General features: G+C 42.2%; 1 protein-coding gene across 1 annotated transcript; it reads right to left on the reverse strand.

The window, feature by feature from the left end:
* Positions 1-43,720: 43,720 nt before the first annotated feature.
* Positions 43,721-242,039, reverse strand: rasa2 (RAS p21 protein activator 2). Its single transcript, XM_072571933.1, has 24 exons — positions 241,868-242,039; positions 198,034-198,151; positions 162,447-162,550; positions 154,253-154,347; positions 142,329-142,405; positions 114,901-114,984; positions 113,635-113,707; positions 113,418-113,494; positions 107,478-107,579; positions 100,048-100,204; positions 98,763-98,911; positions 97,394-97,508; positions 95,182-95,256; positions 93,822-93,945; positions 80,704-80,810; positions 79,429-79,515; positions 79,266-79,343; positions 76,010-76,083; positions 75,810-75,919; positions 63,047-63,129; positions 55,704-55,921; positions 54,020-54,123; positions 53,563-53,752; positions 43,721-46,599 (listed from the first exon to the last, which is right to left on the reverse strand). Exons 1-24 carry the CDS (start codon positions 241,920-241,922, stop codon positions 46,575-46,577), a joined length of 2,481 nt encoding a protein of 826 aa, XP_072428034.1. The 5' UTR covers positions 241,923-242,039; the 3' UTR covers positions 43,721-46,574.
* Positions 242,040-288,358: the final 46,319 nt, after the last annotated feature.

Consider the following 288,358-nt stretch of genomic DNA (forward strand, 5'->3'; position numbering starts at 1 on the left):
ATATAGAGAAGCTGCAGAGCTGGGCAGAAAGGTGGCAAATGGAGTTCAATGTAGCTAAGTGTGAAGTGATTCACTTTGGTAAGAGTAATAAAAAGATGGATTACTGGGCTAATGGTAGACTACTTGGTAGTGTGGAAGAGCAGAGGGATCTTGGTGTCCATGTACACAGATCTCTGAAAGTTGCCACCCAGGTAAATAGTGCAGTGAAGAAGGCATATGGCGTACTGGCTTTTATTGGTAGAGGAATTGAGTTCCGGAGTCCTGAGGTCATGCTGCAGTTGTATAAGACTCTGGTGCGGCCGCATCTGGAATATTGTGTGCAGTTTTGGTCGCCATACTATAGGAAGGATGTGGAGGCACTGGAATGGGTGCAGAGGAAGTTTACCAGGATGTTGCCTGGTATGGTAGGAAAATCCTATGAGGAAAGGCTGAGGCACTTGGGGATGTTTTCATTGGAGAAAAGAAGGTTTAGGGGTGATTTGATAGAGGTGTACAAGATGATTAGGGGGTTAGATAGGGTTGACAGTGAGAACCTTTTTCCACGTATGGAGTCAGCTATTACAAGGGGGCATAGCTTTAAATTAAGGGGGGGTAGATATAGGACTGATGTTAGGGGTAGGTTCTTCACTCAGCGAGTCGTAAGTTCATGGAATGCCCTGCCAGTAGCAGTAGTGGACTCTCCCTCTTTATGGGTATTTAAGCGGGCATTGGATAGGTATATGGAGGATAGTGGGTTAGTGTAGGTTAGGTGGGCTTTGATCGGCGCAACATCGAGGGCTGAAGGGCCTGTACTGCGCTGTATTCTTCTATGTTCTATGTTCTATATGACTCTATGACATAAAGGGAAGCTTTGCTTAATTTTAAAAACAGGCAGTGTTGACTCTGATTGGCTAAGAAATGAACTAGAGAATGGCTGTCACCTACCATGTTGAGTTGAAACATGTGCAGCGTGTTCTCTCTGTCACACTGAGTGGAAATGACAATCTTAAATTGGCTTTCAGCATAACCCTTCATGCACCTAAGATTATTGAGCAAATGCTGTAGCACCTCAAAATGTTGGACACTGCTTTAAGATTTCCAAGCTGTTTGGGTATGGTCAGCACCTTGATGCCTGAAGGAGGGTCACTGGGCTCAAAACATGAACCCTATTTCTGTCTCCACAGATGCTGTCAGACCTGCTCAGCTTCTCCAGCAATTTCTAATTTTGTTTGTTCAGATGCCCAGCATGTGCAGTTCTTTGTTTTATTATAATCTGCCAGTCCCTGGGATGTATGGCCTACATATTTGGAATTGTGAGCACTGAAACCCCCGAAAGATGACGTCAATATACACGTTAGGATTCACATTGGTTGGGAGAAAGTGAGGACTGCAGATACTGGAGATCAGAGCTTAAAAATGTGTTGCTGGAAAAGCGCAGCAGGTCAGGCAGTATCCAAGGAGCAGGAGGATCGATGTTTCCGGCATAACCCCTTCTTCAGGAAGGGCTTTAAGGGATTTTTATGTAAGCTGGGCCAGATCCATTGTGCAGGCTTCAGGCTGGAATATGGGGCATCAAAGTGGTCATGCAGGATAATGACTGTACTAATCGGATCATTTCTTGCTGTATACTGTGCAAACTCACAAACCAGCCCAAGACCATCAGGTTTGGATCTGGAAAGTGCCTCTTCTCTCTCACATTACCCTGGAAGGGGAAAATATCTTGAAGGTTTGAGTAAGAGTTGACACCGATTCTGTGCACTGGGAACAGGAGTGGTGTTTGCTACAAATGGGTCAGTACCATTAAAACAATATGGGAGTATGACAAGTCACATCAATAGGCCATTCGGCTTACTCAACCATTCAATAAGATCACACCTGATTCGACCTTAACCTCAAATATACATTCCTGCATATCCTGACAATCCATAACCATTGGTCATCAAGAACCTTATCAACCTCTGCCTTGGAAACACGTAAAGATTTTGTACTCATTGCGTTTTGAGGAAAGGTATTTCAAAGACTCCCAACCCTCAGAGAAAAAAAGCTTCCTCATCTCAGCTTTGAATGGACTCCCCTTATTTTTAAACCAAACCAACATGTGACCTATCACAAAAATGATTAATGTTGCACATGGATTTCATGGCTGCTGCAATACTAGGTGTAGGCTGTACATCCCGAAGACTGGTGGATTGTATCAAATGGCAGATATCTTCAGTTCTTCAAAGGCAAACTACTAATCTTACTTCAAAACACAGTGACCAAAAGTAGATGTGTGTCTGCAACCGGTCGTAATTTGTTTAACAATCCCAAAGTGTGCAACAAATGAGCAATTTAGGATTCTGTCTGGATCATAATGTGGCAAACTTAAGAGAACAAGAAGCAACGTAAGTTCAACGTAAGCTCTGCCCTTTCCAGATACACACAGTTTCTAATTGCAGTTCTTTTCTGATAAGATTGTTCACACACAGCACCTACTTCAACTCAACAAAATAGGTTACAGTTGATTCATTTCTCAGCTTGACCAGAGGCAACCCATCTGCACTAAAATTTAAACAAATCTTGGCGGTTAACTGTCAGCCATCATCTAATGGATGTATGGTCCATGAGAACACTCTACCAATTAGAATCCATTTGCAAACCAATCAGCACTCTCCCTCTCATACAGTGTAAATGTTATTGGTATTCTTGCAAATGGTCCTGATGAGTGCAAGATGAAAGATTTTGAAAAACAATGTTTTTTTCTCATGTTCTGCGTATTCAAACAATTATTGGTAATGAACTCAAGTCTTATGGAAACTGCAATGATTATCGCTGCATCATTGGCAGTCACACCTGCCCTAAGATCTGGAAGTTCTTCTGCAATAAAACAAAATAGGTTTCAAATAGAAGTGCTTCCAAAACCTTTAAACAGTGATTTGCAGTCTGTATGCAAAACTAACATTGCTGACTAATTAACTGTCAACTGGAAGACCAATTTTCATTTCTATTGACTTCCATGGAACACAGATGACAAGATTTGAGAGAGTGGTGCTGGACAAGCACAGCAGATCAGGCAGCATCTGAAGAGAAGGAGAATCGGCATTTCGAGCATAAGCCCTTCATCAGGAATGAGGTTTGTGGTATATGGGGGCTGAGAGATAAATGGGAGGGGGTTGGGGCTGAGGGGAAGGTAGCTGGGAATGTGATAAGTAGATGAAGGGGAGGGTGAAGATGATAGGTCAGAGAGGAGGGTGGAGCAGATAGGTGGGACAGGTAGGACAGTGCCGAGTTGGAAGGTTGGATCTGGGATAAGATTGAGGGGGGGAAACGGAGGGGAAATAAGAAAACTGGCGAAATCCACATTGATCCCGTGTGGTTGGAGGATCCCAAGGCAGAAGATGAGGCGCTCTTCCTCCAGGCGTTGGATGGTAAGGGTTTGGCAGTGGAGGTGGTCCAGGACCTGCATGTCCTTGGCGGAGTGGGATGGGTAGTTAAAGTGTTCCATGGGACGGTTGGATTGTTTCTTGCGTGTATCCCAGAGATGTTCTTTGAAGCATTCCGCAAGTAGGCGTTCAATCCCCCTCCCATTTATCTCTCAACCCTCTGGCCCACAAGCCTCATTCCTGATGAAGAGCTTATCCCACTTGATTATCCTACTCCTCTGATGCTGCCTGACCTGCTGGGCTTTTCCAGCACCACACTCTTTGATCTCCAGCATCTGCATTGCTCACTTTCTCACAGATTACATATTTCCAATTCACAAAACCAGTTTTATAATTGAGAGGCAAGCTAGTGAATTCAATTGTACTGTCCTGTTGCACAGAAGAGGCCTTCGGCTCATCGTATTACCTAGGATTAGATGGGAACACAGCAGTTTATAATTGAGAAAAATGTGGAAAATGCTGAAGAAACTCAGCAGGTCTGGTAAAATTTGTGGAGAGAGAATCAGAGTTTAATGTTTTCAATCAGGTCCGACTTTTCTGCTGAAATTGTGTTGCTGGAAAAGCGCAGCAGGTCAGGCCAGATTTCCAGCATCCACAGTATTTTGCCTTGATAACAGAGTTTGTAATTTATAATTTTTAATATAAATTAAACCTGGTTCATTGCAGCATTTTCTGCATTATTATTTTCTCTCAAAGTCTTAACCCTATGGACATCCTTACCTCCCTCAATCAATCTCCTGACTTCCCTCTTGTAGAATGGGTACACAGCCTTCACTTATTGGGCTTTTCGCCTGTGTGTGGGGAGAACTAAAACCCAATGCTGGAAAATAAGTGTTAGTACACTCACTGAAATAAAATACATATAATATCCAACAGATCTCAGTGCACACAATTTCCATGTATAAGCAAAGCCAGCTCCACATTGTAATTGTACTCAAAGAAGCCACAGAGGGAAGCCAAAATTTAATGCATAGTAAAACATTACAACATCGATTGGAAGATAATTTACTTGTTGATCACCAGTTTTTTTTTTACATAATTCCCCGTAGTACTTTATTCATGCCCAATGGAAATGCAACAGCGATTTGAGCATTTGTATCCACTTAGATTGTATCACCCTCTATGCCTGGATTAGTGGTACTGGAAGAGCACAGCAGTTTCGGCAGCATCCAAGTAGCTTCGAAATCGACGTTTTGGGCAAAAGCCCTTCATCAGGAATAAAGGCAGAGAGCCTGAAGCGTGAAGAGATAAGCTAGAGGAGGGTGGGGGTGGGGAGAAAGTAGCATAGAGTACAATGGGTGAGTGGGGGAGGGGATGAAGGTGATAGGTCAGGGAGGAGAGGGTGGAGTGGATAGGTGGAAAAGAAGATAGGCAGGTCGGACAAGTCCGGACAAGTCATGGGGACAGTTACTGAGCTGGAAGTTTAAAACTAGGGTGAGGTGGGGGAAGGGGAAATGATGAAACTGTTGAAGCCCACATTGCTGCCCTGGAGTTGACGTGTTCCGAGGCGGAAGATGAGGCGTTCTTCCTCCAGGCGTCTGGTGGTGAGGGAGCAGCGGTGAAGGAGGCCCAGGACCTCCATGTCCTCGGCAGAGTGGGAGGGGGAGTTGAAATGTTGGGCCACGGGGTGGTGTGGTTGATTGGTGCGGGTGTCGCAGAGATGTTCCCTAAAGCGCTCTGCTAGGAGGCGCCCAGTCTCCCCAATGTAGAGGAGACCACATCGGGAGCAACGGATACAATAAATGATATTAGTGGATACGCAAGTAAAATTTTGATGGATGTGGAAGGCTCCTTTAGGGCCTTGGATAGAGGTGAGGGAGGAGGTGTGGGCACAGGTTTTACAGTTCCTGCGGTGGCAGGGGAAAGTGCCAGGATTGGAGGGTGGGTTGTTTGGGGATGTGGACCTGACCAGGTAGTCGCGGAGGGAACGGTCTTTGCGGAAGGCGGAAAGGGGTGGGGAGGGAAATATATCCCTGGTAGTGGGGTCTGTTTGGAGGTGGCGGAAATGTCGGCGGATGATTTGGTTTATGCGAAGGTTGACAGGGTGGAAGGTGAGCACCAGGGGCACCTTCCACCCTACCAACCTTCGCATAAACCAAATCATCTGCCAACATTTCCACCACCTCCAAGCAGACCCCACCACCAGGGATATATTTCCCTCCCCACCCCTTTCTGCCTTCCGCAAAGACCGTTCCCTCCGTGACTACCTGGTCAGGTCCACACCCCCAAACAACCCACTCTCCAATCCTGGCACTTTCCCCTGCCACCGCAGGAACTGTAAAACCTGTGCCCACACCTCCTCCCTCAACTCTATCCAAGGCCCTAAAGGAGCCTTCCACATCCATCAAAGTTTTACTTGCACATCCACTAATATCATTTATTGTATCCGTTGCTCCCGATGCGATCTCCTCTACATTGGGGAGACTGGGTGCCTCCAATCAGAGTGCTTTAGGGAACATCTCCGGGACACCCGCACCAATCAACCACACCGCCCCGTGGCCCAACATTTCAACTCCCCCTCCCACTCTGCCAAGGACATGGAGGTCCTGGGCCTCCTTCACCGCCGCTCCCTCACCACCAGACGCCTGGAGGAAGAACGCCTCATCTTCCGCCTCGGAACACTTCAACTCCAGGGCATCAATGTGGACTTCAACAGTTTCCTCATTTCCCCTTCCCCCACCTCACCCTAGTTCCAAACTTCCAGCTCAGTAACTGTCCCCATGACTTGTCCGGACTTGTCCTACCTGCCTATCTTCTTTTCCACCTATCCACTCCACCCTCTCCTCCCTGACCTATCACCTTCATCCCCTCCCCCACTCACCCATTGTACTCTATGCTACTCTCTCCCCACCCCCACCCTCCTCTAGCTTATCTCTTCACGCTTCAGGCTCACTGCCTTTATTCCTGATGAAGGGCTTTTGTCCGAAACATCAATTTTACTGCTCCTTGGATGCTGCCTGAACTGCTGTGCTCTTCCAGCACCACTAATCCAGAATCTGGCTTCCAGCATCTGCAGTCATTGTTTTCACCCTCTATGCCGTTGCTATGCCAACTACATGGTTTACTGAATTAAATAAGGATGGAGGATCAGGTGATGTGTTGTTTCTGCATGATGTGTGAGCTGGTGAACCCCACTGTAGTTCCCAGTGACCACGTCTCAAGTTAACGTCGGTTGCTGAAACACGCTGGCTTAGAGTCGATGAGCTGGAGTCTGAGCTTCAAACAATGCACCACATCAGGGAGGGGAAGAGTTACCTGGACGCTGTGTTTCAGGAGACAGTCACACCCCTTAGACTGACTAACATGAATTCAGCCAGTGGTCAGGGACAGGAGGGTGTGGCTGTGACTGACGCAGGTAGAGGGATCCAGGAGGTAGAGATGCAGGATCCCCAGCCGCTGCCCTTGTCCAACAGGTTCAAGAGTTTTGCTGTGTGTGTGGACGGGAATGGGGACTGCAGGATGAGCTGACTGACCGCAGCACCATGGTGCAGGGAGCCATTCATGTGGTGGTGGTTGGGAGGGGGGAATGTTGTTGTAATTGGGGATAGTATTGTTAGAGGCATTGACACAGTTCTCTGTGATCAGGACAGAGAGTCCCAAAGGTAGTGTTGCCTGCCTGGTGCTCGGGTTCAGGATCTCTCATCTGGGCTGCAGATGAAGTTGGAGTGGGAGGGTCAAGATCCAGTGGTCGTGCACCACAGAGGTATCAACAACAATATATATAAAACCAGGGCAGAGGTTTGAAGGGAGTATGAACAGCTCGGAGCTAAATTAAAAAGTTGAAACAAAAAGGTAATAATTTCTGGATTACTCCCTGAGCCATGAGCTAATTGGCACAGGGTCAATAAGTTTAAGTAGTTAAATGCATGACTGAAAGATTGGTGTGGGAGAAATGGGTTTGTATTCAGGGGACATTAGCACACCAGTACTGGGGGAAAAAGGACCTGTTCCAATGGGACGGTCTTCATCTGAACTGTGCTGGGACCAAAGACCTAGCAAATCACATAACTAGGGCTGAAGACAGGGCTCGAAACTAAATGAGGGGGGAGGGTTCAGTTATGGAGAAATTAGAAAATCCGAGATGGGTTAGCAATCCAACTTCAAGCACACTGGACATATGAATAACAACGAGAAGGGGGACGGTTAATACAGGACTGATGATGTTATATCTGAATACACGCAGTATAAGGAATAAGGTAAATGAGCTTGTGGTACAGATCAAAATTGGCAGGTATGCCGTGGTGGGCATCATGAGATGTGGCTGTAAGGGGATCAGGATTGGGAGCTGAATATCCAAGGATATATATCCTATCAAAAAGACTGACAGGTGGGCAAAGGGGGTGGAGTTGCTTTATTAGTAAGAAATGAAATTAGATCTATAGTAAGAAACAAAATAGGGTCAGATGGTGTAGAAGCTGTGTGGGTAGAACTGAGGAACCACAAAAGATAAAAAAAAGTTGGAGTTATGTCCAGGCCTCCAAACTGTAGTCAGGAGCTGGGGCGGAAGATACACCAGGAGATAGAAAGGGTGTGTAAGAAAGGCAAAGGTAGTGATCATGGGGGATTTCAATATGCAGGTGGACTGGGAAAATCAGGTTGGTAGTGGATTGGAAGAAATGTGTGGAATGTCTATGAGATGGCCTTTTGGAGCACCTTGTGGTGGAGCCCATGAGGGAACAGGCATTTCTGGATTGAGTGTTGTGCAATAAGGCAGACTTGATAAGAGAGCTTAAGGTGAAGGAACCCTTAGGAGGCAGTGATCATAGTGTGATTGCATTTACTCTGCAATTTGGGAGGTAGAAGATAGAAACGGAGGTAACGGTATTACAGCTGAATAAAAGTAACTACAGAGGCATGAGGGAGGAGCTGGGCAGAGAGGAGCCTCACAGGAAAGACAGTAGAACAGCAATGGCAGGTGTTTCTGGGAGTAATTCAGGAGACACAGCAGAGACTCAACCCAAGGAGAAAGAAGGGATGAGGCAACCATGGCTGACTAGGGAAGCCAGGGATAACATAAAAGTAAAAGAGAAAGCATATAATGTGGTGAAGGGCAGTGGGAAACTAGAGGATTGGGAAGCTTACAAAGACCAACAGAGGACAACAAGAAAAGAAATAAGGAGGGAGTAGATTAAATATGAGGGTAAGTTAGCCAGTAATATAAAGGAAGACGTGAGAGTTTCTTTAGCTACATAAAGAGTGAAAGAGGACATTGGGCCACTGGAAAATGACGCTGGAGAGATCATATTGAGGAAGAAGGAAATGACTGAGGAACTGAATAATTACTTCATGTCTGTTTTCATGGTGGAAGATAGGAGTAATATCCCAAAAATTCAAGTGAGTGAGGGGCAGAGCTGAGTACGGTAGCCATCACCAAGGGGAAGGTGCTAGCAAAACCCAATGGCCTGAAGGTGGATAAGTCACCTGGACCAGATGGACTACACTCCAGAGTTCTAAGGGAGATAGCTGAAGAATGGAGGCACTAATGGTGATCTTTCAGGAATTGCTAGAATCAGGGAGGGTCAGAGAGGACTGGAAAATCGCTAACGTGACACCCCTGTTTAAAAAGGAAGGCAGGCAAAAGACGTAAAATTATGGACTTATTAGCCTAACCTCGGCTGTGGTAAGATCCTGGAATCCATTGTGAAGGATGAGATTCTGAAACTTGGAGGTGTATGGTAAAACAGGGCAAAGTCACCATGGTTTCATCCAGAGGAGGTCATGCCTGACAAATCCGCTAGAATTCTTTGAGGAAGAAACAAGCAGGTTAGACCAAGGAGAGCTAATGGATGTTATCTACCTGGACTTCAAAGAGGTCTTTGATAAGGTGCTGCACAGGAGGCTGCTGAGTATATTAAGGGCCCTTGCTGTCAGAGGCAAGGTGCTACCATGGATAGAAGCTTGGTTGTCTTGCGGAAAGTAGAGCGTGGAAATAAAAGGGTCCTTCTCAGGATGACAAGTGGAGTTCCTCAAGGCTCAGTGTTGGGATCACACTTTTCATTTTATACATTAACAATCTAGATAAAGGAACTGAGGGCATTCTGGCTGGGTTTGCTGATGATACAAAGATAGGTGGAAGGACAGGTAGCATTGAGGACGTAGGGATGCTGCAGAAGGATTTGAACAGGTTAGGAGAATGGGCAAAGAAGTGGCAGATGTAGTATAACATGGGAAAGTGTGAGGTCATGCACTTTGGTAGGAAGAATAGAGTCATGGACTGTTTCCTAAATGGGGAGAAAATTCAGAAATCTGGAGTGCAGAGACACTTGGGAATTCTAGCCCAGGTTTCTCTCAAGGTAACCTTGCAGGTTGAGCCAGACATTAGGAAGGCAAATGCAATAATGGCAGTTGCTTTAAGAGGGCTTGGATATAAAAGCAGGGATGTACTTCCGAACTGACAGCCAGACTACTGCGACCACTAGGACTCATAACAGCACACAAACCATCAAAACACTACATAGGACAAACAGGAAGACAGCTAACGATCCGTATCCATGAACACCAACTAGCCACAAAACGACAAGACCAACTATCCTTAGTAGCCACACACGCAAATAACAAGCAACATGAATTCGACTGGGACAACACTACCATTATAGGGCAAGCCAAACAGAGAACAGCCAGGGAATTCCCAGAGGCATGGCACTCATCCACAGACTCTATCAACAAACACATCGACCTGGACCCAATATACCGGCCACTACAGCGGACAGCTGGAACTGACAACCGGAAGCGGCAGAGACAGGCCACTATTAATGCCGGAGGAAACAGCACAGAAGCGCTTCACAGGAGGCTCCCAAGCACTGAGGATGTCACCTAGACAGGGGACGAAACGTTTGCAAGACAAATTCCCAGCTCGGCGAACAGAACCACAACAAGGAGTTTGAATTTATTGTTTTGCCAACATTGAACCAATGAGATGATCCGACGTTGGGGATATAAAAACGCAGGCATTTTGAAAACTGTTCAGCAACTATCAACGTAGATCCAAGAAATTAGAGAACACTCTATCAAACGTATCTTTTCATGTGAAATATACCCACAGTAAAAAGAAAGATGACAAACCAGGGAAATAAGCAGCGAGAAGAGTGAAGACACAGAAGGCGGCAGTGACTGTGTGGTTTTGAAATTAAGGAGATGAAATTTTAATAAGTGTCTTATTGAAACAGCATATTCACAGAGTCATAGAGATATACAGCACAGAACCAGACCCTTCGGTCCAACTCGTCCATGCTGACCAGATATCCCAACCCAATTTAGTCCCACCTGCCAGCACCCGGCCCATATCCCTCCAAACCCTTCCTATTCATATACCCATCCAGACGCCTTTTAAATGTTGCAATTGTACCAGCCTCCACCACATCCTCTGGCAGCTCATTCCATACACGTACCACCCTCTGTGTGAAAAAGTTGCCCTTAGGTTTCTTTTATATCTTTCCCCTCTCACCCTAAACCTATGCCTCTAGTTCTGGACTCCCCAACCCCAGGGAAAATACTTTGTCTATTTATCCTATCCATGCACCTCATGATTTTATAAACCTCTATAAGGTCACCCCTCAGCCTGCGACCCTCCAGGGAAAACAGCCCCAGCCTGTTCAGCTTTTCCCTGTCGCTCAAATCCTCCAACCCTGGCAACATCCTTGTAAATTTTTTCTGAATCCTTTCAAGTTTCACAACATCTTTCCGATAGGAAGGAGATCAGAATTACATGCAAAATTCCAACAGTGGCCTAACCAATGTCCTGTACAGCCGCAACATGACCTCCCAATTCCTGTACTCAATACTCTGACCAATAAAGTAAAGCATACCAAACGCCTTCTTCACTATCCTATCTACCTGCGACTCCACTTTCAAGGAGCTATGAACCTGCACTCCAAGGTCTCTTTGTTCAGCAACACTCCCTAGGACCTTACCATTAAGTGTATAAGTCCTGCTAAGATTTGCTTTCCCAAAATGCTGCACCTCGCATTTATCTGAATTAAACTCCATCTGCCACTTCTCAGCCCATTGGTCCATCTGATGAAGATCACGTTGAAATCTAAGGTAACCTTCTTTGCTGTCCACTGCACCTCAAATTTTGGTGTCATCTTACTAACTATACCTCTTATGCTCACGTCCAAATCATATATAGAAATGATGAAAAGTAGTAGACCCAGCACTGATCCTTGTGGCACTCCACTGGTCACAGGCCTCCAGTCTGAAAAACCCTCCACCACCACCCTCTGTCTTCTACCTTTGAGTCAGTTCTGTATACAAATGGCAAATTCTCCCTGTATTACATGAGATCTAACCTTGCTCACCAGTCTCCCATCAGGAACCTTGTCGAACGCCTTACTTAAGTTCATATAAATCATATCTACTGCTCTGCCCTCATCAATCTTCTTTGTCACTTCTTCAAAAAACTCAATCAAGTTTGTGAGACATGATTTCCCATGCACAAAGCCATGTTGATTATCCCTAATCAGTCCTTGTCTTTCCAAATACATGTACATCCTGTCCCTCAGGATTCCCTCCAACAACTTGCCCACCACTGATGTCAGGCTCACCGGTCTATAGTTCTCTGGCTTGTCCTTACCACCCTTCTTAAACAGTGGCACCATGTTAGCTAAGCTCCAGTCTTCCAGAACCTCATCTGTGACTATCGCTGATACAAATGTCTCAACAAGACGCCCACCAATCACTTCTCTAGCTTCCCACAGAGTTCTCGGGTACACCTGATCAGCTCCTGGGGATTTATCCACTTTTAACCGTTTCAAGACATGCAACACTTCCTCCTCTGTAATATGGACATTTTGCAAGATGTCACCATCTATTTTCCTATATTCTATATCTTCCATATCCTTTTTCACAGTAAATACTGATGCAAAATACTTGTTTATTATCTGCCCCAACTCCTGCAGCCTCACACAAAGACCACCTTGCTGATCTTTGAGGGGCCCTATTCTCTTCCTAGTTACCCTTTTGTCCTTAATGTATTTGTAAAAACCCTTTCGATTCTTGTTAACTCTATTTGCCAAAGCTATCTCATGTCCCCATTTTGCCTTCCTGATTTCGCTCTTAAGTATCTTCCTACTATCTTTATACTCTTCTAAGGATTCACTCGGGCTATCCTGACATATGCTTCCTTCTTTTTATGAACCTCAATTTCTTTAGTCATCCAGCATTCCCTCGACCTTTCAGCCTTTCCTTTCACCCTGACAGGAATATACTTTCCCTGGATTCTCGTTATCTCATTTCTGAAGGCTTCCCATTTTCCAGCTGTCCCTTTACCTGCAAACATCTGCCCCCAATCAGCTTTTGAAAGTTCTTGCTGAATACTGTCAAAATTTGCCTTCACGCAATTTAGAACTTCAACTTTTAGATCTGGTCTATCCTTTTCCATCACTATTTTAAAAATAATAGAATTACAGTCACTGGTCCCAAAGTGCTCCCCCACTGACACCTCAGTCACCTGCCCTGCCTTATTTCCCAAGAGTAGGTCACGTTTAGCATCTTCTCTAGTAGGTACATCCACATACTGAATCAGAACATTTTCTTGGACACACTTAACAAATTCCTCTCAATCTAAACCCTTAACACTATGGCAGTCCCAGTCTAGGTTTGGAAAGTTAAAATCCCTTACCATATCCACCCTATTATTCTTACAGATTGGAGATATATAACATATTAGAACATAGAACAGTACAGCACAGAACAGGCCCTTCAGCCCACGATGTTGTGCCAACCACTGATCCTCATGTATACACCCTCGAATTTCTGTGACCATATGCATGCCCAGCCGTCTCTTAAATGTCCCCAATGACCTTACTTCCACAACTGCTGCTGGCAACACATTCCATGCTCTCACAACTCTCTGTATAAAGAACCCGCCTCTGACATCCCTTCTATACTTTCCTCCAACCAGCTTAAAACTATGACTCCTCGTGTTAGCTATTTCTGCCCTGGGAAATAGTCTCTGGCTATCGACTCTATCTATGCCTCTCATTATCTTGTATACCTCAATTAGGTCCCCTCTCCTCCTCCTTTTCTCCAATGAAAAAAGTCCAAGCTCAGTCACCTCTCCTCATAAGATAAGCCCTCCAGTCCAGGCAGCATCCTGGTAAACCTCCTCTGAACCCTCTCCAAAGCATCCACATCTTTCCTATAATAGGGCGACCAGAACTGGACGCAGTATTCCAAGTGCGGTCTAACCAAAGTTTTATAGAGCTGCAACAAGATCTCACGACTCTTAAACTCAATACCCCTGTTAATGAAAGCCAAAACACCATATGCTTTCTTAACAACCCTGTCCACTTGGGTGGCCATTTTAAGGGATCTATGTACCTGCACACCAAGATCCCTCTGTTCCTCCACACTGCCAAGAATCCGATCCTTAATCCTGTACTCACCTTTCAAATTCGACCTTCCAAAATGTATCACCTCGCATTAATCCAGGTTGAACTCCATCTGCCACCTCTCAGCCCATCTCTGCATCCTGTCAATGTCCCACTGCAGCCTACAACAGCCCTCTATACTGTCAATGACACCTCCAACCTTTGTGTCGTCTGCAAACTTGCTGACCCATCCTTCAATCCCCTCATCCAAGTCATTAATAAAAATTACAAACAATAGAGGCCCAAGGACAGAGCCCTGTGGAACACCACTCACCACAGACTTCCAAGCAGAATATTTTCCTTCTACTACCACTTGCTGTCTTCTGTTGGCCAGCCAAATCTGTATCCACAGAGCTAAGTTCCCCTGTATCCCATTCCTCCTGACCTTCTGAATAAGCTGAAAAACGTGTTGCTGGAAAAGCGCAGGTCAGGCAGCATCCTTGTGATCTTCTGTTCAGACCTTCTGAATGAGCCCACCATGGGGAACCTTATCAAATGCCTTGCTGAAGTCCTTATACACCACATCCATAGCTCGACCCTCATCAACTTTTCTAGTCACATCCAAAGAACTTGATAAGGTTTGTGAGGCGTGACCTGCCCCTCACAGAGCCGTGTTGACTGCATTTAATCAAGCTATGCTCTTCTGGATGGTCATAAATCCTATCCCTCAGAATCCTTTCTAACACCTTGCAGACGACAGACGTGAGACTGACTGGTCTGTAATTGCCGGGGATTTCCCTATTTCCTTTCTTGAAGAGAGGAGTTACATTTGCCTCTCTCCAGTCCTCAGGTACGACTCCAGTGGAGAGCGAGGACGCAAAGATCTTCACAAGTGGTGAAGCAATTGCATTTCTCGTTTCCCAAAGCAGCCGAGGACAAATCTGGTCCGCGCCTGGCGACTTGCCAATCTTAATGTTTGACAAAATTTTCAGTACATCAGCTTCCTCTGTCTCTATCTTGTTCCAGACTCTGGTGCGGCCGCATCTGGAGTATTGTGTGCAGTTTTGGTCGCCATACTATAGGAAGGATGTGGAGGCACTGGAACGGGTGCAGAGGAGGTTTACCAGGATGTTGCCTGGTATGGTAGGAAGATCGTATGAGGAAAGGCTGAGGCATTTGGGGCTGCTTTCATTGGAGAAAATAAGATTTAGAGGTGACTTGATAGAGGTGTACAAGATGATTAGGGGTTTAGATAGGGTTGACCATGAGAACCTTTTTCCACGTATGGAGTCAGCCATTACGAGGGAGCATAGCTTTAAATTAAGGGGTGGTAGGTATAGGACAGATGTTAGGAGTAGATTCTTTACTCAGCGAGTAGTGAGTTCATGGAATGCCCTGCCAGTAGCAGTGGTGGACTCTCCCTCTTTATGGGCATTTAAATGGGCGTTGGATAGGCATATGGAGGATAGTGGGCTAGTGTAGGTTAGGGCTTGGATCGGCGCAACATCGAGGGCCAAAGGGCCTGTACTGCACTGTATTTTTCTATGTTCTATCCATTCTAGCATGTACACCTGCTCTTCAAAGGTTTCATTCACTACAAAGTTCATTTCTTTCATAAAGACAGAAGCAAAAAACTCATTTAGGGCTTCCCCTACCTCCTCAGATTCCACATACAAATTCCCTATGCTATCCCTGATCGGCCCTACTCTTTCTTTGACCATTCTCTTATTCCTCACAAATGCCTTTGTGTTCTCCCTAATCCGTTCTGCCAAGCCTTTCTCGTGCCCCCTCCTGGCTCTCCTCAGACCATTTTTGAGCTCCTTCCTCACCTGCCTGTAATCCTGTAGAGCTGAGCTTGACCCTAGCTTCCTCCACCTTATGTAAGCTACCTTTTTCCTTTTGACGAGAAGCTCCACCACTCTCGTCATCCAAGGTTCCTTTATCTTACCACTTCTTGCCTGTCTCAGAGGGACATATTTATTCATCACTTGCAACAACTCTTCCTTTAACAGTCTCCACATGTCTATAGTGCCTTTACCATGGAACAATTGCTCCCAGTCCATGCTTCCTAACTCTTGTCTAATTCCATCATATTGTTATAGAGTTGGAGGCAGATAATAAGTAGTTAAGAGAAAGGTGGGTTTAGAGTTGTGAATAATTGTTGTTTAATGACCACTTTTAAGAGTTGAAAAACAATTTGATGTTATTTTCTTTAAATAGTGGGATTTGGGAGTTCTCTGTCACTGATATCTTAACAGTGACAAAATAAGAGTGTCACTGTTAATGAGGTGAGCTTTTCTGGGTGTTTGGTTTAGTTAACAGAGGTGTTCTCTGCAGTGTGCTAACACTGCTCCTGTGTCTTACAGACTAAGCCTGTTGGTGAGCTCACAAACCTCTTTATGATGTCAATTTCTGTTCGTTAAAATCACCATTAAACTGTAACCAATGACAGGTTGATGCTTCCATCAAGATTGACTGGCATGAGGTCCCACGTTCTTTAAAAATTCTCTCATGGGACAGGAGTGTCACAAGCTACCCAGCATTTATTGCTCCATTCTTAGCTGCTCCCTTAAAAGGTGAGCTGCTTTTCTGAACCGCTGCAGTCCATGTGCTGTAGGTTGACCCACAATGCTCTCAGGGAGGGATCCCAGGATTTCGACCCAGCGACACTGAAGAAGTAGCGATGTGTTTCCATGTCAGGATGGTGAATGACTTGGAGGGGAACTTGCAGGGGATGGTGTTCCCATGTATCTACTGCCCTTGCCCTTCTTAACAGGACTGGTCATAGGTTTGGAAAGTGCTAAGGATCTTTGAATTTGTGGATTGCATCGAGTAGATGGTGCACACTGCTGGTACTGAGCGTCGGTGGTGGAGGGACTGGATGCATCTTGGTGTGGTACCAATCAAGTGGGCTGCTTTGTCCTGGAAGGTGGGAAGCTTCTTGAGCATTGTTGGAGCTGCACCCATCCAGGCAAGTGGGGTGAATACCATCACACTCCTGACTCAGCCTTGTAGATGGTGGACAGGCTTTGAGGAGTCAGGAGGTGAGTTACTTGTCATAGTATTCCTAGCCTCTGACCTTGCTCTTGCAGCCACTGCATTTATGGGAGAGTCCAGATGAGTTTCTGACCAATAGTATCCTCCAGGATGTTGATAGTAGGTGATTCAGCAATGATAACACCATTGAATCAAGGGGCAGTGGTGAAATTATCTGTTATTAGAGGTGGTTATAGCCTGGGATTTGTGTGGCACTAATTACATATGAAAGAACTGAAACTGACATGTTCATTCTAAAAGATGAGAGACTTAAACAATCCATGTCTTTTTCAATATATAATTTCATTACATCACACTGTAAATTTTTGCTATAAATTCTGTGTCTTACGATCCTATACTCTACAACCACCTGATGAAGGAGCAGTGCTCCAAAAGCTAGTGCTTCCAAATAAACCTGATGGACTATAACCTGGTGTTGTGTGACCTTTAACTTTGTACTCCCAGTCCAACACCGGCATCTCCAAATCATTATTGCAAGTGAACAGGAACTGCTGCAGTAATCTCAGGTGTCATGCAGGGTGCAGAACATTGCACAATCAGCAGCAAACAGCCCTATCTCTGATCTTATTACTGGCATCTCCCAGATTTAGTATCTAACCAGATGTTGTGGCTCCAAAAAATAATGAAACTGGCTGACTACAATTTAGAGAATTTCTCTTGTTCCCATGATCCTGGTGAACCTGCCTAAACTGAACACAAATCCCAGACATTCACAATCTCAACTGCAATCCTTTATTATCATTCTGTACTTTGATCACAGAATCAAACTGTCTTCAATTATGCCACTTCATCAGTTTCTTCCATATGATCTGAACCCAATTAACTTTAGAAGAATATTCTCCTCCAGGCTATCAGATTTTCAACAAGATGTGGGATTTTAAAATTTGAAATAATAAACTGAAGATGTTAAATCCAGTAAAATGTTGATCTAATTTAATACTACGGTACAAAATGTCCGTTACTTCACCTCAGCTATAAACCCATGACAAATAAGCTTTAGTGGAATCTCTTATTTCAATAAACGAAATAAATAAATAAGAAAATTCCAATAAAAAAGCTTGAAAAATGTCATGAGTCTTGTTTAAACTGGGCACAAAGTTTTTCAAAATTTAACTTGCATGTAAATAACTATTTAGTAATATAGAATGTGAAAAGAATGTAGATGTGGAAAGAAAGCACTTTTTGTCAAAGCTTCACCTCTGGCATTCATCTGGACATTTGGCAAGAATGCCCATTGAGGTGGTGGTGAGCTGCCATCTTAAACCGCTGCAGTCCATGTGCGGTAGGTTGATCCACAATGCCATTAGGGAGAGGATTCCAGAATATTGACCCAGTGACACAGAAGGAACGGTGATATATTTCCATGACAGGATGGCGAGTGGCTTGGAGGGGAAGTTGCAGCTGCTGGTGTTCTCCCATATCTATTGTCCTTGTCCTTCTACATGGAAGTGGTTGTAGGCTTCGAAGGTGCTGTCTGAGGATCTTTGGTAAATTCCTGCAGTGTATCTTGTAGATAGTACACACTGCTGCTACTGAATATTGGTGGTTGAGGGAGTGGATGTTTGCAGATGTACCAATCAAACGGGCTACTTTGTCCTGGATGATGTAAAGCTTCTTAGAATTAAAGCCATAGAATGTACAGCACAGAAACAGACCCTTTGGTCCAACTCGCCCATGCCAACCAGATATTCCAATCTAATCTAGTTTCATTTACAAAGAACAAAAATGTACAGCCCAGGAACAGGCCCTTTGGCCCTCCAAGCCTGTCTAAACCTATTGATCAATTCTTAAGGATCTGGATCCCTCTGCTCCCCACCTCCTCATGCATCTGTCCAGGCGCACCCTAAATGAATCTACCGTTCCTGCCTCTACCACCTCTGCTGGCAACGCGTTCCAAACACCCACCACCCTCCGTGTACTTTCCACGTGTATCCCCCTTAAACATTTCACCTCTCACCTTGTATGTGACCTCTTGTTACTGAAGCCCCCACCCTGGAAAAAGCTTAACTCTTTCCACCCTATCCATACCCCTCATGATTTTGTAGACCTCAGTCAGGTCACCCCTCAATCTAGTTTTTTCTAATGAAAACAATCCTAACCTACTCAACCTTTCATAGCTAGCACCTTCCATATCATGCAACATTCTCGTAAACCTTCTGTCACCCTCTCCAAAGCGTCATTTGCCAGCATTTGGCCCATATCCCTCCAAACCCTTCCTATTCATATACCCATCCAGATGCCTTTTAAATGTTGAAATTGTACCAGCCTCCACCACTTCCTCTGGCAACTCATTCCATACGCTTACCACCCTCTGCGTGAAAAAGTTGCCCCTTAGATCATTTTTATATCTTTCCCCTCTCACCCTAAACCTATGCCCTCTGGTTCTAGACTCCCTGACCCCAGGGAAAAGACTTTGTCTATTTATCCTATCCGTGCCCCTCATGATTTTATAAAGCTCTATAAAGGTCACCCCTCAGCATCTGAGGCTCCAGGGAAAACAGCCCCAGCCTGTTCAGCCTCTCCCTATAGCTCAAATCCTCCAACTCTGGCGACATCATTGTAAATCTTTTCTGAATCCTTTCAACTTTCACAATATCCTTCTGACAGGAAGGAGACCAGAATTGCACGCAATATTCCAAAAGAGGTCTAACCAACATCCTGTACAGCTGCAATAGGACCTCCCAACTTCTGTACTCAATGTTCTGACCAATAAAGGCAAGCAGACCAAACGCCTTCTTCAGTATCCTGTTTACGTTCAATTCCACTTTCAAGGAACTATGAACCTGCACTCCAAGGTCTCTTTGTTCAGCAACACTCCCTAGGACCTTACCATTAAGTATATAAGTCCTGCTAAGACTTGCTTTCCCAAAATGCAGCACCTCACATTTATCTGAATTAAACTCCATCTGCCACTTCTCAGCCCATTAGTCCATCTGATCAAGATCCTGTTGTAATCTGAGGTAACCCTCTTCGCTGTCCACTACCCCTTCAATTTTGGTATCATATGCAAACTTACTAACTGTACCAGTCATACAGCATGGAAGCCGATCACTTGATCCAACTGGACCATGCTGATTATAATCCCAAAGTAAACTAGTTCCACCTGCCTGTGCTTGGCCCATATCCCTCCAAACATTTCTTATTCAAGTGCAGAGTATTCCATCACACTCCTGACTTATGCCTTGGAGATAGTGGATAGGATTTGGAAGTCAGGAGGATTCCAAGTCTCTGAACTCGTCCCACATCAAGGTTATTTGAGGCAAACATTATTGTTTTCTCAAACTGGAGGGAAGAGTTCAATCAATCACCGACCACAGCCTATGCCTGCAGTTGCTCGGATAATTTTGTATCAATATTATCACAATCCCTTTAACTTTGCTAACGTCTGTATTTGGTACTTTGTGTAACACAAATAAGAACAACTGCACTTATATCAACCAACTCAATTACTTCATTAAAGAATTCAAAATAACTAATGGATGGTTTAGAGAGGGGACAGAAAAGGTTTACCAGGATGTTGCCTAGTATGGGGTATTTAAGTGAAGAAAGAAGGATGGGTAGATGGGGTTTGTTTTCACTGGGGGGGGGGGGGCGGGGGGGGGGGAAGGAGTGAGGACTGCAGATGCTGGAGATCAGAGCTGAAAATGTGTTGCTGGAAAAGCGCAGCAGGTCAGGCAGCATCCAAGGAGCAGGAGAATCGACGTTTCGGGCATGAGCCCTTCTTCAGGAATGAGGAAAGTGTGCCAAGCGGGCTAAGATAAAAGGTAAGGAGGAGGGACTTGGGGGGAGGGGCATTAGAAATGCGATAGGTGGAGGGAGGTCAAGGTGAGGGTGAGGAGTGGGGGTGGGGGCGGAGAGGTCAGGAAGAAGATTGCAGGTTAGGAAGGTGGTGCTGAGTTCGAGGGTTGGGACTGAAGACAAGGTGGGGGGGGGGGGAAGGGAAATGAGGAAGCTGGAAAAATCTGAGTTCATCCCTTGTGATTGGAGGATTCCTAGGCAGAAGGAGGCGCTTTTCCTCCAGGCGTCATGTTGCCATGATCTGGCGATGGAGGAGTCCAAGGACCTGCATGTCCTTGGTGGAGTGGGAGGGGGAGTTGAAGTGTTGAGCCATGGGATGGTTGGTCTGGGTGTCCCAGAGGTGTTCTCTGAAACGTTCCGCAAGTAGGCGGCCTGTCTCCCCAATATAGAGGAGGCCACATCGGGTGCAGCAAATGATGTGAGTGGAGGTGCAGGTGAATTTGTGGCGGATATGGAAGGATCCCTTGGGGCCTTGGAGGGAAGTAAGGGGGGAGGCGTGAGCGCAAGTTTTGCATTTCTTGCGGTTGCAGGGGAAGGTGCCAAGAGTGGAGGTTGGGTTGGTGGGGGGTGTGGACCTGACGAGGGAGTCAAGAATGGAGTGGTCTTTTCGGAACGCTGATAGGGGAGGGGAGGGAAATATATCCCTGGTGGTGGAGTCCGTTTGGAGGTGGTGGAAATGACGACGGATGATATGATGTATATGGAGGTTCGTGGGGTGGTAGGTGAGGACCAGTGGGGTTCTGTCCTGGTGGCGATTGGAGGGGCGGGGCTCAAGGACAGAGGAGCGGGAAGTGGAGGAGATGCGGTGGAGACCATCGTCGATCACGTCTGGAGGGAAATTGTGGTCTTTGAAGAAGGAGGCCATCTGGGTTGTTCGGTATTGGAACTGGTCCTCCTGGGAGCAGATGCGGCGGAGACGAAGGAATTGGGAATATGGGATGGCATTTTTACAGGGGGCAGGGTGGGAGGAGGTGTAGTCTAGGTAGCTGTGGGAGTCGGTCGGTTTATAGTAAATGTCTGTGTTGATTCGGTCTCCCGAGATGGAAATGGAGAGGTCTAGGAAGGGGAGGGAGGAGTCTGAGATGGTCCAGGTAAATTTGAGGTCGGGGTGGAAGGTGTTGGTAAAGTGGATGAACTGTTCAACCTCCTCGTGGGAGCACGAGGCAGCGCCGATACAGTCATCGATGTAGCGGAGGAAAAGGTGGGGGGTGGTGCCAGTGTAGCTGCGGAAGATGGACTGTTCCACATATCCTACGAAGAGGCAGGCATAGCTGGGGCCCATGCGGGTGCCCCTGGCTACTCCTTTGGTTTGGTGGAAGTGAGAGGATTGGAAAGAGAAGTTGTTCAGAGTGAGGACCAGTTCAGTCAGTCGAAGGAGGGTGTCAGTGGAAGGGTACTGGTTGGTACGGCGGGAAAGGAAGAAGCGGAGGGCTTTGAGTCCTTCGTGATGGGGGATGGAGGTGTACAGGGACTGGAAGTCCATGGTGAAGATAAGGCGTTGGGGACCGGGGAAGTGAAAATCATGGAGGAGGTGGAGGGCGTGGGTGGTGTCCCGAACGTGGGTGGAGAGTTCTTGGACTAAGGGGGAACAGGACCGTGTCGAGGTATGCAGAGATGAATTCGGTGGGGCAGGAGCAGGCTGAGACAATGGGTCGGCCGGGGCAGTCAGGTTTGTGGATTTTGGGCAGGAGGTAGAAACGGGCAGTGCGGGGTTGTGGGACTATGAGGTTGGAGGTGGTGGATGGGAGATCCCCTGAGGTGATGAGGTTATGGATGGTCTGGGAGATGATGGTTTGGTGGTGGGAGGTGGGGTCATGGTCAAGGGGGCAGTAGGAGGAGGTGTCCACGAGCTGGCGTTTAGCCTCAGCTGTGTAAAGGTCGGTGCGCTAAACTACTACCGCGCCTCCCTTGTCTGCTGGTTTGATAGTGAGGTTGGGGTTGGAACGGAGTGGAGGGCTGCACGTTCCGAGGGTGAGTGGTTGGAGTGGGTGAGAGGGGTGGAGAGATTAAGGTGGTTAATGTCGCAGCGGCAGTTGGCTATGAAGAGATCGAGGGCAGGTAAGAGGCCAGCAAGGGGTGTCCAGGTGGATGGGGTGTGTTGGAGGTGGGAGAAGGGGTCGTCAGAGGGTGGGCGAGAATCCTGGTTGAAGAAGTTTTCACTGGGAATGCACAAGGTTCAAGGGCGACCTGACAGAAATTTAAGACTGTGAATGGCATGGATAAAGTGGAAAATCTCTGCAGATGTTATTAGCTCACAGGTTTCAGAGATCCAATTAATTGGATTACCAACTCAAAATATTTCCAATCCAAGGGTGCCCTTAACAGGCCAACACACCTGTAACTTGCTGATTTCTCCTTTTTTTATATCTCCTTGAATATTCAAGGATGGCTCCAGTGAAAGCCTTTCCAATTTCCAGCATCTTGTTCTGCAGAAACAGAACAAAGAACACTATAGCACAGGAACAGGCCCTTCGGCCCTCCAAGCCTGCACCACGTTTTGCCCTTCCATACTAAAACTGTCTTCACTTACAGGATCCTAACCCTCCATTCCCTTCCTATTCACGTATTTGTCCAGGTGCTTCTTGAGTGCTGCTATTGTATCTGCTTCCACCACCTCCTCTTGCAGCACATTCCAGGCTCTCACCACCCTTTGGGTGAAAAACTTGCCTCGCACATCTCTTTTAAACTTCTCCCCTTGCACCTTGACCCTGTGTTCCCTAGTAACTAAACTCTCCAACCTGGGAAAAAGCTTCATGGTTTCCACTCTTTCCATGCCATTCACAATCTTATAAAGGTCTAACAGGTGGCCTTTGAACCTCTTGCATTCTCAGTGAAAACAAACCCAGTCTACCCATCCTTTTTTCATCACTAAAATCCCCCATCCAAGTCAATATCCTGGTAAACCTTTTCTGTACCATCTCTAAACCATCCATATCCTTCTGGTAGAATGGTGACCAAAACTGTACACAATATTCCAAGTGTGGCCTAACTAAAGTTCTATAAAGCTGCAGTATAACTTGTCACCAGATGCTTTTGTACTTTGTAGACATTTTAAACTAATGCTTCTTTGTCCAGTGATATCCTATTAGGAAGAAGTTTGTAATGTTTCATTATTATTTAAGAACTTGGATTCAAAAGTGGGTTTTAGATTCTAGGTCTGTGAAGGTGGCATGGTTTTGAAAGTCAGAATGTCATGAACAGGGAATTAAAAATTGAATCTCCAAGAAAGCTAATGACTCATTCTAACTAGCCTCACTAGTCTCCTGAATAGTTAATTATCAAATGTTTATAAGGTGGAGGGTTATGATGTACAGAAACAGCTAGTCAGGGACCACAAGCAGGCTGAGTGTATGGGTGACAGGAGTGGTCTTTAGTTTTACGGAAGTCTCCAGGCTGAGCGTGTTGGAAAGACGTTTCCTGGTTGTCAGAGCAGGAAAGAAGTCTCACATTCACAAATTAATGTCATACGCATTAACAATTCTCCAAATGCTTTCCCATTAAAGCTTGCTCCAGTCACCTCACTTCTTTCCCCAGAACTAAATCCAGCATCATTTCCCTTCCTCACTGGAATTAGCACTCAAGATAAGGTGAGATTTGGGGAGAATTTACGGTAATTGAATATCTTTTGAAATAAATAATTATTCACAAGAAAGTGTTATGTAATTCAGCCAATGGTTGTAGAAATTCTGAAATGTAAAACACTAATTAAGTAAATTTCAGTGCTTTACCAAATGTGTTTTAAAAGGCTTCAAGGCATTAAGGAGGCTTAACAGTCAGGATATCCAAAGGATAAGCAGGCAACATAAGAAGTTCATTACTAACATGGCTTATTTGCTTCCACATGCCAACAATAACATCAATAAAATTCATTGAACTGGAGACAAGCTGAAATTACACACGGTCTAACCGTTGGAAACTTCCATTTGTCTTTTCTAATAGTTCAGGCATTATTTTTACTACCATTAAAGTGACTAAAAGACTTCCTCATGATTTGTGCCAAAGGTCATTATCCACTTACATGTAGCTGAAAGGAGGTTTCAGCTTCAAAGCAGAAATTGGAGTGTGACTTATCCAACATTATCAATTATCACCGATGGCTGGTGAGGAATCAGGTGTTTAAAATGAATCTTCTGTTTGAGAGACAGCTTTGGAAGTTTATGAAGAGGGGTGTTCATATTTAGTCAATTGTAATTTGGATGTGAAGTAACCAAATGTTATGACTCCGTGTCAAGGAGAGTGCATTGTCAATTCTAGTCCCAGTACTCCAAGGGTCATAACCTTAAAAATATTTTCACCAGTCACCAAGAAAAACAGTTAAATACCTTGTCTACATTAGGTCTTTAACAACAAGAGATATCAACCAGATCTCAATGAGCAGACAGACAGACAGACACACACACACACAAAAATACCCATCCCTCTAAATGCTCCCAAAACGTGCATGTAAATACACCAACACACACAAATTCTCTTTGGGAAAACAGAAAAAAATAAAATTCTCCTCACAGATTTTTATATCAGAAAGCTAATTTGACCATTGGGTACTTCTTAAAGACAAAGGGAAAAAGCACCAGATGTTCCAAAATCTGTTGCTCTGATGTTTTGGCATGTGGGTTGAGTCACTAATTGCATATGGTTTTTAGTGAAGACTTGAAGATGCAGCTGACTCAGGAAAAACAGTCATGTATTGAAATGTTCTTTTAATCACTGTCTCGGAAGAACAAATAGGGGTTCACCCTGAATTGATGTAGAGAGGTTTTTTTTCAGAAATAGGAGAGATTAGATGGGCAACTTGTTCTGAGCAGGCTTTCTTCCAACTGAAGCAGATAAAACCAAAACCTCTCTGAACCCGTCACTATTCAAAATAGCCCCAGCAGGAGATAGCAGTTGTGAGATTTACAGGATGTCTTATTTTTTAAAAATCTCCAAAATCCACAGTGAACTTTCAATAATCTCTTTTAAAGAAGCGTTTCCAGCAATCTGCATTAAACTTGAAATAGATCCCTCAAAACTTAAGGACCCAAGCAATGTTAAATATGAAGTGCCTTTGTCACACAGGTCATAACACAAAATGTGCAAGTGCCCCAGTAGTAGATGTTACAACTCTGTATCCACCACAGCAAGCCCTGAAAGGATAGCAAACTAAGACCATTGCCAGGTAAATATCCTCAGGGCTGCAGAAATAATCAATGACCTATTGCCGGGAGCAGGCAGTTAAACTACATGGTGTTAATCACCACACTGGTAGTCTTCTTTCACACAGTGATACTGAAAGAATAACGCAACGTAACGTAATTGTCTTAGTGGCATCATTGTGTTTTTCGCCCAGCTTCCTTTCACACCTGCAGACAGTGAAAAGATAAGATCTTTCAAAAATTCAAGGCTCAACATTCACGCAAAAGGGAATGATATGCGCTTTTTGGGACAATAAAATCAGATGGGGCAATAATCATGAGATAGACTGGGAGGAATAGAAGAACAAGTTCTGAGAAAATAGACTATGCCTCTATTCGTCCTACCAAAGTGCATAACTGCACACTTTCCCACATCATATTCCATCTGCCACTTCTTTGCCCACTCTCCTAGCCTGTCCAGGTTTTTCTGCAGCTTCCCCATTTCCTCAACACCATCTGTCTCTTCACCTATCTTTGTGGCATCTACTAGCTTAGCAACAATGCCCTCAGTTCCATCATCTAGAGTCATCCCCATGTCACAGAGGAAGGGGATTTCTGATAGTTGAACTCAAACACATGGATGGTTGCAGGTAATATCCTTTCTCGAAAGAGACATTACAGTAAATATTGTGGGTATTTGGGAAATGCTCACATAATGCTTTAATTAGGAATATTTTGTTAAGAAACATCAATAACATCTCTGACAACCTCTTCCATCAGGCAGAAGATGGAGAAGTCTGAACGATCACCCGCAGGTACAGGAACAGCTTCTTCCTGGTCGTCATTCGACTGCTGAATGGACTCTCAAATCTTAAATAATGCTGATCTTGCTCGTGTTGATCTCTCTTGTATACCCTGTGCAATGCAACCTGTATGCCTCTAAGACTTTCTAAGAATTTGCACATCCTTACTTAGTATGATCTGTCTGACTGCTCGTAAACAAAGCTTTGCATTGATTTATTGTCAAGTGTACTGATGTACAATCAAAATTGAGTTGAAACCACAAACCAAATCTGTGTTCCGTAGAGCTCTTGGATAAAATGTTTTTAACACAAAATCTAGGGGAGGTGATGGCTTAGTGGTATTATCACTGGACTGGCAATCCACAAACCCAGATAATGTTCGAGGGACCCAGGTTCAAATCCCACCAGGACAGATGGTAGAAACTGAATGAGGAAAAAAAATCCAGAATTAAGAGTCTTAATGATGACCATGAATCCCTTGCTGATTGTCAGGAAAAACCTGTCTGGTTCACAATCCTTTAGGGAAGGAAACTGCCATTCTTACCCTACATATGAGTCCATACCCACAGCAATATGGTTGACTTCTAATTGGGCAAGATGGGCAGAATAAAAATACTGATCAATGTGTCCAAAGCACAGACAGCAGATTTGAAAAGAAATGCCTGAAGAATGGTTTTAATTTTAAATAGAGTTGGCTGAACTGAATACCAGGAAAGGAAGGAGTTCACACTAATTAAATAAGTTTTAAATACACAGAACAACTTTTACAGAGCTATAAAACATCAGCGGTTCAGCAATAAGCACTGTTTTGCCTGATCTGAACTTGCATTTGAATTCTCTCTCTGTCAAAACTATCAACGCACCCCTTTCTGCTTTGAATTTCAGTTCATCCATCAGTTTACCTGTCACCAAACTATCTACATCCATGCAAAATTCACTGGTTTACTTCCTTCTGAGTTTTCTGTTCATGTCATTAATGTATCAACGCACACACAAAACTGCTTGTTACTGTGCTCTGTAACTATCTGGGGAATTTTATTCCTGGATAGTTTAGCTCCACGATTATGAATACTCGAAATTTGCCAGCTATTTAAGAGGCCTTCACCTAAATTAATCTCCTACTGATATAATCGCAGACACTGATCTCAAGTGCACATTTTATTGACACCAAGTGTTTCCAACTGAACAAGCATGACACTTTATAACATTATGTATTTAGTCAATTAATCCTTGAGAACATTTAACAGCACTATAGTTCCAAGGTTAACGCCTAACATTCTTTTTCAGAGTAAGAGATATACAGCATGGAAACAGACCCTCTAGTCCAACTCAGCCATGCTGAAAAGCTATCCTAGCCTAATCTATTCACCAGCACCTGGCCCATATCCCTCTCAACCCTTCCTATTCGTATACCCATCCAGCTGCCTTTTAAATGTTGTAATTGTACCAGGTTCCTCCACTTCCTCTGACAGCTCATTCCATACATGCACCACCCTCTGTGTGAAAATGTTGCCCCTTAGGTCTCTTAAATCTTTCCCCTCTCAGCTTAATCCTATACCCTGTAATTTCCTACCCTGGGGAAAAGACCTTAGCTATTCACCTTATCCATGCCCTCCATGATTTTATAAACCTGTATAAAGGTCACCCCTTCAGCCTCTGACACTCCAGGGAAAATAACCCCAGCCTATTCAGCCTCTCCCTGTCGTTCAAACCCTCCAACCCTGGCAAAACCATTTTCTGAATCCTTCCAACTTTCACAACATGCTTTCTACTGCAGGGAGACTAAAATTGCACAAGGAAGTCCAAACGTGGCCTAACCAATATCCTGTACAGTTGCAATTTCTGTACTTAATGCACCGACTAATAGAGGAAAGCATACCAAATGCTTTCTTCACTATCCTGTCTACCTGTGATTCTACTTTCAAGGAACTATGAACCTGCACTCCAAGGTCTTTTTGTTCAGCACCATTCCCGAGGACCTTACCATTAAGTGTATAAGTCCTGCTCGGATTTGCTTTTCCAACTTGCAGCACCTCACATTTATCCAAATTAAATTCCATTTGCCACTCCTTGGCCCATCTGATCAGGATCCCTTTGTATTCTGAGGTAACCTTCTTTGCTGAAAATGTGTTGCTCGAAAAGCGCAGCAAGTCAGGCAGCATCCAAGGAGCAGGAGAATCAACGTTTCGGACATGAGCCCTTCTTCAGGAACCTTCTTTGCTGTCCACTACACCACTAATGTTGGTGTCATCGGCAAACTTACTAACTATACTTATGACATTCACATCCAAATCATTTTATTTAAATGACAAAAAGAAGTGGACCCAGCATTGATCCTTGTAGCACACTGCAAGTCACAGGCCTCCAGTCTGAAAAGCAACCCTCCACCAGGACCATCTGTCTCCAGACACTTCTGTATTGTTATGAAGTTGAAGGTGTGTACTGTATCTTTAAGATAGAGTTCAAGTTGAAATGCTGGCAAGCACCTGCATGTGACTGACTGCAGGCACAGAGTGTACTGGACAATTTGAAGATGTAACATTTGAGCTGTAACTCAGATACTCAGTTGTTTTCACAACAATTTGAATTTAGCCAGTTTAAATTATGTCCCAAGATACTAAAACCCAATCGAATTTGAATTTTACCATTTTGACAACATCAAACCAAGAACAAGAACAAGAAAATTTACAGCCCAGGAACAGGCCCTTCGGCCCTCCAAGTCTGAGCTGATCCAAATGTACTGTCTAAACCTGTCACTCAATTCCTAAGCATCTGTATGCCTCTGCTCCCCACCTACTCATGCATCTGTCCAGACGCACCTTAAATGAATCTACCGTGCCTGCCTCTACCACCTCTGCTGGCAACGCGTTCCAGGCACCTACCACCCTCTGTGTAAAGTACTTGTTGTGTATATCCTCCTTAAACCTTTCACACCTCACCTTGAAAGTGTGACCTCTTGTTATTGAATCCCTCACCCTGGGAAAAAAATCTTATCTCTGTATACCCTGTCTATACCCTTCATGATTTTGTAAACCTCAATCAGGTCCCCCCATAATCTCCTTTTTTCTAGTGAAAACAAACCTAACCTACTCACCCTCTCTTCATAGCTAGCACCTTCCATACCAGGCAACATCCTCATAAACCTTCTCTGCACCCTCTCCAAAGTGTCCACATCCTTTTGGTAATGTGGCAACCAGAACTGCACACAGTATTCTAAATGCGGCTGAACCAAAGTCTTGTACAATTTTAACATGACCTGCCAGCTCTTATACTCAATACCCCGTCCGATGAAGGCAAGCATACATTATGCCTTCTTGACCACTCTATCCAACTGTGCAGCCACCTTCAGGGTACAATGGACCTCAATTCCCAGATCTCTCTGCTCATCAACTTTTCCCAAAGTGCTTTCAATTACAGTATAGCTCGCTCTAGTATTAGACTTCCCAAAATGCATCACCTCACATTTGCCCAGATTGAACTCCATCTGCCACTTCTCTGCCCAACTCTCCAGTCTATCTATAGTCTCCTGTATTCTTTGACAGTCCCCTATGATTTCTGCTACTCCACCAATCTTAGTGTCATCTGCAAACTTACTGATCAGACCAACAATGCCCTCTTCCAGATCATTTATGCATATTACAAACAAACAGTGGCCCCAGCACTGATCCCTGTGGGACACCACTGGTCACCTTTCTCCATTTTGAGAAACTCCCATCAACTACTACTCTGTCTCCTGTTGCTCAACCAGTTCTTTATCCACCCTGCACACCATGTGACTTCACTTTCTCCATTAGTTTAGCATGGGGAACCTTATCGAATGCCTTATTAAAGTCTATGTATATGACAACTACAGCCCTTCCTTCATCTATCAACTTGGTCACTTCCTCAAAGAACTCTATTGAGTTGTTAAGGCATGATCTACCTCGCACAAACCCATGTTGCCTATCACTGATAAGCCCATTCTTTTCCAAATATAAATAGACTTTATTCTTTAGTACCTTCTTCAGCAACTTTCCCACCACTGACGTCAGGCTCATTGGTCTATAGTTACCTGGAATATCCTTCCTACCCTTCTTGTACAGGGGGACAACATGAGCAACCCTCCAGTCCTCTGGAATGTTACCTGTCTTTAAGGAATGAGATGCACCAACGTTTTGAGGTATAGAAGCAGGCGTTTTGGACAGTTAGCCAGAGAAAGAGCATCATCTGCCATTTGAATGACTGCCCACAGCCCTTTTCTCTGAAAAGTACTTTTTTCACATGAAATGTCTATTCTGCAGAAGGCCAAACATGACCAAGGGAGATCTACAGAGGAGGATTGACACTGCTGGCTGATTTTGAAAATTGATTTGTTGTAAATTTAATAGGGGTTTTATCGGATCAGTATATTGTTATAGAGTGGGAGATAGATAACAAATTTTTAATAGAATGGAGGTTTAGAGTTATAAATACTTGTTGTTTTGTGTTCTCTTTTGAAGTTAAAGAATAAATTTATTTTTCTTTAAATAGTGGAACTTGGGTAGTTCTCTGTTACTCCTACTTTAACAGATTACGAGGTGAGGTGAGCTTTTCTATGTGTTTGGTTTAATTAGCAGAAGGGTTTACCCCCCCTGAGGAGTTTGCACATTGTCCTCGCATCTGTGTGGGTTTGCTCAGGTTTCTAATAGATGTGCAGGTCAGGTGAATTGGCCAAGCTAAATTGCCAAGTCGGGGTAAATATAGGGTAGGGGTGGGTTATTCTTCGGAGGGTTGGTGTGGGCTTTTTTTTAGATTACTTAGTGTGGAAATAGGCCCTTCGGCGCAACAAGTCCACACCGACCTGCTGAAGTGCAACCCACCCGGATCCATTCCCCTACATTTACCCCTTCACCTAACATTATGGACAATTTAGCGTGGTCAATTCACCTGACCTGCACATTTTTTTTTGGACCTTGGGAGGAAACCGGAGCACCCGGAGGAAACCCACGCAGACACGGGGAGAATGTGCAAACTCCACACAATTAGTCGCCTGAGGCGGGAAGTGAACCCGGGTCTCTGGCGCTGTGAGGCAGCAGTGCTAACCACTGAGCCACCGTGCCGCCCCAAATCTGAAGGGCCTGTTTCCACACTGTAGGGAACCTAATCTTCATTGTAAAGAATATTCAAGAACATGTACACTTCAAGCACGTCATTCCACATTCTTCGAAATTGTGGTGAAAACAAACCCCATCTGCTCACCCTATCTCCACAAGACAATCCAGGCATCAATATAGTGAACCACCTCCAATGCACTTAAATTCCTCCTTAAATAAGGAGACCAAAGCTGTGTACAGTATTTGAATCTCACCAATATCCTGTATAACTTAGGTATAACATCTTGCCTTTTATCTCCAATTTCTCACATAGTAAAGAATAGCATCTATAGCCTTCTTGATTACATATTGTTCCTGCATACTAACTTTTTCTGACTCACGTAACAGAACATCTAAATCTCTTTGCTCTTTGAAATGTTGCAGTTATTGAAGCAACACGCTGCTCAATTGACAACAAACATTGCATTCATCGATTTAGGAGTTTGTATGGATTCTGACAAAAGATTGTTTTAAAAGCCACAGATACTCCAAATGAATTGAACCAAGTCAAACAAAGGAAAACAGATACAAGTCTTGACATCCCCCAGGATGTTGATTACTATCATGGACTATGAAAACTGAAGAATCATGATTGTTAATATTGTAAAACACAGCACCTGAAGACAACAGCAACAAAAATGGTGAACAAGAGATCCATGTTTTAGGCAATACTGATGCCCAAATATAAAATAAAGCATTGCTTGGCTTTGGAGCTTTCAGAAAGAATTTGAATATAATCTTTGTTTTTTTTTATCTTGACAAGTCACTTTGTTTTCTTTGCAACTGTTATGACAAGGCAGTGAACCCCTCTGTTCATTAAACCAAACACCCAGAAAAGCTTATAATCTGTTAAAATAGGAGCGACAGAGAACTCCCAAATTCCACTAAAGAAAATAATATCAATTTATTCTTTAACTCTAAACTTGAACATTAAACAACGATTATTCATAACTCTAAGCCTCCCTTTCTCTTAACTGCTTATTATCTGCCTCCAACTCTATAACAATATACTATTCCAATAAAACACTTATTTAAATTACATCAACTTAATTACAAAACCAAACAGCAGCTGTCATTGTTGCTGTCTTTCTTCTTCTGGCTGATCTCCTCCCTGGGTCGTCTTCTTTCTTTTACTGCAAACATGTTTCATATAAAAAGGTACCAGTGATAGAGAGGGTTTCAGTGGTAGTTACTCTCTCAATGGCAGTTACTCTGCCTGACTTTCAAACTGCCTGCTTTTTTATACTCCCAACGTCGGATTGTCTCATTGGTTCAATGTTGGCAAAACAATAAATTTAAACTCAATTGGGCTTTAGTATCCTGAGGCATAATTTAAACTGATCAGTTAAATTTGAATTGTTGTCAAAACAGCAACCAACTCAGGTATCCACTTCAAAGCCAAATGTTATGTATTTTCAATTTTCGAATACACTCAGACTGCTAGCTAGTCATATGGCAGGTGCTTGTAAGCTCTCAGTGCAAAACAACATTCTCTCTCTCTTAAAGGTACATTACACACCTTCATCTTCCATAACAGCAACAAATTATTTGTTGAATAGAGAACTACTCTCAGCCTTCAGTACTAGGTCATATGGATAAAATGCTAATTCATTTTCTCAGCTTTCAAGACAGATTGCTGGCAATGCAAGTGCTTCTCTTGCAAAATTCAGCAATATAAAAACATAATTTGGTTGTATTTTTAGTTTGTAGATGGCATGTGTCCCAGAGATTTCAAAAAACATAATGGATTATGAGCCTGTTCACCAAATACATCTTTATGTGATAATTAGTTTTTTCAGTTGCCAGCAGCCATATACCATTTCTTTGCTGAGCGATCAAATGATTAACCCATTGTTTTATCGTACCTGGATTCTCACACAAGGTGCATTTGAGAGTTCTGACAAAGCTACAGAAGGGGATATGGGAGTCCTTGTCCATGAATCACAAAAAGTTGGCATCCAAGGTCTGTGGGTAATAGGGAAGGCAAATGGAATTCACCAGGGCTTTATTTCAAAGGGACTAGAATATAAAACTAGGAAGGTTCTGCTAAAACTATACATGGCATCAGTCAGTCCACAGCTGGAACATTGTTAACAGTTCTGGGCTGCTTATCTAAAATATACTGGCACTGGAGCAGACTAGAGGTTTACATGACAGATACCGGGGAAGAACTGACTTCGACCATAAGAGACCACAAGTCTGCTCTGTCATTAATCACGGCTGATTGGGGTTGAGATACTTTTATCCAGCTTTCTCCCCGTAACCCTTGATAATCAAGAACCTATCTCTGTCTTTAATGACCTGGCCTTCACAACCTTCTGTGGCAATGAATTCCATAGATTCACTACACTTTCGCTGAAGAAGTTTCTCCTTATCTCAGTTCTAAAAGGTCTTCCCTTTACTCTAAGGCTGTGCCCTCAGGCCCTGGTCTCTTCTACCAATGGAAACATCTTCCCAACATCTATTCTGTCCAGCCCATTCAGCATTCTGTAAGTTTCAATTAGATACTCTCTCATCCTTTTCAACTCCAAGAATAGACCCAGAGTCCTCAAACATTCTTCATATGGTAAGCCTTTCATTACTGGGATCATTCTTGTGAACCTTCTCTGGACCTGCTCCAGGACTAGTACATCCTTCTCAAGGTACATCCTTCCTGGGACTCAAAAGTGCTCACAATACTTTAAATATGGTCTGACCAGAGCTTATTAAGTACATCCCTGCTTTTATATTCTAGTCCTCTTGAAATAAACGCCATAATTGTATTTGCCTTCTTAACTACTGACTCAACCTGCAAGTTTACCTTGAGAGAATCCTGGACTGGAACTCAAATCTCTTTGCACTTCACATTTCTGGATTTCCTCCCCATTTAGAAAATAGTCCACGCTTCTATTCTTCCTACCTCTCACTTTCCCATGTTATATTCCATTTGCCACTTTACCTACTCTTCCAATTTACCTAAATGCTTCTACGGCCTCCCTGCCTCCTCAATGCTACCTGCCCCTCTACTTAGCTTTGTATCATCTGGAGAGAGAGCGAGAGCGAAAGCGAAAGACAGCAGTAGAATTTCACCTCAGAGCTAAGTGAAGCTGTGGAATTCTTTACTGCAGAGGACTGTCAAGGCTGGGTCATTGTACTCAAGGCTGAAAAAGGCGGATTTCTAATCAGTAAGGGAATCAAAGGTTATCAGGAAAAGGTAGGAAAGTGGAGTTGAGGATTATTAGATTCTCTATGATGTCTTTGAACGACAGAGCTGACTTGATAGGAGTAGAAATAGGCCATTCAACCTATGTCTAATGGGAAATCTATACCACACCATTTCTTCCTGGAAAGAAATGTTCAAAGATATTTTCAATTTGTATCCATCCAGGTAAGGTTCTGTGCAAAATGAGTTGCCACTTACCCTGCGTGCGTGTAGGTAAACATTCTGACAGTTATTTCCACAACATTACTCCCAAACTTTAGGAAAAATTCCAAGATTTGGATCTATTGATGATGGATGCATTAGTAACTTATATGAAGGTCTACATTTGGAACAACATTTAATGCTTATGTTAACTTTATCCCAATTCGGAGGGAGCTAACATTATTAATCTAAACAGGCAGAAGCAATATTACTGTAAAGGAGCTAATGTACAAATTGAAATTTCATATTCATATGCACTTGTGAAAGAAACATGCAAATGTATCACTGATTGGGTTATGGTTTAAAACAATCAATCAATCAATCAATCTTGGTAGACAAGGCTGCTAATTTTATTTTGTATTTAAGGAGTTTGATCTAGTTACTATGCTACTGTTCATCAGTTTTCTTTTGTATTTAGTATCAGCTTATGATTCTTCTTTCAGTCATTGATATGAGTAACTAGGTAAACTAACCACAAAGAGGATGAACGTTTATTTTGTAAGAAATGTGCAAGACAGATCATTCATAGGATATGTGCAGCTCTGGTAGTGATTTGTTTGTTGCCAATCTCAGACTGTCTTTGACAAGATGATAGTTAGCCAGTTTCCTGAACCATTGCAGTCCATGATGGGCAAATACATCCCCCAGTGCTGTTAGTTAGACCTCCAGGATGGGACACTCCAGGTTAGAATGGTCTGACATGTGGAGGGGAACTTGCATGGGGTGGTATCCCATGTATCTGCTGCTCTCATCTTTCTAGATTGTAGAGGTCCCATACTTGGAAGGTGCTGTAAAGAGAGTGGCAAGTTATTGCAATGCACCTGTAGATGGTACACACCTTTGCCACCATGGAGACAGTGAACGTTTGAGGTGGTTGATGCATTGCCAAATTCTAGATGCTGTTGGAACCATACCGGTCAGGTATGGAGGGTACTCAATCACAGCCTTGATTTGTAGCTTGTAGATGGTGATTCACATGTAATAGAACTGAAGTTATGCTTTTATATCAACATTGCAGTAAAAATCAACTTATGCTGTTCTCATAATTCTTGTAAGGCTTTTCAGTGCCTTGTGCAACTGAAATGAAAAAGCTGGAAGCTATGGGATTTCATGAGAAATTATACACTCCAGTTGCAAAGACCACATAATAGAAGCAAAGAGAGTGAACAAAGATAGAATACTGAATGGACTCTCAAACTCTTAACATTCGCCTGTCCCTGTGTTTTTGTTTTTGCCGCTGTTTACTTTCATCAACATGAACATCAGTTTAAGGATTGCAATGTCTCTTTCACTGAGGTCGTGTTGTTTGTGAACTTTCCTTACTTAATTGTTATCTACAGAACAACCTCTATTATCTAAACGAGACTGATGGCGAGCATTTTGTTCGGATGATAACGTTTTTATGGGACCTTGAGATCTTGTTTGGATAATCCAAAATTTTGATAATTGATGTTCGAATAACCAAGATTCTGTATATGTTCAGTGGACACAATTCAAGGATTGGGTAAAGGACACTGTGGCTTTTAATGATAGCAGAGTCCAGTTACAGACAAGTTTATAACTCAAATAATTTAAATTTTCTGGAACCACTAGACAGGCAATGACCGATTCCTACAGACATCATGAGGTGACTTTCCAACTTTAAATTTAAAAAAACACTAATGCATACTGACCTGCTGCAGAGCATCTTGAGAATTGGTGGAAGACAAGGAAGGGGTCAGTTTGACAGTAGGCAATATTTATTGATAAAACATTGGACATGGACTAACACTAAGTTAAGCCTATATGCTGCAATGAATTGGTACATTTAGAACATCAAAAACAACTAACACAGATGTGGAGCTTGAGAAGCACAGCAGGTCAGACAGCATTCGAGGGGCAGGAAAGTCAACGTTTCGGGTCAGGACCCTTCATCAGGGCTGGGGAGGGGAAAGAGAGCTCAGAAATAAATCAAAGGAGAGGATTAGGGCTGCGGGAAGGGTAGGTGCCATGGTGATAGGTAGATGCAGGTAGGGGCTGATTTGTGATTGGTCAGTGGGAAGGGTGGAGCGGATAGGTCAGGTCAAAGAGGCAGGTGGTGAGGGATGGGGGCACAAGGGATGAGGCAAAAGGGTGGAGAGATTTTGAAGCTGGTGATGTTTGGGCTGTAAGCTCCTGAGGAGAAATACAAGATGTTGCTCCTCCAGTTTGTTTGGCATCACAGAGTGGAGGAGGCCCAGGATGGAAATGTCATAGTGTGAGTTGAAATGGATGGCAACCGGAAGGTGGTGTTGCTTGGTGCATCATTAAACCTGCTGACAGGGCAGTGGTCATATGGCAAACTGACTTTTACATCATTAAGGCCAGATGCTAACTGTCAGACACCACCTCCTACCGTCTCCTTGATCATGACCTCATCTTTGATCACCAAGCCATTACCTTCCCAGATCATCAACAAGTCATTTCAGGAGATAGCCCTTCCACAGCCTCCAACCTGATTACTCCCCAACCCCTCACTGCCCATTTCTATATCCTCCCCAAAATCCATAAACCTGACTGCCCCAGTCAATCCATTGCCTGTGTTTGCTCCTGCCTCCTGAGCTCTGCTCCTCCTACTTCGACTCCGTTCTTTCCCCTTCGGTCCAGTAACTCCCCACCTACATTTGGGACACAACCCACACCTTCCACCTTCTCAAAGACATTCAATTCCCCAGCTCCCAACACCTCATCTTCAACATGGACATTCAGCCCCTGTACACCTGTATCCCCCATGCCGGTAGCCTTGAACCCCTCCACTTCTTCCTCTCCCACAGTCCCCCTCCTCCAACACTCTCATCCACTTGGCAGAACTGGTCCTCACCCTCAATTTTTTTTAAATCTTCCCACTCCCAACAAACCAAAAGGATGGCTATGGGCATCCGCATGGGTGTGAGCTATGCCTGCCTCTTTGTATGATACATGGAGCAGTCCCTCTTCCGCAACTACACTGGCACCATCCCTCACCTCTTTCTCTGCTGCATTGATGACTGAATCGGTGCTGCCTTGTGCTATCACGAGGAGTTTGAACGTTTCTTCAACTTCACCCACACCTTCCACCACAACCTCAAATTCCCTGGACCATCTGAGACCCCCCTCTTCTTCCTGAGTTCTGGAAACCGACTCACTACCGACATCCACTCACTCCCACAGTTATCTCAACTAGACCTCACCACACCCCCCCTCGTAAAAATGCAATTCCATACACTCAATTCCTCTGCCTCATCTGCTCCCATGATAGGGTGTTCCACACTAGAATATCCCAGTTATCCTCCTACTTTAGTGACCATAATTTCTCTTCCTCAATCATCAAATTACCCTCATCCACATCTCCCCCCTTTTCTGCACTTCTGCCCTCAAATCCCCTCCCCCCAACAAGGATGGAGTCCCACTGATCCTCACAACACCCCACCAACTTCCAAATCCACCGCATTATCCTCTGCCACTTTTGCCACCTACAATCAGACTCCACTACCAAAGAGATATGTTATTCCCCACCCCATCTGCTTTCTGTAGGGACGGTCACTCCACGACTCCTTTGTTAGCTCCACACTCCCTACCAACTTCTCCCCCCACACCCAGCACCTTTTCCTGCAACCACAATCGGTGCAAAACCTGCCCCTGCACCTCCCCTCTCATCTCATCTCTCCGTCCAAGACCCCAAACAATCCTTTCAGGTCCAGCAGAGATTCACGTGCATATCTTCCAAACTGCACCTGTTGCACACATTGTGGTCTTCTCTATAATCGGGGAGACCAAACACAGACTCGGTGACCAACTCACAGAACATCTGTGCTCCACAAGCACCAATCAACTCGATCTGCTGGTTGTCATCCATTTCAACTCCCCATTCCACGGCAACAGGTCCATCCTGGGCCTCCTCCACTGTCAAAGTGAGGCCAAACAAAAACTGGAGGAACAAGATCTTCTATCCATCTCGGGTACTTATAGACCACTAGCCTCAACAAAGACTTCATCAATTTCAAAACCTCCCCACCCCAGTCTCATCCCACGTCCATCCTTCCCTCTCCGCCTGCCCCACCCAACTTGATCTACCTGCCCACCTTCCTATTCACCTATCTGCTCCACCTCTCTCCATGAGCAAATCACAATCACCCCCTACTTGCATCCACCTACCACCATGCCAAATACCCTTCCCAAGCCCAATCCCCGCTCTGTATTTAATTCTGTACTCCCTTCAACCTCCCCAGCCTTGATAAAGGGTCTTGACTCAAAACTTCAATTTTCCTGCCCCTTGGATGCTGTCTGACCTGCTGTGCTTCTCCAGATCCACATCTATTGACTCTGGCTTCCAGCATCTGCAGTCCTTACTGTCTCCTAACACATTCAAGGTTGTTCTGCATACATCTGTTCTAGCGTAATTGCAGCTTTGAAGCTTGGCATAACAGCAGCTGGCAGGCATTAGGTGAAGAATGGATTATAATCACTTGCTCTCGTATTCAGGATTCATTCTTTAGTAGAACTGAGTTGTAGAGGAATGAGTAGTCCATAATTCCTGTATCTCCAACTGATGGATCAGCATTCCGGGTATTCTAGATTCCAATCACAAAGCCTCAATTGTACAAGAAAAGTTACCAATTAATTTATACAGATGAGTTTAAATCTTTCACAGGATGTGGATGATGCTGGTAAGGTCCAGTTTATTGGCAATTGGTGATTGCCTTGAGGTAGTCATCTACCAGCCTTCTTGAATCATTGCAGTCCTACTTGACGATGTTGCAATCGTGAAGAGGAGAATCTCAGGATCCTGATCCAATGACAAGAAAATGCAACAAGGTCGAGGGGAGGTGAGAATTAGAGAACATGGAGTCAGTAACGATGTCCACTGTGTGTAGAGGTAGATGTGCTTGATATCATCAATGAACAGGGCCAGGTTGTTCACAGCAACGGCGATAGTTCAACTTATGCTACTAAAAATAACATTGCAAAACATAGAACAATACAGCGCAGAACAAGCCCTTCGGCCCTCGATGTTGCACCGACCTGTGAACTAATCTAAGCCCATCCCCTTACACTATCCCATCATCATCCAAGTGCTTATGCAAGGATTGTTTAAATTACCCTAATATGGCTGAGTTAACTACATTGGCAGGCAGGGCATTCCACATCCTTACCACTCCCTGAGTAAAGAATTTGCCTTTGACATCAGTCTTAAATCTATCAGCTCTCATTTTGTAGCTATGGTCCCTCGTACAAGCTGACGTCATTATCAGAGGAAAAAAAGACTCTCACTGTCTATTCTATCTAATCATCTTGTGTGTCTCTATCAAATTTAGTCATCTACCTCGCTGTAATTTGTGGGACCTGAGTGAGCACAAATTGGTTGCTGTATTTGTGTACATGATAATCACAGTACTGTAGTTTGATGATGCAAAGAAATGTTGCTGCACATTTGAGACTTTAAAAGGTGTTGGGTAAATGCAAATTCTTTTGGTGTGTTGCTGTACAGCAGTGTTCCCTAAACACTGTACATTCAGCTGGCTGTCAATAGCTTTTGGGCACAAGTACCTTATAATGTTGTCAAGAAAAAAATAACACAACTACAAAAAGGGATTTCAGGCCAGGGGACCAAAAGCTGGCTCAAACAAGCAGATTTAAGAACCATCTTAAAGGAGGAGAAAGATAGAGAACTACAAGTATTTAGAGAAATCCAGAGTTTTGGGCCAAGGCAGCTGAAAGAACAGCTGCTAATTGTGGAGCAATTAACATGGGAATGCTCAGGATGTCAAAATTGGAGGAGCACAGAAACCCCAGAGGCTTGTAGGTCCAGAGGATGGCTTTACAAGTGTCAGTTTAGTTAGAGACAGAATGTAACATGCAGATCTTTTGACGAAAAATGAGAAATTGTGTGAGTACAAAAGCTAGCTAGAAATACAAAAGTAGAGTTTCTCTAAATAGTTCACCAGGTAAGTGACACTCAGCAAACATTGGAGCTGCAGGCTGACAAGTATCCAGGTCCAAACAGACGTCTTCACAGGGGATGAAAAGATATGGTGTGCGAGATAATTAGTCAGCTGGTTTTAACTTTCCAACGTTCTCTGGGTTCAGGAATAGTTCCCTTCTTTATAAAATAATTAAATATTACTACTTCATTCTCAGAAAAGGGGTCAGATGTAAAGTTTACAAAATTGAAATGAGAGAAAACCCTTGAGGAATATAAAAGGAAGCAAGGAAAGAACTTAAACATGGAATTAGGAGGAGTAACAAAGGCCATGAAATACCTTTATCACATCAGATTGAGGAAAATCCCAAAGCGTTTTGTTTGTATATTAGGAGCAAGAGGATAGCTAGGGAAAGGATAGATCCATTCGAAGACAAAGGAGAGAATTTACGTATGGAGTGAGCGGAAACGGGTGACGACTTAATGCTTCTTTGCTTTAGAAGGGAAACAGAGATAACCCAGGATATTATAAGCCAGTGAGCCTTACTTCAGTGGGAGGGACACTATTAGAGACGATTCTTAGGGACAAGAGTTATTTGCATTTGGAAAATAATAAACTTATTAGGGAGAGTAGCATGACTTTATGCAGGGAAGGTCTTGGCTCAAACAGAAACTGCTGGAAAACCTCAAGTCTGGCAGCATTAGTTGAAAGAAAGCAGAGTCAATGTTTATAGTCCTGTGACCCTTCTTCAGAACTCCTGTTCCCACTTCCACTTCTTACGCTTTCATCCATTTAGCCCTAAGGACTATATCTGACTCCTCCTGGAAAACATTCAATAATTTGCCCTCAATTGCTTTCTGCTGCAAAGAATTCCACAGACTCCCCACTCTGGGTAAAGAAATTCCTCATCTCATCCTAAATTGCTGGCCCTTATCCTTAGGACTATGATCCCTGATTCTGGACTCCTTTGTCATTGGAAACATCCTTCCTGCACTTAACCTGTAAGCCCTATTAGAATTTTACACGTACCTATTGGATGCTTCCTCATTTCATCTAAACTCCAGTGAACACAGTCCAAACCGATCAGGTCTCTCTGCATATGTCAGTCCTGCCATCCCAAAATTCAATCTGGTAAACCTTCGCTGCACTCTCTCCATCTGTAGAACATCCTTCTACAAATAAGACGACCAAAACTGCACACAATATTTCAGGTGTGGTCTCTCTGAGGCCTTGTATAACTACAGTAAGCTATCCCTGCTCCTGTACTTGAATCCACTTGCTATGAGGGCGAACATACCATTTGCCTTCTTCACTGCCTGCTATACCTGCATGTTTACTTTCAGTGATTAGTGTACAAAGATATGCAAGTTTGATCACCATTCAGATAATAATATGCTTTCCTGTTTTTGCTCCCAAATTGGGAAATTTCACACTTAAGACCATAAGATACAGGAGCAGAATTAAGCAATTGATCTACATCATAAACATGCAACATATCTGCATCTTCCTCAGAACTTTGCATCCTCCCAATCAACTGTGTGTTGTCAGTGAACATTCAGTGCCCCATCTAAATCATTTATACTATAAATAGCTGAGGTCCAAGCATTGATCCCTATGACATGCTAGTTGACAAAAGACCTGTTTACTCCTATTCTTTGTTTCCTGTATGCTAACCAGTTATCCATCCATGTCACCATACTACCCCAACTCTCTGCTCTTTAACTGTACAGTAGCGCCTCGACATATGAACGACCCCGTTCACGAACAAATCGGTTTACGAACAGGATTGTACGTAAAATCTTTTGCTTCAACATACGTACGAAATTCAAGGTACGAACGAAGGTATGAACGCAAAAAGCCTGTGTGTGACCACGTGGTTTCATTGTTCTGCTTTGTTACGCGCGCTTTGAACGCAAAAGCACTCTGGCCCCGCATGATCTCATTCAGTTCATCTTTGGCACGCGCGCTGTGAACATCGTTCGTTGCTACGTCCAAGCATTCTTACGCTTTTTTTTTGTTTCTTTGCATTAAATTATCCCTCATTATGGCTCCCAAGAAAGTGAAAAGTGGTAGTGATAGTGGTGTTAAGAAGCCTAAACATATTACTGTGGAAACGAAGAAGGAAATAATAGCTAAAGTGCAGTACAATTATCAGTTTTATTTTAGTGATAGAGTATTTTTCTATAATTAAGGTTATTTTAAATTTCAGGGCCACAAATAAAAATAACGTAAAGAAAGTATGTTTTCGGGGCTGGGGAACAGATCAATTGGAATTACATTAATTCAAATGGGAAAAATTGATTCAGTTGGCGAACTTTTCGGTTTGCGAACCGGGTCCCAGAACGGATTAAGTTCGTAAGTCAAGATGCTACGGATGCGAAACCTTACTGAAAACTTTCTGAAAGTTAAAGCAAATCACATTCACTGGCTCCCCCTTAATGACTCTACTAATTATAGCCTCAACAAAAATTCCAGTATATTTGTCGAGCATCCTTTCAATATTGTAGAGGTTGCATATTTGGAAAGTGCTGTTGGAGGAGTCTTGCTGAGTTAACTCAAAACGTGGTAGAAACAGAGTCTGAATATTTGTGAACAGAAGTGGGTAAGCCAGAAGGGTGAAATGTTGAAGGTAGGCAGCAATGCATTATGGTTAAGATTAGATTAGCCATTATCTTATCAAATAGACAAAACACTCATGCTCCTAATGTGGATGTGCACAGATTTACTCAAAAATATTTGCAATTATTTCTCAATACAGATTAAATTTCAAAGTCATGTTTTAATATTTTGATAAGAAAATAAAATTTAAATAAAAATACATTTCTAAAACACTAACATGCAGATAAACAAGTGCTGAAGCTTTAAAAAAGTACAGCTCTTTGAGATAGTAAAGCTAATATACAAAATAATATAACAGTTTGGCTTTTCAACATATACACGTTAAAATATTCATTAAAACAGCATAAACTACAGACATCCAAATTCCAAGCAGACATTTTCAGAAAATGTCTCCTCTTGTACCAAAGTATTTTGCAGATATTCTTGAGCAATTATCTAATCATCTATTTTCATTCATTGAGATTCTAATTAGTGCCGACAATTAAGCATGTAAAATGACTTCTCTTTTACTGAATGTTGTGTTCATTGAGGAGTGTTGATTTTACATTATAAATAGTTTCAGAGAAATGACATTCTACAATTATCCAAGACAAATTATTCTACAGTGTCAGCAAAGGCCAAATGTTCAGTTCAGTCACTTCAAAAATTCATGCTTACCGAACTGTTCTGCTCACACAATAAAAACATCTTGACATATTGCCACCATCCCTGCCATTTGGCAAACAGTAATCATAATTTCTCCCAATATTTTACATACCTGACAGCCAGATTTAAAGTTAAATGCTGTGTGAATCACCCAAGTGAATAATAGGTGAAAATAACACATTTAAAAAACAAAATAATTTGTGGGCGTCGCTGGCTGGCCAGCATTTATTGTCCCCAGTTTCCCTTGAGAGTGGGGGAGAGCTGCCTTCTAAACTGCTGTAGTTCGCCTGCTGTGAGCTGACCGACAATGCTCTAAAGAGGAAATTCCAGGATTCTGACCCAGCAACACTGAAGAAACGGTAATATATTTCCAAGTCAGGAGGGTGAGTGGCTTGGAGTTCCTATGCACCTGCTGCCCATTTCCTTTTCAATGAAAGTGGCTATGGGATGGTGTATTATGCAGTTTGGGCAGGTGTGTACTTTAATGTTGTTGAGTTGACTGATATTAGCTGGTCAGAACACTACAACTAGTCTCTAGCGCAAGGAAGAAGCTGTAGGGTATAACTGGGAATTGAAAGAAATATGTGCCTTCCTTCTAAACAAATTCAATTATTCTAGTTGTACATTGGAGATGGTGATTAAATTAGATTAGATTAGAATACTTACAGTGTGGAAACAGGCCCTTCGGCCCAACAAGTCCACGCTGATCCGCCGAAGCGCAACCCACCCAAACCCATTCCCCTAATGCTACGGGCAATTTAGCATGGCCAATCCACCCAACCTGCACATTTTTAGACTGTGGGAGGAAACTAGAGCACCCGGAGGAAACCCAGACAGACACGGGAAGAATGTGCAAAATCCACACAGTCAGTCGCCTGAGGCGGGAGTTGAACCTGGGTCTCTGGCGCTGTGAGGCAGCAGTGCCACCATGATACTGGGCTTAGCTACTTGTCTACCTTGAAGATCTACTCTACCAACATACATTGTACAGGAATAATGCACAAGAAGAAATTTATGAATTTTGGATTTTACTGAGAGAACATCCCCAATCAAATTAAAACCAACAGCTGTCTTCTGAATGAATGAAAAAATAGAAATATGGATATTATTGGGAAACAGATACTGAACTGGATCAACGAGAGCTCTTAATCACAAAGGGGGACAGGGAGGCAGATAGTCAACATATCTGTGCATGACAAGGAAACAGTGACTTATTATTTAATTCTGTTGTAACGTAATGTAAATAACTGTGGGTCTTCATCGCATATAACCTAAATTTTGAAACTCATCTTTTTCGGGGAAGGAGGTAAGGTACATTGAAACTAAACATTTAAAATAATAAGGGTTGCAACAAAAGAATGTTCACTTGGATGAGCAGTAGTGCTGGTGGATTGCACACCTACACCCCAGCATTAGTCACGACCTTTGGGACAATGATATGAAAAGTGGATCTTGTGTGTGCTAACTTTATAATTTACCCATTATTATGATGACTGAATTAAAATATCTCACAATAAACCTGCATTGTCCTATTAGTACCTTTGTTTATTGATGCACCTGGAAATATGAAGAGTTATTTGTATAATTAACATCCAATGTGTCAGATGAAACATTACCAGCTTCCTTCCACGTATCATCCAGGCTATTAACATTTAGAAAATATTATGTTCTTGATACTACGGTCAAAAATATTCAAGTAATCATTAAAGCTACGATCTTCTGAGCTGATAGCAGTGATATGGCATGATATTCAACTCTGAATAGCAGCATATGCAGGAATTAACAAGGCTCAACCTACTCACAGCCTACACAAGGAGCCCTGAAAGAAGCTACGTAATGAAAACTTAAAACTTAGACAGGGCATTACAATTACCATGAAACATAATCTGGATAATTCTGGTGATCTGCAGAAAGTACAGATTCTTGGGGTATTAGAATATTTAACAGCTTCCACTTGGTTCATTTTTCACTAAAAGACAGAAAAATATTTAAACTATGCAAAAAAATCTAATGAGAATTAAGAACATTCTGGCAGATCTTCCAACATAATATACAGCAAAAATCAAATGAAACACACAGAACGGACACAATGAATAACCACGTTATGGCCAAACGGATCATTCAACTGACCTGAAAAAAATTGATACCAACATCAGTTTTTTAAAAAAATATATAAATTATGATCATCTGGGAAAGTTCAGATGATTAAAGTGCATTGAACTCTTGTGGACTTCACATAAATGTCATCAGTAAAACATTCTGTATGTCTCCCAAAGACCAGGTTCATCAGCCTCTCCAATACTTACACCAATATAGGAGTGATAAAAGAATAAGTAATTCCAGAGGCTTATCCTGTATAGCTTCAGCAGCTATAATACTCTCTCTTCAGCTGGGATTATTTTGCTCCAATAGGATTTTCTCTGTAACGAATAAAAAAAAGTCTTCGGATGACAACTTTCTGAAATGCCTTGTTACTTTACAGAGAAGAAAGCTGCACTCAGCATTTACAGCAACACTGATGATTTAAAGACACAAAATAAGGTAAATGGATAAGATTTGAGTTTAGAAGATTAAGGGGAGATCTAATAGAAACGTACAAAATAATACATGGCTTTGAAAAGGTGGATGCTAGAAAATTGTTTCTGTTAGGCGAGGAGACTAGGACCCGTGGACACAGCCTTAGAATTAGAGGGGGTCATTTCAGAACGGAAATGCGGAGACATTTCTTCAGCCAGAGAGTGGTGGGCCTGTGGAATTCATTGCCACGGAGTGCAGTGGAAGCCGGGACGCTAAATGTCTTCAAGGCCGAGATTGATAGGTTCTTGTTGTCTAGAGGAATTAAGGGCTACGGGGAGAACGCTGGCAAGTGGAGCTGAAATGCGCATCAGCCATGATTGAATGGCGGAGTGGACTCGATGGGCCGAATGGCCTTACTTCCACTCCTATGTCTTATGGTCTTATGGTCTTATTTAATTGCCTCTACAGAGACCAAGAACTGAATATTTAACCATGTTCAACAATCATTTAGGAAGGATGGGCAAAAAGAAAATGGAGATACAATAGCTCTCTTAAGAATGGACGATATCAGTACACGGGGGAGCAAGGCTCTCACATCAAACAATCGAGATATAGAATCAACTTGGGTCAGACAATATTGGGAGTTGTTCACAGGTTACGAAACACTATACGGAGCACAGAATAAATCAGGAAATTAGAGAGGCACGTAATATGGATAATTCAGTAATAACGGGCAACTTCGAGTGATAAGAGTCCTAGAGCACAAAGACCGGCAATTTTGCCCAAACTGGTCCATGGCGACCAAAATGCCCATCCAGTCTAACCCCATTTCCCTGCACTTCTAATCCTTTCCTATCCACGTATTTGCCCAAATGCTTTTTAAATGTTGTCAATGTACTTGTCTCAATCACTTCTGCGGGCAGCTCATTTCATATGCGTACCACCCTCTGTGTAAAAACATTGCCCCTCAGGTTCTCTTTTATTCTTTCCCCTCTAACCTTAAACTGATGCCCTTTAGTCCTTGATTCCCCAACCCTGGGAAAAAGACTGACTGCATGTACCCCATCCATGCCTCTCATGATCTGAAACACCTTTATAACGTTCCCCCTCAGCCTCCTACACTGTAAAGAAAAGGTCCTAGCTTGTCCAACTTCTCTCTATAATTCAGACCATTGAGTCCAGGCAACATCCTTGTAAATTTCTTCTGCACTCTTTCCAGTTTAAAACATCCTTCCCCTAGAAAGGTGGCCCAACTTTTATATTCAATGCTCTGACTGAAGGTCAGTGTGCCAAAAGCCTTTTTCACTGCCCTGTCTACCTGTGACTCCGCTTGTATGTGGACTGGGTAAAGCCAATCAGCATGGCTGCTGTGAAGGATGAGTTTTTTATATTCATTCACGGGATGAGGGCATTGCTGGCCAAGCCAGCATTTACCAATCCCTAATTGCCTAGAGGGCAGTTAACAGTCAACGACATTGCTGTGGGTCTGGACTCACATGTAGGCCAAACCGGGTAAAGATAGCAGTTTCCTTTCCTAAAGGACATTAGTGAAATCAGATGGGTTTTTCTGACGATCGATTCATGATCATTATTTGATTCTTAATTCCAGATTTTTATTGAATTCAAATTCAACCATCTGCCAGGGTGGGACTTGAACCTGGGTCCTCAGAATATTATCTGAGGTCTCTGGATTCATAGTTCTAGTGATAATACCTTTAGGCCATCACCTCCCCATTCCTGGAGTATGTACAAGATGGGTTTATGCAGGAGTACATGGATGAACTAACTAGGGTTTAGGTTACTGGTTAGCACTGCTGTCTCACAGCGCCAGGGATCCGGGTTCGATTCCTGGCTCGGGCAACTGTCTGTGTGGAGTTTGCACATTCTCCCTGTGTCTGCGTGGGTTTCCTCTGGGTGCTCCGGTTTCCTCTCTCAGTCCAAAGATGTGCAGGTCAGGTGAATTGGCCATTCTAAATTGTCCATAGTGTTAGGGGGATTAGTCATGGGTAAATCAGGGGGAATGGGTGGGTTGCTCTTCGGAGGGTTGGTGTGGATTTGTTGGGCCGAAGGGCCTGTTTTCACACTGTAGGGAATCTAATCTACTTGAGCTGTTATCAGGTAACAAGAAAAAGCTAGTTAATAATCTTGGTGTAAAGGGGCTTTTGATAAATAGTGACTATAATAAAATGGAAATTCACACTAAATTTGAATGTTAAACTAGGATCCAAAATCTGAATGAAGGAAACAATGAAGGCGTGAGGGCAAAGCTGGCGTAATAAACTGGGAAAAATACACAATGGGATGTAACAGTAGCCACACGATAGCCAGCATTTAGATTAGATTAGTTTAGATTCCCTACAGTGTGGAAACATGCCATTCAGCCCAACAAGTCCACATGGACTCTCCGAAGAGCAACCCACCAAGCCCCATCTCCCTCTGACTAATGCATCTAAAACTATGGCAAACTTAGCATGGCCAATCCACCTGACTTGCACATCTTTGGATTGCGGGAGGAAACCAGAGAAGATAGAACATAGAACAGTACAGCACAGAACAGGTCCTTCAGCCCACGATGTTGTGCCGACCACTGATCCTCATATATGCACCCTCAAATTTCTGTGACCATATGCATGTCCAGTAGACTCTTAAATGCCCCCAATGAACTTGCTTCCACAACTGCTGCTGGCAACACATTCCATGCTCTCACAACCCTCTGTGAAAGAATCCACCTCTGACATCCCCTGTATACTTTCCTCCAACCAGTTTAAAACTATGACCATTTCTGCCCTGGGAAATAGTCTCTGGCTATCGACTCTTATCTACGCCTCTCATTATCTTGTATACCTCAATTAGATCCCCTCTCCTCCTCCTTTTCTCCAATGAAAAACGTCCGAGCTCAGTCACCTCTCTTCATAAGATAAGCCCTCCAGTCCAGGCAGCATCCTAGTAAACCTCCTCTGAACCCTCTCCAAAGCATCCACATCTTTCCTATAATAGGGCGACCAGAACTGGACGCAGTATTCCAAGTGCGGTCTAACCAAAGTTTTATAGAGCTACAACAAGATCTCATGACTCTTAAACTCAATACCCCTGTTAATGAAAGCCAAAACACCATATGTTTTCTTAACAACCCTGTCCCCTTGGGTGGCCATTTTAAGGGATGTACCTGCACACCAAGATCCCTCTGTTCCTCCACACTGTCAAGAATCCTATCCTTAATCCTGTACTCAGCTTTCAAATTCAACCTTCCAAAATGCATCACCTCGCACTTATCCAGGTTGAACTCCATCTGCCACCTCTCAGCCCATCTCTGCATCCCGTCAATGTCCCACTGCAGCCTACAACAGCCCTCTATACTGTCAACGACACCTCCAACCTTTGTGTCGTCTGCAAACTTGCTGACCCATCCTTCAATCCCCTCATCCAAGCCATTAATAAAAATTACAACCAAAGAGGCCCAAGGACAGAACCCTGTGGAACACCACTCACCAGACTTCCAGGCAGAATATTTTCCTTCTACTACCACCCGCTGTCTTCTGTTGGCCAGCCAAATCTGTATCCAGAGAGCTAAGTTCCCCTGTATCCCATTCCTCCTGACCTTCTGAATGAGCCTACCATGGGGAACCTTGTCAAATGCCTTGCTGAAGTCCATATACACCACATCCACAGCTTGACCCTCATCAACTTTTCTAGTCACATCCAAAGAACTTGATAAGGTTTGAGAGGCATGATCTGCCCCTCACAAAGCCGTGTTGACTGCATTTAATCAAGCCATGCTCTTCCAGATGGTCATAAATCTTATCCCTCAATCCTTTCTAACACCTTGCAGACGACAGATGTGAGACTGACTGGTCTGTAATTGCCGGGGATTTCCCTATTTCCTTTCTTGAAGAGAGGAATTACATTTGCCTCTCTCCAGTCCTCAGGTACGACTCCAGTGGAGAGCAAGGATGAAAAGATCTTCGCAAGTGGCGAAGCAATTGCATTTCTCGTTTCCCAAAGCAGCCAAGGACAAATCTGGTCCAGGCCTGGCGACTTGTCAATCTTAATGTTTGAGAAAATTTTCAGCACATCAGCTTCCTCTATCTCTATCCATTCCAGCATGCACACCTGCTCTTCAAAGGTTTCATTCACTACAAAGTTTGTTTCTTTTGTAAAGACAGAAGCAAAAATCTCATTTAGGGCCTCCCCTACCTCCTCAGACTCCACACACAAAGTCCCTATGCTATCCCTGATCAGCCCTACTCTTTCTTTGACCATTCTCTTATTCCTCACATAAGTGTAAAATGCCTTTGTGTTCTCCCTAATCCATTCTGCCAAGCCTTTCTCGTGCCCCCTCCTGGCTCTCCTCAGACCATTTTTGAGCTCCTCCCTCGCCTGCCTGTAATCCTCTAGAGCTGAGCTTGACCCTAGTTTCCTCCACCTTATGTAAGCTACCCTTTTCCTTTTGACAAGAAGCTCCACCGCTCTCGTCATCCAAGGTTCCTTTATCTTACCACTTCTTGCCTGTCTCAGAGGGACATATTTATTCATCACTTGCAACAACTCTTCCTTAAACTGTCTCCACATGTCTATAGTGCCTTTACCATGGAACAATTGCTCCCAGTCCATGTTTCCTAACTCATGTCTAATTGCATCATAGTTTCCTCTTCCCCAGTTAAATATCCTCCCATTTTGCCTAATCTTCTCCTTCTCCATAGCTATGTAGAATGCGAGACAGTTGTGGTCACTACCACCAAAATGCTCTCCCGCCACAAGATCTGATACCTGCCCCGGCTCGTTTCCGAGCACCAAGTCTAGAACGGCCTCTCCCCTCGTCGGCCTGTCAACGTACTGAGTTAGGAAACCCTCCTCAACACACCTTACAAAAACAGCTCCATTCAAGTCTTCTGCTCGATGGAGGTTCCAATCAATATTGGGAAAGTTAAAGTCACCCATTACAACAACCCTACCACGTCCACACTTTTCCAAAATCTGCCCACCTATGCTTTCTACCTATCTCCCTGCTGCTATTGGGGGGCCTGTAGTAAACCCCTAACGAGGTAACTGCTCCCTTGTTGTTCCTAATTTCCACCCATACTGACTTGGTAGGCAGATCTTCCTCGACAATGGAAGCTTCTGTAACTGTGATACCCTCTCTGATTAGTAGTGCTTCACCCCCTCCCTATTCTTTTTAAATGCTCTAAACCCTGGAACATCCAGCAACCATTCCTGCCCCTGAGAAACCCATGTCTGTGTTATGGCCACAACATCATAGCACCAGGTACTGATCCATGCTCTAAGTTTATCACTTTTATTCCTGATACTCCTTGTGTTAAAGCAAACACACTTTAATTGATCCCTTGGTTCCTTCCCAGGAAAATCCTTCCCACTCGCTGGGAAAGATAAATCAACTATGGCTAACAGAACAAAATAAATAATGCTTTAAAATCAAAAGGAAGTTTATAAGGATGCCAAAATTGATAAAGATGAAAATTGGCAGCAGTTTAGAATCCAGCAAAGGATGACCAAGAACCAGTTAATAAAAAGGAAACAAGGTTATGAACACAAGCTAAAAACAAACAAATACAGTCTCCAAAAGCTTTTTTTGGGCATGCAAAAAGGAAAAGATTAGCTAGGACAAATGTTCGCCCATTATAGGATATTATTGTGGAGACAAGGGAAATAGCAGAGATACTAAATAATTATGTTATGCCATTGTTCATAGTGATACTGAAAATCTCCCAGAAATACAATACAACCAAGTGCAAAACTGAAGAACTGAAATAAATTAGTATTTTTGTAAGTAATACTTGAAAAGATAATTGGTTAAAGGTTGATAAATTCCTTGGACCAAATGAGCTACATTCCAGAATATGGAATGTTCCTACAGACTGCAAAGCAGCAAATGTAATGTGATTACTTAAGGAATGAAGAGAAAGAAGTGAGGTAAGTTGGAGAACAATAGGCCCCGTTAGATTGGAGATCAGTAGTGGGGCAAATGTTATAATCTAATACTAAGAATGTGACAGAGACACAAAATAATGAAGAAATTGGGTACAGTCAACATGGATTTATGAACTTACTAGAGATTTTTTAATGGATGTTACTAATAGCATGCATAAAAAAAAAAGCTGTTGGATGTGGGGTGTGGACTAGAGCTTGGATCTTCAGAGGGTTTTAACACAGAAGATTAATAAAACAAAAATACGGGATTGGGGCAAAATAATAGTTTGGATTGAGAATTGGGCAAAGCAATGTAGAAGTAAACAGACCATCCTCAGAATGGTAAGGAGTTACCAGTGGAGTGCTGCAAAGACCAATGCTAGGACCGTAGCAGTTCATCATCTGTATAAATGTGGATATGGTAATCAATTCTAATATTCTTGAATTTGTTGATGATACAAATTTAGGATGGGGATACAAGTTGTAAGGAAGGTGCAAGGAGGCTTTAAATGTGCTTGGACAGGCTAACTGAATGGTCAATGTCTTGGCAGATGCAATATGAAGTATGAAATTATACACTTTGGTAGAAAGATGGGAAAGACAAAATATTTATTAAATGGTGTGTGTTGGGAAACGTAGGTGTCCAAGTGGACTTTGGTATCCCTGTTAGCATTGAAAGGGGGAGTGCAGTATAGAATTTAAACAGTCTCGCTGCAACTGTATAGAGTCTTGGTGAGAGTACACCAGAAGTAGTGTGGATAATTTTGGTCTCCTTATTTAAGGAAGGACATACTTGCCATAAGGCAAATTCAACAGAAGTTAACAAGCTAATCCCTGGGATGATGATTGTTTTATGATGAGAAATGAGGTATAGAAATAAATGCTGACTTTTCCAATAATACTGATCAAAAAAAGTAACAATAAATTAAACTAATACTTACTCGCTGCCATATATCGCACTTGTTGACCTTTTAATTCGATACTGTTCGTGAAAAGTAGCCAAATTATTTACGACTGTGATTATTTGTTGAAGAGTTTTAAAGGTGACTCTTGAATCTTCAATAGTAAAGTGGGCATATTCATCCTGTTCCTGTTGAGGACCTTGATACACATCTATACTCCCACAGGCATCTGCGGAGAAATGTCAGCATAAGGACGAAAGCATAGTTGAAGTGTTGAAGACACAAACAACCTTCAGGTTCTCTCCATTATGAGAATTCACTAGTTTCCCTAAAAGACAGTGTCAACACAGTAACATATCTTTCCAAGTCACAGACCTTCATTTACAGAGTAAGGTCACATCTAGAATAACTTTTCCTGGTTGGATTTAAAATGTAAAATTGAACATGAAGACAAGAAGCAAGTTACATTATTCACTGGGAAGTCTTGGAAACTAACCTTCCATTTTTTGTAGCCTGGGCAGGTTGGCATGAAACAGTGAAAATATCCTTTCAGCTTCCCGGTCACAGTCAATAGCTAGCTGGATATTTGCTGGAGAACCCCTGGAGGCAAAAAAGGAAAACAGCAGTAGTACTAACACAGAAGCAGGCCGTGAAGTTTGTGAAATTGAAAATATTCCTTCAGATATTTTTGAGGAACTGATTTGGACGAATTATATTTGATCTTATCCCTATCTCAAACGAAAGGTCACTTGAGCTGAACCACGTGCACAAGTACATTGATTGTGTAATATCTGATTCCAACATCATCAAAAGGTCAGAGATGCACAATTTGTTCAAATCTGTTACAGTTTTCTTCACCTTGGCATCATGCCCACATTTTCACATTAATAGATTACATCACATTGATAGAGTACAGCAGAACTACTCAGAGCTTATTACAAGGACTGCTTACCTACTTGAGTAGATGGGGTCAAAACTACATATATGTAGAAGAACAATTGCCAAATGTAATTTGGGGTAGTATCCAGAATTGAGTTTCCTAACAATCGGGCATCATAGCTTACTGAAATCTTATTTTGTAGAAACACTTATCAGGCAACAAGTTATAAAAGATACACTTACAATCAACATTAAAACAGAGCAATTCTAGGCCAAGGGAGTTAGCTTACATTGAATACTGGGAAACTTAAAGCAAACTGGATACCAGATAAGTGGCAGACTCGTGAGTGTGGTGTTAGAAAAGCACAGCAAGTCAGGCAGCCTCCGAAGAACAGGACAATTGACATTTCATAGAACATAGGATAAAGAACAACACAGCGCAGAACAGGCCCTTCGGTCCTCGATGTTGCGCCGACCTGTGAACTATTCTCAGCTCGTCTCCCTACACTATCCCAAAATCATCCATGTGCTTATCCAAGGATTGTTTAAATCTTCCTAATATGGCTGAGTTGACTACATTAGCAGGTTGGGCATTCCATGCCCTTACCACACTCTGCATAAAGAACCTGCCTCTGACATCTGTCTTAAATCTATCACCCCTCAATTTGTAGTTATGCCCCTTGTACACACTGATGCCATCATCTTGGAAAACGACTTTCACTGTCTACCCTATCTAATCCTCTGATCATCTTGTATGTCTCTATCAAATCCCCTCTTAGCTGCCTTCGTTTCAATGAGAACAAGTTCAAGTCTCTCAGCTTTTCCACATAAGACCTTCCCTCCAGACCAGGCAACATCCTGGTAAATCTCCTCGGCATCTTTTCCAAAGCTTCCACATCCTTCCAGAAATATGGAGACCAGAACTGTACACAATATTTCAAGTGTGGCCGCACCAGCATTTTGTATAGTTGCAGCAAGAGCCCTCATTCCTGATGAAGGGCTTATGCCCAAAACGTTAATTCACTTGCTCCACAGATGCTGCCTGACCTGCTGTGCTTTTCCAGCACCACACTCTGGACTCTGATCCCCAGTATCTGCAGTCTCCACTTTCTCCTACCAGGTAAGTTGACAAAACTTGTTAAAACTTATTTTACTTAGCACTTTACTGCAAATTTCTAAGTGATTTTATAGATGCGTTGTGTTTAATCATTTGGTATTTATTTATTGCTTTTGCTTGGAATCAGTCGGCAGTCTTAAAAACATCATGGCAGAGGTGATATTTTTCACTGAGAATGACTCACCCAGTACAGCTTGTGCAACCAGCAGCTTTCTCATCTGTATTTTTGCAACAAATCCAGCTTCCAGATATAAAAGCACAAGGATGGTAAACACGCAGCCTCTCAGGATTGGAACGACTCACTCTGGTGATTATCTCAATCCATTCATTGGCCTCCACACAGTTACGGGCTTGAACGTAAAGTGGTCTTTCAGGTTTTTCAATACTGAGGACTTGAAACATCTGAAAACACAAACGTAATGATATTTAAATCTCATTCTGAGTCATTGAAGGCCTAGGATTAGAAGAGGTTGAAGCAGCATCTGATGAAGTAATACAACGTAGGAAGTAAATGTCCTGTGCACATTAACCAAGATTACAATATCTTTTTATTTAAAGCAAGAAATGGTCAGTGTAAACAAAGTCCATAAGTTAAACTAAATTCTGGTAATACTTGATTAACCACTTAAATGATACTATTCTTTTGTTCTGCCTTCCAAAATGGACAACTCCACATTTTTGCACTTTGTACTCCCTTTGCCAACTCTTTGCTCACTTACTTAATCGATCAATATCTCTCTGGACCCAGAAGGTTAACTCTGCTTCCTTTCCACAGATGCTGCCAGACGTGCTGAGTTTTTCTAGCAATTTCTGATTTTGTTTCTGATTTCCAGCATCTGCAGTTATTTGCTTTTTTCTAATTCTCTGCCAATTTTTTATATCCCTATCTCAATGTGGCTTTTTGCCTATTTTTGTGTCATCTACAAATCTGGTTAGAGTTCATTGATTTCCTTCTGCCAAGTCATTCGTATATATAGTTAACAGCTGCAGTGCCAGCAATGATCCCTGTGGAATCCCTCTGGGTACAGGTAGCCAATTTTAAGAAGAAATCCTCATCCCCACTTGCTGTTTCTGCCCATTCGTCAATTCTCTAGCCAAGCCACACCAACACCAACACCACAGTCTCTTATCTTATAGTGTGGGCAAGACACAAGTAAAATGTAAGCTATACAAGTGCCTGAAAATTACCACATCCAACAAAAAGAATCTAAACATCTCTCATTAGTATTCAAAAGCATTACAAGTCAGTCATTCTGCTATAACGTGCGTTGTCAGCGCAAATTGGCTATAACGCAACTGACGAATTGCAGACATTGGATAAAGCAAACTTTCTACTGAACAGGTATAGCAATTTTCTATTAGACATCTTCTACACTAGTTTTTGATAGAGTGATTTTCTATAGCACAAGGTTGCAGAGGAACACAACTGTCACATTATAGCAGAATGCCCTATACTATAGCTCATCAGCAGTTTCCTTGGGGTCATCATTAACCAGAAATGTAACTATATAAGGCACATAAATAATGTAGTTGCCAAGAACAGATCGGAGGTAGGATATTCAGTGGCAAACAACTCACCTCCTTACTTCAGAAAACCTTTTCAACATTTAAAAGACAGAATTGTATCACACTACTGACCACCATGCACTTATCTTGATTATTCCAGGAGTACTGGCAAATTAAGAAGTTCAACAGAATTGAGACATAGCAGCTTGCTTGATTGGCACCCAACCTACCACTTTAAATAATTAATACTCTCACCAGTGGAGTAATGTGGGTGCAATCTGTACCATCTCCTGGCCAGATGTACTGCAACGACTTGACAAAGTCACCATAGTTCTACACGACCACAGGACTGCTCTGTCATTAGAGAAAGACGACTGGTGGTGGTTTAACCTGTAGATCACAGGCAAGGGGAGAGTTTGAAAAGGAGACTCCTTCATGGTAACCCCAGCCAGTGCAGGAACTGAGCTCACGCTGTCTGCATTGCTAGATTGGTTAGTTCAATTGGCTGGATGGCTTTTCTGCAATGCAGAGTGATACAGGTTCAACTCACACAACGATTGAGGTCACCATGAAACTCATGTTCTCAAGCTCAGCCTTCTCCTGAGGGATAGTGACCCTCATGCCTCTAATCAGATAGCAGCCTGTGACTATGGTGAATTTTAATAATTTAAAGAGACAACATAACACAACTAATTGTAAACCTTTAAAACATTTTGATCAGCAGGGAGATCTAGGGTTGAAATATACATATCCAAAAAATAGGGAGGACAATTTGGGTAATCTAAAAATGGCCTTAAAACTAAATGGGGCATAGAATACAACACAAAAACAGTTGATGTAAACAAAAACAAATTGCCAGAAAATATCTGCAGGTATGGCAGCATCTGTGGAGAGAAATCAGAGGTAACATTTCAGGTCCAGTGACCCTTCTTTAGAACTGTTCAGACTTCTAGCATCTGCAGTTTTTCAGTATTTTTGTCAAACAGTTGATTAACAAATCCCATTCAAATTTTAAGCTGGGCCACATCTGAAACAGTGTACCAGATTGTTCTAGAATATTCAGGCGTAGCTATGATGAGGTGCCATTTCCTTCGGAGGAAGTTTCCTGCACTACAGTCAGTAAGATGCTAATGCAGATTTCCACCCTAAGATTTAAGCCCAGCATGCTCACAGTCACCTGCTAGTGGCGTCACAAGGGTTTTCTCAATCCTTCTTACTGAGGCATGTACAATACTTAACCAAAGTGCTCTCAGCCTCAAAACATTCAGTTCCCTTTCCCTCTCCTATGTTCAGAAGGATTAGGTGTATCCCTACATGCATTACAGTACAGGTATTCCTTGCTATCCAAAAGTAGAGCATTCCTTTGAAAACTTCCATAAGCCAAAATGGTGTAAAGCAAAGAAGCATTAATTTATATGGGAAAAATTTCACCTTTTCTCATTAAAGCGAAAAGCTTCTTTGGATTTCTTTGTTAGCGAAACAGGTACTAATGTAGGTCTTTCATAAAAGTGAAATGGCATAAAATGAACTTGTGAAAAGCTGGGGTTATCTATACTGTCAATAATAATGCAAGAAACTCAAAATCCCACTTGCTACGACCTCGAAGGTTGTGCTGTATTTTCACTTGTTTCATGTGGCCTCTGTTTATGGGAAATTTAAAGAAGTTTAAAAGAAAATATACATGCAAGTTGCCAACAGCAAAATGAGAATACAAATCAAAGTAAATTTCAACAATAATGTAATAGATAAAATTTTGGTGGTTCAGTTCACAAAGTACAATAAAGAAATAAAGATGATACTTAAAAGATAAATAAAGACAATGAAGATGGAAGGACAAAATAGCAATGATGGATGATGAAATTTGGTCATTTAAAACAAGGAGGAACTATTGTTTGGAAATTGATTATTTAGGTGAAAACTAAGTGTTAAACATACAAGGTTTGTTAAAGTTGCATTTTGTTCTCACTCACTGTTACTTTGCCCCCTCGCTGCAACAAACCCCCAACCTCCCCAGTTCTCAGGCTTGTGCACACATTGCTATGAGATGGAGCCCTGGGAGTGAAGAGACACTAGGATGAGGATTCGATGGTGCCAATGCAATGTAATGAACTCTATCCATTGGAAAAGAAGTACTTATTCCCTCCTGGGCTACTCTGTGAAGCAGCATGATCGAGATATTGATCTTACTGCAGTTACACTTGGAGTAGAGTTCTAGTTGCCTTGTAGGAGCACAGCAGAAGTTCACAGCTGTCACAAGGAATGGCTTACGAGTGGAAATTAGCTCAACTACATTTTGTGCGCCTTGTGAGCTGTGCATGCACAATCAACTCATAGGGATTGTAGTTCTACAACTGGCTAATCAAAATATCATTCACAGTTTTCAATCTCATAAAAATAGATCACTTACAAAGATAGCAGTAAAGCTAAATCCTGTACAGCTAACACTATGGAAGTTAGGTAGTCTTACAAAGTGTCTAAGTGATAATGAGACATCAACCCTTTGCAGCAAGACCTAAAGGATTCAAATGTTTAAGCAGACAGCCAATTTAATTTGTTTTGAAATTCAATATATAAACATTTGCCATTTAGAGCTCTTCTGGTGCAGTTAATATCCCTAGTTCTAAGCCAGAAGGTCTGCATTCAAGTCCCACTGTATCAGAGCCATGTAATAACATCCCTCAACAGGCTGCTTAACAATATCTACTATGAGCTAGTTATTGCCACATATATCGAGAACGATACAGTGAAAAGTGTTTAGTCAGCCCAGCGCCAGCGTTTGAGCTCCTGACCCCATCCACTCCAGGCCAGCCACATCCTTCTCTTTCTTTTCTTCACCTTCTGACATTGTGGGGAAGCTGAAGCAGTGTTCAGCAGGTTGTTTGCTGTGGTAGTGGCAATGCCCAGAGCAGGTACTCCTGGCTAGGACAGGCCCAGAGTGTAGACTCGGTGGGTTATCAGTTGCACAGCAGGGTGCCCACAGCAGGACTTCTGGCTACTGTAGGCCTGGAGTGTGGACTCGGTGGGTTATCAGTTGCACAGCAGGGTGCCCACAGCAGGACTTCTGGCTACTGTAGGCCTGGAGTGTGGACTCGGTGGGTCTTCAGGTGCGACAATGGCAGTGCCTGGTGCAAGGATTCCTGGCTACGGTTGACTTGAAGCACGGACTCATGGACAGCATGTCTATTTGAAAAGATGAGCAGGCAGGAAATCTTAAAAAAGGCGCTTGTGGTGTAGCGGCAGTGTTCCGACCCCTGAATCGGTAATGGCAGCGGCAGTGTTCCTATCCCTGAATCGGTAATGGCAGTGGCAGTGTTCCTATCCCTGAATCGGTAATGGTAGTGGTAGTGGCAGTGGCAGTTTTCCTATCCCTGAATCGGTAATGGTAGTGGTAGTGGCAGTGGCAGTTTTCCTATCCCTGAATCGGTAATGGTAGTGGCAGTGTCCCAATCTGAATTTAAGTCTCACTGCTCCAGAGATGTGTAATAACTTATCTGAAGAAGCTGATTAGAAAATGTTTTTAAAAAGCAGGCAGCATTTAATGTTAGTCCTTGCTTCCAAATGCTTCCATGACCACATCATTTCCTACTACTGGATTGTCCCCCAATCCAGTGTCCCTGCACTTGTCTAATTCTAGACATTTGAGCATTCTGACAGTGACCATGAGCTCTGGAATTCTCTGCCTCTCGCTTATTCTTTGTAAGATACTGTAAAGCCTTCTTTTGAGCTAATATCTCCTTAGGTGCCATAGTGTCAAGTTTTTTTTTAAAACCTAAAACACTTTTGAACATTTTATTACATTAAAGGTGCTATAGAGTCAGAGGTATACAGCACAGAATCAGACCCATTGACCCAACTCATCCATGCTTACCAGGTTTCCTAAACTGAACTAGTCTCATTTGCCTGCATTTGGCACATATCCCTCTAAACCTTTCTCTCAATGATGTGGAGATGCCAGTGTTGGACTGGGATGGACAAAGTCAGAAGTCCCACAGCACCAATTTATATTCCAACAAGTTAATTTAAAATCACAAGCTTTAAGACCACTGCGTCTTTGTCAGGTGTAGTCCTTTCAAGCTCCAAAAACTTGTAATTTTAAGCAGACCTGTTGGATTATAACCTGGGCTATGGGACTTCTGACTTTGCTCTTTCCTATCCATATATCTGTCCAAAATGTCTTTTAAATGTTGTAATAGTACCTGTCTCTATCATTTCCTCTGGCAGTCATTCCATATACACACTCTGTATGAAAACGTTGCCAGTCATGCACCTTTGCCCTCTAGTTTTGGACTCCCCTTCCCCAGAGAAAGATCTTTGCTATTTACCCTATCCATGTCCCTCATGATTTTATAAACCTCTAAAAGGTCACCCTCAGCTCCAAAATGCCCAGCCTATCTAGCTTCTCCTCATAATTCAAACCTTCCAGTTTCAGTAACATCCTTGTAAATCTTTTTTGCACACTTTCCAGTTTACTACCACCCTTCCCATAGCAGGATGACCAGATCTATGTGCAGTACTGTATTACTACAATAGTAACAACAAAGATTTATATTTATAGACATTTGGAAGACAGCTCAATAATTACAGCTTTAGTTTGAGGCATCAGCTCCATTTAATTAATTTAATTCCATTGAGGAAACAGCAGAAAGACTAGATATCTATTTTGCCAAATTTTAATACACTAAACCAGTTGCAATGACAAATCATTGATGGCCTAATTCCCAATCTCTCATTCATCATTCATCATGTACTGACTAGTGGGAGAGACAATCTAGTTCAAAGCTAAGGTGCAGAACAAATACAACATACATACGAAGCAAAAGTAAAAGGATTAGATGGTGAAAGAGGGAGGGAAAGTGAGGACTGCAAATGCTGGAGAGTCAGAGTTGAAAAGTGTGGTGCTGGAAAAACACAGGTCAGACAAGCATCCGAGGAGCAGGAGAGTCAACATTTCAGGCTTACGCTGCCTGACATATTGTACTTTTCCAGCACCACAGGTTCCAACTCTAGATGGTGAGACACACAAGCTGAGAGCCTAGGACATAAGGTCAGGTCAAATGACGATTAGGTTGGTGAAGAAGCACATTATTCGGACATAATCAATATTTTATTTGAACTGAAGAACATCAGCCGTGTTAAACATCTAGAAGCAAATGCTGTCTCCTTCATCCAGCTCAGAAGACCATTTGAAATTTAAACAAAAGATAAAAGAACTATGGATACTGTAAATCAGAAACAAAAACAAAAATTGCTAGAAAAACTCAGCAGGTCCGGCAGCATCTGTGGAGAGAAAGCACAGTTAACGTTTTGAGTTCAGTGACCCTTCTTCAGGGCAAAAACATTAACTGTGCTTTCTCTCCATAGGTGTTGCCCAACCTGCTGACCTGAAATTTTAAGCTCAATTATTACCAGTGTACTTGAAAAAGCAATGCCAGTTTAGAAGTTGAAATTAATGATTGCTTTAACGTCATTCAAAAATATAGTTTTCAAAGAACTCAAAAGTTTCTTTCTAGGCATCTTAAAATTCATCAAGGTTTTTCTCAAGTATTCCCACCCAAACAGGACTTGAATTCAGCAGTGATGGAAAAACCTGGTCAAATATGATCTGTAAGCTTGCATTTAAGCCACAGGCGTATTGAGAATTTTCGACTGTAAATAACTGACAGAGGGTCACAAATAAAATTCACAAATAAATAAAACGCAAAGAAATGCTCTCCTAACATGAACATTTACCTCAAATAAAACAAAAATTGACAGGTTTAATCTGCTTTGCAGAAGCAAAAAAACCATAAATAGTGGAAATTTGAAGTATAAATTGTTCAGCGCAGGTAGCAACTATGGAGAGGGAAACAATTTACATTTTAGCTTAATGGTACTTTGTCAGACCAGTTTTGACAAAAGGTCACAAAACTAGCATGTTGGCTCAGTTTTTCTGGTCTGCATTTCTGTTCACATTTAAGAAAAACAACATTTTTAACAGGTGTATATTTTCACCAGCCACTTCAGAATGGAGTTGCCACATACATTTTTTCTGTTGAAGCATCTTTCTTCAAGTTTCTCAACTGCAATAATGTTCTTTATCAGGATACTGTAGAGGGATTCTTTACCTATGCAAAAAGATTCAACACAAACAGTTAAGTTTCACTTGGAGAATTTTGGGCAGTAGTACAATTAGACTCAATAAAACAACACTGCAAGTTGGATACCCATTCTGTTTGCTATTTGTGAAACATGCATCATTAATGTTTTGCACAATACAGAAAGCTTTAATCAAGAAGCATTTACTATAAGTTAAAATCAAACAAAGTGTTCAGAGGTAGTACATTACCTACAGTCTCATTTTTCATGCTTTTGAAAATATAATGTATGTCAAAAGAAATCATGCTTTAACTGTCAAATTGCACATTAAAGTAAGCTGAATTGTACAACTCCAATAGGCAGTGAATGCAGAAAAGAGTGATTCACAGCTCATTCCTGACCAAAACTCCACTATATCAGTAGCCAAAACATTAGCTGGCAGATTCAGAAAAGATGTCAGCTTCAACATTTGATCACTTGCCGATTGAATGATTTGGAAGTGCCGGTGTTGGACTGGGGCATACAAATTTTAAAATCACACAACACCTGGTTATAGTCCAACAGGTTTATCTGAAAGCACTAGCTTTTGGAGCGCTGCTCCTTCATCAGGTGGTTGAATGAGGTTTTCCTTTTCCTTTGGTGATTAGCTACTGGTTTTTCAGAGTTAAAAGGATTCTGATTCAGTAATTCCTATATGCATTTCCAGTACTGGTCACCATGGAAGGATGTTAATGCAATGCAAGCAGTTCAGCAATGGTTTACTAGACTAATATCTGGAATGTCTTATGAGGAAAGCTCAATAAGCTAGGCCTACATTTCCTGACTATGTTTTGCCTATATCTCTGTTATGACCAAGTGCAGAAGGTCACATTGTCTCTCAAGCCCTACTAGCCCACTGATTGATAATTGGGAATGTTAAACATACTTAAGCAATGTGGCCAGTAGATATTAGGTCCAGAACAAAATATACCACCAACCAGGTTTCTGCAATAAACATTGTGTAGGAGCTAATTACTGCAGATGCTGGAATCAGTAATGAAAACAACAAACGCTGGAGATCACAGGAGGTCAGGCAGCATCCATGGAGGGAGAGCAAGCTGACATCTGGAGTCTAGATGATACTGGAGAGTCCAATCCTTTGGACATAGGCCCTAACCAAAAGCCGCAAAGGGAGGATAGGCCTAATGGTATTATCACTGGACTGTTAATCCAGTGCCCCAAATAATGTTCCGGGGACCTGGGTTTGAATCCTGCCATGGCAGATAGTGGAACCTGAATTCAAAATTGAAAGGAAAATATGGTCTAATAATGACCTTAAATTTATTGTTTATTTTTGGGAAAAACTCATCTTGTTCACTAATGTCCTTTAAGGAAGGAAACTGCCATCCTACATATGACTCCAGACCCATAGCAATGTGGTTGATTTTTAACTGCTCTCTGGGCAATTAGAGAGGGGCAATAAATGCTGCTAGCCAGGGCTGCATTCTCCCTATGAATGAACAGAGGAATAATTAAGGTGCTTCACTGTATCTCTTTGACTTACCAACTATTCATTCTCATTTATTACGGGCATACCTGTTATCACCTAATACCTTCCTTAAAACCTTTTACTCTCAACAGTCCTTCATTCTTTTCCAGAGCTAACCTTAAAGGCACTATACTCACTGTTCCCTAGATGTCCCTCCAGGACCAGATGCAGCAATGCTTCCCTCCTCATTGAGCTGTAAACACTACAAGCAGATATGCTTTCGTGAATGTATGTTTAAAAACTCTTTCCCCTCTCAGCACTTAATACTATTATCCAAGTCTGTATTAGAATCATTAAAGATCTCACTGCATCTATTCTCTATTTTTGTATTTCTACTATCTCCTTTAAGATTAGATTCCCTACAGTGAGGGAACAGGCCCTTCGGCCCAATAAGTCCACGCTGACCCTCCGAAGTGTAACCCATCCAGACCCATTTCCCCCTGACTAATGCACCTAACACCATGGGCAATTTAGCATGGCCAATTCACGTGCCCTGCACATCTTTGGACTGTGGGAGGAAACCGGAGCACTCTGAGGAAACCCACGCAGACACAGGGGACAATGTGCAAACTCCACACAGACAGTTGCCCGAGGTTGGAATTGAACCTGGGACCCTGGTGTTGTGAGGCAGCAGTGCTAACCAGTGAGCCACCGTGCTGCCACAAATTGCCTGTAAAATGCACATAAATAGGATATTCACACCCTGAATGTCTCTCAGTAATAGCTAAATATATTTTGTCCTTACTTCCTTCAGAGGACCCTCTCTCTGTGGTTATAACTGCAGTATTCTACTTCCTTAATACCTCCACCCAATCTCTTTTCATTCCTTACCAATTTTTCCCAAACATCTTGTATCCATGAATATTTAGTATCTTTTTCTGTTCTGTTCAGATCAGGCTGGCATCATATTAACAGGTGGCTATGAGCTCCTCCAGCTCACCACCTTGATTTACCACAGTCTGTGTCCTCTCATACATGCACAACATCCAATTTTGGCCATAATGCATTTCCTCTCACTGTAACTCCACCTAATGCCTTCTTATTTGTTTCATTTCTTTCAACAGTACTTTTCTCCTCTTTAGTGTTACTTCCAGTTTACCATTTCTCTGCAGATTAGTTTAATCCAAGTAGTATGCAGGTGAAGCCTCACCTGGAGTATTGCGTGCAGTTTTGGTCTAATTACTTGAGAAAAGGATTTACTGGCTCTGGAGGGGGTGCAGAGGTAGTTCACTAGGTTGATTCTGGAGTTGAGGGAGTTGGATTTTATGGATGGATGGGGTAGACTGGTCGCCAAATTACCAAAAGGACATGGACGCTTTGGAGAGTGTGCAGAGAAGGTTTATGAGGATGTTGCCTGGTATGGAAGGTGCTAGCTATGAAGAGAGATTGAGTAGGTTAAGTTTGTTTTCATTAGAAAAAAGGAGATTGAGGGGGGACCTGAAGGGTATAGACAGGGTGGATAGAGACAAGTTTTTTCCCCAGAGTGAAGGATTCAATAACGAGAGGTCACACGTTCAAGGTGAAGTGTGAAAAGTTTAAGGGGGATACACAAGGCAAGTATTTCACACAGAGGGTGGTGGGTGTCTGGAACGCGTTGCCAGCAGAGATGGTAGAGGCAGGCACGGTAGATTCATTTAAGGGGTGTCTGGGCAGATGCATGAGTAGGTGGGGAGCAGAGGGATACAGATGCTTAGGAATTGACCGAAAGGTTTAGACAACAGATTTGAATCGGCTCAGGCTTGGAGGGCCAAAGGGCCTGTTCCTGGGCTGTAAATTTTTTTTGTCCTTTGTATATTCATTGGAATTCATAGAATTTATAGGGTCTTGTAGAAACATAAAATTATGAAGGGAAAAGACAAGATAAAAGTAGACAGTATGTTTCTACTGGTGGGTGAAACTAGGACAAGAGTGCATAACCTCAAAATTAGGAGGCTGGAAGAACACAGCAAGCCCAGCAGCATCAGGAGATGCAGAACTCGACGTTTCAGGTATAACTCTTCTTTAGGGCTGGGGGTTGGTGTGGGGGGAGCTGCAGATAAAGGGGGTGGCAGGGGCAGGGTGGTGAAGTGAGGTTAGGTGAAGACAGGTAGAGGGTATGACCTGGTTGGTCAATAGGAGGAATGACCATTGAAGGGAGGGGGAGGGTCTGGGAAGGGAGTCAGGGATGGGGAGGGAGGTTATTTGAAATAGGAGAACTCATATTGAGTCCTCTGGGCTGTAGGCTGCCCAGACAGTAGATAAGGTGTTGTTCCTCCAATAGGAGCTCTGGCTTGTTCTGGCAATGGAAGAGGCGAAGGATGGTCATGTTGGAAAGGAGGTGGGAAGGGGAATTGAAATGGGTGATGTGTGGGAGGTCCAGTCGGCCCCTGTGGGCCTGGCTGTGATGCTTGGTGAACCATTCCCTAAGTCTATGTTCAGTCTCCCCGGTGTAGAGAAGATCAAGGAGGCAGAAAACTGGAAAAGGCATCATGCTGTAAAGTTGAGTGAAATAAGGGTTGAGGGGAAGGGTGAGAGCAGTAACAAATTAAAAATTCTATATATGAATGCACGAAGCATTAGACACAAGGTGGATGAGCTTGAGGCTCTTTTGGAAATTGGCAGATACGATATTGTGGGGATAACTGAGACGTGGCTTCATGGGGACAGGGCCTGGGAAATGAATATTCAAGGCTACATGTGTTATCGTAAGGATAGACTGACGGGCAGAGGGGGTGGGGTGGCCTTGTTGGTAAGGGAGGATATTCAGTCCCTTGCGCGGGCGGACCTAGAGTCAGGGGATGTAGAGTCAGTGTGGATAGAGCTTCGAAACACTAAGGGTAAAAAGACCCTCATGGGAGTCATCTACAGGCCCCCAAACAGTAGTCTGGATGTTGGAGGTAAGTTGAATCAGGAGCTGAAATTGGCTTGTCGCAAAGATGTTACTACAGTTGTTATGGGGGATTTTAACATGCAGGTAGACTGGGAGAATCAGGATGGTATCGGGCCTCAAGAAAGAGACTTTGTGGAGTGCCTCAGAGATGGATTTTTAGTGCAGCTGGTGCTGGAGCCGACCAGGGATAAGGCGATTCTGGATCTGGTATTGTGTAACGAACCAGAATTGGTCAGTGACCTCGAAGTGAAGGAGCCATTGGGAAGTAGTGACCATAATACAATAAGCTTCAATCTGCAATTTGAGAGGGAGTGGGTACAATCTGAAGTGACAATATTTCAGTTGAATAAAGGGAAATATGGAGCTATGAGGGAGCAACTGGCCAAAGTTCAATGGTTTAATACCTTAACAGGGAAGACCGTGGAGGAACAATGGCGGATATTTCTGTGTATAATGCAGAAGATGCAGGATCAGTTCATTCCTAAAAGGAAGAAAGATCCCAGGAGGAGACATGGGCGGCCGTGGCTGACAAGGGAAGTAAAGAAACATATAAGGTTAAAAGAGAAAAAGTATAACTTAGCGAAGATAAGCGGGAAAACGGAGGACTGGGAAGCTTTTAAAGAACAACAGAGGATTAGTAAGAAGGAAATACGCAGAGAAAAAATGAGGTACGAAGGTAAACTGGCCAAGAATATAAAGGAGGATAGTAAAAGCTTTTTTAGGTATGTCCAAGGCAAAAAAATGGTTAGGACAAAAATTGGGCCCTTGAAGACAGAAGCAGGGGAATATATTACTGGGAACGAAGAAATGGCAGAGGAATTAAATGGGTACTTCAGATCTGTGTTCACTGGGGAAGACACAAGCAATCTCCCTGAGGTAACAGTGGCTGAAGGACCTGAACTTAAGGGAATTTCTATTTGCCAGGATTTGGTGTTGGAGAGACTGTTAGGTCTGAAGGTTGATAAGTCTCCGGGACCTGATGGCCTGCATCCCAGGGTACTGAAGGAGGTGGCTCGGGAAATCGTGGATGCGTTGGTGATTATTTTCCAGAGTTCAATAGAATCGGGGTTGGTTCCTGAGGATTGGAGGGCGGCTAATGTTGTGCCACTTTTTAAGAAGGGTGGGCGGGAGAAAGCAGGAAATTATAGACCAGTTAGTCTGACCTCAGTGGTGGGAAAGATGCTGGAGTCTATTATAAAGGATGAAATTACGGCACATCTGGATAATAGTAACAGGATAGGACAGAGTCAGCATGGATTTATGAAGGGGAAATCATGCTTGACTAATCTTCTTGAATTTTTTGAGGATGTAACTCGGAAGATGGACGAGGGAGATCCAGTGGATGTAGTGTACCTGGACTTTCAGAAAGCTTTTGATAAAGTCCCACACAAGAGGTTAGTGAGTAAAATTAGGGCGCACGGGATTGGGGGCAAAGTACTAGATTGGATAGAGAATTGGTTGGCTAATAGGAAACAAAGGGTAGTGATTAACGGCTCCATTTCGAAATGGCAGGCAGTGACCAGTGGGGTACCGCAGGGATCCGTGCTGGGACCGCAGCTTTTTACAATATATGTAAATGATATAGAAGATGGTATCAGCAATAACATTAGCAAATTTGCTGATGACACAAAGCTAGGTGGTAGGGTGAAATGTGATGAGGATGTTAGGGGATTACAGGGTGACCTGGACAAGTTAGGTGAGTGGGCAGATGCATGGCAGATGCAGTTTAATGTGGATAAATGTCTGGTTATCCACTTTGGTGGCAAGAACAGGAAGGCAGATTACTACCTCAATGGTATCAAATTAGGTAAAGGGGCTGTTCAGAGAGATCTGGGTGTTCTTGTACACCAGTCAATGAAGGCAAGCATGCAGGTACAGCAGGTCGTGAAGAAGGCTAATAGCATGCTGGCCTTCATAACAAGAGGGATTGAGTATAGAAGCAAAGAGGTGCTTCTGCAGCTGTACAGGGCCCTGGTGAGACCACACCTGGAGTACTGTGTACAGTTCTGGTCTCCAAATTTGAGGAAAGACATTCTGGCTATTGAGGGAGTGCAGCGTAGGTTCACGAGGTCAATTCCTGGAATGGCAGGATTGCCTTACACGGAAAGACTGAAGCGACTGGGCTTGTATACCCTTGAGTTTAGAAGACTGAGAGGGGATCTGATTGAAACGTATAGGCTTATGAAAGGATTGGACACTCTGGCAGGAGGGAACATATTTCCGTTGATGGGGGAGTGCCGAACCAGAGGACACAACTTAAAAATACGGGGTAGACCATTTAGGACAGAGATGAGGAGAAACTACTTCACACAGAGAGTGGTGGCTGTGTGGAATGCTCTGCCCCAGAGGGCAGTGGAGGCCCAGTCTCTGGATTCTTTTAAGAAAGAATTGGATAGAGCTCTTAAAGATAGTGGAGTCAAGGGGTATGGAGATAAGGCTGGAACAGGATACTAATTAGGAATGATCAGCCATGATCATATTGAATGGCGGTGCAGGCTCGAAGGGCAGAATGGCCTACTCCTGCATCTATTGTCTATTGTCTATTGTCTATCACATCGGAAGCACATGATGCAGTAAATTAGATTGGAAGAGAGGCAGGTGAACCTCTGTCTCACCTGGATTCTCTACATCGGGGAGACCCTCACCCTCCTTTTCAGTCCTCCCTGCCACCAACCACAGTGATGCTAGGAAAGGAGCTCCAGGATTTTGACCCAATAACATTGAAGCCGGAGGGAGGCCTGAGGGACGGGACGACTTGCACTTCCCATGCATCCCATTGCCCTTTGTCCTTCTAGGAAGCAGATGTCACAGGCTTTGAAAGTCTTATGAAAGAAGCCTTAAAGATTTATCACATCACATTTTGTAGATACCATAAGGTACTGAGAGATGACAGTGAAGTTGATGGATGCTTAATCCTGGATGGCTTTAAATTTCTCTACTGTTGTTAGAGCTGAAATCACAGCAACTCAGAGCTACATTAAAAACCAGAATGATAAAAGGTAATAATCCCCCATTGCTACCCAAGCCACACACAAACTACACTAGGTAACCAATATTAGAGAGATAAATGCATGGCTCAAAAATTGGCCCGTGAGACATGGATTTCACTTCACAGAGCGCTGGAATCCGTCCTGCAGAAAGAGAGATGTTCCAATGGGTGAAGCTTCATTTGAATCATGCTGGTGAATCAGAAAACTGGAGTTGTAGATAGTGGGGTGAGGGCTTCAATAGAAGTGAAGCTTAAAGATCAAAAGGAAACAAGACAGCAGAGGTGCAGGCTAGTGAAGAGGTGAATGATAATCAAAATTTGACAGGAAATGGTAGAAAACATACACATAGTGCAGCAGAAATTAGAAACAAACAATGGGAGAAAGTCTAAGCTCAAGGCTACTTACCTGAATGCATGATACATTTGTAAAAGGATACCCAGCTGACAGCATAAAAATAAATAAGTATAACTGGATAGGTGTTATGAAGACATGGTTACATCATGAATAAGACTGGGAAGAATGCTCCTAATATTCATCATTCTGGAGCAATAGGCAAAATTAAAATGAGGTGGGGTAACCTTGTTATTGAAGAAGGACATCAATGCAATGGTGAGTAGTGACTTAGGTTCAATAGATTATGATATGGAATCAGTTTAGATGGAAATAAGAGGCAACATGGGAAAGAAGCTACAGGTGGGAGGCCTCCCCAAGAGGTTCCTCTCTATGGGACAAAAATATATAGTGTAAGTCAGGAAACAATGGAGGCGTGTAAGAAGGCATTATAATTGTCATGGATGATTCTAATCAGATCAATTAGACATATCAGATGGCCAAGACAAATTTGGGCTTGTTTCTTAGAGAATTACATCACATAACGCACCCAGAAATAGGTATTTAGATCTAGTAATGTGTAATGAGGCAGGATTAATAAGAGACCTTATAGTTAAAATTCCTCTAGACAGTAGTCATTTCAACACAGTAGAATTTCAAAATTCAGTTTGATAGTGCATATCTTGGGTTTCAAACCAATGCTCTCAACTTATAGCAATTACCAAACAGAAGTACCAAAAACATACAGATGTCTAAAGTGTACCTGACAGAATAGACTAAGGTCAAAGTCAGTAAAGGAGCAATGGCAGATGTTCAAGTAGCCATTTTAGAACACTTAGCAAAAATTTATTTTGGTCAAAAGGACTCAATGAGAGGATGATCTACCTTGGTTATAAAGGTGGTCAAGAAGAGTATCCAATCAAAAACTGAGACATTCAAAATGGCAAAAACAAGTGGCAGGCCAGAGGATTCTTTTTATATATAGGAACCAGCACAGGACCACATAAAGGGAGAAAATATATTATGTAAGTAAATTGGCAAGAAATATAAAACTAAACAACTTCTATGGGTATATTTTTTAAAAAGTTAAACTGAAAGCAGGGCCCTTAGGGGAATTGAGAATGGGGAACAAAGAAATGAGAGATAATTTAAACCAATCCTTTGGATTGATCTTTGTGGTGGAGGACACTATAAACATGCCAAAAGATGTCAGATACTCAAGGTGCTAACGGAAGGGAAAGTTTTATAATAGTCTCTATCACAACAGACCAAGTATTAGGCAAATTAATGGGACTGAAGACAGACAGGTTGCCAGTCTCATGAAAACAACTGCAGAGATAGTGGAGGCACTGGCTGAAATATTCCAGAACTCACTGGATTCCAGGAAGATTCTATTGGTTTGCAGAACTGCTTAGGTTAAGTCCCTGTTCAACAAGGGAAGAGAGACAGAAAGCTGGAAACCAGAAATCAGTGAGCATAACATCAGTCACTGAGAAAATGGCAGAAACTATTGTTAAGGAAGAAATAACAGAACATATAGAAAACTTAAAGCAGAGTCCATATGGATTTGTGAAAGGTAAATCACGTTTGACCAATTCGCTAGAGACTTTTTTTTAAGGATATAACAGAATTGATAAAGGGGAACAGGTAGATGGTTAGATTTCCAGAAGGCACCCGATAAGGTATTACATAAAAGGCTACTGCATAAGATAGGAGCTATTATATTAGGTAATATATTAGCATGGATTGAGGATTGGTTTACACACAGAAGACAGAGCCAGAATTAAAGAGTTTTTTTCAAGTTGAAAAGATGCAACTAATGGATTATTCATAGATTCATACAGCACGGAAACAGACCCTTTGATCCAATTTATCTGCATTGACCAGACATCCTAATCTTACCAAGTCCCATTTGCCAGCATTTGGCCCATATCTCTCTACACCTTTCTTCTTCATATACCTATTAGATGCCTTTTAAATGTTGTAATTGTACTAGCATTCACCACTTGCTCTGGCAGCTCATTCCACACATGCTCCACCCTCTGGGTGAAAATGTTTCCCCTCAGGTTCCTTATAATTGTTTCCCCTCTTACCTTAAACCTATGTCCTCTTGAGCTGGACTCCCCCACCCGGGGAAAAAGTCATCACGTTCAGTATCAGTCTCCTTATTTAAGGAAGGATGTAAACATGCTCAAAGCAGTTTGGTAAAAAGGTCAAATTTGTGAATGTGGAGTGCTGCTCCACATCAGCTGCTCTTTTATACCAGCACAGCACCCTCAAATGAGTGAGCTCTTCCTTCTAATTTCAACAGTGATGCAGTGATTTAAGGATGATGTTAATACTCCCTCTCTTCTGCACCAGTAACAAAAACAGAAATTGCTGGAAAAGCTCAGCAGGTGTGGCAGCATCTGTGGAGAGATATCAGAGTTAACATTTTAGGTTGAGTGAGTCTTCCTCAGAATGGTAGCTCACCATTGCTGGCTGCTAGAAGTGAACATTTGTTCAGCCCCTAGGGTGGGTGCGCTGCAGTCCCAGGGGAGTATGGCTGCTTCTCTGTCCCTATCTGTGTTGGCTTTCTCTATCTGTAAGCACAGTGGGGTTCCCCGTCCCTCACTGGCTCTTCTATAAACTGGTTCTTACTCTCTCACTATCCCAATTTCTCTCTTTGTCTCTTTTTTCCCATCTCTTACTCCTATCTCAGTTCTTGCCGGGTTTGTATTTTTCTATCACTTTCTATCCAGATTCACTTCTTTCCCTATAGATCAGATTCTCTGTTTTCCCTCTATACCCCAATCGCCTCTGTATCTCAATCTCTGATGCTCCCAAACCAGAAATGTTTCTCTCAACTTGTTCTCTATCCCAGGTTTCCTCAATCCCTACCTTGCTGTCCTGGGGTTTTCTCTATCCCTCCCTGCTGCTCTCTGACCCCAGATTTTCTTTATCCAGGGCTCGCTCACATTTTTTTATTTTTTTTTAATCTTTCTTCCACACTTTCTCTTTCAATTCAGGATAAATTCACTCTTTTAAGGTAAAAACTCTGACACACACACACCCTCTCATAGACTTATACCCATTTATACTCTCACAAATGCACCCAGTCTCTCTCAGATACTCAATGCCCCCCCACCCCACACACCCACCTATACACACCGCTCCCCCCACCACCACCACCCCCCTCCCCCCTCCCCATCCCACCACCACCACCCCCCTCCCCCCTCCCCACCCCACCACCACATGCACACACATACATACAAGTTTGTGGCATGAATCTGTACTAGCAGAGTTACATTTTACTTTGCCCAAAAACTGCATGAATCCATGTAAGATTCTGTAAATTTATTTTCTTAAGATTAGAATCAGTCTAAACATTATGGCACAGACAGTATCATACAGGGGAGCTCACACCTTCAGTACATTATCTGGGCTGACAGACACCAATTGTTAAAGTTCATTTGAGAACATAAGAAAAAGTTTTGCAATTTACATATGAAAGAACTGAAACCAACATGGTCATTCAACAGATGAGAGACTTAACAAACAATCCAGGTCTTTTTCAATATAATTTCAGTTACATCACATCGTAAACTTTTGTTTTAAATTCTGTTTCTTATGATCTTATACTCCACAACCACCTGATGAAGGAGCAGCACTCCGAAAGCTAGAGCTTCCAAATAAACCTGTTGGACTATAACCTGGTGTTGTGTGATTTTTAAAAATCTGCCAGATAGTGGATGAAATTCAGAACATAGAACATAGAACAATACAGCACAGAACAGGCCCTTCGGCCCACGATGTTGTGCCGAACTTCTATCCTAGATTAAGCACCCATCCATGTACCTATCCAAATGCCGCTTAAAGGTCGCCAATGAATCTGACTCTACCACTCCCTCGGGCAGCGCATTCCATGCCCCCACCACTCTCTGGGTAAAGAACCCACCCCTGACATCTCCCCTATACCTTCCACCCTTCACCTTAAATTTATGTCCCCTTGTAACACTCTGTTGTACCCGGGGAAAAAGTTTCTGACTGTCTACTCTATCTATTCCTCTGATCATCTTATAAACCTCTATCAAGTCACCCCTCATCCTTCGCCGTTCCAACGAGAAAAGGCCGAGAACTCTCAACCTATCCTCGTACGACCTACTCTCCATTCCAGGCAACATCCTGGTAAATCTTCTCTGCACCCTCTCCAAAGCTTCCACATCTTTCCTAAAGTGAGGCGACCAGAACTGCACACAGTACTCCAAATGTGGCCTAACCAAAGTCCTGTACAGCTGCAACATCACCTCACGACTCTTGAATTCAATCCCTCTGATAATGAACGATAATACTCCATAGGCCTTCTTACAAACTCTATCCACCTGAGTGGCAACCTTCAAAGATGTATGTACATAGACCCCAAGATCCCTCTGTTCCTCCACCTGACCAAGAACCCTACCATTAACCCTGTATTCCGCATTCTTATTTGTTCTTCCAAAATGGACAACCTCACACTTGGCAGGGTTGAACTCCATCTGCCACTCCTCAGCCCAGCTCTGCATCATATCCACCCATCCACCCATCCAATCTGTGATAGCCTCCTTCTTCTTTACTCCTGTGTGCTTTCTACATAAGATACCATACACAAATAGCATGGCTCCAAACCTCTGCCAATGGAGCTCCTTTGGATAATTGTCTGAGTACATTTCTCTTCACCTTTCCAAAGCATCTAACTCCTAATCACCAAATTCCATTTGGGGTGGTACAGACCAGATCAGGAAACCATCATTTTGAATGTACTGTAAAATTATTCTGCAAATATGCTTTAAACTTTATTCAAACCAGAGCATTAACAACTCACTTCCAGGATAATAATGGTTAACTATGAATTCAGTTTAAAATATAGAATTAAAATAAAAGCTTGCACTCTTTATTCATCAATTCAATTTCAGGCTAGCACTCCACATGAACAGTTGTGGTTACCAATATTGAAAACAGGTTGAACCAGTGTACCTGATTGTTTATGGTAAGAGATCTCTCTGTTGGTCAAACGGAGCCAGCGCTTCTTAAAATTATGCACTTTACGGATTCGATTTCTTCCCTGAGCTCTTTTAATAACTTCCCTGCAAAGGAGAAATAATATTTTTTGATTTTCTAGTTTCAAATAGCCATGACATCTAGCATTATAATTGCTTTCATGATTTTATTCTTACCCTTCTTTGAGGATTACTAGCTCATCTACACCAGTGGGTTCCTTACTTTCTGCAGATGATATTTCTTCTATAAACTAAAGCAAAAACGTACATTACAACTTTCACAAATATAAAATGTTACAAATAATGGACACATGAAATAGAAACAAAGTGTTGGATCAACGCAACAGGTCTGGCAACGCCTGTGAAGAGAGAAACAGAGTTAAAGTTACAGATCCAATATTATTTATTCAGAACTATTTTCAAACTATGCAGCTGGAAATTCATTGCACAGCTCAAGAACACATAGGAATAAGGGATATCCTATTTACATTACTGGATTAGCAATCCTGGTCTCCAGTAAACCTGGATTAACAAGTCAGAGGTGATGTACGAGTTCAAATTATACTCAGGCAGCTGGGAATTCAATTATTAAATTAAACAAAATATCAGAAATTACGAAAAATATTGGAAGTAGAGTTCTTGAATATTTACGTCAGAAATGCATAAACTCTTGTTAAAGAGGGTGAAAGGTTATCAAGAGTTGGTGGGAAAGTGGATTGGAGGTTGCAATTGTATCAGCTATGGGTAAGCAGCCACAAGAATTTACTCCTGCTGCTTGGTCATACGTACGCATGTCAAGTTTATGATATCAGATTGTCCTAAAATTTTGTTAGATTCACTATTATTATTTTAGGAAAGGAAATTTGTCACTCTTAATCAGTCTGGTTCACATGCTACTCCAAAGCAACATTCCAATTCTCAACTATGAAATAACTCAGCAAGCACTCAGTGATATTCAAGAAAGGCTCACCACCAATTTCTCAAAGGCCTTGCTAAAGCCAAAATGCTCCAAAATTCCCCAAACATTAAATCACATTGTGGGAGATGAGGAGGTGTTTACATTAATTTCTCTCCTGTAAGGTGTATTGGTCATTAATACTCAGCTCATTCACTATACCAAAGACTGCAATGCCTTATAAAGATACCTTACCATCACATTTACCAGAGCATTTAGGGATAGGCAATAAATGCCGACCAAGCCAGTGATGTCCACATCCCATTAATGAAACAAATAGCAAACAGAAAAAAAACCGCGACATAACTGCATCTAGCATACCTTTTGAATGCAGAGCCAGCAATTTTATTGGTTTTTACGTCTAAATACCCAGGAATACAAGATCAGAGTTGTGAAACATTTTCCATGTAGAGTACAATCTGATCTTTTATTAATCTCTCATACCAATATAATGGCCCAGAAATTCTAATTACTATTTGTATAGATTCATTTGACAACACTGTTCTTTAAGATTACCGTGAATGATTCTTTGAGTATCTAGCCTGTCTGATTGTGTCCGTCATAGGAAACTGGGGAGAAATCCACAAAGCACAGGAGCAGTCTTAGGCAAAAGTGAGGACCACAGGTGCTGGAAACCAGAGTTTAAATTAGAGTGGTGCTGGAAAAGCACAGCAGGTCAGGCAGCATCCGAGGAGCAGGAAAACCAATGTTTCAGAGGGCTTTTGCCCGAAACGTCGATGTTCCTGCTCCTCGGATGCTGCCTGACCTGCTGTGCTTTTCCAGCACCACTCTAATCTAAACAGGAGCAGTATTGCAGGCCAAGCCACAATTTTTTTTTAAAAGAAATCTGTTGCTTTACCTCAGGAGTTTAAAGTCCCAAAACTAGCTTGACGGCAACTGTCACAACCTCTGCATTATCTAACTTCAAGGGGCATTTCTTACAGATGCAGGTGAGTTGCCCATTGGAATTTTCAGCTTCCTGGGAAACTCCCTTAAGAGTTGGTTGTGTCGGAACTCTGCGCAGTCTTGATGTAGAACTCCAAGTTTTGCTGCAGAAATGACTATCTGGCATCAGAATATCTGGGCCATGGAAATAGAATGTTGACAATACTGGCAACACAATGCCACATCGAGCTAAAACAGGATAAATGTAGCTACTAAAATTCTCTAATTGAAGAGGCATCATTCAGTACTTTTGGAGTTGCCCATGACTGGGTATGACAAAATGGCAATTAGGGTTTTTCTTTTTAAGTGACACAGATAATTAAAGAACATTTTAGCTGATGTAGCATTTCATACTGCTCAAATTATGGCCCTCACAGCCAGGCAACAAAATACCTCGGAGTCTTAATAAGATGGGACTACAATGCAGACAGTAAGACTCTGATAAGGCAGTTCTGATGAAAACCATCTTATTTGAGATTTCCAATTTTTATACGAAATAGAAAGGGAAAGCTGGACGTACCTGAGATGAGGCTTTTAAAATAATTATAATTACATATTATAGGAGGCACATATTCATAAAAGAATAGGAATTTAAATTTATTAGATATTGGGAAATTAAATTTCTGAAGGCAGTTAACCGTGGACGCAGAGAATAGTTTTGATTAACACCTTCAGGAAACCTTTTTCTTCATCAATGAGATTATAACAAAAAGGTATAAACAAAATAACCTCGTAAGAGTACCAAGAAACTAAGAACGTAGCAAGGAGAGCAAAAACAATTTTGAAATAGGGTCACTATGACCTCAGGAGAATAAACAACTGCCCTTTCACAAGCTGGATAAGAGGGAAGCTGCTCCTGAAATTATTAGCTTTATTAGGTTTAACTATGTATAACTTACAAGTAACTTTATATTAGAGCTGATATTACATGTAACAACTAGTAGAATTTAACATCCTTTCTAATATCTGTATAAAGATTAGCAATGGACATGAATTGCATGGCTGAATTTAAAAAGTCATTCATAATATGCAAGTAAAGAACACGCTTGGTAAATGTCTAGGAAAGGACATAATGATCGGTGTTAGAATGTGATCAGTAAGCACAGGAGCCCAAGGATTGGTAATAGGGGTCTGGCAAACATCGCGAGATGATCAGAGGATCTAAGGTGGATCATGAAGTTGTCCATCATTGATATCTATTCACAGGATTGGAAATATAGGTCAGAAGGGATGTGGCAAGCACTGATATCAATGTTGCACGCAACCAATAAATAACCTGTACTTTATTGGGAAAGGTAGAGTGTCATTGATCTCTGATCTGAGCTGTAATTAAGAGGGCAACTGGGCCCCATGTAAAAACCAGATTTGGATCAGTCTCTGGCTCTCTCACACATGCAGTAAAGGAGCTCCGAATAAAGATCGATTTATGCTACTGAACACAGGACTCAGACTCCTCTTTAAAATCCCTCTCCAACATTAATATCTTTTGGAAATTTACTTGATAACAGAATAGCTGCATTAAATCAAGCTCACCTTTTTAACTGACTTGATGCATTTTTCTTCTGGAAATAGTTTAAAAAAATCACACATATAGGATTCCTTGAAACTTGACTGCAATTCAAAATAAAGTAAATTAATACACAAATATGAAACAATTAAAAGCTAATGCTTGAAAAATTGTCGAGATGGTTCTGACCAGTTTGTTTTTGGATAAACTGCCCCAGCTTCCCAAGGTTTGGATCGTTTTGGAAATCAGGGTCAAGACCCTAGATGTCTGGGCATCCTACAATGAAACAGGAGAAAGTGGAAGGGGAAAAAAAAAGAGACAAATGACTTCAACAGAGAACTTGACTTCACTGATCATTTTATCAAACTAAAACATAAATATTAGATAACTTCTTGCATCACCCCAACATTTTCACTTCAGGATTGAAGCCTGGTTTCTACTGACAAGGGTCTAAACAATTTCATCACCACAAATAGGTATTTTAAAGTAAATGTGAAATCCACATATAGAACAACCTAGGTTCTCCAAACGTCAATTATCCAAATTTTGGATTATCTGAACAAGATCTTAAGGTCCCATAAAAATATTGTGTGAACAATCAATCAGTTGACCGAACAAAATAGTTCCCACCCATCTCTTCTGTATATGGCATCATCAAAGTTGGGTCAACTAGCTTATTAACCTTCTACTGGGGATATTCCAGTGCAAGACACTATATTTACATCTACAGGTACACCAAATATATATTTCAACACACCATAGTTTCCAATCTATTCTGAACATTGCTGCAATTTCAATCTCTTGATATCTATTACTCTTCCTGGATGATTGCTCTGGATATATTGAGCATTTTTTCTGACATCTGATTTTTCAATACGCTCTATTTTTCTTTGTTGTTCTACCTCATTTCTACTTTCATTGTCCTATTTAACCATGTTAGTGAACATTTTACGCATAATTCAAGTTGCCTGGTTTGAAAACCCAATTCAATTTTCTTCAAATTAGAAATGTACATGGTCAAAGTCTAGAATAATAACAGAAAATAACGTAAGCATTCCAGTCAGGCTGCATTTGTCATGAGTCGAGTGTGGGGTGCTGGAAAAGCACAGCAGGTGAGGCAGCTTCTGAGGAGCAGGAAAATCGACGTTTCTGCAAAAGCTCTTCATCAGTACCACACTTTCGACTCTAATCTCCAGTCCTCAATTTCGCCTAGCATTTGTCATGTATGACTCCAAATTTAGTTTCTCAACTCTCATCTTCTGCTGGGCATTTCTTGTATATAAGATACTGACTGTACCACCATTGCTGATTGCGCCTACTCTTACCACATTACAAATCAGCTTCATTAATGCTTGCCTTATCAATTTAAATTCAAATCAAGTCAGCCTATTTCATATTATGCCAGGTTCTGGGTTTTCAATTCCTTTGTTCAAAATTATTCTCATCAAATATCACACCACTTACTGGATGATGGGGCCGGAGATGGAAACTATGAGGGGAGACCATTGCAACTGCAAAGAATCGAAGGAAAACAAAACTGCTTACAGCAGAGTACTTCACATGGGGATCATCTGGAAAGACAGATTAGTAAACAATTAGAATTACCAGCATCTTGAGTGCTTAGTTTATTTTTGGTTTCCAAACTACATCAATCTATTTAAACCGCTGTGGATCAGGCCACAAAGGAGTAATTTTCACCAGCTGGATTTGCTTTCCCAGTATGAACTCGAGTACATATCCTACTTACCCAAATCTTGAGAACTTAAAATAAACATATTGCTAGAAGAAAATATATACAAGGATGCCAAAGTTAAAATGTTAACCAGAGTTTTGTTTTAAAGATAGGACCATGCCCAAGTTTGGCAGTGTGTAAAAAGGGATTTAATGTGTGGTAGATACATTCGCAATTGGGATTGTTACAACGCAATTGGATAGTGCTAGAAATCAACCATAATAATCACAAAAGCTAAAGTCTGCATAAAATTATAGAAAATTCCCAAATTTACTGTATTTAGATCTAAGTTGAAAGTATAGACAAGGTTTCTGCATTGAATAAGAATTTTGACAAAATAAGATGATTCTGGCAAAGGTACACAATTATGAACCACCAACATTTAACTCTACTCGTTAACGTTCTAATCCCTTTATAAAGTCTCCCTCAAGACTTGAAGACAGACAGAAAGAAATTGGTGTCATGGTTAGTAGCAAAGGCTGGGAAGATTAGTTCAGCAGTCCTTGTCCACAGGGTTTATTGAGATGATCCTTTTGGTTTGCCAGGCCATGTTGCTCTCAGTCTTTCTCCAGATGCTTTCACTCGCTTACAGGATGCACAGTGTGACCGGCTCACAGCTTATAAAACCTCTGACTTTAGACAAAAAGCCACAGAGACCAACGAAGGGAAATAAACTGATTTTCCTTTAGGCTTCTAGAATCCTATTTTACTGCTGAATAAAGGACAGCGCCTTTCTTTCTTGAGATCCAATGGCTTCTGACCAAAGATTCACACCCACAAGTTGCCCAGTTACCTCCAAGTTCTGAAGGAGGATCACAGGACCTGAAACATGAACTCTGATTCCTCTCCACTGATTTGCTGAGCTTTTCCAGCAATTTCTGTATGTGCACCAGAGAAAATGGACTTCGGGCTTGCAAATCTTTTTCACTCACTCTCTAAAGCCTTACAATTCTTATGTATTATAAAGGGAGCTTCACTATTTTGATATGCATCTGTTAAGGATTTCATAAAGAAGCAATATTCCAAAGGATGTCCATTAATGTGCAAAACGTACAGGATGCCAAGAGGAAATAGGACGAAAATGCAGAACTAGCTGATCTGCTTTTTGAATGGACTCTTCTTACTTTGCAACTTACATAAGTTTAGCATTTTTACTAACTTAAAAAGTTATCATAAGACCGTAAGACATAGGAGAGGAAGGAAGGCCATTCGACCCATCGAGTCCACTCTGCCATTTAATCATGGTTGATGGGCGTTTCAACTCCACTTACCCGCACTCTCCCTGTAGCCCTTAATTCCTTGTGAGATCAAGAATTTATCAATCTCTGCCTTGAAGACACCCAACATCCCGGCCTCCACTGCGCTCCGTAGGAATGAATTCCACAGGCGCCCCACTCTCTGGTTGAAGAAATGTCTCCCCATTTCCTTTCTAAGTTGACCCCCTCTAATTCTAAGGCTGTGCCCACGGGTCCTAGTCTCCCTGCCTAATGGAAACAAATTCACAGCGTCCACCCTTTCTAAGCCAAGCATTATCTTGTAAGTTTCTATCAGATCTCCCCTCAACCTTCTAAACTCCACTGAATACAATCCCAGGATCCTCAGCCGTTCTTGTACATTAGGCCTACAATTCCAGGGATCATCTGTGTGAATCTCTGCTGGACACACTCCAGTGCCAGTATGTCCTTCCTAAGGTGTGGGGCCCAAAATTGGACACAGTATGCTAAATGGGTCCTAACTAGAGCTTTGTAAAGTCTCAGTAGCACATCGCTGCTTTTACACTCCAACTCTCTTGAGATAAATGACAACATTACATTTGCTTTCTTAATGACGGACTAAACCTGCAAATCAACCTCTAGAGAATCCTGTAATAGCACTCCAAGATCCCTTTGTACTTTGGCTTTATGAATTTTCTCACAGTTTAAAAAAATACTCCATGTCTGTATTGGTTTTTCCATAGTACAAGACCTCTCACTTACTCACGTTGAATTTCATCAGCCATTTCCTGGACCACCCTTCTAAACTGGGGCGGCTCGGTGGCTCAGTGGTTAGCACTGCTGCCTCACAGCGCCAGGGATCAGAGTTCAATTCCAGCCTCGGGCAACTATCTGTGTGGAGTTTGCACATTCTCCCAGTGTCTGCACGGGTTTCCTCCGGGTACTCTGGGTTCCTCCCACAATCCAAAGATGTGCAGGTCAGGCGAATTGGCCATGCTAAATTGCTTGTAGCGTTAGGTGCATTTGTAGAGGAATCAGTCTGGGTGGGTTGCTTTTTGGAGGGTCGGTGTGGACTTGTTGGGCTGAAGGGCCTGTTTCCGCACTGTAGGGAATCTAGTCTAGATCTTTCTGCAGACTCCTCATCTCCTCTGTTCTACTTGCCTGTCCGCCTAACTTCGTATCCATCGGCAAACTTCGCTAGAATGTCCCCAGTCCCTTCATCCAGATCATTTATATATAAAGTGAACAGCTGCCGCCCCAACACTGAACCCTGGTGGGACCCCACTTGTCACCGGCTGCCATTCCAAAAAAGAACCTTTTATCCCAATTCTCTGTCTTCTGTCAGACAGCCAATCCTCAATCCATGCCAGTATCTCACCTCCAACACCATGGGCCCTCACCTTACTCAGCAGCCGCCCGTGAGGCACCTTCTCAAAGGCCTTTTGGAAGTCTAGATAGTTAATATCCACTGGGTTTCCCTGGTCTCACTTACTTGCTACATCTTCAAAGAATTCTAACAGGTTTGTCAGGCTCAACCTCGCCTTACTAAATCCATGCTGACTTATTCTAATCCGACCAAGCACTTTTGAGAATTTAGAAATCTCATCCTTAAAGATGGATTCTAGAATTTTACCTACAACCGAGGTTAGGCTAATGGGCCTATAATTTTCCATCTTTTGTCTTGATCTTTTCTTGAACAAGGGGGTTAACAACAGTAATCCAATCATCTGGGACTTTCTCTGGTTCCAGTAACTTTTGAAAGATCACAGTCAGCGCCTCCGCTATTTCGTCAGCTACCTCTCTCCAAACTCTAGGATGTAGCCCATCCGGGCCAGCAGATTTATTGGTTTTTAGACCTTTTGGCTTTTCTCACACTGTCTCTTTTGTAATGGCTACCATACTCAGCTCTGCCCTCTGGCAGAATCAGACACACTTGTCCTTAATTAATCCATGCTTTACATCCTATAATTAAACCTGTATTGCAATATGCTTGCTAATTTCAATCAGATGCTACAAATTTGTAACTTTTTCACATCCTTTCCATGCTGACAACCATATACAGAATTTTACAAAATAGTTGGTAGCTTGACAGCCAATAATTAGCAGAAGGAGAATACAGGATCAATGAATTCAATATAATTAGGATTACTGGTGGGAAGTCAAGGAAAGTAAGTTAAAATGCACAGGAGGAACAAGGGCTCAGATTCTGTTATTCTATTCTATTTATAATAACAAACTTTGAAGCTTCTGGGACTAATTGGTTCAAATTTCTATACTCATCCAGTTTAAATGCTTTGTGTTGGTTTGAGATTATGCAAGGTGCTTTAACATAAGAACTAGGAGCAGGAGTAGGGCATCTGGCCCTGCTCCACCATTCAATAAGATCATGGCTGATCTTCTTGTGGACTCAAACTTTCAGAACAGGATTCTGAATGAAGGGACACTGGATTCGAAATGTTAACTTTTTCTTTCTCCACAGATGCTGCAGAACCAGAGTTTCTCTAACAAATTCTGTTTGTTTCAAAGTTAAAAATCACAACACCAGGTTATAATCCAACAGGTTTAACTGGAAGTACACTAGCTTTCGGAGCGTCGCTCCTTCATCAGGTGATAGTGGAGGGCTCAATCCTAACATACAGAATTTATAGTAAAAATTTACAGTGTGATGTAACTGAAATTATACATTGAAAAATTGATTGTCTGTTAAGTCTTTCCTCTGTTTGAATACCATGATAGTTTCACTTCTTTCATGTGTAAATCACAAAATGCTTTTTTCAACAAGTTGCATTCTCAGGTTAGCTGTTAACAATGGTGTTAGCTAGACAATATGTTGAAGGTGTTACCTCCCTGTTCTCTGTCTATGCCATGATGTTTAGATTGATTCTAATCTAAAAAGTGAGATAACGGAGTTTTACATGAATTCATGCAGTTTTTGAGCTCAGAGTTCTACATGAATGCACGAACCAGGAACAGTCCTCATCACAATGGACCTTTCTGCACTCTACACCAGCATCCCCCACAATGATGACATCACGGCAACAGCCTCAGTACTCAACACCAACAACTGCCAATCTCCAAACACCATCCTCCAACTCATCCACTTTATCCTTGATCACGTCTTCACCTTTGATAACCAGTTCTTCATCTAGACACATGGAACAGCCAGGAGTGTTCCTCCCAGTTGGGGAACACTTCAGTGGTCCAGGACATTCGACCTCGGACCTTCGGGTGATCATCCTCCAAGGCGGACTTCGGGACAGGCAGCAGCGAAAAGTGGCCGAGTAGAGGCTGATAGCTAAGTTCGGTACCCACAGGGAGGGCCTCAACCGGGACCTTGGGTTCATGTCACATTACAGGTGATCACCATTGCACTATACACACACACACACACACACACACTTCCACACTCTCACATGCACCCCCTCACAGACTTAAGACACTCTACACTCACTACACACACACTTTCTCACACTCAACCTCCAACCCAGACAGCCACAGACAGACAAAGACCCACATGCACACATATATTTTGTGGGGTGAATTTGTACTTGCAGGTTTACATTGTACTTCACTCAAAAACTGCATGAATTCATGTAAACTCCGTTATCTCACTTTTTAAGTTTAGAATCAATCTAAACATCATGGCATAGACAGAAAACACAGGGGGCTAACAACTTTGACATATTGTCTAGCTATCACCATTGTTAACAGCTAACCTAAGAATGCAACTTTTAAAAAAAGGTTTTGTGATTTACACATGAAAGAAGAGAAACTATCATCGTATTCAAACAGAGGAAAGACTTAACAGACAATCAATTTTTCAATGTATAATTTCAGTTACATCACACTGTAAATTTTTACTATAAATTCTGTGTGTTAGGATTGAGCCCTCCACTATCACCTGATGAAGGAGTGACACTCTGAAAGCTAGTGTACTTCCAGTTAAACCTGTTGGACTATAACCTGGTGTTGTGTGATTTTTAACTGCGTACACTGGCATCTCCAAATCATGACTGTTTGTTTCAGATCTTCAGCATCTGTAGCTCCTGGTTTTATTTAAGTCAGTTTAGACTGCGCTACAGATTTCCAATCTATTACACAGCAGTGTATATCAAGGGATTATAGCCCAACTAAACACAAAGGAGCCATTCTAGATTACAAATACCAGAAAACATGACTGATCACTTAGGAAGTTTTTCAAATGACTACACTGCCATCAAGTGGCTTAAAACATACATGAAGATTATGTACAAAACATGGACTCCAGCTGGATTCTTGACAAGTGCAGTGATGAAATATTGGTATTAAATGACATTTTATCCCAGTTTTTAATCATGCACTCAACAGAACAATTAGAAATAATATTAAGTGAAGAAGAAAAAACAACATTTATACTACATGCGAAGAGAGAGTGACGACTGATTTGTAGTGGATCCAGACTGACAGAAACAATGCCAATTTTAAAACCAGGCAGGTTGACTCTGATTAGTCTGGATTTTAAGCCAGTTTGTTGAATTGAAACAAAACCTGTTCTGTCTGTCTGCAAAATTGAGGTTCTGTACATTACTATATGTAGTTTCCACTCAAAACAGGTGGCATTCATTCATTGGTTCATTGATTGGTCAAGCCTTTTCCCTGATTAAAGTCAATGCGACCACTTTAAAATGTAAATAAAGTTTGGCAGTTAATTGTCAGCCATATTGAACCAAAGCAATATCCATGGCTACACTATCAGAGTCCACTTGTCAACCAATCAGTACTTTCATTTCATACAGTATAAATGCAATTTTCTTTTTACATTGATATTTCTTGCAAAATCATCCAAACCAGTTCACTGTGCTATTTTTCAACAATACTTAAATTATATAGAATTTCAACATTATTTCTGGCATATAATGGTTTGCATCAGGAAAACCATTGCAGAAGTTCCTCTGGGCAGCATCCTCAGCCAAACCATCTTCAATTGTTTCATCAATGACCTCCCTACCTGCAGAAGGTCAGAAGTGGGGATATTTGCTAATAACCACTCAATGTCTGGTACCACCTACAAGGCTGGAGCAGTCTGTGACCATGTGCAGCAAGACCTGAACAACATTGTGGCTTGGGCTGATAAGTATCATGTAATCTTTGCATCACATAAGTCCCAGGGAATGATCATCTCCAACAATCCAACCCATTGATTTTTAATGGCATCATCATTGATGAACCCCTGAACCAGCTATACAAGTGGCTATAAGAACGGTCTGAGACCAGAGTCCATACAAGACATGATTAGTCAGTTTGCTGATGACATAAAATAGGAAGTATCGTGGACAGTGAGAAAGGTGATCAGAAATTGCAGCAGGACCTTGATCAGCAGGGGAAGTGGGCCAAGAAATGGCAAATGAGTTTAATTTAGATAAGTGAGTAAAATAGCACCGTGAACTGGTTTGGACAATTTTGGAAAGTCGGATCAAGGTAGGAGTTTCATGGTGAATAGTAGGACCTTAAGGGCTGCAGTGGAACAGAGGGATCTTGGAGTTGAGGTGCACAGTTCTCTGAAAGTGGAGTCGCAGGTAGACAGGGCAGTGGGGAAGATATTTGGCACACAGGCCTTCACCGGTCAGGGCACTGAGTACAAAAGTTGGGAAGTTATGTTGAAGTTGTACAGGAAGTTAGTGTGGCTATTCTTGGAGTATTGTGCTCAGTTTTGGTCACCTTGCTATAAGCAGGTTATTAAACTGCAAAGAGTGCAAAGGAAATTTACAGAATGTTGCCAGAATTCAGCAGTCTGAGGTATAGGGAGAGGTAGGTCAAGCTAGGACTTCTATCTTTAGAGTGTAGGAGACCTTATGGAGGTGTATAAGATCATGAGTGGCATGAATAGGGTGAATGCACTCAGTGTTTTCCCCAGGGTTGGGGTATCAAGGACTAGCGGGTATCAGTTTAAGATTAGAGGAGAAAGAATAAAAAGGAACCTGAGGGGCAACCGTTTTTTGCACAGAGGGTAGTATGTATATGGAATGAGCTGCCAGCGGAAGTGTTTGAGGGGAGTACAATAACATTAATAACATAAAATACATTAACAATATTTAAAAAGCATTTGGACAAATAGGTCGATAGGAAAGGTATACAAGGATATGGACCAAGTGCAGGGAAATGGGGAGGCGTTAAAGGAAAGTTTGGTCAGCATGGGCCAATTTGGGTCAAAAGGCCTCTCTCCATGCTGCAGGACTCTATGACTCTCAGAATTCAAATGGTGACTAACTCATTCCCAATGCCTATCCACAATCTACAAGGCACAAGTGAGGAATGTGACAAAATAATTGCCAATTGCCTTAAAAAGTGTATCTCCAACAACACTAAAGAACTGCTGGACAAAGCCCACTTAATTGGCACTCATCCACCATCTTCAACAATCACTCCATTCATCACCAGTGCACAGTGGCAGCAGGAAATACCATTTTTAAGATGCACAGCAACAGGTCAAGAAGGTTTCTTAAGACAGTGCTTTCCAAACCAGTGACATGTACCATCTGAAATCAGGGATGAGCAATAAACATTAGCCCAGGAAGTGATGCCCAATCTCAAAGAATAAAACAACCCTTTTCTATGGTATTGCTTCATTCTCCTATCAGAGATCCCTTTCCACAGTAGTCATGCTGCCCGAGAGAATGCTGATATCAGTCATGTGCTTGGAAAAGAACCAACTGCAGATTGCCCTCTCTCTCACATGGTGCTGTCGTAGGCTTGGGAGGGTAATGCTGCATTCAAACCTCACAAAGTGGTAACTTTCAAAGATACAGGTCCTGAAGCTCTTTGTAAAGCAGTTCAGCAGCACATACCACAGTTTAGTTACTGCCTCTGTAGTGAGTAGAGAAACCAGGCAGGATGCCCTCCAAAATACATGTTTCAAAATGCAAAGACCTAGAGGTGGGATCTTTGGATACTTAAAGCAGTGGACGTACCTACTGGGGTCCAGCTCCAAAAGCCTGTGCCCTCATGAATTGTTTCAACTTGCTCAATTCATGTAATCTGACAGAAATACACAAAATGGTTCCCATCTTTATGACGGTAGTATTTACCATGACTGTTGAGAATGTAATTAGGAATTCAGCAAAAGGGGAGTGAAATTAAAGTAGACAAGATGCTGTTTGCACAAATAAATGCTCAGCACGACTACTACATTCAATATACAATGAATTTGCCTTAAAATACATTCCAACGACAGCAAGGATAACTTCCCTCTCGTATTGCCAGTATGGGACCTTGTGGGACTAGACATGCTGATTTCACAATTGTCTGCATCAACCAGCCATTAAAAATCACTCATTGAATAATAGAGTCTGCTGTAGTGCAAGCAATCAAGATCATGAGAGGAGGTAAAACAGATTTTCAGAGGACTAAAAGACTTCAGTATGCGCTTCCACAAAACATGGTGGAAGTAGAGCCTTTGAATATTTTTATGGTAAAGTTAGATATGATTCTTGATAAGCAAAGAGGGAAAGGTAACCAGGGGTTGGAGGCAGGGGGTGTGTGGAATAATCAGATCAACTACCATCTTAATGAGTGGTGGAACAGGACCGAATGTCCTACCTCTCCTCCTAATTCCTGGGCTGTATTGAGTGCTTGTGTGAGCTGGATTTTCAGCTGAAGTTAGGTTTCACTTTACAAGACTTAACAGCTCAAAAGAACAAAAAAACCTTAGATGTAGGAGGACATTGTGAGAATACTACTCTAATATGTCTACCATTATCTTGGGAATGAAGGTAGGGTAAGTGACTGAAGTGTTAGTAGGGGAACACTGGGATTAGTGATCATAATTCTATAGTCATGAAAAAGGATAGGCATTTCATTGAAGTTCTTAATTAAAGTAAGGCAAATTTTAATGGTATGAGACAGAAACTTTCAGTAGTTAACTGGAGTGCACTGCAGCTAAAAGGAATGACAGACAAGTGAGGAGGATTTCAAAAGTGTGATAATGAGAGATCAAAGGCATTATACTCCTGCTAGAGTGAAAAGGTAAGGTTGGTAAGATTGGAGAACATTGGATGAATTAAGATATTGCAGTTCTGGTCAAGAATAAGAAAGAAACATATATTAGATATGGACCACTGGGATCAAATGAATCTGTTGAAGAGTATAAAGTGTGTAAAGGTATTCTTAAGAGGGAACTCAGGAGGGCAAAAACAGGATATGAGATGTCCTTAGCAGATAAATTTAAGGATAATCCAAAGAGGTTCTACAAATACATTAAGAGAAAAGGGACAACTAGGGAGAGAATAGGGCCCCCTAAAGATCAATGAGGTCATGTATGTATTGAACCTCAGGAGATGGGAAAGATACTAAATGAACATTTTGCATCAGCTTTTGCTGTTGAGAAAGAAATGGAGACTACAGAACCTGGAGACATAAATATTGATATTTTGAAAACAGTTCACATTACATAAGTGCTGCAGTTCTTAGAAAACATGAAGGTGGATAAATCTTCAGATTCTGATCAAGTGCATCCCAGTAGATGTGGTGTACCTAGATTTCCAAAAGGTGTTCGACATGTGTCACACAAGAGGCTGCTGCATAAGATAAAGATGCATGGTGTTATGGGTAAAGTATTAGCATGGATTGGTTGACTAATGGGAAGCAAAGAGTGGGGATAAGTGAGTGCTATTCTGGGTGTTAATCACGAACCAGTGGTGTGCCTCAGGAATCAGTTATAGAACTGCAGTTAGTAGATGATTTGGAATTGGGGACCACGTGTACTGTGTCAAAGTTTACAGATGATACTAAGATGAGTGGCAGAGCAAAGTGTGCAGAGGACTGTGAAACTTTGTGGTGGAACATAGATACTTTAAGTGAATGGGCAAAGGACTGGCAGATGGAATACAACGTTAATAAATGTGAAGTAATCCATTTTTGTAGGAGTAATAGTAAAAAGTTGCAGCATGCTGCTGTACAGAGGGACCTGGTTGTCCTTGTCCATGAATCACAGACGGTTGATCTGCAGGTACAACAGGTAATTCGGAAGGCAAATGGAATTTTGTCCTTCATTGCTAAAGGGATTGAGTTTAAAAGCAGGGAGTATTGCAGCTGTATTGGGTGCTGGTGAGGCCACACCTGGAGTACTGTGTGCAGTTTTGGTCTCCTTACTTGAAAAAGGACGTATTGGCACTGGAAGAGGTGCAGAGGACTTTCACTAGGTTGGTTCCAGATTTGACAGTGTTGGTTTATGAGGAGAGATTGAGTAGACTGGGATTATATTCACCAGAATTTAGAAGAATGAGGGGTGGAATCCTAGAAAAACAAAAAATTATGAAGGGAATAGATAAGATAGATGTAGATAGGATGGTTCCACTGGCAGGTGAAGCTAGGACAAGAGGGTATAGCCTCAAGATTAGAGGGAGCAGATTTAGGACTGAATTGAGAAGGAACTTCTTCACCCAGAGGGTTGTGAATCTATTGAATTCCCTACCCAATGACTTATTTGACGCTACTTCCATAAATGTTTTTAAAGCTAAGGTAGTTTTGTTTTGAACAGTAAAAGAATTAAGGGTTGTGGTGAGAGGGTGGGTAAGTGGAGCTGAGGCCACAATAAGATCAGCCATGATCTTATTGAATGGCAGATCAGGCTCGATGGTCCAGATGGCCTATGCCTGCTCCTAGTTCTTATGTAGGACGTTGTGATGTTAGGGACAAAATTGTGGAGCCTTTAACAGAGATATTTGTATCATTTATAACCATGGCTGGAGGTGCCAAGGACTGGAGTGCACCTAATGTTGTGTTTTATTTAAGAAAGGCTGTCAGGATAAGCCTGGGTGCTTAAAAACCTGAGAATCTGACATCAGTGGGGGATACACTGTGGGAGGTGATTCTGAAACAGAGGATTTACATGTATTTGGAGAGGCAAAGACTGATTAACGGTAGTCATGGCATGGCTTTGTACGAGGGAAATCTCATCTCACAAACTTGACTGAGTTTTTTTAACTTACTAACCGTAAAGATTGATGCAGGCAGAGCAGTAGACATTGTTTACATAGACTTTATAAAATCCCTACAGTGTGGAAACAGGTCTTTCAGCCCATCAAGTCCACACCAACCTTCCGAAGAGTAACCTTCCCAGACCCATTCCCCTACCTTATATTTACCTCTGATTAATGCACCTAACCAGAAACTGGACCACCAGTGGAAACCCACGCAGACACAGGGAGAATGTGCAAATTCCACACAGACATTCACCAGAAGCTGGTGCTGTATGGCAGCAGTCCTAATCATTGAGCCACCTTTAGCAAAGCCCTTGACTAGGTACCAGAAGACTAATTAATAATGTTAGATCATATGAGATGCAAAATTGGCTTGACATGAGGAAACAAAGGATGGTCGTGGGAAGATTGTATTTTTGTACTGGAGGCCTGTGACGAGCGGTATTTCACAGGGATTGATACTGGGCCCACTTTTGTTTGCCACTTATATAAACAATTTGGATGAGAATTTAGGAGACATGGTTAGTAAGTTTGCAGATGGCATAGTGAACAGTGAAGAAGGCTAAGGTTATAAAGAGATCTTGATCAACAGGCTTCAGAGTCACAAATTTCCCAAGATAATGATAGACGTATTGCCACAATGTCCTCCTGCACCTAAAGTGTTTTGTTCTTTGAATAAATAGGAAGCATTGCATTTTGGCAAAACAAACAAGAGTAGGTCTTATACAGTGGTACCTTAGGTAATGTTATAGAACAGAGACCTAGGGGATCAGGTACATAATTCTACGAAATTTGAGTCACAAGTTGACAAGGTAGTTAAGAAGGTGTTTAGCATGCTTGCCTTCATTGCTCAAACTTTTAGAGTACAGGAGTTGGGATGTCATGTTGAGGTTGTACAGGACGTTGGTGAGGCATCTTTGGGAGTATTATGCATAGCTCTGTTCGCCCTACTAAAAGAAGGATATTACTAAATTGGCGAGGGTTCAGAAAAGATTTACCAGTATATTGCTAGGAATGAAAGGTTTGAGTTATAATGATAGGCTGGGACGGTTTTCATTGGAGTGTCGGAGGTTAATGGGTGACCTTGGAGAGGTTTACAAAAGCATAAGGGGTAATAGATAAGGTGAAAAGTCAAGGGTCTTCTCCCTTGGGTATCAGAGTTCAAACCTAGCCTAAAACTAAGCTTTAAGTTGAGTGGAGAAAGATTCAAAAAGGATAACCAACCACTTTTTTTTAACATGGAGTGGTTTCTATGCAGAATGAACTATCAGAGGAAGTGGTGGATATAGGAACAATTACAACATTTAAAAGACATTTGGATAAGTTCATGAATAGGAAAGGTTTGGGGGATAAGGGCCAAACAATAGCAAATGGGATGAGTTTGGTTTGGGCCTATGATCCGCATGGACCAGTGAATGTATGTTACCATGCTGTATGACTGACTCTGTTAACAAAACATTGATAAAACACAGCATAAGCTCAAATTTTAAGGACATGGATACAGGAGGTAAGGCCAATTAGCCCCTCAAACCTATTCAATTATTCACTAAATTTACGTCTGGTCTGTGACCAAACTCCAAAAACAGCTTGGAGTTTGATTTTAGTTTTCAACCATTATATTCACAAAGATGTTTTCGTGAGAAGAAATACTTGTTTGAAACATGATTTTTTATCTCTTACCTGGAAATTGCTTCCTTGCCAAGTTTTGTAGTGAATGAAACACCTCACACATTAATGTGGGACAACTCATACTGGACCTGACAATCACAGTGAATACTCTTTCAACATACTGGCGAAGGTTTTCCTGCAAGTTTGAAAATAAACTGAATTAAGCTATTATTTGCATTTGAATATGAGCTCAACTGATGGAAAGGATAAATGGAAAGGATATCAGAAAGATCTGTAGATTATCATCACTGATTACTGCTCTACCATTCTTGGACTATGTGTTCTCATCCTGTCCAGCTGCACGTATTCTGCAAGTCCTTACCATCAACATTACATGGCATTTAACTGGATGATTCGATAATAGAAATAAAAGCAAAGCACCATGGATACTAAAAAGTCTGAAATAAAAACAAAGTGTGGCAGAAACTCAGCAGGTCTGAGAGAAACAAAGGTAACATGGAGTCAAAATGTTAAGAATAGTCACAACAGACTCACAACTTTATCACTTTCTCTCTCCACAGATGCTGCCAGACCTGCTGAATTTCTGCAACACTTAGATTCAACAATGCTAGCTCACACTGAAATGTAATTGGGACTCATCACAATCAGTACTATCTACACACTTCTGCTGACACTAATCATGGACCCTGACAAGAGCTAAAAATGGTTCGTAAGCACCAACTATTTTGTCTTCAATGACGACAACGTTGCCAGTGAAGCTGTAGACTGATGATCACCAGAACCGAGCACATACCTGCCAGAGGAATATTTTAAAACTAGCACACTTGCACAGTGACAATATTTGCCAGTTTAAGTTGCAAGCAAGTTTGTAAGACAGTAGTTTGTTAGCATAATCATTGACAATAGTAGGAGCAAATTACTGCAGATGCTGGAATCTGTACTAAAAACAAAAAAAAACTAGACTTGAAATGTTAACTTGCTCTCTCTCCATAAACGCTGCCTGACTTGCTGTGATTTCCAGAATTTGTTGTTTTCAGCACTGACAATAGTACTTGCAGTCTGTCAGCAAAATTCAACAATTATAATTTTCTTGTTGCAAGTAACCAGAAAAGTGAATAATAGAGTCTGGTTAATCCGTGCCTTAACATTAAACATTAGTCCTGAAGAAAAGTCATAGCAGGCTTGGAACATTAACTCTGCTGCTGTCTGTTGAGTTTCTCCAGCATTCTGTGTTTCTTTCAGATTTCTAACATCCATAGTATTTTGCCTTTATGCCATAACATTATGTTTAAAAGAATCTGATAAAATCATTTATTTAAACTGTTCTATGGTACATTATAAAACCAATTTTTCCAACTATATGAATTATATAGTAAAACAAATTTGAGTAACCATTGGAAAATACACATACCTTATTCACCTCAACATTATCGCCTTCCTTTAACTTAAGAGGATCAATCTCACAGGTTTTGCAGGAGTCACAAATCTAAGAAAATTATGTCAAGTGAGGATAATGAACATTCTTAAACAGATATAGATTTTATTAGTCAATGAAGCATGTTTTTAAACTGTGTAATAAACAGCATCTGATTGTCGTTTATAAAATAAAATTTTTAAGTTTGTATTTTAAATCATGGCATTTGGAGTTAGTTATTTTTCTAAAGAGTTCAAACAAAAAACCACATAAGACTGCCCTTCCTGTAGAACTGTTCCAGTATGCATCAGAAAGCAGGGACCTGCTGAAGTTTTGAAGGAAACTATTTTCACTGTGATGGATTATAGCTTAAGCTTTTAAACAGTTTTGGAGGAGAATTGACTGGAGTCAGAGGCAAATCTAGATTTACTCTGAGAAAGGAATAATGGACAGTTTGGGAAAGCAGATATATCTCAGTATAAAAGTTTAATTTGTCTAACTTCCAAACTGAATGCTTGGATAGAAATCTGCATGTTAATAAAAGCCGAAAAAAGTCTGAGCTCTCAGTTTTGAGCATTCATGTTAAGAAAACGTCACAGTTCACAGCAAACAACTGGGGAGAATCAGTTAAGTTGACCTAAAGATCCAATTCAGAGGGGTGATTTATCTGGTTTTACATCTCCTTTCCTGTCAGCATACAATGAAACTTTGCTTTTCTGTGCTCTATACCTAGATAGCTAGGTTTGTTTGCTTTTTGTGCAAGAAACTTGCATTGTTAAAGAAATTGCAGTCTCGTGTGACTCTTTTGGTGAATGACCACCACATTAATTAAAATAGAAAAGCAGAACATATGATCAATTTGCTAGATTTCATTCTGGAATCTGACTTGTCTAGTGGTACCATAGCTGGGATCATGATTTGCAAACTCGAACTGGAAGATTTCTTTCACAAGGAATTGCTATAGAGGAAGCAATTACACTTGTCAGTCACTTGCCTTCTCCAGATATAGAGAAGATCTCTGGCTTCTCGGGAAGCATGGTCATGTTACTTCAATGAAACTTCGATGTGCGTGTCCAGCAGTTGCTAAAAGCTGTATTACTGGATAACTGCTTGCCATAATATCTTATGGATGGAGGGCAAAAATATATGAAAGTGGAAATCTTGGGAGGACAGTAGAGGTGGATGAAACCGCAAGGGTTAGGAGTGATTTAGCAATGGAACGAACTGAATATTTAAATGAGAATTTTAAATTTGAGGTATTCGTACAAGATAGATGATACTGACAATTGAAGATTAAGCTCAGGGCCAAACAAATTACAAACAGTTTGACTCAGCTTTAAAGGTGGCGAGGAAGCAAAGGTGCAGCCAGTGACTAGGGAAGGGAGATGGTAATATAGACTTAAAAGAATGGATTCGGTCTTACTAAGACTTCATTTAAGGAAATTTCTGCTCAGCCAATACTGGATATCAGACAAGCTGATTCCTGGGATGGCAGGATTGACATATAAGGAAAGACTGGATCATCTTGCTGGAGTTTAGAAGAACAAGGGGGAATCTCATAGAAACAGATACAATCCTGATGGGACTGGACAGGCTAGATTCTGGAAGAATACTCCCGATGTTAGGGAAGTCCAGAACTAGGGGTCACAATCTAGGAATAAGGGGTAAGCCATTCAGGACTAAGACGAGGAAGAATTTTTTCACTCAGTTGTGAACCTGTGGAATTCTCTCCCACAGGAAGCTGTTCGGGCCAGTTCACTGGATATATTCAAGAAGGTGCTGGTCGTGCCACTTGCAGAATCATGGGGTACGGAGAGTGGAAATGGGACACTGATCAGCCATGATCTTATTGAATGGTGGTGCAGACTTGAAGGCCTACCCCTGCAGCTATTTTCTATGTTGCTATGTTTTTAAGCAACATTCTAAATCAGAAATGGAAGACTCAAGAAGTGGTGGTGAAGTTGAAATAGTTATTGCTAGTGCACATATTGTTTAAAGATGATGTCACAGAGTGACAGCAGTCAGATGAAACAGTGATCAAGGTAGTAATATTTACATGAATGAAAGAGAAAAGATTATCTTTTAAAAACCTGATTCTAAAGAACTGCACACAAGGTCAACTAATGAGACATGTTCTCTTTCATTGGCTGATGGAGAAGTCAGCATGAGGATAAACTAAGCAGCAAATTCATATAAAGTATCATCTTACTTCATCTAAAGTGGACTTCAGAGTCACTTTCAGATAATGCTTTCCAACGAGTTTCATTGTTTCATCGATACAGCGTGTGGCCAGAGAATTTCCCCTGAAGATAGTGTTGGCTTCCCTACAAAACCAAAGTTGTAAAATTCAACAGGATCTCTCTCAAAATTTCTGAAAACTGCTTAAAACTTTGCATTCTGGCAAACAGTACACAACAAATCTAACAGTGATTCAAGTGCAAACACCTTTAAAATAGCATCTTCCTGGATTGTCTAAAAGCCCAGGTGCTAATGGTTGTGCCTACATGGCAGACATGCCCTGCTCAAAATCCAAACTTTGTTTATGGTAATGACCTAGCACTGTTGATCCAAGCATCAAAAGATCCTGAACTTGCAGAAAAATACCACCATGTAAATAGTACCAGGATGTACAAGTCTACTCCATCATTCTGGCAATGTGTGCTATCACACATTTCCCTGTCTGCCATTCCCCACAAAACGATCATGTAGCTTGTAAAGGAAAATGTTACAAGTACATCAACTATCCCATTCACAAAATGTGAAAAATCCACCAGGTGAGTGTCTATAATTGTGCTGGCCATTCTGAGAAACAACAGTTAATATTTATAAAGCAGGAACACATTACATTAACCTGCCTAAGAAAAGCTGTTGCAAAAGAAGCCTTGTTTTTACACTTGACTATTTAGGAAGTCATTGAACGGATAGGCATTTTGGACAATCAAAAGCTTTCCCTATCACAGAGAGTCATAACGCAATCACAGTCACAACATTAAAACAACTTAACTGATAAAGATTTACCAAAATATCACCAATGCTCAGAGTTGCACCAGTGCATCAGTTACTTTGCTTCTCTCCACAGATGCTGATGTATTGAGCACTTTCAGCACTTTTTGCTTTTATTCCAGATTTCCAGCATCCACTTAACTTTCCTTTGCATTGAAGGGATTACTTGATGCACTGGAAATGTGGACAACCTCAACCAAGATCTTGGTTGTTATAAATTCTAAGCATTATGCCAGCTGTGAAGCACAATCTTTGGAAAGGCTGAAAAGGATTTCTAAGGCAAACGGAAAAGCATTTTGGTGCAGTAGTGGCTGCTATGAAGGTATAATTGAAGTGCATTGTATGGACAGAGCAAAAACAACTGTACTCTGCATCATGCACTCCCAGGTCAGCAGTGACGATGTTCAGATCAAATGTTACAAGTGCATTTCATCACAGAGCTCCATCCAATCACAGATACTTTTCCTTTTAATATAAAAGTCCTATATCACAGCCAGTGCTAGAAAATGTCTGCTGCTTCTCCCAGGATGTGGCAATCAAGAAAGACTAACCATTACAGCAACTATCAGACTTACTGTGTCTGCTGAAGATCTAACTCCGCTATGGCACTAAGGAAAGGAACCAGCTTCTTGTGATGCAAAAGCAGGCGTACAAGTGGCAATACAGCTTCTTGCTTCTCACGGCACACCTCACCCAGGATATGAACTGCTGAGGCAGATATAGGCTTAAATGAAAGAGAAAGAGGGGTAGGATAAGCAACATTACAAAATAACTAGTGTGATTTGTTGCAAGTTATATTAATCCATTACAGTTGCCTTTCCTGTCTTTACACAAAAAATTCTCAATAATATGCTAGCAGCAGTTCGCAAATCTTAAATAGCAAAAGATATCAATCCTGGTAGATACCACTCCTTGCTGTCAGCTGGTTAATTAAAAAGTAGACATGACTTGTCCATTATAATCTACATTGCTATAACACAACTGCAGTTTACATATCAATAACCAAACCAGAATACTGAGAATACCTGTGCGAACCAAGTCAAATTTCAGCAAAACGTGAGCCTCAAAATTAATCTCAACAATCTGCAGACTGTGCCAGATCCGCAAGATTATAAAATTAGATCTCAAAATGCATATTTTGAAGAAATGATCCATTGGAGAGGGTTAGAAGAGATTTACCAGGATATTACCAGGACTAGAGGATATGAGTTATACTGGAGAGACTGGATTGGCTGGAACTTTCTTTCACTGGATCATAGGTGGTTATGGGGTGAGTGACCTTATAGGGATTTATAAAATTGTGAGGGGCATAGATAAAGTGAATAGCAAAGGTTTTTTTCCCTAGGTGGGGGAAGTTCAAAACTAGGGGATAGATTTATACAGTAAGAGGAGAAAGATTTTAAAAAGAGACCTAAGGGGCAATTGTTTCCATGCAGAGGGTGGTTTTAATGTGGAAGGAACTGCTCGAGGAAGTGGTGGATGTAGGTACATTTACACATTTAAAAACATGTTTGGATAAGTACTTGAATAGGAAAGGTTTAGAGTAATAAGGGCCAAATACAGGCAAGTGGGACTAGTTTACTTTGGGAACCTGGTTGGCATGGACAAGTTGGATTGAAGGATCTGATTCTGTGTTGTATGATGCTATGACTTAAGTAAAAGTAACAGTGATATTTGAAATGGGCACCAAGTCTCACCAACACACCAAGTTTCTATTGTGCAAAACTAACAGTTGATCACAAAAGACATCTCACCAGAATACGAAGTTAGAACTGCTTTAGTACATTGGAATACATACATTCTGTTACGTTGTCTTAGAAATGATAAAAAAAAAGATAGACCCTATCTGCAAATGCTTACCTTAACATCTGATGATATTAGCAGCAAGTCATTAAGAGAACTGTAGTAGTTAGAAGGGAGTACATAATCTTCATTGTAGGATATAGACAGTCGAAGTGAGCCCAAGTCTTCTGATTTTGCAGACTTATTTCCATTGTCCTTTGGTAGCAGTAAGTACCTATTTAATGATGGTGCATATGGTGACTTGAACTATACCACATAAAACACTAAATACTGCACAGACAACAATTGGCTAGGAGCAATAACTTTATCTTCTCAACCTTCGGTCACACTAGAATGATCTTGCAGCATAAGTGACATTAAGATCATGTGATGTTTTTGTATCAGGTGTTGTATATCATCAATCAATAAGAGCCCATGGTTTAAGGGTAATGCTGTGGATGGGAGGGCTATATTAATCCAGCCAAATGTGCATGAAGAATATTATGCAAAACCTATACCATGTTGACTTAACTTCACATTCATGCATTATTACTGACAACACCACTTGCAGAACTGTACTAACTGATATATACATAAAGGGAAATATAACAAAGAGTTGCAGATGCTTGAAATCCATCAGAAACTGGAGACACTTAGCAGGTTTGGAAACATCTGTGGAGAGAAAGCAGAGTTTATATTAATTCTGCTTCATGTTAACTCTCCACAGATGCTGTCAGACCCAGCAATTTCTGTCATTATACATAAGGGAATCGGATTCAGAGCAGCAGGTACGTGAGTATGGTTCTTTTCAGTTCTGGAAACTGTTAGAAGAGGTTGCTGTTGTTTCACATCAGACGTGCTTTCCATATTTTAAAATACTCACTACAAAACAACAATTGCTCAGACCATAAGCTTTGTCTTGCCAGGATCTGTTATAACACAAATCATTGTTTAAACTTAGGAAAACTGAATTTCTTTCCCACTGATCGGTTTGGAAGAGGAAGTGATCATCTTGTGCACAAGAGTTACAGTACTTGCATACTTTCACAACTTTGTCCCTCTTATCTGATAATAGCAATAACTTTTATCAAATTAATTCAAAACACATTACACCAAGTGTGTTGGTAGGTCCTTGATTTCCAACTGTCCAAAGACAGACAGGAAAAGAAAAACTAGTGGAAAGGTTTTTGAAACACAAAAGCTTGAAGGTTTCTATTGGGGAAAAACTAAATTCTTTCACCGGAGTGGTTAATTCATGCATGACAAGACAATGCTATGGGCAATTGTAATCTATTCTTTAGTTTCTACGAATATAAAGTGATAACACGCACTGAAGCATTCCTACTCTTTCTGTAAAACAAAGTAACCTCCCATTTCTTGCCATGCCTCATCTCAAAATAAATCCTCCTCCTCTAGCTTTGTACAAATTGAGCAGTACATGTTCACAGGACAGAAATATTTGGTTTGGGGTACAAGGGATGTCATATAGTACTGGACTACAAAATAATTTACTTGGATATAGAAGAGCACAAGTCACATGAAATGAGCATGTAAAAAATGCTAATGGACCTGGTGGACACCAACATTCCCAAATCTACACACCCAAACCAGCTTCAATATATGGCAATGAACTCCCTAATTTTGAAAAATGCTAAAAGATGCAGCTGCCTTGATAGTAGCACTAACTGCAATCTACCGTTGATGGTCTAGAATGCACTAATTCTCTCAACAAACCAGGATACAATGTAGCTAATTAGTTTAGCAGTAGGATGGTGTCAAAATACAAATGAAAGTCCCAATGATTTATTACTATTTTGTTTAATAGTCAGGCCAATGCATTTTTTTGTTTCATGCTTGTTGTTTATTTAGAACATAGAAAATACAGCGCAGTACAGGCCCTTCGGCCCTCGATGTTGTGCTGACCGAAGCCTACCTAACCTACACTAGCCCAATAACCTCTATATGCTTATCCAATGCCCGCTTGAATGACCATAAAGAGGGACAGTCCACCACTGATACTGGCAGGGCATTCCATGAACTCACAACCCGCTGAGTAAAAAATCTACTCCTAACATCTGTCCTATACCTACCACCCCTTAATTTAAAGCTGTGTCCCCTGGTAACAGCTGACTTCATTAGCGGAAAAAGGTTCTCACTGTCAACCCTATCTAAACCCCTAATCATCTTGTATACCTCTAACAAATCTCCCCTAAACCTTCTTTTCTCCAATGAGAACAGCCCCAAGTGCCTCAGCCTTTCCTCATACGATCTTCCTACCATGCCAGGCAACATCCTGGTAAACCTCCTCTGCACTCGTTCCAATGCCTCCACATCCTTCCTATAATATGGCGACCAAAACTGCACACAATACTCCAGATGAGGCCGCACCAGAGTCTTATACAACTGCAACATGACCTCAGGACACCGGAACTCAATTCCTCTACCAATAAAGCCCAGTAGACCATATGCCTTCTTCACAGCACTATTTACCTGGGTGGCAACTTTCAGAGAAATGTGTACATGGACACCAAGATCCCTCTGCTCATCCACACTACCAAGTAGTCTACCATTAGCCCAGTAATCCATCTTCTTGTTACTCCTACCAAAGTGAATGACTTCACACTTAGCTACATTGAATTCCATTTGCCACCTTACTGCCCAGTTCTGCAACTTATCTATATCGCGCTGTAACCTGCCACATCCTTCTTCGCTGTCCACAACTCCACCGACTTTCGTATCATCCGCAAACTTGCTCACCCAGCCTTCAAGCCCCTCCTCCAGGTCATTTATAAAAATGACAAACAGCAATGGTCCCAAAACAGATTCTTGTGGAACAACACTAGTAACTGCGCTCCAAGATAAACCTATACCATCAACTACGACCCTCTGTCTCCTTCCAGCCAGCCAATTCCTAATCCAAACCTCTAATGCACCCTCAATGCCATACCTCCGTAGTTTTTGCATTAGCCTGCCATGGGGTACCTTATCGAATGCCTTGCTAAAATCCATATACACCACATCTACTGCTTTACCCTCGTCCACTTCCTTGGTCACCTTCTCAAAGAATTCAATAAGGTTTGTGAGGCCGACCTGCCCTTCACAAAACCATGCTGACTATCCTTGATCACATTATTCCTATCCAGATGTTCATAAATCCTATCCCTTACAATTCTCTAAGACTTTGCCCACAACAGAAGTGAGGCTGACTGGCCTATAGTAACTCGGGCTATCCCTGCTCCCCTTCTTGAACAAGGGGACCACATTCGCTATCCTCCAGTCTTCTGGCACTATTCCCGTAGACAACGACGACATAAAAATCAAGGCCAATGGCTCTGCAATCTCCTCCCTAGCTTCCCAGAGGATCCTAGGATAAATGCCATCAGGCCCAGGGGACTTATCTATTTTCATCCTTTCCAGAATTTCCAACACCTCTTCCCTACATACCTCAAAGCCATCCATTCTAATTAATTGTGACTCAGTATTCACATCGGCAACAACGTCCTGTTCCTGAATGAATACTGATGAAAAGTATTGATTTAGTGTCTCACCGATCTCCTCCGCCTCCACACACAACTTCCCACTACTATCCTTGACTGGACCGATACCTACCCTAGTCATCCTTTTCTTCCTGACATACCTATAGAAAGCCTTTGGCTTTTCCCTAATCCTACCAACTAAGCACTTCTCATGTCCCCTTCTCGCTGCTCTTAGCTCTCTCTTTAGATCCTTCCTGGCTACCTTATAACTCTCAATCGCCCCAACTGAACCTTCACGCCTCATCTTTACATAGGCCACCCTCTTCCCTTTCACAAGGGATTCCAATTCCTTGATAAACCACGGCTCCCTCACAAGACCCTTTACTCCCTGCCTGACTGGTACATACTTATCAAGGACACCCATTAGCTGTTCCTTGAACAATCTCCACATATCATTTGTGTTCTTCCCTTGAAGCCTATTTTTCCAATCCATGCATCCTAAGTCATGCCTCACCACATCATAATTTCCCTGCCCCCAGCTATAACTGTTGCCCTGCAGTGCACAGTTATCCCTCTCCATCACTAGAGTAAAAGTCACAGAGTTGTGGTCACTGCCCCCGAAGTGCTCATCTACCTCCAAGTCTAACACCTGGCCTGGTTCATTACCTAGAACCAAATCCAGTATAGCCTCACCTCTTGTTGGCCTGTCTACATATTGTGTCAGGAAACCCTCCTGCACACATTGGACAAACACCGACCCATCTAATGAACTCGAGCTATAGCTTTCCCAGTCAATATCTGGGAAGTTAAAGTCCCCCATAACAACCACCCTGCTACTTTCACTCTTCTCCTGAATCATCCTCACAATACTTTCCTCTACTTCTCTCGGACTATTAGGAGGCCTGTAGAAAACTCCTAACAGGGTGACCTCACCTTCCCTATTTCTAACCTCTGCCCAAACTACCTCAGATTGCAAGTCTTCCTCCATCACCCTTTCTACTGCTGTAATACTATCCTTGACAAGCAATGCCACACCTCCTCCTCTTTTACCCCCATCTCTGACCCTACTAAAACATTTAAACCCTGGAACCTGCAACAGCCATTCCTGTCCCTGTTCTACCCACGTCTCTGTAATGGCCACAACATCGAAGTCCCAGGTACCAACCCATGCTGCAAGCTCACCTACCTTATTTCTTATACTTCTGGCATTAAAGTATACACACTTCAAGCCACCTTCCTGTTTACAGGCACCCTCCTTCGAGATTGATGCCATGTTCCTAACCTCCCTACACTCAAGGTCCTGTTCCCTAAAGCTACACTCCAGGTTCCCATGCCCCTGCAGAGTTAGTTTAAACCCTCCCAAAGAGCACTAGCAAACCTCCCCCCAAGGATACTGGTGCCCCTCAGGTCAGGTGCAGACCATCCTGTTTATAGAGGTCCCACCTTCCCCAGAAAGAACCCCAGTTATCCAAATACCGAAATCCCTCCCTCCTGCACCACCCCTGTAGCCACGCATTTAACTCCTCTCTATCCCTATTCCTTGACTCTCTATCACGTGGCACGGGTAACAAACCAGAGACAACAACTCTGTTCGTTCTAGCTCTGAGCTTCCAACCTAGCTCCCTGGAAGCCTGTCTAACATCCTCACCCCTCCTCCTACCTATGTCATTGGTGCCAACGTGGACCACGACCTGGGGCTACTCCCCCTCCCCCTTAAGGACCCGGAAAACACGATCAGAGACATCACGTACCCTTGCACCTGGGAGGCAACATACCAATCGTGAGTCTCTGTCGCCCCCACAAAACCTCCTATCTGTGCCCCTCACTATTGAGTCCCCAATAACTATCGCTCTACCTTTCTCCGCCCTTCCCTTCTGAGCAACGGGGACAGGCTCCGTGCCAGAGGCCTGAACCTCGTTGCTTACCCCTGGTAAGTCATCTCCCCCACAAGTATCCAAAACGGTATACTTGTTCTTGAGGGGAATGACCGCAGGGGGTCCCTGCACTGGCTGCTTCCTCCCACTCCCCCTCACTGTCACCCATCTCTCTATAACTTTCGGAGTAACTACTTCCCTAAAGCTCTGATCTATGACCACCTCTGCCTCCCGAATGATCCGCAGTTCATCCAACTCCAGCTCCAGTTCCCTAACATGGTCTTGGAGGAGCTGGAGATGGGTGCACTTCTTGCTAGTGTAATCAGGAGGGACGCTAATGGCTTCTCTCACCTCATACATGTTGCAAGAGGAACATTGCACTGCCTTCGCTGCCATCCCTCTAAAAGGTAAACTTTAAAAACTAGATCTAAAGAAACAAACAAGCAAAATGCAGCACTTACCTGCTTGTCACAACGGGTTGTATTATTAAGTTAGAGGAGGAGGGTGGGTGGGAGGCTCTACCCCTGTAGTGCCTCGGGTTCCTCGCCTGCGCGCTTTTATAAGAAAAAAAACCTTCCCAGGTAAGCTAGCGCGACACCAATTCCGGGTCTGCTAGGCGCTTAAAAACAACTTTAAATTTTAGCCGTTAAAAAAACAATAACTGGACTACACCGTGACTTAAAAAAAACACCTCCAGACAGCCGTTACCTGCTCCGCAGAGAGAGTGAGCCACTTCTCAGATTACAATCCAATCTGAGAAGTAGCAATCTTTTCTCAGAGTGAATTCATAAGATCATTCCAGTTTAATGTTTTGCTCTGACCTGGTTTCTCTTGTAATCTAATTGCTGTTGTAACTTTATATGTTGTATATGATGGGAAACAGTCATCCTGACCCAGTTTCTCATTTCAGTTCAGGATACAAGAGAGACAATACAGTTAGAACACGCAAATCATATATCAGATTAGTTTCTTTCTATTGGATTGTAATACACTGGATTATACTTTCCAAAAATAGCAACCAACATCCTGCAGTTCTCAATTTAAACAATTCCAATTATTTTTAGTTGATTCTCAATTTCAAGCAATGGGTCAAATATATTAAATGACTCCAACACCACACAAACCAGAGTCAGTGGATGCCAATGAGAGAAAAAAAATATGGTAAATGCAAATATGATTTAAAAGGTCAGATAAAACAAACAAAGCATTTCTTTGAATTTGTTTGGAATAAAAATATCATGTGTGAACAACTGTTTCAAATTTGCTCCATTACATCGACATAACATTAAGAAAGTACTATCAAATGCTCTATTTGCAATACTATAACTGAGAAGCATTACATAAAGGAATAAGTGGCATAGCCAAATGTGTAGGTACTTGCTTGAGAAGGTCAGCAAAGATCAAAGTTCAGATTTAAAACAATATCAGTTTTAATGTGATGGAGAGATAAAAATAAGAAATGTTAGTTTTGAAGAGCACTAATTAACTGTTTCTCTCTCCATAGATGCTGCGAGACCAGAGTTTCTCTAGCACTCTGCTGCATTTAAAAATGTTAGTGCTCTACATTTGCAGACTGAAGTTTATAAATATTAAGAGACATTGCTCATTGTTTTGAAGTGTGATCAGGGAGGAAGTGGAAAAGAAAAAAGGACAGCAATTTAAAAAGTTTTCTGCAAACTAACATTGAATTATTTGTAACAGGACTCATCTCATCAGTTCTCCCTCATTCTCTGATGAGTACATTTCTAGTATTTTCCATTTGTATCAAGAAATAAAGCATTGAATTTGGTTTACATAATCAAACCATATCTCAACCAACCAGCTTTTTAGTCCTTTGATCATAGCACTTACTCAGGCCACCACAGTTGCTGAGAATTGTGGAAAAATTTAAGGGTGGTCTGACCAGTGTTTGCCAAAATTCTTCTGATTCTAATGCTCTTACTCAAACCAGAGGGACACACGTTAGTGAAAATTTAAAGTCAAAAAACAAGTTATTGCAATGAAGGTCTTGTGTTTTGAAAACAAGACCTGTCAAAACAAGTTCATAAATGCATCATTACAAGAGTAATTTTTTTTCCGGAATAGGACATCCCTTTAACTGCAAGAATGAAATCTGATCTACCTTAAGGAAATTTAGAGTTGATATGAGAATTCTTACCATGCCCGGTGGCAGTTGTCATTCTTTAAAATTTTCACAGGAACCTTAATTTCACCAAGAAAAATATCTTGCACCAGGTTTTCATTGTTCCACAGATCAACTCTGAAGAGAAAATAAAAAAATCAGTCAATCTCACAATATTGAACAATTTTCAGTTTCTGGCTCACAGTTTTTAATCTATAAAGGGTGTCAAGATTACAGAAAGTTAATTGGATTAAAGGTATGTATTTACTAAAAATGAAAATAATGATGACATACTGCAATGGAAATGCAAACCTGATTTTTCAAAGATTTACCGAGAATTAAACGGTTGTGCAATTATAGGGAACTGGAAATTGCAACCAAAAAATTTAACTTAAATACCAACAAAACATTCTTTCAATTCTTTCTTTCAGTTAAAAGCATTTTTGGTACAATCTAGACTTCAGAGCCAATGAGGTAAGCTATATCTTGCCAAAGAATAATGCCAGTATAACAACATCTGGTGTGGAAAGAGCTACAAAAATAGAATTTGGAACTCAGGAACATTTAAACCCATGAGTAGTTATTTTAACAATTCAGCTTTATGCAGTTATACAAACATATTAATTTGAAGGTTAAGCACATTAAAATGAAAAAGTACAATAGAACAGAAGAGTGGGATTTATAATGTTAAGCGCACCAAAACTATGATGCTGTCCCCATCTTTCAGTTTTGCACCACTTTTGCTTTACGTATTGGAAGTACATGTTCCAATCTGCTTCATTCCCAGGTTTGGGTGGTTTTTGGTGAACCTGAGATTTTTCAGGGTTAAGAAAGAAAATCAGTGCTAGAAATCAATGAAAATCTCTATTGTCAGCACTTTGCCAAAAAAAAAGAGATCTCTAAGCTCTGGTAATACTTTGTCTTGTCACATAACCATCAGAATTGAACAAATTTATTAGATCTATTCATAAGGCAGATATTTTCATTCAGTCCAATAAACAAATCAAGTGCCATTGTGACTTACATTAAATCACAGGTGCCATTAAACCTTTGGAAAAGCTACAAAATATGCACTATATGTAAACAAGAAGTGTTAAGAGGAGAATACAGCATATTCCTTCAACAGAATGGATACAAAAAAGCCATGACTGTCTTGACAGTTCGTGTTTGCTCTATTGTATTAAATAAGTTTAACATTCTATTCAGTGCAACTTAGCAGTGTGAATCTTCATTCAAGTGAACAGCTGTCTACTTATTGAACATGAAAACCAAAATATCCACTCAAATCGATTTGTTATTGGATATATCAAAATAAAAGCAAAGTATTTAATTTCAGAAAGAAATGAAACTTAAAAATAAAATGGGTTTTGCAAAGTAATCAACTTTGGCGATGGCTGACATCAATGATCCTGTGTCCTGTCAATCATCTATCTTCAATCTGTTGATTGCCACACTATGAACAATCTTTCTCAATTGAGTCCATTTTCTACTGCCCTCATCTCCTCTTTTGCAAAGGGATGAGCCTAGATTTTGATATTGTTGATCCATGCCTTGGATCTCTTTGTGCATGCTTTTCAGGTATTGTGCTCAATTTTTCCCAAGCACCACCGCACCCCAACATTTCATGCCCAAAATGAGTGCAATTTCTTGATATAACTACTGCAAATAAGTTCCTCTTCACACAAGCTTCCCCAAGAACCCACTCATTTGTCCAGTTGGTTGCCATACTACATGGAAACAGACTCTTTGGTCTAACAAGTCCATGCCAAACATAATCCTAAACTAAACCAGTCCCATCTGCCTGCGCATTGTCTACATCTGTCCAAACCTTTCCTTTTCATGCACTTATCCAAAAGTCTTTGAGACATTGTAATTGCGCCCTCATCCACCACTTCCTCAAGCTTTGACAAATGTAAGAAGTGCCGAAGTCCCTTCACTTCAAATACTCATTTGAGATGCAGCAATCTTGTTAATGGCCCAATTTTCACAGTTATACTTTTCCAGCATGCAAATCTCCGTTGCAATCAAGATGGTGTGACTATTCTATACTCTTGTAAATGACTCCACAATGCTATGATCTTATTAAGTCGAAGCTATGAATCTAAGTAGACTCTGCACCTTGCCCGATGAATGGTCCAAGATCTACAGTGTTTGTAGGCACACATATTCCTTGGTATATCAATAAGCCATATTGAGGTTAAAAAAAAGACATTCTTCAGCTGTGCCAAGTTTCAGCCACAGATTCCTTCCTAGCAGTGAGGACTCAATGACTGATATAGATAAATCTGGATTTTCATTCAGCGAATACAAAACAGAATTCAAAAGAATAAATGGCAAACTGAGTATAATAAAAAGTAGTTTGGGTTGAGTTGCATCGTCATGCTTTAAAATACAGTGGAAGTCAATTATAATGAAATTCAATATGCCAGAAATTTTAATATAATGCTGGGCTCACACAGCTTTCAAAAGATGTCAATCTTTATCTAAATCTTCATTATACTGGAGAAATAGGAGAAAGTAAGGAGTTTAATATACAATGTCGAACAATATGTCATCTCACTTGGTTGGACACAAACATCCCTGTTATAACAGACTTTCCACTGAACCATATTAGATTACTGAATAATCTGAGACTTCATTATACATCTCCTACATTTACATTTTCATAATTTACATAAACATTCAAAAATGTTAGAGGGTATATCACAAAATTCTAACATGCTGAAAGGATGCAAAACATAAAATTCCCTCTAGTCCACTTATTACCAACTTCCAAACACCTCATGCAAACTAATCTTAAACATTACTTGCAGCATACAGAATAGAGCACACTAATGTAACAGTTATTAAACTGAATTAACCTAGGGGTTGAGAGTTCAAACTTTAACTAGGCAAAATTGCATTCAACAAATTATTGATTCCTGAAGAAGGGCTCATGCCCAAAACCTCGATTCTCCTGCTCTTTGGCTGCTGCCTGACCTGCTGCGCTTTTCCAGCAACACATTTTCAGCTCTGATCTCCAGCATCTACAGTCCTCACTTTCTCCCATTCAACAAATTATATAAATCTAGTACCAGAAAGTGAGGATAAGAGCTGCTGGATGATCATTAAATGTCCTTCAGGTAAAGGAATCCGCCACCCCCTATCCGTACTGGTATACACAAGACTCTGCACTTTAACAAAAAAGTACTTTTGTGCTTTATCAGAATATTTTCAAAGAAATAAATCTTCCATTGCCACTTAATTTTCTGTGGTTCTGCATGAAGGAAGGATAGACTAGAATAGTGGACGTCTAACAATATCCAAGACAGAAACTGTGAAATAATGCAGACTGTGGTTGTTATCAGGGAACAGGTTGGAGGAAGAATTGTGTCAAACTACTCAGGATTTGTCTGGACTAATTGCTGGAAAAGCGCAGCAGGTCAGCATCCAAGGAGCAGGAGAATCGACGTTTTGGGCATGAGCCCTTCTTCAGGAATCAATAATTTGTTGAATGCAATTTTGCCTAGTTAAAGTTTGAACTCTCAACCCCTAGGTAAATTCAGTTTAATAATTCCTGGTTAAATGTGATGTTTGGGCCTTACTTGTTTTACCTTGAACATGCTGTACCTAACTAACTACAGGCAGTCCCCATGTTATGAATGGGTTCTGTCCTGGAGCACATTCTAATCCAATTTGTGCACAGGTTGGAACATAATACAGTATATTACAAAACAGCTGTTCAGAAGTACAAGAAAACGTTCATGTCAGATCTTTAAAATCATTATGGGGTATTATTTGTAAGTACAAGCATTCATAAGTTGGACATTCATAAATCGGGGACCACCTGTATCCCAAAATTACACACTAACCAGGTATTCATCTTGCCACTGTTTTTCATATGTTGCTGACATAAAATATTTGCTACTTGATAGTAAACCCTGGAAATAATTTATCACAGGAAGCACTGTCATAAAATGATTTACGAATTCCAGTACAAAGAAGAACATCACACCAAACCATTCCTGAGTTAGGGAGACCCGGGACATAAAAAAGCTAACATTTATACAGTGTTGGCTAATCAGTGAGCTTTGTTTAAAAGTTAAACCAAAGCCAAATTACATAATGTGAATTCCAAGGATCACGGTGGGCGGCACGGTGGCACAGTGGTTAGCACTGCTGCCTCACAGCGCCTGAGACCCGGGTTCAATTCCCGCCTCAGGCGACTGACTGTGTGGAGTTTGCACGTTCTCCCCGTGTCTGCGTGGGTTTCCTCCGGGTGCTCCGGTTTCCTCCCACAGTCCAAAGATGTGCAGGCCAGGTGAATTGGCCATGCTAAATTGCCCATAGTGTTAGGTAAGGGGTAAATGTAGATGTAGGGGTATGGGTGGGTTACGCTTCGGCGGGGCGGTGTGGACTTGTTGGGCCGAAGGGCCTGTTTCCACACTGTAAAGTAATCTAATCTAATCTAAATACCACTCACCCAAAAAAAGGAACAAAAAAAATTAAAAGTCAAACTTCTTGCATGCAATTAAAAACACAGCACTCAAAATTAAAGAAAAATACACCACAGTAACATAACATGCAAGATATTTACCACTGAGTCATGAATCACCTTACCTTGCTAACAGTGGAACCCAATCGACAGCAGAAAACGGCAGTAGAAAGAAGAGGAATATTGATAACTTTCCCTAACAAACTAAATTCAAAATACATTTACCCAATTTAGTTTCCTGGATTTCCACCAAAGGTTAAACCACAACACAGTATTACTGAAATCCCCACCCAGCTCACTACCCTATCCCTGCAATTCTCATGGCCAATTCACCTAATCTACACCTCCTTGGACACAATGGGCAATTTAGCATGGCCAACCCACCAATTCACTGCAGGTGAGTGAAACCTTTTGTTGAAGAATTATTTTCAAGCATCTTAATTGCAGCAATAATTTTAAGTATAGTCAACTGATCATTAAGGTCCTTCTACAGTGTCAAAGGTCTTGGATCAATTGCAAGTAAACTGGTTTTCACCAATATACTATAGGAATTGTGGATGGTGCAGATCTGAAACAAAAACAGAATTTGCTGGCAAAACTGAACTGGTCTGACAGCATCTATGGGAAGAAAGCAGAGAAAACATCTCAATTCCAGTGACTGACCATCAGCAGAATCATGAGTTCTGACCACCTTGAGTTTCACTGCAATTTCTGTTTTTGTTTCAGGTTTTCACCACTTCCTGATTTAAAGGACTGTGTCAGATTTTGCTGCAATGAGGCAAGCAACATCTGTCACAAACAAACTCTACCCTCACCCCTTTTCAGTTCAAAAACTTTTTAACTGCTAATGCTGAAAGTAGGAATTGAAAATAGTGCAGTGACAAAAACAGGGTATTTGGTACCTAGTGATGAGAAAGTCAAAAATGATATGGCCTTAACCAATGAGACTTAAAAGGCTGGAAACTAAATAGTGTGAAGAGGATGAATTGAAGGAGGTGAATTCAATTTTAAATCAGGCACAGAAAGACAATCAGAAGATGGAAAGTAAGATAGGCTTGAGAGATAAAATAAGACAAAGGAACAAAATAACTTTTTTTGAAAGGGCTTGGCATATTTTTAAATCTCTTAAACCAATTCACAAACTGAAGAAATGAGATTCCACACATTCAAATTCCTTTCATTGTCAAAACGACTGATGGCTATTCATTTTTATCATATCCTTAACAGCAAAATGTGGTTTCGCAAAGTTACTGGTTTTCACAATGCAACTTGGGCTAGAACAAATATTTGTATTTAACAATGTACTGTAGTTGCTCCTTACTGAAGTTGTTGTATGCGATACACAGAAATAAGAGTGGCAGACACAGGCATCATTGTTATTTTAACAGCAAATTATCAGAAATGGACTGGATTATTCCAAATTCCAATTCAAATCATTTGGATTTCATTTTTCAGCATCTTTCTGTCAGCTTCCATTTCTACATATTTAGTTATTTATTTACCTGATTTCCAGTTTTTCAATATTTTCCTCCTCAACTTGAAAATGTGATTTTCTGGTGTAACTGCTATTTCTTGTTACCTGGAATGATTTAATAAACCACATTTGAGATTAATCTAAGTCGATTTTAGTGCTCTCAATCAAGATGTTAGGTACATTCATAGCTGTTAATTCCCTCAACAAAGGGAAAAAGAACGCAAGCTGCCTCCTCTTCCACTTACTTCGAAATAGAATGTTTCATCAAACTGTGGGTTGCTGGTTTTCTTCTTTACTTTGGTTCTTTTTTGATCCAACCTAACAAAACAAGTATCGTGACATTTTATACAAAACTCTTAATTATGAATCCTAAAATTAAACTCCCAGGCCGGTACATCTAGATTTAATGAAGTACCCTGATGAGACCTAACGTTGAAGCTCACAGACCTTGTGTTGGAAGGCACAGAAGCAAGGAACCAGGTTGCCAAGAAATAGCAGAGAGGTGCATTGATTGCTTCATAATCTGTTCCTATTTCCAAGGGCCAGATAGAATCAGATTGGTTGCCTCTCCAAAAGGCCCCTACATGCTTCCAGCCAATTATGCATTTAAGGGCTCATTTGCACCACACAAATGCCTGACAATGACCAGCACCAATAACAGGCACTCTAACCACCACCCCTTGACATTCAATGGTATTACCACCACTGAATCCCCCACTGTCAGCATCCTTGGGGTTACCATTGACCAGAAACTCAACTGGACTCACCACAAACACAGTGGCTACAACAGCAGGTCAGAGACTAGAGATACTGCAACGAGAAGCTCACCTCCTGACATCCCAAAGTCTATCCATCATCTACAAGGCACAAGTCAGAAGTGTGATGGAATACTTGCCACTTGCCTGGATGGGTGCAGGTCCAACAACACTCAAAAAGCTTGACACCATCCAGGACAAAGCAATCTGCTTGATTGGTACCACATCTACAAACATTCAATCTCTTCCCCACCGGTGCTCAGTAGCAGCAGTGTGTACTATCTACCAGATGCACTGTAGAAATTCACCAAAGAGCCTTTGACAGCACCTTCCAAATTCACGACCACTTTCATCTAGAAGGACAAGTGCAGCAGATACTTGAGAACACAACCATCTGCAAGTTTATCTCCAAGCCACTCACCACCCTGACTTCGAAATATACCACTGTTCCTTTACAGTCATTGGGCCAAAATCCTGGAATTCCCTCCCAAACAGCATTGTGGGTCAACCCACAGCAAGTGGACAACAGCGATTCAAGAAGGCAGCTCACTCCCACCTTCTCAAGGGCAAATACAGGTGGGTTATCAATGTTGGCCAGCCAGTGATACCCAAGTTCCATAAATGATTTTTAAAAAAAGCAACGTTTCCTTTAAAGCCCTTCTCCCAGTTCAGGTAAATGCAACTGCGCTGCTCTATGTGTAGACACAACATAATTTATTATTGCAACTTTAGAATATAATTTTAGAATCACTGTACCTAGAAGGGCCGACCAGAGAAACACAGGCATAGGGATCACCACTTTGTCCACTTACAAGAGGAAGTCCTCGGCATTCAATTACCCTGAGTAGGGGAAAAAAAATTATGACAACATTAACTTAGTCTAATTGTCAAATATTTTCAGAACTAAGTATTCTTCATTCAGGCACTTTTCCAGAAATAGAGGGCACTTAACAATTGACAGTATTACTGGAGCATGTCATCTGCACACTGCAAAAGAAACTGAAGAGGAGATGATTCTTTTGCTAACTGCCTAGCTACATTTTAAGGAATTTATTTTTTCTCATCTCTGTTGGTCCATGCTCAAAATACAAGTGCTGGTACATGCTTGATGTCACATAACCTAATTCCTACCGGCTTAGTGGGAAGAGCAGATTACATCCTTTCTCCACAAAACCCAAACTCTGCCAATTGTATTCCAACAGGCCCAGTATTTTCAGTGCAGCTAAAAATTAGACTGAAAATTTTTGTTTTTGTTTGATTACAAGTAGAGCAATACTACAGCAGAGATAAAAATCTGATCAGCAAGGTTGCAAGAAAAGCAGCCATAGAGTCATAGTCATAGAGATGTACAGCATGGAAACAGACCCTTCGGTCCAACCTGCCCATGCCGACCAGATATCCAAATCCAATCTAGTCCCACCTGCCAGCACCCGGCCCATATCCCTCCAAAACCTTCCTATTCATATACCAATTCAAATGTCTCTTATAGGTTGCAATTGTACCAGCCTCCACCACATCCTCTGGCAGCTCATTCCATACATGTACCACCCTCTGCGTGAAAAAGTTGCCCCTTAGATCTCTTTTATATCTTTTCCCTCTCACCCTAAACCTACGCCCTCTAGTTCTGGACTCCCCGACCCCAGGGAAAAGACTTTGTCTATTTATCCTATCCATGCCCCTCACAATTTTGTAAACCTCTATAAGTTCACCCCTCAGCCTCTGACGCTCCAGGGAAAACAGCCCCAGCCTGTTCAGCCTCTCCCTGTAGCTGAGATCCTCCAACCCTGGCAACATCCTTGTAAGTCTTTTATGAACCCTTTCAAGTTTCACAACATCTTTCCGATAGGAAGGAGAGCAGAATTGCACGCAATATTCCAACAGCCATGATCGTGATGTGCTCAAGGACTTGGACAGCAAAGGGCAAGACAGTTTGAAAAAGGGTAGCAATATGCAAGGATTCCAGGTGAGACTTTTGAGGTGGTGCATGATAATAGCTGCTTTCAAAATTACAACAACTTGCAATCAGAGCAGTACACAAAGAAAAGTGTTAGAATTGAATTGTATTTTTAGTGTGCATCCTCAACATTGTTTATCCATCTGTCTTAATTAAATCATCAAAAGCAGATCTGCAGGGTTTCTTTTCCTACTTGTTAGGGTAAAACCAGATATCGTTTCCGCTTGGAGACAAAAGGGACATAAATGTAAGATAGCGACTTATAAATTGCATAAAAGGCATCGAGATAAACCTCCTTACCCAGAGAAAGGCTTAGAACGTGGACTGCTGGAATACCTGAGATAAATAGCATAGACAGATTCAAGGAGAAGCTAGATAAACACAAGGAGAGAAAGGAATTGAAGGTGTCACTGATAGGATGAAAGGAAAAGGTTAGAAGGGGCTTCAAGGGAAGAACAAACACTGTCATGAACTTTTTGGGCAACTGGCTGTTACTGTGCTGGTGCACTTTTAGAACCAATAAGTTTTCAAGTTCTACTGATCAAAACTATCAAGAAATTCAGTCCAGTCTTTTATCGGGAATTCCATTTCTTTTTTCAAAACAATAGGCTTCATCTGATACTTAAAGGCCCACTTTATGCTTCCTCTGCCAACTGGCTCTGCCATGCTCATATCACATCCAGAAGTGTAATTTTTTTTTAAAATTGCACTCTGATGCAATCCCACAGTTGTTCAGTCTCTCAGCTCATGTTGAATCTTTTGTCACCTTGAATGGAACAATACTTTCAAAGTAGATCGGCAGGAGCTGGAAGAACACAGCAAGCCAGGGAGCATCACGTGGAGAAGTCAATGTTTCGGGTGTAACCCTTCTTCAGGACTTGGGGGGGGGGGGGGGGGGGGAGGGAGGTGCTGCAGATAAAGGGGGTGGCAGGGGCAGGGTGGTGAACTGGGGATAGATGGTGACAGGTAGAGGGTAAGGCCTGGTTGGTCAATGGGAGGAATGAATCTGGTTGGTGGGTGGGAGGAGTGGAAGGGAGGGGGACGGGCTGGGAAGGGAGTGAGGGGATGAGAAGGGAGATTATTTGAAATTGGAGAACTCATTTTTGAGTCCTCTGGGCTGAAGGCTGCCCAAGCAGAAGATGAGGTGCTGTTCCTCCAATTTACAGTTTGGTTCACTGTAGGTCCAGACCTCCCAGTCACCGCCCATTTTAAAACCCCTTTCCAACCTGACCATCCTTGGCTTCCTCCATTGCCACAATGAACCAAACCACAAACTGGAGGAACACAACCTCTTCTTCTGCCTGAGTAGCTCCAGCTGGAGGACTCAACACTGAATTCTCCAAATTCAAATAGCCTCCCTTCCCTCCCCCGACTCATAAGAGGTACAGTTAGTAAGTTTGCAGATGACACCAAAATTGGAGGTGTAGTTGACAACAAAGAGGGTTACCTCAGACTACAACAGGATGTGGACCAGATGGGCTGAGAAGTGGCAGATGGAGTTTAATTCAGATAAATGCGAGGTGCAGCATTTAGGGAAAGCAAATCTTAGCAGGACTTATACACTTAATGGTAAGGCCCTAGAGAGTGTTGCTGAACAAAGAGACCTTGGAGTACAGGTTCATAGCTCCTTGAAAGTGGAGTCGCAAGTAGATAGGGTAGTGAAGGCGGCGTTTGGTATGCTTTCCTTTATTGGTCAGAGTATTGAGTACAGGAGTTGGGAGGTCATGTTGCGGCTGTACAGGACATTGGTTAGGTCACTGTTGGAATATTGCGTGCATTTCTGGTCTCCTTCCTATCGGAAAGATGTTGTGAAACTTGAAAGGGTTCAGAAAAGATTTACAAGGATGCTGCCAGGATTGGAGGATTTGAGCTACAGGGAGGGGCTGAACAGGCTGGGGCTGTTTTCCCTGGAGCGTCGGAGGCTGAGGGGTGACCTTTTAGAGGTTTACAAAATTATGAGGGGCATGGATAGGATAAATAGACAAAGTCTTTTCCCTGGGGTTGGGGAGTCCACAACTAGAGGGCATAGGTTTAGGGTGAGAGGGGAAAGATATAAAAGAGACCTAAGGGGCAACTTTTCCACGTAGAGGATGGTACGTGTATGGAATGTGCTGCCAGAGGATGTGGTGGAGGCTAGTAGAATTGTAACATTTAAGAGGCATTTGGATGGGTATATGAATAGGAAGGGTTTGGAGGGATATGGGCCGGGTGCTGGCAGGTGGGACTAGATTGGGTTGGGATATCTGGTCGGCATGGACAGATTGGACCGAAGGGTCTGTTTCCATGTTGCACATCTCTATGACTCTATGCATGCTGAAACAATGGAGCTCGATGAATTTATACAGTGATCAAGTGAAAGTCAGTTTTAAACTTTCAAGTTTCTTATGTTTACAAGGAAACAAAGGCGAACAGAATAATAATGTTCATGTGTATTCTTTAGTAGGTAATTTCTTGTTAACTAAAAAGGAGTTGCTCAACAACACTGATTTCATGTTACCTTGCATTCTACACACAAAGTTTGGTGGATGTTTGGAACTTTCTTCCACAAATAGCAGTGGATGCTAGATGAGTTATTAATTTTAAACCTGGCAAAGAAACATTTTAGAGAGGATACTAAATGATATGGGCCAAAAGCTACAGTTAATTTTTAAAATGCAAATAGGGGTTAGGCCACAGATGAGACATGATCTCATTGAAAGATGGAACAGGCTTGAGAGGCTGAATGACCTTCCTGTTCCTATTATTTCATTGTTAGCTACAAACTCAGTCCCTCATTGGCAACAGCAATGCTGAAGTGAATTAACTGGATTGATTAGTGTTGACTGACAGCAAGGCAGTTCCCTTTTCTAAATTACTGTACAATGTTTGATAGTACACAGATTATGGTTTGTTTCATCATCATCTTACAATGCAAATAGGTGCTGGAACCACACTTAAAACCTTATTCAGCTCCACCCTGATCAAGATAAAACCCACTGTAACCAAAGTTATCTTTTTTATTTAAATGCAAAATAAGCCATGCCAGTCATAAAAAATACTGCAATACAATTTAGTTAGTTGAAGGTCAGCGTAGAGTACAAATGCTGAAGGCAGTAACAAAATGTTCAAATACACCAAGGTTCATCTCCAGTAAACCAATATATCTATTAATTTCTGATTTCACATGCTTATTTTTTTTCAATATTGATAGCCACCTTCTTTATACATAAATCTGGTTACCTGTGCTTTGCCAGTTCACCTAAACAGAACAGAACACAGCTATAATTTGAAAAATGCTACATAAATAAAAGTTTATTTTCCCTTCTTACCTGTATTTCATTCAATAGTTTCAAAACAGAACAAAAGGGAGTGCCATACACATCATATTTTTACAAAGTCAGATAAGGCTGTACTCTTTCTTCAACTCCATAGTCACAACATGTCTTTTTTAAAAGCTTTCTCCTCTCACCTTAAAAATATGCTCCCTAGTCTTGAAAGCCCCACCCAAGGGAAAATATACTTGGCATTCACCTTATCCTTCACCAAGTTGACACCTCAATTAGTGCCCTATTTTATTTCTAGTCATAAGATGAACACCAATTTCAGTATTTGGCATTAATTTATTCTGGCCCTCGATACATTTTCTTTCACAACTAAACTATTGCTATAAAATAAAAGGGATTTTTTTTTGTGATTTGTTGCTGCTCTCAACCACTTATTCAACATGAAAATAACTTGGTCATTTTAATTCTTTGAGATCAATTCATTGTTTAGGTTTAAGCCAATCCCACTCAGAACCATTTACTTACTATCTGCCTTTACATTAATCCCAAACTTTTCTACATTGTTCAATGTTTATTTCTCCTTCTGAGCATTTCAACATGCACTACACTAGGTGGCAGCATATTGCAACCATTTACTCTTAAAAAAAATCACACAACGTCAAGCTATAGTCCAACAGGTTTATTTGGAAGCACACTAGCTTTCGGAGAGCCGCTCCTTCATCAGGTGGTTGTCTGATGAAGGAGTGGTGCTCCGAAGGCTAGTGTGCTTCCAATTAAACTATAACCTGGTGTTGTGTGATTTTTAACTTTGTACACCCCAGTCCAACACCAGCATCTCCAAACCATTTTCTCTGGGTATGACAGTGTTACTACAGAACCTGGCAGGGCTTCCCAGCAAGTGGTTGCAACCCGAGTTTTTTTTTGTGTTGGGGGAAGGAGGGGTAATACTCTGCTGAAAGTTTGGATTAATGAATTCTGAGGCTACCATGGGGTCTTTCCGAGTACTACCTGCTGCAAGGCTCCTTTAAATTCTTGATTTGGTCTCTTATCAAGATTGTTCTGCAAGGTTATACTTACAGAATTACATTGTACTTGGCTCAAAAACTGCATGAATGCATGTAAGATTCTGTAAATCCAGTTTTTAGATGAGAATCAGTCTGACCATTGGGGCACAGACAGCCTCACACAGGGCAGCTCACACCTTCAATGCAGTAGCTGGGCCGACATGACACCAATTGTTAAAAATTCACTTGAGAATATATGTTCTGTGATTTACATAAGAATTGAAACCAACATGTTCATTCTCAAATATGAGAGACTTAACAAACAATCCAGGTCTTTGTCAATATATAATTTCAGTTACATCACACTGTAAACTTTTGCTATAAATTGTGTTCTGCAATCTTATATTCCACAACCACCTGATGAAGGAACAGCGCTCAGAAAGCTAGTGCTTCCAAATAAACCTGTTGGATTATAACCTGGTGTTGTGTGATTTGTAACTTAAGTTGTTGAATTTTAAAAAAAAATTGTGGCCACAGACTAAATGCTGATGGGTTTTGCAAAATCTCAGAAAAATACATGCTTTTCACTTAAAACTCCTATCGATTAAACAGCGCCCTGAACATGCTCAGTCTGTCGTCAAGTCTCTCAGCATTCTCCCTCTTCCCCATTCTTACTCATTCTGAAACATACAAGGAAATTGCTGGATAAATGCAGAAGGTCTGGTAGCATCTGTGGAGGGAAAGCAGAGTTAACATTTTGAGTCCAAATTCAAGTCTGCTTTCTCTGCACAGATGCTGCAGAGTTTCTCCAGCAATTTCTGTTTTTGTTTCAGATTTCCACCACCCGTAGTTCTTCCTTTAATTTCCCTCCAATTCTGTTTTCTTTTGCACGGACATCTGGTATCACTGTATAGCAACGGCTTCTAACACCAGAAGTCAATGTTGGGATAATTGGTGGGCATGTACTCTTGGAGAGGGTTGCGCTGCTAAGGAGGAACTTTGTTTGCTTTCCAACTAACAATCCCTCACTGCACCGCCCATTCCAGTGTCACAGGCTTCCTACCCAGTCACCATGACAATCCCCACTGCCAAAGGTCTCCTACCCCGTACCCAGAGGGGTGTGGGATAACGGAAATCGTCAACTGCAAAGTGGAGTCACAAATGACTTTGGAAAGAATTGACTGGCCTTTTACACCCACTTGACCGGATCACACTTTATATCTAGAATCCTTCAGTATTGACTGGAGACTATTCTTTTTCAATGTTGTCCAATTAGCATTAATGCCGAGTCACACGTGACTACAGGAACACTACTTTAGCCACATGCACTAATTTTAGGAAATAAATTGCCTTACACATTATAGGTAAATATATTCCACTTGGGTAGTTATTAAATATTAACCACTATGCAATTATGGAGTTGACGCATGTTCATCAAAAAAACATTCTCACACAATTCAATACAGTAAGGAAAGTATAAAAAAGTTGAATAAGACAAATGGGACATGCCATTTCACAATGAATTTGAATGCGCCCATTGGACATTTTTTAAATTAATTAATCAGAACTGCAATTCTGGATTCTCAATATGTGGCAAGTGGCCAAAAGTGAAACACGATAAATTGCAGGGGGCAGAGAGGAAAAACTGGCCAAAACAAAACAAATGAACCACAGATGCTGGAGATCTGAAACAAAAACAGAAAGTGCTGGAAAAGCTCAGTACCGTCTGGCAGCATCTGTGGTCAGGAGTCAGTTAACATTTTGGGCCCAGTGACCTTTCTCCAGTACAAAAGCTGGAAGTCAGCATGAAATTGCAGCTGACAACTGTCATGGGTAACTAAAGTTTTGGGAGGTAGGAGATAAAGAGTCAGGTTGAAAACAGAAAATACAGAGAGTACTCAGCAGATCAGGCATTTGTCGAGAGAGAACAGAGTTGATATTTCAGATCAATAAACGTTCATCAGAAAATGCTAGAGAAGTAATAGATTTTGTTTCCTTCACTTGCATGCCAATTTGTTTGCCGCTATTTTCAGACAGCAGTACACTTTCTCTTGGTATAAATACTTTGTTTCTTTCCTTATCTCACCATTGTTCTCTCTGGCCCTGAAAGATCAATTTATCAATGACTCAAATAAATGAACAGAGTTATATGTGAAAGACAACACTTAATTAGGTATAATAAGTTATTTAAGCTTCAGCAGTAAATTGGCAAGTGGTATTGATAAATCAATAAACTGTGACAGGTGTAGTTCAAAATGGGAATGTGTATGGTCAGGAAATGAGTAATATCAGAACGTTTTGTAAAGGACAAGCCAGGACCAGAGAAATTTAGGAGCCAGGTACAGAAATCACCATAGACTGTGAGGCAGATACAAAGTGCAACCAAACAAGCTAATGCAATATTGGCCTATATCTCAAGGGGACAAAAAGTTAAATGAGTCAGTTTCTGCTCATTGTACTGCTGAAAGGATATGTTGGACTTGGAGCAGGTGCAGCGTAAATACATAAAGATCATATTATAGCTAAACAGTTGACATTATTAGGACTACATTTACATATCTTACAACATAGGAAGGAGGTACTCCACCACTTCCTCTGGTAGCACATTCCATACATGTACCACCCCTGCGTGAAAAAGTTGCCCCCTTAGGTCCCTTTTGAATCTTTCACCTCTCACCCTAAACCTATGGCCTCTTGTGCTGGAGTCCCCAATCCCAGGGAAAAGACCTTGTCTATTTACTCTATCCATGCCCCTCATGATTTTATAAACCTCTAGAAAGTCACCCAACCTTTGACGTTCTGGAGAAAATAGCTCCAGCCTATTCAGCTCAAACGCTCCAGTCCCAGCAACATCCGTGTAAATCTTTATGGATAAAATAAGCAATGCCATGTTGTAGATGTATATTTAAGATGCAACTGAAAAAAATAAGTTTGCCTTCAGATTTACAAAGCTCACATGAGCTTGGCAGCAAAGGAGAGATGGCACCGATGGAAGTGTACTCAGACGGCCACAAAGGGAAGAGAATATAGTTGGTATATGGTAAAACATAATTGAGACAGGAATCATGTCTGCTCCTTTGTAAGTACAAAGGCCAACTAGCTACTGAAACCGTATTGAAAATGGCTCACACAGATATAGCTTTTTTTGGCTGTATCTCTATTCTTCTAGCAAGCTCTCTAAAGCAAGCAGAGTGGATTTTGCAGCTGCTCCTGGGATTGCAGGCTGAAAGATATATTATTGAAGTTATCACAGTTTATTAATGTCTTTATTCATTTTGTTCCATGAACAGTCAAAAGATCAAACAAAAAAAAATGATCTTTGGGGTGGCTGCCTCAGCACCAGGGACCCTGGTTCGATTCCAGCCTCAGGCGACTGTCCATGTGGAGTTTGCACATTCTCCCCGTGTCTGCGTGGGTTTCCTCCGGGTGCTCCAGTTTTCTCCCACAATCCAAAGATGTGCAGGTTAGGTGAATTGGCCATACTAAATTATTTCTAGTATTCAGGTATGTGTAGATTAGGTACATTAGTCAGGGGTAAAATATATAATATTAGGGTAGGAGAATGGGCCTGGGTGGGTTACTCTTCAGAAGGTTGGTGTGGACCTGTTGGGCTGAAGGGCCTGTTTTTAGACTGTATGGATTCTGTTCTATTCTATTCTATTCTATTCTATTCAAAACCAACTTTTGTTTTTAAAATCAGCTTTGCAGAGTCAATATAGTGAACAGCTAAGATGTTTTTTAACATTCTAAATTTAGAAGTTTAGAAGTCTGTGTTTTAGAAGTTCTGTTTTTCCATTGTAAAGAGTGTTATTTTTGAAAACCAGTTTTTTTTAAAATGAGTTGTGTTTGCGTTCCAGAGAGTCTACATATGGAAGAATTTTTTTTCAAGAAATTTACTGAAGAGCAGTCTTTTTTTTATTCAGCTAAGTGGTTGAATAGCTTTAAGTTTTATATGTTTGAGGTATAGATTTTTATTTTTTCTGTAGGTAATGAAGCTACAGCTTATTTTATATATTAGGTGTTATTGAAACTTTTTTTTAGCCTTATTATTAGCCTTAGTATTATTAAAGGCATATGAGAAGTACAGAGTGAGATGGCTAGCAGATTTAGAAAAGTTATTACCCTGCAGAATCAGTCAGATAGATGGGTGACTGTCAGGAAAGGTAAGAAAATAGTTCAAAAGTCTCTGGTGGCTATTCCTCCATCAAATAGATATTTAGTTTTGAAAGTGGAGGAAGAGATTGTCTCTCAGAGGAAAATGGAAGGGCCAATCTGTTATTGGACACTTGGAATGATTCTTATGTTAAGCAGTGTTTGACAAGGTTTAATAGAATTATTGTTGTCAGGGGCTCTTCTGTCAGGGGCACAAGACAGGAGATTCTGTAGCAATGAGCGTAAACTTCAGATATTGTTGCTTTTAAGGACATCTCTAAACGTTTTGAGAATATTGCTCAAGGTGGAATAGAGAAGCCAGTAATTACTGGACACATTCATGGGAATGACATATTTAGGGAAAAGATTAAAGCAGGACAGGGTGATTCTAAGAGGTTAGGTGGAAGATTAAAAAAAAAACAACTCTGAAGTAGTAATCTCCGGTTTACTCCCAATGTCAAACTCAGACACGGGAAGGACTAAAAGGTTAAAGGAGATAAATTAATGGCTGAAGAGCTGGTGTATTGTTCAGGGATTCAGGTTTTTGGAAAATTGGACTTATCTTTAGAGTTAGAAAAGAAGCGTTCAAAAAGAATGTGTCTAACCTAAACTGGCAAAGGACCAATATCCTGGCAGGGGGATTTGTTCGAAAAATATGGTGCTGGAAAATCACAGCCGGTCAGGCAGCATCCAAGGAGCAGGAGAGTCGATGTTAAGCATAAACTTTTCATCAGGAGTTTCTACTCGAAATGTTGACTCTCCTCCTCAGATGCCACCTGACCGGCTGTGCGTTTGGTCAGCGCAACATCGAGGGCTGAAGAGCCTGTATTGTGCTGTAAAGTTCTATGCTCTATGACTCTGACCTCTAGCATCTCACTTTCTCTTAGGGAGATTTACTCATTCCATTGAGGGAGATTTTATACTGATAGAGAGGAGGAGTGGAGGAATTCTAAGTAGCAGTGTAAACAGAAGGATTGATGGGGAAGTTTCTGAATGCGAGGAGAGCATTTCAATTCGAAAATAAAGAGAAGAGATATAGAGTTCAGAGTACTCTGAAGAACAAAATTGCAATGATTTGAACGTGAGGGGTCGTACAGGCAAGGTTGATGATCTCAGGGCATGTTTAACAACATGGGATTAGGATGTCATAGATAATACAAACTTGGCTGAGAGACGGACAAGACTGGCAGCTCAATGTTCTTGGTTTTAGATGGTATAGGAAGGATAGAAAAGAAAGCAAAGTGGGGGTGGGTCCTGGTGTTTTTGATTACAGAACACATTATGCCTGTAACTAGGGAAGATATTTCTGAAAAACCAGCCAGTGTAAATATATGCTTGGAAAGTACAAATAAGGAAAGAAAAGATCACTGATAGGATTGTATTATAGATGACTGAAGTAAAAGTAGGGGAACACTTTAGTTATAGCGATACTTCTGTTAGTTGCAAAATGATCACGGAAAAGGATAAACTTTCCATAAAAGTTAAAGATTTTAAATTGGAGTGAGGTAAATTTTAATGGCATGAGACAAGAACTTTCAAAAGTTGATTGGAGTGGACTCTTTGGAGGTAAAAGGACATCTGACAAGTGGGAGCTGTTCAAGAGTGTGATGACAAGAGTTCAGAGGCATTTTGTTCTTGTTAGAGTAAAGTGTAAAGCTGGAAAGATTAAGGAATAATGGATCAATAAAGATATAGAGGCTCTGGTCAAGAATAAAAGAGAATCTTATTTTAGATAAAGACAACTCCATTCAACTGAATCTCAATAAATATAAAGAATGCAGGGACATTCTTAAAGAGAAATCATGAAGACAAAGAGGGCATAAGAGATAGCATTGGCAGATAAGGTTAAGGATAATCTAAAGAGATTCTACAAATACATTAACAGCAAGAAGCTCACTAGAGGGCGTAGGGCCTCTTAAAGATCAAGGAGGCAATTTTTGTGTTGAACCCCAGGAGACAGGAGAGATATAAATGAAATTTGTGTGTTGGTTTTTCAGTGTGGAGAAAGAAATAGAGTTTGCTGTTTTAAGAACAGTTCACATTATACATTACTCTGAATCTCCTTATCTCCATTCTAAAGGATCTTCCTTCACTCTAAGGCTGTGCCCTTGGGTCCTCGTCTCTCCTGCCAATGGAAATATCTTTCCAACATCCACTTTGTCCAGTATTCTGTAAGTTTCAATCAGATTCCCCCTCATCTTTCTAAACTCCGAGTAAAGTCCCAGAGTCCTCAAACATTCCTGATATGTTAAGCCTTTTATTCCTGGGATTATTCTCGTGAATCTCCTCTGGACCCATTGCAGGATGGGAGTTATAGAAGTTTATAAAATAATGAGGTATAGATAGAGTTCATGGTAGTTGGCTTTTCCAGAGGATGGGGGATTTCCATACTTGGGAGCATATTTTTAAAGTGAGAGGAGAAAGCTTAAAAAGAAATATAAGAGACAATTTGCTTTTTTACACAGAGGGTGATTCACAGATGGAATGAACTTCCTGAGAAAGTGATTGATGTGGGTACAATTAAATGTTTCAAAGACATTTTAATAGATACAGGAGTAGGAAAGGTTTGGAGGGATATGGGCTAGGAGCAAGCAGGTAGAACTAGTTTAGTTTGGGGTATGTTTGGTATGGATTGATTGAACCAAAGGGTCTGTTTCTGTGCTGTATGACTAATGGTAAGGCCTAATAACCTTCATTGCTCAGACCTTTTGAGTATAGGAGTTGGGACACCATGGTGAGGTTGTACAGGATGTTAGTGAGGACTTTTGTGGGGTACTGTGTACAGTTCTGGTATTCCTGCTATAGGAAGTCTATTATTAAATTGGAGAGGGTTCAGAGAAGGTTCACCAGGCTGTTGCTGTGAATGGAGGGTTTAAGTTATAAAAAACAGGTTGGGACCTTTTTCACTGGAGCATAGGAAGTTGAGCAGTCACTTTATAGAGGTTTATAAAATCATGAAGGTCATTGATAATGTGAATTGCAAAGACCTGTTCCCTAGGGTGGGGGAGTTCAAAACGAGGGGGCATATTTTCAGGAGAGAGGAGAAAGATTGAAAATCAACATGAGGGGCTACTTACCTATTAAAAAAAGATCAGTTCTCGTGTAGAATGAACTGTCAGAGAAAATTGTGGATGCAGGTGCAGTTATAACATTTAAAAGACACTTGGATAAGTTCATGAATAGGAAAGGTTTGGAGGACTTATGGGCAAAACACAAGTGGGACCATTTTAGTTTGGGAAACTTGGTCAGTATGGACTAGTTGGACCGAATGGTCTGTTTCTGTGTTGTATGACTCACTTGGTCTTTTTAACTAACTAAAGAGAGGAGAGAGAAAAGCCCAGCATATTTTTTCCATTAATCATCCCTTCCTGTTTGTAGAAACTGTTTAGCCTTCACCCTACAGTTCAATGAAACAATTTTGAGCACCACAAAGGGTCTGATGCCATCTCATCAGCAGTTTAAATGTTGAATGTTAACACAATGCTGCACGCAAGTTTTAGGTGGTTAGATGAAAATAAGCAATGACAATTGGATTAAAGGATGCTGTGAGAGAGATAGATACAGGACTAGCTGAATGTATCTAATGTAAAAAAACAAATGTAGATAAATGTACTATTATCCGAACATAACTGATGCAACTTATTTCAGAAAGGAAATTGATCATAAGGTTAGATCGGAAGGATATTACAGTATTGCACATGTTATTGTGGTGACCAGCTCCTGCTGATTCTGTCAATGAAATTTGCAAACAACCCAATAGCTTCTGCTTCTCTCTCAAAAATTTTTTTTTTAAATGCACATGCAATATAATGAATAAATGAGTGAGAAAAACACTAATGAAGCCCATTTGTTGCTTCCAACGTTTGTTCAGACTGCACTGTGATGTGAAATGTAAATCACTGTGGTCAGAAATGGGGCACAATTTCCTGCTGTGCTGAAGCAACTCACTGCATCATATCCTCTACCAACCACAAACATTACTTGAATGAAAACAAAAATTATATCTTCAAATAACATTTTAATAATAATGGGATAGGTTATAAGATTGAGAAATCTACCCATGAATTGATTTGTCACAATCTTGACCAAATTTGTGAAGCAGCAATGGATTAGCTTTTAAAATAAAGCAGCTAGACATGACACCCCTGCAACGGACCAACGCCCTCACTAAACAAATTTGATAGCATCACAGCTTTTTGCTGCATTATACTGTCAATCACAGAATTTACTGTCAGTTCTGGTGAATAAGCAAATGCACATTGCACTCCTGAAATATCGTTGCACTTGTGTGCGTGACTCCATCATTTCAAGAGGCAACTGGAAGGACATGAAACACTCCATTTGTAGTTGTTCAAATGTCACAGGAATAGGATGAAGTATAGCACAAAACTGCAGAGGAAGTCCATATTCTCAATGAACAATAAAACCGCCTTACTTTGTGCACATTATGCATACTTGAGTTTAATGTGGAAGAATAAAATCAATGAGTAGGAGTATGCTTAAGAACTTTGTACACAGTGACAATCAAAGTAAATTATAGGCAATATTAGATTAGATGGTGAGGATCACACCTCAGGAAGGCAGTTAGGATCACAACAGCTACAAATTTAGATTAATACTTTGGAAGAAGAAACTAAAATCAAATAAAGAACAAACAAGGCAGACAATAAATGGCAGGAAGCTCAAATTACAAAATGAGAAGAGTGACAGTTTCAGACAGCACCTTTAAAATTTATTGTTAAGTGAAGCACTAAGGCACCTTCATAAATTACCCCTTCCCCATTTTCATTCTCCAGCTTAAGAAGGCATCAGTGCTTGTCGTGGCCATGATTCCATAGGTATCAACAGCCCTGCAGATACCCTTCTGAAGTAACCATTCTTTCACCATGCATTGAAGCACAACCACAACTGAAGAGTCACAAACATCCTAATCACCAGATAGTACATGAAAGGAGTAGAGGTACTCTGGGGTTTCATGCAGAATTATGCAAAGTTAGAGACATTAAAGCCAAAACAACAAAAATCATATCCTTTAACAACCACAAACAATACTTGAATGAAAACAAAATCTACATCTTTAGATTAACTACTGGAAAATCTGGAACGGAGTCAGAATTTAGAAGGCTGCAATGCAACTAAAGGTTAATGAACAATGTGCAACAGCCTACAGTTGAAAGGGCTGTATAAGTGGTGCCATCAGACTTAATTGATCTTGCTCTAAAGATGAGTGCAAATCCACCTTTTGAATCGCAAAAACATTTGCACTAAATGTGCTCACATTGATGTGAAATGAAATATTTGCTTTGAAGTATTTGCTTCACTGTCTACTTGAAGTGATCTGACAAATGGTCGCCATATTGCTGTCATCCTTGAGATTACAGACCCTCAGTTTTATTCTTTATGCTAAAACCAAGATAAGACTGCCAAGGTCAAATCACAAACAACTTCAATAACTTAAGACAATTTACCTGTGGACACATTCCAAATTTGATACTGTTAGACAGAAAGGCTGTTAATTTCTTTGAAACTTTACTGAAGCAAATTTAAGATCGACAAACCATTTCATTATCCTTATTGCATACTTCAGCCACAAAATAATAGCTATCACTCAGCAAAGATCGAGACACTTCCTGTAAGGAAATATCTATATAGCAAAGTTCTCACAAAATGCATCAGAACTTGATCAGGCAAATTTAGAAACACAAAGAAAACTGTCCATGAAAAGGCAAAGACCGATCAGGGATCATCAACATGGCTGTTTGTGTGGGAAATCATGTCTCAGTAACTCGACTGTTTTTTAAAAGAAGTGACAAAGATGATTGATAAAGGCAGAGTGGTAGACATTAGTCTATATGGAATTCAGCAAAACATGTGACAAGGTTCCGCATGATAGGTTGACTAGTAAGGTTAAATTACATGGGATCCGGGGGAGCTAGCCAGCCAACTGGCTTGAAGATAGGAGACACAGGGTAGGACTGAGGGCTGTTTACGGACTGCAGGCTGTGACCAGTGGTATGCCATGAGAATCGGAATTGGGTCCGCCATGAGAATCGGCATTGGGTCCGCTGTGTTTCATCATTTATAAAAATGATTTGGATCTGAATATAGGAGGTATGGTTATGAAGTTTACAGATGACACTAAAGTAGGATTATCTCAGAAAATAACAGGACCTTGATCAGGTGGGCCAATGGACCAAGGAGTGGTGTTTAGAGTATAATTTAGATAAATGTGAGGTGTTGCATTTTGGTAAGGCATACTAGGGCAGGACTTAAACGTTAATGGTAGGACCATGGGGAGTGTTGTCGAACAAAGAGACCTCAGGGCAGACGTGCATAGTTTTTTTGCAAGTGGAGTTGCAGGTAGACAGGGTAGTGAAGGCGGTATTAATCAGTGCATTGATTAAAGGAGTTGGGATGTCACGTTGTGGCAGTACAGGTCATTGGAAAGTCCACTTTTGGAATACTATTACAATTCTGGTCGCAATTCTATAGGAAGGATGTTGCCAGGCCTGGAGGTTTAATAAGCCAGAACTTTTTTCCTCGAGAATGTCAGAGGCTGAGGGATAACCTTAAAAATGTTTATAAAATCATGAGGGACGTGGATAAGGTGAAAAGCCCAGATCATTTTCCTAGGAGTGGGGGAGTCCAAAACTAGAGGACACAGGTTTAAAGTGAGGGGGGAAACTAGGTCAGATTGGAGCGGGTTAGACCGAAGGGTCTGTTTCCATGCTGTATGGCTCTACAACTCTACAAAATGGGAGAAACTGAGAACTGCAGATCAGAGTCAAAAAGTGTGGTGTTGGAAAAGCATAGCTGGTCAGGCAGCATCCGAGGAGCAGGAGAGTCGATGTTTTGAGTGTAAGCTCTTCAGCAGAAATGAGTTTGGTCTTGAAATGTCAACTCTACTGCTCCTCGGATGCTGCCTGACCAGCTATGCTTTTCCAGCATCATACTTTATGTATCGATAAAATGTACAATTTTCCACTATTCAAGAAAAAGAGGAGATTAAATGAAACTAGATTTGCAGCCAACATTGGAATGACAAGTTGAGGAGCAGAGTTTCCCCATCGTTTCCATCAACGTTTCCTGAAAATCTGGGACAAAAGAAGAAATCACTGCCCATCGCAGGGATGCTGCCATTGCTACTTGTCTTCAAGAAAAGATATAAAATGGACTGTGGGAACTACCAAGGAATCTTCCTACTCTCCAGCACCCAAATCTTCACGAGGTGCCTTCTCCCAGACTCAGAAGAAATCCTTCTTGAAAGCCATTTTAGCTTCCAACCAAAACATAAAACTATGGACATGATTTTCACTGCTTGGCAACTCCAAGAAAGATGCCAGGAATAACCCCAATCTGACCAAGACGTTTGACTCAGTGAGTTGGGGAGTGTGATGGAAGACTGTCAAAGGCTGGCTGTCCAGTGAAATTCTTTAACATCCTCTGTCTCCCCAGTGGTCCTCACTGATGATAATATGACAGAATTCTATGAGGTCAAGACAGGGTCAAGCAATGTCACCACCTTTTTCTTCATTTTTACCATCACCATTCTTCATCTTGTCAAGAACAAGCCTCCCAGTGGTGTGAACATTGTCTGCAAGATTGACAGAAATCTTTTCAACCTTAACAACTTGAAATCCAAGACGACAACAACGCTGACCTGCCTTGAGGAACCTCAGTATGTGGATGACAACAGATCTCCATTCTCTCAGAACAGAATTGTCAAGCCTCATCTAATGCCTTTGTGGAAGCATACTGAAGAATCAGTCTTCGCTCCAATCTCAAGATGACCCAGATCCTTTATTAACCCTTCTTTGGTTAAGTTCCAGTCCATCCCTCCATTAAGATCAATGGAAAATACTCCTGAATGTCTAACATTTCCCCTAATTGGGAAGCTAACTTTCATCTAAGGCTGACATTGATACAGAGATCCTTTCTGGGCATCTCAGGATAAGCATCTTTGACAACTACAATGTTCGTGCTGATACTAAAGATCCTGTGTGTAAGGCAGTCATCCTTCCAACTCTGTTACATGGTTCTGAAATTTGGACTATGTACAGATGCCACTTCAAAGACCTTTAAGTAGTACCATCAACATGGTTTAAGATGGATTCTCCGCATTAGCTGGGGGTGCCTACAGACTTACTAACATTAGCATCCTTGAGCCAGTAACACTAGCATCGAGGCAATGATTATCCAAAACTAACTCTGCTGGGCTGGCCACATGCTAAGCCCAAGTTCTAACTGCTAAAACAAATCATCTTCATCCAGCTCGAGGAAGGCAAACAAGAGGAGGACAAAGAAAGCATTTCAAAGGTCCCTGAAGATTTCCCTCAAGAAATGCAACATTAATATCAATGCGTATCCCCTACTCAACCATTGCCAGGGAACCAAACCTAGTTCAATGAACAGTGCAGGAGGGGCATGCCAGGAGCAGTATCAAGCATTCCTAAAAATGGGAGGTGTCAACCTGGTGAATCTACCAAAAGGACTACTTGCATGCCAAACAGCCGGAGCAGTAACCAACAGACAGATCTAAGCTTTGCAGTTGTGCTGCATCTAGTCATGAATGATGGCGGACAATTAAACAATTCACTGAGGGAGCAAACACCACAAATATCCCCATCCTTAATGGGGAAGATAAGCATATCAAATGCAAAAGATAAGGCTCAAGTATTTACAGTAATTTTCGGGCAGAGGTGTCAAATGGATGATCCATCTCGACCTCCTTCAAAAGATTGCCAGCATCACAACCAATCTTCAGCCAATTCGATTCATTTTATGTGGCAACAAGTGGTTGGAGGCACTGGATACTGCAACGGCTATGAAAATATTTTGGCAATAGATTGTAGTACTGAAGCCATGTGCCCCAGAACTTGTCGCTCCCCTAGCTAAGCTCTTCCAGTCCAGTTACAACATTGGGATCTAGCTGACAATGTGGCAAACTGTCCAGCTATGTCCTGTACACAAAAAGCTGATCAAATCCGACAGATCAGTAATTAACACAGAGAAACCTGAGATGATGCACTTTGATCAAAAGAACACTGGAAGACAATAAGATGCATAGGCTTGCAGACAAAGCAGGAGACTGGCAATAGGTCATGATTTGTTTGAAGAGTCAGTGCAGGCATGATAGACTGAAAGCCTCCTTTTACACGTGGCAAAAGTGAGTACTGCAGATGCTGGAGATTAGAGTTCAGAGTGGTGCTGGAAAACACAGCAGGTCAAGCACGTGTCAGTCTGTGACCAGATGCAATCAAAGAGACACCTATAAAATTTGTTAAACTATTTACTTACATGCATGCATAAATGGAATACTGTTATGGCTACAGAAAAATGTAGAAGACCAAAAGAATGACTGACAATGGGAAAGAAGAAACAATAAAACCTCAGAAATATCAGGCAGTTTACAGCACATATATTACAAGATTCCTTTATGCGTAGCACAAGAGCACACAACAATCAGCATTTTAAAAATATGGTTTTCAGAGTAAAGGACTAAACGGAATTATTTAAAAACAAAAGCAGTGTTCACCTTATTGTAAATTTTCTTTGTACACATCAATCTATGTTTAGGTTCATAATAATGCTTTGATTTCTCAATGATTTCACATAATTAAAGCACATGCAGTACTTGCACAATTCAACAAAACAGTTTACAAGAAGTAAATAACTTTTGATCAAGTACAAAAGTAAATCTTAGCAGACAATGCACCACAGAGCCTGCATTACTTTAAAAATCAAAACGCTTTGATTGCACAGGTGCAAACTCATTTGAATGAAGAGAGCACACAGCCAGGCGTCAATAAACCTTTAAACTATGCCCAACATTCTCAGGGAAAACATTTGAATTTTGACTCATGAACTATTAAACCCAAACATACACGTCATCTTGTCCATGCCACTTTGTCAATCTCAACTGGGTGTCACGTTCTACATGAAGGTTTACAATACACAGCAATTATTTGGAGGTGAGGACCAAATTTTATTACCTTTGTATCATCTGCAAATTTGGTTAAGTGTGAATGTGTGTTGTGAGAAGGGTGAAATGGAGCTTCAGGAAGATTTGGACAGGCTTACATGATAGATGAAATGTATTGTGGAAAACGTGTGGTAATGTACTTTTGGTCAGAGAAACAGTGTGCAGAGTATTTCTTAAATGGTAAATGATTGGAAAGCGCAGATGTTCAAAGGAACTTGGGTGTCTGTCAATAAGTTACTGAAGGTTAATATACACATGCTGCAAGCTAATAGGAAGTCTAATAGAATATTAACTTTCATTGCAAGAGAATTAGAGTATAGGGCAGTGAAATCCTGCTTTAATTATAGAGCAGCTTGTTGAGATGGCACCTGGAATTCTGAAGAATCCTATCAAACTTGAAACATTAACACTTTCTTTCTTCATAAATGCTGCCAGACCAGAGTTTCTCCAGCATTGTCTTTGATCTTCAATATCACTGAACTTTGTTTTTTATCTGCGACAAAGGCTTCACTTTACTCAGAGATTTGTAAACCTTTGTAAAACTGTACCACAGAGGACTGCAGAAGCTCAGTGTTTGAGAATGTTTGTGGTGGAGATTGATGGGAGGAGGTAGCCAGAAGGTTGAGGGGATTTCAGGAATTTCTTTTTCACCCAGAGGATAGTGGGAATCTGGAATGCCCTGCCTTGGAGGGTAGTTGAGGCAAGAAAACCTCACAACCTTTAAAAAGTACTTGAATGAGCACTTGAAATGTAACATTTAATGGACCAAGTGCTGTAAAGGAGGACTAGTGCAGGGTTAGAGCAGTTTTCTTTGTCAGTGTAGACTCAATGGGCCTAAGGGTCTCTTCTGTACTGTATGATTCCATAAGACCATAAGACATAGGAGTGGAAGTAAGGCTATTCGGCCCATCGAGTCCACTCCGCCATTCAATCATGGCTGCTGGGCACTTCAACTCCACTTACCCGCATTCTCCCTGTAGCCCTTAATTCCCGGAGACAACAAGAATCTATCAATCTCTGCCTTGAAGACATTTAATGTCCCGGCCTCCACTGCACTCTGCGGCAATGAATTCCACAGGCCCACCACTCTCTGGCTGAAGAAATGTCTCCGCATTTCTGTTCTGAATTTACCCCCTCTAATTCTAAGGCTGTGTCCACGGGTCCTAGTCTCCTCACCTAACGGAAACAATTTCCTCGCGTCCATCCTTTCCAAGCCATGTATTATCTTGCACATCTCTATTAAGTCTCCCCTTAATCTTCTAAACTCCAATGAATCCCAGGATCCTCAGCCGTTCCTCATATGTTAGACCTGCCAATCCAGGGATCATCCGTATGAATCTCCGCTGGACACGTTCCAGTGCCAGTATGTCCTTCCTGAGGTGTGGGGACCAAAACTGGACACAGTACTCCAAATGGGGCCTAACCAGAGCTTTATAAAGTCTCAGTAGCACAATGGCGTTGTCATATTCCAACCCTCTCGAGATAAGTGACAACATTGCATTCGCTTTCTTAATCACGGACTCAACCTGCATGTTGACCTTTAGAGAATCTTCGACTAGCACTCCCAGATCCCTTTGTACTTTGGCTTTACGAATTTTCTCACCGTTTAGAAAGTAGTCTGTGCTTTTATTCTTTTTGCCAAAGTGCAAGACCTCGCATTTGTTCACGTTGAATTCCATCAGCCATTTCCTGGACCATTCTCCCAAACTGTCTAGATCCTTCTGCAGCCTCCCCACTTCCTCAGTACTACCTGACTGTCCATCTATCTTTGTATCATCGGCAAACTTCGCTAGAATGCCCCCAGTCCCTTCATCCAGATCATTAATATATAATGCGAACAGCTGTGGCCCCAACACCGAACCCTGCGGGACACCGCTCGTCACCGGCTGCCATTCTGAAAAAGAACCTTCTATCCCAACTCTCTGCCTTCTGTCAGACAGCCAATCCTCAATCCATCCCAGTAGCTCACCTCGAACACCATGGGCCCTCACCTTGCTCAGCAGCCTCCCGTGTGGCACCTTATCAAAGGCCTTTTGGAAGTCTAGATAGACCACATCCACTGGGTTTCCCTGGTCTAACCTACTTGTCACCTCTTCAAAGAATACCAACAGGTTTGTCAGGCATGACCTCCCCTTAGTAAATCCATGTTGACTTGTTCTAGATGATAGATTTTATGTTACCATTGGCATATAGGGTTATGGGGATGAGATGAATAAAAGGCATTGAAGTGTTGATCAGCCATGATAAAACTTAGACCAACACAGCGCAGAACAGACCCTTCGGCCCTCGATGTTGTACCGACCTGTGAACTAATCTAAGCTCATCCCCCTACACTATCCCATTATCATCCATGTGCTTATCCAAGGATTGTTTAAATGTCCTTAATATGGCTGAGCTAACTACATTAGCAGGCAGGGCATTCCATGCCCTTACCACTCTCAGAGTAAAGAACTTGCCTCTGACATCTATCTTAAATCTATCACCCCTCAATTTCTAGTTATGCCCCCTCGTGCAAGCTGACATCATCATCCTAGGAAAAAGACTTTCACTGTCTACCCTATCTAATCCTCCGATCATCTTGTACGTCTCTATCAAATCCCCTCTTAGCCTTCTTCTCTCCAATGAGAAACACCAATGTCCCTCAGCCTTTCCTCACAAGGCCTTCCTCCAGACCAGGCAACATCCTGGTAAATCTCCTCTGCACCTTTTCGAACGCTTCCACATTCTTCCTGGAATGGGGCGACCAGAACTGTGCACAACATTCCAAGTGTGGCCTCACTAGCGTTTTGTGTAGTTGCAGCATGATATTGCGGCTCCGGAACTCACAGCATTATCGACCTGAGTGGCAACTTTCAGGGATCTATGTACATGGACACCAAGATCCCTCTGCACATCCACACTACCAAGAATCTTTCCATTGACCCAGTACTCTGCCCTTCTGTTATTCTTCCCAAAGTGAATCACCTCCCATTTAACTGCATTGAACTCCATTTGCCACCTCTCAGCCCAATTCTGCAGTTTATCTAAGTCCCCCAGCAACATTCTTCCACACTGTCCACCACTCCACTGCCTTTAGTGTCATCTGTAAACTTGCTAACCCATCCACCTATGCCTGTGTCCAAGTCATTTATAAAAATGACAAACAGCACTGGTTCCAAAACAGATCCTTGTGGCATACCACTAGTAACCTGACTCCAGGCTGAATATTTTCCAACATCCACCACTTGCTGTCTTGTTACTGAAAGCCATTTTCTAACCAAACTGCTAAATCACCCTCAATCTCATGCTACTGCATTTGCTCCAACAGCCTACCATGTGGAACCTTATCGAAGGCTATACTGAAGTCCATGCACACCACGTCAACTGCCCTACCCTCATCCACATGCTTCGTTACCTTCTCAAAAAACTCAATGAAGTTTGTGAGACATGACCTGACCTTGATGAAGTCATGTTGACTACCTGCAATCAAATTGTTGCTTGCCAGAGGATTATAAATCCTCTCTTATAATCCTTTCCAAAACTTTTCCTGTAACAGACATAAGGCTTGCTGGTTTATAATTACCTGGGTCATCTCTACTCCCCTTCTTGAAAAAGGACACATCATTTGCAATCCTCCAGTTCTCCGGTACAAAACCTGTAGACAATGACGACTCAAAGATCAAAGCCAAAGGCTCTGCCATCTCCTCCCTAGCTTCCCAGAGAATCTTCAGATAAATCCAATCCAGCCCAGGGAACTTGTCTACTTTCACTTCTTCCACAATTGATGACACCTCCTCCTTATTAATCTTGATCTTTTCTAGACTAATATCCCGTATTTCATTCTTCTCCTCTACAATATTCTCATTTTCCTGAGTGAAAACAGATGACAAATATTCATTTAGCACCTCTCTGATCTCCACAGTGTCCACACACAACATCCCACTTCTGTATTTGACTGGCCCTATTTCTACCCTAGTCATCCTTTTATTCCTCACATACCTATAAAAAGCTTTATGGTTCTCCTTTATTCCGCCTGCTAAGGACTGCTTATGTCCTCTCTCTGCTCTTCTTAACTCTCTCTTTAAATCCTTCCTAGGTAATCTGTAACTCTCCATCACCTCATCTAAACCATCTCGTCTCCATGTCACATAAACCTCCTTCTGCTTAACAAGAGATGCAATTTCTTTAGTAAACCAAGGTTCCCTTACCTTATCACTTCCTCCCTGCCTGACAGGGACATACCTATCAAGAACATGCAGTATCTGTTCCTTAAACCAACTCCACATTTAGATTGTCCCCATCTCCTGCATTTTGCTACCCCATTCTATGCATCCTAAGTCTTGCTTAATCGCATTATAACTGCCCTTGTACCATCAGTATCTCTTGCCCTGTGACATGTACCTATCCCTTTCCATCACTAAACTAAATGTAACTGAATTATGGTCACACTCTCCAAACTGCTCACCTACCACTAAATCAAACCCATGGCCTGGTTCAATACCAAGCACCAGATCCAGTGTGGCCTCCCCTCTTGTCAGCCCTTTGACATGCTGTGTCAGGAAACCCGCTTGCACAGATTGGACAAAAACCGATCCATCCGATGTACTAGAGTTATAGCATTTTCAGTTAAAGTCTCCCACAATGACAATCCTGTTCCTTTCACTCCTACCCAGATCATACTGAATGGCAATGTGCCGACTGGTTTACCTTTCTATAAATGTTGTTAGGAGACTGCGAGAGAGAATAGAAACAGAGAAAATAGGAGTAGGCCCATTCAACCTTTCTAACCTGCTCCTCTATTCAATCTGATCATAGGTGATCATCCAACTCAGTACTCTGCTCCTACTTTCTCCCCATACTCTTTAATCCCTTTAGCACTAAGAACAATATCTAACTCCTCCATGGAAACTTGAGTGGGACCTACTCAAATGACAACAATATATTCCCACAGAGTGCAAATGGCGTCATTCTTTGACTAATTGGTGAGATATACCAAAGCCCTTGTGCCGAATAAAGGGAAACATTCACCAACTCGCTGCTCAGTTCTGCTACCTCTAATTTTTTTGATAGTATTAAATATCACAAAAGTATACATTAGAAATAATGCTACAAACTTAGTAACATTATTCAGTGCATCTGAAACCTCAATCTCGACCATCTTGAACTGCACCATGGATGTAACAACAGCAGTGAAATGTTGAATTGGAATTGAACATGGTGCTGCCTGCAAAGAATTCAGTTCAAAGCAGAAGAAGAAAGTGCTTACAGCTCCCATATTAATATAATTTGGAGGTGCCGATGTTGGACTGGGGTGGACAAAGTTAAAAATCACAACACCAGGTTATAGTCCAACAGGTTTGTTTGGAAACACTAGCTTTCGGAGCGCTGCTCCTTCTACAGGTGGTTGTGGAGCAGGACCATAAGACACTGTAATTTTTTCGCTTTATATTCTATGTCCTGCAATTTCACATCATTTTACTTGCATGACACTAATTTTTTGCTTTAAATTCGGTGTGCTATGGTCCTACTCCACAACCACCTGAAGGAGCAGCGCTCCGAAAGCTAGTGCTTCCAAATAAACCTGTTGGACTATAACCCGGTGTCGTGTGATTTTTAACTTTACATTAATATGAATAACACACAAGTTCAACATTTCCACAACTTCTTTCAAAGGTGTTCATCTCAAACCATCAGACTTCCAATAATTTCCACCAGCCAAAGCTGTATGTTCAAATAGCATGACTATCCATGCCACTGGTTCCAATCACTTCCTTAGTCATTGCCTCAGACGGTTAGGCAAAAGTGAGGACTGCAGATGCTAGAGATCAGAGTCTAGATTAGCGTGGTGCTGGGAAAGCACAGCAGGCCAGTCAGCATCCGAGGAGCAGGAAAATCAACGTTTCAGGCAAAAGCCCTTCATCAGGAATGAACTGATTCTCTCCTGGAATATCCACTGTACACGCTTAAAATCAAATAGCAAAGTTCGGGTCTGGGCTAGCTTCTTGAAATGTTTTGAGGGGTCTGGCCTGATCCATAACATAAGCTTAAGTAAAGGAACTTAGATTTTCTTTCCTACTTTATAGCATTGACCATATTTCAAAAATACTTAATTGGAAGCATGCCACTTGGGTTCATCACGTTTATGAAACATGAAGGTCAATCTCGAAATCTTACCTGAACACATGACTTCAGCTATACCCACGAACATACCCAAAAAAACAGCATAAAAGTTATAATGTGCATTTGTTCAGATGAGTTAAAGGACAACATCAATTCTTTTCTCCTATCCTCCATCTCATAACTTTTTTCTGGTCATAGCCTGGTTTTGACTGTGGAAATTGTCAATATTTAATGATAATAAGAAACAGAAGTATGTTAAGTGAAGCCATGCTATCCAACACAACAATAGCAACTTAGAACGTCTCTGAAAAATTTGAGATCAGTTGCAAAACTGAACACTGTGTTTAGATGGGCATCTACACTACTCATAAGGTTACTACCACAACCACTATAACCTTGCTGCAAAGCATTCCTATCATTTAAATCTTGGTAACAAAATAACTTATTCTATCTGGGGTGAGAAAGCAAGATTAGACTACTTCCTATCTAAAAAGGATTGAAACATGTTGTACGGTGATGTGTACAGCATAATTTCCATATCCTGGTAAGAAAGGTTTACATTAAAGCGTTTCAACAGGACCAGAAGGATTTCAAGCTCAATATGCACTTTTTGAAGTTGGTTATTTCAAAAGGGAGTTGCGCAAGTTTTCTGAAGACAAATGATTACATTTTATCAAACTGGCATTTCAGATTTGCAAATTTGCACAGCATTACTTCATTTACAACATTGCTGATGATGTGACTGCTGCAATGGAATTTCCTGAATGTTGCTGTCAGTCTCAAGTTCTGCCTCCAAATTTTTAATTTAAATGCCCAGTTGAAAAGTTGTAGAGTACGACAGGTACCAGTTTCAGCTGTGACAGATATGCATTCACCGTCTCAAGGCTTCCCAAAGTGCTTTACAGTTAAAGTCTTTTCAAGTGTAGTTATTGTGCTAGCGTAGAAAAAACATGACGGTTGCCTATGCTGTGAAAGCAAACTATTTTGTTTCATTGGAAGGTGAAATAATATGGTGTACATGATCATCACAAGTACCATTCCTATTGCTTCGCACCTTAGTAGTAGCCACTGAGGTGTCCTCAGCTTAAGTCTAACCTATCCAGCAGGAGTGGATGTAGAGATCTTAATGTTAAGAAAGCTAATGGAGTGGCTCTCAGTGAAAGTGTGACAGCTTAAACAAAGGTATAACATGACTTCAAAAGTCCCAAGCGTCAAGAATGAAAGTCAAATCAATTAAATCAGAAATGATGAGCCAAATAGATTTATAGAGTCAAACAGCAGGGAAACAGATTCTCCACACCAACTCATCCACGCTAAACAGACATCCCAATCTGACCTAGTTCCATTTGACAGCATTTGGCCCATATCCATCAATAGCCTCCTTCTACCCTGTAGCACTTCTCTGACTAAGTTTTTGAGTAAACCTCACTCTCAATACACAAGCAAGTAAACCTACCCTCTCAAACTCAGAGGGTAACAAAATGCAACATTTAATTGCTAAATTGTTAAATTCCCTTTTCTTGTATAAACAGCTGCATCCTTCAATATCTATACTGAAAGCCACACCAATGGCTGGATTCATGCTCCCCTTCCCAAAGGTGGTTTGAATTTGTGATGAAACTCACTCCCTAATGATTCTGTACAGTCAATCAGTAAGATCACATGGTCAGGACTGAAGACTTCGGTGCTCCAGTATAATATAAACATCCTTCTTTCAATTCAGTACTCACCGTACTACCAATTGCTGACAAACTGATCCTGTCTCTGTTATAAGTTCATTAAGTTTTACTTCCAAGTGAACTTTGCCCTGTTTGAAAACAAGAGGAAAAAAAATAATTAAAGTAGTGTAGATGACAAAATTAATATTTCTTCTTTCCACTTTTCCTGACCAGAAGATTTAGCACTTCAATTTACAGAGTCCATACTTGTGCATGTGACTGGATAAAAGGATCAATATCACTTAACGAACAAAAATTTAAAGAGATTCTAAGTTTTTGCTATAATCTATCCTGCTATTGTAAATGTAAAGGGGTATTGCATATTGTAGGGAATGGAAAATTTACTTATAGCCTGATATCACTGAAGCATTATCACAGCAGATAATGACCCCTTCAGTTGTTTGCATTATTTGCCATTTGCAAATTAGTAACCAGGCTGGACTACAGAAGCATAATTACACTTAACTGAAAGCTCTTTTTCAGATATTTTGTGAATGTAACTTGTACAAATACAAGGTTGCATTTTCTCCATATCAAGATGCCCTTGTATTCAGACGCAACTATTTTCAGAAGACTGATAGATGAACATTCACCTGCTTGTGTTCACTTTTATTTTCAAGGTGAACAATCAGTCTCCATATTCAGCCAGTGGTCTGCTTTGAAATGGAGCCCTAGACAGCAAATTAATCTTTGCAGCTACTTTCTTGAAATGAACTCTCATATCCCATGGCAGAATGCATATTCACGTATAGGTACATTGTCACTATGTCCTTAGGATAAGGTTTACTTATTCAATAGGGTGCAGCTAAGTAAAGTAACGTGCACAATATAAAATCAGCTTGAAACAAAAATCTTACCATAATGAAGGCTCTAAGTCACTTATTTTAAAACTAGGAAAAATCAGGAATGCCTTCCCTTATTAGAAAGTAGTAGAAATTCCTACTTACAATTGGATGTTTAAAAAGAATTAATCAACTCTGTATTGTAAATGAAAATCAGCAAATTAGTAGAATATGTTACACTCATTTTCAAGACTACATACATTCTCAGCAAGCTAAACTGGAGGCTTTAATTCCACTGGCCACAGTTCTAGCACAAATTTGTCTATTTTAATAGCTCGTCAGTCTGACAACAATGGTGGTCCTTATCTTACCACAACTATATCTTGCAACATAAACAAGAATTTAGTTATGTCAACAAAGACCTCAAGCTGCTTAAATCAAAACGTTATTTTCCAGTAATCGTAAACCGAGGGATTTACAAGCTGTTTTTAATTTTGGCTTCGATGCTGTTGACAGAATTGTGCAAGACAGAGTTTCATTTCCACTGACTCACAATACGGCACCAATTCCTCTACAAGACGTCAAGTTCAAAGAATTCCATTCTTTACCACAATGGAATGAGACTGCCAGGGGAATAAAAATACTTGCAACGAAGCTAACCATTCACCCATACGCGAGGCAACATCTGACATATTTCAGTAAAAGGGAGAAATTTAAATCAGCATGCCCATAATTTGAAATACTCCAGCAGCACAACCAAACACTGCATTCACACCCAGGAATAGACGGTAAAACCAATGCACTCAATGTGGGGAGATAAACAAGTGATTAGCATCATTTCTAATGATGGGTCTGATGCAAGCATCATAATGGTGATACAAATGACACACAGATAAACTGTTCCCTCGAGAATTCTAATCATGAATTCAACACCCGCATTCCAAAGATTATATCCCAGTACTCTATCCTCAAAAGACCGATACTCAAACATAATGGACAACGAATGAACTAAAGCAGTTCATGATTTCCTAATAGTGTGTCTTAGGGATGTACAGCATGGAAACAGACCCTTCGGTCCAACCTGTCCATGCCAAACAGATATCCCAAACCAATCTAGTCCCACCTGCCAGCACCTGGCCCATATCCCTCCAAACCCTTCCTATTCATATACCCATCCAAATGCCTCTTAAATGTGGCAATTGTACCAGCCTCCACCACATCCTCTGGCAGCTCATTCCATACACATACCAGCCTCTGCGTGAAAAAGTTGCCCCGCAGGTCTCTTTTATATCTTTCCCCTCTCACCCTAAGCCTATGCCCTCTAGTTCTGGACTCCCTGACCTCAGGGAAAAGACTTTGCCTATTTACACTACCCATGCCCCTCATGATTTTATAAACCTCTATAAGGTCACCCCTCAGCCTCCAACGCTCCAGGGAAAACAGCCCCAGCCTGTTCAGCCTCTCCCTCTAGCTCAAATCCTCCAACCCTGGCAACATCCTTGTGAATCTTTTCTGAACCCTTTCAAGTTTCACAACATCTTTCCAATAGGAAGGAACCAGAACTGCATGCAATATTCCAACAGTGGCCTAACCAATGTCCTGTACAACGGCAACATGACCTCCCAACTCCTGTACTCAATACTCTGACCAATAAAGGAAAGCATACCAAATGCCACCTTCACTATCCTATCTACCTGTGACTCCACTTTCAAGGAGCTATGAACCTGCACTCCAAGGTCTCTTTGTTCAGCAACACTCCCTAGGACCTTACCATTAAGTGTATAAGTCCTGCTAAGATTTGCTTTCCCAAAATGCAGCACCTCACATTTATCTGAATTAAACTCCATCTGCCAGCTCTCAGACCATTGGCTGAAAAACAACCCTCCACCACCACCCTCTGTCTTATACCTTTGAGCCAGTTCTACATCCAAATGGCTAGTTCTTCCTGTATTCCGTGAGATCTAACCTGCTAATCAGTCTCCCATGGGGAATCTTGTTGAACGCCTTACAGAAATCCATATAGATCATATCTACACTCTGCCCTCATCAATCCTCTTTGTTACTTCCTCAAAAAAACTCAAATCACGTTTGTGAGACATGATTTCCCACGCACAAAGCCATGTTGACTATCCCTAATCTGTCCTTGCCTTTCCAAATACATATACATCCTGTCCCTCAGGATTCCCTCCAATAACTTGCCCACCACCGATGTCAGGATCACTGGTCTATAGCTCCCTGGCTTGTCCTTACTACCCTTCTTAAACAGTGGTACCACGTTAGCCAACCTCCAGATTCCGACACCTCACCTGTGACTATTGATGAAACAAATATCTCAGCAAGAGGCCCAGCAATCACTTCTCTAGCTTTCCACTGAGTTCTAGGGTACACCTGATCAGGTCCTGGGGATTTATCCACTTTTATGCATTTCAAGACATCCAGCACTTCCTCCTCTGTAATATGGACATTTTGCAAGATGTCACCATCTATCTTCCATATCCTTTTCCACAGTAAATACTGATGCAAAATACTCGTTTAGTGTCTCCCCCATTTTCTGCGGCTCCCAAGATCAATGGATGCAAGCATTAAATCAAATAGTGCAATTAGTTAAGAGGAAGTGCATTACTTGCTATCCTAAAAACTGGTCTTTGCCCACACAGACATGCTATACATATTATGCAAAGTGTATATAAAACATGGCTTTTGTACGTGTTCAATTTAAACCACATTTCCTGCAACAGGGTATGTGCCTGGATAAAACCTTAATAGTCACACTACCACTTTAATGATACATTTTCTCAAAAGCAAAATTAAACAAAGTTGAGAGCAAGAACATTGTGTAGATTGCTAAAGGTACTGCAGTCTGTTACACTGATGTTCACAGTCTTCGCCACCAGATGTTATTTAATCATTTGCAATTAGAAACTTTAGTGCCTTAAATGATGAGCGCTCAGCACCCTTGACACATTGTTCAAATACTTTTTTAACAAATATAATCCATTTGGTCTCCAAATGGATAAGGTGCTAGAGGATGGAGTACAGTAGACAAATGGTAACTCTAATAAACAATACTTTAGTATATTCGGCCACTCTTCCATCTACTATAAAATATAATTATTTGACTAAATTTAGATAATGGTTCAACAAACCACACACAGGGAGAATATTGTGGTTAGAACTATGCAGCAGGAATGCCACACTTTACCCACATTACCATTTCCTGACTAAAATGGGTAATCTCCTCTAATTCAACGTTACAGTAAAAACCTGACAAATTTGATAAATATTTATATTTCTCTGGAATGGGAGGGGTAAGGAAACAGACAAAGCAACAGAGAGAGTTAAGAAGAAGCTGGACAAAAAAAAAATTCTTTGTTCAGAAATTCCACTTTTCTTTCTATGGTTCACACGTTTTTGGAAATTCACCTCTCCATACTGCGATCATTTGCTCCTGTACAGATACCTAGACCCGCACATTAGCCTGGCTCGTTGCTCCCCATGTCAATTTTGTGAAGTTTATGTCATGATTCACCCAGCAGAATGCACTGATATCAAGCCTCACTGTTTTAAGTCACTAAAAATATGAAAATGTAATTAAACTATCAAAATTGCATCAAATTTATTTTCTTAACCTGTCATTTAAGAAAATAAAAATGTACACCTAATTTATGATGATACCATTTAAACATTTTCCCTTTTAAATTCCTCCACTCACAAAAGACATATTAAGAGTGAGGAAAGCAAAAAGATCAGGGTAACAGATCTGTACCACAAAACTAGCTACATTGTTTTCACAAACCTCTCAACTTGACGGTAACAATGTTATCTGCACAGTGACGATCTATCTTTAATTCACTAGTGGATTGGTTGGGCCCAGGGCCCTTCCCTTTCCTTCGAGTTTTACAATTAATTTTTCCAACGTATCCGAATGTATGTTTTCTGTGTCTGACAGAAAATTGTAGAGAATAAAAGTACAGAAACAGGAGACAGAAAGCGAGTGATGTTGATGCAGTCAGCTTCTGGAGCTTTCTTCCTGCTTCTGGTTGGATTTCCCTCACAGGGTTTGCCTAACCTTACAACCAAATCAAGCAGAGACTTGCACATACATGGAGTTCCCCTGAACCCAAAACAGATGGCACTAACTTGTCTGGAATCAATGACCCCAAAAAGTAACATGCTCTCACATGCATGTTTGCTTCACTTATTTTACGAAGATGTAAACAATTGCTTGCAAATTCTCTGCTTATAATGGCAGCATCCCTTGTCTGCATTTCCAGTCCACAGTCCAAAATTTTTTAAAATGCAGTCTTTATACAATCTAATCCACATATCCTTTCCTTCTTTAATTTGACATTTCAACAGTCCCAAAGACTGCCGGAACAACCCAAACTAAATCTCTTTACTACATTTACTACATTTGACAATATTTCAGCAAACTTCATGTCAAAGTTGAACATCTGAACATCCCATTTACACAAAACGCCAAGGTAGGATTACACGACTTCACCCACCATCATTTGTTACTGCAAATAAACCACTACTTAATTGTTCTAAATGAGAGATGTTCAGATAATTTACAAGAGGTCAAGCCCCTCAGCCTTCTCTTACTCTAAGGACTAATTTACATAAATCTCAAAGGCCTACATCCAAGGTTTCTACAGGTGGCAGCTGCGGGGATTGGATGTATTGGCGATAATTTCTCAAAATTCCCTACATTCTACAAGGGTCCCAGCAGACTGGAAGCTAGCAACATAGCTATTCAAGGAGGAATTGCGGGCAGTTTTAGTATGGCCGTCATTCGGAAAATGTTGGAATCTATTATTATGGATTTCTTACCAATACACCAAGGAAACCATAACGATTAGGGTCATGGAGCTGTACAGCAACAGGCTAACATGGTTTTATGAAAGAAAAACCCTATTTGACAATGTATTAGGTTTTTTGAGGATGCAAATAAAGGAGGACCAGTAGACAAGTACATGTGGATTTCCCAAAAGCATTTGATAAAGTGCTAAAACAAGGTTAATATACAAAACAAGGGCTCACAGAGCTGTGGGTTATACATGAACGTGCTTAGAAGATTGGCTAAAAAGGTAGGAAAAGTAGTATAAGGATAAATGGGGCAAGTTGGCAGGCTGTGATTAGTGGAGAGTTGCAAGGAATCATGTAAATTGTTAATGGGCAATAAACTCAAAGACAGGATGCCAAGATATTAAAATTTGCTTCAGGATTACCCTCATCTTGATAATGAGCCATTTTTGCTGAAATAATTTTGTCCTATTGAGGTGCTTCTGTTACCCAAAAGAAAAGCTTGTGATGTTACTTGTGTGTATGAATGACATTACAAGATTTGCTCACAAGGTTTATGAAGTGGCAACTTTCCAACGAGACAACCTTCACTGAGCTGATGACTGCAATGAAAGCATCAAAATGCATTCTGAACAGAAGGAAAAATTGCACGTAATTTTCTTAACCATAATACATAGCTACAAACACTGAAACCACAACTTGGTAGAAAATAGAGGTCCCAGGTGAAAAACAGGATGTGGAGAATCTAAGAATATGCATTTAATTTTTTTTAACTTAACAAAAGGCAACAGGATACAATACTTTGAGATATGCACAAAGCATTATTTAGATTGCACTCACCAATGAATGTACTGCAATGCAAAATACCTATATTGTAGTTGCTTAGATTCTGACCAGGATAACTGAAATACAGAACCTGCAATTCTGCATCATTGCAGCTGGACTTGCCATTAGGATTATTAAATTAAAAATGGATTACGGTTAGAAAGAACAAAACATTGAAGTTTCACAAAAATGTGCATCTTTGAAGATACCATCAATAGTAATAGTATTGTGTGTGGGGTCTAAGGGCTCATATTACTTAACAGGGGACATAATCCACAGAACACATGAAACTAGTGTGGAGGCAGCTCTGTATATACAACTTTAAATCATATCACTGGTTGTGGTGGAGCCACGGAAAAAACTTCAACGTAATCTAAAGCATCTTAAAGTGACTTTAAAAGAAAAGTTGAAAACAGCAAAAGAATTATTTATCAAGCAGACAGACAGAGCTTCAGGAGTCAGCAGGAAAGCCCCAATTTAATGTGAGTGGGTAACAAGATCACTTGGGACTGGAATTCTCCTGCTATTCTGCTAGTACAGCAGTGACTCTCAATTGTTTTCTGCTGTGAGCATTTTAATGTTTCATACACAGTGGTAGGCCAGAGTGAAAATTGAACAGGACAGCAGGAAGAGGTGAAAAAAAAACAAGATAGCTTACAGTTTTTGCAGGCTCTGTCGGTGTCAGTGATTGACCTTCAGAATTTGTTGAATTAACTCGCATCCACAAACAAGAGTGGCCTCATGGCCCTTGGCAAGGCTGTCAACACTGGGTTTCTGTCCCACAGCCACCATTGCTGCCTTAGAGTTTGTGACCCTACTGGGTGGCTGCAATTGCAGTTTGGGAACCCCCAAACTACACCACCATTTGGATCAATAGCCACAATGCAAGATTTAGCAGCTATTTTTAATACCAAGTGTACATTTCATTTCAATTTCCAAAAAATAGATCCAAGCTCAAAGAAATTCAAAAAAACTGCATTTAATGAGGATGGCTGCTACTTCGCAAGGTGATCCATTGACAAAGTGGAGTGATGGCCAAGTTTGTTGCCATATCAAATTAGGGAGAATAGCAATTACAAAGAAGATTTATTACAAGTAATCAGACAGAGTAAAAAGGAGAAAACTCTTTCTGGTTGAAATCCCAAGTCACCAACTAGGAGTTAAGAGATTTTGTGCTGAAAAGTTTTGTACATCTACTGTCACAGATTCATATTGCTATAATGTGGGATTTGTATATTTCGAACTCCATTTTTTTCTACAACTGAGAAATGATCAGATAGCTCATTTGGTTCTTGATGCAGCGTGATGCTAACAAATCTCACATCGAATCCTGGGTTCAAATCCCACATTGGCTGAGGTTACCATGAAGACACTCCTCTTCAACCTCTCCCATTGTCTGAGGTTAAACCATTGTCAATATTGGCTCTATTTACGAGCACAAATATAAGTTTGCAATCACCATACCTTTCAATCAAACTCTGATTACTATTATCTTTATTGGCATCTTTCATCAAACATCATGGAAAAGCAGTCCACTTTTGCTGGCAGGCCATTGTAAAAAGATACTATGAATGCAATATGTGGGAAATAGAGAATTTGGGACCCAGGCAGTGGGAAAGTGAAACTCTTGTGATTTTGTCTTCTTGGTTACAAGTATATGTTAGTTTTAGCCAAAACTTTGTGATAGTATATGCGAACATTAAAAAATACACAGCATTCCTAAAATTAACCCACACACGTGGCAAGAATCAATGTCTCATTAAAATATTGATAGGACATTACTGGCATGTAAGCAACCCTGTCATTCTCTCTTCTCTAATTATTAATGGGGTAAATCTAGAAAGCATTCCGTAAGATTGGAGTTCAATTTCTGTAGATGCAGTATAAGAATGGGTTGTGATAATGAACAAAGCATCAAAAGCAATACAAAACAAATGTATTTCTAAAATTATGTTTGGAAAATGGCTAGTATAATACCGCTGTATAAGAAGTTGCTGGGGGGGGAGAAAGAGAAGGAGGTGGGAAACCATAGGCTGATTGGCTGTTGGTAAGATTTAAGCCAATTATTAAAGATGAGATTGCAGAGTAAAGTGCATGGTAGATCAGAATTGAGTCAGCATGCCTTTGTCAAGGGGAAGTCATGTCTGGCATATCTGGTAGGATTCTTTCAGGAGGTAACAAGGAAGTATTCAAAGGAGAGCCAACAGACCTCATTTATTTAGTGGCCTCACATGCAGAAATCCAAATAGGAGCTCAATGCGTTAGCGGCGAGGTATCGGGATGGATGCAGAGGATTGGCTGAAGGCAAAAAGTGAGGATAAAGGGGTTGTTTTCAGGAGGTCAGCCAGTGACTGGTCCTGCTGGGGTCAGTGTTGGAACCACAACAAATAGAATTAAGGAGAATCCAAGGGATTTTATAAATATATTAAGGACAAAAGGGTCACTAGGGAGAGAATAGGGCCCTTCAAAGATCAGTAAGGCAGCCCATGTGTGGAACCACAGGCGATACTAATGAGTATTTTGCATCAGTACTTACTGTAGTGAAGGACATGGAAGATATAGAATGCGGGAAATTGATGGTGACATCTTCAAAAATGTCCATATTACAGAGGTAATGGTGCCTGGATGTCTTGAAATGCATAAAAGTGGATAAATCCCCAGGACCTGATCAGGTGTACCCTAGAACTCAGTGGGAAACTAGGGAAGTGATTACTGGGCCCCTTGTTGAGATATTGTTATCATCGACAGTGACAGGTGAGGTGCTGGAATACTGGAGTTTGGCTAATGTGGTGCCACTGTTTAAGAAGGGTGGTAAGGGAACTATAGACTGGTGAGTCTGACATCTGTGTTGGGCAAGTTGTTGGAGGGGATCCTGAGGGATAGGATATACATGTATATGGAAAGGCAAGGACTGATTAGGGATAGTCAACATGGTTGTGTGCGTGGGAAATCATGTCTCCACAAACTTGATTGAGGTTTTTGAAAAAGTAACAAAGAGGATTGATGAGGGCAGAGGGTTGGATGTGATCTATATAGACTTCAGTAAGGTGTTTGACAAGGGGCCTCATGGTAGACTGGTTAGCAAGGTTAGATCTCATGGAATACAGAGAGAACTAGCCATTTGGATACAGAACTGGCTCAAAGGTAGAAGACAGAGGATGGTGGTGGTGGTGGAGGGTTGTTTTTCAGACATGAGGCCTGTGACCAGTGGAGTGCCACAAGGATTGGTGCTGGGTCCACTGCCTTTTGTCATTTATATAAATGATCTGGATGTTAACATAGGAGGTGTAGTTAGTAAGTTTGGAGATGATACCAAAACTGGAGATGTAGTGGAAGCGAAGAGGCTACCTTAGAGTAGAACGGGATCTTGATCAGTTGGGCCAATGGGCTGAGGAGTGGCAGATGGAGTTTAATTTAGATAAATGTGAGGTGCTGCAGTTTGGAAAGGAAGATCAGAGCAGGACTTGTACACTTAATGGTAAGGTCCTGGGGAGTGTTGCTGAACAAAGAGACCTTGGAGTGCAAAATCATAGTTCCTTGAACGTGGTGTCGCAGGTTAATAGGATAGTGAAGGCATTTGGTATGCTTTCCTTTATTGGACAGGGCATTGAGTACATTAGTTGGGAGGTCATGTTGCAGCTGTATAGGACATTGATTAGACCACTTTTGGAATATTACGTGCAATTGTGGTCCCCCTCCTATCAGAAGGACGTTGTGAAACTTGAAAGGATTCAGAAATTATTTACAAGGATGTTGCCAGGGTTGGAGGATTTGAGCTAAAGGGAGAGGCTGAATAGGCTAGGGCTGTTTTCCCTGGAGCATCGGAGGCTGAGGGGTGACCTTACAGAGGTTTATGAAATCTTGAGGGGCATGGATAGGATAAATTGACAAGCACTTTTCCCTGGGTTGGGGAGTTCAGAACTAGAGGGCATAGGTTTAGGGTGAAAGGGGAAAAATTTAAAAGGGATCCATGAGCAACATTTTTACTCAGAGGCTGGTGCGTGTATGGAATGAGCTGCCAGAGCAAGTGGTGAAGGCTGGTACAATTACAACATTGAAAAGTCATCTAGATGGGTATATGAATGGGAAGGGTTTAGAGGGATATGGGCCAACTGTTGGCAAATGGGACGAGATTGGTTTAGGATATCTGGTTCGCATGAACACGTTAGACCAAAGGTTTCTGTGCTGTACATCTCTATGACTCTAATCACTTTAGACGTTAATAACCTGGACAAAGGAATCGAGGGCATTGTTGCTGAGTTTGCAGATGACAAAAATAGGCGGTGGGAAAGGTAGTGTTGAGGCAGTTGGACACTGCAGAAGGACTGGACGGACTAAGAGTGGGCAAAGAAGTTGCAGATGGAATACAATGCGGGAAAAGGTGAGGTTATGCATTTTTGTATGATGAATGGAAACATTGACCAATTCATAAATGGAGGAAGTCTTTGAAAAATCAGGATTTGCTTAACATGCAGGTTCAGTTGGCAGTTAGAAGGACAAATGCAACATTAACATTCTTTTCAAGGGGGCTAGAACATGAGCAGGGACATGCTGGATAAAAAGATTGTATAAAGCTCTGGTTGGACCAAATTTGGAGTATTATGAGTAGTTTTGGACCCGATATCCAAGGAAGGATATCTGGCATTGCAGTGGATCCAGAGGAAGCTCACAAGAATGATTCCGGGTTTGAAGTGATAGTCATAGGAAGAGCGGTTGAGAACTCTGGGTCTGTATGCAAATGGTGCTTAGATGAATGAGGGGAGTCTCATTGAAACTTCAGAATATTGAGAGGCCTGGACAAAGTGGACATGGAGAAGATGTTTCTACTAACAGAAGAGGATAAGAGCCAAGGGCACAGCCTTAGAGTGAAGGAATGACCCCTTAGAACTGAAATGAGGAGGAATTTCTTCAGCCAGAGGATGCTGAATAGGCAGAACTCATTCCCACAGAAGGCTGTGGAGGTCAAATCATTGAGTGTACTTAAGACAGAATGACAGTTTCTTATTTATTAAGGGGGATCAAGGGTTACAGGGAGATGGCAGAAGAATAGGAATGAGAAACACATCAGACATGATCAAATGGCAGAGGAGATTCAATGGGCTGAATGGCCTCACTGTGCTCCTCTATTTTATTGTGTTATGGTTTAAGTGAATCCCATTGGCAAGCACATAACATTGAGTTCAGATGAACAATTTGAAGAGTTAACTCTATTTCTCTTTCCACAATTGCTGCCTGGCCTGCTGATTTCTAAAAGTTTGTTATTTCTGTTCCAGAATTGTAGCTGTTAGGAAAGAATCACATTCAGCTGAAAAATCATTCAGGAAAACAACAGCCTGCTAACAATCGGAATCTAGGTTATACCCAAAGAACTGGCATTCAGACAAAGTACAAGAAAACAAGTTATGGAGTTTCACTATCGAATCAACAAAAGGAACACTTTCCTATTTTACCACACACCTTAGCTAGTTTCAGAAATATTTAGTTGATGATTAGGGACATTTAGGGAAAGATTCGTTAATGTACCTGAACTTCAGAGTTAGCGTCAACAAGCTGCAGTGCAAACCAGCTATCCTGACAGTTGTACTTGCACAGATCTTCCTTTCGAATTGATACTTTACCTGAAAGAAATAAATCAATTGCAAAGAAGTGGTCATGACTTAAGTGACAGTAATTATCAAATGAAAATTCAACTAGATTCAAGCACAGATCGCTTTATTTACTTTAAGCTGCAATGACAGCTCAATTCAGTTGGTTTCATGCATTAAAGTCATTCCGACATCAATTTCTATTCAAAAATGTAAGCAGACTGATATTCCCCAGCAGCACTGAAAGAGTCCTACATTGATCAATGGTGTATTCATTCAGATGAAATACGAAAACAAGGCCTGTTCAATTCAGGTAAATATTATATCGCCTGATTATTGATTGAAGAGGAATGTTTTTGGTTTCTGAGTCAATATTGCCTACATAACGTACACCATCCTCATTTCCTCAGACAGCCACCATTTAATTGGAAAAAAATGGCACTAACTCTGGCCAATACCATTCACATCAATTACAAAGGTACAAACGTAATAAGCATCCCAGTCAGGCTCTTGTGGCACAGTGATAGCATCTCTACCTCTAGGTCTGGGTTCAAATCCCATCTGCCCCAGATTTGTCACAGTTGATTAAAAGGTATCTACTCAGCATCCAGTTGCCCATCAACCCTCCCCAAATACAATACAAAAACTCAAGTTAATTAAACAAAATTTACCCTCAAGACCACCCTTTTTTGAACAACGTTGTAACATTTTCAATTTTAGTGTCCTCTGGTACGACCTGAGCATAAGATGAAAATTAAGACAAATACCTCTGCATTGTTTCAGTAACCTTGGATTCTTCTCATCGAGCCCTGGGACCTTCTCCAGTAGTTAGTCTACCCAATTATACCTCATCACATTTAAACCCTTCAACTATCTGAACTCTTTCCTTTTGTACCATGACTGGACAGCATTTTCTTACCTTGATAAAGGTAGATATTTTTTAGTACCTCAGCCATGACCCCTGCTTCCATGCGTAATCCTTTTGGCTCCTGATCATCTCCATACTTACTTTTAAAATCCATCGACTATTTAGATGATCATTGTCCCCCAGATATTCTCCTACTGACCAATATCTATGAGGTCCACCCACACCTCTCTCATTGGAATGGTAACATACAGCTGTAGAACACTCTCCTGAATACGTTCTTGGAACTCTTGGCCTTCCTTGCCCTTTACACTATTACTATCCCACCCTCTTCTCAAATAAATAAAATACACTGTTTCAATCAAACAATGCACTAACCAAATACACTAGAAAAGGTGTAGAGGAGATTAATAAAGATGTTGCCTGGGGTGGAGCAATTTAGCTTCAAAAAGATCAAGAGGTGGGGGAGTTTCTCTTATAGAAAAGGCTGAGGGCGGACCTCACTGAGGTATACAAAGCTATGAGGGGTTTAGATAGGATGGATGGGGAGAAGTTTTCCCCTTTAGTAGCTGGTATAAGCAGGGGTCACAGTTTTAATGCAAGGAACAGGGTGTTTAGAGAGGAACTGCAGAATTTTGTTTTGAAGTGGTAGGTGTCTGGAACTCATTCCCTCAAAAAAAAGGTGTGTTTGGAGACACAGCAGTTTTTGATAGAGAGGTGGAGAAACCTCTATACCCTATTAAACAGGGGCCACTGCGCTGCAAGGTGGCCATGTCCATACCTCCGCACCAGGAGGCCCAGGTTTGATTTCCACCTGCTCCAGAAGTGTGAGATAGCAACTCTGAACAAGCTGATAAAAAATACTTTTTTATTTTAAAAAAGGCAGACACATTGAAAACATTTTAGTTGTACCCAGATGAGCACTTGAAATGCCATCGGATACAAAGCTACAGGCCAAGTACTGAAAATAAGATTAGAATAGATAAATGCTTGATGACCAGGATGGACATAATGGGCTAAAGGATCTTGCATCTGTTTAGTAAAAGCTAAATGACTTTATGATAATTATTGGACATTTCAGTAACTGCCCTCCAAATTTGTTACTACACATTTTCCCAGTAGTTTTGGCCTACTGAACTACACCAAGCAATGTAAAGACACCTCTTTTATTCCCTTGTCGCAGCCAAACTGAGGCCTTAGCCCCTCTGGGGCATCCTCTTTTTCCCAAACACCGAAGTGAACTCTTTAATGGATATTGCTACACTTCCTCCTTTCCGACCTTTCTTGAACATCTTGTATCCAGGAACATTCAATAACCATTTCTGCCCTTTTATGAATTATATCCCTGGTCATTGTCATATCATATTTCCAAATGACTGTATCTACAACTCATCAGCCTTATTGAATGCACTTTAAGTATTCATGGACGTGCAACACAACTGTAATTCAGACTTCAGAAACAAACAAATTGCTGGAAAAAAAGCTGAACAGAAAGCAGAGTTTTCAGGTTCAGTGACCCTTCTTCAGAACTAAATTTAGATTGCTTTAGTTTTCTTCTTAACTGAATACTTCAATTTTGAATATTCTAATGGAATCCCTCCTTCCCAATAATTTTTTGCACTTTGGCACTCGTAGTATTGTGATCGGATTCCCTCAACTCTGCCAAGTTAGTGCTATCATGGAGGGATTAGCCTAACAAACCTCCCCAGAAGGAAACTGGTCCTGGCTCTGTTCAGGTGCAACTGTTTAGGTCCAAGCTCCCCTAAAACTGATCCCAGTGGGCTAAGAATATGAAGCCCTCCATCCTACACTTAGACCAGAAACAAGAGACAGGAGCAGAAATTAGGCTATTCAGACCATCAACTCTGCCCAGCCAGTTTTTCAACCTCATTCTCCTGCTTTCTCCCCGTAACTTTTGATCCCCTTGACCCTCAAGATCCCATCTACCTCTGTCTTAAACATACCCAATAACCTGACCTCTGCAACCTTTTGTGGCAATGAATTCCATAGATTCCCCACTCTCTAACTGAAGTAGTTTTGCCTTATCTCCATTCTAAAGGTCTTCCCTTTATTCTTAGGCTGAGCCATTGAATCCTAGTCTTGCCTACCAATGGAAACATCTTCCCAATGTCCACTCTGTCCAGACCATTCTGTGTTCTGTAAGATTCTATTAGATTCCTAGGATCATTCTTATGAACCTCCTCTGGACTTGCTCCAGGGCTAATATATCCTTCCTGAGATATGGGACCCAAAATTGCTCATAATACTCTAAATATGGTCTAACCACAGCTTTACAAAGCTTCAGAAGTACATCCCTGCTTTTATATTCTACTCCACTCCAAAAGAAATGCTAACATTGCATTTCCTTCCCTAACTATTGACTCAACCTGCAAGTTTACCTTGAGAGAATTGTGGACTAGAACTCAAGTCTCTATGCACCTCAAACTTCTGAACTTCCTCCTTATTGAGAAATTAGTCTATGCTTCTATTCTTCCTACAAAGTGCACAACCTCACACTCTCCCATGTTGTTGTCCATCTGCCACTTTGCAGATTCTCCTAACCTAAATATTTCAGCAGCCTCCCTGCCTCCTCAATACTACCTGTCCTTCCACCTATCTTGTATCCACTTAGGCTCCAACCATTAATATTAATGTGCTCTATACTCATGTATTATAGACACTAATGCCTGGTACTGGTAGCAATCCAGACATTACTATTCAAGGTGCCAGTTGCTAATTTCCTGCCTTGCTCCCTCTACCCCGATGTCCTCCTTCCTCCCTCTACCCCGATGTCCTCCTTCCTCCGAAGGCCATTGATATTGAATGTTCACCCTCCTCCTCTTCAGGCTGCTCTGCAGCTTTTTGATGACATTCATCCCTCTGGCTACAGGGAGGCCAAATACCATCATGGATTTCTATTTGTTACCAACATATAAAAGCTCGTTTGTTCCTTTTACTACCAGATTTCTTGTACAATTGCTCTTCCAGGCTTTTTTGTGCCCCTCTGGCTGCAGTCCCCAGATCGCCTATCACTTTCACCAATATTCAGAACTAGAAAGCAAGGCACACTTACCGCACTCCTGCACTACCTGCCCAGTCTCTTCTAGACTGTCTGGTGATCTTTTATTTTCTTTCTTCCTGCAAACTCCTCACTACAGACCAATTACATTCAAAATGAACACTATCCACAAAGCTCTCAACCTTGCAGATTCTACTATGCTGTAATTCCGCAGCACATCAGGCAGCATCCGAGGAGCAGGAAAATCGACGTTTTGGCCAAGAGCCCTTCATCACGAAACTGAAGGGCTCCTGCCTAAAATGTCAATTTTCCCGCTCCTCGGATGCTGCCAGACCTGCTGTGCTTTTCCAGCACCACTCTAATCTAGACTCTAATCTCCAGCATCTGCAGTCCTCACTTCGCCTATTATGCTGTAGTTGACCAGTTAGGGTAATGGATGTAATGGGATAGGGAAGCATGACTTAGTGATATTATCGCTGGATTGTTCATCTGTAGATACAGGTAATGTTCTCAGGAGGAACAGAAACAAAAATTGCAGAAAAACACAGCAGGTCTGGCAGCACCTGTGGAGAGAAATCAGAGCTAATATTTTGAGTATCGTGACCCTTCTTCAGAACTCCAGAGTTCCAAAATTCAGGAGTTTGAAGTGTCACTAGATGCAAAACGTTAACTCTGATTTCTTTCTATAGATCTTCCAGACCTGTGTTTTTCCAGCAGTTTTTGTTTTTGTTTCTAATTTCCAGCATCCGCAGTTTGTCTCCATGATTCTATCAGCACAGAAACAGACCCTTCAGTCCAATCTGTCCATGCCGACTATGTTCCCAAACAAATCTAGTCATACCTGCCTGTGCATAGCCCATATCTCTCCAAGCACTTCCTATTCATGAACTTTTTTTAAATATTAGATTACTTACAGTGTGGAAACAGGCCCTTCGGCCCAACAAGCCCACACCAACGCGCCGAAGTGCAACCCATTCCCCTACATTTACCCTTCCATCTAACACTATGGGCAATTTAGCGTGGCCAGTTGAACTAACCTGCACATTTTTGGACTGTGGGAGGAAACCGGAACACCCGGAGGAAACCCACGCAGACACTGGGAGAGTGTGCAAACTCCTCACAGTCAGTCGCCTGAGGCAGGAACTGAACCTGGGTCTCTGGCGCTGTGAGGTAGCAGTGCTAACCACTGTGCCACCTTGCCGTCCAGTGTTACTGTACCTGCATCCTCCATTTTCTCTAACAGTTTATTCGACACACGAACCATTGTGTGTAAAAAAGTTGCTCATGTCCTTTTAAACTTTCTCCCCTCATTTTAAAAATATGCCCCCTAGTTTTGAACTCCCCTAGCCTAAGAACAATACGCTTGTAATTCCCCTTACTTATGTCCCACATGATTTTATAAACCTCAATAAAGTCATTCCTTAACCACCTACACTTTCTTTCAGATTTTTTGTTCAATGTTCTCGGGACCTGGGTTCAAATCCTGCCAATGGCAGATGGTGTAAATTGAATTCAATCAAAATCTGCAGCAGAACTGAAGGAGGGTGAAGCAGGTCAGGAACAACATGAAATACCAAACTAGCAGGGATGCCAGCCGCTACACGAGCTTAGAAATCTGGTGCACGAGTGCTGCTGACAACACTTCCTGCATAAATGGTTACCTGGTAAGGTAGGCTCCAGGGATCTGACCTGCACTGCCATCCACTACCAAACAATACAGATTATTACTTATAAAATAAAACTCAAATATAGAGTGATTAAATGAAATATTTTCATTAACCTTGATTATAAAAGAAATGAATTTCATTAAATTTCCCAGTTCCTACAGTAACTTCCTAACTTTGCATAAAAGGGAAATAAAACTACAGAACACAACAGCCAATCGACACTCAGCCTTTGAACAAGATCAATTTCTCAATACAGTGAGCCCTGATCGGTTTTCACACTCTGCTAGTCTGCTTTGCAATGATTGAGGCATGCTGCACATTCCTCCTGACCTACTTCAGTGCCCCAGATCTGCTGCACATTGTTTTTGTCTGTTTCATGGTAATCCCAAATTGCTTCACACTCCCTCCCAGTCTGCTTTGGTGATTCTGTCAAGCTGTACACTTGTACTCCTAAGTGATGTTCATTACTTCATTAAGCCAAACACATTTTGAATAAAAGACAACATTCAGACACTTCATGCCATTCATGTTTTTAGCACATTTTAAAGCGCCTCTTATTAGAGTAATAACTTTACATAAATTTACAAAGCAAACACAACTCTATACGTTTTTGAAACAAATGATTCGGTCAACATTCAATTACTTGTTCATTATAAGTCTGCTTTGGCATGCGCCAACCACTTCACTGTACATTAAAACAACTTTAGTAGAGCTTCTAGCAAACAGTTGATTTAACAGAAAAACCCTTGGCATAGAGAGATGTGTAAGAGAGCAGATTTACACCATTTCACCTTCAATCAAATTTATTTTAAGAATGAAATCTCTCAAAATTAATTGGCCTGATAAAATGCGATCTTCTGGTGAACTGGTGGCCAAACAGGTGGATGAGGGTAAAACAGTTGATGTGGCATATGTGCATTTCAGTAAAGTGTTTAACAAAGTTCTCCATGGTAGGCTATTGCACAAGACAGCGGCATGGGATCGAAGGTGATTTAGTGGTTTGGAACAGAAATTGGCTTGCTGAAAGATGACAGAGGGTGATGGTTGATGGGAAATGTTCATCCTAGAGTTCAGTTACCAGTGGTGTACCACAAGGATCTGTTTTGGGGCCACTGCTGTTGTCATTTTTATAAGCAACCAAAATGAGGGCACAGGAGGATGGGTTAGTAAATTTGCAGATAGTCTATGGAGTTGTGGATAGTGCTGAAGGATGTTGCAGGTTGCAGACAGGCATAGATAAGCTGCAGAGCTGGGCTGAGAGGTGGCAAATGGAGTTTAATGAGGCAAATGTAAGATGATTCACTTTGGAAGGAGCAACAAGAATAAAGAGAGTATTGGGCTAATGGTAAGATTCTGTGTAGTGTAGATGAGCAGACAGATCTCTGTGTCCATATACATAGATTCCTGAAAGTTGCCACCCAGGTTGATAGTCTTGTTAAGAAGGCATACAGTGTGTTAGCTTTTATTGGATGAGGGATTGAGTTGCGGAGGCATGAGGTCATGCTGCAGCTGTACAAAACTCTGGTGCAGTTGCACTTGGAGTCTTGCGTAGAGTTCTGGTCACCCACATTATAGAAAGGATGTGGAAGCTTTGGAAAGTGTTCATAAGAGATTTACTAGGATGTTGTCCGGTATGGAGAGAAGGTTTTATGAGGAAAGGCTGAAGGACTTGAGGCTGTTTTCTTCATTAGAGAGAAGAAGGTTGAGAGGTGACTTAATTGAGACATATAAGATAACCAAGAGGGTGAGATAGGGTGGACAGTGAGAGCCTTTTTCCTCAGATGGTGATGGCTAGCACAAAGGGACATAGCTTTAAATTGAGGGGTGATAGATATAGGACAGGTGTCAGGGGTAGTTTCTTTACTCAGAGTGGTAGGGGCGTGGAACGCACTGCCTGCAACAGTAGTTGACTTGCCAACTTTAAGGGCATTTAATTGGTCATTGGATAAACATATGGATGAAAATGGAATAGTATAGGATAGATTGGTTCCACAGGTCGGTGCATGGTCTGTACTGCACTGTAATGTTCTATGGTAAGTTATGGTTGCTCACATTGGGGTTCTACTTCATCTCTCCTCCACCACACACACATGCTTAATTAGCTAAAATGCTACAACTTTTAATGCAGAGATATTGCAAGAGTATTATCCAACTTAAATGACCCGAGAAGTGGAGGATGAGATAAAAGATGGATAAGGATTAAACCTCATATAACCAGTTTCTACAGATGTGAGCAAATTATCTACAGAATGCTTTCAGTTAAAATATTTAGTATTGTAGCCAATGCAGCAAAGCAATTGCATTTAGGTTGATGTACAACATGGGCCTTGTTTAAATATAACTAATCAAGAATCACAGGAAATCCACACCAAATTCAAATGTACTATGACCTGCCATACCCCACCAATAATTATAGGGATATAGGTAATTTTGATATTGCTGACACCAGAATTTATTAAAAGGGCACAGGATAAACAAGATCACCACTCAAACATCCCTACATACAAAAGTAAAATATAGTGGAGAAGTTCAAAGCATAGAGAACATGCAAGTTTCGCAGCAGATGATTGTTGCAACTTACCAAAAGGCACATCCTTTTGAAAGAAACTTTTATCATAAATATAAAAGGAGAGGTACTGGAAACTTCGAGGAATTTCAAAGTAAAAATCTTCACCATAAAAGGGACTGTCAAAAAAGCAAACATTGCAACAAGATATTAATAAATTGTGACAGGTTTATTAACATTTGAAAATAACATGCTCATTACATTATAATGTAGCATTTTAAATGCTATTTCTTTACCATAATATGACATCATCCATACAAAAATATACATGAAATACATTTCAATAATTTTCAATATTATAATTGCAGCTCAAGAGAACAACTTCAAAAACAAATCAAGAGATTAGGAGCAACTCATTGCAATTATCTAATACTGAGAGTTATGGAAAGACGACTGCACCCAAACTAAACCACAGGGCAACAACTTGTCTCAGCGGTTAGCACTGCTGCCTCAGCGCCAGGGACCTGGGTTTGATTCCACCATAGGTGACACTGTCTGTGGAGTTTGCACATTCTCTCTGTGGGTCTGCACAAGTTTCCACAGTTTCCTCCCACAGTCCAAAGATATGCAGCTGAGGCGGATTGGCCATGCTAAAATTCCCATAGTGTCCAGGGATATATAGATTAGATTACTTAAAGTATGGAAACAGGCCCTTCAGCCCAACAAGTCCACACCGACCTGTTGAAGTGCGCGCACCCACCCATACCCATTCCCCTACATTTACCCCTACATCTAACACTACGGGCAATTTAGCTTGGCCAATTCACCTAACCTGCACATTTTTGGACTGTGGGAGGAAACCGGAGCACCCGGAGGAAACCCACGCAGACACGGGGAGAATGTGCAAACTCCACACAGTCAGTCGCCTGAGGCAGAAATTAAACCCGGGTCTCTGGCGCTGTGAGGCAGCAGTGCTAACCACTGTGCCACCGTGCCGCCCACAAAGGTTAGGTGGATTAGCCACGAGGGAAGCAGGGATAGAGTAACAGGTAGGTCAGTGTGGATTCGATGTTTCCACACTGTAGGGATTCCAAATTCTATGAGACCAATTTTTGCATCGGGGCCTTGAGGATTCAAGCTAGTTATTTCAACAGCTAATATCTTGGTAATTCTCGCCAAATAGAAAAGAAATGCACCATTTCTTGTCTAGACTGGATTCCAAGACCTCAGCAACAATGAGTCACTTTCCAATGTTAACAAAGCTAAATCGGGTTCAATTATTTACCAGAGATACAGACCCGCCAGGTTTCGATTCACTAGTGTCAGCCTCCCAGAATTCAATCTAACCAAGTAAAAGCAGCAAAAGACCCTGCTTCCTTGTTCCTTGACCCAGTCATTTATTGTCAATGATCACAGAAGAGTGACATGCGATCACCACAAAGGTTTGAGGTAAAAGCAAAACATACAAGCTCCATCCCCCATCCCCTCACCCCATCTGTAATAAATATTTTGGTTGTGTACACAAGACTGAATTCTGCACTCCATTCTTTAATTCAAGGGGTGAAAAATTGTAGAGCCAGAATTTGGTACAAAACGTAGAAGTCTGTGAGCTGACTGGAAATAAACAGTAGCAAAGAACGAAGAAAAGAACAAAGTACATCACAGGAACAGGCCCTTCTGCCCTCCAAGCCTGCGCCAATCCAGGTCCTCTATCGAAACCTGACGCCTATTTTCCAAGGATCTGTATCTCTCTGCTCCCTGCCCCTTCATGTATCTGTCTCAATACAACCTAAATGACACTACTATGCCCGCCCCTACCACATCCACTGACAATGCCTTCCAGGCCCCCACCACCCTCTACGTAAAGATCTTTCCATGCATATCTCCCCTAAACCTTTCCCCTCTCAATTTGAACTCGTGACCCCGAGTAATTGAGTCCCCTGATCTTGCTATCCACCCTGTCTAGACCTCTCATGATTTTGTCGACCTCAGTCAGGTCCCCCTGTTGTCCCATTCCCCCCCTCAGTCGAAGCAAAACACTCAGACACAGTATGGCTTTACCTCTCCATCTTTATTCCGGGCCCAGGAAGGAGAGAAAACAATTGCCCATGCGCACAGAGACATGAGTTCTCGGTCTTCTCTGGAATAGCAGTTCCTTAATGAGTTGTATATCTATTTTACAGGGAGCATCATCCAGATAAGGCAACATACATATTGGCTGGGTGACCGTTACAATCAGCAAGTGTCAATCGTAAAGATTAAGCCATCAGCTGTTACACAATGAATAACTAGCTTCACATAATGAAGGTTTTCCACCTTGTTAACTGACTTTACATACTGAATGCTTGCTCATCTTGTTAAATGGCTCTACATAATTTGGAGATGCTGGTGTTGGACTGGGGTGTACAAAGTTAAAAATCACACAACACCAGGTTACAAACCAACAAGTTTAATTGGAAGCTGCTCCGAAAGCTAGAGCTTCCAATTAAACCTGTTGGACTATAACCTGGTGTTGTGTGGCTCTACATAATGAATGCTTTTCTACCTTGTTAACCCCATTACCATTGCCTCCAACACCCCATTGTCGGAGGCAAGTTCTTATCTGATCAGAATCATGCTCAGCTTAACCTATTGTTTTACAAAACTCCAAACTTAACTCTTTCCCTACCTGCTCATACCCTATACATATTCTCATCCCCTCAACCTCCATCTTTCTAATGAAAATAATCCTAATCTACTCAAACGCTCTTCATAGCTAGCACCCTCCATACCAGGCAACATCCTGGTGAACCTTCTGTGCACCTTTTCCAAAGCGTCCACATCCTTTTGATAACGTGATGACCAGAACTGTACACAGTATTCCAAATGTGGCTGAAACAAAGTCCTATACAACTGTAACAGGACCTGCCAGCTCTTGCACTCAATACCCACTCCAATAAAGGAAATTATGCCATGTGCCTTCTTGACCACTCTACTGGCCTGCGTTGCCACCTTCAGTATACAACGCTCCCGAACACCCAGATCTCTCTATTCATCGATTTTCCCCAGGGCATTTCCGTTTACCATATAGTTTGCTCTTGAATTGGATTTTCCAAAATGCATCACCTCGCAACTTGAACATCACTTGAACATTGACCTCTATTGGATGAAGTTATAGGATCATTGCATCATCCAAAGGGTGGTGCATGTATGGAATGAGCTGGCAGAGGAAGCTGTCACAATTACAACATTTAAAAGGCATCTGGATGGGTATACAAATAGTGAGGATTGAGGGGGATATAGGCAAAATGCTGGCAAATTGGTGTTAGACCGAAGGGTCTGTTTCCATGCTGGATAGCTCTATGACCCTGTAAGAAATAGGAGCAGGAGTAGGTCATTCAGCTTTCAAAATGTGTTGCTGGAAAAGCGCAGCAGGTCAGGCAGCATCCAAGGAGAAGGAGAATCGACGTTTCGGGCATATGCCCTTCTTCAGGAATGAGGAGGGTGTGCCAAGCAGGCTAAGATAAAAGGTAGGGAGGAGGGACTTGGGGGAGGGGCGTTGGGAATGCGATAGGTGGAAGGAGGTTAAGGTGAGAGTGATAGGCCGGAGAGGGGGTGGGGGCGGAGAGGTCAGGAAGAAGATTGCAGGTCAAGAAGGCGGTACTGAGTCTGAGGGCTGGGACAGAAAAAAAGGTGGGGGGAGTGGAAAGGAGGAAGCTGGAGAAATCCGCATTCATCCCTTGTGGCTGGAGGGTTCCTAGGCGGAAGATGAGTCGCTCTTCTTCCAGGCGTCGTGTTGCCATGGTCTGGCAATGGAGGAGGCCAAGGACCTGCATGTCCTTAGCAGAGTGGGAGGGGGGGTTAAAGTGTTCAGCCACGGGGCGGTTGGGTTGGTTGGTCAGAGTGTCCCAGAGGTGTTCTCTGAAACGTTCCACAAGTAGGCGGCCTGTCTCCCCAATGTATAGGAGGCCACATCGGGTGCAGCGGATGCAGTAAATGATGTGTGTGGAGGTGCAGGTGAATTTCTGATGGATATTGAAGGATCCCTTGGGGCCTTGGAGGGAAGTGAGAGGGGAGGTGTGGGCGCAAGTTTTGCATTTTTTGCGGTTGCAGGGGCAAGTGCCGGGAGTGGAGGTTGGGTTGGTGGGGGGTGTGGATCTGACAAGGGAGTCGCGGAGGGAGTGGTCTTTCCAGAACGCTGATAGGGGTGGGGAGGGAAATATATCCCTGGAGGTGGCGGAAATGACGAAGGATGATCTGATGTATCTGGAGGTTGGTGGGGTGGTAGGTGAGGACTAGTGGGGTTCTGTCCTGGTGGCGGTTAGAGGGGCGGGGTTCAAGGGCGGAGGAGCGGAAAGTGGAGGAGATGCGGTGGAAATTGCGGTCTTTGAAGGAGGAGGCCATCTGGGTTGTTCGGTATTGGAATTGGTCCACCTGGGAGCAGATGCGGCGAAGGCGAAGGAATTGGGAATATGGGATGGCGTTTTTACAGGGGGCAGGGTGGGAAGAGGTGTAATCTAGGTAGTTGTGGGAGTCAGTCGGTTACTTTATATTTTTGGCCAGTTTACCTTCGTACCTCATTTTTTCTCTGTGTATTTCCTTCTTAGTAATCCTCTGTTGTTCTTTAAAAGCTTCCCAGTCCTCCATTTTTCCCACTTATCTTTGCTATGTTGTACTTTTTCTCTTTTAACTTTATATGTTTCTTAGCTTCCCTCATCAGCCACAGCCACCCCTGCCTCCTCATGGGACCTTTCTTCCTTTTTGGAATGAACTGATCCCGCAACTTCTGCATTATACCCAGAAATATCTGCCATTGTCCCTCCACAGTCATCCCTGCTAAGGTATTGCACCATTGAACTTTGGCCAGCTCCTCCCTCATAGCTCCACAGTTCCCTTTATTCAACAGAAATATTGTCACTACCGATTGTACCGTCTCCCTTTCAAATTGCAGATTGAAGCTTATTGCATTAAGACAAGCAGAGCATCTGAAAAATAATAGAAAATCAAGAGATAAAAAGGAGGGAAGACCTTAAAATTGTCGCTATTACAGGATAAAATATTAGGAAAGCTAACGGGATGAAAGGCTGATGAATCCTCTTGATCTTGATGCATTTTTACTAAGGTCTTGAAACAAGTGGCTGCAGATGTAGTGAATGCACTGGTTTAATCTTTCAATGCACCTTAGATTCTGGGAAGATTCCCATGAATTGGAATATCGTAAGGCAAAAGTGAGGACTGCAGATGCTGGAGATTAGAGTCGAGAGTGTGGTGCTGGAAAAGCACAACAGGCCAGGGAGCATCCGAGGAGCAGGAAAATTGATGTTTTGAGCAAAAGCCCTTCATCAAGAATTGCAAATATAACACATTCAAGAACGGAGGAAGTTGGGAAAACAGGAATCAATCTGCCAGCTAGCCTAATGGCTATCACTGAGAAAATTCTCTAATCATTAATGCATTAGTAGCAGGATATTTAGAAAATCTCAATACACTCCGAAGCACAGTTTAATGTAACAAAAATCATGTTCGCCAAATTTGTTAGTCTTTCAAGGATGTTACAAGTAGGGTGGATAAAAGGGGACCACTAAGTGTAATGTGTTGGAAGTTTGAAATGGCATTTGACAAGTTACTAGATAAAAGATTACTGTGCTTGTGGTCTAGGGTGTAACATATTAGCATGGCTAGAGGATTGGCTAGCTAATGAGAAACAATTGGATAAGTGATTTTTCAGATCGGCAAACTCTAATTAGTTGATTGCCTCAGGATCAGTGATGGAGCCTCAGCTATTTACAGGGTCATTTATATTGATGACTCGGGTGAAGGGACCAACTATATTGTAGCTAAGTTTGCAGGTTTCGAAAAGTCTTATTAAACTTGAATCATTAACTCTGTTTCTCTCTACAAAGATGTTGCCAGACCAGAATACTTCCAGTGCTTTGAATATTTATGTAAGACAACGTTGGTGTTTGCTGGCTGGTAAGATATAGGAGCAAAATTGTCCTTCAGCCCATCTACTATACCTTTCAAGCATGGTTATTTTTTTTCTCAGCCTATTCTCCTGTCTTGTCATCTCATCCTTGATTGGTAAGGACATCAATAACATTGGAAGGAGATGGAGTACTAAGGTTGGAAACTACAGGGTGTCAGTGAGAGTACACGTAGAGTGCAGTTTTGGCCTCCCCCATGTGCTTCCTTACATGGGAAGCACAACACAGGTTCTCTAGAATGATTCCTGGAATGACAAGGTTGTCTAATGTGGAAAGGTTAAACAGATTGGGCTTATTGAATACAATCATAGAATTCCTACAGCGCAGAGAGAGGCCATTTGACTAATTGTGTCTGCACCTACTCTCTGAAGAGCATTCCACCCAGACCAAGCCCATGATCCTATCCCTGTAATCCTGCATTCCCCTTAGCTAATCCTCCTAACCTAGACATCTTTGGACACTTGGGGAAATATAGGTGTGCTAATCCACCTAACCTGCACATCTTTGTACTGTGGGAGGAAACGAGCACCTGAAGGAATCTCATGCAGACACTGGGAGAATGTGCAAACTCCATACAGACAGTCGCCTAAGGGATCAACTGGCTCAAGGGGCTGAATGGCCTACTCCTGTTCCTCTGTATTTAAAAGATTGAGAGGGGTGATCTTATTGAGACATGTAAGGTAATGCTGGAGTTTGACAGGGTAAATGCTAAGAGTGTTCTTCCTCATGGGGGAATTGGAACTTGGGAGCACAGTTTAGGAATTAAGGGTCTCCCATTTAAGGTGGACATGAAGAGGAGCTTCTTCGGAGTTGTTGATCTTTGGAATTCTCTTGAATTTGAATTAGAGTTCAATAAAACTGGGCCGATGAGTATATTCAGTGTTTAGATTACCTGCAGTGAGGAAACAGGCCATTTGGCCCAACACTGACCCTCCAAAGAGTAACCCACCCAGCCCCATTCCCCTAATCTATATTTATGCCTGACTCTTGCACGTAACACTATGGGCAATTTAGCATGGCCAATTCACCTGACCTGCACGTCTTTGGATTGTGGAAGGAAACCAGAGCACCTGGAGGAAACCCATAATGTGCAAACTCCACACAGGTAGTTGCCAGAGGCTAGAATCGAACCCAGGTCCCTGGCATTGTGAGGCAGCAGTGCTAACCACTGACCACCATGCCGCCCCATGAATTAAGTTAGACTGTTTTCATCTATAACAGAAAAAAAGAATTATGCAGGAAGATGGAAATACGCCCACAGTCAAAATAGCTGTAATTTTATTGAATAGCAGAGCAGGTTTGAAGGCTGAATGGAGAAAGTGAGGACTGCAGATGCTGGGGATAGTAAAAGCTTTTTTAGGTATGTGAAAGAGAAAAAAATGGTTAAGACTAAAATTGGGCCCTTGAAGACAGAAACAGGGGAATACATTACAGGGAACAAAGAAATGGCCGAAGAGTTGAATTGATACTTTAGATCTGTCTTCACTGGGGAAGACACAAGCAATCTCCCTGAGGTAACAGTGGCTGAAGGACCTGAACTGAAGGGAATTTATATTTGCCAGGAATTGGTGTTGGAGAGACTGTTAGGTCTGAAGGCTGATAAGTCCCCAGGGCCTGATGGTCTACATCCCAGGGTACTGAAGAAGGTGGCTCTAGAAATCGTGGATGCGTTGGTGATTATTTTCCAGAATTCAATAGATTCAGGATCAGTTCCTGCGGATTGGAGGGTGGCTAATGTTGTACCACTTTTTAAGAAAGGAGCGAGAGAGAAAGCAGGAAATTATAGACCAGTTAGTCTGACCTCAGTGGTGGGAAAGATGCTGGAGTCAACTATAAAGGATGAAATTACGACACATCTGGATAGTAGTAACAGGATAGGTCAGAGTCAGCATGGATTTATGACAGGGAAATCATGCTTGACTAATCTTCTGGAATTTTTTGAGGATGTAACTCTGAAGATGGACAAGGGAGATCCAGTGGATGTAGTGTACCTGGACTTTCAGAAATCCTTTGATAAAGTCCCACATAGGTGGTTAGTGAGCAAAATTAGGGTCTGGATTAGTGATGCTGGAAGAGCACAGCAGTTCAGGCAGCATCCAAGTAGCTTCGAAATCGACGTTTCGGGCAAAAGCCCTTCATCAGGGATAATTTAGCACCACTAATCCAGAATCTGGTTTCCAGCATCGGCAGTCATTGTTTTTACCTAGCAAAATTAGGGTGCATGGTATTGGGGGCAAAGTACTGACTTGGATTGAAAATTGGTTTGCTGACTGGAAACAAAGAGTAGTGATAAACGGCTCCCTTTCGGAATGGCAGGTGGTGTCAGTGGAGTATCCCAGGGATCAGTGCTGGGACCGCAGCTTTTTACAATATATATTAATGATATGGAAGATGGTATTAATAGTAACATTAGCAAATTTGCTGATGTTACAAAGCTAGGTGGCAAGGTGAAATGTGAGGAGGATGTTCGGAGATTACAGGGTGATCTGGACAGGTTAGGTGAGTGGACAGATGCATGGCAGATGCAGTTTAATGTGGATAAATGTATGGTCATCCACTTTGGTGGCAAGAACAGGAAGGCAGATTACTACCTCAATGGAGTCAAGTTCGGTAAAGGGGCAGTACAGAGAGATCTGGGTGTTCTTGTACACCAGTCAACGAAGGCAAGTATGCAGGTACAGCAGGTAGTGAGGAAAGCTAATAGCATGCTGGCCTTCATAACAAGAGGGATTGAGTACAGAAGCAAAGAGGTTCTTCTGCAGCTGTACAGGGCCCTGGTGAGACCGCACCTGGAGTACTGTGTGCAGTTCTGGTCTCCAAATTTGAGGAAAGACATTCTGGCTATTGAGGGGGTGTAGCACAGGTTCACGAGGTAAATTTCTGGAATGGCGGGACTATCTTACATTGAAAGATTGGAGCGACTGGGCTTGTATACCCTTGAGTTTAGAAGACTGAGAGGGGATCTGATTGAGACATATAAGATTATTAAAGGATTGGACACTCTGGAGGCAGGAAACATGTTTCCGCTGATGAATGAGTCCCAAACCAGTGGGCACAGCTTAAAAATAAGGGGTAGGCCATTTAGGACAGAGATGAGGAGAAACTTCTTCACCCAGAGAGTGGTGGGTGTGTGGAATTCTCTGCCCCAGAAGGCAGTGGAGGCCCAGTCTCTGGATTCGTTTAAGAAAGAGTTGGATAGAGCTCTCAAGGATAGTGGAATCAAGGGTTACGGAGATAAGGCAGGAACAGGATACTGATTGAGGATGATCAGCCATGATCATAATGAATGGTGGTGCAGGTTTAAAGGGCAGAATGGCCTACTCCTGTACCTATTGTCTATTGTCTTCAAAAGTTAATTAACCAATTTCCAAAATTGGAAGAGAATATTCAGTCCAATCAATTTCCCACACAAGAAAATATGACAAATATTGGGCAAGCGTAGTTTACTATCACTTCCACTTCTTGCACAAGTCCCATTATATGAATAACTATTTATTTTTAAAAATGGTGCTGACAGAACTGCAAGGGAATTACTTCCACATATAGTTCAAGATAACCACAGATGAAAATCCAAAAAAAAATCAAATTAAAATGGATAAATGAACAGAATTATTCTTCTGCGTATAGAAGATAGCAGATAAACAACAATTAACAACACCGGACTAAAGACCACCGTTTTAACAGCTCATGAGGCATGTCTACCATTGTGAAACACTGGAACCCAATACAGAGAGTTAAATATCAGTGTGAAGCCCAAGCCAAACCCAACTACTAATGCAACAGTAAAACACTGCTGATATTGGAAATTAGAACTCTGATTAAAAGTCAATCTGAAATGCTATGTCTCCCTCAACACCTGTATTCCTGATGAAGGGCTTTTGCCCGAAACGTCGATTCTACTGCTCCTCGGATGCTGCCTGAACTGCTGTGCTCTTCCAGCATCACTAATCCAGAATCTGGTTTCCAGCATATGCAGTCATTGTTTTTACCTCCTTCCACACACCGTAAGACCATAAGATATAGGAGTAGAATTCCGCCATTCCGCCCATCAGTCTACTCTGCCATTCAATCATGCCTGGTATGTTCCTCAACCCCATTTTCCTACCTTCTCTCCTTACTCATCTGGAACACCTCTGTCTGAAATACACTCAATAACTTGGCCTCCACAGCCCTCTGCACAATGAGTTCCACAGATTCATCACCCTCTGGCTGAAGAAATTCTTCGTTTCAGTTCTAAAGGGTTGTCTCTTTCGCTCTGAGGCTGTGCCTTCGGATCCTGGTCTCTCCTCCTTATAGGAACATCTTCGCTATATCCACTCTAGCCTCTCAGTATTCTCTAAGTTTCAATGAGGTCCCCCGTCATCCTTCTAAACTCTATAGAGTACAAAACCTCTCCGATGACAAACTCTTCATCCCCGGCATCATTCTTCTAAACCTCCTCTTGACCCTCTCCAAGGCCAGCACATCTTTCCTAAGATTTGAGGTTCAAAACTGCCCAATATTCTTTGATAACCTCAGCAGCTCATCGCTGCTTTTGTTTACCATACTCTTAAAATGAATGCACACATTGCATTGGTGTTTCTAACTACCAACTGACCCTGTATGTTAACCTGAAAGTAATCATGAACCAGGACCCCCCAAGTCCCTTTGAGCATCAGATTTCCAAAGCCTTTCCCCATTTGGTAAATAGTCTACACCTCTATTCTTCCAACCAAAATGTATAACCTCATGCTCTGCCACATTTTATTCTACCTGCCACACCTTTGCCTACTTATTCAGCATGTCCAATCCTTTTGCAGCCTTCTCACTTCTAAACATTTCCTGTGTCTCCAAGTAACGAAAACCAAAGAACTGTGGATTCTGGAATTCAGAAACAAAAACGGAATCTGATGTGGCAGGATCTGGAGACAAAGCAAGTTACTGTTTTTCTGCTTTCTCTTCACAGATGCTGCCAAACCTGCTGAGTGTTTGGTTTTAAGACCATAATGCATACGAGCAGAAGTTAGGCCATTCAACCCATCAGGTCTGCTCTGCCATTCAATCATGGCTGATAAATGTTTCGACCCCATTCACCTGCTTTCTCCCCGTTATCCTTAATCCCCTTTACAATCAAGAACTTATCCATCTCAGTATTAAATTTACTCAATGACCTGGCCTCTACAGTATTCGGTGGCATTGAATTCTACAGACATTTCTCCTTAACTCCGTTCTGAAAGGTCTTCCCTTTATTCTAATGCTGTGTCTTCAGGTCCTAGTCTCAACTACAATGGAAACATCTTCCCAACATCCACTCTGTCTAGGCCATTCAGTATTTGTACATTTCCCGCACCACTCCCCCAACCGCCCCAAACCCCCACCCACCATCCATCTGAACTCCACTGAGCGTAGCCCCAGAGTCCTCAAACATTTCTCATATGGTAAGCTTTTCATTCCTGGGACCATTCTAGTGAACCTCCTCTGAACACCTCCAAGGCCAGTACATCCTTCCTGGGAAAAGGGGGCTAAAACTGCACACAACACTCCAAATATGATCTGACTAGAGCCTTTTAGAACCTCAGAAGTACATCCCTCCTTTCATATTCAAGTCCTCTCAAAATAAATGCCATCATTGCATCGGTCTCCCTAACTACTGACTCAACCTACATGTTGGCCTCGAGAGAATCCTGGACTAAAACTTTCTAGTCTCTTTGCACTTCAGACTTCTGAATTTTCTCCCCATGCAGAAAATAGTCCCATGCCTCTATTCTTCCTGCCAAAGTGCATGACCTCACATTTTCCCATATTATACTCCATCTGCCATTTCTTTGCATACACTCCTAACCTGTCCAAATCCTTCTGCAGTCTCAATGCCTCCTCAATGCTACCTGTCCCTCCACCTATCTCTGTATCATCAGCAAAGCTAAGCGAGAATGCCCTCAGTGCCTTCATCGAGATTGTTAAATGTATAAAATGAAAAGTTGTGGTCCCAACACTGACCCTTGAGGAACACCACTTGTCACCTGCTGCTGCGTTGAGAAGGACCCTTTTATCCCCACTCACTGCTTTTTGCCAGACAGTCAGGCTTCTATCCATGCTGGCACCTTGCCTCTGACACCAAGGGCCCTTACCTTACTCAGTAGCCTCCTTTGCAGCACCTTATCAAATGCCTTCTGGAAGTCCAGGTAGGTAACATCCATTAGCTCTCCTTGGTCCAACCTGTTTGTCACTTCCTCAGAGAATTCTAGAAGATATGTAAGGCATGACCTCCCCTTGATGAAACCATGTTGGCTTTGCCCTATTTTACCATACATTTCCAAATGTTTCAAAATCTCATCTTTCACAACGGATTCCAGAATCTTACCTACAACCGAGGTTAGGTTAATTAGTCTATAAATTTTCCCTCTTTTGCTATACTCCCTTTTTGAAGAGGTATCACATTAGCAATTTTCCAGTCCTCTGGAACCTTCCCTGTTTCTAGAGAATCCTGAAAGATCACCACTAACTCCTCCACTCTCTCTTCAGCTATCTCCCTTAGAACTCGGGGGTGTAGTCCGTCTGGTCCAAGTGATGTTTCTATCTTCAAGCCATTCGATTTTTCTAGCAGTTTTCCTTTCTGTCCCTCCACCTACCTTTGTGTCATCTGCAAACTTAGCAACAATATCCTCAGTTCCTTCATCTAGATCTTTACCGTATAACGCGAATAGGTGTAATCACAACACTGACCCATACATAACTCCACTAGTCACCGGTTGCCACCCTGAAAGCCAATCCTATATCCATGTGGCATTATGCCCCTAACACACATTTTATTTAGCAGCTTCCTGTCTGGCATTTTAACAAAGGTCTTCCGGAAACAAAAAAAAAAGACCAGATCCACCGGCTCTTCGTTGTCTAACTTGCTCCTGATGCGGTCTACTCCACATTGGGGAAACTGGACACCTTCTTGCAGAGCGCTTTAGGGAACATCTCCGGGGCACCTGCACCAATCAACCCAACGTCACCCAATATTTCAACTCCCTCTCCCACTCTGCCAAAGAAATGCACGTCTTGGGCCTCCTCCACTGCCACTCCCTCACCACCCAATGCCTGGAGGAATAAAGCCTCATCTTCCGCCTCGGAACACTTCAAACCCCAGGGCATCAATGTGGACTTCACCAGTTTCCTCATTCCCCCTCCCCCACCCCCCCCCCCTCACCCCTCCTTACCCCAGTTCCAACCTGCCAGCTCAGCACCATCCTCATGACCTGTCCTCCCTGCCAATCTTCCTTCCCACCTATATGCTCCACCCTCCTCTCTGACCTATCACCTTCATGCCCAACCCCATCCACCTATTATACTCTTTGCTAACTTCTCCCCAGCTTCACCCTCCTCTCATTTATCTCTCCACCCCGGAAGCTCCCTGCCTTCATTCCTGAAGGGCTTTTGCCCAAAACGTAGATTCTCCTGCTCCTCGGATGCTGCCTGACCTGCTGTGCTTTTCCAACACCACTCTAATCTAGACTCTGATCGCCAGCATCTGCAGTCCTCACTTTTGCCTTGTCGAACTTACTCATTATCTCCTCAAAGAATTCTAACAGATTTGGTAGGCATGGCCTCTCCTTGACGATGTGCTGACTCTGCCCTTTTATACCATGCACTTCCAATCTCTGCAATCTCATCCTTAATAATGAACTCAAAAATCTTACTAACGACCAAGGTAAAGCTATACTTTCCTGTCTTCTGCTTCCCTCCCTTCTTACAACAGGGGTGTTATATTTGCCACTTTTCAGTCCTCTGGGATCCTCAGTGATTCCTGAGAGATTAGCTTCCCCAAGAATCTTCTCCTTAGTGATGGCATTATACTCATATCTGTTAGCATTTTCCAGTTACTAGATTACATAGATTACAAATAAGCATTGCAATGTATAGTTTTCTAACATGATTGAACTAAGATCATTAAAATGCAGCTAGTTTTTAAACTACACATAATTCCAAAAATTAAGCAATTCCTTCCTGCTCCTAACCAAAGGTTTAAGTAGTTCTGTTCTTAAAGGATCATTAAGGTCATTATTGAAAATCACATCACTTTTTTTAAATGTAGCATCTCAGTTTAAGTCTTCTTTAAATTCACAAATTAATCCAAGTACATTTAGTTTATGCGAACATTTTACATTTCTTCATCTTCTAGTATCTTGAACTTGGTGTACAAAAATGTTGATAATTTTATGCACATAACTGTCAGATTGTAGTTAGACTCAAAGGCCAAATGATACAATAGCCCTTTCAACAGTGTCATCAGACATTCGCATACAGTTGAGATATTAGGATGATTAGATGATGTCACTGACGCGTTCATGGTCTAACAGATAGAACATACAGCCTGCATCAACCTCATTCAAAATTACACGTTTGACTTTTGTTCAATAGTAGAAGCCCAAACAGACCTGCACAGTCAACTGGACAGAAATCAGTTTTAAGAGTGAAGAACAGAACTAGGATTTAGAAAAAAATACTTGCATTTATATAGTTACTTCACAAGCTCAAGCCATCATGAAGCACTTCATATCCAAAGAATTATTTCGGAAGGGCAGTCACTTTATCAACATAAGGATTATGGCATGATCCCACAATAGCAATGAAGACTACTGACCAAATCATGTTTTTCTGGGAGTTGGAAAATATTGGTGAGAATACCGGGTTTAAAAACAAAGCTCCTTTGCTGCTCTTTTAATTGTTCCGCGAGATTTTCATACTCATCTGAAAGGGCAGATGAGACCTTGGCTTATCTTCTCATCCAAACGATTGCACTGAAGTATTAATCAGTCTAAATTATATTCTCAAATTTCTTGAACCCACAATCTTTTAATTTTGGGTCAGTTTGCTTTCAATTAGTATTCAAGTGTCCAAGTACAACCTCAGGTTCGAAGTTCGCTAGTCAGATCGGCCCTTAAAATTAGTTCAGTTTGAGAAAAGCTAACATTGGTTTGTGTGCTTGGGTCGGAAGTTCAAATACACACAGTTAGGAGACCAAACCAGAAGATGCTCAAGGCCAGAGGAAGGAATTGTGCATGTTTCTCATATTCTCAGGCCTATAGCACTGTCAGTACCCACCACAATTCACTTACTAAAAACAATATATTCACTGGAATTTAGAAAGTCAAAGGTAATTAGGAAATATAGAAAGTTGCACAGGAGGCATTAATTTAGACCATCATGTTCTTGTTACCTAGGAGAGATACTAAGTCTAATCCCAATACAGCTAAAGTTCCACAGGCCTAAAGCTCACAGCACCTTAAGTGCATATCCAATTGATTATAATTGTAATGAAAGTTTCTGCTTCCACCCTTCAGGCAGTGGGATCCACAAACCCTCCAAACTTTGTTCAAAAGATTACTCCTCCAACTCTTATTATTTCAGCGGTTATTTTAAATTTAAAATACATTCTCCATAGTTAATAATCGCTGTTCTCAGAAATAGATCTATACACCCTATCCAGGCCACTCATTTTCATAACAAATAAATCTCTCTTCAGTATCCTCTGGCACAAAGAAAACTAATTCAGTCTATTCAATTTTTCTCAGCTAAAATTCCATATTCTGGCAACACTCTTGTGAACCTTTCCTTTACCCCATAGCATGATGACATATTTTCCTGTAAAATAGTGATTAGAACTACACACAGTACTCTAATTGAGAACCAATTTGCATTATATACAATCTCTGCTCTTTGTACTTCAGCCTTTTGACAACAAAGGAAGTGATCCCATGTGCGGCTGCCTTCAGGGATATGTGGACATACAAAAGATTTCTCGGTTCTTCAGCACCTATCTGACTCCTGCCATTCATTGAATATTCCTTTGCTTTGTTTAGCCTCTACAATTTTTTTTAATTCACTTGTGGGATGTAGACATCGCAGGCTTGCCAGTATTATTACTGTCCATCCCTCGTTGCCCTTGAGGTGGTGGTGAGCTGCCTTCTTGAACCACTGTAGACACGTGCTGTGGGTTGACCCACAATGCCCTTAGGAAGGTGATTCCAGAACTTTGACCTAACAACGAAGGAACAGGTAGGCTGGCGAGGTGCTTAGGAGGGGAACTTGCAGGTGATGGCAGTCCCATGTATCTGCTGTTCTTGTCCTTCTAGATGTAAGTAGTCAAGGGTTTCCAAGATGCTAAGGATATTTGGTGATATCTGCAGTACATCTTCTGGAGCTTTGGTGGTGAAGAGAGTGGATGCTTGGGAATGTTGTTCCAATTAAGCTTGGCGCTATCCAGAGCAAAGCAGGCGGCTGAAGTATTGTTGATGCTGCACCCATCCAGGCAAGTGGGGAGTATTCCAACACACTCCTGACTTGTGCCTTATGGATGGTGGACAGGCTTCGGAATATCATTAGGTGAGCTACTCATCGTAGTATTCATACTTTCTGACTTGCTCCTAAAAGCACTGTGCTTCTGTGACGAATCCAGTCGAGTTTCTGGTCAATGGTAGTCCCAAGGATGGTGATAGCATGGGATTCAGTGATTGCAAAACCATTGAATATCAAGGGATGGTGATCAGATGGTCTCTTATTGGAAATGGTTATTGCCTGGCATTCGCAAACGTTACTTGTCATTTGCCAGCACAAGCCTGGATATTGTCCAGATCTTGTTGTATTTGAACATGGTTTGCTTCAATATCTGAGGAGTTGCGAATGGTGCAGAACATGGCGCATTCATCAGCGAACATCGCCACTTCTGTCCTTATGATGGAGGAAAGGTCATAAATGAAGCAACTGAAGATGGTTGGGCCTAGGACACTACTGAGGAACTCCTGCAGAAATGTCCAGAAGCCAAGTTGACTGACCTCCAATAACCACGACCATCTTCCTATGTACCAGGTAGGACTCCAACCACCGGAGAGTTTGCTCCCAATACCAATTGATTCCAGTTTTGCTAGGGCTCCCTGTTGCCACATTCAGTTAAATGCGGCTTTGTTGGCCAGGGCTGTCTCACACACACACCTTCCCTCTGGAATTCAGCTCTTTTGTCCATGTATGAACCAAGGCTGTAATGAGGTCAGGAGCTGAATGGCCTTAACAGAACCCAAACTGGGCGTCTAAGCAGGTGCTGCTCGATAGCACTGTTGATGACACCGTCCATCACTTAACTAATGATCGAGAGTAGACTGAAAGGGCAGTAATTGATCGGGTTGGATTTGTCCTGCTTTGTGCATGAAAGGCAATTTTCCACAATGTTGGGTAGGTGCCGAGACAGCTTGGCTAAGGGAGCAGCAATTCTGGAGCACAAGCCTTCATTACTATTGCCTGAGTTTTGTCAGGGCCCATAGCTTTTTCAGTATTCAGTGTTTCTTGATATCATGTGGAGTAAATCAAATTTGCTGAAGACTGGTATCTGTGATGCTGGGGATCCCTGCAGGAGGCTGAAATTGATCATCCACTTGACACTTCCAGCTGAAAATTGTTGCAAAAGTGCCTTATCCTTTGCACTTGGATGTTGGGCTCTTCTACTTTTCAGGATGGGGATACTTGTGGAGCTTCTTCTTCAAGTGAGTTGTTTAATTATCTACCACCATTCATAACTGGATGTGGCAGGACGACAGAGCTTAGACCTGATCCATTGGTTGTGGGATCATTTAGCTCTATAACTTGTTGCTCATACTGTTTGACATATAGGTACTCCTGTTTGGTAGCTTCATTGAGTTGACACCTCATTTTCAGATATGTTCCTGGCATACCCTCCCACAGTCTCCATTGAACCAGGGCTGATCCCTGGCTTCATTGTAATGGTTGACTGGGGGATATGCTGGGCCATGAGGTTACAGATTGTGCTGAAGTACTGTTCTGCTGCTGTTGATGGCCCACAGTGCCTCATGGATGCCCAGTCTTGAGTTGCTAGATCTGTTCGAAGTCCATCCCATTTAGCATGGTGATAGGGTGATAGTGCCACAGAACACAATGCAGCGTATTCTCAACATGATGGCAGAACTAGTCTCCATAAGGACTGTGGTTACTCTTACCAATACCATCGTGGGCAGATGCCCCTGCAGCCAGACAGCCCCAGCTTCCTGTGTTGAATTTTGTTTGTAAACTTTTCTGCCCACTTAACCAGTACTCCACTTTGTACCAAAAGCTGCTCACTCATTACATGTTGGAAGTGGGGGTCCCCTTTAAACCTTGTACTTTTAATAGTCCTTATTTGTTATTTCTTGTGTAGCAGGAGATCTTGTTTAACTGCATATAGTAGTAGCTGGCTTTCAACAAGCATAAACAAAAACTTTATCAGGCACCACATTATCCAGAGTATACTGTTTTTAACAAAATACGGTTTTGTTCTTAGGAATGAAAACTAAACTCAAACGGAGGTGGGCAAGGGGATATCACTCATCCAACATCATGGTCTTTGGCCAAAAAGATTCAGACAATTAACTTACACAGCATAAGATACCTGTCCCTAAGAACCAGGATATGTCACCAAGTGCTCAGAGATAAGAGTGCAGTTCTCATTGAGCAGCTTTGTTGAGTGGCCTTTTCTAGATAAAAAATGGACCGAAGAAGAGAAAGATCCAGAAAATAGCTTCCCAACACCTCAGCGAGAGAAAAGGACACTACTGTCACAACTTTAACATGACTCAAATTCTGCACCAATAGCCTGTTTCTCGTCTGATAGCAGTAAATCAACACAAATTGTCACAGTTGTATTCTTGATCTAATTACAGAATGTATCATTTCTAACTACTGCTTCTTAAATTAAAATAAAATCAGAAAATTGCTTACAAATAGTCTATTCTCTAGATGATCATGAACCCCTCCCTCCACAAAAATCAACACAGTTGTGGTCACTGACATACACTGGTTGCCTGTTTGGTAACAACTTCACTAAAATTCTGATTCAAGTTTCAAATCCCTCCATCGCCTTGCCCTTCCCATCATTAATCTCCTTCAGTCCAATCAACCTATATAATCTCTGCGCTCCCTAATTCAGGCTTCTTTTGCAACTCCTGACAAATCACCCCGTCACCGGTGGCTGTGCCTCTAGCTGTCTAAGACCTGAGCTCTGGCGTTCACTCTCAGAACTTGGTTTTCCAGCTCTCCCTTTCCCTTTCCCTTTCAACTGAGCCTTCAAAGCAACATTTTGGACTAAGCCTTTAATTATCTGTTCTAATATCTTATCCTGCTGCCATTTTTCAATTTCAAATTTTATAAGCGTAGAGATAACGTCAACATCACAAAGTTTTACGGAATTGTTACAGTACAGGAGGCAGCCATTTGGCCCACTGTCACTGTGTCAGCTCTCCATCAGCAAATCAGTTAGCACCAATTCCCCACTGACATCTTGCACTGTTAAGTTGCCTTTGTCTTGAAATGTTTGTTCACTCTTTGAATAGTCAGAAACTGTTAGAGGAAAAACCCACAATCACCAAAGCAGCAAGAGATAAGTATGACATGTAGTCACTCTTCCCTCTCTCAAAATTACCTTCCAATACAAATAATTGCATCAACTTATCCAGCTGGGGTTTGGATGCAGTTCTATTCACAAATCTAATTGATTTTATTTATACTGGCAGTACTAATGCAAAAACGTGTCTCACACTTTACTACAGGTGAGGAATGCACAGGGTTGGAAAGTCAACTGAAGGGCAGACACTTTCCTCAAAGGAAAAAAAAAAGAGTGTAACAAACAAAAGTACACAATAAATGACCAGACATCATTGATTCATAGAATCATAGAATCCCTATAATATGGAAGCAGGCCATTCAGCCCATCAAAAAGGATCCCATCCAGACCCACCACCCTATCCCCCACAATCCCACATGCATTATACCCAACCTATATGTCCTGGTCGCTGCAATTTCCCATGGCCAATTCACCGAACATGCACATCTTTGGACTGTGGGAGGAAACCCACACAGACATGGGGCAATTGTGCAAACTCTCCCATAATCAGGAACACCCTTCCTGCATCTAAACTGACTAATTTTGTTAGAGTAGAGAGTGTGTTGTTGGAAAAGCACAGCAGGTCAGGCAGCACCCGAGAAGCATAAGAATCGACGTTTTGGGAATGACCCCTTCATCACGAAAGCGGCTTGTGGGTCGGGGCTGACAGATATGTGGGAGGGGAATGGGTTTGGGGTGGGTGGGGAGAAGGTAGCTCAGGAAAGCAATAGGTGGATGAAGATGAGGGAGAAGGTGATAGATCAGAGGGGGGCAGTGATGGACAGGTCTGGAGGACGGTGCAGAGTTGGAGGCTTGGGATAATGTGGGGGGAAGAGAAAATGAGGAAGCTGTTGAAATCCACATTTATCCAGTGTGGTTGCAGGATCCCAAGGCGGAATAGGAGGCGTTCTTCCTCCAGGCGTCAGGTGATAACAGTTTGGCGGTGGAGGCGGCCCAGGACCTGCGCTTCTTTGACGGAGTTGAAGTGTTGAGGTGGGGCGATGAGATTGATAGGGGCTTGTCTCCCAAAGATTCTGGCCCTCCAGACCTGTCCACCACTACCCCCTCTGACCAATCACCTTCTCCCACCTATCGCTTTCCCAAGCTATCTGCCCCCCAGCTGCAGCCCTTTCCACTTCTCTCAGCCCCGACCCAGAAGCTTCATTCCTGAAGGGCTTATGCCTGAAACGTCGATTCTTCTGCTCCTCAGATGCTGTCTGACCTGCTGTGCTTTTCCTGCTACAACTCTTGACTCTGATCTCCTGCATCTGCAGTAGTCACTTTCTCCTAGTCCTGTTAGAATTGGCTAAAAGGTAAAAACAATGACTGCAGATGTTGGAAACCAGAATCTAGATTAGAGTGGCGCTGGAAAAGCAAAGCAGTTCAGGCAGCATCCGACAAGCAGTAAAACCGACGTTTCGGGCAAAAGCCCTTCATCAGGAGTACAGGCAGAAGGGTGGAGAGATAAATGAGAGGAGGGTAGGCATGGGGAGCAAGTAGCATAGAGTACAATAGGTGAGTGGGGAAGGGGATGAAGGTGATAGGTCGGGGGGGGGGGGAAGCATGGAGTGGATAGGTGGAAAAGAAGGCCCAGGACCTCCATGTCCTCGGCAGACTGGGAGGGGGAGTTGAAATGTTGGGCCACAGGGCGGTGTGGTTGATTGGTGCGGGTGTCCCAGAGATGTTCCCTAAAGCGCTCTGCTAGGGGGCATTCAGTCTCCCCAATGTAGAGGAGACCGCATCGTGAGCAACAGATACAATAAATCATTTGATGGATGTGCAATTAAAACTTTACAGCACACCAGATGGCCTCCTTCTTTAGAGACCGCAATCTCCCTTTCCACGTGGTTAAAGATGCCCTCCAACACATCTCGTCCACATCCCGCACCTCCACCCTCAGACCCACCCCTCCAACCGTAACAAGGACAGAACGCCCCTGGTGCTCACCTTCCACCCTACCAACCTTCACATAAACCAAATCATCCGCCGACATTTCCGCTATCTCCAAACGGACCCCACCACCAGGGATATATTTCCCTCCCCACCCCTTTCCGCCTTCCGCAAAGACTGTTCTCTCCAGGACTACCTGGTCAGGTTCACGCCCCTCCCTACAACCCACCCTCCCCTCCTGGCAACTTCCCCTGCCACCGCAGGAATTGCAAAACCTGCGCCCGCACCTCCTCCCTCACCTCCATCCAAGGCCCTAAAGGAGCCTTCCACATCCAAAGATTTACCTGCACATCCATCAATATGATTTATTGTAACCGTTGCTCACGATGCGGTCTCCTCTACATTGGGGAGACTGGACGCCTCCGAGCAGAGGGCTCCAGGGAACATCTCTGGGACACCCGCACCAATCAACTCCACCGCCCTGTGGCCCAACATTTCAACTCCCCCTCCCACTCTGCCGAGGACATGGAGGTCCTGGGCCTCCTTCACCGCCGCTCCCTCACCACCAGACGCCTGGAGGAAGAACGCCTCATCTTCCATCTCAGAACACTTCAACCCCAGGGCATCAATGTGGACTTCAACAGTTTCCTCATTTCCCCTTCCCCCACCTCACCCTCGTTCCAAACTTCCAGCTCCGCATTGTCTCCATGACCTGTCCATCTTCTTTTCCATCTATCCACTTCCCCCCCCGCCCCCCGACCTATCACTTTCATCCCCTCCCCCACTCACCTATTGTACTCTATGCTACTTTCTCCCCACCCCCACCCTCCTCTAGCTTATCTCTCCACCCTTCAGGCACTCTGCCTGTATTCCTGATGAAGGGCTTTCACCCGAAACGTCGATTTTACTGCTCCTTGGATGCTGCCTGAACTGCTGTGCTTTTCCAGCACCACTCTAATCTAGACTCTGTTAGAATTGGCTACTGGACTGTGCATTTCCCAGCAGTGAATTTGAACCCAATAACAGACTTCCAGCTTGTCTCTTTGGCTGTGGCACTTTGTAGAATTGGGCAGAAAAAGGCCGGCTCATTGGCCCACTGAGTCTGTACCACCGTCTGTGATTGGGAAATTAAAATATAATATTTCTACAGAAGCAGTGATGACTTAATTTGGGCAGTAGACTTACAAATAATTTCAAAACTATATATGTCAGCCAATATGTTAAGTCAGGAACTTCTGCTTTCCTGGCATTCCTAAAGTGTATGTCAGTCTTCATAGTGAAAGGATTCAAGTACAGGAACAAAGATGTCTTGCTGCAATTGTATAATGCACTAATAAAGACACACGGAATAGTGCATGTAAGTTTGGTCTCCGAGATAGAACGTTCTTGCTAGTGAGGTAGTGCAGCATAAGTTTACCAAACTGAGTTCTAGAATGAGAGATTGAATCGGTTAGGATTCAATTCATTGGAGTTTAGAAGAAAGTGGGGGGGGGAGCGGAGAGTCTCATAGAAACCTGTAAACTTCTAACAGGATTATACAAGTTATATCTAGGAAGAATGTTGCGAAAGGCGGAGGAGTCTAGACCAGCGTTGATATTCCAAGTATAAGGAGGAAACCTTTTAGGACTTAGATGAGGGGAAATGTTTACACCCAGAGAGTGGTGAGCCTGTGAAATTCACTACCATAGGAAGTGGAAGAGGCCAAAATATTGAATGCTTTCAAGGGCGAAGTAAATATAACTCCTGCCGCTAAAGCAAGATGCTTTACAGGAACTTTGTCAAATAAGATTTGACATTTGATATTAGTCCAAAATGTTGCTTTGAAGGATCACTTTAAAGGGAAAGGGGTGCTAGGAAACTAAGTTCTGAGAACGAACTCCAGAGCTCAGGTCCTAGGCAGCCATAGCCACAGCCACCAGTGATAGGGTGATTAGTTAGGAGATGCAAAAGAAGCCTGAAGTAGGGAGCGCAGAAATTACATAGGGTGATTGGACTGAAGGAGATTAATGTTGGAAAGGACAAAGCAATGGAGGGGTTTGAAACTAAAATCAGAATTTTACAGCGAAGTTGTTACCAAACAGGTAACTAGTGTAGGTCAGTGACATAACCTGCACACGGTGGCTCAGTGGTTAACACTGCTGTCTCACAGCACCAGGGTCCCAGGTTCGATTCCATCCTCAGCCGACTGCCTGTATGGAGTTTGCACATTCTCCCCGTGTCGGTGTGGGCTTCCTCCGGGTGCTCCGGTTTCCTCCCACAGTCCAAAGATGTGCGGGCCAGATAAATTGGCCAGGCTAAACTGCCCATAGTGTGAAATGCGTTAGTCAGAGGGAAATGGGTCTGGGTGGGTTACTCTTTGGAGAGTTGGCACGGACTTAGAGTCATAGAGATGTACAGCATGGAAACAGACCATTCGGTCTAATTTGTCAATGCCAACCAGATATTCCAACCCAATCTAGGCCCACCCGCCAGCATCTGGCCCATATCCCTCCAAACCCTTCCTATTCATATACCCATCCAAATGCCTCTTAAATGTTGCAATTGTACTAGCCTCCACCACATCCTCTGGCAGCTCATTCCATACACGTACCACCCTTTGCGTGAAAAAGTTGCCCCTTAGGTCTCTTTTATATCTTTCCCCTCTTACCCTAAACCTATGCCCTCTAGTCCTGGACTCCCCCACCCCAGGGAACAGATTTTGTCAATTTATCCTATCCATGCCCCTCATAATTTCGTAAACCTCTATAAGGTCACCCCTCCGCCTCCTTCAGGGAAAACAGCACCAGCCTGTTCAGCCTCTCCCTGTAGCTCAAATCCTCCAACCCTGGCAACGTCCTTGTAAATCTTTTCTGAACCCTTTCAAGTTTCACAACATCTTTCTGATAGGCAGGAGACCAGAACTGCACACAATATTCCAACAGTGGCCTAATCAATGTCCTGTACTCAATACTCTGTCCAATAAAGGAAAGAATACCAAATGCCACCTTCACTATCCTATCTACCTGCGACTCCACTTTCAAGGAGCTATGAACCTGCACTCCAAGGTCCCTTTGTTCAGCAACACTCCCTAGGAACTTACCATTAAGTGGTACAAGTCCTGCTAAAATGTGCTTCCCCAAAATGCAGCACCTTGCATTTATCGGAATTAAACTCCATCTGCCACTTCTCAGCCCATTGGCCCATCTGATCAAGATCCTGTTGTAATCTGAGGTAACCCTCTTCGCTGTCCACTACACCTCCAATTTTGGTGTCATCTACAAACTTACTAACTGTACCTCTTATGCTCACATCTACATTATTTATGTAAAATGACAAAAAAGTAGAGGACCCAGCACTGATCCTTGTGGCATTCCACTGGTCACAGGCCTCCAGTCTGAAAAACAACCCTCCACCACCACCCTCTGTCTTCTACCTTTGAGCCAGTTTCGTATCCAAATGGCTAGTTCTCCCTGTATTCCACGAGATCTAACCTTGCTAATCAGTCTCCCATGGGGAACCTTGTCGAACACCTTACTGAAGTCCATATAGATCACATCTATGCTCTGCCCTCATCACTCTTCTTTGTTACTTCTTCAAAGGTTCCCCATGGTAGGCTTATGCGGAAAGTCAGGAGGCATGGGATAGAGGGAAATTTGGCCAATTGGATAGAAAACTGGCTAACCGGTCGAAGTCAGAGAGTGGTGGTAGATGGTAAATATTCAGCATGGAGTCCAGTTACAAGTGGAGTTCCGCAGGGATCAGTTCTGGGTCCTCTGCTGTTTGTAATTTTTATTAATGACTTAGATGAGGGAGTCGAAGGGTGGGTCAGTAAATTTGCAGATGATACAAAGATAGGTGGAGTTGTGGACAGTGAGGAGGGCTGTTATCGGCTGCAGAGGGACTTAGATATGATGCAGAGCTGGGCTGAGGAGTGGCAGATGGAGTTCAACCCTGCCACTCCATCTTGGGGTCTTGGGGTCTATGTACATAGATCTTTGAAGGTTGCCACTCAGGTGGATAGAGTTTGTAAGAAGGCCTATGGAGTATTATCGTTCATTAGCAGAGGGATTGAATTCAAGAGTCGTGAGGTGATGTTGCAGCTGTACAGGACTTTGGTTAGGCCACATTTGGAGTACTGTGTGCAGTTCTGGTCGCCTCACTTTAGGAAAGATGTGGAAGCTTTGGAGAGGGTGCAGAGAAGATTTACCAGGATGTTGCCTGGAATGGAGAGTAGGTCGTACGAGGATAGGTTGAGAGTTCTCGGCCTTTTCTCGTTGGAACGGCGAAGGATGAGGGGTGACTTGATAGAGGTTTATAAGATGATCAGGAGAATAGATAGAGTAGACAGTCAGAAACTTTTTCCCCGGGTACAACAGAGTGTTACAAGGGGACATAAATTTAAGGTGAAGGGTGGAAGGTATAGGGGAGATGTCAGGGGTGGGTTCTTTACCCAGAGAGTGGTGGGGGCATGGAATGCGCTGCCCGTGGGAGTGGTAGAGTCAGATTCATTGGCGACCTTTAAGCGGCATTTGGATAGGTACATGGATGGGTGCTTAATCTAGGATAGAAGTTCGGCACAACATCGTGGGCCGAAGGGCCTGTTCTGTGCTGTATTGTTCTATGTTCTATGTTCTAAAAAACTCAATCAAGTTTGTGAGACATGATTTCTAACACACTTTCCTTGTCTTTCCAAAGACATGTACATCCTGTCCCTCAGGATTCCCTCCAACAACTTGCCTACCACCGAGGTCAGGCTCACTGGTCTATAGTTCCCTGGCTTGTCTTTACCACCCTTCTTAAAACAGTGGCACCACGTTTGCCAACCTCCAGTCTTCTGGCACCTCACCTGTGACTATTGATGATACAAATATCTCAGCAAGAAGCCCAGCAATCACTTCTCTAGCTTCCCAGAGTTCTCAGGTACACCTGATCAGGTCCTGGGGATTTATCCACTTTTAACAGTTTCAAGACACCCAGCACTTCCTCCTCTGTAACCTAGACATTTTGCAAGATGTCACCATCTATTTCCCTACAGTCTATATCTTCCATATCCTTTTCCACAGTAAATACTGATGCAAAGTATTCATTTAGTATCTCCCCCATTTTCTGTGGCTCCACATAAAGGCCACCTTGCTGATCTTTGAGGGGTCCTATTCTCTCCCTAGTTACCCTTTTGTCCTTACTATATTTGTAAAAACCCTTTGGATTCTCCTTAATTCTATTTGCTTGTTGGGCCAAAGGGCCTGATTCCACACTGAAGGGAATCTAATCTAATCTCATCCTTGAACTGTGGGAGGAAACCAAAGCAGAGCATCGAGCTGAAACCCACACAGACACTGGGAGAATTTGGAATTGAACCTGGGTCCCTAGCTAACCACTGAGCCATCAGGCTGTCTATGCCTTGTATGTGTCTAACTCTCCCCTGAGAAAGGGGCTCTCTCAATATTTCACTTGTATTCCAGTGATTGTATGCAGTAGTAAAAATGGGGTAATGAAAGGATTGAGAACAATGCACCTTCACAAAAATATTAACCACTACAAAAATGTCATCTCATGTGTCATTGCTCTCCATCATTTACTGAAGATTATGGAATTCTTCTCCTGAATATTTCTTGACTGAAGTAGTAACACCATGCTGAGATACGTCAACAACAAGCGGTCTCACTTGCCAGTTTTGATGAGTGTCAGCAAGTTATTTGCCTGCAGCATTCTATGTACAGCCAGGTCCAACCATTCTGTCCTCTTAACATTCGGAGAACAACAATTTGTGTGTTGGATTCCAACAGGGATCACTGGTACGGATTAGGACTAGGAACCCAGGAGGTTAGAGCTAATTATAGCAAGTCAAACAAAATGGATGATGCAAGACTTATTTTAATAATGTATTGTTCATTTACAAGCTACTAAAGCATGGATTTAAACTTCTGCATTTTATACAGACTCCATAGCAAAAATTGTTTCATGTCAGAATTTCCAAATCTGCCAAAGAATCAGCGGAAGACAATGCTGCTCACAGCAACTTTGCAGCAATTTAATGTGACGAGAAGCATTTATTGGCTGGAAACAGGACATCTGTCCCTCACTGTGGCAGAAGTCATAATGCAGACAGCAGCAGTCAATCTGTTTGGCAAGCCTGTAATCCCATCTAATGCGACTCCAAGCAGTCCCCTGATTCTAAGTCCTGGCATCTAAGGACATATACTTGTTGGAGTATTTCAAAGAAAGGAGGAAAGATCTGAGTGGATTGGGGTCGACATAAGATGATAGACCGATTATTTTCCGGCAGCTTAAGGGAATGACTAGAATGTGGGTGGGCAGGGCAGGAAGAGCACCTTTACTGAGAAAACCACCCACCCGTCCAGGTTTCCACCAGACTTTCTTTCCACATCTCCCCTTAAAGTTGAGGCGAGGCCAGATGTGGCCCTTAAGTGGCCAACGGGTTCTTAGGATTTCAACTGAGGCAAAGAGTTGATGGATCAATGAAGGCCTTGCTCATCCCTTGGAAAACTGTTGGAGGGAGGGGCATAAAGACAAGGAAGACTCCAAAGAAATTTTATGTGTTCACCTCCTGAAAAATCTTCAATGTAAAATTCTTCAAAGTAGCTCAAAACATACCTTGCTACTTTTCACAATTATTAAGCTCTTTTAAAAAACAGCAGTTTAAATCTTTTCTATTGTTTTCTCCTCTGCCTCATGTATTGCTGCATTCTCAAATCTTTCTCGGTTTTTGTTCACATTATGTCCAAAATGGGGATGAGAAATAGATGCAGTGTAGTCAACAACAGGAATGCTCAAATGAGGAATCAGTATGCACAATTCAACTCCCAGTGTTTACATCACCAACTCTGACTACCATGCACAAACTTGTTGGCTCAATGCTTTCAGTGAAAACGGTTTAAAACTTCAATAAGCAGGTACAATAGTTCTTGTAAAAAGCCTCCCAAGAACGATTCCATCCCAATATCCAAAATAAACATCTTTTGAAGTCTTAGAAAAGGAGAAGACATTCTCATAACAGCAGGAATCAAGTAACACTATGGGATTGCCACAATGAAAGGTTAGTGGTGAGCACTATTACAACAGCAACTTATATTTATGTAGTGTCCTTCATGTGGTAACTTTGATCCTAAACATATTAAAATGACCATCCCCATGGACAAGCCCTATGCATACACAGGATCTGTTCAGATGAGGAGGAACATGACACATACCTGAAGGTGCTCAAGGATGCCCTCATAAGAACAGGGTACAATGCTCAATTCATCAATTGCCAGTTCTGACATGCCACAGTGAGAAACTGCAGTGAGCTCCTCAGGAGACAGACACTGGTTGCAATTGTTAAGGTACTCTTCATTGTCCCGTACTTCCCAGGCGCCAAAAGAAAACCACACCATGTTCTTCATGGCCTCCAACATACCATTGATGAGGATGGACATCTCACCAAGACCTTCCCTACACGTCCACTTCAAGCCTTTAAAGTCCCATTCAGGGAGCATTTCAGCGGTCAGGGACATTCGGCCTCGGATATTTGGGTGCCCGTCCTCCAAGGCAACAATGCAAAGTGGCCGAGCAGAGGTTGATAGTCACATTCGGTGTCCAAGATAATGGCCTCAAACTGGACCTTGGGTTCATGTCAAACTACAGGTAACCCCACTATACTACACACTCTCTCACACATGCACACTCATGCAGACTCTCTCTCATACACAAACACCCTCTCACTCTACACCCACACTTTACCAACCTTTCTCACACGCACATGCACCCTCTCTCTTATGCACACACACACAAACCTATGGGATGAATCTGCATTTGCAGATACATCCTATTTTGCTCAAAAAATGCACAAACTGCAGGCAGTCAATATGTGTAATATTTTGCAAATTCCACTTTGGAAATAGAACCAGGCTAACTCAAGATTGGGATACAGAGTCTAACCTCACACTTTTAATGCACTGAGCTGAGATGTCATCTTTTGTTATAAAATCTTAAGTTATCTCAAGAATGTGACTTAAAAGTAGTTCTGGGATTTACATACTAACAAAACAAAACTTCAACCCATTCTAAAATTTGAAAGACTTAACAATCCAGGTTTGTTCAATATATCATTTCAGTTGCATGACACTGTAATCTTTTACTATAAATTCTGTGTCTTATGATCTTACACTCCACAACCACCTGATGAAGGAGCAGTGCTCCAAAAGCTAGTGCTTCCAAATAAACCTGTTGGACAATAATCTGGTGTTGTGTGATTTTTAACTTTGTCCACCTCAGTCCAACACCGGCACTGCCACATCATTCCAAGCACCGTTAGTTATGCAGGAGTAGAGGATATGCCAGAGATAGGGAGAGGAGGAATTTGAATACAAGGACAATAATTCAAGGCAGCACCAGACCTGAAATTAATATCAGTTAGTTAGCACAGGGCAGGAGGTGGGGGTGAATTAGGATATTGGTAGAAGGGCTTTAGTGATCCAAAATTAAAGAGGGCGGAAGTTCAGCCAAGGGACTATTAAAGAATTGAGACACCAAAACGACACAAAAGAGGACTTGAACAATGGATGGGACAATGCAGTAGGTGGTCATATTACAGCCAGAGATTGAAATAATTCGTCTTGCTGGGGATATAGGTTTGAACACTCATCCCAAGTTCAAACAGGATGACAGCAAAAAAGATGGCAGCACAGGCCCAGAGAGCAGTGGCTGAGTGAATAGTAAAGGAGGTGGTAGTGATATCAGCAGCAGCAACACCACCATGCTGAGGTGAACATGGGTCCACCCCAGTCTCAGGTCTCCTGGTGAGCAAGGAGAAGGTCCCCAGCTGAATCCTGCAGGCTGAGCTGAGGCTCCAGCGAGGCCTGAGTGCCTGAACAAGTGGCAGAATTGGCAGAAGACCACTGCAACTGAGGTCTGGCGACACTGTTTGGATGAGCATCAGTTGGGCTCCACAAATGAGAATTGGATCTCAGCTCCAGCTCAGATGCAGCTGTGGGAGTGATGGCAACAGAGGCTGGTAACAGATACCTGGAGCCCATTACAGAGACCATGGCTGATGTAAAGAGGAGCAGCGGAGGAACAAGGAGGGGAGGGCAAGATAAACTCTACTATAGCAATATCTTTTAATATATTCAATAATTCAAAACGGCACCAGAGCATGGCAACAACACTTTTTGCTGTATTTTGTTGAAATACATGTGACTATAAATCATTCAATTCAATTCAAAAGTCTCAAGAATTCACTCAGGCAATGGATGGAACTGACAGCTAAGAAACAGTTTACGGCAGGAACTGAAGTCAGTGGCTTTGCTCTGCCCAACAGTCAACTAGAGTATATTACTGCACAGGGCGAAAGCGAGTAATGCAGATTTTGGACATTAGAGTCAAGAGTGTGGTGTTAGATAAGCACAGCAAGTCAGGCAGCATCCAAGGAGCAGGAGAATCAATGTTTCAGGCAAAAGCGATTTTCCTGTTCCTCAGATGCTGCCAGACCTGCCGTCCTTTTCCAGCATCACAATCTTGACTATATTACGGTACATCCTATACACTGGGATGTCATCAGACATTCCAGTATAGGATGACAAACTAGAAGCAATGGAGAAATTGAGATGGTGGTGAGGTAATGCTGGTGCCATCAGTAGGTGTATGAAGTTGGATAGGTTTTCACATGACGACACCAATGCCAGCATGTTGGATGAACAAAGAGAGGTTCCCCAAGTTTGGATCTTAGGGTAACTGCAGTGACTACAGCACACACACCCATAATTCAACTCCCTCCCCCTAACACACAGGACATTCTTCTTCCCAACACCCCTGAAGGAAAACTCATATGTCCCTGATCAGCTTTCTTTCCTTCCCTCCATAAATGATTGAACAAGATGGAAAGCCAGAATGTGATTGTTGATCAAGGGGGCAAAGAAAAATCTTGCACCCTTGTAACAACATTCATAGCCATTGGATATTCCCAAGGGGTTCACAGCAAAAGAAATACTTTTGAAGTATTAAAGTATCGTTATAATATTGGAAACATGGCAATCAATTTGAGTTCAACGATCTCCCACAATAGCACTATGACCATCTCCAAATAATCTGTTTTTGTGATATTGATTGAGGTATAAATACTTTTCAATGTTACTGGAGTTATCTCCTTAGTTCTTCTTCATAATTGTGTTGTTGAATCTTTGATGTCTGCTTTGAGAGAATAAATGGAGTCTTATCTAAAAAGGAGCATTTTTTGGAAGGTTTTAAAAATCTGTTCATGGAATGCCCGCATTGCTGGCTGGGTCAGCATTTATTGCACAAAACACAGTTAAGAGTCAACCACATTTCTGTAGGTCTGGAGTGACACATAGGCCAGACTAGTTAAGGATGGCAGATTTTCCTCCCTAAATGACATTAGTGAACTAGATTGATTTCTACAACAATCACCAACAACTACACAGCTACCACTAGGCTAGCTTTCCATTTCAGATTTTTAGTGAATTTAACCTTCACCATCTGCCATGGTGGGATTTCAAATCCAGTTCCCAGAATATTAGTTTGGATTTCTAGATTACCAGAAGTATTTCCTCAATAATGCACTGGAGTGTTAACTTCTGATCTTGGTCCTCACATACTACAGTGGGAAATAAATCCACTGTGGGCAGCAGAGTGGTTAGCACTGCTGCCTCACAGCGCCAGAGACCCGGGTTCAATTCCTGCCTCAGGCAACTGTCTGGAGTTTGCACATTCTCCCCGTTTTCGCCGGGTGCTCTGGTTTCCTCCCACAGTCCAAAAATTTGCAGCTTAGGTGAATTGGCCACGCTAAATTGCCTGTAGTGTTATGTAGGGGAATGGGTCTGGGTGGGTTGCTCTTCGGAGAGTCAGTGTGGACTTGTTGGGCCGAAGGGCCTGTTTCCACACTAAAGGGAACCTAATCTAACCTACTGGTTGAAAGGGAGAGAGCAACCAACCGACAACCTCGCTGACAAAAACTGAAATTTAAACCATGAACTCCACGTTAGGAGTTCAACAGTGTAATTCACTCATTCCTAGATCACTGAATACCTCAAATAAATAGATGAAGCAGTCACAACTAGAATCAAATACACTGGAAAAGGTCAACATAAAACATACACTTCCACTTATTTATATATTTTAATCCACTGTAGTTAACTGGCTATCTATGATATAACTGTAGATACTATACACGTCTACAATTTGTTGGAGCGAACTTCAAGCCAAATACACATTCTCAACTTGTTTCAGAAATAGTTTTCAAGCAGTTCTCCCAATTTTCTAGATAGATAATACAGATTGCAAAATGATCATGCCACCCATGTGGATTATTGCAAGCAGTTCTATTTTCTAAATATACCGTTTGCACTTCAAGTATCAGCACAGTGCTATTACCACTACATATTTGTTCACATTATGTGGAGGAGCTGTTGTTGGACTGGGGTGGATATAGTTAAAAATCACACAATACCAGGTTATAGTCCAACAGGTTTATTTGGAAGCACTGATCTTTCATCGGATAGCTGTGTAGCAGGACCATAAGACACAGAATTTATGGCAAAAGATTAGTGTCATGCAACTCAAATGATATATTGAACAAACCTATATTGCTGTTACGTCTTTCATCTTTTAGAATAGGATACAGGTTTCAGTTCATTAATATGCAAATCTCAGAACTTCTTTTAAGTCACATTCTTAATAAAACTTACGGTTTTACGAGAAAAGGTGACATCTCAGTTCAGACAATGCATTAAAGGTGTGAGGTTAGAGTCTGTCTGTATCCCATTATTAAGTCAGACTGGGCAAAAGGGAGGATTCCTCATTCCTGATGATGGGTTCATGCTCAAAATGTCGATTCTCCTGCTTCTTGGACGCTGCCTGACTTACTGTGCTTTTCCAGCACCACACGCTTGACCTTGAGTCAGACTGGTTCTATTCCCAAAGTGGAACTCATAAAATATTACATGGATTGACTGAGTGCAGATTGCATGCTTTTTGAGCTAATTGGAATTGATCTGCAAATGCAAATTCACCCTCATGAGAGAGTGTGTGAGAGAGAGACAGTGTATTTGCGTGTGTGCATGCTTGTGTGAGAGTGTGATGGAGTATAAGCCTGTGAGAGGGTGTGTGTGTGTGGATGCCAGTGTTGGGGGTGTGTTATGTGTATGAGAGAGAGGGACTGCATGAGTGTATGCATGCATGAGAGTGTGTGTAGTGTAGCAGGGTCACCTGTAGTGTGACATGAACCCAAGGTCCCGGTTGAAGCCATCCTCATGGGTATCAAACTTAGCTATCAGCCTCTGTTCACAGGGTGAGATCAGCCAGTGGCTCAATTGGTTAAAGTCATGAGCAAACTAACCACCATAAGCGAAGAAAATTCCAACTTCAATTCAACTCCCCTGTAGTCAGTTAACTGATCTAAAATCGGTGATGTATAAAAGGAGGTTTCAATTAAGTTTTACTTTAAAGATAGGTAAAAAGAGAGTAAAACATTAGTTATAAGTGGTGCAGTGAGGAACACAAAATTACATTCAATGTGCGTAGTACAATGTGTAAGGAATCAGTGTTCGTGCAATAGCCAATAATTAAAACACTACTTTACGCATTGCCTCACTATCTGCTTCTGCAATAATGCTGTCACAATCAAGGTCAGGGCACGATTACACAAATGCCTGCTTTGTCAGTTCTAAGATGTCATTTAACGCAAAGTTAATACTTCCTTCCAAGTAATACAACAAGCATTGAGATTTCTTGTTATCGATGAATTAGTGCCTCATCCAGAAGTTCAGCACAATACATTTCATTAGGTAAGTTTGGTATATTTCCATCTCAACCATACCTTATCCACAAAACAAAGATAGAAGTCTGCTTGTTCTGACCTGCCAAGATTTACTGCGCAACCGACTGTGGAAAAAAAAAGCTTTGATGACAGGAAACATAGGAAATTGAAGTACAGGTACGCCAGACAGCTGTTGAATCCAGTTCACCATTCAATCTGATTGTGGTTGAGCCTTGGCTTCAACTCCACTTTCCCTTTATATCCCTTGACAGAACAAAAGTCAATCTTAGTCTTAAATACATAACTTTCTAACAATTCAAACCCATCGAGTGAAATAATCCCTTCACCACTCAGTTATAAATGATCAGTTCCTCAGAGTGTTACAAGGGGAAATAAATTTAAGGTGAAGGGTGGAAGGTATAGGGGGGATGTCAGAGAGTGATGGGGGCATGGAATGCACTGCCTGTGGGAGTGGCAGAGTCAGAATCATTGGTGACCTTTAAGCGGCAATTGGATAGGTACATGGATGGGTTCTTAAGCTAGGAGGACAAATGTTCGGCACAACATCGTGGGCCGAATGGCCTGTTCTGTGCTGTATTTTTCTATGTTCTATACTAAAACTATGCTCCTTGCTCTTTTTCCCACAACTGAAGAGTCTAATCTGTCTGTTTACATTGTCAAGCCCTTTAAGAATCTTGTATGTGTCAGTGAGACTGTCAGCACAGACCCATTTTACTCAGTCTACCACCACTTTCACTGGGTCACAAATCCTGCAACTCCCATCCTAACTGCACCATGTGGACTGCAGCAGTACAAAGTGGCAACTCACCATCCACGTCTGAAGAGCAAATTAGAGATTGGCAGTAAATTCTGCCCAAACCAACACCCACATTCTATAAAAGTACTACCTGGAAGTAAAAAAAATGAACAATATTCAAAACAAAAGGCACCTCTTATCCCCTCAGTTTATTTTGAAAATCTCAACCCTGAGGGCAAATGGATCAATGCTACAATAATCCTGATCACCATTGCTAGCCATTTTCCAAATTGGCCCGACTTACAAAATAGTCTGGACAGTTTTGTTAATAGTATGGTTCACAGTGCAACCTTCATAACAAAAGGAAGAAGGGAGAAGAAAAGTCAGAGCACAAACCCCCAAGTATCCCCTTGACTCTGCACTACTGGCTCCATTTAAAGCAGTGAAACAAGCAATGGCCTCATGGTGCCTGCTCATGCATGTTAGAAATGGCAAAATTGCACCAAGGCACACATGATGTTTGAAATAAATTATGATGTTCAGGAACTGTTTCAAATCAACATACAGTAAACACTGGTACTGTGGGCTGTTAGCAGCCTGACATTTTAAGGGGCAGTCTTTACATTAGTTGCTTTGAATGCAGGAGGCAACTGATAACAACAGTTTACCTACTGACTGTAGTGCACTGTAAAGTGAACAAGTATACCTTGATGTCAATAATCCAGCAAAACATGAATACACATACCATCCTTTCCTTTGTAAATTTCAGAGAATTCTGACATAACCATTACATTTGCTTGTCTAGATCAGTTTTCTGTTCTCCAATATTGGTGTTCCACATCCCTTAAACTGCAAGATTGAGCAGTCACATCACAATAACATGAGATCTAGAACCACACTTCACTGATTACCTTAAAGATTTATCAACGACCTTTGTCCGATAAACTTCTTCTTGGTCCAGTTTTATAGTACAGAAACAATCCCGCATTTTGTTTGGACCATAGTATGGAGGTAGGTTCTTGGCTTCACCTATTAGATAAAAGAAGAATGTTTAAAATCTTTGACAGAAACAATAAACCTGACCAAAGAAATAAGATGTAGTAATGGAAATAAGTCATTCAGCCCATCGAGTTGCTCTGCCATTCGATGAGATCGTGGCTGATCGGATAATGCTCAACTCCACTTTCCTGCCTTTTCCCAATAACATTCTATTTCCCCATTGATTAAAAATCTGTCTGTCTCAGCATTCACAGCCCACTGCAGTGCAGAATTTCAGATTCTGTACCCTCAGAAGAAATTCCTCCTCATTTCTGCCTCAGACATGTGACCCTTATTCTAAGATTTTGGATTAGTGGTGCTGGAAAAGCACAGCAGTTCAGGCAGCATCCAAGTAGCTTCGAAATCAACGTTTCGGGCAAAAGCCCTTTTGCCTGAAATGTCGATTTCGAAGCTACTTGGATGCTGCCTGAACTGCTGTGCTCTTCCAGCACCACTAATCCAGAATCTGGTTTCCAGCATCTGCAGTCAGTGTTTTTAAGGTGGTAAAAACAATGACTGCAGATGCTGGAAAGCAAATACTGGATTAGTGGTGCTGGAAGAGCACAGCGGTTCAGGCAGCATCCAACGAGCAGCGAAATCGACGTTTCCTGATGAAGGGCTTTTGCCCGAAACGTCGATTTCGCTGCTCGTTGGATGCTGCCTGAACTGCTGTGCTCTTCCAGCACCACTAATCCAGTCATTGTTTTTACCTTATTCTAAGAATCCAGCACAAGAAAATGATCAACTTTTCTGCATCTACCTTTCAAGAATCCTAAGTTTCATGAAGGTCACCTTTTAATCTAAATTCCAACAAGTACCTAGCCCAACCTACTCAACTTCTCTTAAGACAGAACCTTCATACATCATAATGCCTTGTGAAGTGTTTCTGGACTGCCTCCAATGCCAATGTATCTTTCTCTAGAAAGGGACCAAAACCAATTGCAGTAAACCAGTTTATGGTGTGTCTAGTGCCTTGCGCAGTTTTAGCAAAATCTCCCTACTTTTATAGTCATTCCCTTTGAATAAAGGCTAACAGTACATTTGCCTTTCCTGTTACTAACTGAACTTAGCTGTGAATTTATGGTGATTCATAGATGAGGATTCCCAAATCCTTCTGCTCTGTAGCTTTCTGCAGTCTTTTTCCACTTAAATAATATTCAGCTCCTCTACTCTTCCTGCCAAAGTGCACAACCTCACATTTCCCCACACTATATTATATCAAGCTTTTCACCACTCATTTAACCTTCACATATCCCTCTGCAGACTGTGTTATCACCATTTGCCTTCCCAACTATTTTTGTTATTCACAACTTAGTTATTGCATATTCACTTTCCTCATTCAGGTCATTCAAAATTTAGAATTTATTGCCATATGTATTTTTACAATAAAAATAATAAGAAGTGTGTTAAATCACCACAAAGTTTAGTAAATATAAAGCAAAGTTCATCAGAGCCCATTTAAAGGCTCCTGATCTTGAAGAAAACCGATCCATGACTAGGATAACACAATGGGACAAACGCTTCATTCATATTTATTATGATCCCAGCACTGAGTCTTGCAGCACACCACTATTTACAGTTTATCACCCTGAAAATGTCAACCTTAGCCCAACTGTCTTCCATTAGTTTAGCCAATCCTCACGCCATGTTAACATACTATCTCCAACACCATAGGCTCTTATTTAATTAAGCAGCTTAATTTAGATACCTTGGGAAAATCCAAATATGTTACATCCACCACTTCCCCTCTAATGTATCCTGCATATTACCTCCTCAAAGAATTGCAATGAATTTATCAGGCATGATTTCCCTTTCATGAGGTCACGCTGTGGTCACTGTTTTCCAGGGGATCTTTTACTATGATATATTTTATTAAACTTGCTTCACTGCACATCAACAGCTCCATTTTAGCCTGACCCCCAACTGGATACGTGACACCATTTTCTAGGAAACTGTCCTGAATGCACTTCATGGATTTTCCCTCATGCTTCCTATACCAATCTGACTATCCTAATGTTCTGTGGACACAGGTTCAAACCCCACAACAGCAACTGGTGGCATTAACATTAGTATAACAAGAGTTGTTTCACTTTATACTTGGCCATTTTCAGGGAATTCGTAAGTAATTCAATTTCTCCCTCACAAAAAAAATCTAAAAAGGTCATATAATAATGCATAACATCAAAATTTAATGCATATGGCAACTCAAAAATTAAGCAACGTTTACCACAATGCAAAAGTTACATTACAACACAGTGGAAAAGGAAACCTCTTCATGACTCAATTCAAAATGACTTCGCATTTCTGCAAACACTCGATGAGGGAGGTCTTACAGCCTCTGGTTCAAAAAGAGTCAAACATCAAAGAAAAAAAAAAGAAAAATCTTACTTTACTTCAAAGACCTATAGAACTGGGGGAAATAAAACTTATCCAAATACCACAGGAACTTTAAAGCAGATCACTGTTCTTTGCTAAAAAAACACAAACAATAGTGGTATTGCCAAAAGCAATTATTATAAACAGAACTAGTCTGGGAAATTGAAGTCTTTGGTAGATGAGTTCAAAGAATGCTGGAAGTTAAGGGACTTTACAAGAGATCTGGGAAAATCTTCTCATTGTTTGTGGGGAGCTTTTAGGTGTTTTCTTAATGTGGAGTGCCAAGGCAAGTGTACATGCAACAATGCTGGAAACAGAATTTATAACAGCTTTAACACAGGAGCGAATACTTAAAATTTTGTGTTTTTAAAAACTTATTAGAAAGGACATGTGACGAGCAGCTAGGGCAAAGTCAACCGAGGGCCATCCTCTGTCAACGATTTTGTCAATGATCCTGAGAATCAGCACTTTTCTTAAAAATGTACAAATCTGCACACAGGTAGGTTGATTTAAACACAGCCAGTGTTGGACTGGGCTGGATGAACTAATAAGTCACACAACACCAGGTTATACTCCAACAGGTTTATTTGAAATCACAAGCTTTCGGAGCAATGCTCCATCTTCAGGTGAAGTGGAGGGAAGGGCCCTGGCACAGAATAGATTATAAATTAAGGAGCAGCGCTCCAAAAACTTCTGATTTCAAATAAACTGTTGGACTGGAACCTGGTGTTGTAACATCTGACTCTGTATTTTGATTATTGCACTGGACACTATTTGAAACAGCAATGATAGATGTCAGCTGTTTATTTTCAATCAATCATTCTTATATATAGCAAATTGGAGGCGGGAACAGTGGCGAGGTGGGGAAAGACAGCAGGAAAGGGAAGTGGGGATATACAATGACATATGCACATTGGGGAGAATTTGTTAAATTCTCAGCAACACAGATACATGTACATGTCACACCAAAGTGGAGAAAAGTACACTTAAACTTTACAAAAATGAAGAAAACATAACCAAGAAATCACGTTTTCCCTTTGACTGATTAAATGGCATTTAGTGTAATATTCACCTAGCTCAGCAAGAATCATATTGAAACAAAAAGCTCAAACAAAAGTAGATTTCTAAAAGCATACCAGCCTTTGAAACACTGGTTCTAAGACAGCTGGCTTCATATCTTTCAGAGTATTAGTCAATATTTTTTATATTACTTTGCTTTGCAAGATTTGTAGCTCAGCTCATCCCTACATACGGATGAAAAAAAACCCACCATTTCGACTGGGACAACACATCTATCCTGGGACAGGATTAGCAAAGACATGCCAGAGAATTCCTTAAGGCCTGGCCATAAACAAACGCATAGATCTAGATGCCATCTATCAACCCGTCAGAAAATGAACAGGAAATGACATCACCACAAACCCCAGGAACCCCATCCAGGAGAAAGATATAAATAGAAAGCAGGAGACAACAGCTTCGCTTCACTTGGAGGTCGCCACTGATGTTACCTAGCCAGGTAATGAAACATCTGGATATCAAACCTACAGCTCAGCGAGCAAATCTACACCCTAAATTACTCTGCTATTTTCAAAACTGCAAGTTCTACATGCAAAACACTTATGGGACTTTGCTGACAAACAACCACAAACCATTTGAGTTGGGTGCTTCCAAATGACTGACATGGAATTATTAAATGAGAAAAAAAATCCTAATTCCCAGATGGCATACACATCCTTAACATGCATCAGAAAATAAGTCAAAGAAATAAAGGACTAACAGCAAATATCAATCGCAACTTGAACCTTCTTTTTGGTTTGAATATATTATTGATTAGTAGTGACACAGAAGTAACACAAAAACATAACAAGACAGCAAGGACGGTACAAGAATGTGACAAAACAGTTACCTTTTATACTGTGCGATGTTAAAACGTGAGGAGTCTGATTCATAATCCCAATCTGCCAATTTACAGTTTTAACAGAGGTGAGTTGGGGTACAAACAATTCATTCTTGCCCTGGAGGGGACAGGAGGGGTGGGGTGTGCTTGAATACGCTGAAGCTTCATTTCTCATACAAAACACCGATTTCAATTTATACCTGACCAGATCAATGTCCCATGCCTCAGGAAACTTGACTACTGAAGGGAGTTGAACTCATCCACCTCCCTTGCTGATCAATCTCTAAACCCCCCCCCCCCCACTCAAATCTCAGTTAAAAATCACACAACACCAGGTTTATTTGGAAGCACTAGCTTTCGGTGTGCTGCCCCTTCATCAGGTGGTTGTGAACACCCCAGTCCAACACCTGCACCTCCAAATCCTCTCGTATTTTTTCCACCATCTCCCCACTTATCTCCCCTCTCCATTTCTGTCAACTATAGCCTGTTGCCAAAACATTGATATGTAGCAGTCAAAGCTAATTAAGTCTTGCCATCAAATTTGGTAGATTCCAATGGAGACATTATTCAGACTTCCCAGCTGCAAAGCATCCCCAAGTGGTACATTATTCCTGCACCAGGTTAATGTCCAACTTAATGAAAGAGGACTGCAAGAGAAAACAGTTTTTCTTTAAATAAACAAACATTGTTTCTCTTCAGAAAATGGCAACTATTACTTAACTTTGATTTCATTGCTAACTGCCAACTGTCAGGTTCTTGAGCAAGGGATTATTTTTCAAATGATCTGTCACCAGCTTATGTCTTAAGACATGTCAGCAATGTAGAGGTGCAACATTTAAAATTAATGCTGCTCATGTCAGACATGAACACACAAGTACTCCAAACAGAAATAAAATGACCAGAAAGAACAGTCATTAATTATCCCTGTTCCACAGCTCTACTGAGGGCTAGTAAATAAAAAACAAAAGAACTACGGATGCTGTAAATCAATAACAAGAATAGAAATTGCTGGAAAAGCTCAGATCATCAGTTCATAAGACCATAAGACCATAAGACATAGGAGTGGAAGTAAGGCCATTCGGCCCATCGAGTCCACTCCGCCATTCAATCATGGCTGATGCGCATTTCAGCTCCACTTGCCAGCATTCTCCCCGTAGCCCTTAATTCCTCTAGACAACAAGAACCTATCAATCTCGGCCTTGAAGACATTTAGCGTCCCGGCTTCCACTGCACTCCGTGGCAATGAATTCCACAGGCCCACCACTCTCTGGCTGAAGAAATGTCTCCGCATTTCCGTTCTGAAATGACCCCCTCTAATTCTAAGGCTGTGTCCACGGGTCCTAGTCTCCTCGCCTAACAGAAACAATTTTCTAGCATCCACCTTTTCAAAGCCATGTATTATTTTGTACGTCTCTATTAGATCTCCCCTTAATCTTCTAAACTCCAACGAATACAATCCCAGTATCCTCAGCCGTTCCTCATATGCTAGACCTGTCATTCCAGGGATCATCCGTGTGAATCTCCGCTGGACACGTTCCAGTGCCAGTATGTCCTTCCTGAGGTGTGGGGACCAAAACTGGACACAGTACTCCAAATGGGGCCTAACCAGAGCTTTATAAAGTCTTAGTAGTACATCTCTGCTTTTATATTCCAACCCTCTTGAGATAAGAGACAACATTGCATTCGCTTTCTTAATCACAGACTCAACCTGCATGTTTACCTTTAGAGAATCCTCGACTAGCACTCCCAGATCCCTTTGTGCTTTGGCTTTATTAAGTTTCTCACCATTTAGAAAGTAGTCCATTCCTATATTCTTTTTGCCAAAGTGCAAGACCTCGCACTTGCTCACGTTAAATTCCATCAGCCATTTCCTGGACCACTCTCCCAACCTGTCTAGATCCTTCTGTAGCCTCCCCACTTCCTCAGTACTACCTGCCTGTCTACCTAACTTTGTATCATCGGCAAACTTCGCTAGAATGCCCCCGGTTCCCTCATCCAAATCATTAATATATAATGCGAACAGCTGTGGCCCCAGCACCGAACCCTGCGGGACACCGCTCGTCACCGGCTGCCATTCTGAAAAAGAACCTTTTATCCCAACTCTCTGCCTTCTGTTAGATAGCCAATCCTCAATCCATCCCAGCAGCTCACCTCGAACACCATGGGCCCTCACCTTGCTCAGCAGTCTCCCGTGTGGCACCTTATCAAAGGCCTTTTGAAAGTCCAGATAGACCACATCCACTGGGTTCCCCTGGTCTAACCTACTTGTTACCTCTTCAAAAAATTCCAACAGGTTTGTCAGGCATGACCTCCCTTTACTAAATCCATGTTGACTTGTTCTAATCAGACTCTGCTCTTCCAAGAATTTAGAAACCTCATCCTTAATGATGGATTCTAGAATTTTACCAACAACCGAGGTTAAGCTGATTGGCCTATAATTTTCCATCTTTTGCCTTGATCCTTTCTTGAGAGGGTCACTCAATGCTAAATGTTAACGTTGACTTCTCTCCAATTGTCAACTTGTCAGTTCTTGACTAGTTCAATAGAAACTCCCATCCTAACAGCACAGAGTATTTGCATATTGCCTTCTCCTGAGTTATTAGAAATGGATATTAAATGTTAGACTGGCCAACAAGACCACATCTCAAGATTGAATGAAAAAAAGCTCCCACAGTACATTGGCTGCACGCAGACAACCTGCTCTGCATGGCTTAGTATCAATCACAAAGCGGCAGTTCAAACTGGCGCTTAAAATTGATACCAAAATAGAAGTCATCCAGCAATGGATGCTGACATCAACACTGTTTCAGTAACTTCTCCAAACCAAACAATATCCTGCAAGCTGAATGAATAAGTGTCAGTTTTGACTGTATACTTCAAATTGAGTCCTTCATTAGGTGCTTCAAGGCATTTAATCAAACTTGTATGGTATCTGGCCTTTCTGATGCCAGGGGAAAGAACATGGCAGAATATTCTGCTCAGGAGAATAGGGAGGGAGAGAGAAGCTCCACATTAAGAACGTGGTTAGTATCCCTACCTGCCATGTTGGTCAAGGTCAGAAGTCACATAATACCAGATTACAGTCCAGGTTTATTTGAAATCATAAGCTTTCAGAGTGCGTCTTCATCAGGTGAAGTGAAGAATAGCACAAGTCACAGAACTTATAGGAGGAGATCAAAAGATCATACAAGTGGTGTGAGTAGAGTGTCTGCTGGTTATCAAAAGTGCCAGATGGTATGAGTAAAGTGTCAACAGTTACACAGCAAGTGAAGGGATGACCTATAATCCGATTAAATGAGGCACAGAGATAATTATAAAAAATTAAAAATAAGTTGGTGCTGGAGACAAACCAAATGACTGGAATAATATATGGAATAACATAAGCGTCGCATGCTGAAGGTCTAACCAAAATAATAGGTAATCCAAAATTGTACAAACTATTTAAGGTACAGAGATCATAAGTTATCACGGTGATGGTGTCAAAACATGACAGTAAGAAAGATTTTACAGGTACACAACAGTACAGTGGGGGTACACTTAGCCCGACATGAATCTGAAATCACGGTTGAGGTCATCTTCATGGGTATGGAACTTGGCTATCAGTTTCAGCTCAGCAATCCTGTGTTGTTGTGTATCTTGAAGGCTGTCTTGCAGGATAGTTACCTGAAGATCGGAGGCTGAATGTCCTTCACCACAACGGTGAACCTCATGATGCTGCACTTCTTTAGCGTCCACCTTAAACATGTTAAAAAGGCCATCACCTACAGACAAGTTGTGTATATACAAAGGATCTGCTTAGATGAGGAATGCGATGGATACCTAAGAAGACTCCCTCATAAGAATGGAATATGATGCTCAACTCGTTGATCGCCAGTTCCGACGTGCTACAGCAAAAAACCACAATGATCTCCTCAGAATGCAGACACAAGCATGACTGACAAAGCACCCTTCATTGTTCAGGACTTCCTCAAAGCGGAGAAACGACACCATATTCTTTGCAGCTTTCAACATGCCACCGATGACAACGAGCATCTAGTTAAGATCATGTAACCCCACCATACTGTTCTGTATTTATAAAAATCTTCCTTAATGTCCTGTTCTGACATCATTACCTTAAATTGTTTTGATCTCTCCATTTTAATTAGTTCACAGAGTTTTGGATTACTTTGGGTTAGATGCTCAGCATACGACTCTTATACCTATCATGTTATTCCAATCATCTGGTTTGTTTCCAACAGCACCATATTTTTAATTTTTTATAATTATCGGTGTCTCGTTTAATTAGATTTATAGGTCATCCCTTCACTTGCTATTCAGCTGTTGACACTTTACTCACACCATCTGATTCTTTTGATCACCTGCAGTGACTTGTTATTCAGCCTGTCAAAACCCCACTCACACCACTTGTATGATCTTTTAATCTCTCTGCCTATAAATTCTGTTTTAAAAAACCCCACAACACCAGGTTATAGTCCACTTTCTTCACTTTACCTGATGAAGGAGCAGCGGTCCTAAAGTCTCAGAGTTCAAATAAACCTGCTGGACTACAACCTGGTGTTGTGAGACTTCTGATCTTGTCCACCCCAGTCCAACACTGGCATCTCCACATCATGCACGTTGGACACCAGGATTGTTTCCACCCTGGAGATGTTCTTTTTGTTCCAAAGGTGTGTAAAAGCATCTCTGCACAGACTGATTAGAAAATATCTGGGAAGAGAGAGAAATCGTGGTCCATACTGACGCTAGTAACAAATTATGGAAGAAGCTAGAGGTCCTTAAGTTTCAGATCAGGGCACCACACTATAGGAAGGATGCGATTGCATTGGAGGGCTGCAAAGGATATTCACCATGCTGTTGTATGGAATGGAGCATTTCAGCTATGAAGAGAGAGCAGATTGGCTTGGATTGCTTCCCTTGGGGCAGAAACGTTTGATGGGCTGATGGAGGTTTATACAATTACAAGGGTCAGAGATAAGGTGGATAGAAAGCAGCTGAAGAGTCAGTAACAAGGGGGAATAATTTTGAAGCGAAAAGCAGGTGGTTATGGAGGGAATTTGAGGAAACACCTTTTCACCCAGAGGGTGATGGATAGTCTGTAACGCAGCACCTGAGAGAATAGTTGAGGCAGGAAACCTCACAATCTTTAAAAATACTTGAATGAGCACTTTAAGTATTATAACAGTCAAGGCTATTGGCATTGTGCAGGAAAGTGGGACTAGTGTAGGTAGTATATATTTTTTGGTAGTACAGAATCAACAAAACGTATGATTCTATGATCCTTCAGTCAGAATTAAGCAGTATTTTTTCTTTATTTTGTTCAAGGGATGTGGCATCACTGCCTAGATCAATATTTATTGTCCATCCTCAGTTGCTTTCAAGGTGGTGGTGGTGAGCTGCCAAGCAATGGGGAAGCAACGGCAAGACGATTAATTCAGAAAATTAATTTCAGAGAACATCTCGGATATTTGCATCAAACAAACCAACCACCCTGTGGCTGACCACTTCAAACTCCCCCTCCCACTCTGCCAAGGACATGCAAGTCCTGGACCTTCTCCACCGCCAAATCCTAGCCATCCGACACCTGAAAAAAAAACACCCCCACCTGGAGACCCTCCAACCACATGGCAGCAACATTGATTTCACCAATTTCGTCATCTCCCCTCACCCCACGTCAACCCAGATCCAACCTTCCAACTCGGCACCGCCCTCTTGAACTGTCCACCTTCCTTCCCACCTTTCTGCTCCGACCTATCACCATCATCCCCCCTCCTATTACCTGCATCTACCTATCGCCTTCCCAGGAATTCTGCACTGCATCTTGTAGATAGTATACATTGCTGCTAGAGTGCCAGCAATACAAGGAGTAGGTATCAGTGGATGTGGTGCCAATCATGCGAGCTGCTTTGCCTTGAATAGTGTCAAGCTTCTGAAGTGTTTTTCCATCACACACCTGACTTGTGCCCCATAGATGATGGGCAGGCTTTGGGGAGTCAGATGGTGAGTTACTCACCACAGAATTCCTAGCCTCTTAACTGCTCTTGTAGCCACTGTGGTCAGTCCAGTTGAGTTTCTGGAAGCCTGTGACTAGTGGTGTATCACAGGGTTGGAGGCTGGAACCTTGAACCTTTGTTGTTTGTTATGTACAATAGTAATTTGAATATGAATTAGAAGATACAATTAGTAATTATGCAGGTAACATGAAAACTGGTGTTGAAAGTGAGGAGGATGGTCTCAGGCTGCAGTCTAATATTGATCAGCTGCTAAATTAGGCATAGCATTGAGGAAAATGGAATTTAATCCTGATAAGCACGAGGTGAATGCATTTTGCCTTATATGATGCATTACCCAAGGATATAATTGGTCAGACAGGCAATGCAACAAAGGTTCACTAAGCTCAAATGGAAGAAAGATCAAGCTCACTGAGCCTAAGAGGAGTCAGTAGACTTGAAAACTTAACTCTGCTTTCTTTCCACAGATATTGCCAGACCTCGGGTTTCACCAGCAATTTCTGTTTTGGAGCTTATATTTTTTGGAGTTTAGAAGAATGAGTGGAGATTTCATCAAATATGCAACGTTCTTACATCAATCGATAGGATAGATGGAAAAAGAATTCTCCCCCAGTCTGAAGCTGGGGACAGAGTTTCAGAATAGGAGGCAATCCATTAAGAATGGAAATGAGGAAGAATTTCTTCACTCACGTTCTTGTCCTAGAGGCACATGAAGAGTCAGTTGTTGAATCAGTCATGATCACAATGAATGGCAAAGTCATAACAAATACAGGGTTACAAGAATAAGGTAACGGAAGGGGATCTGGGTGGGAAGGTCTTCAGAGAATCGTGTGGACTTGATAGGCCAAATGGCCTGCTTTCACACTGTTTCTATGAAGCAGGCTGTAAGTGTCGAATAGCCTATTCATGTTCCTTCTTTGTCTTGTTCTAGAATGACTGGAATGTCTTGGTTACGTGTACGTCCAGAGTGTCGTCAGTAAGGGAGTTGCTGGATTTTGACTGAACAATGGTGAAAGAATGGCAACATAGCTCTAACTCAGGATGATTTACAGTTTAGAGGGGAACCTTGCAGAGAATCAGAGAAAGAGGCCATTCGGCCCATCAAATCTACACCGACTTTCTGAAGAGCATCCCAGCCCTATCCCCCATAACCCTGTGTTTTCTGTAACTAATCCATTCAGCCTGTGAGATCCTGGAAAATATGTTCAATTTAGCATGGCCAATCCACCTAAGCTGCATATTTTTGGAATGTGGGAGGAAATCCATGCAGACACAGGGAGAATCGCAAACTACATGGCATGGAGGAATAGAGGGATCTTGGGGGCCGTGTCCATAGCTCCCTCAAAGTTGACACCCTAGTTGATAGGGTTGTTAAGAAGGCGTATGGTGTGTTGGCTTTCATTAGCAGGAGAATTGAGTTTAAGAGCGGAGAGGTTATGCTGCAGCTCCATAAAGCCCTGGTTAGACCACACTTGGAACATTGTGTTTGGTTCTACTCACCTCATTAAACGAAAGATGTTGAAGCTTTAGAGAGGGTGCAGAGGAGATTTCCCAGAATGCTGCCTGGACGGGAGGGCATGTATTATGAAAATAGGTTGAGGGAGCTAAGGTTTTTCTCATTAGAGCGAAGGAGGATGAGAGGTGACTTTATAGAGGTGTACAAGATGATGAAAGGCATACACCGAGTAGATGGCCAGACACTCTTTCCAAGGTAGAGATGGCTATCACAAGGGGGCATTATTTTAAGGAGATTGGAGGAAGATTCCGGGGAGATGTCAGAGGTAGGTTCTTTACACAGAGGAGTGGTGGGTGCGCAGAGTGTATTGCCAGCAGTGGTAGTAGACACAGATACATTAGGGACATTTAAGCGACTCTGGATGATAGTAAAATGAAGGGTATGTAGATTAGTTTGACCTTAGAGTAGGGTAAAAGGTTAGCACAACACAGAGGGCTGAAGGGCCTGTGCTGGACTGTTATATGGTGTATGTTCCACATCGACAGATAGTCACCCAAAGCTGGAACCAAACCCAGGTCCCAGACGCTGTGAGGTTGTAGTGCTAACTGCTGAGCCATTGTGCCAATCTTTACATCTGCTGTCCTTGTCCTTCTTCGTGAGCTTGGAAAGAACTTAAAAGAAGAACTTCAAAAGTAGGAATCTCCAAATTATTCCTCATACCACTATGGAGCAGGTGTTATTAGGGCAAGACACTTTAAGAGACTGAAGAGATTATAAAGACAACAAGGGAAACAATCCTGGGGAACTTAGCACTACTGGGGGGCTTGTATAAAATGGACACTTGCTATAGGACTGGGACCAGTGTTTTGGTGGGGAGATTAATTGGTGGTGTAGGGGAAGAGTTTAGACTAATTTGGAGGGTGGAAAGTCCACTAGGATAAAGCATAAGAATTTCCTTTTTAGCAAATAATCTATTGATCTCAAACTATTCAGAATGCCACACAGAATTTCAGTCACCCCCAAGTACAAACTATTTTATTATCTTTGAATGAACGAACAGTATGGAATACAAGTGATTTCAATTGGAAATTTCAAGATAGGTTAATTGAAATGTGTATGAAAGTTTCTCATTGAAGAGAAAGGTTCATGCAAATGTTAAACATTAGGAACAGCAAATACTGAAGTTAGGTGAATTTTTGAAAAACATTAAGAGTAACAAATTTGCTCAATGATTTACCAGGAAAGCCCACTGAAGCAAACAAAAAATATTAATTAAATCAAGGGGCATGAAAAGACAGATCAATTGAACTGTCAAATGTACTATAATGCATTGCATTACAGCACCAACCTTACCCAATAGGTAATCATTGTGTAAAAGGTAAAGTCACAATAGTCTTATCAGAGCTGCTCTCTCATTACAGAGACACAATGGATGGTAGTTTAACCTGCGGGTTGAAAATGTGTTGCTGGAAAAAACATAGCAAGTCAGGCAGCATCCAAGGAACAGGAGAATCGACGTTTCAGGCTTCAGGCAAGGGGAGAAGTTGAGAAGTAGAAGCCTTCATGATAGTTTCAGCCGGTACAGAAATTGAAGCCACGCAGTTGGCATCACACTGCATCATAAACCAGTCATCTAGCCAACTCAACTAACTGCCCTCCAGTTTGGATTTTGACCAATATTTGTGGCAGCAGTACCAAATGTTTCTGCTTCAAAAGGTCACAGCTTTATGGACCAATGGATTAAACACCTACAGGCACCACATAAGTCAGAATTCAAAAGATACTTTTCATGATCTGAGAGAGGATAAAAGAATGAATCATAACTTTTTACTCCAAATGGAATTCCATGAGCTCCGCGCAATAATGCATCTAGTTCTATAAGAGTGCCAAACAACATTGCGTCAATTTTCCATTATGTGATTTGTTAATGGAAGGTTTTCTGAAAGCCATTACCACAGAAGCAAGTCCCAGCAGCCAGTGTTGCCCCAAAGGAAATCTGCTAGGTCCAATTGATGCTTAATTTAATCAGATTTACTTTTTCAAAACAAAATAGTGCAGTGAAACTGTACTGCAAATCAGAATATCAAAGAACAATGATTACTAAATTAGAACTGTTCCATTCTGATTTCAGTCTTGTGGCATACTCTGGAATGAGATTAGCTACAAAAACACAAATTAAAACACTTCATATGAGGAAGAAAAACAAATTATAGCTCTACAATATTAGCTAGCATCAAGCAGATTGATGACAAACGAACAAGTAACTAAGCATCTTTAAAAATCACTTCAGACAATAACTGAATTACCTAAATAAGGATATATCCAGCAAATACAAAGAATGTTGGAAAAACTCAGCAGGTCTGGTAACATCCGAGTTTGAAGAAGGTCATTGGACGCAAATCGTCAACTCTGATTTCTCCCCACAGATACTGCTAGACCTGCTGAGTTTTTCAAGCAATTTCTGTTTTTGTTTCTCATTTCCAGCATCTGCAATTCTTGCATTCGGTTTAAGGATGTGGACCATTTAGGACTGAGATGAAGGGAAATTCCTTCACCTAGACAGCAGTGAGCCTGTGGAATTCTCTGCCACAGAAAGCGATTGAAGCCAAAACATTCAATGTCTTCAAGGAGGAGATAGACTATTGTTCTTAACAGCTAAAAGGGATCAAAGGGTCATGGGACAAAAACAGGAACACAAGAGAATTAGAAGATCAGTCATTATTGTATTGAATGGCAGAGCAGGCTTGAAGGGCCAAACAGGCAAAAGGGAGGACTGCAGATACTGGAAATTAGAGTCTAGATCAGAGAGGTGCTGGAAAAGCACAGGTCAGGTAGCATCCAAGGAATTTATTCCTGATGAAGGGCTTTTGCCCGAAATGTCAATCTTCCTGTTCCTCAGATACTGTCTGACCTGCTGTGCTTTTCCAGCACCATTCTAATCTTGAAGGGCCAAATAGCCTACTCCTATTTTCTATATGTTTAGTGCCATCACAGACCAATGAAAATAAACCTGGGTTGCAGAATGGCATTATTTTTAAATGGTGTATTTGAATCACAGCAAGATTCAGAAAACAAAGTAGCATCCAATTATCAGTCTGCCTTGGAAATAAAAATTATTTATTAATTATGATTGGTGAGATCAGATTTATTTCTTAATTGCTTACCGAGGCCTGCATCCTTGTATCAACCTATGTAGGTGAATGGTGCCTCTTTTTATAATCAATTATTTCTCTGTAATGGAGGGAGAAGCCATGGATCATGATTAATTATTTTACCTTTAACTTGTCAAACTTCAAAGTCACCTGGAGACCAAATACCTTAATAAATCAAACAATACAGAATTTTGCAATCCTCAGCCAAAGCTCATCAGTAAAGTCAAATATTTTTAGAATGACACAGTGACACGCTTTTGACTGGTTCTGGTCAGCAGTGACTAGCAAGCATTTAACAGGACTGAATTGGAGCACAATCTTCAATATTATACAAACAGAGTAGAGCTCATGAGAAAACTCAAGATTCAAGTGAAGATCTGGACCGGGGTCTCCCACTCTTTCTCTGTTCAGTGATTGGTCAATAGCACTCACAATCTAGTTCTTTATGATTTAATTCTTTATTTCTTCATACAGTCGGGTTCAGCACGTCTGGAAACAGAGGTTTACACTTCCGCATTCCTCAGAGGAACTGCGAACATGGCTTAAAACAAAGACATTTTTATACTTTTCTTAAAGAAAAGTACAGGCCATGATAGCACAGTACATTCAGACAACTACCAATCAATACACGATACTGCTTTATTTGACAGTTACTTGATCCAATTAAATTTCCTAGAAACCAACTTTGTTTTCCAACAGAGGTAAAAACAATGACTGCAGATGCTGGAAAGCAAATACTGGATTAGTGGTGCTGGAAGAGCAGAGCAGTTCAGGCAGCATCCAACGAGCAGCGAAATCGACATTTTGGGAAAAAGCCCTCCTCCTGATGAAGGGCTTTTGCCCGAAACATCGATTTCACTGCTCATTGGATGCTGCCTGAACTGCTGTGCTCTTCCAGCACCACTAATCCAGTATTTGTTTTCCAACACTCAAGCTACCCTTATCTCACTAACTGAGCCATTGCACCTGCATCTGAAGGTCAGTTAAGATGGCCAGGAATGTCTTATCTAGTCTAGTTATTTCTGTGCTGTAAAGGGAGCATTGTCTGCTAATCTCTATTGACTGTGGTTAGTCAATGATGCAGCTACAGCAAAATTATCAATTTGCAGCCTAGAAGCCATCTTGTCATGTTATTTGCATCGAGAAGCCATTTTATTGCCACCTAAGTTATAAGAACATCTATTAAGTGGTTGTTCCTGACAACAACTAGTTACCTCAGCCTGTACTCAGGTTTCAGATCCTCAAGTCCTACCTACTCCAGTGTTGTACCAAACATCTGAACAGTTTGATTAAAAAAATCTATAACCATAGGATGATATTGTGTAGAATGAGGCTTTTTAATCCATCCTCTCTGCACTGGTTTCTTTGAAAACACTATCCAATTAGTCTCCCTACCTATGTAATAATTTCCCTTATTCATTTGGGGTTCCACCATACTGTCAGATCACTCCAAATGATGAAACGCTGCATAAATAAATGCTACTTTTGATAATTAGAGGTACTTGAAATTTGGCTCTGCAATTACAGATCCTTTTACCACTGGTAATAGGTATTTCACATGGTGCCACATAAAAGGTTACTGTACAAAATAAGAGCTTATGACGCATGGGTAACATAATAGCACGGATAGAAGGCTATCTAGTTGGCAGAAAACAAAGCATGCATAAATGGGTCTTTTTCCGATTGGCAAATGTGAAGCTCGTAAAAATGGATATGAATGATTTAGGTGGGCAGGACTGACATGCTGGCTAAACTTGCAGATGATACAAGGTAGAAAAGTATGTTGTGAAGGAGGCCATCATAAGGACATTGCAGATGGTATATAGGCAAGTTGAGTGATTGGACTTAAATTTGCAAGATGGAACATATATAATATGGGAAACCATGAAACAATTCACTTTGCCTGGAAGAATAAAAAAAGTAGAGAATTAATTTTATTGACAACTGTAGAATGCCAAGGTGCAGAGGTACTCCTTGGTGTTCTACAAGTCTCAAAATGTTAGTACGCAAGGCAGCAATTAAGATCAATTGAATGTTGCTCTCTATTATGAGAAGAATTGAACACGAAAGTAAGGATATTATATTTTGACAATGCATGGCACTGATGAAACCATATCTCAAATACCGTATTTCAAGACTGGTGGGCAAGGCAGGGACTGGAGTGCACCATTGACCCAGGCATTATTTTAATGTAGTAAGTTTGGGCAGCACGGTGGCACAGTGGTTAGCACTGCTGCCTCACAGCGCCAGAGACCCGGATTCAATTCCCGCCTCAGGCGACTCTCTGTGTGGAGTTTGCACATTCTCCCAGTGTCTGCGTGGGTTTCCTCTGGGTGCACCGGTTTCCTCCCACACTCCAAAGCTGTGCAGGTCAGGCGAATTGGCCATACTAAATTGCCCGTAGTGTTAGGTAAGGGGTAGATGTAGGGGTATGGGTGGGTTGCGCTTCGGCGGGGCGGTGTGGACTTGTTGGGCCGAAGGGCCTGTTTCCACACTGTAAGTAATCTAATCTAAGTTTGTATTATTCTGCAAGTTTCCTTTTGACTTTTTCCAATTGTGTCCAATATTGATACAGTGCCCCAGCAGGGGCTGCTTCAGAATTATTTTGGACTTTCTGAAAGAAATAGAGGGAAATTTACTCTGCATTTTAACTCCTTGCTGTCCCTGTCCTAGCAGTATTTGAGAAGGATGGTGCCAAAGGGACTTGACTTTCAGTTTACCTTTAGTTCAAAGACGAGAGAAGCTTTACTCCACGTTCAACCCCCTGCTGTCCCCATCCCAGGAGTACTGGATGAGGACAGTGTTGAGGGAACTTTATTTCTTGTTTAAAAGAGTACAGTTTTGGTCTTGCTGATTTAAGAAAGGATGTAAATGCATTGGAGCAGCAGTACATAGGTTTACTTGATGATTACGTGGAATAAATAGGCTGTGCTTTGAGGACAGGCTGGACAGACTGGGCTTGTTTTTCACTGGGTAGAAGAGTAAGGGTATCTTTATTGAAGTGTAAAAGATCCTCAAAGTCTAAACAAGCGTGTCTTGGAAACAATGTCAAGGCAAATGTGAGAATGTGTATCAGGTATAAGCAGGTAGGGAAAGAGTCAAGTTTTGTGAAACAAGAGGTTCGGCTGAGCACGATTCAGATAAGAACTTGCAGTTAACAATGGGGTGCTGGAGGCAAGGGTAATGGGTTAACAAGGTGGAAAAGCATTGGACACATTCAGTAAGTAAGGTCAGTGAACAAGGGGAAAAGTATTCATTATGTAAAGCCAATTAAGGTTAAGAGCGTACAGCAGATGGCTTAATCTTTACTGTTGATGCTCGCTGATTGTAACGGTCACCCAATCAATATGTATGTTGCCATATCTGGATGCCCCTCCCTGTAAAATAGATATACAAGTCATTAAGAAACTGCTATTCCAGAGAAGACAGAGAACTCATGTCCCTATGCACACGGGTGATCGCTCTCTCCCCCTCTAGGGCCCGGAATAAGGAGGAAGGAGGTAAAACCATACTGCGTCTCTGAGCGTTTTACTTCAACTGGTGGGGAATGGGACGACAGAAGGAGATTGATTTTCCTGCTGAACACATCAAAAAGGTTCCTGGGAGGAGAGACAGAATGCAGAATTTCCAAGCACAAAGGGATCAACTTTGATCTTATTGAAAACTGGAAAAACATTCTTGACCTCATCCTCACTTGCCTGCAGCAGTTACATCTGCCAATTACTGCATAAGCAAATTCCAACAAAATCCCATCTTCATACTGAGAATATCTTCCATCATGCAGTGCAGCACTATCAGGATGCTGAATGAATCGACTCCAAACAGACCTAGCAACTCAAGACTGAGCATCTGAAGGGCTGTAGGCCATCAACAGTTGTATTCCAGCTCAATCCGTAATCCCATGGCTAACATAACACCCACTCTACCATTAACATCAAGCGAGAAGATCAACTACGGTTCAAAAAGAGTGCAGAAGAACATTTTAGCGGTAGCAAAAGACATATCTGAAACGGAGGATGCCAACCTGGTGCAGCTACAAACCAGGACTACTTGCTTGCCGAACAGCATGAACACTAAACCTTACAAAAGGCTAAGTAATTCCACAACCAACGGATTAGATTAGCCAGTTAGCTCAGTTGGCTACACAGTTGGTTTGTTATGCTAATGGCACAGGTTCAAATCTCATACCAGATGAGGTCACACAAAGGTCCTGCCTGCTCAACCTTGCCCGTAAACTCACTATCAGTCATCTCTTTCTGATGATAGATCAAGCTATCACCCTCTGGGACTATGGTACAGACTGTCATAGAGATATACAGCATGGAAACAAGACCGTTCAGTCAAACATGTCTATGCCGAGTGGATATCCCAACCCAAACTATTCCCATCTGCCAACACCAGACTAATATCCCTCCAAACCCTTCCTAATCATACACCTATCCATGTGCCTTTTAAATGTTGCAATTGTACCAGCCTCCACCACTACCTCTGGCAGCTCATTCCATACAACGTACCACTCTCCGTGTGAAACAGTTGCCCCTCAGGTCTCTTTTATATCTTTCCTCTCTCACCCTAAGCCTATGCCCTCTAAATTCTGGAATTCCCTAGCCCAGAGAAAAGACTTTGTCTATTTATCCTATCCATGCTCCTCATGATCTTATAAACCTCTATACGGTCACCCCTCGGCTTCCAACACTGCAGGGAAAACAGCCCGAGCCTATTCAACCTCTCCCTATAGCTCAAATCCTCCAACCCTGGCAACATCCTTGTAAATCTTTTCTGAACCCTTTCCGATAGGAAGGAGACCAGAATTGCACGCAAATTCCAACAGTGGCCTAACCAATGTACAGCCACAACATGACCTCCCAACTCCTGTACTCAATACTTTGACCAATAAAGGAAAGCATACCAAATGCCTTCTTCACTATCCTATCTACCTGCAACTCCACTTTCAAGAAGCTATGAACCTGCACTCCAAGGTCTCTTTGTTCAGGACCTTACCATTAAGTGTATAAGTCCTGCTAAGATTTGCTTTCCTAAAATGCAGCACCTCGCATTTACCTGAATTAAACTCCACCTGCCACTTCTCAGCCCACTGATCAAGCTCCCATTGTAATTGGAGGTAACCTTCGCTGTCCACTCCAATTTTGGTGTCAACTGCAAATTACTAACTGTACCGCTTATGCTCACATCCAAATCATTGATATAAATGAGCACATAATAAGGGTAATGCAGTAATCACAGGCAACTTCACCTACTTGCACACTAGATTTAGGCAGTGAAGAAAAAACTCCTGGAAAGCATACAAGGTGATTTCCCTGATGAAGAGCTCATGCCCAAAATGTCGATTATCCTGCTCCTCGGATGCTGCCTGACTTGCTGTGCTTTTCCAGCACCACACTTGACTCTGATGTCCAGCATCTGCAGTCCTCACTTTCTCCAAGGTGATTTTCTAGAGCAACATATTGAGGAGCTAATTTGGTAATAGTCTACTTTGGTATTATGGACTGACAAAGGGCCAATTTGTTGGAAAAGAACCTTTAGGAAAAAGAGTACCTATAATATGGTAGGTTATAATAAGTTTGAAAAAACATAATTCAATTCAAAATTAGGATCATAAATCTAAATGAAAGGAAACTATGAAGATATGAGGAGCAGTTTGGTTGTGGTAGATTTGAAAAGTAGATTAAAATGTTATGATGGTAGATGTCAATGGTTAGAATTTTAAAATTATTCATGGTTTACAACAACCATACATTCCTTCAACGTACAAAAACTCAAAAGGAAATGAGAGTCAACCATAGCTAACAAAGTTACAGATTTCCTCTGATCAAAGGAAGAGGCTCAGAATTACCTACGTAAATAGCAAGCCTGAAGACTGGGAGATTGCATACAAATATAAACGAACAAGAAACATGAAATTGAACTGCAAAAGCTTCTGTACAAACTTAAAGAGAGAAAGATTGAAAAGATAAATATGCACCCATTACAAGCAGAGATAGGAGAATTTATAATGGGACATGCCTGAACAGTTAAATAACTATTAGGTCTGTCTGTCTGCAGAAAGGAAAATACATGGAATCTCTTAGGAATTGAGATACAAGGACCAAGAAAGAATGAGGAACAGAAAGAAATTAGTATTCATAAAAAAAAATTGAAGATAGTAGAGGATTTATAAAATCTGAAGGCCTAATCTATATCCTAAAGCTTTGTTTCAATTGGTGAGTTTTTAAAAGATTTGTGGCTCAGGTAGAGGTTCTGGATGTGAGTTTGTTTGCTGAGCTGAAAGGTTTGGTTTCAGATGTTTCATCACCATAATAGGTAACATCATCAGTGAGCCTCGGTGAAGCACTGGTGTTATGTCTTGCTTTCTATTTGTGTGTAGGTTTCTTTGGATGTTTGGCGATGTCATTTCTGGTTCTTTTCCTCAGAGGATGGTAGATGGGGTCCAAATCGATGTGTTTGTTGATAGTGTTCCAGTTGGAATGCCATGTTTCAATTGTATGGAACCTTATTAGACCACACCTAGAGTACTGAGCGCAGTTTTGGTCCCCTCACATTATACCATGTTATACAATTTGTTTATGCACTACGTGTCCTCCAAAACATGTAGTGTCCTCTGAGTATTCAACTGTATCATGGGATGGCATTTTATACCTGCCAAATCTCCATCTCGATCAATATACAGCAGTATACACAGGATGCTCTCCTGATAAATGAATATTCTTTTAAAATTGTGTTTCCTGGACTCATGTTCACATCAGACTGTTCACCCCTGACTCATCTAAACTACAATGACAACAAGCATAAACAAAATTAGAAATTGGTGGAAAACCTTGGCATCTGTGGAGAGAAATCACAATTAATGTTTCGGGTCAAGTGGCCCTTCCTCAGAACAAGCACACACTGTCCAGTCTCTCTTCAGAAGACAATCTGCTCATTCCAGGTAAGATACTAACAGTAGTTAGACAGTAGTGTCTTGATTTTCCCATGTCCCACAATACTGCTAAAGCTTTCAAATGAAATAACTCACATGATGTGGTCTCTGTTCACAATGGTACAATTTGAAAATGTTGTCCATTGGAGTTTGCATGACAAGTTTGCCAATTCAGAAAACAAGCAGGTAATCATGCAAAAGAGACACAAAAGAATTAAAATAAAAATGAACCAAACTTTTTTTAATATATGAAGTACCAACTGAGTTGAAAAAAATTCATTCTGTTGTAAGCTGGTCAAAGAGGAAGCGCCCACAGTTACCAAATTTGTTTTCTCACTAGAAGTGCATATCGTTTAAACATTAGAACAAATTTACTTTTAAAATCATTTTGATAAGAGTATGGTTTAAGATTACTAATTAGGTACATCTCATCCCAACTGCAAAACAAATAATTATCATTCAAGGGACAATCATGGATCTCACACTTGGTGATTACTGTCACAGCCAGCAATAAGGAACAAATCATGCATTCATCCAGAAGTGAATTCAAAGGAGATAAATGGCAATGAAACCTAAAACCATCAGCACTAGAAAATTATTTTTAAACTTCTTATTTATACGGACAGCATGTGAAAATGTTCCAAAGCAACAGATGATTTGCTTTATCATTTAGAGTTACTTGGCACCCAATTGATAAACAGCAAGATCTTTCAAATCTCAAAAGATGATCAATAAATCTGTTTTAGCAATAGCAGCTGAAGACTCATTGTTGGCCAGTAATGTGCAAACTTACCTTACACTTCAATAATACCTTTCACAGCAATCTGAATACGCAAGTGGAGCCTCATATCAACATTTCATCCAAAAAGACCACAGTGATCATCAACTAGATCACATACTCCATTTTTGAATGCACTATGTCCAGACTTAGAATCACTGGAAAGTTTCTGTGCAGGAGAAGAACATGCTAACAGCTGACATCACCAGGATAAACAGCAAGAGCTCCCAGTTAGTCCCACTCCCTACCGTTCCTTGTAGCCTTTAATATTCTATTATTAGATAATTCTCCAATTGCCTCTTGAAAGCCACATTTGAATCTGATTGTGCCATGTACTCAGATAGTCCGTTCCAGACTGAAATTTCTTGCTGTATAGAAAAATGCAGCAGATATTTTTGTTCCTTTTACTGGTGTCCTCTGGTTTCACTCCATCTTCCAAAAATAACTTTCTACCTACTCTAACTAGACTACTCATGATTTTTGAATAACTCCTTCAAATATCCTGACAACCTTATTTTCCATCTATGTGACTAAAAATTCCTTCATTACTTTACAAGCATTCTCATGACCCATATCCTTTCTACAGGCTTCACAAACTTTCCTAAAGTGTGGGACCTAGAATTGTACATACTACTCCAGCGAAGGCTGAACCCATATTTCCACTAGGCCTATCATAACTTCCTATGTTTTAGGTTCTATGTCCCTATTTATAAAACAAGAAATCTCATATTTCTTTTAAACTACATTTTCAACCTGTCCCACAACTGTCAACTTATGTATCTCCCCAGATCTCTGCTCTTGCACCCTGTTTAGACCTGTATCCCTAATTTTAAATTGATCTTCCAGCCAATTCCCCTGTCTAACTCCTCTTACAGAGCCTACATTTAGCTTCTTCAGAGTGTAAGGTTTGCATTAACAACAACTTTCCAATGTTGTTAGCCATTGTACATCTAAGTTGTCTTTTTACAATAAAAACTCATGCCACCCTGAAGGTAAGACTGGAAAAGAGTACATGGGGGTTTGGGGGGAGTGCATCAAATTTCTGTTTTTTATTTTTGAGATTTAAGGTTTCATGTAATTAGCATTCATAGTAAGCACTGTATAATACTTTCCATCAATGGAGGCCTAGCCCTGGCAAGGGCAATGGTAATTAACTTAGAAAACATTGATTCTCCCTCCATCAATGTCTCTCCTTTTCCAAGTCCCCTTGCTTGTGAGGGCAACAATTTTCACTTGGCTCAGGTAATTAATTTTCATGTCAACCTATAAAGCAAGTAGAGAATAACCCAAAGAACCATAGTCAAGATTCACTTAATATCCATATCTATTCAGCAGTTCAGTGTAGAACTTTAAAACCAGAATCCAGCATAACATTCTGTCTCCCTTAAATCTGGTACAGAGGACTTGTACCAATTTATTAATCACAGACTGAGAACCTCTGAGTCTATGCCTCAGTATCACACCACTAATTAAGCCTATTTTAATATTATAAAGACATGAAAAGCCTGCATAATGCACTATCAAAACTTTTCATGCACTCTTTTCACCTCAGGAGGAGAAAATCACATTACAGAAATTCTTCAAAACAAAACCAAGTTTGGAAAAATCGCACTGTCTTCAGGAAACAATCATTACAGCTATGAACCAGAGAAGGGTAAAAGGATATAAACCAAACAAACTCAAGCCAAAATTCCTACTAAGCATTATGTTACTCATGTCAAGAGCCTTTCCAAAATGAAAGGTACAATTAGTAGTTTCCACAGTGTATAATATCTCCAAGACAAACTTGGCCTTTCTCTCTGTACGCGGTAGAAATCCCAAAACTTATTTTACTCATTTGTTCCTATAGTGCATTACAAACCAGGCACATGTTCATAGAAGGAGGGATTTGAGAAAACAGTGGATGTAAAAGAAAAATTATAGCCAAACATAGCTCCAAGCACTTCAGAAGCAGAAAACCCTGTATTACAAGTAAAATTCAAATCAAGAAATATTTTACTTGCACTACAAGAATGCAAAGTACAAGGAAAGCAAATGTATTAAAATACAATTGTGTTTTATGATATCAGCAATGTATCACAAAGGTTACAAACTTGCACAATACTCCACAATATGACAGTCAACTTCAAAGACTGTATTTAGAAAAGTAGCTGATAACGTAAACAATTCACAGGCAAAGCAGAAACACGGATGAACAAAATAAGCCAACACTCCTTGGAATTCATATAAATGAGCAGAATCAGCATTCAGAAGCAAAATAGCCTTGGAGCGATCAGACACTCGACAGCACTCCACTCAAAAAGAAAATCAATATCTTCACTGCAAAGGGATTCCTTTGTCCAAACTCCCAAGTAACAAGGGAGGGAAAGTAAAGAAAATGGCAGCTAATGGTGTGAACAAAGAAGCCTATATAAGTTTGCAGCCCTACACTAAGTGTAAGAGGGGACAAGGCTGCACACCATTCAGCCTTTAGTTTCAAGAACTGCAGATTTCTTGCTGGGGCTGCTATCTAAATCTTCCTTAAGAATTGCAAACTCAGAAGCTGAAGTAGGCAAATGCACCCAGAGTTAGCTCTGTCATTCAATGATATCACAGCTGATCTGATAACTCTCAATGCCACTTGCCTGTGCTTTCCTCAAAATCATTAATTCTCTAATGGGAAATTCTTTGCCACAGAGGGCTGTCGAGGCTGGGTTGTTAAGTATATTCCAGGCTGAGACAGACAGATTTTTAATGAGTTAGGGAGTTAATGGTTATGGGGAAAGACACTGGAAAGTGGAATTGAGGAAATGCAAATCCTAACTGGACGATCCTACATTCTGATAGTATGTACTCTGGACTTAGGCTCTCCCACTAAGGGAGGAGAAAAAACCCTAAGAATCTTACATGCTTCAAGAAGGTCACTTCTCATTCTTCTAAACACCAATGAGTATAGGTCTATCCTATTCAACCTCATCATAAAGAATCCTTACATCCGACAATCAACTTTGATTCTAATGTCAGTATATCTTTCCTTCAGTAAGGAGGCCAAACCTGCTCATAATGTAGTCTAGCTAATGACTTGTATAATTTTAGCAACATCTCCCTATTTTTAAACACCATCGACTTTGAAATAAAGACCAACAATCTAATTGCAATCCCTTTTACCTAATGAACTTGGATGTTAGCTTTTTGTGATTGTACAAGAACTAACAAATCCCTGTGCTAACCTTTCTGCAGCCTTTTGTCATATGAATAATATTCAGCTCTCTATTCTTCCTACCAAAATGCACAACTTAATTTTGCCCTCACTATATTCCGTTTGTCAAGTTTTTTGCCAATTCACAATCTTATCTAAATCCATCTGTCAGCTGTGTGCTATCCTCACCATTTACTTTCCCAACTATTTGTGTGACATTCATAAACTTGGCTATAGTAGACTGATTTTCCTCATCCATGTCATTAACATATTGTAAATAATTCTGACCTCAGCACTAATCGCTGTGGCACTCTGCTGGTTATAGGCTGCCATCCTGAAAATACCCTCCTTATCCACCCCTTCGCTTTTACCTATCTTGCTTGTTACACCCTTAAAGAATTTAATAAATTTCTCAGGAACAATTTGCCTTTCATGAAGCCATGCTGACTCTGTGATGATTAGATTATGCAATTCTAAATGCCCTATTACATTCTTTATAATGATTTGGAGATGCCAGTGTTGGACTGGGATGTACAAAGTTAAAATCACACAACACCAGGTTATAGTCTAACAAGCTTAATTGGAAGCACTAACTTTCAGAGCGCTACTCCTTCATCAGGTTCTTTATAATAGACTCTAACAATTTCCTCATCACAGATGTTAAGCTTTTTCTTATGTCTTGTTTTAAATAAAGATGTTACACTGGCAGTTTTTCAATCCTATGTCTTGTTTTAAATAAAGATGTTACACTGGCAGTTTTTCAATCCTATGTCTTGTTTTAAATAAAGATGTTACACTGGCAGTTTTTCAATCCTATGGCGCTTTATCAGAACATAAGGATTCTTAGAAGACTATTACCAGTGCATCTACAGTCTTTACAGCTAATCATTTTAGAAACCTAGAGTGAGGTCCACAGGATCTACGGGTCTTTAGTCTCATTGGTTTCCCCAGCAATAAAGTATTACATTTATTGCCTCTCCCCTTTTTTTGTTAGTGCCTTCTACTGTGAGGACCGATGCCAAGTTTTTATTCAACTCCTCTGCCATTTTGTGGTTCCCAATTACAGTATTTCCCCAGCCTCATTCTCCAAGGGGCCTTGAGCTATCTTTTCCTTACATGTAAAGAAACTCTTGCTGCCCGACTTGATATTAATTACAAATTTATATACAAGTTTTATTTTCTTTTTTTAGCAAACTTTTCTTGGGTTTTTTCCCAATCCTCTGGCTAGCTGTCAATTTTTGCTACATTGTATGCTATCCTTGCAATCTAATGCTTTCCCTAACTTCCCTGGCTAATCAAAGTTGGCTTCTCCCTTTCCTAGGATGATATAGCTTTGTTGTGAGCCATGAACAATTTTCGTAAATACCTGCCATTGTTCCTTAACCATCTTTGCCGATAAACTCTTTTCTCAGTCCACTCCAGCTAGCTGTGTCCTCATTGCTATGTAATTACCCTGATTTAATTTTAGCACAGTTGCTTCCAACCTAAGTTTCTCCCTCTCAAACTGAATAATAAATTCTATCTTGTTAAAGGCAATGTTTTTTTCCAGGAATCTCTTTACTGCGAGACCATTTGTTAAACCTGCCTCATTAAATACAACCAAATCCAAAAAGCCTGCTCCCTGGTTAGATCCCAAACATATTTTTTCCTGGGGTGACCTAAATACACCCTAAAAACTCTTCTTGTCAATCTGACCAATTAAAGTCATCCATTATTAATGTCCTGCCTTGTTTATATGCCTTCATTATCTCTTGATTTATTCTATCCTACTACATATCCTACTATTATGGGGCCAAGGCCATTCTTACCAGTGTCGACTTCCTCATCACTTCTTACTTCAATCCATATGGAAACCACATCTTCCAATCCAAGACTGCTTTGTGCTACTGTACCTATTTCATCCCATCATCCTTCCTTTCCTTCCTGATCTTTGAAAAAGTCTCTCACCCCTGAAAATATAGTACCCAACTTTGATCTGTTTGGATACCTTAATGACCATAACATATCCATTAACCTCTATCAGTGCTGTTAATTCATTCCACAGGAGATTGTAACTGTTGCTCCTCTTGGTTTGCGAACGTTAAAAGATGATTTCATGCATAACATTTGTTGCTGTCAGGTTGCACTCCCAATTTCTGCTGCTATTGCTATATTGGCTCAAGCACAAACTAGCATTCCAACTATTGGCTACTTTCATCTAATCTCATTTCTGCTAAACCTAGACTACCTGCCAATCTCAATGAAGGCCTCACATGCTCTCATCTTCTGATTAAACTATTTGTTTGTTATTATCACTTTGCACAATTGGAAAATAATTTATGACACAGTTTGCCGTTGAAACTTTGAAAGGCATGCGATCTTTCTTGAAAAGTGTCTCAGCCCATTTGTCATTTGAAAAGTTGTGCATCAACTATATGCTAAACAAAGAACATAGAACAGTACAGGCCCTTCAGCCCTTGATGTTGTGCTAACCTTTCCTCCAACTCCAAGATCAAACAAACCTATATACCCTTCATTTTACTATCATTCATGTGCCTATCCAAGAGTTGCTTAAATGTCTCTAATGTATCAGAGTCTACCACCATTGCTGGCAATGCACTCTGCGCATCCACCACTCTCTGTGTAAAGAGCCTACCTCTGACATCTCCCCTGAACCTTCTTCCAATCACCTTAAAATTATGCCCCCTCATGATAGCAATTTACACCCTAGGGAAAAATCTGGCTATCCACTCTATCTATGCCTTTCATCATCTTGTACACCTCTATCACGTCACCTATTACCTTTCTTCACTCCAATGAGAAAAGCCCTAGCTGCCTCAACCTTTCTTCATAAGATGTGCCCTCCAGTCCAGGCAGCATCCTGGTAAATCTCCTCTGCACTCTCTCTAAAGCTTCCATATCCTTCTATAATGAGGTGCCCAGAAATTAACACAATATTCCATGTGTGGTCTAACCAGATCTCTTATAGAGCTGCAGCATAACCTTACAGCTCTTCAACCAGATTCCCCTGCTAATGAAAGCCAACACCCCATACACCTTCTTAAATACCCTATCAACCTGGTTGGTAAGTGAGAGGGATCTATGGACGTGGACCACAAGATCCCTCTGTTCGCCCACACTGCCAAGAATCTTTTCACCCTGTATTCTGCATTCAAATTTGACATTCCAAAATGAACCATGTCATACTTTTCCAGGTTGAACTCCATTTGCCACTTAGCAGCCCAGTTCTGCATCCTGTCAATGTCTCGGAGCAACCAAAAACAGCCCTCCACATTATCCACCACTCCAGTAATCTTTGTGTCATTGGCAAACTTACTAACCCACCCTTCTCTTCCTCATCTAGGTCCTTTATATATTAAAAAGAAGTCATAGAGCAGAGACTCCAGAACAGATCCCTGTGGAACACCACTGGTCACCGAGCTCCAGGCTGAATTCTTTCTAGCTACTACTACCCTGTCTTATACATCTCACACACACACACAAAATTTGGAATTATATGGCACTTTCAATGTGATTAAACATCCCAGAACTTCTCAGGAGAGATAGAAAAATGGGCGGCTCGGTGGCACAGTGGTTAGCACTGCTGCCTCACAGCAACAGAGACCTGGTTCAATTCCTGCCTCAGGCAACTGTCTGTGTGGAGTTTGCACATTCTCCCAATGTCTGTGTAGGTTTCCTCCAGGTTTCCTCCCACTGTCCAAAAATGTGCAGGTTAGATGAATTGGCCATGCTAAATTGCCCGTAGTGTTAGCTGAAGGGGTAAATATCGGGGGATGGGTCTGGGTGGGTTGCTCTTCGGAGGGTTGGTGTGGGCTGATTGGGCTGAAGGGCCTGTTTCCACACTAAGTAATCTAATCTAGTCTAAAAACAGAATATTACACTGAGACAAAAATATAAGGAGACATGACCACAGCTTGGTCAAGTGGATTTTAAAGGAGCAAATGGGAGACAGGAAGAGAATTCTAAACTTTAATGTCCAAATAGATAAAAAGACAGCTATCAATCGAGTTGTTACAGCACAGACAGTGGTCATTCCACCCACTACATCTGTACCAGCTTTCCAAATGAATATTGCACCTTGCGCCAATGTTCTGCCTTCTCCCCATTTGCCTGCACTTTGTATCTTTTCAAATAATCATCTAATTCCCCTGCTGAAAGCCTTCATTGAACCTGCTTCCATCATACATTCAGGCCATCTATTCCAGACTCCAAACATCTGTTGTGATTTTATTTTTCTAAAGGTCCCTTTTGCTTTTTTAATTAAATAATTTAAACTTTGGCCCTCATATTCTTGATCCTTTCACGCGTGGGAATATTTATTGCCCTATTCATGCTGTCCAGACTAATACACCCAGGACCCTCTGCTTCTGCACCTATTTAGAGTGGTAATCTTTATTTTGTATTGTCTCATTATGTTCTTTCTGCCAAAATATAACATTGCACACTTCTCTGCATTGAACCTCATCTGCCACCTCTCCATTCACTCCAACATTTCAATGCTCTTTAGAATAAACAACTATCCTCCTTATGGCTTACAATGTTGCCAGGTTTTGTATCAGCTGCATATTTTGAAATTGTGCTCTGCACACCAACGTCCAAATCATTTTAGTGGTGAAGCAATTGAACACAAGATGCACAAGATTTCTGCAAAAAAAGAAGTGTGCATTTATAGTCTTTTTCTAATCCACCTCTTCCGAGATACAAAGTTAAATATCATGCAACATCAGGTTATAGTCCAACAGGTTTATTTGGAAGCACTAGCTTTCATGTAACTGAAATTATATATTGAAGAAGATATACAGAACTGGCTCAAAGGTAAAAGTCAGAGGGTGGTGGTGAAGGGTTGTTTTCAGACTGGAGGCCTGTGACCAGTGGAGTGCCACAAGGATTGGTGCTGGGTCCTCTACTTTTTGTCATTTACATAAACGTTTTGGATGCAAGCATAACAGGTACAGCTAGTAAGTTTGCAGATGACACCAAAATTGGAGGTGTAGTGGACAGCAAAGAGGGTTACCTCAGATTACAACAAGTTCTTGACCAGATGGGCCAATGGGCTGAGAAGTAGCAGATGGAGTTTAATTCAGATAAATGCGTAAACGCGAAGTGCTGCAGTTTGGAAAAGCAAATCTTAGCAGGACTTCTACACTTAATGGTAAAGTCCTAGGGAGTGTTGCTGAACAAAGAGACCTTGGAGTGCAGGTTCATTGCTCCTTGAAAGTGGAGTCACAGGTAGATAGGATAGTGAAGGTATGCTTTCCTTTATTGGTCAGAGTATTGAGTACAAGAGTTGGGAGGTCATGTTGCACCTGTACAGGACATTGGTTAGGCCACTGTTGGAATATTGCATGCAGTTCTGGTCTCCTTCCTATCAGAAAGATGTTGTGAAACTTGAAAAGGTTCAGAAAAGATTTACAAAGATGTTGCCAGGGTTGGAGGATTTGAGGTATAGGGAGAGGTTGAACAGGCTGGGGCTGTTTTCCCTGGTGACCTTATAGAGGTTTACAAAATTATGAGGGGCATGGATAGGGTAAATAGGCAAAGTCTTTTCCTGGGGTCAGGGAGTCCAGAACTAGAGGCCATAGATTTAGGGTGAGAGGGGAAAGATATAAAAGAGAGACCTACAAGGCTGGTACAATTGCAAAATTTAAGAGGCATTTGGATGGGTATATGAATAGGAAAGGTTTGGAAGGATATGTGGCAGGTGCTGCAGGGAGGTCTAGATTGGGGATATCTGGTCGGCATGGACGGGTTGGGCCGAAGGGTCTGTTTCCATGCTGTACACCTCTATGACTTGGAATGTTTGTAAAGTCTCTCATCTTTTAGAATGGACATGTTGGTTTCAGTTCTTTTATATGTAAATCACAGAACTTTTTTAAAGTTATACTCTCAAGTGACAATGGGTGCCATGTTGGCCCAGATAATGCATTGAAGGGGAGTGCCCTGTGCCACAATGTTCAGACTGATTCTAATCTAAAAAAGATTTACAGAATCTTACATGGATTCATATAGTTTTTTGAGAAAAATAAAATGTAATTCTGCAAATACAAATTCACCCCACAAACTTATGCATGTGCGCGCACAGGGTGGGTGATCTGCGTGTCTGAGAGAGTGTGTGTATCTGTAGGTGTCAGTCTGAATGTAAAGTGGCATAGGTTTGTGAGAGGGTGCACGCGCACGCATAGTGCAGTAGGATCACCTGTAGTGTAACATGAGTCCAAGGTCCCGGTTGAGGTCCCAGAAGCTCAGCACCCATGGACCAGTTGAACCAGGAACATTCCTCACCACAATGGATGTTTCAGCACTCTATACCAGCATCCCCACAATAACAGCAGCGCAGCAACAGCCTCAGTACTCAACACCAACAACTGCCAATCTCTGAACACCGTCCTACAACTGATCTGCTTTATCTTCGACCACAACATTTTCACCTTTGACAACCAGTTCTTCATCCAGATACACAGAACAGCCATGGGGACCAACTTTGCATCCCAATATGCCAACATTTCCATGCACAGGTTTGAACAAGATTTCTTCTCTACGCAGGACTTCCAACCAATACTAAACAACAGGTATATTGACGACATTTTCTTCCTCTGAGCCCATGGAAAAGAGTCACTGAAACAATTACACAGTGACATCAACAAGTTTCATCCCACCAGACTCACCATCGACCACCCTCTAGTAACTGTCTCATTCTTGGACTCATGTCCCTCCATCAAGATTAGGCACCTCATTCTACTGCAAACCCACGGATAACCTCACAATGCTACACTTCTCCAGCTTCCACCCAAAACATATTAAAACAGCCATCCCCTATGGACAAGCCCTACACGTACACAGGAACTGTTCAGATGAGGAGGAACGTGACGGGCACTTGGAAGTACTCAAGGATACCCTCATAAGAAAGGGGTATGATGCTCAACTCATTGACCGCCAGTCCCAATGGGCCACAGTGAGAAACTGTAATGACCTCCTCACGAGGCAGACACGAGCTGCAACTGACAGGGTACCCTTAGTTGTCCAGAACTTCCGAGAAGCAGAAAAACTAGGCCATGTTCTTCACATTATCAATGAGGATGAGTAGCTCACTAAGACTTTCCCCACACCTCCACTGCTTGCCTTTAAACAAGCAAACCTTAAACAGATCATTGTTCACAGCAAACGGCCTGGCTTTCAGGACAACACCATACAATCTTGTTACGGTAGATGCTGCAACACATGTCAGAGTGTCGACATGAATACCCCCATTACACATGGGGACATCTCCCACCATGTACACTGTAGGTACTCATGAGACTCAGACAACGTTGTCTCTCTCATACGCTGCAGGCAAGGATGCCCTAAGGCATGGTAAATAGAGGCTACGGCAATGGATGAATGGACACCACACAACAATCAACAAACAGGAGTGTTCCCCTCCAGTCAGAGAGCACTTCAGCGGTCCGGGACATTCGACCTCGGACCTTCGGGTGTCCATCCTCCAAGGCGGACTTCGGGACAGCAATAACGCAAAGTGGCCAAGCAGACGCTGACATCTAAGTTCGGTACCCATGGGGATGGCCTCAACTGGGACCTTGGGTTCATGTCACACCACAGGTCTCACACACACTCTCTCTCACAGACACTCATACGCTCCCGCTGGACACACACGCATACAAATTTGTGGGATGAATGTGGATTTGCAGAATTACATTTTACTTTGCTCAAGAACTGCATGAATCCATGTAAGATTCTGTAAATTGTTTTTAGATTAGAACAGTCTGAACACTAGGGCACAGACAGCCTCACACAGGGTAACCTCACTCCTTCAATGCATTATCTGGGCCAACATGGCACCTATTGTTAAAGTTCACTTGAGAATGTAACTTTAAGTTCTGGGATTTACATAAGAACTGAAACCAACATGCCCATTCTAAAAGATGAGATACTTAAACAATCCAGGTCTTTTTCAATATATAATTTCAGTTCCATCACACTAAACTTTTGCTACAAGGTTCCTACAATCTTACACTCCACAACCACCAGATGAAGGAGCAGCACTCAGAAAGCCAGTGCTTCCAAATAAACCTGCTGGACTATAACCAGACATTCCAAAGCACTGAACAGCCAATTTAATACTTTTGAAGTGTAGTCAGCTGTTTTAACACAGGAAATGTGGCAGCCAATTTGCACACAGGAAACTTCAAACACAAATCTGCTGTGATATTGATTGAAGGGTAAATATTGGCCACACCACTGAGATAGCTTCTTTGGCCTCCTTCGAATAGGGTTGTGGGACTTTTAACATCCCAGATGAGGGGGAAGATGATATCCCAAATTATTTTTTTTCATCCATCCACAGGAATGAGCATTAGTAAAAAGGCAACATATTAATGGCCAGCTCCAAGATGATGGTGGTGAGCTGCCTTCTTGAACTGCCCAGTCATGGATTGGTTATGTGTACTAAGAGGAAGTGAGGACTGCAGATGCTGGAGACCAGAATCAAGTGTGGTTCTGGAAAAGCACAGCAGGTCAGGCAGCATCAGAGTTCCTCAGATGCTGCCTGACCTGCTGTGTTTTTCCAGCACCACACTCTCAACTCTTGGTGAGGTATACACACAGTACTGTTAGGGAAGGAGCACATCAATAGTGCAGAGTTCTCTCAATACTGCATTCATGCATCAACCTTAATTTTCATGCTCAAGCCCTGAAATAGGGCATCACAATGGCCTCAGAGGCAAGAGTGTGACTGACTGACATTCACAGGATGTCATTGGCTAGGCCAACATTTACTGTCCATCTCCCATTGCCCAGGTGACAGTTAAGAGTCAACCACATTGCTGTGGGTCTGGAGTCACATGTAGGCCAGACCAGGTAAGGATGGTAGATTTCCTTCCCCTATGCTCTCCTGCCATTTGAGTTGTGGTTGGTCTGAGTTTGTGTGTCTGTCAGATTCACCAAACTGCTGATTGTTTGATCACCTAACTTATGTTCCATGTTCCTTGAGATATCTGCGCATCTCCTTCATTTTGCCATCATTAACCCTTTTCTCAAAAAAAAATCAATTCTTCTCTCTCTTTCATCTCCAAAGTCTTGAAAATATCAACGCAAAAATCTCTTCCTATTTTTCACACAATTCCACATTTGAATCCATGCAATCATGGTATGATAATGGCTCTCATCTGAGTCATAAGATATGTCCTGTGACGGTGACCATGATAAACTTCCTTCTTCATTAGTAGGGGGAAATCAAGTGAATCTGGTTTGTCTGGTCTTTCAAATAGCTTTGGATAAGGTCCCACAAAAGAAATTAAATGTAAAACTGAAGTGCATAGGATTGGGGTTAGTATACTGACATGAAGAGAATGTTGATTGGCAGCTAGGAAAAAAAAAGGAGTAAAAAGGTCTTTTTCTGAATGGCAGACAACAATTACGGGATCAGTACTAGGATCCAGTTGGTTGGCTATGTTCATTTGGATGGAAGAGCAGCACTTGGTCCTATTGAACATGGTGACTTTACCTAATAACATAGAGGAGGGAACTAAATGTATTATCTATAGGTTTGCAGCCAACACAAATCTGGATGGAAGGGTGAGCTGTGACGAGGATACATAGGTGCTTCGGTATGATTGGACAAGTTGAGTGATTGGCAAAAGATGTGGAAGGTGAAGTAAAAAGTGGATAAATGAGGTTACCCATTTGGGTAGTAAAAACAGGCAGCAGACAATTATCCAAATGGCAACAGACTGAGAAAGTGGGAGATGCAATGAGATTTGGGTGGCCTTGTACTCCGATCCCTGAAAGTAAGTATGCAGGTGCAGTTAGTGGTGAAGACAGGAAGTTGTATGTTGGCCCTCATTGTAAGGGGATTTGAGCACAGAAGCAAACATTTCGCTGCATTGGTACATGGCCTCAGTGAGACCACATCTGAAGCAACATATGAAGTTCAGGCTCTTTACCTTAAGAGGGGTGCTCTGGCTATGGAGGGAGTGCAATAAATGTATACCGGACTGATTTCTGGAGATGGTAGCACTGGCATACGAGGAAAGACTAGATCAATTAGGACAATATTGACTAGAATTGAAAAGAATGAAGGAGGACTGGACAGTATAAATGCAGGAAGAATATTCCTGATGATCTTGAAGTCCAGAACCAGGAGTCACAGTTTAAGGATTTGAGGTCAGCCATTGAGGACCTAGGTGAGAAGAAATTTGTTTATCGAGAGAGCGGTGAGCCTGTGGAATTCTGTGCCACTGAAAGCAATTGAGGCAAAACACCAAATATTTTTCAAGGAATTACATATCATTCTTAAGGCCAAATGGATCAAATGGTATGGGGGAGAAACAGGAACAAAGTGTTGATTTGGACGATTAGCCATGAGCACACTGAATGGCAGAGCAGGCTCGAATGGCTGAATGAGGGTAAGCTAGCCAGTAATACAAAGAACAACTAAGAGTTTCTTTAGATGTGTAAATGGCAAAACAAGGCAAAATAGAACATTGTCATTTTCCAGCAGCCCAACAGAGAGATAGGTGTGGGAAACAAGGAAATGGCTGAGGAATTGAGTAATTATTTCGTGTCAGTCTTCACAGCAGAAACCACTAGTAATATGCCAAAACTTCACGTGAGGGAGGGGTCGGAGCTAAGTATGCTAGCCATCACCAAGGAGAAGGTGCTAGAAAAACTCAATGGCCTGAAGGTGGATAAATCACCTGGACCAGATGGACTACACCCCAGAGTTCTAAGAGAGACAGCAGAAGCATCAGTGTCAATCTTTCAGGAATCACTAGAACCAGGGAGGGTTCCAGAGGACTGGAAAGTCGTTTACATGACATGCCTGTTTAAAAAGGGAGTAAGGCAAAAGACAGAAAATTACAGACTGATTAACCTAACCTCGGTTGTGGGTAAGATCCTAGAATTCATTATGAAGCATGAGATTTTGGAATACTTGGAAGTATATAGTAAAATAGGGCAAACTCAACATGGTTTAGTTAAGGGGAGGTCCTGCCTAACAAATCTGCTGGAATTTTTTGAGGAAGTAATGAGCAGGTTAGACCAAGGAGAGCCAATGCATGTTTTCTACCTGAACTTCAAGAAGGCATTTAACAAGGTGCCACACAGGAGGCTGCTTAAGGTAAAGGCCCATGGTTTCAGAGGCAAGGTGCAAGCATGGACAGAAGCTTGGCTCTCTGGCAGAACGCAGAGTGGGGATAAAAGGGCCCTTCACAGCACGGCAGCTGGAACAAGAAGTGTTCCACAAGGCTCAGTGTTGGTGCCACAACTTTTCATTTCATACATTAAAAATCTAGATGAAGGAAGTGAGGGCACTTTGGCTATGTTTGCAGATGATACAAAGATAGGTGGAGCGACAGGTAGCATTGAGGAGGGAGGGAGGCTGCAGAAAGATTTAGCCAGGGTGGGAGTGTGTGCAGAGAAGTGGCAGATGAAGTACAACATGGGAAATTGAGAGGTCATGCACTTTGGTAGGAAGAATAGACTATTTTGTAAATGGGGAGGAAAAAAAATTAAATGTCTAAAGTGCAAAGAGACTTGGGAGTTCACGTCCAAGATTCTCTCAAAGTAAACTTGCAGGTTGAGTCAGCAGTTAGGAAGGCAAATGCAGTGATGATATTTATCTTGAGAGGATTTAAATATGAAAGCAGGGATGTACTTCTGAGGCTATAGAAGGCCCTAGTCAGACCACAATTCAAGTATTGTGCACAGTTTTGGGCCCCATATCTTGAAGGATGTACTAGTCCTGGAGCATGTTCAGAGGAGGCTCACAAAAATGGTCCCAGGAATGAAAAGCTTATGAAGAAGAATATTCGAGGACTCTGTCTATACTCGATGGAGTTTAGAAGGAGGAGGTAAGTGCTTTTAGAAGGAGGAGGTTGTGTCTAATTGAAACATACAGAATACTGCATGGCCGGGTCAAAGTGGATGTTGGGAAGATGTTTCCATTGGTAGGAGACTAGGAGCAGAGGGAATAGCCTTGGAGTAAAGGGGAAGATCTTTAGAACGTAGATCAGGAGAGACTTCTTCAGCCAGTGAGTGGTGAATCTATGGAATTCATTGCCATAAAAGGCTGCAGAGGCCAGGTATTTGAGTAGGTTTAAGACAGAGATAGATAGATTGATTTTTGAGTATAAGACCATAAGACATAGGAGTGGAAGTAAGGCCAGGGGATCAAAAGTTAAGGGGAAAAAGCATGTGAATTGGGGTTGAGAAATTTATCAGCTATGATTGAATGGCAGAGCAGACTCGATGGACTGAATGGCCTAATTTCTACTCCCAAGTCTTATGGTCTAATTGTTGTAACTGTACCTGCATCTACCACTTCCTCTGGCAGTTCATTTCACATATGGACCACACTGAAAAACTCACTCCTCTCACTGTAAAAATATGCCCTCTAGTTTTGAACTAGCCCCACCATTGGGCAAAGACCCTTCCTGTTCACCTTATCTCTGCACCTCATGATTTTATAAATCTCTATAAGGTCACCCCTTAATCTACTACACTCCAATGCAGAAAAGCTGCAGATTTCCAGCCCACCCCTTATAACGCAAACTCTCTAGTCCCGGTAACAATCTTGTACATCTTTTCTACATCCTCTCCAATTTAATAATATCCTTCCTTTAGCAGGGTGACAAGAACTGTACACAGTACTCCAAGAGTGGCCTTACCAACATCCTGTCCAACAGCAACATGACATCCCAACTCCTTTACTCAAAAGGTCTGAGCAATAAAGCAAGCATGACAAAATTTTAAAAATCCAATAGGTTTAATTGGAAGCACCACCTGATGAAGGAGCAGTGCTCTGAAAGCTAGTGCTTCCAATTAAACCTGTTGGACTATAACCTGGTGTCGTGAGATTTTTAACTTGGGACTGGGGTTTACAACACCAGCATCTCCAAACAAGCATGCCAAAAGTCTTCTTTACCACCCTGTCTACCTATAAAGCAACTTGCAAGGAACTGTCATTAGTGAAATCAGCTTTTATTCCAGATTTTGACTTGAGTTGTTATGGTGGGCTGTTAACTGTTAGCCCAGGACATTAGGCTGGATTTCTGGATGACTAGCCTCACTGTTTTACCACTGTACTCAGTCATCCCTAATTAAGTCAAATAACAAATCCAATAACTTGGAACTGAGAGGTCGAGGTGGGTGGTGAAGTAACGTTCAGTGCCATCAGCAAACAAGAGAAAACTAATCCTGATTTCTGGATCATGACATGAAGAGGAGTTTCCCTAAGGTTCTGGTCAATATTCATCACTCAACTAACTTCATAATAAATCAACCAATTCTCTCAAGCGAGAGATCTTGCTTTGCACAGATTGGCTAACTAATTTTCCATACGCCAGCCTTTGTGATTGTCCGGGCCGAGTTCACCACTCTCTGTAACCATCTCCGATCTTGAATGGTACAGTTGCCAAACCAGATAGTGATACATCCAGACAGAATGCTCTCAATGGCACACCTATAAAAGTTGGCAAGGGTATTCACCGTCATGCCAAATTTCCTCAGCTGCCTGAGGAAGAGGAGACTTCGTTGGGCCTTTGTAACCACTGCATCCACATGAAGAGTCCAAGAAAGCTTGTTGTGGATGACCATTCACAGGAGTTTGACAATCTCTACTCGTTCCACCTTTGTGCTGTTAATGTGTAGAGGGGCACAAGCAACATCCCGCGCAAAGTCAATTAGTTCCTTGGTTTTGCCGGAATTCAGAGCTAGGTTGTTCTTCTAGGTCTTACCTCCCGTCTGTAGTCTGTTTCGTTGCCATCTGAGATTCGACCGACTACGGTGGTGTCATCAGCAAACTTGTAAATGGCATTAGTCTGAAATTGGCGACGCAGTCATAGGTATACAGTGAGTACAGTAGGGGGCTGAGTACACACCCCTGGGGGGTTCCAGCATTGAGCGTTAGTCACGATGAAATATTGCCCCCAATCTTCACTGATTGTGGCCTGTGGGTCAGGAAACGGAGGATCCAGTTGCAGAGAGTGGGGGCTTAGTCCGAGATCACTAAGTTTAGTAATTAATCAATCATGTCTCGAGAGGATAATTGTGCTGAAGGCTGAACTGTAATCAATGAAAAGGACTCTTATGTAGCTGTTCTTGGTGTCAACATGTTCTAGGGATGAGTGAAGGGCAGGTAATATGGATCTGAGGTGGATCTCTTGTCCGATAGGCAAATTGGAGTAGGTCAAGAGTAGTGGGGAGGCTAGAGTTGATTAATGCCATGAGAAGAGCTGAAAATGTGTTGCTGGAAAAGCGCAGGTCAGGCAGCATCCAAGGAACAGGAGAATCGACGTTTCGGGCATGAGCCCTTCTTCAGGAATGAGGAAAATGTGTCCAACAGGCTAAGATAAAAGGTAGGGAGGAGCGACTTGGGGGAGGGGTGTTGGGAATGCAATAGGTGGAAGGAGGTCAAGGTGAGGGTAATAGGCCGGAGTGGGGTGGGGGCGGAGAGGTCAGGAAGAAGATTGCAGGTTAGGAAGGCGGTGCTGAGTTCGAGGGATTTGACTGAGACAAGGTGGGGGAGGGGAAATGAGGAAACTGGAGAAATCTGAGTTCATCCCTTGTGGTTGGAGGGTTCCCAGGCGGAAGATGAGGCGCTCTTCCTCCAACCGTCATGTTGCCATGGTCTGGTGATGGAGGAGTCCAAGGACCTGCATGTCCTTGGTGGAGTGGGAGGGGGAGTTGAAGTGTTGAGCCATGGGATGGTTGGTCCGGGTGTCCCAGAGGTGTTCTCTGAAACGTTCCGCAAGTAGGCGGCCTGTCTCCCCAATATAGAGGAGGCCACATTGGGTGCAGCGGATGCAATAGATGATGTATGTGGAGGTGCAGGTGAATTTGTGGCGGATATGGAAGTGTCCCTTGGGGCCTTGGAGGGAAGTAAGGGGGGAGGTGTGGGCGCAAGTTTTGCATTTCTTGTGGTTGCAGGGGAAGGTGCTGAGAGTGGAGGTTGGGTTGGTGGGGGGTGTGGACCTGACGAGGGAGTCACGGAGGGAGTGGTCTTTTCGGAAGGCTGATAGGGGAGGGGAGGGAAATATGTCCCTGGTCGTGGGATCCATTTGGAGGTGGCGGAAATGACGGCAGATGATATGCTGGACATGGAGGTTGGTGGGGTGGTAGGTGAGGACCAGTGGGGTTCTGTCCTGGTAGCGGTTGGAGGGGCGGGGCTCAAGGGCAGAGGAGCAGGAAGTGGAAGAGATGCGGTGGAGGGCATCATCGACCACGTCTGGGGGGAAATTGCGGTCCTTGAAGAAGGAGGCCATCTGGGTGGTACGGTTTTGGAACTGGTCCTCCTGGGAGCAGATGCGTGGAGACGAAGGAATTGGGAATATGGGACGGCGTTTTTACAGGGGGCAGGGTGGGAGGAGGTGTAGTCTAGATAGCTGTGGGAGTCGGTCAGTTTATTGTAAATGTCCGTGTCAATTCGGTCATGCCATGACCAGCTTTTCAAAACACTTCATGACCACCGAAGTTAGGGCCACTGGGCGGTAGTCATTGAGACATGCTGCATGAGCCTTCTTAGCCACAGGGACGATGTTGGCCCTCTTGAAACAGGCAGGAACAGTGGCCTGCTGCAGGGAGAGGTTGAAGATGTCCGAGAAGATCTCTGCCAGTTGATCTACGCCTGGTACTCCCTCTGGCCCCATCACTTTCCTTGGATTCATATGAAGGAAAGCTGATCTGACCTCTGATGCAGTGACTATTGGGATAGGTTTGTCAGGACCTCGTCGGAATAGGTGTTACCTCTCCGCTGAAATTCTGCTCAAAGCGAGCATAGAAGGTGTTCAGACAGTCTGGGAGGGACGTGTCAACATCTGCTATCTTGCACTCTTTTTAGGACCTGTGATGTCATTCAGTCCATAGTCGCCAGGTGTCTGTTTGGATCAGTATTGGTCCTTGGCTGTCTTAATGGCTATGTGAAGGTATAGCCATTAATTCCTTCTATTTCAAAGTTTGGGAGAAGATTTGTAGCTCGGGTGCTCATTGTTGTGGTTCTGTTCGCCGAGCTGGGAATTTGTGTTGCAGACGTTTCGTCCCCTGTCTAGGTGACATCCTCAGTGCTTGGGAGCCTCCTGTGAAGTGCTTCTGTGATCTTTCCTCCGGCATTTGTAGTGGTTTGAATCTGCTGCTTCCGATTGTCAGTTCCAGCTGTCCGCTGCAGTGGTCGATATATTGGGTCCAGGTCCAGGTCCAGGTCCAGGTCCAGGTCAATGTGCTTATTGATTGAATACCGACCACTGCAGCAGACAGCTGGAACTGACATCCAGAAGCAGCAGATTCAAACCACTACAAACGCCAGAGGAAAGATCACAGAAGCGCTTCACAGGAGGCTCCCAAGCACTGAGGAAGTCACCTAGACAGGGGACGAAACGTCTACAACACAAATTCCCAGCTCGGCGAACAGAACCACAACATTCCTTCTATTTGAGTGGGTCTCCTGATCTGAAGGCCTCACGCCTGGTTTTTAGCAGGTTCTAGATGTCATGATTCATCCAGGGTTTCCTTTTGGGGAACACCAACCTGAGGGTGGAGCATGTATGGAATGAGCTGCCAGAGGAAGTGGTGGAGGCTGATCCAATTACAGCATTTAAAAGCATCTGAATGGTTGTATGAATAGGAAGGGTTTAGAGGGATAAGGCTAATTGCTGCAAAATGAGACAAAATTAGGTTTGAATATTTGGTCAGCGTGGACGAGTTGGACCAAAGAGTCTGTTTTTGTACTGTACATCGCTAAGACTCTATGACAACAAATTCAAGCATGCCAAAAGCATTAGCATATTCACAAATCTTTGCTCACAGCAATAGACTGGCTTAAAATAGCACTACAGTTGCACAGCAAAAAAAGTTAACTTCACAAACACATTTTAACTTGTGACTACCATCAGAACCAGTGAAACTTTACGTTGTGACTAGCTGGATGAGAAAAAGAATGGTCATGAGTAAGGAATGGACACTTACATAAATCAAAAGTAAAATAGACCATTAAAAAAGTGTATTGACAACAATAGGAGGAAACAGTTATACCAATCGCACACAGAAAAGCGCTTTAATCTGCACTGATAAATTACAAAAAATTACTATCAAGGAGTATAATAACCAGATTGCTGCAATATACACTACACAATAATGTTAGGATCAATACTAATTGCGAGCATGAAAAATAAATATACTACGCTGGACAAATAAAAATTGCTTTTTAAAATGTTAAATATCCCAAAAATCTATACTTTCGATATTACATGGTCTTTTTTTGTGTGCTAATTTAGTGTTCGGCTTTTTATGCATACGATGTCAAAACATTAAAAAAACCCATTACTGACTGCAACTATACCTCAACTTTAATTTTACGAGGACATAAAACACCGAAGGTAGTTTATTCTACTACTATTGCCCCACAGAAAGAACACTGAAAAGGACATGGGTCAGCTCAGGTCTCAGTTGTATTATTTACAAAACGATACTGACACTCGGGTGTCAAACCGATTTAATTCAAGACATTCAAACTGAGTTATAACGGAATTTCAGATCATCAGGTTTTCTCTGGTAATCCTCGAGATGCCCGGTGTCTCCTATTCTTAGGAGAAAGTGAGGATGCAGATACTCTGAGAGGGTTACAATGTGGTTCAAGATCAGAACTCCGAAAGCCCCGGGATCAACACGCACTCTTTAAACTTCAACCACGACAAAAAGGAGATCAGGAGTGGGGGCAGAGGCTCGGCCACCTCACAAACACACGGGATACTCGGTGAGACTGAGGGAGGGAGATCAGGAGACGGCCCACCCTGAGCCGAGAGGTTCTCCCCTGGCCCGGCCGGCGCCCCGGCCTCCCCACAGGCCGGGCCGAGGACAACAGCCCGGGTAGGAGGAGACGCATCAGGCCGAAAGGGAGTGGTAAAAGAGAGAGAGAGAGAGCAATCAAACAGCACTCACAGATTTTGCCCCTCAGGCTCTGTAAGATGCGAACCGCTTTATCTTCTTCCGCCATGTCTCGCCGCCGGCCCTCGCCTACTATACATCTTGCATCCCTCACATCCGTCGACGGCCACTAGGAGTGGGGGGGGGGGGGCAGGTGGAGCGCAGGCCGCGCCTGCGCGTACCCTTCCGTCCGGCTCCCTTTCGGGGTGGGACCAGCCAGGCCGCGCATGCACATGCGCATCGGTGCGCTCACCTTGGGGCGGAAGTGCGTGTTCATCTCCGTCTGCCCGGGCCCAGGGGGAGGCAGTCAGTGTGCGCATGCGTGTCTCAGGCGCGGATGTAAGTGTGAGAGCGCCCGTCCTCGTGCGGGATTTGAGCGCGAGGCGTCGTAGTTTGTTCGTAAAACTGACCCCAAAATATAGAGACTGAATCTCCCTGAAAGGCAACCTGACTGACTTGAGGTAAATACAGAGCTGAGTTTCCTTCTTCATTATCCAACCATCAGAACGTGAGAATTTGGAAATCAGGCCACGAACTGACTTGTTCTTGTAGAAAATATGTAGAGACACGATGGGCTGAATGGCCTTCTTCGGAGCTCTTAATATTCTAAGATTCTTTGGGCTGGATTGGACATATTTGCAGTGATGATTACTTCATTTAAAGATCACGTCGCAAAATCTTTCCTGTTTCAGGAAAAGCTTCTCATAGAACCATAGAATCCGTACAGTATGGAAACAGGTCTAAAATAAGAGCAAATTACTGAGGATGCTGGAATCTGAAACCAAAAGAGAAAATGCTGGAAAATAACATGCTGCCAGACCTGCTGAGATTTTCCAGCATGTTCTTTTTTGGTTATGGAAACAGGTCTTTTGGCCCAACAAATCCATACTGACCCTCCGAACAGTATCTCACCCAGAACTATTCCTCTATCCTATTACGCTACATTTCCCATGACGAATGCACTTAACCTACACAGCCGTGAATACTATGGGCAATTTAGCACAGACAATCCATCTATAACTTGCATATCTTTGGATTGTGGAAGGAAACTGGAACACCCTGAGCAAACCCAGGCAGTCACAGGAAGAATATGCAAAATCCACACAGACTGGAATTTTTGATCTTGCTTTTTATTTGTGGGACTTGCACGTCACTGGCTGTGCCGGCATTTATTACCCATCCATAATTGCCCCTTGAGAAGACCTGTCTTCTTGAACTGCTGCAATCCATGCGCTGTAGGTTGACCCACAATACCATGAAAGAGGAAATTCAAGGATTTTGACTCTGACGCTGAAGCAATGGCAATATATTTCCAAGTCACGATCGTTTCCCATGTATCTGCTGCCCTTCTAGATGGCGGTGATTGTAGGTGTGAAAAATGCTGTCTCACGAGCCTTGATAATTGCAAGAGAGGATGGAAATCAACTAAGGTGAAACATCGTGTTTATAACAAAGTTAAATACATGATCTCTGATAAATAAGAATATGGATGGAAAACAACTTGGATGGGCAAGACTATACAACCAGTTTTTATTCTGCAACATTCTTCCATATCCTCCACATAAATAAAAATTAGTGAGGTTATTGACTTGCTTCCTGAGCTGGTAAGTTTGTTTGCAGATGATTCGTCACCATTCTAGGTAACATCATCAATGCACCTGTGCTTCACCGGAAGAGCACTGATGATGTTACCTAGAATGATGATGGAATGTCTGCAAACAAACATAACAGCTCAGCAAGCAAGTCAACAACCTCATCCACAACCTGAGCTACAAATCTTCTCAAATACTCTGATCAAAATTACTCTCAGTAGAAAGGATAAGGTAAACTTATAATTCAGACAAAAAAAAGTTCAAATAGTCTGTCAAATACTAAAATGCCACTCCTTGATCCATCCATAAATTAGTTAATTCCTATTCCCAGCAGCATTGGTTAACAAGTTTTATTTGGAAATGTATTCAAAGTATAGTTTTACTCTTGAATTATTACCTTTCATTTTCTGGAGTGATAACAATGTAAGGTAGCTTCAGTAAACTGTTTTGCCATTTTTAATTTAGAAACAGTTGAACTAGGAACACATTATATTGAACAAAAATAGATTATTTGTCTTTTGATTAACATTGATTCTGCCCAAGATGTACATTAGCACAAGATATTCTACTTTGGCCTTATGCAGGGATGAAGAGACTGAGGAAATGTTAATATCTGGCTTTAAATTAGATTTCTGAAACAACTGTGAAACAAATTTGAGTTGAGCTTCGAGAATAGTCAAGTTCCTGTGCCAAATTATGTTGGCTGAACAATTACCCATGATTGCATAACTGCCTATGCTAAAATCAAACTATTCCTAACAAGAATGAAATTCTCCATGAGAGGAATGTTCACTTTCAAAAACAAGTTTTTTGAAAAAGAACTTAGTAGTCAATAAGTTGGTAAAACAAATGTTTATATAATTAATGAATATTTTCATGAAGACGTCAATAAAATTCCACAAAATACTAGTAATAAAATTAAGAATTGAGAGAATCTGGTGAAACATAGGACCAGATCAAAAGTTAATTTAAAAAAAAGACAAATAATTAGAATATGTGTTGAACTAGATTGGGGCAATGTGGTGAGTAGAGAAATGCAGGACTCAATCTCAGCGACTGTGTTGAACTTGGGCCAAAATATATATTGATATATGGATAGTTATGTTACCAGATTACTAACCCAGAAGCCAGGCATCTTAACCTAGTAAAATGTGAGTCCACATCCAACCAAAACAGAAAGACTTTGTACTTATGTAGTGCCTTTCATGACTCCTGGACTTTCAATACACTTTGCAGCCAATTTTGAAGTATGTTGAAATGTAGGAGATGCAGTAGAAAATATGCACACAATAAATTCCAACTCACAACAATGTAATAATGATAAGGTAAACTGATTTTGTATGTTGATTGAAGAATAAATAATGATCAGAACATTAGGAATAATTCCCCTAATATTTCCTTTTAAATAGTGCCATCAGATCTTTTTCATAGAGTTATAGAGTTGTGTAGCATGGAAACAGACCCTTACGTCTAACTCGTCCATGCCAACCACATATCCTAAATTAATCTAGTCCATTTGCCAGCATTTGGCCCATATCCCTCTAAACCCTTCCTATTCATATACCCATCCAGATGCCTTTTAAATGTTGTTACTGTAGGAGCCTCCACCACTTCCTCTGGCAGCTCCTTCCACACACACCCCAGCACCTGCATGAAAAAGTTGCCGCTTAGGTCCCTTGTAAATTTTTCCCCTCTCACCTTAAACCTATGCCCTCTAGTTTTGAATTCCCCCACCCTGGGGTAAAGACCTTGTCTATCTACCCTAACCATGACCCTCACCATTTTATAAACCTCGATAAGGTCACCCATCAGCCTCTGGTGCTCCAGGGAAAATAGCCCCAGCACAAACGCTCTAATCCTGGCAACATCCTTGTTATCATTTTCGGAACCCTTTCAAGTTTCACAACATCCTTCCTGTAGCAGAAAGACCAGAATTAAATGCAGTATTCCAAAAGTGGTCTAATCAATGTCCTATACAGTCCCACCCAACGCCTAAATTCAATGAACTGATGAATAAAGGCAAGCATACCACATGCCTTCTTTGCTATCCTGTCTACCTGAAACTACTTTCTAGGAACTATGAACCTGCAATCCAAGGCCTCTTTGTTCAGCGACTCTCCCTAGGACCTTACCATTATATGTTTTTGCCTTTCCAAATGCAGCTCCACCTGCCACTCCTCGTCACATTGGTTCATCACATCAAGACTCTGTTGTACTCTGAGGTAACCTTTTTCACTGTCCACTACATCTCCACTTTTGGTGTAAACTGCAAACTTACTAACGATACCTCTTATCTTCAGACCCAAATTATTGATATAAATGACGAAAAGCAGTGGACCCAGCACAAATCCTTGTGGCCCATTCAACTAAGAAAGCATTTGGGATCTCAGTTTCTGATCCAAAAATTGGGAACTGCAATGCTGCACCACTCCCTCAGTACTGCATTCCAGTGTCAGCTGTGATTTCTGTACTGGAGTGGGACTTCAAACTGGCACAGCATGACTCAAAGGTATAAGTACTGCTGACTCCAGTCCTACTATCATCGGTTTAGGCATAGTAACCTCTGTCCAGTGATATAATGGACCTATGCTCGAACACTCCCCACAAAACAAGAGTATTGTATGCAATGTGTGATGCAAACACCAAAACAAATTTCAGTAGGGCAAGATACAAAAGACTTCTTTGAGGAGTTGAAAAAACAAAACTCCTTTTTTCCATAAGATGGGGAGTTCAAACTGCAGGTACAGTTACAATGTTTAAAAGACATTTGGATAAGTACATGAATAGGAAGGGTTTGGAGGCATATGGGCCAAACGCAGCAGGTGGGACTAGTTTAGTTTGGCAAAGGTCTGTTTCCATGCTCTGTGACTCTATTAACTAAGAACATGGGCCTTCATAGCTTCTCTAGGGAACCAAGGATAACTATTAAATGCATTCTCAAAGTAGAAATCTAACACTCACAATCTGTTCATATTATCTTCGGTATAAAGGTACAAAAAACCTGGATGTAATAGAATAATTGCATGGAATATTGGAACAAGGCATGGAATAATTGAAAAAGTATATAATGTTGATTTGGAGAGTCAGAGCACAACGTATAATTCTACAGTTAATGATTTTCAACAGGCAATTATTAGAATTGAACGAAAAACTACAGTAAGGCATTAAAATAGGCAGTGTTATGGACAGTGAGGAAGGTTATCAGAAATTGCAGCATGATCTTGATCAGCTGGGGGAGTGGGCTGAGAAATGTCAAATGGAGTTTAATATGGATAGGTGTGAGGTCTTGCAGTTTGGAAAGTCAAATCAAGGTAGGAGCTCCACGGTGAATGGTAGGGTCTTAAGGAGTGTAGTGGAACAGAGAGATCTTGGGGTTCAGGTTCACATTTCTCTGAAAGTGGAGTCACATGTAGACAGGGCAGTGAAGAAGGCTTCATCAATCAGGACACTGAGTATAGAAATTGGGATGTTATGTTGCAGTTATACAGGACATTGGTGGGGCCACACTTGGAGTATTGTGTTCATTTTTGGTCACCTTGTTATAGGTAGGATGTTATTAAACTGGAAAGAGTGCAAAAGAAATTTAAAAGGATGTTTCCAGGATTCAATGGTCAGAGTTATAGGGAGAGGTTGGATAAGCTAGGACTTTATTCTTAGAGCATAGGAAACTGAGGGGGGACTTTATAGAGGCGTATAAGACCATGAAAGCACAGATATGGTGAATGCACTCAGTCTTTTTTCTATTGAGGACTTGAGGACATCAGTTTAAGGTTAGAGGGGAAAGAATAAAAGGGAACCTGAGGGGCAACGTTTTTACACAGAGGGTGGAATACATATGGAATGAGCTGCCCACAGAAGTGATTGAGATGCGTACATTAACGACATTTAAAAGCCATTTGGACAAATGCTTGGATAGGAAAGGATTAGAAGTATATGGGCCAAGTGCAGAGAAAATGGGTTGGCGTGGATTGACATTTTGGTCTCCATGCTGTAGGACTCTATGACTCAAAGAAGTTATCCTTTAAAAGACTGACAAAGGACTGAAACAAAATGAAAGAAAGCACTTATTGGATCATTTTTTAATAATATCTAATTAATTATCTTTGGAACTGGTGTATCTTCCCACACTACAGATCAACACAAGCCAGACTTCTCCTGTCAGCCTACTCACAGTTTAGCAGTTGTACTTTGTTTTTTGACACCTAGTTAATTTATGGTTCCAGTGTGGAAAATAGAGTGGAATAGTCAGGGTCACATATTCCCAGTTTATAAATTCATGAGGGGCATAGTGGTGAATAGTCAAGGTCTTTGGGGAGTCCAAAACTAAAGGACATAGATTTAAGGTGCGAGGGGAAAGTTTGAAAAGGGACCTGAAGGGCAATGTTTTCATACAGAGGGTAGTACAAATATGGAACAAGCTGCCAGATGAAATGGTAGAGGTGAGTAAAATTTCACCATTTTAAAGATCTTTGGACAGGTACATGGATACGAAAGATTTAGAGGGATTTGGGCCAAATGCAGTCAAAGGGAATTAGTTCAGTTTAGGAAACCAGGTCAGCATGGAAGAGTTGGGCTGAAGGGTCTATTTCTGTTCTGCATGATTTTATGACTCTAAGTCTAACAACAAACTAATAGCAGCGCCAATGTGTGCACCTTAATTGGGAACAAGGCAGGGGAGTGATTCTGAAAGGTCAGAGTAATCAAGTTTCAGAATGTTGGAGAATTCCCTGATACCTCTGGGAGTCCCAGCATGTTCCAACTTAAGTCATTGGTAGCACACCCTCTTTTAAGGTCAAAAAGCTGTGGCTGCAAGTTCCATATCAATGTTTGAGAATGTAAATTTAATGACAATCTAGTGTAATACTAAAGAAATGCTACATTGTCAGAGATACCATCCTTTGAATAAAATGCAGACCCAACATTCTGCTCAAGCACTCAAAAATGAGGTTTCATTTGAAGAAGAGCCAACAGTTCTCTTTCATCTGTTACACCAAAATAGAGTAATTGGTCATTTAATGGGTTGTGTGATAGATTAGTGATGCAGAATAGCTGCCATGGTCTTATTACAAACTGAAGTTACAGTTTTTCTAAGGTATTTAATCACTTTTACATGCTCGGGCATAATGATGCATTCTTTAATTAAAAGCATTATTTATTTAGGCTAGAGGAAATCCAAAAACAACTGTGACATGACACCACGTCATGTCTGGCAAAATAGGAACTGGAACATCAAGAATAATCATTAAGAGAGACGTCCTGCACAGGTTTTATGCAGCACCTCGATCCTTATGACAACTTATTTCATGTGAAGGGAAATACTAAAGGTAAAAGAGGAAAGACTTTCAAACGTGGATAGACAAAACTAAACCAATAACCAGCAGTTAGGCTTGATATTCAATCCTTGTGGGAAAGCCAATTTCTGGGTCCTGATACCATATTACATCTATGTTGCTCGGGATGCAGTTTTGAAATGTAGATGCTATAAGTAGATCCTTCAACTGGTGCTAAGCCTATCCAGGAGACAGGAGCTGCCTGCAATTGACCTCTCCACCTCTGATGCTGCCTGACTTCCTGTATTCTTCCAGCCTCCTGCTTGTCTATCCTGCAGCACACAAATGGCAAACAGCATATGGTAGCCATGATGGGGCATGTTGTTGTCTTACAGATGAGATGAGTCTCACTGCACAGAGAAGTGGTCAAACAGCCAACTAGCAGATACTGTATCCAATCTGACACAAAAACACTTGGTGATTAAAAATGTTTATCATGACAAAACAAGTTACTTATCATCCCTTCATTGAACCTCTGCACAAACTTGCACCAAACTGGTCGGATTTCACAATTTACAGATGAAATTGTCTTCCTGATCTCCATGACCTGTTAACAATCTCCCTCAGCAGCTTAATACCTTGTTAATTTGAGGTAAGAGTTGTCCCAATTTTCCCTCCAACTCACAGCCTCATTTGAAAATTCCAGCGTGTCCTGGACGCATCAGGATACTGACATACCATCCAGGAATGTGACATTCGAAGTGTGCCTACTGCTGTTACAGACACCAAGGGTAATTGAAAATCCCAGTCAGAAATTATAAAGACATTGGGTAACAGAAAACAAATTCTTATTGAGACAAATCATAAGAATTATTATGCTATACTTACATATTATTTGAACCATAATACAAAAACCTGAGGTAGTCCAGGAAAAGAGAGTAATTTCTAGTGTCAACCTGGAATGTAATGTCACTTATTGTAGGAATTTGTTAAAAAGATCAAAGCTGTAAAATTAAGCCCTAAATCGATGTCAGTGCCAGCACTATGGAAATCCTGTGGTCAGAAAATGGCATGCAGTTTTTTCAGCCACTTTGATAAAGGATGTGGCAAAGGCTTGCTGCATCTACGCAGGAAGCTTTCAACGGGAGAGGGGCTGATCTTATATCAAACAACTATTCCGGTTGAGCTGATGTCTGCTTTTGAAACTTGACTGGTGGTCACTGGATGCCTGTGCTAATTTCTACCAGCTAAACAAGCTTTCACCTGTCTGAGGGAACAACCATATGATTGCTATATAAAACATATTCATCCAACTTGCAGTTAAAGTGCTTTTGATTTATTTCTTCCATGAAAAATTTGTACAAATGCTGAAATGTTGTGTTCAGTTCCTGGATTTGGTGAGACATCCACTTCATCAAAGATCCTTCAAAACCCACGATCACTTCCATCTAGAAGGGCAACACACAAGAGAACACCACATCTGCAAGTAACCCTCCAAGCCACTCATCCTGACTTGAATATATATATATATCACTGTTCCTTCACTGTTGCTGGCTTAGAATCTTGGAATTTCTTCCCAAAGGTCAACCTATGGTACATAGAGAGCAGTGGTTCAAGAAGGCAACTCGCCATCATCTTCTCAAAGGCAACTAGGGGCGGGCAATAAATGCTGGCCAGCCAGCAAAGCCCATGTCCCATGAATGAATAAAACAAAAGTTTTCACCGGGAGGGCTGAGATTTTGGTTTCCTATCGATCCAAAGATTATGGGGGCTGTGACTGCAATACCTTTGAGTATGCAACACAACAGACTAGAAGAGTAAAGGCTTACAAGGGAAGGAGTAGGATGATTTTCCACAGAAAGTACATGCTTCAGCGAGCACTTCCTCCAACCTCCACCGTAGCCAGGATCAATGCCTGAAGCAGCTATGATTCACCAAAAAATTGGGTCTAGAGCCAAGTCATCTTTTTCACTAGGACACAAAGCCTCACACTTATGCAATGACCATTTAAGGCACCGTAACTCAAAACATACATGAGTCTGATCATTCCAAATGGCAGAAGTCAATAATGCAAAGAAAGGAGAACTCATCGTTTTTGCTCTCTCACAGAGAACCAAGCTAAACTATCATGTGGCTTTATCGAGATAACAGAATTCCCAATAGTTCAGGGAGCCATCAAATGCATACACATGGCTCTACAGGTCACACATATCAAGAGGAGGGGTACAGGAATTGTAAGGGTGTGACTATGTACAAGATATCATGTTGATGAAAGCTCATTATCCTGGCAGCAATAATGATGTCTTTACCTTGTAATAGTCTCCCATTTCAGCTAACTTTGTCTACCTTAAAGAATCAGACTGGCTATTTGGATACAAGGGATGCTTCCTTCTATACAAGATTGATGACAACCCTCTGCCACCTGACGATACAGCGGTCTGTACGATGAAAGCAAATCTGCCACTAAATATTGATTCTACCAAGTGGTATATTCAGTGGGCATCCCTACAAAACTCCCACTGGAATAGTACTAGATGATAGGAGGGTGGCAAATGTTATTCCCTTGGTCAAGAAAGGGAATAGGAGTAACCCTGGGAATTACAGACCTGCCTGTCTTACATCAGTGGTGGACAAATTATTGGAGATGATTTTGACAGACAGGATTTATGATTATTTGGAAGCGCAGAGCTTGATTAACAATGGCACAGCGTTGTGAGGGGCAGGTCATGTCTCACAAGCCTTACTGAATTCTTTGAGGATGTGACAAAACACATTGATGAAGGTAGAGCAGTGGATGTGATGTGTATGGAGTTTAGTAAAATATTTGAGAAGGTTCCCCATGTTAGAGTCATTCAGAAAGTGAGGTGGCATGGGATATTGGGCAATTTGGCTGTCTGGATACAGAATTGGCTGGCCCATAGAAGACAGAGGGTGGTAGTAGATGGAAAGTATTCAACCTGGAGCTCGGTAACCAGTGATGTTTCGCAGGGGTCTGTACTGGGACCTCTGCTCTTTGTGACTTTTATAAATGTCTTGGATGAGCAAGTGGAAAGGTGGCTTAGTAAGTTTGCCAATGACACAAAGATTAGTAGAGATGTGGATAGTGTGGAGGACTTTTGTGGATTGCAAAAGGACATTTACAGGATGCAGAGCTGGGCTGAGAAGTGGCAGCTGGAGTTCAACCTGAAAAAGTGTGAAGTGATTCATTTTGGAAGGTTAAATTTGAATGCAGATTAAAGGGTTAAAAGCAGGATTCTTGTCAGTGTGGAGGAACAGAGGGATCTGGGGGTCCAGATCCATAGATCCCTCAAAGGATGCCACCCAAGTTGATAGGGTTATTAAGAAGGTGTATGGTGTGTTGGCTTTCATTAGCAGGGGAATTGAGTTTAAGAGTGTGAGGTTCTGCCGCAGCGCCATAAAATCTTGGTTAGACCATACTTGGAATATTGTGTTCAGTTCTGGTCACCTTGTTATAGGAAGATTGTGGAAGCTTTAGAGACAGTGCAGAGGAGATTTACCAGGATGCTGCCTGGACTGGGGGCATGTCTTATGAAGAAAGGATGAAGGAGCGAGTGCTTTTCTCATTGGAGGAAGAAGGATGAGTGGTGACTGATAGAGGTGTACAAGATTAATAGAGGCATACATCGAGTGGCTAGCCAGAGACTTTTTCCAAGGGTAGAGATGGCTATCACGAGGGGGCATAATTTTAAGATGATTGGAGGAAGGTTCGGGGAAATGTCAGAGGCAGGTTCTTGACACAGAGAGTGGTGGGTGGGCAGAGTGTATTGCCAGCAATGGTAGTAGACACAGATACATTAGGGATATTTAAATGACTCTTGGATAGGCACATGGATGGTAGTAAAATGAAGGGTATGTAGGTTAGTTTAATGTTAGAGTAGAGTAAAAGCTCGGCACAATATTGAGGGATGAGGCCCTGTAACGTGCTGTACTGTTCTATGTTCTCTGGTCTATGCTCCAGAGCATATTTGCATATTCATTACATTCTGCTGTGACCTCCACAATCTCACTATTATGAGGGTGTAACCATTGCTTTTATTCATTTGAAGGACACCAATAAAATTCTATCAGAACTAGATTGGGTAAATGCAGGAAAGATATTCCCAATGAATGGGGAATCCAAACAACGGACCGCAGTTTAATTATATTGTTTAGGCCATTTAGGACTAAGATGAGGAGGAATTTCTTCACTCAGAGGGTGATGAGCCTGTGGAATTATCTGCCACTGAAAGCAGTTGAGGCCAAAATATTAAATGTTTCAAGAAAGAATTAATATATAGGGCTATTAGAGCTAAAGAGATCAAAAGGCATGGGGAGAAAGTGTGTACAAGGTACTGAGTTGGATGGTCAACCATGATCATTTTGAATAGCAGACCAGGCTTGAAGGGTTGAATGATCCCTGTTCCTATTTTCAGTTTCTATGTGACTTATTTTAACATTAAACAATTTCAAAAGGTACTTGCATCAGTGGATCTAAGGAAAAAAAACATATTTGTTAAATCCAATATTTATCCAATTCATCAAATCCAAAGCCGTGATATATCAGTAATTGGTGTTATCCTTTTACAAAATGAGTGTCAAAAAAAATTATTGTAGCTCATTTATGTTTACAAATGACTTGGTCTGAGTTGCAAAACTCAGGGCAGTAAAGCTGGTTAAAACTGACTAGTCAAACTAGCTGAAATTTGAACAATGGCAAAGTCTGCAGAACTGAGTCAGCACAACTAGATGGGAGAAACAGAAAAACAAAGATAATTTAACAAACCACCAGTCTGTGTTTTACTGACTCAGAATATGAGTCTCACATTTAGCGTGAATATTTCTGAAGTTGCACATCTAAGTACTGAATATAGAACATAAGAAGAAAGTAAGTTAGTCATATTATACGGATTCTTTTGATTTTGAACTTTACTATCATTCTACAAACATTCCCAACATTTCTAATTAATCTGTGATTTACTTCTCAGGATGTTTGTATTTACATAGATTAAATTTTGTAACGCTCCTAGGATAAACTCAGCTTAATACAGCTCTTCTTCAGCAACACAATACAACCACCTGAGGAAGGAGCAGCACACTGAAAGCTAGTGCTTCCAAATAAACCTGTTGGACAATAACCTGGTGCTCTGTGATATTTAACTTTGAACACAATAAAATGTAGTAACATACGATCATTCAGAGTGCTCCTGTCAATAAAATAAGTATATTAATCAAGCTAACATTGCCACTGATCATCACTATTTTCATAAGTAATTATATTTATAATTTACTCTTAAAATGGTAATAAATCTTGAAATTGAACAAAGAGTTTTACAGAACAAAACGATTTTACAATGCAGAGGAAGACCAAACAGACCATTGTGTTTCTGCTATTGGAAAGATACTCAATTAGTCCCAGTCCCCTGCACTTGCTGTATAGGGTGTAATTTTATCTCCAAGGATTTATCCAATTCCTTTCTGAAAGTTTACACTAAATGCTTCCATCATCCTTCCAAGCTTCATATCAGTTTGTGATGCAAATAAATTCCCATCTCACCTTTTTTTTGACGATTAGCTTAGTTTTATATCCTCCAGTTAATGACATTTCTGCCATTGGAAGCAATTTCTTCTTATTTACTCTATCAAAACCCTTCAAAAAGTAGGCTAGATGTTACTGGGCAGCAAGCTTGTGATGACCCGTAACTTGCCATTTGTCTAATGATATTTAGAAATGTGAGCCAATGTGCCACAAAACATTGGTTTGGTTTGGAAAGAGGTTTGTAGATTTAGCGTATATTTAAAATTATAGCAGTGACTTTCAGATTCTGTTCGAAAAAAGAGCTGTTAAATTTATCTGGGATAAATGGATACAATTTAATATAACTACATTTCAGTTTTGTTAAGGATGTACATACAGTAGCTAAAAATAAACACAGGCCTGTTTTCAATGGTATGATACTTAAAACACAGCAAGAGGGCAGTAGTGGGTCATGTGTTTCTTTTCCTGCTGCTATCATTTAAGAGATGATTTCAAATGAAAGAGAGGTTAGAGACAAAGCAGTCTAAGGACAAAACCAAACCTGAGACATTGGGGCTAGACTTTTTGACTCAGATGCCAAAAGTAAGAGTTGGGATTAATCCCAATGGAACAATCCTGCCTCAGTTCCAGCACTGCGACAGGCAAGATTTTCACCTCTTGGATGGTAGGATAGCTTACCATCAGACCTACTAACCCAGACACAGCAGTGGATGTGGACCAGTTTTGAAGTCACGGTGCTAAAAGGCTGAATTCATTCCCAGAAACATCAGGTGAAAATCCAACCTAAGTTCTGCAAGTGCAGAAAGTTATATCTGGGACTAATGGAGGAATAATAACTGAGAAGATTGATAGCTAGTAAATTGGGCAGAGCAATGACAGGTAGAATTTAATCCTGATAAGTGTGAGGTGATGCAATTTGGGAGGTCTAATAAGGGAAGGATGTACACAATGAATGGCAGTTCCCTATGGAATACTGAGGAACAAAGGGACCTTGGTGTACATATCCATAGAGCCATGAAAGTGTCAGCACAGGAAGACAGCATGGTGAAGAAGGTAAACAGGATGCTTGCCTTCATTAGCCAGGGCATAGAATATAAGAGCAGGGAAGTCTTGTCACAACTTTACAGAGCATTGGTTAGACTGAAGATGGAACACAGTGCAGTTTTGGTCATCACATGATTGGAAGAATGTAATTTCGTTGGAAAAGATGGAGAGGAAATTCATCAGGATGCTGCCTAGGATGGAAAATCTCAGTTATAAGGAGACACTTCAGAAGATGGGTTTGTTATTCTTGGACCAGACGAGGTTGAAGGGGATCTCATTTAAGTACAGTCGGTTCTGGTATAACACAATAGTTCTGTTCTTGTATGATCTTGCGTTGTAAGAAAATCGTGCAATAGTTGCGCCATTTAAACTAATGGGGCCAGAATCACATTATATCCAATACAAGTAAGGAAAGTTCACATTCTACAAATAACAGTCTAAATTCTTCAATCGCGTTAAAGTTGACTCGCATCGAAGAAACGCACTATAGTAGAATAGACTGTATACAAAATTATGAGAGGCATAGACAATGTGCATCATGAGAATCTTTTCCCCATGGCAGACATGTCTAAGACCAAAGGGCATGAGTTTAAGGTGAAGAGTAGGTGATTTGGAGGAAATCTGAGGAAGAATATTTTCAAACAGAAGGTAGTAGAAATATTGAACGGCTGCCTGAGAGGGTGGTGGATGCAGGTGCTCTCGCGACTTCTAAAAAGCATCTGGACAGGCACTTAAAATGTCATGCCAGCTGCAGGTTAATAGGATTAGTGTAGTTTGGTGATTTTTGGTCCATACAGACATAGTAGGCTAAAGGTAGGTAAAAGTTAGGACTGCAAACGCTGGATACCAGAGTTTAGATCAGAGCTGGTGCTGGAAAAGCACAGCAGGTCAGGCAGCATCCAAGAAGCAGGAAAATCGACGCTTTGGGCAAAACCCTTCATCAGGAATGAAGGCAGGAAGCCTCCAGGGTGGAGAGATAAATGGTAGGGTGGGGGGTGGGGGGATGTTGGGGCTGGGGAGAAGGTAGCAAAGAGAACAATAGATGAATGGGGGTGGGGATGGAGATGATAGGTCAGACAGGAGGTTGGGGGAAGGCAGCAAAGAGTACAATGGGTGAATGGGTAGTGGGGATGAAGGTGATAGGTGAGAGGGGTGGGTAGAGCGGATAGGTGGGAAGGGAGATAGGCAGGTGGGACAGGTCATGAGGATGGTGCTGAGCTGGAAGGTTGGAACTGGGGTAAGATGGGGGGAGGGGAAATGAGGAAACTGGTGAAGTCTACATTGATGCCCTGGGGTTGAAGTGTTCCAAAGCGGAAGATGAGGCGTTCAGGCTGTAGTAGGCTGAAGGGCCTGTTTTTATGCTGTATGACTTTATGACTAAAATTTGTACTGTCTAGGGTTAATTGTCAAAGGGTAACAAATTCTCAGGATGTGTGAAAAAAGTTTCTTTGATTGTGGCAGCAAGATTCATGAGAGCTTTAACTGTTTGCTTATGGATCTCTGACATGAATGTTTAAAAACTCTCAAAATGCCTAAAGAAGTTAAGAGGTGTACTGAAAAGGTGACTGTTCTAAGGAAGGGAACTTTGGTTTATTTATTCTGTAAACGTCACTGATGATGTTACTGGCTATGGTGACAAAACATCTGAAAACGAACCTTCCAAATGAGCAAGCAAACTTACATCCAGCAAAGTTACTATATTGGAACAATTAATTATTAGTAGTTGATATATCTCCTTGAAAGTGGAGTCGCAGGTAGATAGGATAGTGAAAAAGGTGTTTGGTATGCTTTCCTTTATTGGTCAGAGTATTGAGTACAGGAGTTGGGAGGTCATGTTGCGGCTGTACAGGACATTGGTTAGGCCACTGTTGGAGTATTGCGTGCAATTCTGGTCTCCTTCCTATCAGAAATATGTTGTGAAACTTGAAAGGGTTCAGAAAAGATTTACAAGGATGTTGCCAGGGTTGGAGAATTTGAGCTATAGGGAAAGACTGAACAGGCTGGTGCTGTTTTCCCTGGAGCATCGGAGGCTGAGGGGTGACCTTGTAGAGGTTTACAAAATTATGAGGGGCATGGATAGGGTAAATAGGCAAAGTCTTTTCCCTGGGGTCGGGGAGTCCAGAACTAGAGGGCATAAGTTTAGGGTGAGAGGGGAAAGATATAAAAGAGACCTAAGGGGCAACTTTTTCACACAGAGGGTGGTATGTGTATGGAATGAGCTGCCAGAGGATGTGGTGGAGGCTGATACAATTGCAACATTTAAAAGGCATTTGGATGGATGTATGAATAGGAAGGGTTTGGAGGGATATGGGCTGGGTGCTGGCAGGTGGGACTAGATTGGGTTGGGATATCTGGTCGGCATGGACGGGTTGGACCGAAGGGTCTGTATCCATGCTGTACATCTCTATGACTCTATTATTTTGTTAAGCATTTCAATAGCATTACTAAATGTGTAAATGTCAGTAAATGTGAAGTCATACATTTTGGTAGTATTAACAGCAAAATAGATTATTACTTGAATAGTAAAAAGTTGCAGCATGCTGATTTGCAGAGGGACCATGAATCTGCAAGTACAACAAGTAATTAGGAGGCAAATGGAATTTTGTCCTTCACTGGGGTTGAGTTTAAAAACAGAAAGGTAATGTTACAGCTGAACAGGATGCTGATGAGGCCACACCTGGAGTACTGTGTGCAGATTTGGTCTCCTTACTTAAGACAGGATGTACTGGCACCGGAGGCGTGCAGAAGAGGTTCACTAGGAGTTGAGGGGGTTGGCTTATGAGGAGAGGCTGAGTAGACTGGGATTATATTCATTGGAATTCAGAAGAATGAGGGGAGATCTTATAGAAACATATAAAATTATGAAGGGATTCAATAAAATAGAAATAGGTAGGTGATAGGTGAAACTGGGACAAGAGAGCATGGCCTCAAGATTAGAGGAAGCAGATTTAGAACGGAACTGAGAAGGAACTTCTTCACCTAAAGGGTTGTTAACCTATGGAATTCCTTGCTCAGGGAAGTAGGTGACACTAGTTCAGTATTTGATTGTAAAGCTAAGGTAGATACTTTTTTGAAAAACAAAGGAATTAAAGGATATGGTGAAAATGTGGGTAAGTGGAGCTGAGGCCATGGAAAGATTAGCCCTAATCTTATTGAATGGCAGAGCAGGCTCGTAAGGCCGGACAGCCGACTCCTGCTCCTAGTTCTTAAGTTCTTATGTACATATCTAGCAGACTCAGACTTTGCCCTTGTATATTATTTTATCCAAATAATTGTCCTCTTGATTGCCTCAATTGAACATGCAAGCAAAAGTGAGGACTGCACATGCTGGAAACCAGAGTTTAGATCAGAGTGGTGCTGGAAAAGCACAGCAGGTCAGGCAGCATCCAAGGACCAGGAAAATCGACGTTTTGGGCAAAAGCCCTTAATCATGATTCCTGATGAAGGGCTTTTGCTCGAAACGTCAATTTTCCTGCTCCTCGGATGCTGCCTGACCTGTTGTGCTTTTCCAGCACCACTCTGATCTAAACTCAATTGAACATGCCTCCAGGGCACTTATACTGTGTACATTCCATGGACCTGACTCTCCATGGCAGCTGCAAACATGTCAATGGAATGCATTGTATATCAGTGTCGTGGAGGCATATACAGTTGAGGCATTCAGAAAACAATTATTTGGATTGAAAAAAAATTACAAGGAGAAAAGGCAGGAGATTGGTACTGGATAATAATGCTCATTTGAAGAATCACTGTTGGCATGAGTTGAATAGCTCCTTCTGAGCCAAAAGACTTCTATGATTCTGAAATCACTCAAGCCTGAGAAGCAGGATCCCAGCAATGTTGCTGCAGTCCAGTAATCTTTGTATCGTTGTGGTTCTGTTCGCCGAGCTGGGAATTTGTGTTGCAGACGTTTCGTTCCCTGTCTAGGTGACATCCTCAGTGCTTGGGAGCCTCCTGTGAAGCACTTCTGTGATCTTTCCTCCGGCATTTATAGTGGCCTGTCTCTGCCGCTTCCGGTTGTCAGTTCCAGCTGTCCGCTGTAGTGGCCGGTATATTGGGTCCAGGTCGATGTGTTTGTTGATAGAGTCTGTGGATGAGTGCCATGCCTCTAGGAATTCCCTGGCTGTCCTCTGTTTGGCTTGCCCTATAATAGTAGTGTTGTCCCAGTCGAATTCATGTTGCTTGTCATCTGCGTGTGTGGCTACTAAGGATAGCTGGTCATGTCGTTTCGTGGCTAGATGTTGTTCGTGCATACGGATCGTTAACTGTCTTCCTGTTTGTCCGATGTAGTGTTTTGTGCAGTCCTTGCGTGGGATTTTGTACACTACATTAGTTTTGCTCATGTTGGGTATTGGGTCCTTTGTTCTGGCGAGTTGTTGTCTGAGAGTGGCTGTTGGTTTGTGTGCTGATATGAGTCCTAGTAGTCGCAGTAGTCTGCCTGACAACACGAACACCAACTAGCCACGAAACGACACGACCAGCTATCCTTGGTAAAATGTATGGTAAAATAGGGCAGAGTCAGCATCGTTTAATCCAGGGGAGGTCATGCCTGACAAATCTGCTAGAATTCTTTGAGGAACTGTTTAAGAAGGGTGGTAAGGACAAGATAGGGAACTATAGACCAATGAGCCTGACCTCGGTGGTGGGCAAGTTGTTGGAGGGAATCCTGAGGGACAGGATGTACATGTATTTGGAAAGGTAACATGGCTTTGTGCGTGGGAAATCATGTCTCACAAACTTGATTGAGTTTTTTGATGAAGTAACAAAGAAGATTGATGAGGGCAGAGCAGTAGATGTGATCTGTATGGACTTCAGTAAGGCGTTCGACATGGTTCCCCATGGGAGACTGATTAGCAAGGTTAGATCTCATGGAATACAGGGAGAACTAGCCATTTGGATACAGAACTGGCTCAAAGGTAGAAGACAGAGGGTGGTGGTAGAGGGTTGTTTTTCAGACTGGAGGCCTGTGACCAGTGGAGTGCCACAAGGATCGGTGCTGGGCCCTCTACTTTTTGTCATTTACATAAATGATTTGGATTCGAGCATAAGAGGTACATTAGTAAGTTTGCAGATGACACCAAAATTGGAGGTGTAATGGACAGCGAAGAGGGTTACCTCAGATTACAACAGGATCTGGACCAGATGGGCCAATGGGCTGAGAAGTGGCAGATGGAGTTTAATTCAGATAAATGCGAGGTGCTGCATTTTGGGAAAGCAAATCTTAGCAGGACTTATACACTTAATGGTAAGTTCCTAGGGAGTGTTGCTGAACAAAGAGACCTTGGAAAATAGGTTCATAGCTCCTTCAAAGTGGAGTCGCAGGTAGATAGTATCGTGAAGAAGGCTTTTGGTATGCTTTCCTTTATTGATCATAGTACTGAGTACAGGCATTGGGAAGTCATGTTGCGGCTGTACAGGACATTGGTTAGGCCACTGTTGAAATATTGCGTGCAATTCTGGTCTCCTTCCTATCGGAAAGATGTTGTGAAACTTGAAAGGGTTCAGAAAAGATTTACAAGGATGTTGCCAGGGTTGGAGGATTTGAGCTAGAGGGAGAGGCTGAACAGGCTGGTGCTGTTTTCCCTGGAGCGTTGGAGGCTGAGGGGTGACCTTATAGAGGTTTATAAAATTATGCGGAGCATGGATAGGATAATAGGCAAAGTCTTTTCCCTGGGATTGGGGAGTCCAAGACTAGAGGGCATAGGTTTAGGGTGAGAGGGGAAAGATATAAAAGAGACCTAAGGGGCAACTTTTTCACACAGAGGGTGGTACGTGTATGGAATGAGCTGCCAGAGGATGTGGTGGAGGCTGGTACAATTGCAACATTTAAGAGGCATTTGGATGGGTATATGAATAGGAAGGGTTTGGAGGGATATGGGCCGGGTGCTGGCAGGTGGGACTAGATTAGGTTGGGATATCTATTCGGCATGGACGGGTTGGACCGAAGGGTCTGTTTCCGTGCTGTACATCTCTATGACTATATGACTCTAAATAACGTGCAGATTAGATCAAAGAGAGCCAATGGATGTTATCTATCTGGATTTCAAGAAGGCCTTTGACAAGGTACTGCACAGGAGGCTACTGAATAAGATAAGGGCCCATAATGTCACAGGCATGGATAGAAAATTGGCTGACTGGCAGAAAGCAGAGAGTGCAGATAAAAGAGTCCTTCTCAGGATCGCAGCCAGTGACAAGAGGTGTTCTGCAAGGCTCAGTGTTGAGACCACAACTTTTCATTTTATATATTAACAATCTAGATGAAGGAACTGAGGGCATTCTGGCTAAGTTTGCAGATAATACAAAGATAGGTGGAGGGACAAATAGTAGTATTGAGGAGTAAGGGAGGCTGCAGAAGAATTTGCACAAGTTACGAGAATGGGCTAAGAAGTGGCAGATGGAGTACAGCATGGGAGAGTGTGCGGTCATGGACTATGGTAGGAATAATAGAGGCATGGACTATTTTCTAAATGGGAAGAAAATTCAGAAGTCTGAATTGCAAAGAGTCTAGGGAGTTCTAGTCCATAATTCCCTCAAGGTAAACTTGCAGGTTGAGTTAGTAGTTAGGAAGGGAAATGCAATGATGGTATTTATTTTGGGAAGACTTGAATGTGAAAGCAGTGATGTACTTCTGAGGCTCTGGAAGGCTCTGGTCAGACCATATTTTGGAATTCTGTAAACAGTTTTGGGCCCCACATCTCAGGAAGGATGTACTGGCCCTGGAGTGTGTCCAGAAGAGGTTCATGAAAGTGGTCTCAGGAATGAAACGCTTAACTTTTGAGGAATGTTTGAGAACTCTTGGTTTATACTTGATGGAGTTTAAAAGGTTGAGGGAGGAACTAATTGAAAAAAACAGAATAATGAATGGCCTGGACAGAGCAGATGTTGGAAAGATGTTTTCATTGGTGGGAAAGACGAGGACCCGAAGGCATAGCCTTAGAGTAAAGGAAAGACGTTTTAGAATGGAGATAAGGAGAAACTTCTTCTCCCGGAGAGTGGTGAATCTATGGAATTCATTGCCACAGAAGTTCATTGAGTATATATAAGACTGAGATAGATAGGTTCTTGATTGACATGAGGATCAAGGGTTACAGGAAGAAAGTAGGAGAATGTAGTTGAGAAATTTATCAGCTATGATTGAATGGTGGAGAAAACTCGATGGGCTGAATGGCTTAACTTATGCTCCTATGTCTTGTGAACGTATGGGTGGCATAGCTATTAGTGCTGGTGTTTATTGACAAAAGTGGAGAAGTATTCCAAGTACATAGGCTGCACAGAGGCCAATGCAGGTTTAGTGGAGCTGAGGATTTAATGGGTGAGGGCGAATGAGAGAATTTTTTGCATGCAGTAGTGAGAGTGGTAGAACATAAAGTTTGATGAGAGGTGGGTGCAGTAGCAGAGATAGAGTGAATTTTTGGTAACAGAGAGAAGATGGAAACACTTACCCTGGCAAAAAGGCAATTGACCTTACTAAGACACTGCTGGGCATTTCTTCAGGCAGTTGAATCTGCACTGACCAGGCTGACAGGGTCTGGTGTCATGGCCCCCTCTTCCTGTTCCAGAGGAAGAAGACAGACTTGCTCTGCACCACCCCTTCCACCAGGATCTCCAGGTGTCAAACCACAAAGCCGAGTACCATGCTTTCCTAATCTACTATGTTCGAGGCAAACAGTGCAGGGCAGTTCCAGATTACCAATACTTGAACAAGTGCAAGCAGCCTTTTAAATATGGGGCTGGTACCAGGAATTCCAGAACATTTTGTCATCGGCAAATAATTCCACAACTGTAGTTTAGAGAATTCAACATGCATCAGATGAGCAGGGTGCTAGAGGAGTGTTAATGACGTGAGTTTGGGATTGAATCATAGAGATGTACAGCACATAAACAGTATCTTCGGTCCAACTCATCTATGCCAACCTGATATCCTAACCTAATCTAGTCCCATTTGCCAGCACTTGGCCCATATCCCTCTAAACCCTTCATATTCATATCCAAGTGCCTTTTAAATGTTGTAAACGTACCAGCCTCCACCATTTCCTCTGGCAGCTCATTCCATACATGTACTATCCTTTGTGTGAAAACTTTGTCCCTTTGGTCCTTTTTAACCACTGTAGGCGGCACGGTGGCACAGTGGTTAGCACTGCTGTCTCACACCGTCAGAGACCCGGGTTCAATTCCCGCCTCAGGCGACTGACTGTGTGGAGTTTGCACATTCTCCCTGTGTCTGCGTGGGTTTCCTCCGGGTGCTCCGGTTTCCTCCCACAGTCCAAAGATGTGCAGGTCAGGTGAATTGGCCATGCTAAAGTGCCCATAGTGTTAGGTAAGGGGTAGATGTAGATGTAGGGGTATGGGTGGGCGGGGCGGTGTGGACTTGTTGGGCCGAAGGGCCTGTTTCCACACTGTAAGTAATCTAATCTAATCTAAAAAAAAGTAATCTAATCTAATCTAAATCTTTCCCCTCTCACCCTAAACCTATGACCTCTAGTTCTGGACTCCCCTAACCCAGGGAAAACATCTTGTCTGCCCATCTACAAATAGACCCCATCAGCAAGGATATACTTCCCTCCCCACCCCTATCCACTTTCCACAAAGACCGTTCCCTCCCTGACTACCTGGTCAGGTCCACGCCCCCAACAGCCCACCCTCCTGTCCTGGCACCTTCCCCTGCCACCACAGGGATTGCAAAATCTGTGCCCACACCTCCTCCCTCACTTCCATCCAAGGCCCCAAAGGAGCCTTCCACATCCATCAAAGTTTCACCTGCACTTCCATGAATGTCATTTATTGTATTCGTTGCTCCCGATGCGGTCTCCTCTACATTGGGGAAACTGGACGCCTTCTCACAGAGCGCTTTAGGGAACATCTCCGGGACACCCACACCAATCAACCCTACTTCCTCGTGGCCGAATATTTCAACTCCCCCTCCCACTCCGCCAAGGACATGCAAGTCCTGGGTCTCTTCCATCGCCACTCCCTCACCACCCGACACTTGGAGGAAGAACGCCTCATTTTCCACCTCGGAACACTTCAACCCCAAGGCATAATTTGGATTTCACCAGTTTCCTCATTTCCCCTCCCCCTCCACCTTACCCCAGTTCCAACCTTCCAGCTCAGCACCATCGTCATGACCTGTCCAACCTGCCAATCTTCTTTCCCACCTATCCGCTCCACCATCCTCTCCGACCTATCACCTTTATCCCCACCTCCAACCACTTATTGCACTCTTAGCTATCTTCTCCCCAGCCGCACTCCCCTCGCACTTATCTCTCCACCCCAGAGGCTCCCAGCCTCCTTCCTGATGAAGGGCTCCTGACCGAAACATCGATTTTCCTGCTCCTCGGATGCTGCCTGACCTGCTGTGCTTTTCCAGCACCATTGTAATCTTTTCACCTTGTCTATTTACTCTATCCATGTCCCTCATGATTTTATAAACCTCTATAAGGTCACCCCTCAGCTTCTAACACTCCAGGTAAAACAGCCCCAGCCTGTTCAGCATTTCTCTATAGTTCAAATCCTCCAAATCTGTTAATATCCTCATAAATCTTTTCTGAACCCTTTCAAGTTTCACAACATCCTTCCTATAGCAAGGGGACCAGAATTACACACAATATTCCAAAACTGGCCTAACCAATGTCCTGTACAGCCACAACATGACCTCCCAACTCCTATACTCAATGTTCTGGCCAATAAAGGAAAGCAAACTAAATATCTTCTTCACTATCCTATCTACCTGCGACTTCACTTTCAACGAACTTTGAATGTGCGCACCAAGATCTCTTTGTTCAGCAAGAGTCCCCAGGTCCTTACCATTAAGTGTGTAAGTCCTGCTCTGATTTGCCTTTCCAAAAAGTAGCACCTCACATTTATCTAAATTAATCTCCATCTGCCACTCCTCAGCCCATTGGCCCATCTGATCAAGATGCCATTGTATGCTGAGGTCTTCTTCACTGTCCACTACACCCCCAATTGTGGTGTTGTGTGCAAACTTACTAATAATACCTCCTACGTTCACATCTAAATCATGATGAAAAGCAGTGGATCCAGCACCGATCCTTGTGGCACATTGCTGGTCACAGGCCTCCAGGATGACAGCAAGAGAAAACTTGATCAGTCTTACGGAGCAAAGGCTTCCATGAACCTTGAGAAAAGTAGCACTTAGCCAATTTCTAGTAAGGTTTAGCTGTACAGCACGGTTCCTTGATTGTCACTGGGTCAGAATCCTGGAATTCCCTTCCTTAGAGCATTCTGGGTGTCCCTACATCCACGACCTGCTGCTGTCCAAAACAGCAGGTCACTGCCAGGGCTTTACTTTGGAATGGACCATAAATTCTAGCCAAGTCAGCAACTCTACATCCCATGAATAACTAAACTTGTCTCCAAATTGTTGTAGACCATGTATTGTATGTGAAATAAAATGCTTGTTTTGCTTAGCAAAGCAATAAGCAAGGGAAACATAGCATCATAAGTCAGGATTGACCTTACTGCTGAAATTGTAAGAAACAATTGAAGTAAAACTTGGCAAATCTGCTCTCATGCTTACTTGACAACAAAAGTCTTTAAAAATTCACAAATCAGCATTAGTATAAATAGAGTGCAAAGTGAACATAAGTATTTTTCCCATGCAATTGAGAACTTAATTGAGTATTGACATGGACCTGAAGAGTAAGTCTTCTAAAAAAAAATGAAAAGGATTGCAAACCATCATTTATATTTTATAGTGTATCCCTCCTCTGAAGACTGGAAATCATTCAAATGAACACCTGGGATCTTGTGTTTTGTTCTGGAAAAAAAGTAAAGGGAAATATTACTAAAAAGTATTTCAGTAAAATAAAAATGATGAAAAAAGTACTGTTTTAGGTACAAAAATGTCAGTGCTTGGTTTACAACTGTTAATGGGTGTTACAGAACAGGTAACAGTGGATACACATATTCAAGGAGTTTGTTAGTGGCTCAGCTGAAGGCATTTTTAGATGATACAAAGATAGGTGGAGGGACAGGTAGTGTTGAGACAAGGAGACTGCAGAAGGGCTTGGACAGGCTAGGAGAGTGGGCAAAGAAGTGAAAATGGAATACAATATGGGAAAGTGTGAGGTTATGCACTTTGGTAAGAAGAGTAGGGGCACGGAGTATTTTCTAAATGAGAAAAGACTTTGGAAATCTGAAGTACAAAGGGACTTAGGAATCCTAGTTTGGGATTCTTTTAGGGTTAATTTGCAGGTTCAGCCGACAGTTATGAAGGCAAATGCTATGTTAGCATTCATTTTGAGAGGGCTAGAATAAAAGAGTAGGAATGGTAAAGCATAGTGTGATTAAAGGCAATCAGCATGGCTTTGTGAGGGGCAGGTCATGCCTCACAAAGCTTATTGAGTTCTTTGAGGAGGTGTCAAGACAGGTCGATGAAGGTCGAGCAGTGGATGTGGTGGATATGGACTTCAGCAAGGCATTTGATAAGATTCCCCATGGTAGGCTCATTCATAAAGTCGGAGAAAGTGAGGACTGCAGATGCTGGAGATCAGAGCTGAAAAATGTTTTTGCTGGAAAAGTGCAGCAGGTCAGGCAGCATCCAAGGAGCAGGAGAATCGACGTTTCGGGCATAAGCCCTTCTTCAGGAATGAGGAAGGTGTACCAAGCAGGCTAAAATAAAGGTAGGGAGGAGGGACTTGGGGGAGGGGCGTTGGGAATGCGATAGGTGGAAGGAGGTTAAGGTCAGGGTGATAGGCCAGAGAGGGGGTGGGGGCGGAGAGGTCAGGAAGAAGATTGAAGGTCAAGAAGGCGGTGCGGAGTCCGAGGGTTGAAACTGAGATAAGGTGGGGGGGAAGGGAAATGAGGAAGCTGGAGAAATCTGCATTCATCCCTTGTGGTTGGAGGGTTCCTAGGTGGAAGATGAAGCTCTCTTCCTCCAGGTGTCATGTTGCCATGGTCTGGCAATGGAGGAGGCCAAGGACCTGCATGTCCTTGGCAGAGTGGGAGGGGGAGTTAAAGTGTTGAGCCACGGGGTGGTTGGGTTGGTTGGTGCGGGTATCCCAGAGGTGTTCTCTGAAATGTTCTGCAAATCGGTGGCCTGTCTCCCCAATGTAGAGGAGGCCACATCGGGTACAGCGGATGCTGTAAATGATGTGTGTGGAGGTGCAGGTGAATTTGTGATGGATATGGAAGGATCCCTTGGGGCCTTGGAGGGAAGTGAGGGGAGGAGGTGTGGGTGCAAGTTTTGCATTTCTTGCGGTTGCAGGGGAAGGTGCCGGGAGTGGAGATTGGGTTGGTGGGGGGTGTGGACGTGATGAGGGAGTCGCGGAGGGAGTGGTCTTTCCGGAATGCTGATAGGGGAGGGGAGGGAAATATATCCTTAGTATTGGGGTCTGTTTGGAGGTGGCGGAAATGACGAAGGATGATACGATGTATCTGGAGGTTGGTGGGGTGGTAGGTGAGGACCAGTGGGGTTCTGTCCTGGTGGCGATTGGAGGGGTGGGTTCAAGGGTGGAAGAGCGGGAAGTGGAGGAGATGCAGTGGAGAGCATCGTCAACCACGTCTGAGGGGAAATTGCGGTCTTTGAAGAAGGAGACCATCTGGTCGAACATAGACAGGACGCAGACCTGGGCTGAGAAATGGCAGAGGGAGTTCAATCTGGATAAATGCGAAGTGATGCACTTTGGAAGGTCGAACCAAATGCTGAATATCGGATTAAAGACAGGATTCTTGGCCATGTGGAGGAACAGAGGGATCTGGGTGTGCAAAATTACCACCCAAGTGGATAGGGTTGTTAAGAAAGCTTATGGTGTTTTGCCTTTCGTTAACAGGTGGACTGAGTTTAAGACCCGCGAGGTTTTGCTGCAGCTCTACAAGTCCCTGGTAAGACCGCACTTGGAATATTGTGTCCAGTTCTGGTCGCCCTACTATAGAAAAGCTACAGAGACTTTGGAGAGGGTGCAAAGAAGGTTTACCAGGATGGTGCCTGTGCTGGAGGGCTTGCCTTATGAAGAAAGATTGAATAAGCTCGGACTTTTCTCTCTGGAGAGAAGGAGGAAGAGAGGAGACCTGATCGATGTATACAAGATAATGAGTGGAATAGATAGAGTCAATAGCCAGAGACTTTTCCCCAGGGCCGGATTAACTGGTACAAGGGGTCATAGTTTGAAGATATCAGGAGGAAGGTATAAAGGAGACGTCAGAGGTAGGTTATTTACACAGAGAGTTGTGAATGCATGGAATGCGTTGCCGGAGGTGCTGGTGGAAGCAGAGTCATTGGGGACATTTAAGTGACTGCTGGACATGCACATGGATAACAGTGAGTTGAGGGGTGAGTAAATTAAGTTATTATAGTTTACATTAGGATTAAGTCTTGGCACAATATCGTGGGCCAAAGGGCCTGTCTGTGCTGTACTTTTCTATGTTCTATGTACTGCAGAGGATGTATAAGGCTCTGGTCACACCATATTTACAATATTGTGCGCAGTTTTGGGCCCCATATCTAAGGAAGGATGCACGAGCCTTAGAGGTGGTTCAGAGGAAGATCACAAGATTAATCTCAGGAATGAAGGGCTTGTCATATGAAGAGCAATTGAGGACTCTGGGCCTGTACTCAATGGAGTTTAGAAGGATGAGGGAGCATCTCATTTGAACTTACAGATTGCTGAGAGGCCTGGAACATGGAGAAGATGTTACCACAAGTCAGAGAGACTAGGACTTGAGTGAAGGGACGATCCTTCAGAACTCAGATAGGAGGAATTTCTTCAGCCAGAGGGTGGTGAAACTGTGGAACTCATTGCCACGGAGGGTTGTGGAGGCCTCGTCATTGAGTGTATTTAACGCAGAGACAGATAAGTTCCTGATTAGTAAGGGGATCAAAGTTATGGGGAGAAGACAGGAGAATGGGTTGAGAAATAGCCCCCCACAGATCCCACTATCACCATCCCAACTCCCCAGAACCCTGAGGGGAACATCACCCCTGCTCATGACTCCACCCCCATTCCCCCTACCACCACACCCACTCCAGTTACAGGCTCCTCCTCCACTCCCAGCTCCACACCTACACCATGTCCTAGCTCCCAGCCCTGCCGGGTTTTCACCATTCCCCCTGACCTCCCCCTCACTGAGGACGAACGCTCAGTCCTCAGCAAAGGCCACACCTCCATCCCCCTCCGTCCACGCATCAATGAATTCAATACATGCAGTGACGTCAAACACTTCTTCTGCCGCCTTCACCTCCAAGCTTACTTTTACAAGCAGGACTCCCACCCACCTTCCGAGGACCCTTTTGCCCGCCTCCAGCACACTCCATCCACCTGGACACCCCGTGTTGGCCTATTACCTGCCCTCGATCTCTTCATTTCCAACTGCCGCCAAGACATTAACCGTCTCAACCTGTCTACCCCACTCTAACCTCTCACCCTCACAATGCGCAGCCCTCCACTCCCTCTGCTCTAATCCAAACCTCACCATCAAACCAGCAGATAAAGGGGGTGCAGTGGTAGTTTGGTACATTGACCTCTACACCGCTGAAGCCACACGTCAACTTGAAGACACCTCCTCCTACCGCCCCCTCGACCATGAACCCCCATCACCAAATCATCATCTCCCAGACCATACAGAACCTCATCACCTCAGGAGATCTCCCACCCACAGCTTCCAATCTCATTGTCCGGGAACTCAGCATCGCCCAATTCTACCTCCTTCCCCAGATCCACAAGCCTGACCACCCTGGCTGATCCATTGTCTCAGCATGCTCCTGCCCCACTGAACTCATTTCTACCTACCTCAACACTGTCCTATTCCCCCCTAGTCCAGGAACTCCCCACATATATTCGAGACACCACCCGCGTCCTCCACCTCCTCCAAGACTTACGTTTCCCCAGCCCCCAATGCCTCATCTTCACCATGGATATCCAATCCCTCTACACCTCCAGCCGCCATGACCAGGGTCTCCAATCCCTCTGTTACTTCCTTTCCCGATGTCCCCAACAGTACCCTTCCACCGACACTTTCATTCCTTTGGCCGAAACGGTCCTCACCCTTAACAATTTCTCTTTTGAATCCTCCCACTTCCTCCAGACCAAAGGGGTAGCCATTGGCACCGTATGGGCCCCAGCTATGTCTGTCTCTTTGTTGGCTACATAGAACAATCCATCTTCCGTAGTTACACCGGCACCATTCCCCACATCTTCCTCCGTTACATTGATGACTGCATTGGCGCCACCTCGTGCTCCCGCGATGAGGTTGAGCAATTCATCAACTTCACCAACACATCCCACCCTGACCTTAAATTCACATGACCAACTCTGACACCTCCCTCCCCTTCCTGGACCTCTCCATCTCCATTAATGACGACCAACTTGACACTGACATTTTTTTACCAACCCACCGACTCCCATAGCTACCTGGATTACACCTCTTCCCACCCTACCTCTTGCAAAAATGCCATCCCGTATTCCCAATTCCTCCGCCTCCGCCAGATTTACTCCCAGGAGGACCAGTCCCACCACAGAACATACCAGATGGCCTCCTTCTTTAGAGACCGCAATTTCCCTTCCCACGTGGTTAAAGATGCCCTCCAACACATCTCGTCCACATCCCGCCCCTCCACCCTCAAACCCCACCCCTCCAACCATAACAAGGACAGAACCCCCCTGGTGCTCACCTTCCACCCTACCAACCTTTGCATAAACCACATCATCCAACGACATTTCCGCCACCTCCAAACAGACCCCACCACCAGGGATATATTTCCCTCCCCACCCCTTTCCGCTTTCCGCAAAGACTGTTCCCTTCCTGATAACTTGGTCAGGTCCACACTCCCCCAACAACCCACCCTCCCATTCTGGCACCCTAATGAGGAACGCCTCATCTTCCATCTCGGAACACTTCAACCCCAGGGCATCAGTGTGGACATCACCAGTTTCCTCATTTCCCCTTCCCCCACCTCACCCCAGTTTCAACTTTCCAGCTCAGCACCATCCTCATGGCCTGTCCTACCTGCCTATCTTCTTTTCCACCTATCCACTCCACCCTCCCCTCTGGACCTATCACCTTCATCCCCACCCCCATTCCCCCCATTCACCCATTGTATTCTTTGCTACCTTCCCCCATCCTCGTCTCTGACCTATCACCTCCATCCCCAACCCCACTCACCTATTGTACTCTATGCTACTTTCTCCCCACCCCCACCCCCCTCTCATTTATCTCTCCACTCTGCAGGCACCCTGCCTCTATTCCTGATGAAGGACTTTTGCCCGAAACGTCGATTTTCCTGCTCCTTGAGTGCTGTCTGAACTGCTGTGCTTTTCCAGCACCACTCTAATCTAGACTCTGGTTTCCAGCATCTGCAATCCTTGTTTTTATCTGAGAAATATCAGCCATGATCAAATGGTCAAGCTGGCTCAATGGGCTGCATGGCCTAATTCTGCTCCTGTATCTTATGGTTTTATACAGCAACTTAAACAATCTTTCGGAGTAAGAGCTGGGCAAGAAAATAGTTAATTTAAAATAATTTCTGCAAAGGCATGTTTTAAGATGGTGATTTGCTCCAATCGATTACCGCACAACAGTAGACAAAAATTACTCTGTTGTGTTTGAAAGCATAGAATATTAAAGTAATTATAGTATATTATATACTCTGTAATATGTTATTGTAATACATGAAGCATATTAATATAAAAATGAGCTAGTTTTGATCTTGGTTTTACATGGCTTGTAAATGATAAGCATTTTGTTAGCCTGTTGCAGCAATTGATAAGCATCTCACGCTGTAGTTTCCGGGAGTCACTTTACCCTTTTGGCTGTGGATATAGGGTGATTAATAAAGCTGATTTAAAAAAGCTCGCAAAAATCAAATCCAGGAGAGGTTGTTAATTTGGAGTTGTTTTAAGTCAAGGAAGCTGACACACCAATATGAGGAAATGTGGCTTGTTCATTAAATCTATTGTTATATAACAAAAAGTTTTGCTGATTGAACCAAGTGAAAATCTGATCATATCTACTATTGCATATGCTCAGTGCTGTAACTCATATCATTCCTTATCTCACTAGCTTGCCATGTTTGTCTCAGATTGAAACAACTATGCTAACATGAATATCATTAGATCACAGACTGATGCTGTGTTTTAACCCTCTGCCAAGCCAGCATTTAGATATTAGTTTGTATAGGCACATTTCTAAAGATCTTCAGACAGTTTACAGTGACAAGCACCAATGTACTAATAGGCCAATTAAGGCAAGATGCTCAACTTGTAATACACGCTGGTCAGTTAATTAAAATTCTGTATTTATTCAAGGTTAGGTTGCATCTTACTGCACAACTGTTACTGTATACTATGTGTTACGTGAATTTGTATAACATACTGCATTCCTACCAGCCTGTGTTGCATCATGCATATCTGCAGATCAGAATGCACCTCATTAGTTGCTTTGTCCTCTGCATTTTTCAGTTTCCAAATTCCTTTGGGAATGCACATCAACAAGTATCCTTGATAACTGGATGTAGTATGGTTTGAAACTTAGAATACTTGCAGCTTATAACATTTATCTTTCTTATGAAAGTGTAAGGACTTCTTTTATTCACTCATGATACGTAGGCACCACTGGCTGGGCCAGAATTAGCCATCCCTAGTTGTCTTTGACAAGGTGCAAGTGAGTTCCATTCTTGAACCTCTTCAGTCTATGTGCTATAGGTAGACCCACTGTGTTATTGGGAGGGAGTTACAGAATTTTGACCCAGTGACACTGAAGAAACAGTAGTGTATTTCTAAGTCAGGATGGTGAGTGGCTAGAAGGGGAACTTGCATGTGGTAGTGTTCCCATGTACCTGCTGCCCTTGTCCCTCTAGATGGAAGTGGTTCTGGGTTTGGATGCTGTCTTAAGAGCTTTGTTGATCAAAGCAGCAATGTGGAAAACAAAATTAATTTTCTGGATTTTCTGCCTGGGGAACCAATAAGGGCTTTCTGTAGTTGAATTTGATTGGTGAATACTGGAATGTTGTTGACAAATTTAATTAAATTTTGAAAATGACAAAAACAAATTGAACTGACAATGCATTTGTCCAACATTTACATGGTTCTTGTAAACTATGTGGACAACGGTGGGAACAGCATGGAGAATGGCCAAGTTGACCACAGTATGGTAATACAGCGAGCTTCAAGTGGAGAGAGGAAATCATAAAATGATGGTAGTAGTGGACAGTATAGTTAGAGAGCTGGATACTGTTCTTGGCAGGCATGAGCTTGTCCACTAACAGTTGTGTCACGTGCTTGGTGCCACAATTTAGGACATCTCCTAAATGGAGAAGAACTTAGAGAGGGAAAGCAGGGAAGTGGTTGTCATCTTCACATTAGTACCAACATCATTGATTGAACCAGAAAGGAAATTGTCCTGAGAATTTGAACAGTTAGGAGTGAAATTATGAAGCCGAACTTCCAAGAGAATATTCTCTGGATAACTACCAGAACTGGCATAGGGTAAATACATAGCTCAAAGAGTGTTATGTGGAATGGGTTTCAGGTCAAGGGACACTGGCATCAGTATGTGGGTAGAAGGGTGGAATTGGCTTCATTTGAAATGTTCCAGCAACAGCGACCTGGCAAACACAATAATTAGAGCTATGGACAGGGTTTGGCACTAATTAAGGTGGGGGTAGTGGTGGGGGGGGGGGGGAGGGGGGGGTGGTAACTGGGTCAAAGGAGGTTTGGGAGATGGATAATGTAAGCTTTAGCCATGATAACTTTGTTAATACACAATGGAATAAGTAAAATTGCAAGAAAGGATCTTGGATTGGAGGATGTAACATCCATCTGGATGAAGCCAAAGAAATAAGAACTGACTTGTTGGAATAGTCCATAGGCCCTGAACAGGAGATATACTGTGAGACAAAGGACAAATCAGGAGATATTGAGGGCATGTTAAAAAAAAACAGTACATTACTCATGAGTGACTAATCTTCGTGTCGATTGGGAAAGTTAGTGGTTAGCACTACTGCCTCACAACACAAAGGACATGGATTTGATTCCAGCCTTGGGTGACTGTGCAGAGACTTTGCATGTTCTCCTCGTGTCTATATGAGTTTCCTCCAAGTCTAAAGAAGCACAGGCTAGGTGAACTGGCCAAGTTGTGTTTATATATTTATAGTATGGTAAGTTATTGTTACATGTGTTTCTGAAAGTACAGTAAATGTGTACAAGTCACCATAATTAATCCAGCGTTATTTTAATTACATAGATTATAAAAATGAAACAATACATACAAAGTTAAAACAGATTTAATTTTTTATTCCAGCCACGTCCTCTTGATTTCATAAGTGGCTATGGGATGTGCCTTACTCCATAACTGCCAAAGGTGCCCCTGAGGCTGCAAGACCAAGGTGGAAGTTCTCTGAAGTAGCCTCTGCCATTGCTGAGCTGAAAATGTGTTGCTGGAAAAGCGCAGCAGGTCAGGCAGCATCCAAGGAACAGGAGAATCGACGTTTTGGGCATAAGCCCTTCTTCTGCCCGAAACGTCGATTCTCCTGCTCCTTGGATGCTGCCTGACCTGCTGCGCTTTTCCAGCAACACATTTTCAGCTCTGATCTCCAGCATCTGCAGTCCTCACTTTCTCCTCTGCCATTGCTGACCAAACCCAGAATGTCGCTTCTGCCAAAGCCACTTCATTGCTGCTGTGCCACTGCCACAGCCAGGAGGCTGTCCCAACTCTCGCGGACTAGGACCCATTCTCAACTTCCAAGGACTAATGGGCCATTCAAACTAACTCCCAAGGATTGAGGGATCATTCACTCTGCTGCTGTTGCACATGCCACTAAACCCAGAAGGAAAAGAATCAACCCCAATCCATCAATGCTGGAACAGTTGCTCAAGCCATGACTGTTATAGTCATGAGGAATGGACCGGATCCGTTGCTCAGCAGCTGCCTGCAACAGCTCTCCACCACAGCAGCCACAGAAAGACGAGAAAATTAATTTGATTCAAAAGTCAAATGAAGAAAAATAAAATTTATAAAAATTTATAAAAAGGATGCAGTTTGTCACACAAAAGGGAGTGGGGGGGGAGAAGAGAGAGGGGGGGGGGAGAAGAGAGAGGGGGAGGGGGGGGAGAAGAGAGAGGGGGGGGGGGGAGAAGAGAGAGGGGGAGGGGGGGGAGAAGAGAGAGAGAGAGAGATCCCCTCCACACTGATCCCCTTTACACTGATCCCCTCCACACTGCAACCCGATGTGGCCTCCTCTATATTGGGGAGACAGGCCGCCTATTTGCGAAACATTTCAGAGAACACCTCTGGGACACCCGGACCAACCAACCCAACCACCCCGTGGCTTAACACTTCAACTCCCCCTCCCACTCCACCAAGGACATGCAGGTCCTTGGACTCCTCCATCGCCAGACCATAGCAACACGACGGTTGGAGGAAGAGTGCCTCATCTTCCGCCTAGGAACCCTCCAACCACAAGGGATGAACTCAGATTTCTCCAGTTTCCTCATTTCCCCTCCCCCCACCTTGTCTCAGTCCCAACCCTCAAACTCAGCACCACCCTCCTAACCTGCAATCTTCTTCCTGACCTCTCCGCCCCCACCCCCATTCCGGCCTATCACACTCACCTTAACCTCCTTCCACCTATCGCATTTCCAACGCCCCTCCCCCAAGGCCCTCCTCCCTACCTTTTATCTTAGCCTGCTTGGCACACTCTCCTCATTCCTGAAGAAGGGCTCATGCCCGAAATGTCGACTCTCCTCCTCCCTGGATGCTGCCTGACCTGCTGCGCTTTTCCAGCAACACATTTTCAGCTCTTATCTCCAGCATCTGCAGCCCTCACTTTCTCCTAGAGACTCAATGGGCCAAATGGCTTTTTTCCATAGAACATAGAACAATACAGCACAGAACAGGCCCTTCGGCCCACGATGTTGTGCCGAACCTCTATCCTAGATTAAGCACCCATCCATGTACCTATCCAAATGCCGCTTAAAGGTCGCCAATGATTCTGACTCTACCACTCCCACGGGCAGCACATTCCATGCCCCCACCACTCTCTGGGTAAAGAACCCACCCCTGACATCTCCCCTATACCTACCACCCTTCACCTTAAATTTATGTCCCCTTGTAACACTCTGTTGTACCCGGGGAAAAAGTTTCTGACTGTCTACTCTATCTATTCCCCTGATCATCTTATAAACCTCTATCAAGTCACCCCTCATCCTTCGCCGTTCCAACGAGAAAAGGCCGAGAACTCTCAACCTATCCTCGTACGACCTATTCTCCATTCCAAGCAACATCCTGGTAAATCTTCTCTGCACCCTCTCCAAAGCTTCCACATCTTTCCTAAAGTGAGGCGACCAGAACTGCACACAGTACTCCAAATGTGGCCTAACCAAAGTCCTGTACAGCTGCAACATCACTTCACGACTCTTGAATTCAATCCCTCTGCTAATGAACGATAATACACCATAGGCCTTCTTACAAACTCTATCCACCTGAGTGGCAACTTTCAAAGATCTATGTACATAGACCCCAAGATCCCTCTGTTCTTCCACCTGACTAAGAACCCTACCATTAACCCTGTATTCCGCATTCTTATTTGTGCTTCCAAAATGGACAACCTCATACTTGGCAGGGTTGAACTCCATCTGCCACTCCTCAGCCCAGCTCTGCATCATATCTAAGTCCCTTTGCAAACGACAAATGCCCTCCTCACTGTCCACAACTCCACCTATCTTCGTATCATCTGCAAATTTACTGACCCACCCTTCGACTCCCTCATCCAAGTCATTAATAAAAATTACAAACAGCAGAGGACCCAGAACTGATCCCTGCGGAACTCTACTTGTAACTGGGCTCCAGGCTGAATATTTACCATCTACCACCACTCTCTGACTTCGACCGGTTAGCCAGTTCTCTATCCAACTGGCCAAATTTCCCTCTATCCCATGCCTCCTGACTTTCCGCATAAGCCTACCATGGGGAACCTTATCAAATGCCTTACTAAAATCCATGTACACTACATCCACTGCTCTACCCTCATCCACATGCTTGGTCACCTCCTCGAAGAATTCAATAAGACTTGTAAGGCAAGACCTACCCTTCACAAATCCGTGCTGGCTGTCCCTAATCAAGCAGTGTCTTTCCAGATACTCATAAATCCTATCCCTCAGTACCCTTTCCATTACTTTGCCTACCACAGAAGTAAGACTAACTGGCCTGTAATTCCCGGGGTTATCCCTATTCCCTTTTTTGAACAGGGGCACAAGATTCGCTACTCTCCAGTCCCCTGGTACCACCCCCGTTGCCAGTGAAGACGAGAAGATCATTGCCAACGGTACTGCAATTTCCTCTCTTGCTTCCCACATAATCCTAGGATATATCCCGTCAGGCCCAGGGGACTTGTCTATCCTCAAGTTGTTCAAAATGTCCAACACATCTTCCTTCCTAACAAGTATCTCTTCTAGCTTACCAGTCCGTTTCACACTCTCCTCTTCAACAATACGGTCCCTCTCGTTCGTAAATACTGAAGAGAAGTACTTGTTCAAGACCTCTCCTATCTCTTCCGACTCAATACACAATCTCCCACTTCTGTCGTTGATCGGACCTACCCTCGTTCTCGTCATTCTCAGGTTTCTCACATACGCATAAAATGCCTTGGGGTTATCCTTGATCCTATCCGCCAAGGATTTTTCATGCCCTCTCTTAGCTCTCCTAATCCCTTTCTTCAGGTCCCTTCTGGCTATCCTGTATCCCTCCACCGCTCTGTCTGAACCTTGTTTCCTCAACCTTATGTAAGCCTCCTTCTTCCTCTTTACTAGACATTCAACCTCCCTCGTCAACCAAGGCTCCCTCACACGACCATTTCTTTCCTGCCTGATCGGTACATACATATCAAGGACACGTCGTATCTGCTCCTTGAAAAAGTTCCACATTTCCACCACATCCTTCCCTGACAGCCTATGCTCCCAACTTATGCTCCTCAAATCCTGTCTTACAGCATTGTAATTTCCCTTCCCCCAATTGTAAAATCTACCCTGTTGTGCGCACCTATCTCTCTCCATAACCAAGGTGAAAGTCACAGAATTGTGGTCACCATCACCAAAATGTTCACCCACTAACAAGCCCATCACTTGTCCTGGTTCATTACCGAGTACCAAATCCAATATGGCCTCCCCTCTGGTTGGACAATCTATATACTGAGTTAGAAAAGCTTCCTGGACACACTGCACAAACACCGCCCCATCCAATCTACTTGATCTAAAGAGCTTCCAATCAATATTTGGGAAGTTGAAGTCGCCCATGACTATGACCCTGTGGCTTCTGCACCTTTCCAAAATCTGTTTCCCAATCTGTTTCTCCACATCTCTGCTGCTATTGGGGGCCTATAGTAAACACCCAACAAGGTGACTGCACCTTTCCTATTTCTGACTTCAGCCCATACTACCTCCACAGGCAGATCCCCCTCAAACTTCCATTCTGCAGCCGTTATACCATTTCCATACTGTAGGGATTTTATGATTCTAAGAAAATCAAATTTGCTGAGTTAGGCATAATGAAGAATCCAAACAGTGTACTCAGGACAGTTTCCTAGAACAATATAGAGTCATAGAGATGTACATCACGGAAACAGACCCTTCGGTCCAACTCGTCCGTGTTGACCAGATACCCCAACCCAATCTAGTCCCACCTGGCAGCACCCAGCCCATATCCACCCAAACTGGAAATGCTATAACTCCAGTATGTCAGATGGAGCAATTTTTTTCCAATGTGTACAGGAGGGTTTCCTGACACAGTATGTCGAAAGGCCGACAAGAGGGGAGGCCACACTGGATCTGGTGCTTGGTAATGAACCAGGCCAGGTGTTTGATTTAGTTGTAGGTGAGCACTTTGGAGAGAGTGACCATAATTCAGTTACGTTTAGTTTAGCGATGGAAAGGGATAGGCACATGCCACAGGTCAAGAGTTATTGATGGGGCAAGGGCGATTATAATGCAATTAGGTAAGAATTAGGAGGCATAGAATGGGGTAGTAAAATGCAGGGGATACAGACAATGGAAATGTGGAGCTGGTTTAAGGAACAGATATTACATGTCCTTGATAGATATGTCCCGGTCAGGAAGGGAGGAAGTGATAAGGTAAGGGAACCGGGGTTTACGACAGAAATTGCATCTCTTGTTAAGAAGAAGAAGGAGGCTTATGGGACGATGAGATGAGATGGTTCAGATGAGGCGATGGAGAATTTCAGATTGGCTCAGATGGATTTAAAGAGAGAGTTCAGAAGAGCAAAGAGAGGACATGAGCAGTCTTTAGCATGTAGAATAAAGAAGAACCCTAAAGCTTTCTATAGGTATGTGAGGAATAAAAGAACCAGTCAAAGACAGAAGTGGGATGTTGTGTGTGGACCCTGTGGAGATCAGAGAGGTGCTAAACGAATATTTGTCATCTGTTTTCACTCAGGAAAAGGAGAAAATTGTCGAAGAAAAGAATGAGATATGAGATATTAGACTAGAAAGGACCGAGCTTAGTAAGGAAGAGATGTTATCAATTCTAGAAGGAGTGAAAGTAGAGAAGTCCCCTGGGTCAGATGGGGTTTATCCGAGGATTATCTGGGAAGCTAGGGAGGAGATGGTGGAGCCTTTGGCTTTGATCTTTGAATCGTCATTGTCTACAGGTTTAGTACCAGGGGATTGGAGGATTGCAAATGTGCCCTTGTTCAAGAAGGGCTTTAAAGATGACCCAGGTAATTATAGACCAGTGAGTCTTATGTCTATTGTAGGAAGAAGTTTGGAAAGGATATAGGAGATAGGATTTATAATCATCTAGCAAGCAACATTTTGATTTTAGAGAGTCAACATGGTTTTGTCAAGGGCAGGTCATGTCTCACAAACCTGATGGAGTTTTTTGAGAAGGCGACCAAGCATGTGGATGAGGGTAGGGAAGTTGACGTGGTTTACATGGACTTCAGTAAAGCCTTTGATAAGGTTCCACATGGCAGGTTGTTGGAGAAAATGCAGAGGCATGGGATTGAGGGTGATTTAGCAGATTGGATTAAAAACTGGCTTTCTGAAAGAAGGCAGCGAATGGTGGCTGATGGAAAATATTCAGCCTGGAGTCTGGTTACTAGTGGCATGCCACAAGAATCTGTTTTGGGACCACTGCTGTTTGTTATTTTTATAAATGACTTAGACGCAGGCATAGGTAGATGGGTTAGTAAGTTTGCAGATGACACTAAAGTCGGTGGACTAGTGGCAAGAGTGGAAGAATGTTACAGGTTTAGGGTGTAGGTTTGCTCGCTGAGCTGTAGGTTTGATATCCAGATGTTTCATTACCTGGCTAGGTAACATCATCAGTGGCGACCTCCAAGTAAAGCGAAGCTGTTGTCTCCTGCTTTCTATTTATATCTTTCTCCTGGATGGGGTTCCTGGGGTTTGTGGTGATGGTTTGTTTATGGTGTTGTGGTTGGAGTGCCAGGCCTCTAGGAATTGTCTGGCATGTCTTTGCTAAGCCTGTCCCAGGATAGATGTGTTGTCCCAGTTGAAATGGTGTTTTTTTTTCATCCGTGTATAGGGCTACAACACCATAAACAAACACATAGATCTAGATACCATCTATCAACCCCTCAGAAAACGAACAGGAAATGACATCACAACAACTTCGCTTCACTTGGAGGTCGCCACTGATGATGTTACCTCGCCAGGTAATGAAACGTCTGGATATCAAACCTACAGCTCAGCGAGCAAACCTACACCCTAAACCTCAACCTGAGCTACAAACCTTTACAAACCTTGCAAATATTTCCCTCTCCACCCCTAACAGCATTTCGGAAAGACCACTCCCTCCGCGACTCCCTCATCAGATCCATGCCCCCCACCTACCCAACCTCCACTCCCAGCACCTTCCCCTGCAACCGCAAGAAATGCAAAACTTGCGCCCACACCTCCCCCCTTACTTCCCTCCAAGGCCCCAAGGGATCCTTCCATATCCATCACAAATTCACCTGCACCTCCACACACATCATTTACTGCATCCACTGCACCCGATGTGGCCTCCTCTACATTGGGGAGACAGGCTGCCTACTTGTGGAATGTTTCGGAGAACACCCCTGGGACACCCACACCAACCAACCCAACCGCCCCGTGGCTGAACACTTTAACTCCCCCTCCCATTCCGCCAAGGACATACAGGTTCTTTGGCCTCCTCCGTCGCCAGACCATGGCAACACGACGCCTGGAGGAAGAGCGCCTCATCTTCCACCTAGGAACCCTCCAACCACAAGGAATGAATGCAGATTTCTCCAGCTTTCTCATTTCCCCTCTCCCCACCTTGTCTCAGTCCCAACCCTCAGACTCAGCACCGCCTTCTTGACCTGAAATCTTCTTCCTGACCTCTCCGCCCCTACCCCCTCTCCGGCCTATCACTTTCACCTTAACTTCCTTCCACCTATCGTATTCCCAACGTCCCTCCCCCAAGTCCCTCCTCCCTACCTTTTATCTTAGCCTGCTTGGCACACCCTCCTCATTCCTGAAGAAGGGCTTATGCCCGAAACTTCGATTCTCCTGTTTCTTTGATGCTGCCTGACCTGCTGCGCTTTTCCAGCAACACATTTTTAAGCTCTGATCTCCAGCATTGCAGTCCTCACTTTCTCCTAAATGTTACAGGTTGCAGGAGGACTTGGATAAAGTACAGAATTGGGCTTGGAGATGGCAAATAGAGTTCAATGCAGATAAATGTGAGGTGATTCAGTTTGGGAAGAATAACAGGAAGGCAGAATACTGGGTCAGTGGAAAGATTCTTGGGTAGTATGGATGTGCAGAGGAATCTTGGAGTCTATGGACATAGATTCCTGAATGTTGGCACCCAGGTTGATAGTGCTGTTAAGAAGGCATACGGTGTGTTAGTTTTATTGGCAGAGGGATTGAGTTAGGGAGCCGTAATGTCATGTTACAACTACACAAAAAGCTAGTGAGGTCACACTTGGAATAATGTATACAGTTCTGGTCACCCCATTACAGGAAGGATGTGGAAGCATTGGAAAAGGTACAGAGAAGATTTACCAGGATGTTGTCTGGTTTGGAGGGAAGGTCTTATGAGGAAAGGCTGAGGGACTTGGGTCTGTTCTCATTGGAGAGAAGAAGGTGAAAAGGGGACTTGATAGAGACATACTCAATACTCTGACCAATAAAGGAAAGCATACCAAATGCCTTCTTCACTATCCTATCTACCTGCGACTCCACTTTCAAGGAGCTATGAACCTGCACTCCAAGGTCTCTTTGTTCAGCAACACTCCCTAGGACTTTACCATTAAGTGTATAAGTCCTGCTAAGATTTGCTTTCCCAAAATGCAGCACCTCATATTTGTCTGAATTAAACTCCATCTGCCACTCCTCAGCCCATTGGCCCATCTGATCAAGATCCCATTGTAATCTGAGGTAACCCTCTTCGCTGTCCACTACACCTCCAATTTTGGTGTCATCTGCAAACTTACTAACAATACCTCTTATGTTCACATCCAAATCATTTATGTAAATGATGAAAAGTAGTGGACCCAGCACCGATCCTTGTGGCACTCCACTGGTCACAGGCCTCCAGTCTGAAAAACAACCCTCCATCACCACCCTCTGTCTTCTACCTTTGAGCCAGTTCTGTATCCAAATGGCTAGTTCTCTTTGTATTCCATGAGATCTTACTAACCAGTCTGTCTTGGGGAACTTTGTCAAATGCCTTACTGAAGTCCATGGAGATCACATCCACCAATCTGCCCTCATCAATCCTCTTTGTTACTTTTTCAAACAACTCAGTCAAGTTTGTGAGACATGATTTCCCACGCACTTTCCTTGCCTTTTGAAATACATTTACATCGTGTCCCTCAGGATTCCCTCCAACAACTTGTCGACCACTGACCCATCAGGTTCACTGTCCATTAGCCAACCTCCAGTCTTCCTGCACCTCGCCTGTGACTATCGATGATACAAATATCTCAGCAAGAGGCCCAGCAATCACTTCCCTAGCTTCCCACACAGTTCTCGGGTACATCTGATCAGGTCCTTGGGATTTATCCACTTTTGTGTATTTCAAGACATCCAGCACTGCCTCCTCTGTAATCTGGACATTTTGGAAGATGTCACCATGTATTTCCCTACATTCTATATCTTCCATGTCCTTTTCCTCAGTAAACACTGATACAAAATACTTAGTTAGTATCTCCCTCATGTCCTGCGGCTCCACACAAAGGCCGCTTTGCTGATCTTTGAGGGGCCCTGTTCTCTCCCTAGTTACCCTTTTGTCTTTCATCCTTAATTCTATTTGCCAAAGCTATCTCATGCCCCTTTTTGCCCTCCTGATTTCTCTCTGAAGTATATTCCCATTGCCTTTATATTCTTTAAAGGATTCACTCAATCTATCCTGTCTCTACCTGACATACGCTTCCTTTTTTTTAACCAAACCCTCAATTTGTTTTGTCATCCAGCATTCCCTCCAATTACCAGCCTTCCCTTTCACCCTGACAGGAACATACTTTCTCTGGTCTCTTGTTATCTCATTTCTGAAGACTTCCCACTTTCCAGCCGTCCCTTTACCTGCGAACATCTGCCCACACTCAGCTTTTGAAAGTTCTTGCCTAATACTGTCAAAATTAGCCTTCCTCCAATTTAGAACTTCAACTTCTAGATCTGGTCTATCCTCTTCCATCACTATTTTAAAACTAACAGAATTATGGTCGCTGGCCCCAAAGTGCTCCCCCACTGACACCTCAGTCACCTGCCCTGCCTTATTTCCCAAGAGTAGGTCACGTTTGCACCTTCTCTAATAGGCACATCCACATACTGAATCAGAAAATTGTCTCGTACACACTTAACAAATCCCTCTCCATCAAAAGCCTTAACACTATGGTAGTCCTAGTCTGTGTTTGGAAAGTTAAAATCCCCTCCCATAACCACCCTATTATTCGTCCAGATAACTGAGATCTCCTTACAAGTTTGTTTCTCAATTTCCCTCTGATTATTATGTGGTCTATAATACAATCCCAATAAGATGATCATCCCTTTCTTATTTCTCAGTTCCGCCCAAATCACTTCCCTGGATGTATTTCTGGGAATATCCTCCCTCAGCACAGCTGTAATGCTATCCCTTATCAAAAAGCCACTCCCCCTCCTCTCTCGCCTCCCTTTCTATCCTTCCTGTAGCATTTGTATCCTGGAACATTAAACTGCCAGTCCTGCCCATCCCTGAGCCATGTTTCTGTAATTGCTATGATATCCCAGTCCCATGTTCCTAACCATGCCCTGAGTTCATCTGCCTTCCCTGTTAGGCCTCTTGCATTGAAATAAATGCAGTTGAATTTATCAGTCCTACCTTGTTCTATGCTTTGTCCCTGCCTGCCCTAACTGTTTGAGTCGCTTCTTTTCTCAACTGTACCAGTCTCAGATAGATCTCTTTTCTCACTTTCTCCCTGGGTCCCACCACCACACACACACACACACACCCCACCTTACTAGTTTAAATCCTCCTGAGCAGCTCTAGCAAATTTCCCTGCCAGTATATTAGTCCCCTTCCAATTCAGGTGCAATCCATCCGTCTTATGCAGGTCACTTCTACCCCAGAAGAGATTCCAATGATATATTGTGGAACTGACGAGGGATCATGCTATTTTGGATCTGGTGATGTGTAATAAGGCAGATTTAATAGTGATCTCAAAGTAAGAGGTAACAGTGACCATAACTTGATAGAATTTGGCATTCAGTCTGAAAGTGAGAAACAAGGGTAATTATAAAGGAACAAGAGCAGAGTTGGTAGGAGTGGACTGGGAAGAATGTAACACCAAAGACGATTCAGGATGAATGGCAGATGTTTCAGAAAATCTTCATAGCATTGTTGTGAGGATTATATGGAGGGGTAGACCAACCATGGTTAACCAAAGTAGGATAGCATCAAATTAGAAGATGAGCGATAAGCCAGCAGATCGGGTAACATATAAGCACTAACAAAAGATGCCTCCCTGAAAAAGAGAGGAAATAAACATTAAGGGTGATCTAGCAAGTAATATCAAGATGGACATCAAGAACTTCTTTAGATATTTGAAATGGAAGCTAAAGGCCAAAGTCAACGTCAGCACCTTGGAGAAAACGGACTGGTGAAGTAATAATGGGGAACCATGAAATGGAAGAGGAATTAAATAAATACTTTGCATCAGTCTTTACATGGTCAGGAAGGAGAGATCACACCCAAGGTGAGGCACAGCCTGAGTGAATGTATTGTTCAGGGAATTCGGAGGCAAAGTAGGATTTTGGTACAGATGAGAAGAGGTGCTTTTTGCTTGCTTTTTTTGGCTTATAGTTTGTAAGGTTTCTTTTAAAGAACAAGATAGATTGAAGCACAGGATCGAGGTCTAATACAAAAGAGTGACATCACAGGTAAATCATAAGTTCATTGATTGGTGATAGCTGGTAATGTGACTATCTAGTAAAGGTTACTTTCAGATTGAAGGGATATAGGGGTAGTATTTACAGACTACAAACTAAAATACCAGTATGAAACTTTCAAAAATCAACTTAAGGACTAAATAATTAAGGTTGGGCCAGACAACGTGTTGCAACTGCATAATGTGGGAGCACGTGGACCCCATTGTGGTTCATAGTGACCACATTTGTAGCAAATGTTCGATTTCTTACAGTGTGGAAACAGGCCCTTTGGCCCAACCAGTCCACACTAACTCACTGAAGCGCAACCCACCCAGACCCATTCCCCTACATTTACTCCTTCACCAAACACTATGGGCAATTTAGCATGGCCAATTCACCTGCACATCTTTGGACTGTGGGAAAAACCGGAGCACCCGGAGGAAACCCACGCAGACACGGGGAGAACGTGCAAACTTCACACAGTTAGTCGCCTGAGGGGAGAATTGAACCCACTGTGCTAACCATTGCTAACCACTGTGCCACCGTGCCGCCCAGAGTTGGTGAGCTGGAATCTGAGCTTCAAACACACAACATGTCAGGGAGGGGGAGAGTTACCTGGATGTTTCAGGAGGCAGTCATATCTCTTAGATAAAATACCTCAATTTTGGTCAGTGCTCAGGGATGGGAGGGTGTGACTATCAGTGAGGCAGGTAGATGGATCCAGGAGGGAATGTTGAGGGCAGCCCAGCCCTTGAGCTTGTCTAACAGGTTTGGATTCTTGCTCCCTGTGTGGATGAGAGGGGGAGCTGGAGGGAGGTTGAGCAAACTGATCATAGCACCATGATACAGGGAGTCATTACAGAGTTGGGAGAAAAGAGAAATCTAGTTGTAATTGGAGATAATATAGTCAGAGGAACAGACACTGTTCGAGAGTCCTGAAGACTGTTTGTGTGCCTGGTGTCCGAGTTCAGGATTCCTCATTTGGGCTGCAGAGGAACTTGGAGTCGGAGGGGAAAGATCCAGATGTCGTGGTCCATGTTGATACTAATGACATAGGTAGAAAGAGGAAGGAGGTTCTGCTGAGGGAATATGCAAAACTAAAAGTTAGAACCAAAAAGGTAATAATTTCTGGATTACTACCTGACCCATGAGCAAATCGGACAGGGTCAACAAGATTAAAGAGACTGACATGTAGCTCAAAGATTGGTGTGGGGAAATTGGGTTTTAATTCATGGGATATTAGCACCGGTACGAGAGGAGAGATCTGTTCTGGCAGGATGTACTCCATCTGAATCATGCTGGGACCAGAATCCTGGCGAATCATATAACTAAGGCTGTGGATAGGGTTTTAAACTAAATAGTGGGTGGGGTGTGAAGCAGCATGGAAAATTGTGGAAAATGTTCACATGGGGACGGTTCGGCAGAGGTTATTAATATTTTCAGAGCAAGTAGTAAAGGTGTGAGGTTACTATTCCAGAGGTCCATTCTAATACACTGGGCTAACAGCCCACCACTGCAACTGGTTGAATTTAAGTCAGTTCATAAATCTGGAATATAAAACTGGGTTTAGTAATGACACAGCTCTTGAAAGTTGCTTCACGGATAGACAGATTGGTTAAGAAGTCGAGAGTGTGGTGCTGGAAAGGCACAGCAGATAGGCAGCATCCGAGGAGCAGGAGAATCGATATTTCAGACAAAAACCCTTCATCATGAAAGAGGCTGGGAGCCCAGAGGGTGGAGAGATAAATGGGAGGAGGTAGGGCTTGGGGGTGGGGGGGGGGGTGGAATATAGCTGAGAGTGCAATAGGTGGATGGAGGTGGGGGGAATGATGGTAGGTCAGAGAGGAGGGTGGAGCGGATAGGTGGGAAAAAAGATGGACAGGTGGGACAGGCTATGAGAGTGGTGCCAAGTTGGAGGATAAGGTCGGCGGAAGGCAGATGAGGAAACTGGTGAAATCCACATTGATGCCATAGGGTTGGAGGGTCCTGAGGTGGAAGATGAGGCATTCTTCCTCCAGATTTCGGGTGGTAAGGGAGTGGCCCAGGACCTGCATGCCCTTTGTTTGGGGGGTGGGGGGTGTGGGGGAGCGTTGGAGTTGATGTGTTTGGCCATGGGGCGGTGGGGTTGCTTGGTGCGGTTGTCCCCGGAAATGTTCTCTGAAGTGCTCTGCGAGTAGGCATCTTGTCTCCCCAGTGAAGAAGAGACTGCATCAGGAGCAACGGACACAGTAAATTTCATGTGTGGAAGTGCAGGTGAAACTTTGATGGATGCAGAAGGCACCTTCGGGGCCTTGGATGGAGATTAGGGGGGAGGTGTGGGCGCAGGTTTTGCAATTCCTGCGGTGGTAGGGGAAGGTGCCGGGAGGGAATGGTGGGTTGGTTGGAGACTTGGACCTGATGAGAGAGTCGCGGAGGGAACGGTCTTTGCGGAAAGCGGATAGGGGTGGGGAGGGAAATATATCCCTGGTGGTGGGGTCTGTTTGGAGTGGTGGAAATGACGGAGGATGATGAGATGTAATTGGAGGTTGGTGGAATGGAGTTACACAAGGATCAGTGTTGGGCCCTCTACTTTTTGTCATTTACATAAATGATTTGGATGTGAACATAAGAGTTTCAGTTAGTAAGTTTGCAGATGACACCAAAATTGGAGGTGTAGTGGACAGCGAAGAGGGTTACCTCAGATTACAACAGGATCTTGACCAGATGGGCCACTGGGCTGAGAAGTG

Source organism: Chiloscyllium punctatum, chromosome 6 (assembly GCF_047496795.1).
Source record: "Chiloscyllium punctatum isolate Juve2018m chromosome 6, sChiPun1.3, whole genome shotgun sequence".
NCBI classification, from domain to species: Eukaryota; Metazoa; Chordata; class Chondrichthyes; order Orectolobiformes; family Hemiscylliidae; genus Chiloscyllium; species Chiloscyllium punctatum.

Bases quoted from the DNA above. Each gene is read 5' to 3' on its own strand.
- rasa2 (XM_072571933.1), bottom strand. From the start codon at position 241,922: ATGGCGGAAGAAGATAAAGCGGTTCGCATCTTACAGAGCCTGAGGGGC. The intron at 114,985-142,328 runs GTGAGTACTGAA...TCCCCTACTCAG, and splicing joins TGTCAGCAATTGGTAGTACG to GGTAATTGAATGCCGAGGAC. The intron at 75,920-76,009 runs GTAAGAATAAAA...TCTCCTTTGCAG, and splicing joins CTAGTAATCCTCAAAGAAGG to GGAAGTTATTAAAAGAGCTC.